The sequence below is a fragment of the Pristiophorus japonicus genome, chromosome 23 (genome assembly GCF_044704955.1).
Source record: "Pristiophorus japonicus isolate sPriJap1 chromosome 23, sPriJap1.hap1, whole genome shotgun sequence".
Classification (NCBI taxonomy): Eukaryota; Metazoa; Chordata; class Chondrichthyes; family Pristiophoridae; genus Pristiophorus; species Pristiophorus japonicus.
The window spans coordinates 19,215,164-19,503,521 of NC_091999.1; the positions used below are offsets into that span (position 1 = coordinate 19,215,164).

General features: G+C 45.9%; 1 protein-coding gene, 8 non-coding genes and 1 pseudogene across 9 annotated transcripts; 2 read left to right on the plus strand and 8 right to left on the minus strand.

The window, feature by feature from the left end:
• Window positions 1–41,892: 41,892 nt before the first annotated feature.
• On the plus strand, window positions 41,893–153,370 carry LOC139235420 (zinc finger protein 132-like; annotated as a pseudogene).
• A 15,579-nt stretch (window positions 153,371–168,949) lies between these two features.
• Window positions 168,950–171,890, plus strand: LOC139235421 (probable G-protein coupled receptor 139). The gene is made up of 2 exons (XM_070866544.1): window positions 168,950–169,046; window positions 170,992–171,890. Exons 1-2 carry the CDS (start codon window positions 168,950–168,952, stop codon window positions 171,888–171,890), a joined length of 996 nt encoding a protein of 331 aa, XP_070722645.1.
• A 10,109-nt stretch (window positions 171,891–181,999) lies between these two features.
• Window positions 182,000–182,082, minus strand: trnal-uaa (transfer RNA leucine (anticodon UAA)). The gene has a single exon. It is a non-coding gene; the product is annotated as a tRNA-Leu (tRNA).
• Window positions 182,083–187,598: 5,516 nt separating this feature from the next.
• trnal-uaa (transfer RNA leucine (anticodon UAA)) lies at window positions 187,599–187,681 on the minus strand. Its single transcript has one exon. It is a non-coding gene; the product is annotated as a tRNA-Leu (tRNA).
• Window positions 187,682–197,599: 9,918 nt separating this feature from the next.
• trnas-aga (transfer RNA serine (anticodon AGA)) lies at window positions 197,600–197,680 on the minus strand. Its single transcript has one exon. It is a non-coding gene; the product is annotated as a tRNA-Ser (tRNA).
• A 219-nt stretch (window positions 197,681–197,899) lies between these two features.
• Window positions 197,900–197,971, minus strand: trnad-guc (transfer RNA aspartic acid (anticodon GUC)). The gene has a single exon. It is a non-coding gene; the product is annotated as a tRNA-Asp (tRNA).
• Window positions 197,972–199,852: 1,881 nt separating this feature from the next.
• Window positions 199,853–199,924, minus strand: trnad-guc (transfer RNA aspartic acid (anticodon GUC)). Its single transcript has one exon. It is a non-coding gene; the product is annotated as a tRNA-Asp (tRNA).
• Window positions 199,925–201,508: 1,584 nt separating this feature from the next.
• trnas-aga (transfer RNA serine (anticodon AGA)) lies at window positions 201,509–201,589 on the minus strand. Its single transcript has one exon. It is a non-coding gene; the product is annotated as a tRNA-Ser (tRNA).
• A 219-nt stretch (window positions 201,590–201,808) lies between these two features.
• trnad-guc (transfer RNA aspartic acid (anticodon GUC)) lies at window positions 201,809–201,880 on the minus strand. Its single transcript has one exon. It is a non-coding gene; the product is annotated as a tRNA-Asp (tRNA).
• Window positions 201,881–203,743: 1,863 nt separating this feature from the next.
• trnad-guc (transfer RNA aspartic acid (anticodon GUC)) lies at window positions 203,744–203,815 on the minus strand. Its single transcript has one exon. It is a non-coding gene; the product is annotated as a tRNA-Asp (tRNA).
• Window positions 203,816–288,358: the final 84,543 nt, after the last annotated feature.

Here is a 288,358-nt window from a genome sequence, read left to right on the forward strand (position 1 = left end):
CCTCAGTATCTGTGTCGGGGAGCGACCGATGGGTTCACTCTGTATCTGACCTGTGTTGTGCCTGACTGGAGAGTGTTTGATGCTGGCATGAGCTGCTCAGCTCGATGAGCACAACATTTAACCCAAAGATGATCAGATAAACCCATCAGCTTTTCCCCTGGACACAGGTCCTGAAGGACAGGGAGTGTCTCTATTAATTTGGCTGGTGTCCTTGATCAAATTTAAACATCTCACATCTTTTTAAAAAATTTGTTCATGGGATGTGGGTGTCGCCTCTCACCTCTCATTCTTCTAAACACTGGAGAATATAGGCCTAGTCTACTCAATCTCTCATAGGACAATCCCCCCATCCCAGGAATCAGTCTGATGAACCTTCATTGCACTCCCTCTATAGCAAGTTTATCTTTCCTTAAAAGCACCTGAAGGTAACAATGATGTAATTTACTGTGTTCTGTAAGCAGGTGCTATTTTGTTTTATTTTATCTGTTCTGTATTGTGTTTAGTTAATAAAATATTGGTCCGAATTAAATTGGAGTTATTGAAATTAACTAAGCTATGTTTTATTCAAGGTTAATGATGATAGCTTTACGAATGATTTTTGCTGTTTTAACGGATTTTTAATTCCGAAGGAAGTTTTGAAGTTCCAAACTTAAAAAAAGAACCAAGTGTTGATTGAAAACAAACTTCTGTTTGTTCACTTGAGTAGTAACGAATTCAGTCTTCTGTTTATAATCAATTTACAAGTGGAGTATAGTCACAGATGGAGCACGTGTAACCAGGCACGGGTATCTCCACGCTAATGAACAAAGGAAAAAGCTTACATTTATAGACTGTTTTCTTATTAAACTGGAGCCGGCTTTGCCTAATATGGTAGTCTCTGGCTACTGCATAATCCAGAGACACAAGTTTACATCAGCAACACATTTAGAAGCATTGTGGCCTGGCTACGGTGATCATAAACCACTAGTTCTGGACTTATCTTATCCAAACAATATTTCTAATCCATTTATTTATGAATATCGAAGCCTGTTTGGTCGCAAAACACCAGCTGTTGCTCAGTGAAATCTGTCTCTCTCTCTCTCCCTAATAATACGAACCACATTTTTCCCTCTATCGAATGAATGAAACATAAACCCCTTTCAGAAGCTGAATTAACCAGGGTCCACGTGTCAACCTGTCCCACAGGTTTTTTTATGGGTTACATTACCTGTTGACAAAGTGTTTTATATCTTTTTTTGTCTTTACTAATCCTGGTTTCCTCTCAGCGTCCTTCCCTTTTCTTATATTTTCAATGTCCCTTATTGACTTCCTTACAGCATAATGCAATGACCAGAATCCCTGAAGCTATTATCCGTGCTATCACCAATCCCAGCTAGAACAATCTAACTAGATGCTACTTTCCACCATTCCTGATTCTCATGTCTCGGGATTGCCCGTTCTGTCTCTCTCTTCCTCTATATGATTTGCACTGTGTGTTTCTGGGATGTCCTAATTCGCTGAATTATGAGCTTTAAAGCCAGAAACAGGGAGAATATAGTGTCCTATATGTGGAATGACTCGAATGGCTTCATCCTCCAGAGGCAGTCTCATCTGCAGATAAGTTGCGTTATGATGATGTACCAGAACCAATGTTTAGCACCGATACATGTGTTCCTCGGTGGAATCAAGCTAAAGTGATGTTCTAGTATGGGGCATCGGGTTGAACCCACAGTCATATACGTGACAGTAGTAGTCACACAATACTGTCCTTTTCCTTTATACACGGTATTAGTTTGGCCTTCGCCCCATTTATTTATTTCAATCTGGCATTCTGGAGATTCTTTGTCGAGGGTGAACCCACAAGCTGGAACATCTACAAACCCATGTTGTCCCTTTCAGAGTACAACACTGCATATCTGGTGCTATCCAAGTTCCTCCCTTCTTAATCAGATATCTTGGATATTCCTCATACTGTTTATGGATCGGACCTAACTCAGTCTTCCATCCTTGCAAACGATTCTACCCTATACACCGGCCAAGGTTTCGTTTCATTTCCATTTCTCCTCAGCAAAGGTAAGACCAATCCCACTGGTCTAATATCTTCACTTCTTTCTCCTTCCCTGGGGGTCAAAATCCCCATTCGTATTGGCTGCATCACATCAAAGCCTATGACTTGGTTCCCCTAAACCATTTTCTCAGTTGTTCTTCATGAATAAACAAAGGGATTTGATTACTCTCTCTCTTGTCCAGTCCCTTCTGTACCACATTCATCATAAATGTCACAGAGGCTACACACAATACCACCAGTAAGACACATCGTGTTCCCATTCACTTTCTATATCTATTCTGTTTACTCCTGCTAACCTTGCTGTGGCTCCTATTCTGAGCTATCCTGTCAGCTCTCATTTTCCTTGTGATTTAAACTGATTCTCCTTGTATTCCCCATCTTCCTCATCCCTTGGTTCCTGTTTTCTATTCTTTACTAACACATCCTTTACTAATTCTCTTCCCATTTTATCTATTAACTGTGAATATCTCCCTTCACATAATCTAGTTGATAGATTCAAGCTCATGTTTAAAACTTTTGATTTCAATGAACAATTTAAAAACACACATTGTTATATAATACATTTCCTGATTGTTACTTCTAGTCCATTAAAATGTGAGTTCTTTTACTGGATCGGACAGGTCGAGTTATTTTTGTGAGGTGGGATGTCATTTTATTTAAGTCCCACATATGATGATCACTATCAGCATTTGTACTTGGCAAACCAATAGTTAACATTACTGATCAACATACAACATTTGTTACTTTAAAATAATCTGCTATCATTATCTTTTAAGTTTGTATTGAAGTATTTGATAATGTTCTTGAATTACTTATTGCCCTGGAGTGATACTAACTCTTTAAGTGAACACTATTAATTTAATGTTTGGGGTCAGGATGTGTCCCAACCCACCTGGTTCAGGGGAGACTTCCTGGTCTCCCAATCTTCCCAAGGAGCACGCTTTAGGGTTCTTTCTCCATTACCACTAAAATTATGCTTTTGAGGGTCTATACCTCGGTTTATCACAGATTCCAAAACTAACCCTTTTGAGGTCCTCTGTTTCCTACTGGAGATCGCCTCTCACTTGGATCCATGTTTTGTTATGGAACCTGTAAGGTCTGGCCTCCTTATCTCCCACCTTCAGCTTGTAGCTGATCTGTACACAGCCATGGCCACCTTGTCCAGACAGAGACCGGCTGACTTTTTTTGTTTTTAGCCTCTCTCCAAGCTTTCTTTGTTCAGTACTTAGTGGAGGCCTTGAAACTGACGACCATTCCAGCTGTAAGGAAATCCTAATTTGGTCAGCATTCTCGCTAATGTTAATTCTAATGCCTCTGACAGGTAGCAGTGTGTTTAACTCTATCCGGATTATTTCAAAGTCGGTTTCTCTATGGAGAATGTGTCACGGCCTTGATGGTTTAAAAAGTTCTCTCACTCTCCTGAGCCACATTAGCCATTTCATGTTGTGCTGTTGTCGATAACTGAGCATGCCTGAGACCCGTTCACACACACACGCAGCGGTATCCCAGTATCATGCCACATGGGACATCTGATCCAAGCCATTTGAGGTGATCTTATGTCTGAAGATCTTTGCTCATCTCCCTCTGCATGGTCCCGATGTCTCGGGTAGTGGCCAGGCGATCAAATTCAGTTTTCTTATTGTTCAGTATAGGCAATGACACAAACATCTCAGAGAAATATTAGCAATTTCCTACACTTCCCTGACTTTAACAAGAATTTACATTAACACCAGATTGTACCCAGGTGATTTATGACAATTCGCACAGGAACAATGAGTTAAGAAACATTTCTATTTGGAGGTGTAACTTTCCTGTTTTCCTCTTATATCCTCACTCATTTCCTCTCATTACATTTTATACAGTGTTCACCATTTCATTCATGAGCCCGGAGGAACTTTACTGTCGAATACAATATTATCATACTGTCTTTAAACATCGATCAAACATTCCCACTTGGTCCAAGTTTTGACCCAGTTTCTTTGTTTAATTTAATTTAACCGAACTTCTTCTTGGACCTTTTATTCTCCAAAATATGCCAGAGAGCAATTCAGTCTCCAAGAGGAAGGATGTTAGTTACCTTTAGCATAACAGTCGCCCCCAAAACTTATTTCTGAATACATAGTTTGGACAGAACCACAGAGACGGGACTTTTTCAAAAATAAAACTTAATTATCTCAATTTTCAGCTAAATTTTCCTTCCCATGTGTTTTGACCAGCGAAGCTTAGCAATATATATATATATATATCAGTTTTAATTTCACAAACAAATTATGCCCAGACTTTGTCATTTTACAAAGAAGACAAAAGTAACAATTGCGTTTGGATGCAGGTCATTTATCTTCCCCTTCGAGCAGTGTGACTTGGACAATAGGATAACATCAGATATACGACACAGAAACAGGCCATTCGGCCCAACCAGTCCATGCCGGCGTTTATGCTCCACTCGAGCCTCCTCCCTTCTTTCCTCATCTAACTATATCCACATAACCCTCTATTCCCTTCTCCCTCAGATACTTGTCTAGCCTCCCCTTAAATGCATCGATACTATTCACTTCAACCACTCCCTGTGGCAGCGAGTTCCACATTCTCACCACTCTCTGGGCAGAGGTTTCTTCTGAATTCCCTATTTGATTTCTTGGTGACTATCTTGTGCTGATGGCCTCTAATTATGCTGGACCCCACAAGTGGAAACACTGTGTCTACTCTATCAAAACCTTTCATCATTTTAAAGACATTAGGTCACCCCTCAGCCTTCTTTTTTCAAGAGAAAATAGACTTTGCCTGTCCATCCTTTCCCGATAGGTATACACTCGCCTTTCTGGCATCATCCTTGTAAATCTTCTCTGCACCCTCTCCAGTGCCTCCATATCCTTTTTATAATATGGTGACCAGAATTGCACACACAAAGTCTAACCAAGGTTCGATACAAGTTTCGCATAACTTCACCACTTTTCCATTCTGCAACAATTCAATTCTGTAACAATCGATCCCAATAATTTAACTCAATACTTTAAATTCTTAAGTCCAACTTTGTCAGCATGCTGCGACATTCGATGTCTGCAGATAACTGGAGATAATTTTGTTTTAACTGCTGGATCTTTTGCTATTCCATCAACCGCTTATCCAACTGGAACTGGCATTGCCGAATATGGTAGTCTTTGGCTCCGGCATAGTCCAGAAACACGAGTCTGCATTTTCTTCAACATACATCAACAATATTCGAAGCACGTAAAACACTGGTCTTCCTGTGGCAATCACAAACCACTAGTCTCTGAACTTTTCTTATTCGAACATAATATTTCTAATCTAAACATTCTATGATGAAAATATCCACGGCCAGTTGGTTGCAAATACCAACTGTTGCTCAGTGAAATCTCTCTCTAATGATAACAACCACATTTTCCCCGATATGGAATGAACTAAACATGAACACCTTTCAGAAGCTGAATTAACTGAGTTCCCGATGCCAACACCACTCTCATCTTCCATTCACTTCAACTGAAAGGAAAACGCCAGATTTTATGAGTCGGGATTTGAAAGATATTTACAACAGATGCTAGATATTCTTAGAGTTAGCATTGTTCTCTATTCTGTCTACTCGAGGAGTTTGATAACAGGCTTTCTCCTGTGAATGTAGAGCTGGAATATTGGACCGGGTATATATATACTTGTTCATCTTGTTGACTCAAAACCGTTACCAATTATTTCATGTGATCTGTATTTTCTTAAATACATTTCCTGAATAAATTCAGATTTAAATTGAACCCAGGTTTGCAGGCGTGATGCTCCATTCACACATCGAAGGTGAGAGAGATGCTGTGGGACACACTAAGTCCAGTATCTGAAAGTGATTCACAGACTGGGTTTTGTGTTCAGTTATCCCAGGCATGTTACCGACACCTTCCCACAATACCAAGGCTAGGAGAGGCACTCTGGAAGGTAAGGGGAACTGGCATTTGTCCATGAGAGTAACCGAAGGTGTGAGAACTGAAATAATCCAGAGTTCGAATGGAGAAAAGGCCCCAAAATAACAGGACATCAATTAGTTTCCTCTTATCTTGGAACATTAAATGTCGACACACTCTGTTATTGAAACATCAAATATTATATTCCAGCCCAGTTATAGGGTTATTATCATCAGAAACAAACTTCAACTGTCGTAATGGACACGATTCAGTCGGGATGTGATTAACAGCAGCAATGATAGCAGAATCGAACCACTGCAGTCACTTGTGAACTCGCTGGTGTGTCAGCAGGCGGGATGACACAGTGAATCCCTTCCCACACTCCGAGCAGGTGAACGGCCTCTCCCCAGTGTGAACTCGCTGGTGTATCACCAGGCTGGATGACTGAGTGAATCGCTTCCCACACACGGGGCAGGTGAATGGCCTCTCCCCAGTGTGAATGTGTTGATGAATTTTCAGCGCAGACGGGTGTGCTTCCGTCTCTCCAGGTTGGATGATCAGTTGAAGCCTCCTCCACACACAACACGTTTACAGTTTCTCCCCGCTGTGAATGGTGCGATGGTTTTTCAGGCTGTGTAACTGGTTAAAGCTCTTTCCACAATCAGTGCACTGAAACACTCACTCGGGTGTGTGTGTCTCAGTGCTTTTACAGTCACATTGATGTTTGTAATCTTTCCCCACAGACAGAATAAACAAACATTTCTCCTTCCACATTCAAAGGCCGATGATATTCAAGTCCTGATGAATCGAGTGACTCTATCTGATCTTGACATGACGTTTAGTTTGAGTTTCCCTCCTTCAAATCCTCCCCTTCTAACACCCTGCAAAAGGAGTTTACAAAAGTCGTCACTGTAAGTACAGGATCGAAATTCAGAAGAGACAATTCTAGTTTCTATGGAACATTCTTTCCTTCTGCTGTGTGGTTTTATATATTGACTTAATAAAAATAATAAAGTGGGAGAAGATAGATTGAGAGTAAACTGGCAAGAAATATAAATACAATCAGAGCTTCTACAGATATATAAAAAGGAAGAGGTAGCTAAAATAAACGTTGGTCCCCGAGAGGATTAAACGGGGAAATGGCAGAGACTTTAAACAAATATTTTGTATGGTCTTCACGGTGGAAGACACTAAAAGCATCCCAATAATAATAGATAATCAAGGGGTCACAGGGAGCGAGGAACTTAACACAATCACTATCACTGGAGAAAAAGTACGAGACAAACTATTGGGACTAAAGGTGGACGTCCCCTGGACCTGATGGCCTGCATCCTGGGGTCTTAAAAGAAGTGGCTGCAGAGAAAGTGGATGGATTGGTTGTAATCTACTAAAATTCCCTGGATTCTGGCAAGGTCCCAGTGGATTGGAAAACCTCAAATGCAACACCCCGATTCAACAAGGGAGGGAGGGATACAGAAAGCAGGAAACTATAGAGCAGTTAGCCTCACATCTATCATTGGGAAAATGCTGGAGTCCATTATTAAGGAAATATTAGGACATTTAGAAAACCATAATAGTCAAGCAGAGACAGCATGGTTTTATGAAAGGGAAATCACGTTTGAAAAATTTGCTGGAGTTCTTTGAGGATGGATGAAGTGGAACCAGTAGCAGTTGTGTATTTGCATTTCAAGAAGGCATTCGATAAGGTGCCAGATAAAAGGTTACTGCACAATATAAGAGCTCACAGGATTGGGGGTAATATATTAGCATAGATGTAGGATTGGCGAACTAACAGAAAACACAGAGTCGGGATAAATGGGTCATTTTCAGGTTGGCAAACTGTAACTAGTGGGGTGCCACAGGGATCAGTGCTGGGGCCTCAACTATTTATAATCTATATTAATGACTTGGATGAAGGGACGGAGTGCACTGTGGCCAAATATGCTGCTGATACAAAGATAGGTGGGAAAGCAAGTTGTGAGGAGGACACAAAGAATCTGCAAAGGGTTATGGACAGGCTCAGTGAGTGGGTAAAAATTTGGCAGATGGAGTATAATGTGGGAAAATGAGAGGTTATGCACTTTGGTAGGAAGAATAAAAAAGCAAATTATTATTTAAATAGCGACTGCAAAATGCTGCGGTACAGAGGGATCTGGGGGTCCTTGTGCATGAAACACAAAAAGTTAGTATGCAGGTACAGCAAGTAATCAGGAAGGCAAATGAAATGTTGGCCTTTATTGAAGGGGAATGGAGTATAAAAGTAGAGAAGTCTTGCTACAATTGTACAGGGTGTTCGTGAGACCACACCTGGAGTACTGTGTACAGTTTTGGTCTCCTTATTTAAGGAGGGATATACTTGCATTGGAGGCAGTTCACAGAAGGTTCACGAGGTTGATTCCTGAGATGAGGTGGTTGTCTCATGAAGTAAGCTTGAGCAGGTTAGGCCTGTACTCATTGGAGTTTCGAAGAATGAGTGGTGATCTTATTGAAACGTGTAAGATTCTGAGGGAGCTTGACAGGGTAGATGCAGAGAGGATGTTTCCCCTCGTGTGGGGAATCTAGAACTAGGATGCATAGTTTCAGAATAAGGGGTCGCCCATTTAAAACGGAGATGCGGAGGAATTTCTTCTCTGAGGGTCGTGAATCTTTGGAATTCTCTACCCCAGAGAGCTGTGCAGGCTGAGTCAGTCAATATATTTAAAAGGGAGATAGACAGATTTTTGAATTATAGGGGAGTCAAGAGTTATGGGGAGCAGGCAGGAAAGTGGAGTTGAAGTCAAGATCAGATCAGCCATGATTTTATTGAATGGCAGAGCAGGCTCGAGGGATCAAATGGCCTCCTCCTGCTCCTATTTCTTATTGTTAATCTGTGAACCTTGACCTGAAGCTTCCAAAATGTTACTGATTTTGAGGAATAGACAAAATATCTAAGCATTGATAAATGCATCATCAAACATCTCCAACTGAGCTACCCTGCTCTAACTATGTCAGTATTTGTGTCAGCTGTGACTCAGTGGGTAACACACTTGCCTCTGAGTCACAAGGTTGTGGGTTGATGTCGCACTCCAGAGACATGAACACAAAACTCTCGGCTGATGCTCCAGTGCAGTGCTGAGGGACTGCTGTACTGTCGGAGGTGCTGTCTTTTGGATAAGATGTTAAACCGAGACCCCGTCTGCTCCCTCAGGTGGACGTAAAAGGTCCCATTGCACTATTTCAAGCAGAACAGGGGAGTTATCCCCGATGTCCTGGCCAATATTTTCCCTTAACATCAGTAAAGCAGATTATCTGGTCATTATCACATTGTAAATTGGTTGCTGCGTTTCCTACATTACGATAGTGACTACACTTCAAAAATAAATTAATTGACTGTAAAGTGCTTTGGGGCATCTGGTGGTGGTGAAAGGTGCAAAATAAATGCAAGTCTTTTTATTTTCTATGTGTCTTTTATTACTCTCCCTTCTCCCATTGTGCCTCCTTTTGTCTGCTGTCACTTCCCCACCTCCTCTTGCCCACCCAACTTTACAGTTCATTTCTTGTGTACATGGTCTCTCTCTCTCTCTCTCTCTCTCTCTCTCCTTTCCCTCACTCTATCGCTCCCTATAAGCTGTCCATCTGCCATATCTCCCAGTTCTGATCAAATGCTCTCCCTGACCCATCACCATTTCTCTTTCATTTATATAGCACCTTTAAGAACATAAGAGTTATGAGCAGGATTAGGGCAAACGGCCCCTCGATCCCGCTCCACCATTCAATAACATCATGACTGAACATCAACCTCAACTCCACTTTCCCGCCCGATCTCCATATCCCTTGATTCCCCAAACACCAAAAATGTATCGATCTCAGCCTTGAAATAACTCTGTAAAATGGCCCCTGGTGCTTCACAGGAGCATTATCAGATAGAATTTGACACCGAGGGTCAAAGAGGCACATTTTAAAGAGTGTTAAAAAGGAAAAGAGTGGCTCAAGTAAATGTTGGTCCCCTGGATGATGAGACTGGGGAATTAATAATGGAGAACAGGGAAATAGCAGAGACGTTGAACAAATATTTTGTATCGGTCTTCACGGTGGAAGAAACTAAAAACATCCCAATAGTGGATAATCAAGGGGCTATAGGTAGGGAGGAACTTAATACAATCACTATCAGTAATGAAGTGGTACTAGGTAAAATAATGGGACTAAAGGTGGACAAGTCCCCGGACCTGATGCCTTACATCCCAGGGTATTAAGAGAAATGGCTGCAGAGATAGTGGATGCATTGGTTTTAATCTACCAAAATTCCCTGGATTCTGGGGCGGTCCCAGCAGATTGGAAAACCACAAATAACGCCCCTATTTAAAAAAGGAGGCAGACAAAAAGCAGTAAACTACAGACCAGTTTGCCTAACATCTGTCGTTGGGAAAATGTTGGAGTCCATTATTAAGGAAGCAGTAATGGGACATTTGGAAAAGCATGATTCAATCAAGCAGAGTCAGCATGGTTTTATGAAAGGGAAATCATGTTTGACAAATTTGCTGGAGTTCTTTGAGGATGTAACAAGCAGAGTGGATCAGGGGGAACCAGTGGATGTGGTGTATTTGGATTTCCAGAAGGCATTCGATAAGGTGCCACATAACAGGTTACTACACAAGATAAAAGCTCACTGGGTTGGGGGTAATATATTAGAATGGATAGAGAATTGGCGAACTAACAGAAAACAGAGTCGGGATAAATGGGTCTTTTTCCAGTTGGCAAACAGTGACTAGTGGGGTGCCGCAGGGATCGGTGCTGGGTCCTCAACTATTTACAATTTATATTAATGACATGGATGAAGGGACAGAGTGTAATGTAGCCAAGTTTGCTGATGATACAAAGATGGATGGGAAAGCAAATTGTGAGGAGGACACAAAAAATCTGCAAAGGCTCAGTGAGTGGGCAAATATTTGGCAGATGGAGTATAATGTGGGAAACTGTGAGATTATCCACGTTGGCAGAAATAATAGAAAAACAAATTATAATTTAAATGGAGAAAAATTGCAAAGTGCTGCAGTACAGAGAGACCTGGGGGTCCTTGTGCATGAAACACAAAAAGTTAGTATGTCGGTACAGCAAGTAATCAGGAAGGCCAATGGAATGTTGGCCTTTATTGCAAGGGGGATAGAGTATAAAAGCAGAGAAGTCCTGCTACACCTGTACAGGGTATTGGTGAGGCCACACCTGGAGTACTGTGTACAGTTTTGGTCTCCTTATTTAAGGAGGGATATACTTGCATTGGAGGCTGTCAGAGAAAGTTCACTAGGTTGATTCCGGATATGAAGGGGCTGTCTTATGAAGATAGGTTGAATAGGTTGGGCCTATACTCATTGAAGTTCAGAAGAATGAGAGGTGATCTTATTGAAACATATAAGAAAATGAGGGGGCTCGATAAGGTGGATGCAGAGAGGATATTTGCATCCACTCATAGGGGAAACTAAAACTAGAGGACATAGTCTTAGAATAAGGGGCCGCCCATTTAGAACTGAGATGGGGAGAAATTTCTTCTCTCAGATGGTTGTAAATCTGTGGAATTCTCTGCCCCAGAGAGCTGTGGAGGCTGTGTCATTGAATATATTTAAGGTGGAGATAGACAGATTTTTGAACAATAAGGGAGTAAAGGGTTATGGGGAGTGGGCAGGGAAGTGGAGCTGAGTCCATGATCAGATGAGCCATGATCTTATTGAATGGCGGAGCAGGCTCGAGGGGCCAAATGGCCGACTCCTGCTCCTATTTCTTATGTTCTTAGGGTCTTAAAGGAGGAGGGAGAGGTTTAGGGAGGGAATTCTGGAGCTTCGGGCCTAGGCAGCTGAAGGCATAGCCACCAATGGTGGTGTGATTAAAACCAGGAATGCGAGGGAGGCCAGAGATCCTGGAGGGTTGTAGGGCTGGAGGAGGTTACAGAGGTAGGGAGGGACGAGGCCACGGAGGAATTTGAAAACAAGGATGAGAATTTTAAAATTGAGCTTCATGCCCAGTCACCATTTCTCCTTCCTTTACAGACGCTCCCTGACCACTCTCCATTTCTCCTTCCTTTACAGACGCTCCCTGACCACTCTCCATTTCTCCTTCCTTTACAGACGCTCCCTGACTACTCCCCATTTCTCCTTCCTTTACAGACGCTCCCTGACCACTCTCCATTTCTGCTACATTTTTTGAAATATTTAAAGATTTTAATAAATCTTTGAAGGTCACAGGATAGGTTAACAAAGCTGTTAATAAAGCGTAAAGGATCCTAGCTTTATAAATCGAGGCACAGAGTACTAAAGCCGGGAAGTTATGCTAAAACTATATAAAACACGAGCTCGAGCCCAGCTGGAGGATTGGGTCCAATTCTGGGCACACTTCAGGAAGGACACAAAGGTTTTGGAGAGGGGACAGAAGACATTTACTGGAATGGTGCCAGGGATGAGGAACTTCATTTATGTGGAGACTGGAGAAGCTGGGATTGTTCTCCTTGGAGCAGAGAAGGCTAAGACGAGATTTGATAGAGGTGTTAAAAATCATGAAGATGAGATAGAATAAATAGAGGAACTGTTTCTAACACTGATAACCAGAGGGCACAGATTTGAGGCGATTGGCAAAAACAGAGGTCACATGAGGAAAACCATTTTCACACAAGGAGTGGTTAGGGTTTGGAATGCACTGCCTGACGGAGCGGTAGAGACAGAGTCAATCGTTGCCTTCAAAAGTGAATTGGACAAACACTTGAAGCAGAATGATATTGCAGGGATTTGGGGAAAGAGCGGGGGAAGCGGGATAACCGGATTGCTCCCCGAAAGTATCGGCGCAGACTCGATGGGCCGAATGGCCCCCTTCTGTGCTGTAATATTCTGTGATTCTAGAATTCTTTACAGATGCTCCCTGCTCTGTCACCATTGCTCCTTCATTTACAGACGCTCCCTGGTCCATTACAATTTCTCGTTGATTTACAGACGCTCCCTGAGAGTTTGACGCAGACACAGTGCGAACAGAGCCGGGACCCGGCAGGCAGGAGGAGAATGTTCCCCGGTTTATATCCCCCCTCCGCCCCACCCCGGTGTGGGGAGAATGTTCCCCGGTTTATATCCCTCCCTCTGGTGTGGGGAGAATGTTCCCCGGTTTATATCCCCCCCCGGTGTGGGGAGAATGTTCCCCGGTTTATATCCCCCCCCGGTGTGGGGAGAATGTTCCCCGGTTTATATCCCCCCCGGTGTGGGGAGAATGTTCCCCGGTTTATATCCCCCCCCCGGTGTGGGGAGAATGTTCCCCGGTTTATATCCCCCGGTGTGGGGAGAATGTTCCCCGGTTTATATCCCCCCCCCGGTGTGGGGAGAATGTTCCCCGGTTTATATCCCCCCGGTGTGGGGAGAATGTTCCCCGGTTTATATCCCCCCCGGTGTGGGGAGAATGTTCCCCGGTTTATATCCCCCCCCCGGTGTGGGGAGAATGTTCCCCGGTTTATATCCCCCCTCCGGTGTGGGGAGAATGTTCCCCGGTTTATATCCCCCCCCCCCGGTGTGGAGAGAATGTTCCCCGGTTTATATCCCCCCCCCCGGTGTGGGGAGAATGTTCCCCGGTTTATATCCCCCCGGTGTGGGGAGAATGTTCCCCGGTTTGTATCCCCCCCCCGGTGTGGGGAGAATGTTCCCCGGTTTATATCCCCCCGGTGTGGGGAGAATGTTCCCCGGTTTATATCCCCCCGGTGTGGGGAGAATGTTCCCCGGTTTATATCCCCCCCGGTGTGGGGAGAATGTTCCCCGGTTTATATCCCCCCCGGTGTGGGGAGAATGTTCCCCGGTTTATATCCCCCCCGGTGTGGGGAGAATGTTCTCCGGTTTATATCCCCCCGGTGTGGGGAGAATGTTCCCCGGTTTATATCCCCCCCCCCCGGTGTGGGGAGAATGTTCCCCGGTTTATATCCCCCCCCCGGTGTGGGGAGAATGTTCCCCGGTTTATATCCACCCCCCGGTGTGGGGAGAATGTTCCCCGGTTTATATCCCCCCCCGGTGTGGGGAGAATGTTCCCCGGTTTATATCCCCCCCCGGTGTGGGGAGAATGTTCCCTGGTTTATATCCCCCCCCCCTCCCCCCGGTGTGGGGAGAATGTTCCCCGGTTTATATCCACCCCCCGGTGTGGGGAGAATGTTCCCCGGTTTATATCCCCCCCCGGTGTGGGGAGAATGTTCCCCGGTTTATATCCCCCCCCCGGTGTGGGGAGAATGTTCCCCGGTTTATATCCCCCCCCCGGTGTGGGGAGAATGTTCCCCGGTTTATATCCCCCCCCGGTGTGGGGAGAATGTTCCCCGGTTTATATCCCCCCCCCGGTGTGGGGAGAATGTTCCCCGGTTTATATCCCCCCCCCCGGTGTGGGGAGAATGTTCCCCGGTTTATATCCCCCCCACCCCCGGTGTGGGGAGAATGTTCCCCGGTTTATATCCCCCCCCCGGTGTGGGGAGAATGTTCCCCGGTTTATATCCCCCCCCCCGGTGTGGGGAGAATGTTCCCCGGTTTATATCCCCCCCCGGTGTGGGGAGAATGTTCCCCGGTTTATATCCCCCCCACCCCCGGTGTGGGGAGAATGTTCCCCGGTTTATATCCCCCCCCCCCCCCGGTGTGGGGAGAATGTTCCCCGGTTTATATCCCCCCCCCCCCGGTGTGGGGAGAATGTTCCCCGGTTTATATCCCCCCCCCGGTGTGGGGAGAATGTTCCCTGGTTTATATCCCCCCTGGTGTGGGGAGAATGTTCCCCGGTTTATATCCCCCCCCCCCCCCGGTGTGGGGAGAATGTTCCCCGGTTTATATCCCCCCCCCCGGTGTGGGGAGAATGTTCTCCTGTTTATATCCCCCCCGGTGTGGGGAGAATGTTCCCCGGTTTATATCCCTCCCCCCGGTGTGGGGAGAATGTTCCCCGGTTTATATCCCCCCCCCCCTCGGTGTAGGGAGAATGTTCCCCGGTTTATATCCCCCCCCCCGGTGTGGGGAGTATGTTCCCCGGTTTATATCCCCCCCCCGGTGTGGGGAGAATGTTCCCCGGTTTATATCTGGGCCCGGGGCTGCACTCGGTGTTGTTGTCCCCAGTGTTTCTTTAACCCGCTCCCTGGATCTCGCTCACCTCCTGTGTCAGCGTCTGCCACCGCCGCCTGCACATGCTCAGCTCACACTGCCCGGGTGATTGACGGCAGCTCCCCACCAATATGAAGAGCGGGGCGGGGCTGGAGGAATGAATGGACGGTTGGTCCTCCAACCAATTGGAGTGTGAGAGGGGCGGGGCTTCCGGCAGGCTGTAACTAGTGGGGTGCAGCAAGGATCAGTGCTGGGGCCTCAGCTATTTACAATCTATATTAATGACCTAGATAAAGGGACCCAGTGTAATATTTGCTGATGATACAAAGCTCGGTGAGACAGTAAGCTGTGAGCAGAACACAAGAGTGCAAAGATATATAGACAGACGATGTGAATGGGCAGTAAGGTGGCAGATTGAGTATAATGTCGAAAATGTGAGGTTATTCACTTTGGTCGGAAGAATTGAAAAACAGAATATCTTTTAAATGGTGAGAAACTTTAAATGTTGGTGTTGAGAGAGATTTGGGTGTCCTTGTGCAAGAAACACAGAAAGCGAGCATGCAGGTACAGCAAGCAGTAAGGGGGTGGAGTATAAGAGTAAGGATCTATTGCTACAATTGTACAGGGCCTTGGTGAGACCACACCTGGAGTACTGGGCAGTTTCGGTCTCCTTATCTAAGGAAAGATATACTTGCCTTGGAGATGGTGCAACGGAGGTTCACAAGATTGATTCCTGGGATGAGAGAGCTGTCTTACGATGAGAGATTGTGTAGAATGGACCGATACTCTCTGGAGTTTAGAAGAATGAGAGGGGATCCCATTGAAACATACCAGATTCTGAAGGGTATTGACAGGGGAGATGCTGAGAGCTCGATTCCCCCGGGCTGGAGTGACTAGAACTCGGGGGCTCAAGATAAGGGGGAGGCCATTTAAGACAGAGATGAGAAATTTCTTCACTCAGAGGGTTGTGTATCTTTGGAATTCTCTGCCCCAGAGGGCTGTGGATGCTCAGTCTATTCAAGGCTGAGATAGATAGATTTTTGGACTCTCGGGGAATCAAGGGATATGGAGATCAGGTGGGAAAGTGGAGTTGAGGGCGATGATCTTATTGAATGGCGGAGCAGGCTCGAGGGGCCGCATGACATACTCCTGCTCCTATCTCTGATATTCTAATATTGACATCGAAGGGGCTCTAGATTTATTAGTCCCACCCTTTATCTTAAGGGAACATACTTGCTCTGAACCCTCACTATCTCCTCCTTGAATGCCTCCCACTGCTCTGACATTAATTTACCTTCAAGTAGCTGTTTCCAGTCCACTTTGGTTAAATCACATCTCCGCTTAGTAAAATTAGCTTTACCCCAATTGAGAACTTTTATTCCTGGTCCATCTTTGTCCTTTTCTATAACTACCCTAAATCTAACTGAATTATGATCACCAGCACCAAAATACTCTCCCACTGATACCCCTTCCACCTGCCCAAGCTTCATTCATTAAACCTAAGTCCAGAACCACCCCCTCTCTTGTTGGGCTTGCTACGTAATGGCTAAAAAAGTTCTCCTGAATGCATTTTAAGAATTCTGCTCCTTCTATGTCTTTCACACTAATTCTATCCCAGTTAATATTTGGGTAGTTGAAATCCCCGACTATTACTGCCCTATTATTTTTGCACGTATCAGAAATGTGCCGATATATTTGCTCTTCTGTCTCCCTCTGACTGTTTGGGGGTCTATAGTACATCCCCAGCAGTGTGATTGCCCCTTTTTTGTTCTTCACTTCTACCATGTGGCCTCATTTGATGATCCTTCGAACATATCATCCCTCTCCACAGCTGGAATTGTTTCTTTAATCAACACTGCGATGCGCCCTCCATTTTTTATCCCCGTCTCTATCTCGTCTTAAAACCCTGTAACCAGGAATGTTGAGCTGCCATTCCTGCAGTTCTTTTAGCCGTGTTTCACTAATAGTTACAATATCATACCCCCACATGTCTGTCTGTGCACTCAGCTTATCTGCCTTAATCCCCAGACTCCTTGCATTGGCATTGAAGTATTTCTAGATTGATTCCTGTGATGAGAGGACTGTCTTATGATGAGAGTTTGTGTAGAATGGGCCTATACTCTCTGGAGTTTAGACGAATGAGAGGTGATCTCATTGAAACATACTGGCACTGGCATTTAGCGCTGCCAAACTCCCTTATTGTCTATTTTCTAGCCTTTGTTTCCTCTGCCTTCCAAACACTAGCAAAACCCGCAGTGAGGGTATTGTCCGGTCCTGTTGAGGTGCAACCTGTCCGGCTTGTACTGGTCCCACCTCCCCCAGAAACGCTCCCAATGCCTCAGGAATCTAAAGCCCTCCCTCCTGCACCAAACTCCAGCCATGCATTCATCTGCTCTATCCTCTTATTTCTGTACTCACCAGCACGGGGCACCGGGAGTAATCCGGACATTACTGCCTTTGAGGTCCTGTTTATTAATCTCTTTCCTAGCTCCCTAAAACCTGCCTGCAGGATCTCATCCCTCTTTCTACCGATGTCATTGGTCCCGATATGGACCACAACCTCTGGATGTTCATCCTCCCCCCTCAACAATGTCCTGCAGCCGCTCAGTGACATCCTTGACCCTGGCACCAGGGAGGCAACATACCATCCTGGAATCATGTCAGTGCTTGCAGAAGCGCTTGTTTGTTCCCCTAACTATCAAATCCACCACCACTATTGCTCTTCCACTCTTCTTCCTCCCCGCCCTGTGCAGCTGAGCCACCCACGGTGTCGTGGACATGGCTCTGGCTGTACTCCCCAGAGAAACCATCGCCCTCATCAGTATCCAGAACTGAAAACCGGTTAGCGAGCGAGATGCACTCAGGGGACTCCTGTCCTACTCTTGCCCCATAACGCTGAAAGTTTTTTTAACTCATGTTTATCTCTTCCGAAAGTTACAAGTGAATCTGCTTCCAGCACCCTAACAGGCAGTGTGTTCCAGGCCAGAACATCTCGCTGCTTCATTAGTCCCCTCATGTAGCATCTGGTTCATTTGCCAATCACATTCAATCTGTGCCTCTGGTCACTGAACTTTCTGACACTGAAAATTGTTTCTCCTTATTAAGAGGATTGGAGGGCTGGAGGAGGTTACAGAGATAGGGAGGGGCAAGGCCTTGGAGGGATTTGAACAAGAGGATGAGAATTTTAAAGCCTGAAGCCACCAGCCGTCTCCCCCAGTGCAGAATGTGACTCACTGCTAACAGAAAGGATTTTTGTTTACTTACAAAAGATGCATAATGAAGGGAAATCAATCTCTGTATCTTTAACTAACAGCGACATGAGGGAAATGAATGACCTTTAAACACCTGGTTCACTTGGCACTGAAGTGTCTGAAACTCATAATAGGAACTCCAGGGAAACAAAATACTGACAAATGGTAAACTGTTTTGCTGACAAAAGAAATCTCGATTTAACTTTAAAAGATGAATTGTTTAACAGGGGTTCACACAGACTCACCTGATAGGCCGACTCAGGATCCACCCCTCAAGCACCGCGATTGGTTGCAGAACACGCTGCTCCCTGGGCCCTCTGGCCTCGGAGCTCTCTTCCTGTTGGTTCCCAGGGCAATCAATCACCACTCGCCAACATTACACTGCCACATTAAGTTGAGAGGCTCAGAGGAAGAAATAAAATGGGGCCGTGAATCTGCATTCAGAAATAAATGATTAAATTTATAAGCAAAAATATTAAAAGTCAAATGAAATTAATTGTTGCATTCAATACATCCATCTGGGCCAAGTGGGAAACAAGTGATGTGTGGGCTGTGCAGAGTGTCTGTGCCCAGTTACACAGCGTGATCCTGGCTCCCCGCTCCAAGTGCACATGTTTCAGCTCACATCCAACTGACTGGATAAACCTCGCCCGTCTAAACCCCATCACACAAATAGCAGCATTTGATGTTTAGTTCTGCTCAACCTTTATAAACACTGGTTAGGCCTCAGCTGACACATTGTGCTCAATTCTGGGCACCACACTTTCAGAAGGGTATCTGCACCTTTGAGAGGGAGCAGAAGAGATTTACGAGAATGGTACGAAGGAGGAGGGACTTCAGTTATGTGGAGATACTGGAGAAGCTGCGGTAATTCTCCTTGGAGCAGAAAAGGTTAAGAATAGATTTGATAGAGTGTTCAAAATCATGAACGGTTTTAATAGACTAAATAAGGAGAAACACTTTCCAGTGGCAGAAGGGTCGGTAACCAGAGGACACAGAGTTCAGGTCATTGGTAAAAGAAGCAGAGGCGACATGAGGAACCATTGTATAAGCAGCGAGTTGTTGCAATCTGGAATGCACTGCCTGATAGGGCGGTGGAAGCAGATTCAATAGTGGCTTTCAAAAGTGAATTGGATAAATACTAAAGGGACAATATTTGCAGAGCTATGGGGAAAGAGCAGGGGAGTGGAACTAACTGGATAGCTCGACCATAGAGCCAGCACAGGCACGATGGGCCGAATGGTCTCCTGCGCTTTCATTCTATGAAAATGGCGGATGATCTTATCCAGAATGTTGTGACCACATATCCCCAGAAAACCAAGACCGCCTATTTCCACCTGTGTAATATCGGCCGTCTCCATCCCTGCCTCAGCTCACCCTCTGCTGAAACCCTCATCCATTCCTCGGTTACCTCTAGACTTGACTATTCCAACACACTCCTGGCTGGCTTCCCACATTCTACCCCACGTAATCTTCACCTCATCCAAAACTCGGCTGCCCGTGTCCTAACTCGCACCAAGTCTCGTTCACCCATCACTCCCTGTGCTCACTGACCTACATTGGCTCCCGGTTAAGCAACGCTTCGATTTCAAAATTCTCATCCTTGTTCACAAATCCCTCCATGGCCTCGCCCCTCCCTATCTCTGTAATCTCCTCCAGCCCCACAACCCCCAGAGATGTCTGCGCTCCTCTAATTCTGCCTCCTGAGCATCCCTGATTATAATCACTCAACCGTTGCTGGCCTTGCCTTCTGTTGCTGAGGCCCCAAGCTCTGGAACTCCCTCCCTAAACCTCTGTGCCTCCTCCCTGAAAGCATTGACTCTGGCTTTGTTCAGTTCTGCACTCACTGGTTCCCCTCCCCTGAAAGCACTGACTCTGGTTTTGTTCAGTTCTGCACTCACTGGTTCCCCTCCCCTGAAAGCACTGACTCTGGCTTTGTTCAGTTCTTTCATCACTGGTTCCCCTCTCGCTCCTGAAAAATTGACTCTGTCTGGTTTCAGTTCGACACTCGCTGGTTAACATCCGATATCGGAGCAGCAGTCGGCCATGTGGCCCCTCGAACCTGCTCCGCCATTTAATACGATCGTGGCTGATCCGATCATGGACTCAAATCCCATTCCCTGCCCGCTCCCCATAACCCCTTATCGTTTGAGAAAGTGTCTATTTCTGTCTTAAATTTATACAATGTCTCAGCTTCCACAGCTCTCTGAGGCAGTGTATTCCACACATCCACAACCCTCAGAAGAAATTTCTCCTCATCTCAGTTTTAAATGGGGGCTCCTTATTCTAAGATTATGCCCTCGAGTTCTAGTCTCCCCCATCAGTGAAACATCCTCTCTGCATCCACCTTGTCACGCCCCCTCATAATCTTATATATTTCGATAAGATCACTTTTCTATCTTCTGAATTCCAATGAATAGAGACCCAACATATTCAACCCCCTCATCTCCAGAATAAACTTTGTGAACCTTTTCTGAACTGCCTCCAAAGCAAGTATATCCTTTCGTAAATACAGAAACCAAAATTGTACGCAGTATTCCAAGTGTGGCCTCACCAATACCCTGTACAACTGTAGCAAGACTTCCATCCCCTTTGTAATAAAGGCCAAGATTCCATTGGCCTTCCTGATCACTTGCTGTACCTGCATACTGATCTTTTGTGTTTCATGTACAAGTCCCCCCAGGTCCCGCTGTACAGTAGCACTTGGTAATCTTCCTCCATTTAAATAATAACTTCTGTGATTTTTTTTCTGCCAAAGTGCATGACCTCACACTTTCCAACATTATACTCCATCTGCCAAGTTTTTGCCAACTCACGTAGCCTGTCAATGTCGTTTTGCAGACTTTGTGTGTCCTCCTCACACATTGCATTTCCTCCCATCTTTGTATCATCAGCAAACTTGGCTACACTACACTCGGTCCCTTCTTCCAAGTCGCTAATATAGATTGTAAATAGTTGGGGTCCCAGCACTGAACCCTGCAGCAACCCACTAGTTACTGATTGCCAAACTGAGAATGAACCATTTATCCCGACTCAATATTTCCTTATAAGTCAACCCTCTCATCTCCGGAATCAACCTCATGAACCTTCTCTCAACTGCCTCTCCTTTCCTCCCCTGAAGATGCTGAATCTGTCTGGTTTCAGTTCTGCACTCACTGATTCCCCTCCCTCCCCTCTGTCCCCGCCCCTGAAGGTGCTGTCTCGGGCTGGAATCAGTTCTACACTCACTGATTCCCCTCTCATTCCTTGAAGATGCCGACACTGGCTGGGTCCAGTTCTACACTCACTGGTTCCCCTCCCCTGAAGGTACTGACTCTGCCTGGGTTCAGTTCTACACTCACTGGTTCCCCTCCCCTGAAGGTACTGACTCTGCCTGGGTCCAGTTCTACACTCACTGGTTCCCCTCCATCTCCTCCCCTGATGGTGCTGACTCTGCCTGGGATCAGTTGTCTACTCAATGGTTCCCCTCCATCCCATCTGCCCCGTCCCTTAAGGCGCTAACTCTGGCTGTGTTCAATTCCACACTCACTGTTTCCCCTCCCTCCCCTCTCCAGCAGGCAGAGTTCAGGGAGTGAGGAGAGAGATTAAAAAGCAGGACCTCAAAGGTAGTAATCTCCGGATTCCTCCCAATGTCACGAGCTAGTGACTACAGAAACAGGAGGATAGAGCAGATGAATGCCTGGCTGGAGAGATGGTGCAGGCGGGAGGGAGTTAGTTTCCTGAGGCACTGGGACCGCTTCTGGGGGAGGTGGGACATGGACAAACCAGATGGGTTGCACCTTAAAAGAGCCGGGACCATTATCCTCGTGGCGGGGGGGTTTGCTAGTGCTGTTGTGGAGAGTTTAAAACTAGCTTGGCAGGGGGATGGGAACCTGAAAATAGAGTCAGTAGGGAGGGGAGTAAAGCTGGAATTAGGAAACAAAAAGAAAGAAAGTGAGTTTGGAGGAGAGAGGAAACAAGCAGGAAAAAAGTTTAAAAAACAAGGCACTTTGTCTAAATGCACGTAGCATTTGTAACAAAATAGATGAGTTGACGGCACAAAGATACAAATGGGTATGATCTGATAGGCATTACAGAGACGTGGTTGCAAGGTGACCAGGACTGGGAATTAAATATTCAGCAGTACTGGACAATCCGGAAGGACAGACAGAAAGGAAAAGGAGGTGGAGTAGCTCTATTGATGAAGGATGGAATCACTGCAATAGTAAGAAACGATATTGGCTCAAATGATCAGGATGTTGAAACAGTTTGGGTGGAGATAAGGAACAATAAGCGGAAAATGTCACAGGTGGGTGTAGTCTATAGGCCCCCTAACAATAGCTACTCTGTTGGTCAGCGCATAAACCAGGAAATAGTGGGGGCTTGTAAAAAGGGAACAGCAATAATCATGGGTGATTTTAACCTCCATATTGATTGGACAAATCAAATTGGTCAGGGTAGCCTTGAGGAGGAGTTCATAGAGTGCATAAGTGATGGGTTCCTTCAGCAGTATGTAATGGAACCAACCAGGGGGCAGGCTATCTTAGATCTGGTCCTGTGTAATGAGACAGGATTAATAAACAATCTCCTAGTAAAGGATTCCCTTGGAATGAGTGATCACAGCATGATCTGAATTTGAAATTCAGATGGTGGGTGAGAAAGTTGGATCTCTAACCAGCGTACTAATCTTAAATAAAGGAGACTATGTAGGTATGAAGGCAGAGTTGGGTAAAGTGGACTGGGAAAATAGATTAAAGTGTAGGACGGTTGATGAACAGTGGTGTACATTTAAGGAGATATTGCACAACTCTCAAGAAAAATATTTTCCACTGAGGAGGAAAGGATGTAAAAGAAAAGATAGCCAGCCGTGGCTAACTAAAGAAATAAAGGACGGTATCCAATTAAAAACAAGGGCATACAAAGTGGTCAAAACTAGTGGGAGGACAGAAGACTGTGAAGCTTTTAAAAGCCAGCAGAGAATGACTAAAAAAAATGATTAAGAAAGGGAAGATAGACTACGAAAGTAAACTAGCACAAAATATAAAAACAGATAGCAAGAGTTTCTATAGGTATATAAAAAGGAAAAGAGTGGCTAAAGTAAATGTTGGTCCCTGAGAGGACGAGATCAGGGAATTAGTAATGGGGAACATGGAGATGGCAGAAACTCTGAACAAATATATTCTATCGGTCTTTACGGCCGAGGACACTAACAATATCCCAACAGTGGACAGTCAAGGGGCTACAGGGGGGAGGAACTTAACACAATCACTAAGAAGGTGGTACTCAGTAAGATAATGGGACTAAAGATGGATAAATCCACTGGACCTGATGGCTTGCATCCTCGGGTCTTAAGAGAAGTCGCAGCAGGGACAGTGGATGCATTGGTTGTAATTTACCAACATTCCCTGGATTCTGGAGAGGTCCCAGCGATTGGAAAACTGCAAATGTAACGCACTTATTTAAAAAAAGAGGCAGAAAAAAAGCAGGAATCTATAGACCAGTTAGCCTCACTTCTGTGGTTGGGAAAATGTTGGAGTCCATTATTAAAGAAGCAGTAGCAGGATATTTGGAAAAGCAAAATTCGGTTAGGCAGAGTCAGCATGGATTTATGAAGGGGAAGGCATGTCTGACAAATTTGCTGGAATTCTTTGAGGATGCAACAAACAGGGTGGATAAAGGGGAACCAGTGAGTGTGGTGTATTTGGACTTCCAGAAGGCATTTGACAAGGTGCCACGTAAAAGGTTACTGCACAAGATAAAAGTTCACAGGGTTGGAGGTAATATATCAGCAAGGATAGAGGATTGGCTAACTAACAGAAAACAGAGAGTCGGATAAATGGTTCATTCTCTGGTTGGCAACCAGTAACTAGTGGGTTGCTGCAGGGATCAGTGCTGGGATCCCAACTATTCACATTCTATATTAAAGAACTTGGAAGAAGGGACTGAATGTAATGTTGCCGAGTTTGCTGACGATACAAAGGATGGGAGGAAAAGCAATATGTGAGTACACATAAAATCTGCAAAAGGACATAGACAGGCTAAGTGAATGGGAAAAAATTTGGCAGATGGAGTATAATATTAGAAAGTGTGAGGTCATGCACTTTGGCAGAAAAAAAATCAAAGAGCAAGTTATTATTTAAATGGAGAAAGATTGCAAAGTGCTGCAGTACAGCGGGACCTGGGGGGTACTTGTGCATGAAACACAAAAGAATAGTATGCAGGTACAGCAAGTGATCAGGAAAGCGAATAGTATCTTGGCCTTCCTGATCCATGTTTATGAAAGGATATACTTGCTTTGGAAGCAGTTCAGAGAAGGTTTTGGGGATGAGGGGGATGACTTATGAGGAAAGGTTGAGTAGTTTGGGCCTCTACCCATTGGAATTCAGAAGAATGAGAGGTGATCTTATCGAAACGTATAAGATTATGAGGGGGCGGGACAAGGTGGATGCAGAGAGGATGTTTCCACTGATGGGGGAGACTCGAACTAGAGGGCAGAATCTTAGAATAAGGGGCCACCCATTTAAAACTGAGATGAGGAGGAATGTCTTCTCTCAAAGGGTTGTAAATCTGTGGAATTTGCAGCCTCAGAGAGCTGTGGAAGTTGGGTCATAGAAACATAGAAAATAGTTACAGGAGTGGGCCATTCGGTGTTTTTGTGACTGGAAGGCTGTTTCCAGTGGGGTTCTGCAGGGCTCAGTGCTGGGTCCCTTGTTTTTTGTGGTATATATCAATGACTTGGACTTCAATGTTGGGGTATGATTAAGAAGTTTGCAGGTGACACTAAAATAGGCTGTGTGGTTGAGAATTAAGAAGAAAACTGCGGACTGCAGGAAGATATCAATGTACTGGTCAGGTGGGCAGTAAAGTGGCAAATGGAATTAAATCCGGATAAGTGTGAGGTAATGCATTTGGGGAGGTCTAACAAGGCAAGGGATTACACATTAAATGGTACGACACTGAAAATTGTAGAGGAACAAAGGGACCTTTGAGTGTAGATCCACAGATCCCTGAAAGTGCCAGGCCAGGTAGATAAGGTGGTTAAGGCGACATATGGAATACTTACCTTTATTAGTCGAGGCATGGAATACAAGAGCTAGGAGGTTATGCTTGAACTGGTTAGGCCGCAGTTGGAATACTGTGTGCAGTTCTGGTCACCACATTACAGGAAAGATGTGATTGTACTGGAAAGGGTACAGAGGAGATTTACAAGAAAGTTGCCTGGACTGGAGAATTTTGGCTATGAGGAAAGATTGGAGATGCAGAGTCCATTTTCTTTGGATCAGAGGACACTGAGGGGAGACCTGATGAAAGTGTATTAAATTATGAGGGGCCTGGATAGAGTGGATAGGAAGGACCTGTTTCCCTTGGCAGAGTGGTCAACAACAAGGAGGCACAGATTTAAAGTAATTGGTTTAGAGGAGATACAAAGGGAATTTTCTTCACCTAGAGGTTTGTGGGGGTCTGGAACTCACTGCCTGAAAGGGTGATAGAGGCAGAAACACTCAACACATTTGAAAAATACTTGGATGTGCACTTCAAGTGTCATCACCTGCAGGGCTACGGACCGAGAGCTGGAGAGTGGGATTAGGCTGGATAGCTGTTTGTCAGCCGGCACGGACATGGTGGGCTGAAATGGTCTCCTGCCATGATGTAAATTTCGATGATTTTATGATTAATGATCTAGATGAAGGGACCGAGTGTAATGTATCCAAATTTGCTTAGGATACAAAACTAGGTGGGACAGTAAGCTGTGAGAACACAAGAGTCTGCAAGATATATATATATATATATATATATATAGACTATGTGAATGGGCAGTAAGGTGGCAGATGGAGTATAATGTAGGGAAATGTGAGGTTATTCACTTTGGTAGGGACAACAGAAGAACAGAGTATCTTTTAAATTATGAGAAACTTTTAAACATTGGTGTTTAGAGAGATTTGGGGTGTCCTTGTGCAAGATACACAGAAAGTGAGCATGCAGGTATGCAAGCAATAAGGAAGGGAAATGGTTTGTCCTTTATTGCAAGGGTTTGGAGTATAAGAGTAAGGAGGTCTTGCTACAATTGCACAGGGCCTTGGTGAGACCACACCTGGAGTACTGGGCGCAGTTTTGTTTTCTTATCAAAGGACGGAAACACTTGCCTTGGAGACAGTGCAACAAAGGTTCACAAGATTCCTGGGATGAGAGGGCTGTCTTATGATGAGATAGTGTGTAGAATGGGCCTATACACTCTCGAGTTTAGAATAATGAGAGGTGATCTCATTGAAGCATACAAGGTTCTGAAGGGGACTGACAGGTGAGATGCTGAGAGGTTGATTCCCCTGGCTGGACTGTCTAGAACTAGGGGCACAGTCTCAGGATAAGGGGTAGGCCATTTAAGACAGAGATGAGGAGGAATTTCTTCACTCAGAGGGTTGTGAATCTTTGGCATTCTCCCCACCAGAGGGCTGTGGATGCTCAGTCTATTCAAGGTTGAGATAGATAGATTTTTGGATATTAAGGGAATCAAGGGATATGGAGATCAGGCGGGAAAGTGGCGTTGAGGGCGATGATCAGCCATGATCTTATTGAATGGCCATGCAGGCTCGAGGGACATTATGGCCTCCTCCTGCCGCTATTTCTTATGTTGATATCCAGGGGACTCTAGATTTATTAGTCCCAACCTTTTTCTTGAAGGTAACATACTTCCTCTGAACCCTCTATCTCCTCATTGAATGCCTCCCACTGCTCTGAGACTGATTTAACTTCAACATAAGAACATAAGATTTCAGAGCAGGAGTAAGCCATTCGGCCCCTCGAGCCTGCTCTGCCATTCAATGAGATAATGGCTGATCTTCTACCTCAACTTCACTTTCCTGCACTATTCCATATCCTTTGATTCCCTTAATTTACAAAAATCTATCGATCTCTGTCTTAAATATGCTCAAAGACAGAGCCTCCACAGCCCTCTGGGGTAGAGAATTACAAAGATTAATGAGTGAATAAGTTTCTGCTCATCTCAGTCCTAAATGGCCAACCCCTTATTTTGAGACTGTGACCCTGGTTTTAGACTCCTCAGCCAGAGGAAACATCCTCCCTGCATCTATCCTGTCACGCCTTGTAAGAATTTTGTCTGTTTCAATGGGATCATCTCTCATTCTTCTAAACTCTAGAGAATACATGCCTAGTCTACTCAATCTCTCCTCATAGGACAATCCTCCCACCCCAGGAATTCAGTTTGGTGAACCTTCGTTGCCATGCTCAACAGCAAGTACATCCTTCCTTAGGTAAGCAGCCAAAACTGTACACAATACTCCAGCTGCAGTCTCACCAGGACCCAATATAATTGCAGTAAGACGTCTTTACTCCTGTACTCAAATCCTCTTGTAATAAAGGCCAACATACCATTTGCTTTCTTCGTTGCTTGCTGTACCTGCATATTAACTTTCAGTGATTCGTGTACAAGGACACCAAGGTCCCTCTGAACACCAACGTTTCCCAATCTCTCACCATTTCAAATAGCTGTTTCCAGTCCACTTTGGCTAAATCACATCTCAGCTTAGTAAAATCAGCTTTTCCCCAATTGAGAACTTTTATTCCTGGTCTGTCTTTGTCCTTTTCCATAACTACCCTAAATCTAACTGAATTATGATCACTAGCACCAAAATGCTGTCCCATCGATAACCCTTCCACCTGCCCAGCTTCAGTCCCGAATACTAAGTCCAGAACTTCCTCCTCTCTTGTTGGGCTTGCTACGTACTGGCTAGAAAGTTCTGCTGGTTGCTGACCCCTCTGCGAAGGGAAATAGGTCCTTCCTATCCACTCTATCTAGGCCCCTCATAATTTTATACGCCTCATTAAGATCTCCCCTCAGCCTCCTTTGTTCCAAAGAAATCAAACTATTAAGAGGGTTGGTGGGCTGGAGGAGGTTACAGAGATAGGGAAGGGTGAGACCCTGGAGAGAGTTGATCAAGAGAATGCGTATTTTAAAGACTGATGCCACCAGCCATCTCGCCCAGCACAGAATGTAACTCACTACCAACAGGAAGGATGTTACTTTAACTACTACGAATGCATAATGCGGGGAAATCAATCTCTGTCCCTTTAACTAACAGCGTCATGGAAAGAGGGAAATGAATGACCTTTAAACACCTGATTAACTTGGCACTGAAGTGTCTGAAACTCATAATAGCAGCTCCAGGAAAACAAAATACTGACTAATGTTACAATGTTTTGTTAACAGAAGAAATCTCGATTTAACTTTTAAAAGATAAATTGTTTAACAGGGGTTCACACAGACTCACCCGACAGGCTGACTCAGGATCCACCCCTCAAGCACCACGATTGGTTGTAGAACACGCTGCTCTCTGGGCCCTCCGGCCTCTCTTCCTGTTGGTTCCCAGGGCAATCAATCACTACTCGCCAACATTACACTGCCAGATTAAGTTGAGGGGCTTGGATGAAGAAATAAAACAAGACCGTGAACCTGAGTGAAGAAATAAAATTAGAGAAGCATGATGATATAAACAAGGATAGACAATATAAACTGAAGGGTACAATCCGAAAGGGGATGCATGAACAGTGAGACCTGCGGGTATATGTGGACAAATCACTGAAGGTGGCAGGACATGTTGGGAAAGCAGTTAAAAAAGCTTACAGGTAGCTGGGCATCACAGGAGTACAAAAGCAAGGAGGTTATGATGAACCCTTGTAAAACAGTGGTTCGGCCTCAACTGGAGCATTGTGTCCAATTCTGGGCACCGCACATTAGGATGTGAAGGCCTTAGAGAGGGTGCAGAAAAGATAGACAAGAATGATTCACGAGATGAGGGACTTCAGTTCCGTGGATTGACTGGAGAAGCTGGGGTTGTTCCTGTTGGAGCAGAGAAGGTTGAGAGGAGAATTGATAGAAGTGTTCAAAATCATGAGGGGTGTGGACAGAGTAGATAGAGAGATACTGTTCCCACTGGCAGAAGGGTAGAGAATCAGAGGAGATGGATTTAAGGTGAATGGCAAAAGAACAAAAGGTGACATCAGAAAATCTATTTTACGCAGCGAGTGGTTAGGATCCGGAAAGCACGGCCTGAAATGGTGGTGGAGGAAGACTCAATCACAGCTTTCAAAAAAAAAAGTTGGACAAGTATCTGAAAGAAAACATTTGCAGGACTGGGGGAAGGGCGGGCCGTGGGACTAGCTGGGAGCAGGAAAGGGTTCGATGGGCCGAATGGCCTTCCGTGCTGTAACCATTCTCTGATTGTGTGAGCAGAACCACTCTGTTCCCTGACTCAATCTAAAGCCTTCCTGATTGTGAGCATCTCTGTTAAACCTGCCCTGCACCTTCACTGCTCCAAGGAGATCCACCCCAGATGCTGCAGCCATCATCTTATTGAATGGTAGCAGGCTCGAGGGGCCAAAGGGCCGACTCATCTCCTATTTCTGATGTTCTCATGTATTCATGTCACTGGTCCCCATCCTGCACCTGCTCCCTGCAGTAAGATGGCCGCCGCGCATGCTCCCTGCCCTGCAGCGGGACAATGGAAAGTATTGTGACGTCGAGGAAGCCCCGCCCCCCGTGGTGGGTGGCCCCGTGCTGCCCAAAGATGGCGGCCGAACTCCCGGCAAACCCCGACAGTAACCAAGGTCCGTCCCCGCCCGAAGGTGCCCCACAGCCGCCACCCGCCGACTCGGCGGCCAAATCTCACCGCCCGCGCGTGTCCGTGAGAAGGTGAGTCCTCAGGGAGGCTGAGCGCACTGCCCGGGCTGCTCATCCATCCTCCGCGTGGGGCAAAATATCGTCCGTCTGCAGCTAATCTCCCACAATAGGCTGGCCCCGCGCCTGCGCACAACTCCGCCTCGCCTCACCTGGGCCCCGAGCTCAAAGGCTGCGAGCGGAGCCCACCAACAAACCCCCCAACCGCCCGCCCGCAACACTCAGCCCGCAGCCAATGGCGAGGCGGCGCGGGGCACCAGCTCACCCAGCGCGCTGCTCCGCGCCAATCAGTGGCGGGGGGCGGGGCCGGGCACCAATCAATCACTGGTCCCTGAAGGTGCTGACTCTGGCTGGGTTTAGTTCTACACTCACTGGTTCCCCTCCCCTGAAGGTACTGACTCTGGCTGGGTTCAATTCTACACTCACTAGTTCCCCTCCCCTGAAGGTACTGACTCTGGCTGGGTTCAGTTCTACACTCACTGGTTCCCCTCCCCTGAAGGTACTGACTCTGGCTGGGTTCAGTTCTACACTCACTGGTTCCCCTCCCCTGAAGGTACTGACTCTGGCTGGGTTCAGTTCTACACTCACTGGTTCCCCTCCCCTGAAGGTACTGACTCTGGCTGGGTTCAGTTCTACACTCACTGGTTCCCCTCCCCTGAAGGTACTGACTCTGGCTGGGTTCAGTTCTACACTCACTGGTTCCCCTCCCCTGAAGGTACTGACTCTGGCTGGGTTCAGTTCTACACTCACTGGTTCCCCTCCCCTGAAGGTACTGACTCTGGCTGGGTTCAGTTCTACACTCACTGGTTCCCCTCCCCTGAAGGTACTGACTCTGGCTGGGTTCAGTTCTACACTCACTGGTTCCCCTCCCCTGAAGGTACTGACTCTGGCTGGGTTCAGTTCTACACTCACTGGTTCCCCTCCCCTGAAGGTGCTGACTCTGGCTGGGTTTAGTTCTGTACTCACTGGTTCCCCTCCCCTGAAGGTACTGACTCTGGCTGGGTTCAGTTCTACACTCACTGGTTCCCCTCCCCTGAAGGTACTGACTCTGGCTGGGTTCAGTTCTACACTCACTGGTTCCCCTCCCCTGAAGGTACTGACTCTGGCTGGGTTCAGTTCTACACTCACTGGTTCCCCTCCCCTGAAGGTACTGACTCTGGCTGGGTTCAGTTCCAGACACTGACATCATTCACTTTGTTCCTGCACCAAGATGGCCGCGCATGCGCGCTGCTACTCACTAAATCAAAATGGAGGAGCGCTGAACCTGCCTTCCTGTACGAAGATGGCCGCCGTTAGCCTGGGCCTGTGACGGGAGAAAGCCCCGAAGCTGCAACCGCCGATATTCCGGTTATTATTCCGGGCTTGCGGCGGGCACCGGTTGTTTGTGAAGCCTCCCCACCTCCCCGCTGGTCCCTTACTCCGCTCTGTCCCGCTGAAAAGTACACTTCTGAGGAGCCTACTCAAAACATGTCTTCTCCGCCATTACAAGCCTCGCGCATGCTCCAAACACAGCCAGGGCCCGCGCCTGCGCACCGAGCTCCTGTAGTCTGGGTGCGGCACTTTCTTCTCCGCGGGGCACGCTGGGTACATAAGACCATGTTCAATCGGTGCAGGAGTGGGTTAGATGCTGCACGGTTATATACAGAGTAAAGCTCCCTCTGTACTGTCCTAAACAATCCCAGGGCAGGTACAGCACGGGTTAGTTACAATTTAAAGCTTGCTGTACGCTGACTCATCAAACACTCCCAGGGCAGGTACAGCACATATTAAATACACAGTAAGGATCCAGCTGCACTGTCCCACCAGGTATTCCCAGGGCATTTACAGCACGGGTGAGATACAGAATAAAGCTCACTCTGCACTGTCCCAAGAAACAATCCCAGGGCAGGTACAGCACAAGTATTTTGTTAATCTGTAAATAAAAAGCCCCCTGATTAAAGGTGGGAGGAGACACAAAATAAACCAATTAAACTTTGGACTGTAAACTTAAATCAAATTAACAGTTGGTTGCTGGAGGCGATGATGCACTCCAGTCCGTCTGGTGCTGATCTCTTACAGAAGGCCGCAAGCGTACTGGTGACAGGTACAGCACATGTTAGATAGAGAGTAAAGCTCCCTCTACAGTGACCTATCAAACACTCCCAGGGCAGGTACAGCACGTGTTAGATCCGGAGTAAGGCTCCCTCTACATTCACCAATCCAACACTCCCAGGGCAGGTACAGCAGGGGTTAGATACAGAGTGAAGCTCCCTCTGCACTGTCCCATCAAACACTCCCAGTGCAAGCACAGCATGGGTTCGATACAGAGTGAATCTCCCTCTACACTGTCCCATCAAACACTCACAGGGCAAGTACAGCATAATTTAGATGCAGGGTAAATGTCTTTCTAAACAGGCAATCCAAAATTGCACAGGACAGGCACAACCAAGGTTAGGTACACATCATCATCATTATAGGCAGTCCCTCGAAATCGAGGAAGAGTTGCTTACACTCGAAAGGTGAGTTCTTAGGTGACTAAACAGTCGAATACGGGAATTACAGTCTTGGTCACAGGTAGGACAGCCAGTCGTTGAAAGAAAGGGTGGGTGGGACTGGTTTGCCGCATGCTCCTCTGCTTGGTTTCTGCATTAGCTCAGCGATGAGACTTGAGGTGCTCAGCGCCCTCCCCGGATGCATTTCCTCTACTTAGAGTGGACTTTGGCCAGGGACTCCCAGGTATCAGTGGGGATGTTGCATTTTATCAAGGAAGCTTTGACGGTGCACTTGAAATGGTTCGTCTGACCACCTTGAGCTCGCTTGCCATGCAGAAGTTCTGAGCAGAGCGCTTGCTTTGGGAGTCTTGTATGAACCATGTGAACAATGTGGCAAGCCAGATTAGGAAAAGGGGAGGTGTAACGAGACCTGGGTGTCATGGTACATCAGTCATTGAAGGTTGGCATGCAGGTACAGCAGGCGGTTCAGAAAGCAAATGGCATGTTGGCCTTCATCGTGAGGGGATTTGAGTACAGGGACAGCGAGGTGTTGCTACAGTTGTACAGGGCCTTGGTGAGGCCAAACCTGGAGTATTGTGTAAAGTTTTGGCCTCCTAACTAGAGGAAGGACATTCTTGCTATTGAGGGAGTGCAGCGAAGGTTCACCAGACTGATTCCCGGGATGGCGGGACTGACATATCAAGAAAGACTGGATCAACTGGGCTTGTATTCACTGGAGTTCAGAAGAATGAGAGGGGATCTCATAGAAACGTTTAAAATTCTGATGGGTTTAGACAGGTTAGATGCAGGAAGAATGTTCCAATGTTGGGGAAGTCCAGAACCAGGGGTCACAGTCGAAGGATAAGGGGTAAGCCATTTAGGACCGAGATGAGGAGAGACTTCTTTACCCAGAGAGTGCTGAACCTGGGGAATTCTCTACCACAGAAAGTTGTTGAGGCCAATTCACTAAATATATTCAAAAAGGAATTCGATGAAGTCCTTACTACTAGGAGGATCAAAGGGTATGGCGCGAAAGCAGGAATGGGGTAATGAAGTTGCATGTTCAGCCACGAACTCATTGAATGGCGGTGTAGGCTAGAAGGCTCGAATGGGCTACTTCTGCACCTATTTTCTATGTTTCTATGTTTCTATGTGTGTCCCTGGAGATGGAGCATGCGGTATCCACGAGACATGGGCACCGCAGAGACTGGAGTGCATCATTTCAAGAGGGAACTGAATTTTAATTTTAATAAATTTGATTTGATTTGACAAAGCTTCCCTTAATGTTGAATTGTTAAGTTTTGTTTTTGGTGCCCTCAAAAATAATAAAGGGGCACTTTAATGAAAGTTTCTGGAGTGTGACGCCCCTCCCCACTTTAATCAGGGGACACTTGATTATTGTTTTACTTAAAATAGTTGTGAACAATGTAGCCCACCCAATGGAACTGGTCGAGTGTGGTCAGTGCTTTGATGCTGGTGATGTTGGTCTGATCGAGGAAACACCAGGACTGGTTTAATGAGAATGACGAGGAGATCCAAGAGCTAATTGTTAGCAAGCACAGGGCATTTCTGAACCTAAAACAACAACCCAACTCGGGAGCAGCAAAGCAGCATTACAGATGGCTTAAGGCCGAGGTCCAAGAAAAAACCTGTGACCTAAAGCATAGATCACAGGAGGTTCAGCAGCTGGCCGACAGCCATGATGTGTGACGAGTCTTCATCGCAGTCAAGGCCACCAATGGCCCAAGCACCCAAGGCCCCACCCCACTGCTGGCCAAGAATGGGGAAACACTCATCAAGGACACTGAGGCAGTCAGGATCCGCTGGAAGGAGCACTTCGAAGATCTCATTTTACTGAGACTCTGCCTTTGACTCGAGTGTCCTCGACTCCAACCCACAGCATGCTACCCGCCAACATCTCCGCAAAACCCCAGCCCTGCACGAGATAGAAAAGGCCATCCACCAGCTCAAGAACAACAAGGCAATGGGAGCGGATGAAATCCCCACTGAGGCACGAAAGTATAGCAGAGAGGCAATATTGGCAAAAATGCATGACCTCATCTCTCTCATCTGGAACGAGGAGAGCATGCCTGGAGATCTCAGAGATGCAGTAATCTTTAACAAAGTGGACATGTCCGATTGCGGCAATTACAGATGGATCACCCTGTTATCGGCCACTGGGAAAGCCATCACTAGAATGCTCCCAAACCGTCTTCTCCCTGTGGCTGAGGAGCTCCTCCTGGAGTCACAGTGTGGTTTTCGTCCACTACGGTGTATGACGGACATGAGTAGGTACACAGTAAGGATCTCAATACGCTGTCCCATCAGACACTTGCAGGGAAGGTACAGCATGGGTTAGATACAGAGTAAAGCTCCCTCCACACTGTCCCATCAAACATTCCCAGAGCAAGTACAACATGGGTTAAACAAAGATGATACAGCTCCCTCTATACTGTTCCATCAGTCATTCCCAGGGCAAGTACAGCACAAGTTGGATACAGACTACATCTCCATCTAACTTGTCCAGTCATTCCAGGGCAGATATAGCATCGGATAGATATAGAGAAAATCTCCCTCTACACTGTTCTGCCAGACATTGCAAGGGCAGGTACAGCATGGGTTAAATACAGAGTAAAGCTCCCTCTACACTGTCCCATCAACCATTCGCAGGGCAGGTACCACCAAGCTCATGGTCTACAGGATTGTAGTAATACCCGCCCTCCTGTATGGCTTAAAGGCATGGACCATGTACAGTAGACGCTCAAGTCACTGGAGATATATCACCAACAATGTCTCTGCAAGAACCTACAAATCCCCTGGGAGGACTGGCACACCAACATCAGCGTCCTTGTCCAGGCTAACGTCCCCAGCATTGAAGCACTGACCACACTCGATTAACTCGACTGGGCAGGCCACATAGTTCGCATGCCAGACACAAGACTCCCAAACCAAGTGCTCTATGTGGAGCTCCTTCATGGCAAATGAGCCAAAGGTGGGCAGCGGAAACGTTACAAGGACAACCTCAAAGCCTCCCTGATAAAGTGCGACATCCCCACTGACAACTGGGATTCCCTGGCCAAAGACCACCTTAATTCGAGAAAGTGCATCCGGGAAGTTGCTGAGCACTTCGAGTCTCAATGCCGAGAGCATGCAGAAATCAAGCGCAGGCAGCGGAAAGAGCATGTGGCGAACCAATCACACCCACCCCTTCCCTCAATGCTTATCTGTCCCACCTGTGACAGAGTCTGTGGCTCTCATATTGGACTGTTCAGACATCAAATAATTCACTTCAGGAGTGGAAGCAAGTCTTCCTCGATTCCGAGGGACTGCCTATGATGATGATGATGATGATGATGAGGACAAGTCAGGTTAGATGCAGAGTAAAGCTCCCTCTACACAGTCTCACCAGACATTCCCAGGTAGGCACAGCATGGGTTATTAAAGGTTAAGTCTCCTTCTAGCCTGTCCCAAACACTCACAGGGTAGGTACAGCATAGGTTAGATACAGAGTTAATCTCCCCCTACGCTGTCCCATCAAACACTCACACAACAGGCACAGCACGGGTCAGTCAGAGAGTGAAGCTCCACATAGATTGCTCCATCAAACACTCTCATTGCTGGTACAGCACTGGTTAGATACAGAGTAAAACTCCCGCTAGTCTCATTAAACATTCCCAGGGCAGGAACAACACGGGTTAGATACTGAGTAAAGCTCACTCTACACTGTCCCATCAAACACTCGGAGGGAAGATACAGCACAGGTTAGATAAGAGAGAAAAGCTTGCTCTACACTATCCCATCAAGAACTGCCAGGGCAGGTACTGCACAGGTTAGACAGAAAGGTTTAGGCTGGGTTTTCCAGAACTTGGGGCCTGGAGAACAGAAGGCACAGCCACCAATTATAATCAGGGATGCTCAGGAAGACAGATATCTCATGGGTGGGCGGGTGTCAGCTGTGTTTGTGGGGCTGGAGGAATTTACAGAGCTAGGGAGGGGCAAGGTCACGGAGGGATTTGAAAATAAGTATAAGAATTTTGAAATCAAGGCGTTGCTCAACTAGAAGCCAATGTAGGTCAGTGAGCACTGGGGTGATGGGTGAGCTGGACTTGGTGCGAGTTAGGGCATGGGCAGCCGAATTTTGGATTAACACTAGTTTATGTAGAATAGAATGTGGGAGGAGTGCATTGGAATAGTCAAGTCCAGAAGTCACAAAGGCATGGATGAGGGCTTCAGCAGTGGATGAGCTGAGGCAAGAGCGGGGACGGATGATGTTACAGAGGTGGAAATAGGCAGTCTTAATTATGCTGTTGATATCTGATCAAATAACCTATTTCAGGGTTAAGTATGAAACCAAGGTTGCGAACAGTCTGGTTCAGGCTCAGACAGAAGTTGGGGAGAGGGATGGAGTTTGTCACTCGGGAACGGAGTGTGTGGCAATGAAAATTACAAATATCAGAATTTTTCACAGGCTATCACGTGCAAAATGCATGGATGAGTTTTTAAAATTCAATCGGTTCCCAAAATGGGTTACAGAAAGTAAAAGATTTCAAACCTTATGCAAGATGGTTCAATAAAGGGGTGGTTGCAAGTATTTCAGCTGAGTTTAAGGTGAGACACTGCAGTTAATTCTACAACAACCACAACCCATGTACTCAAATGGAACAAGTTTTGGGTATGATAGAAGGCGAACTAGGTGAGAAGTGATATAAGTTAGATTAATAAAAAGCACTAAAATGGAAGAGTCAGTAACAGAACATCAATTAGTCTCCTCTGATCATGGAGGAATCAAATATTCGACAAATTTGTTTGAAACAAAGATAATGTATTCAAAATTATACACAATATTAATCTCCAGCTCAGGTATAGGGGTTATTAAGATCATCAGAAACAAACATGAGGTGCCAGAATGAACATGGTTCAGTGCCCAAAGCAATCACAGTAAATCCTGTTCGAGTCACAAATGCAGTCTTTTTGCTCAGCTCATTTAAAACTGAGATGAGGAGGAATTTCTTCTCTCAGAGGGTTGTAAATCTGTGGAATTCTCTGCCTCAGAGAGCAGTGGAGGCTGGGTCATTGAATATATTTAAGGTAGAGATAGCCAGATTTTTGAGCGATAAGAGAGTAAAGGGTTCCGGGGAATGGGCAGGGAAACATAGAAAATAGGTGCAGGAGTAGGCCATTCGGCCCTTCGAGCCTGCACCACCATTCAATGAGATCACGGCTGATCATTCCCTCAGTACCCCTTTCCTGCTTTCTCTCCATACCCCTTGATCCCCTTAGCTGTAAGGGACACATCTAACTCCCTCTTGAATATATCCAATGAACTGGCATCAACAACTCTCTGCGGCAGGGAATTCCACAGGTTAACAACTCTCTGAGTGAAGAAGTTTCTCCTAATCTCAGTCCTAAAGCATCTACCCCTTATCCTAAGACTGTGTCCCCTGGTTCTGGACTCCCCCAACATCGGCAACATTCTTCCCGCATCTAACTTGTCCAGTCCCATCAGAATCTTATATGTTTCTATGAGATCCCCTCTCATCTTTCTAAACTCCAATGTATAAATTTCCAGTTGATCTAGTCTCTCCTCACATGTCAGTCCAGCCATCCCGGGAATCAGTCTGTTGCAGATTCAATAGTAACTTTCAAAAGGGATTTGGATATATACTTGAAATGGAAAAAATTGCAAGGCTATGAGGGGAAAGGGCAGGGTCGTGAGCCTAACTTGGACAGCTCTTTCAAAGAGCTGGCACGTGATTGGCTGAATGGCCTCCTTCTGTGCTGTAAAATTTAATGAAATTAAAGTTGATGACCTAATGGTAGCATGTTAAAGTCCTTGGCTTTCCCTACAGATCAGTAACACTATCCTTGCAATAAAATGCAAAGAGACACTGAAATGATCTTTTAAACACAAGCAGCTTGGCACCTCTACCAACACTTCGGTACCTGTAACTCGACACAAACACAGATCGCAAACATTCTGCTGGGATGGTATGAGCTTGCTTATTTTGCATGTTACTCCTTCAGACTTGCATCCCTACACATTGCAGGGCAATTAGGTCCTCTTGCTGAGGGCTGAAACCTATCTGAAAAAATTAATAAATTATTTCGATGAGGTCTGCAGCATCAAATGGTCAAAGAGTGTTGATGAACCTTTGGCCACTGGAGACAAGAATAAGACTTTTTTTTTCAACACAGGGTTAAGTTGGACAATTCCTTTCCGAGACACTGCTCAGCTGTCTACCTGCATCGAGGTGCCATTGAGTGGTTGGTTGTTCATCAGTAGACTAGTATCGTCATAATCAGAGCTCGATTTTTTTTTTGTTAGATTTCCTTTTCGTTATTGACTCTTTGAACTAGTCGACATATCCACGTGGGAACATTTGGCTAACAACTCTTTTGGGGAAAACATAATAAATTAATCCAAGTGCCCCCCAATCTGGGGGACACTCTAAACACTTTTCACGTGCCCTTTTTTTTTTGTGATTTTTGTGGGGGGTTTTTTTGGGGTAGTAAAACGATAATTTACAAGTGCCCCCTATAAAAGGAGAGGGGGACACTAAAACCCAGCAATTAAAAAAATTAAACTTTAAAACATATAAAATCAAATTAAAATTTGGTTGCCGGGAGTGACAATGCACTCCAGTCCCTCCGGTGCCCACCTCTCACGGAAGGCCGCGAGTGTACCGGTGGACACCGTATGCTCCATCTCCAGGGATACCCTGGCCCGGATGTAAGCACGGAAGAGAGGCAAGCAGTCAGGCTGAACGACCTCCTCGACTGCCCGCTGCCTGTACCGGCTGATGGCACCCTTGGCCGTGCCCAGGAGCAGTCCTACAAGTAGGCCTTCGGACATACCCGCTCCCCTCCGCACAGGGTGCCCAAAGATCAGGAGTGTGGGACTGAAGTGCAGCCAGAAATTGAGGAGCAGCTCATTTAAATAATGGAACAGGGGCTGCAACCTCGTATATTCACTTAAAACGTGGAACACAGACTCTTCCAGACCGCAGAAATTGCAGGCGGCCTGGGAGCGCATGAACCGACTTAAAAATTTATTGCACGGGCCTACTCCGTGCACCACCCTCCAGGCCAAGTTCCCGATAAATAGCGGGAGGACTCCTGCGTAGAGTGCACTCCATCGGGGACCCCCACCTCCTCCGGATGGCAAGATATTACGCCATGGCGTGTCCGGATGGCAGACAAAGATGGCAAGGTTGAGAGTGTGCAGAAGCAGCCCATACAGGAAACCCTACCGTGCGGAACTGAAAGGCACGGAGGGGATTTCCTCGAGGCGGCTCAAGTTGTGAGGCACCGGCTCCTGAGGGAGGTTCCGGGGTTTGGCGCCGATGAGGAATTTCGTCCAGATGGGGGTCAGTTCAGATGGGATCTCCCCACGTGCTTGAGCCTCCTCGACACACCTAACAGAGTCAGGGCCCAGAGCTGCTTTTAGCGACTTGATGGCATCGGCCATGCAGTGGACGTCGGCTGAATTTAGGCGCCATGCCAGCATGTCTGGCGCCATCCAGCCTGCTCCTCCACCATCGTGCAGGTCCCTGACCATGGCTACCTCGCCAGCCACAGCCCTCTCGTCCGTCTGCCACCTAAAACCTTGATCGTGGAAGTACGGATTCCTGAGAAGCGGCTCCTGCAGGACAGCCGCCACTCCAGCTGGTGGACAGCTGCGCTTGGTGGAGACTTTGTTCCAACTTTTGGCTAACAAATCTGAAAAGAAAATGCCATCTGACTCAATCCTGACATTGGATCCTATTTTCCTTAAATGTACAAGGCAATTTCTTTACTGTCCTGCCCTGTCCCCTCAAGGCGCTAACTCGTGCTGGGGACAGTTTGACAGCACATGGGTGCCGTATGCTACTTTCCCAAGTGGCAATCCTTCAGTAAATGTCCGAAAGGAACTTGACCAGGGGTATCACAACCGAGTCCAAATTTGACAAGTTTTCTTGCAAGTAGGGATCAGTGGATCTGGCCGAAATTCTAGTTTCCTGAGTCCAGGGGCACCGAAACCAACTGTATCTCCAAACTGCTGTCTGAGACCAGCTAGCTCTGCGGAAAGCAGTGATTGAACCTGAAACTATCTCGCCTCTTGGGCTCAGCTGCACACTAGCTATACCAACTACACCATCAGTGGAAACAAATAAGACAACTGTAAGAAGTAGTGAGGTACTGATGTCTGAGTCTGTAATCTGTACAGCGAGACACGAGGTCTTTTCTTGAGCACCCTTCTGCGCTCATAGAAATGTCAACATTTTGCTTGAGTAACTCATTGATTGTTCTGTCTCACGCTTCAGAATAGCAGCTTAGAAGTCTGATGTGGCTTTATGGTTTACATGGGTCCAGGCTTTGGCCTGGAGAAGGTTCTGTCTGTTAAATGTCGACCCATACAATTGGACTGAAATTGCTGTCCAATCATGGTTGAACAACTCTCAAATTGCTTTGCTCTTAGACCTAAATCGGCAATCAGCATGTGACTGATTGATACCTGCCAGCAGCAATGCCACACCCATAGATTGGAGCGTTGCATTATTCTGCCCAGTGGTCAGAACATCTGTGCGAGTTCAGAAGCCCATAATAGTCAGAATACTGCAGGATATATTTCCACAAGGAACAGAACGGAGAGAAACGACAGTCCCTCTCCAACTAACAGATGATACTTCCAATCTTCAAACCTGAGCTTCTTAAAAAGTAGAGCTGAGTCTATGATCAGACCAGCCATGACCTTATTGAATGGGGAGCAGGCTCGAGGGTCTGGGTGGCCCACTCCTGTTCCTATTTCTCATAGTCATATGTACCCAGCATGCCCCGCGGGGGAGAATGTGCTGCACCCAGACTACAGGAACTCAGTGCGCAGGCGCGGATCCTGGCTGTGTTTGGAGCATGCGCGGTGTGTATAATGGCGGAGGAGACATGTTTTGGACAGGCTCCTCAGAAGTGTCCTTTTCAGCGGGACGGAGCGGAGTAATGGACCAGCAGGGAGCCGGGGAGGCTTCATAAACAACCGGTGTCCGCTGCAAGCCCGGAAGTGGGTGAGTTCGGGCAAGCAGGGGTGGCAGATGTTGCTTTGTCTTGTTTTTCCTATCTGTGCTGACACTAGAGCAGCTGATAAGGAGTGAGAGAGTAGGAGACAGAGGCCCAGAGACCAGCCCAACCAGTTGCAGACAAAGATAGAGGGTTTGAAATCGAGAGGTGACGTCGCAGCCAAGCTGGTAAGTGGTTGGCTGTTCGACTGGTAAGTATAACTCTCTTTTAGACTGACTTTTAGATTGGTTTAATTGGCAGCCAACCAATAAGTAGCTGTTTGGTGTTTAAGTAAATTTTAGTAAGTAAATTAATTTAAGGGTTCAGTCATGGCAGAAGAGCTCGGACACGTGTCATGCTCCTCCTGTGTTATGTGGGAAGTCAGGGACGCTTCCAGTGTCCCTGACTACTATGTGTGTTGGAAGTGTGTCCAACTGCAGCTCCTGACAGACCGCATGATGGCACTGGAGCTGCGGATGGACTCACTCTGGAGCATGCGCAATGCTGAGAAACTTGTGCATAGCACATTTAGTGAGTTGGTCACACCACAGGTAAGGGTTAGGACAGATAGTGAATAGGTGACCGAGACAAGGCAAGAGCAGGAAGGTAGTGCAGGAGTCATCTCGCTCCAAAACAGATATACCGTTTTGGATATTGTTGGGGAAGATAACTGATCAGGTGAAGTCACCAGCAGGCAGTTTCATGGCACCGTGGGTGGCTCTGCTGCTCAGAAGGATGGGAAAAAGAGTGGGAGAGCTATAGTGATAGGGGACTCTACTATAAGGGGAATAGATAAGAGTTTCTGCGGACGCAACCGAGACTCCAGGATGATATGTTGCCTCCCTGGTGCAAGGGTCAAGGATGTCTCGGAGCGGCTGCAGAGCATTCTGGAGAGGGAGGGTAAACAGCCAGTTGTCGTGGTACATGTAGGTACCAACGATATCGGTAAGAAGCGGGAAGAGGTCCTACAAGCTGAATTTAGAGAGCTAGGAGTTAAATTAAAAAGTAGAACCTCAAAGGTAGTAATCTCTGGATTGCTACCAGTGCCACGTGCTAATCAGAGTAGAGGGAGCAGGATAGTTAGAATAAATACGTGGCTTGAGCTGTGGTGCAAGAGGGAGGGATTCAAATTCCTGGGACATTGGAACCAGTTCTGGGCGAAGTGGGACCTGAGCTGCAAGGAGGATGCTATCAGGCTGCAGATTGACTTGGATAAGTTAGGTGAGTGGGCAAATGCATGGCAGATGAAGTATAATGTGGATTAATGTGAGGTTATCCACTTTGGTGGTAAAAACAGAGAGACAGACTATTATATGAATGGTGACAGATTAGGAAACGGGGAGGTGCAACGAGACCTGGGTGTCATGGTACATCAGTCATTGAAGGTTGGCATGCAGATACAGGAGGCGGTTAAGAAAGCAAACGGCATGTTGGCCTTCATAGCGAGGGGATTTGAGTACAGGGGCAGGGAGGTGTTACTACAGTTGTACAGAGCTTTGGTGAGACCGCACCTGGAGTATTGTGTACAGTTTTGGTCTCCTAACTTGAGGAACGACATTCTTGCTATAGAGGGAGTGCAGCGAAGGTTCACCAGACTGATTCCCGGGATAGTGGGACTGACATATCAAGAAAGACTGGATCAACTGGGCTTGCATTCACTGGAGTTCAGAAGAATGAGAGGGGTTCTGATGGGTTTCGACAGGTTAGATGCAGGAAGAATGTTCCCAGAACCAGGGGTCAGAGTTTAAGGATAAGTGGTAAGCCATTTAGGATCGAGATGAGGAGAAACCTCTTCACCCAGAGAGTGGTGAACCTGTGGAATTCGCTACCACATAAATTTGTTGAGGTCAATTCACTAAATATATTCAAAAAGGAGTTAGATGTAGTCCTTACTACTAGGTGGATCAAGGAGTATGGCGAGAAAGCAGGAATGGGTTACTGAAGTTGCATGTTCAGCCATGAACTCATTGAATGGCGGTGCAGGCTCGAAGGGCCGAATGGCCTACTCCTGCCCTATTTTCTATGTTTCTATGTTTCTATGTTTCTATGTTTCTATGTTTCTATAATAACCGGAATATCGGCGGATACAGCTTCGAGGCTTTCTCCCGGTCACAGGCCCAAGATAACAGCGGCCATCTTGGTACAGGAAGCATGTTCAGCGTTCCGCCATCTTGATGCAGTTAGTAGCAGAGCGCATGTGCGGCCATCTTGGTGTTGGAATGTTAGTGTCTGGATCTGAAACCAGCCAGAGTCAGTACCTTCAGGGGCGAGGAACCAGTGAGTGTAGAACTGAACCCAGCCAGAGTCAGTGCCTTCAGGGGAGGGGAACCAATGAGTGTAGAACTGAACCCAGCCAGAGTCAGCACCTTCTGGGGAGGGGAACCAGTGAGTGTAGAACTGGACCCAGCCAGAGTCAGTACCTTCAGGGGAGGGGAACCAGTGAGTGTAGAACTGAACCCAGCCAGAGTCAGTACCTTCAGGGGAGGGGAACCAGTGAGTGTAGAACTGAACCCAGCCAGAGTCAGTACCTTCAGGGGAGGGGAACCAGTGAGTGTAGAACTGGACCCAGCCACAGTTAGCACCATTATTGGAGGAGAGGGAGAGGAAACCAGTGATTGTCGAACTGGATTCAGCCAGAGTCAGCCCCATCAAGGGGGGAGGTGAGCCAGTGAGTGTCGAACTGTATGCAGCCAGAATTGGTGGGGAAAATTGGGAGTGGAGGTGAAGCAGTCTATAACATAAGAATATAAGAAATAGGAGCAGGAGTAGGCCATTTGGCCCCTCGAGCCTGCTCCCCATTCAATGAGATCATGGCTGATCTGATCATGGACTCGACTCCATATCCGTGCCCGCTCCGCACAACCCTTTACTCCCTTAAAATGTGTCTCTCTCCACCTTAAATATATTCAATGACCCAGCTTGCACAGCTCTTTGGGGCAGCTAATTCCATGGATTTACAACCCTCAGAGAAGAAATCTCAGTTTTAAATGGGCGGCTCTTTATTCTGAGACTATGTCCGCTAATTTTAGTTTTCCCTATGAATGGAAATATCCCCTCCGCATCCAGCTTGGCGAGCCCCCTCATTATCATTAAGTTTCAATAAGATCACCTCTCATTCTTCTGAACTCCAATGTGTAGAGGCTAAACCTACTCAACCTATGCTCAGAAATCAACCCCCTCATCTCTGGAATCAACCTAGTGAACTTTCTCTGAACAGCCTCCAATGTAAGTATATCCTTCCTTACATACGGAGACCAAAACTGTACGCAGTACTCCAGGTGTGGCCTCACCATTACTCTGTACAGTTGTAGCAGGACTTCTCTGCTTTTATACACTATCCCTCTTGCAATAAAGGCCAACATTCCATTTGCCTTCCTGATTACTTGCCGTACCTGCATACTAACTTTTTGTGTTTCATGCACAAGACCCCCAAGTCTCTCTGTAATGCAGCTCTTTGCAATTTTTCTCCATTTAAATTACAATTTGCGTTTCTATTATTTCTGCTGAAGTGGATAACCTCACATTTTCCCACATTATACTTCATCTGCCAAATGTTTGCCCTCTGACTAAACCTGTCTGTATCCCTTTGCAGATTTTTTGTGTCTTCCACACAATTTTTGTGACAACTGCAAACTCGGTCCCTTCATCCAAGTCATTAATATGGATTGTAAATATTTGAGGACCCAGCGCCAATCCCTGCGGCACCCCACTAGTCATGTTTTCCAACTGGAAAATGACCCATTAATCCCGACCCTCTGTTTTCCGTTGGTTTGCCAATCACCTATCCACGTTAATATATTACCCCCAACCCAGTGAGCTTTTATATTGTGCAGTAACCTCTTATGTGGCACCTTATCGAATGCCTTCTGGAAATCCAAATACATCACATCCACTGCTTCCCCTTATCCACCCTGCTCGTTACATCCTCAAAGAACTCCAGCGAATTTGTAAACATGATTTCCCTTTCATAAATCCATGTTGAATCTGCTTGAATGAATCATGCTTTTCCAAATGTCCTGCTACTGCTTCCTTAATAATTGACTCCAGCATTTTCCCAACGACAGATGTTAGGCTACCGGGTATATGGTTTCCTGCTTTTTGTCTGCCTCCTTTTTCAAATCGGCAAGTTACATTTGCGCTTTCCAATCTGTTGGGACCGCACTAGATTACAACCAATGCTTCCACTATCTCTGCAGCCACTTCTCTTAAGACCATAGGATGCAAGCCATCATGTTCAGGGGACTGTTCTGCCTTTAGTCCCATTATTTTACCTAATACTATGTCATTAGTGATTGTATTACGTAATTTCCTACCTATAGCCCCTCGCTTATCCACTGCTGGGATGTTTTTAGTGTCTTTTACCATGAAGGACTCTTACTGTATTCTGTATTCTGTGCTAGCTTACTTTCATTATCTATCTTCCCTCTCAATCTTTTTTTTAGCCGTTCTCTGCTGGCTTTTAAAAATGTCTTAAACCTCTGGCCTCCCACTAGTCTTGGCCACACTGTCTGTCTTTGTTTTCAATTTGATTCCTCCCTTATTTCCTTAGTTAGCCACGGATGGTTATCCCTTCTCTTAGTCTCTCCTTCTCATCGGGATATATTTTTGTTGCAGGTAATGAAACATCTCCTTAAATGTCTGCCACTGCTCATCAACCGTCCCATTCTTTAATCTATTTTCCCAGTCCATTTTAGCCAACTCTGCCCTCATACCTCTGCAGTCTCCTTTATTTAAGCTTAGGACCCTAGTTTGAGAACCAACTTTCTCACCCTCCAGCTGAATTTGAAATTCAACCATATTATGGTCACTTATTCCAAGAGGATCTTTTAGTACGAGATCATTTATTAATCCTGCCTCATTACACAGTACTAGATCTAAGATAGCCTGCTCCCTGGTTGGTTCCACAACGTACTGTTCAGGGAAACTATCCCAGATACACTCTATGGACTCCTCCTCAAGGCTACCCTGGCCAATTTGCTTTGTCCAATTAATATGAAGTTTAAAATCACCCATAAATATTACCGTTCCTTTATTACAAGCCTCCGTTATTTCTTGATTTATACTCCGTCCAACAGTGTAGCTACTGTTCGGGGGCCTATAGACTCTGCTCACCAGTGACATTCCCTTTATTATTCCTCATCTCCACCCAAACTGGTTCAATATCGTGATCCTCTGAGCAAATATCGTTTCTCACTAACGCACTGATCTCATCCTTTATTAACAGAGCTATCCCACCTCCTTTTTTTTCTGTCTGTCCTTCCGAATTGTCATATATCCTTGAATATTTAGTTCCCAGTCCTGGTCACCTTGCAACCACGTCTCTGTAATGGCTATCAGACCATACCCATTTGTATCTATTTGTGCCGTCAACTCATCTATTTTGTTATGAATGTTATGTGCATTTAGACAAAGAACTTTTAAATTTGTTTTTTTACCTGTTTTTCCTGATTTTTTCTTCTGTCCTTCAAACTCACTTACTACATTTTTGCTTTCTAATTCCAGCTTTACTTCCCTACCGACTGAATCTATTCTCAGGTTCCCATTCCCCTGCCAAGCTAGTTTAAACTCTCCCCAACAGCACTGGCAATCCCCCTCACCCTCGGCGAGAATATTGGTCCCGGCTCTGTTGAGGTGCAACCCGTCCAGCTTGTACTGGTCCCACCTCCCTCCAGAAGCGGTCCCAATGCATCAGGAATCTAAAGCCCTCCCTCCTGTACCATCTCTCCAGCCAGGCATTCATCTGCTCTATCCTCCTATTTCTCTATTCACTAGCTCATGGCACCAGGAGTAATTTTAAATATTACCTTAGACCATGTCACTGTTTATAATTACACATGACCCTGTCTCGGTTTATATTACATTCGACCCTGCCTCTGTTTATATTACACTAGACCCTGTCCCTGTTTATATTACACTAGACAGTATCACTGCTTATAAATAGAAGTATAGAGTACAAACGCGTGGATATTATGATGAACCTGTACAAAACACTGGTTCGGCCTCAACTGGAGTATTATGCCCAATTGTGTGCAACACACTTTGGGAATAATGTGAAGGCCTTAGAGAGGGTGCAGAGAATATTTACGAGAATGATTCCAGGGATGAGGGACTTCAGTTACCTGGACAACCGGAGCAGCTGAGGTTGCAAAGGGGATAGAGTATAAAAGCAGAGAAGTCCTGCTACAACGGTACAGGGTTTTGATGAGGCCACACCTGGTGTACTGAGTACAGTTTTAGTCTCTGTGCATTTAAGGAAGGATATACTTTCATTGGAGGCAGCTCAGAGAAGGTTCACTAGGTTAATTCCTGACATGAGGGGGTTGACTTATGAAGAAAGATTGAGTAGCTTGCGCCTATACTCATTCGAGTTCAGAAGACTGAGAGGTGATATAATTGAAACATATAAGATATTGAGGGGGCTTGACAAGGTGCATTCAGAGATGATATTTCCACTCATAGGGGAATCTAGAGCTAGGGGGCATAGTTTCAGAATAAGGGGTTGCCCATTTAAAACTGAGATGAGGGGGAATTTCTTCTCTCAGGGTTCTAATTCTGTGGCATTCTTTGCCCCAGTGAGCTGTGGAGACCGGATCATTTAATATATTTAAGGCGAAGATAGATTTTTTAGCGATTATGGGAGTAAAGGTTTATGGGAAGCGGGCGGGGAAGTGGAGCTGAGTCCATGATTAGATCAGCCATGATTTTATTGAATGACGGAGCAGGCTCGAGGGGCAAATGGCCGACTCCTATTCTTATTTCTTATATTCCCCTTAGAGCAGGGAAGGTTGAGAGGAGATTTGATAGAGGTGTTCAAAATCATGAGTGGTCTTGCCAGAGTAGATCGTGAGATACTGTTCCCATTGGCAGAAGGGCCGTGAACCAGAGGACACAGATTTAAGGTGATTGGCAAAAGAACCAAAGGCGACACAAGAAAAAACCTTTTTGCGTAGCGAGTGTTTAATATCTGGATTGCACGGCCTGAAAGGGTGGTGGAGGCAGACTCAATCACGGCTTTCAAAAGGGAGTTGGATAAGTACCTGAAAGAAAAACATTTGCAGGGCTGTGGGGTAAGGGCGGGGGAGTGGGACCAGCTGAGGTGCTCTTGCAGAGAGCTGCCACGGGCTCGACGGGCCGAATGATCTTGTTCCGTGCTGTATCCGTTCTCTGATTCTATGGTTCTAACTCTCTCAGCATAAGCCTCTATTCACTTCTCCCTCATATGCTGATCGTAAGTCCATCAATACTGGAAATATGGGGCGACCAATCCAGAGCCGCTCTGTATCAGGGTGGGCGCCGGATGCGGAATTCGCTCCCTGGCCTCCTGTGTGGGTCTGTTTGTTGCATTAGTTTGAGCTGGATTGGAGGAGGGGGAGAATCTGCTGGGTTTAACCCCCAGTACCTCTGGGCCTAGTCGGGACCAACAATTTCCGATGAGAGACTGTCAACGGCGGTGGATTCTAGGGGAGATTAGGTTATGAAACAGACACTGCCCGCACAATGTAGAAGCGTATTATTTTAGGAACAAGTATTTCTATAGAGGCTTTCAATATACAGATTTGTTTTAATCCATTCTTAGGATGTGGGTGTCGCTCGTAGGGCCAGAATATATTTCCAATTTCCATTTGCCCCTTGACAAGGTGATGGTGGGCCTTCTCGAACTGCTGCAGTCCGTGTGGTGAAGGCCTCCCACAATGCTGTTAGGTGAGGAGTTCCAGGATTTTCACCCAGTGACGATGTAGGAACGGCGATATATGCCCAAGTCAGGATGGTGTGAGACTTGGAGGGGAACTTGGAGGTGATGGATTTCCCATGCACCTGCTGCCCTGGTCCATCTAGGTGGGAGAGGTTGTGGGTTTGGGAGGTTCTGTCAAAGTTCTGGTCGAGTTACAGATGTTTAAATTCCTCCCTCCTTCGCCCTGCCCACCTCTCCCTCCTCCCATAGAGGCCAGAGTCTTGTGTAGGCCCAGACCGGGTGGTGGGTTCCCTTCCCTGAAGGACATTGGTGATCAGTTGGGTTATTACGACAATCCGTAAGCTTTCATAGTCACTTTTGTTCTGTTGGCGGCCGCACAAATAGCCAGGTTCATTCAGCTCAATTTCACAACCTGCCTTTGTGTTTTTATGGGTTCTCTCTCACCCACCCTTTTTTCTGTTTGAAACTCACTTTACAGGTTACTAAAGGGGGAAGATTTGTCGACCAGAGGCTCAAACCAAACATCACATTAATATCTGACAGAGTCACTCGATTCATCGGGAATGGAATATCATCGGCCTTTGACCATGGAAGCAAAAAGCACTGTTCACAGCGGGGAGAAACAGTACACGTGCTCTGTGTGCGGACAATGCATCAGCCGATCAGCCAACCTGGAGAGACACAAGTGCAGTCATACTGGGGAGAAACTGTGTAAATATGGGGACTGTGGGAAATGTTTCAAGCTGGAAACACATTGGCGAGTTCACACTGGGGAGAGACCATTCAGCTGGTCCGATTGTGGGAAGGGATTCACTTGGTCAGCCGACCTGCTGAGGCACCAGCGAGTTCACACAGGAGAGAGGCCGTTCACAAACTCCGAGTGTGGGGAAGGATTCACTCAGCCATCTAACTTGCTGATAGAAACATAGAAAATAGGTGCAGGAGTAGGCCATTCGGCCCTTCTAGCCTGCACCGCCATTCAATGAGTTCATGGCTGAACATGCAACTTCAGTACCCCATTCCTGCTTTCTCACCATACCCCTTGATTCCCCTAGTAGTAAGGACTTCATCTAACTCCTTTTTGAATATATTTAGTGAATTGGCCTCAACAACTTTCTGTGGTAGAGAATTCCACAGGTTCACCACTCTCTGGGTGAAGAAATTCCTCCTCATCTCGGTCCTAAATGGCTTCCCCCTTATCCTTAGACTGTGTCCCCTGGTTCTGGACTTCCCCAACATTGGGAACATTCATCCTGCATCTAACCTGTCTAACCCCGTCAGAATTTTAAACGTTTCTATGAGGTCCCCTCTCATTCTTCTGAACTCCAGTGAATACAAGCCCAGTTGATCCAGTCTTTCTTGATAGGTCAGTCCCGCCATCCCGGGAATCAGTCTGGTGAACCTTCGCTGCACTCCATCAATAGCAAGAATGTCCTTCCTCAGGTGAGGAGACCAAAACTGTACACAATACTCCAGGTGTGGCCTCACCAAGGCCCTGTACAATTGTAGCAACACCTCCCTGCCCTTGTACTCAAATCCCCTCGCTATGAAGGCCAACATGCCATTTGCTTTCTTAACCGCCTGCTGTACCTGCATGCCAACCTTCAATGACTGATGTACCATGACACCCAGGTCTCTTTGCACCTGCCCTTTTCCTAATCTGTCACCATTCAGATAATAGTCTGTCTCTCTGTTTTTACCACCAAAGTGGATAACCTCACATTTATCCACATTATACTTCATCTGCCATGCATTTGCCGACTCACCTAACCTATCCAAGTCGCTCTGCAGCCTCGTAGAATCCTCCTTGCAGCTCACACTGCCACCCAACTTAGTGTCATCCGCAAATTTGGAGATACTACATTTAATCCCCTCGTCTAAATCATTAATGTACAGTGTAAACAGCTGGGGCCCCAGCACAGAACCTTGCGGTACCCCACTAGTCACTGCCTGCCATTCTGAAAAGTCCCCATTTACTCCTACTCTTTGCTTCCTGTCTGACAACCAGTTCTCAATCCATGTCAGCACACTACCCCCAATCCCATGTGCTTTAACTTTGCACATTAATCTCTTGTGTGGGACCTTGTCGAAAGCCTTCTGAAAGTCCAAATATACCACATCAACTGGTTCTCCCTTGTCCACTCTACTGGAAACATCCGCAAAAAATTCCAGAAGATTTGTCAAGCATGATTTCCCTTTCACAAATCCATGCTGACTTGGACCTATCATATTACCTCTTTCCAAATGCACTGCGATGACATCCTTAATAATTGATTCCATCATTTTACCCACTACCGATGTCAGGCTGACCGGTCTGTAATTCCCTGTTTTCTCTCTCCCTCCTTTTTTAAAAAGTGGGGTTACATTGGCTACCCTCCACTCCATAGGAACTGATCCAGAGTCAATGGAATGTTGGAAAATGACTGTCAATGCATCCACTATTTCCAAGGCCACCTCCTTAAGTACTCTGGGATGCAGTCCATCAGGCCCTGGGGATTTATCGGCCTTCAATCCCATCAATTTCCCCAACACAATTTCCCGACTAATAAGGATTTCCCTCAGTTCCTCCTCCTAACTAGACCCTCCGACCCCTTTTATATCCGGAAGGTTGTTTGTGTCCTCAGTGAATACCGAACCAAAGTACTTGTTCAATTGGTCCGCCATTTCTTTGTTCCCCGTTATGACTTCCCCTGATTCTGACTGCAGGGGACCTACGTTTGTCTTTACTAACCTTTTTCTCTTTACATATCTATAGAAACTTTTGCAATCCATCTTAATGTTCTCTGCAAGCTTCTTCTCGTACTCCATTTTCCCTGCCCTAATCAAACCCTTTGTCCTCCTCTGCTGAGTTCTAAATTTCTCCCAGTCCCCGGGTTCTCTGCTATTTCTGGCCAATTTGTATGCCACTTCCTTGGCTTTAATGCTATCCCTGATTTCCCTTGATATCCACGGTTGAGCCACCTTCCCTTTTTTACTTTTACGACAGACAGGAATGTACAATTGTTGTAGTTCATCCATGCGGTCTCTAAATGTCTGCCATTGCCCATCCACAGTCAACCCCTTCAGTATCATTCGCCAATCTATCCCAGCCAATTCACGCCTCATACCTTCAAAGTTAGCCTTCTTTAAGTTCTGGACCATGGTCTCTGAATTAACTGTTTCATTCTCCATCCTAATGCAGCGAATTCACGCTGGGGAAAGGCCATTCACCTGCTCTGAGTGTGGGAGGAGATTCACTCAGTCATCCACCCTGATGAATCACCAGAGAGTTCACAAGTGACTTCAGGGGTTGGGATTCTGCTGTTATTGCTGCTGTTAATCACATCCCGACTGAACCATGTTCATTCTGACAGTTGAGGTTTGTTTCTGCTGATGCAAATAACTCCTGTAACTGGACTGGAGTTTAATATTTGCGATATAGACCAAATAAATTAGTGTTGCTTGCAACATATTGCTGTGGATTTTTGTCTTTACCACCCGAGTGTTTAGCATCACCTGGCTGGAGCTCAGTGAGGACAATCTGTGGGGAGGATCGTATGGGAGGAGAACTTCAGCATGGACACAGTCCTTCAGGGTCACACTGAGAGGGGCAAACGGCACTTTGGTCTTTCTCATCACACTTCACTCTCACCAAAGTCACCGTGTGGGGTAATCTTGACGTTGTAAGGTGCGGATGATATCCACCCAAGTGTGGTTAAAGAGATGGGATGGGTGCTCTGTTAGCCCCTTGCCCATATCTTCAACAGCTCAGTAAAATCATGGGTTGTTCCCTGAGATTGGAAGGTAGCACACGTAGTTCCCATTTTTCAAATTGCGCACAAGTCAGAGCTCGGGAATTGAAGGCCCATCAACGTGACCTCAATCACCGGGAAGGTGCTTGAAGGGATCCTGAGAGATGCTGTTTTCCATCATGGGGAAAGGGAAGGGGCCATTAGAGATACTGAACATGGATTCTGGTAAACATGGTCACGTCTTACAAACTAGCTTGAGTTTGTAAAGAATTGTTAGGTTGGTGGATGGGGGAATCTGGTTGACATTGTCTACCTCAAGGTGTCAAGCTCATTTGCTATGGTGGGCCTGATCCAATATCCTGGCACTTGGCATGGGCCACATTCAGAAAAAGCTATTAAAATAGGAATAAATGAAATAAACTACATCGGAATTTACATTTAGATTTGATTTACTGCCGCTGCTCCCGATCCCTGGCACCTCTTAGCTTGAGCATTCAGGAACTGATCCTGCACAAACCATAACCACAAGGATATCGGTGCATGGTTCTGCCTGTGACCACAAGACTGTGTCACTGCCACACACAGATACCGTTTCCTTGTTTCACATCTCCATATAAACACCATCACCCCACACATCCCCTTTCTACATAATTGCAGCAGACATGAGCAAGGACATGAGGCTTATTAAAAGACACATTTCATTACAGCAAAGGTTACACTGGGAGACATGTTCAGTTATCTTCCATTACAGGCAAAATGCCGGGCAAACCAGCAGCACACTGGCACCTGAGCAGTGTCTCATGGGCCTACAGGCTTTTCTTAAATAGATTTTCTGCCTGGATATAAACTTAAACCAGCTTTGCAGACGTGATGCTCTATTCACACATAGAAGTTGAGAGAGGTGCTGTGGGGAACATACTAAGTCCAGTAGCTGAAAGTGATTAACAGACTGGGTTTTGTGTTTCGTGATCCCGGGCGTGTTACCAATACCAGCAAAGACGAAGCCCATGGAATAAAAGGGACAGTGGATACTGTCTCACTGTAAGCGAGTCAGAATGAGAAGCTTTAACAACAGCTGATGTTTCACAAAGGGAGACCTCACCAGACCAAAGGACATTGGAGGCGTTTAATGGGCTGTTTTTGTCACTGGGCTGCAGGAGGCTATTTGTGACAGAAGGAAAGCTGTTCACAGCAAACAAACAGTTTACCTGCCAGTCCAGGCCCATTTTGACCCCCACCTTCTCTCTCTCACTATTGATGGACATTGCTGCAGTAATTGCTCTTCTGACCTTTCCTCTCTTCTCCCTCCTACACCCTTAATACACGGCCCGACACAATCTCCCTCCCCCGACATCCTCACTGTGCTGGAGTCCACGCCAGTCTCCCCATCTGCTCCTTGTTCTCTCCCTGGATCCTGAAACTACAGTCTGCATCCCACTGTACTTAAGGAAGTGGCCCGAGAAATAGTGGATGCATTGCTCATCATTTTCCAACAGTCTATCGACTCGGTATCAGTTCCTATGGACTGGAGGGTAGCTAATGTAAAACCACTTTTTTAAAAAGGGGGGAGAGGAAAACGGGTAATTATAGACTGGTTAGCCTGACATCGGTCGTGGGGAAAATGTTGGAATCAATTATTAAAGATGAAAAAGCAGCGTATTTGGAAAGCAGTGACGGGATCGGTCCAAGTCAGCATGGATTTATGAAAGGGAAATCATGCTTGTCAAATCTTCGAGAATTTTTTGAGGATGTAACAAGTCGAGTGGACAAGGGAGAACCAGTGGATGTGGTGTATTTGGACTTTCAAAAGTTTTTTGACAAGGTCCCACACAAGAGATTGGTGTGCGAAATTAAAGCACATGGTATTAGGGTTAATGTATGGATGTGGATAGAGAACTGGTTGGCAGACAGGAAGCATAGAGTCTGGATAAACGGGTACTTTTCAGAATGGCAGGCAGTTACTAGTGAGGTGCCGCATGGCTCAGTGCTGGGACTCCAGCTTTTTACAATATACATCAATGATTTAGATGAAGGAATGGAATGTAATATCTCCAAGTTTGCAGATGATACTAAGCTGGATTGCGGTGTGAGCTGTGAGGAGGATGCCAAGAGGCTGCAGGGTGACTTGGACAGGCAAATGCATGGCAGATGAAGTATAATGTGGATAAATGTGAGGTTATCCACTTGATGGCTAAAACATGAAGACAGAATATTAACTGAATGGCGACAGATTAAGAAAAGGGGAGTTGCAATGGGACAAGCGTGTCATGGTACATCAGTCATTGAAAGTTGGCTTGCAATTACAGCAGGTGGTGAAAAAGGCAAATGGTATGTTGGCCTTCATTGCAAGCGGATTTGAGTATAGGAGCAGGGAGGTCTTACTGCAGTTGTGCAGGACCTTCGTGAGGCCTCACCTGGAATATTGTGCTCAGTTTTGGTCTCTTAATCCGAAGAAGGACATTCTTGCTATTGAGGGAGTGCAGCAAAGGTTCACGTGACTGATTCCCGGGACGGCAGGACTGACCTATGATGAGAGACTGGATCGACTGGGCCTGTATTCACTGGAGTTTAGAAGAATGAGAGGGGAGCTCATAGAAACATATAAGATTCTGACGGGACTGGACAGGTTCGATGCAGGAAGAATGTTCCCGATGTTGAGAAAGTCCAGAACCAGGGGACATATTCTAAGGTTAAGAGGTAAGCCATTTAGGACCAAGATGAGGAGAAACTTCTTCACTCAAAGTTGTTAACCTGTGGAATTCTCTGCCGCAGAGAGTTGTTGATGCCAGTTCGTTACATATATTCAAGAGTGGGTTAGATATGGCTCTTACCTCTAAAGGGATCAAGTGGTATGGAAAGAAAGCAGGAAAGAGGTACTGAGGTGAATGATCAGCCATGATCTCATTGAATGGTGGTGCAGGCTCAAAGGGCCGAATGGCCTATTCCTGCACCTATTTTCTATGTTTCTATATTTCTAACTAACTCTTCCCCCTCCTGAAGTCTACAGGCTCTAAAAGTGAAGCTTGGTGGCCCTCAGTCCCTACTCCTTGATTTACCTCCCCTTCTATCCTCCTCTTTGTCCCTTGGTTGTGTTCCACACTCTGGGTCTTGGGCCTTCCCTGGGGATTCTCTGTATGAACAGGGTGTGTGTGTTGAGACAGGATGTCCCAGCTCTCCACATTTAAAGGGACAAGGAGAGGACCAGCTTGGCTGAATGGCCCTGCTTAGTGACATCACTGCAGCGCCGAGCAACCACCCTCCCTGAGCCCTGCTCATTATGGGCTGGGTTGAGGTCAGTGCTGTCACAGGAAGGGCAACAGGAGCAGGATTCGAGCCGTGTGGAGCCCAGGATTATTGGGGAGAGGTACAGGATCAATTTATACCTTATTGAGTGAGAAATGTCAGTGTCCCAGACACTCCCTGTCCCTCAGTATCTGTGTTGAGGAGCGACCGATGGATTCAATCTGTATCTAACCCATGCTGTGCCCGACTGGAGAGTGTTTGATGCTGGCACGAGGTGCTCAGCTCAATGAACACAACATTTTACCCAGAGATGATCAGATAAACCCATCAGCTTCTCCCCTGGACACAGGCCCTGAAGGACCGGGAGTGTCTCTAATAATTTAGCTGGTGCCCTTGATTAAATTTAAGCACCTCACATCTCTTTTTTTAACAATTTGTTCATGGGATGTGTGTCTCGTCTCTCACCTCTCATTCTTCTAAACGCTGGAGAATATAGGCCTAGTCTACTCAATCTCTCATAGGACAATCCCCGCATCCCAGCAATCAGTCTGGTGAATCTTCATTGCACTCCCTCTATAGCAAGTTTATCGTTCCTTCGGTAAGGAGACCAAAACTGCACACAATACTCCAGGTTTGGTCTCACCAGGGCCCTGTATAATTGCAGTAAGACGTAAATACTCAAATCCTCTTGTAATAAAGGCCAATAAACCTATTGTTTTCTTAATTGCTTGCTGCACCTGCATATTAATTTTTTAGCGATTTGTGTGCAAGAACATCCACGTCCCTCTGAACAGAATGTTTCCCAATCTCTCACCATTTAAAAAAAATAATCTGCCTTTCTATTTTTACTATACGTGTCTAACTTAACATTTCTTCACATTATATTTCATTTGCCATGTTCCTGCCCACTCACTGAGCCTGTACATATCCGTTTGAAACCCCTTTTCTTCCTCTTCACACTTACATCCCCAACTAGCTTTGTAGCCTCAGCAGACTTCGATATATTACATTTGGTCCCCTCATCCAAATTATTAATATAGATTGTGAATAGCTGGGGCCCAACCACCGATCCTTGCAGCACCCCACCAGTTACAGCCTGCCAACCCGCAAATCACCCGTTTATTCCTACTCTCTGTTTTCTGTCCATTAACCAATCCTTAATACTTGCTCGTATATTACGTCCAACCCCATGAGCCCTAATTTTGTTTAATAATCTCTTGTGAGGCACCTCATCGAATGCCTTCTGTAAATCTAAATACACCACATCCAGTGGTTCCCCCTTATCTATCCTGCTGGTTACAACCTCAAAAAACATTAACAGATTTGTCAAGTACAATTTCCCTTTCATAAATCCGTGTCGATTCTGCCCAATCCTGTTATTAATTATTACGTGCTTAATAATAGATTTTAACTTTTTCACAAGTCAGGACTACCAGTAATGCACGGGTTAGATACAGTGTAAATCTCACTCAATTCTGTCCCCAACACTACCCGAGTTGGTGCAAAGTAAATCTCAGTCTACAATATCCCAAGCACTCCCAGGGCAGGTACAACACAGGTTAAACACAGAGTACATCTCCTTCGACCCTGATCCAGCCATTCCATTGCAGATACAGCATTTGTTAGATATAAAGTAAATCTCCCTTTACACTGTTCTATCAAACACTCGCAGGGCAGGTACTGCATTCGTTAGACACTAAGTAAAGCTCCCTCTATACTGTCCAAATAAACACTCCTAGAACAGCTACAGCACAATTCAGATAGAGTGTCATTCTCTTTCTAATCTCTCTTTACAATTGTGCACAGTTTTTGGTCACCTTATGTAAGGAAGGATACACTTGCCTTGCTTAGATACAGAGTAAAGCTTCCTCGAAACTGTCCCAACATACATTCCAAGGACAGGTACAACACAGGTTAAATGCGGAGTATATCTCCCGCTACCCTGTTCCAATATTCCAGAGTAGATCCTGCATTGGTTAGATATAGAATAAAACTTCTTCTACACTGTTGCATCAAATCACAGGGCAGATACAGCACGGAATATATACAGAGTAAAGCTCACTTTGCAATGTCGCATCAAACACTCCCAGGGCAGGTACAGCACAGGTTAGACACAGGGCACATCTCCCTCTACCCTGTCCCTACCATTCCAGGGCAGGAACAGCATGAGTTAGATACAGACTAAATCTCCCTATATACTATTGCACAGGACATTCCCAGGGCAGGTACTGCATTGGTTAGATATTAAGTAAAGCTCCCTCCGCACTGTCGAAATAAACATTCCAAGGACAGGTATCGCATAATTTAGATACAGTATAATTCTCTCTCTCTTCTCTCACTATAATTGTACAGGGCCTTGATGAGACCACACCTGGGCAGTTGCACAGTTTTGGTCTCCTTATCTAAGGAAGGGTATATTTGCCTTGCTTAGATACAGAGTAAAGCTCCCTCAACACTATCCCACCAGATATTTCAAGGGCAGGTACAACACAGAATAGATATGGAGTATATCTCCCTCTACCCAATCCCAACCATTCTAGGGCAACTACAGCACAGGATAGATGCAGAATAAAGCTCCCTCTACACTGTCCAATCAAACACGCCCAGGGCAGGTACTGCTTTGGTTGGATACTAAGTAAAGGTCCCTCTATACTTTCCAAATAAACACTCCGAGGGCCGGTACAGTATAATTTAGATACAAGGTAATCCTCTCTCAAACCTCGCTGTACAATTATACAGGGCCTTGGTGAGATCACACCTGGAGTATTGTGCAGAGGTTTGATCTCCTAATCTAAGGAAGAATATGCTCGCCTTGCTTAGATACGGAGTATATCTCCCTTGACACTGTCCCAAGCATTCCAGAGTAGATACTGCATTGGTGAGATACAGAGTAAAGCTCCCTCTACACTGTCCCATCAAACACTGCCAGGGCCGGTACAGCATGGGTTAGACAAAGAGTAAAGCCCCCTCAACATTGTCCTAACAAACACTGCCAGAGCCAGTACAGCACAGGTTAGACATGGAGCATATCTTTCCCAAACACTCCATAGCAGGAGCAGAACGGGATAAATACAAAGTAATTTCTCCCTCTACAATGCTGCAACAAACACTCCCAGGGCAAGTACAACATGGGTTAAACACAGACTAAAGCTCCCTCTACGTGACATATCAAACACTCACAGGGTAGTTACCAAGTAACGTTCCCTCTACTCTGCTGCATCAAACAGTGAGGTGAAGTACAGCATGGTTTAAACACAAAGTAAATCTCTCCCTAACCAGTTCCAAGGCAGGTACAGTATGGGTTATACACAGAGTAAAGCTCCTTCTGCACTGTCCTGAAGAATCCCAGGGCAGGTACAGCAAGGGTTCGTCACAATTTAAAGCTCCATGTCGGCTGACCCATTAAACGCTCCAAGGGCAGGACAGCACTGGTTAAATACACAGTAACAATCCCTCTGCACTGTCCCACCAGACATTCCCAGCGCATGCACAGCACAGGTTAGATATAGAGTAAAGCCCCCTCAGCATTGTCCCATCAAACACTGCCAGGGCCAGTACAGCACAGGATAGACATGGAGTATATCTTCCCGAAACACTCCATGGCTGGAACAGAACGTGATAAATAGAGAGTAATTTTTCACTGTGCACTGTCGCAACAAACAATCCATGGGAAGGTACAGCACGGGTTACATAAAGATTAAATCTCCCTCTAGTCGCTCCAAACACTCCCAGGCTTGGTACTGCATTGGGTAGATACAGAGTTAATCACCCTGTAAGCTGTCCCATCAAACACTGCAGAACTCGTATAGCACGGGTTAGATACAGAGTTAATCTCCCTGTACGTTGTCCCATCAAATGTTATTAAATGGGGAAGAGGCTCGGGGGTCCGGGTGACCACTCCTGCTCCAATTTCTCATGGTCTTATGTACCCAGCATGCCCCGCGGGGGAGAAATGCCGCACCCAGTCTGCAGCAGCTCGGTGCGCAGGCGCGGGCCCTGGCTGTGTTTGGAGCATGCGCGGTGCGTGTAATAGCAGAAGAGACATGTTTTGGATAGGCACCTCAGAAGTGTCCTCTTCAGCGGGACGGAGCGGAGTAATGGACCAGCGGGGAGACGGGGAGACTTCATAAACAACCCGTGCCCGCCGCAAGCCCGGAATAATAACCGGAATATCGGCGGTTGCAACTTCGAGGCTTTCTCCGGGTCACAGGCACAGGCTAACGGTGGCCACCTTGGTGCAGGAGGACATGTTCAGCGTTCCGTCATCTTGATTCAGTGAGTAGCACAGCACAGCGCATGCGCGGCCATCTTGGTGCAGAAACTCAGTGAATGACGTCAGTGTCTGTAATTGAACCCAGCCAGAGTCAGTACCTTCAGGGGAGGGGAACCAGTGAGTGTAGAACTGAACCCAGCCAGAGTCAGTACCTTCAGGGGAGGGGAACCAGTGAATGTAGAACTGAACCCAGCCAGAGTCAGTACCTCCAGAGGAGGGGAACCAGTGACTGACTGGGTAGTGCCGCCCCCCCCCCCCGATTGGCACGGAGCAGCATGCGCTGGTTGGGTTAGTGCCCCGCGCCGCCTCGCCATTCAGCAGAGGGCGGTTGGCGGGCTCCACTCGCGGCTTTTGAGCTTGGCGGGCCGGGTGAGGCGGGCGGTGTTGTGCACAGGCGCGGGGCCAGCCTATTGTAGGAGATTGGCCTCAGACAGATGAACAGACGACGTTTTGCCGCGGCCGCGGAGGATGGATGAGCAGCACGTGCAGCCTCCCTGCAGACTCACATACTCACAGACACGCGCGGGCGGGGAGATTTGGCCGCCAAGTCGGCGGGTGTTGGCTGCGGGGTACCTTTAGGGGGAGTGGGCCTTGGTTACTGTCGGGGGTTGTGGGGAGTTTGGCCGAGGTCCGCCCGCCTCGGGGAGCAGGGAGCCACAGGGGTGGGGCTTCCTGGACGTCACAATGCTTTCCATTGTCCCGCTGCAGGGCAGGGAGCATGCGCGGCGGCCATCTTACTGCAGAGAGCAGGTGCAGGATGGGGACCAGTGACATGAATACATGAGAACATCAGAAATAAGAGATGAGTCGGCCCTTTGGCCCCTCGAGCCTGCCGCCATTCAATAAGATGATGGCTGCAGCATCTGGGGTGGTTCTCCTTGGAGCAGTGAAGGTGCAGGGCAGGTTTAACAGAGGTGCTCACAATCGGGAAGGCTTTAGATTGAGTCAGGGAACAGAGTGGTTCTCCTCACACAATCAGAGAATGGTTACAGCACGGAAGGCCATTCGGCCCGTCGAGCCCTTGCCTGCTCCCAGCTAGTCCCACTGCCCTTCCCTTTCCCCCAGTCCTGCAAATGTTTTCTTTCAGATACTTATCCAATTCTCTTTTGAAACTGTGATTGATTTTGCCTCCACCACCCTTTCAGGCCGTGCATTCCAAATCCTAACCACTCGCTGCACAAAGTAGATTTTTCTTACGTTGCCTTTGGTTCTTCTGCCAATCACCTTAATTTCTTCTCCTCTGCTTCTCGACCCCTCCACCAATGGGAACAGTTTCTCTCTATCTACTCTGTTCGGACCGCTCATGATTTTGAACACCTCTATCAATTCTCCTCTCAAAGTTCTCTGCTCCAAGGAGAACAACCCCAGCTTCTCCAGTCAATCCACGGAAGTGAAGTCCCTCATCTCGTGAATCATTCTTGTCAATCTTTTCTGCACCCTCTCTAAGGCCTTCACATCCAAATGTGCATTGCCCAGAATTGGACACAATGCTCCAGTTGAGGCCAAACCAGTGTATTATAAAGGTTCATCATAACCTCCTTGCTTTTGTACTCTGTAATGTCCAGGATCCTGTAAGTTTTTTTTAACTGCTTTCTCAACCTGTCCTGCCACCTTCAGCGATTTGTGCACAAATACCCGCAGGTCTCACTTTTCATGCAACCTCTTTAGGAATGAACCTTTAGTTTATTTTGCCTCTCCTCATTTATTTAATCACGCTATTCTAATTTAATTTCTTAACTCAGATTCACGGCCTCATTTTATTTCTTCCCCCGAACCCCGCAACTTAATCCGTCAGCATAATGTTGTCGAGTGGTGATTGATTGCCCTGAGAACCAACAGGAAGAGAGGCCGTAGGGCCAAGTGAGCAGCGTGCTCTGCAACCAATCGTGTTGCTTGAGGGGTGGATCCTGAGTCGGACTGTCAAGTGAGTCTGTGTGAACCCGTGTTAAACAATTTATCTTTTAAAAGTTAAATCGAGATTTATTTTGTTAATAAAACAATTTAACATTTGTCAGTATTTTGTTTTCCTAGATTTCCTATTATGAGTTTCAGACACTTCAGTGCCAAGTGGACCAGGTGCTTAAAAATCATTCATTTCCCTCTTTCCATGTTGCTGTTTGTTATAGGGACAGAGATTGAGTTCCCCACATTATGCATTTGTAGTAGTTAAAGTAACATCCTTCCTGTTGGTAGAGCGTCACATTGTGTGCTGGGTGAGATGGCTGGTGGCATCAGCCTTTAGAATACACATCCTCTTGTTCAAATCTCTCCAGGGTCCCACCCTTCCCTATCTCTGTAACCTCCTCCAGCCCACCAACCCTCTTAATAGTTTGTTTCTTTTGAACAGAGGAGGCTGAGGGGAGAACTTAATGAGGTGTATAAAATTATGAGGGGCCTAGATAGAGTGGATATTTCCCTTTGCAGAGGGGTCATAGAAACATAGAAAATAGGTGCAGGAGCAGGCCATTCAATGAGTTCATGGCTGAACATGAAACTTCAGTACCCCCTTCCTGCTTTCTCGCCATACCCCTTGATCACCAGAGTAGTAAGGACTTCATCTAATTCCATTTTGAATATATTTAGTGAATTGGCCTCAACTACTTTCTGTGGTAGAGAATTCCACAGGTTCACCACTCTCTGGGTGAAGAAGTTTCTCCTCATCTCGGTCCTAAATGGCTTACCCCTTATCCTTAGACTGTGACCCCTGGTTCTGGACTTCCCCAACATTGGGAACATTCTTCCTGCATCCAACCTGTCCATACCCGTCAGAATTTTACACGTTTCTATGAGGACCCCTCTCACTCTTGTGAAATCCAGTGAATACAAGCCCAGTTGATCCAGTCTTTCTTGATAGGTCAGTCCCACCATCCCGAGAATCAGTCTGGTGAATCTTCGCTGCACTCCCTCAATAGCAAGAACGTCCTTCCTCAAGTTAGGAGACCAAAACTGTACACAATACTCCAGGTGTGGCCTCACCAAGGCCCTATACAACTGTAGCAACACCTCAATGCCCCTGTACTCAAATCCCCTCGCTATGAAGGCCAACATGCCATTTGCTTTCTTAACCGCCTGCTGTACTTGCATGCCAACCTTCAATGGCTGATGTACCATGACACCAAGGTCTCGCTGCACCTTCCCCCTTCCTAATCTGTCACCATTCAGATAATAGTCTGTCTCTCTGTTTTTACGACCAAAGTGGATAACATCACATTTATCCACATTATACTTCATCTGCCACGCATTTGCCCACTCACCTAACCTATCCAAGTCACTCTGCAGCCTCATAGCATCCTCCTCAGAGCTCACACTGCCACCCAACTTAGTGTCATCCGCAAATTTGGAGATACTACATTTAATCCCCTCGTCGAAATCATTAATGTACAATGTAAACAGCTGGTGCCCCAGCACAGAACCTTGCGGTACCCCACTCTGAAAAGTACCCATTTACTCCTACTCTTTGCTTCCTGTCTGACAACCAGTTCTCAATCCATGTCAGCACACTACCCCCAATCCCATGTGCTTTAACTTTGCACATTAATCTCCTGTGTGGCACCTTGTCGAAAGCCTTCTGAAAGTCCAAATATACCACATCAACTGGTTCTCCCTTGTCCACTTTACTGGAAACATCCTCAAAAAATTCCAGAAGATTTGTCAAGAGTGATCTCCCTTTCACAAATCCATGCTGACTTGGACCTATCATGTTACCATTTTCCAAATGCGCTGCTATGACATCCTTAATAATTGATTCCACCATTTTACCCACTACTGAGGTCAGGCTGACCGGTCTATAATTCCCTGCTTTCTCTCTCCCTCCTTTTTTAAAAAGTGGGGTTACATTGGCTACCCTCCACTCGATAGGAACTGATCCAGAGTCAATGGAATGTTGGAAAATGACTGTCAATGCATCCGCTATTTCCAAGGCCACCTCCTTAGGTACTCTGGGATGCAGTCCATCAGGCCCTGGGGATTTATCAGCCTTCAATCCCATCAATTTCCCCAACACAATTTCCCGACTAATAAAGATTTCCCTCAGTTCCTCCTCCTTACTAGACCCCCGGACCCCTTTTATATCCGGAAGGTTGTTTGTGTCCTCCTTAGTGAATACTTAACCAAAGTACTTGTTCAATTGGTCTGCCATTTCTTTGTTCCCCGTTATGACTTCCCCTGATTCTGACTGCAGGGGACCTACGTTTGTCTTTACTAACCTTTTTCTCTTTACATACCTATAGAAACTTTTGCAATCCGCCTTAATGTTCCCTGCAAGCTTCTTCTCGTACTCCATTTTCCCTGCCCTAATCAAACCCTTTGTCCTCCTCTGCTGAGTTCTAAATTTCTCCCAGTCCCCAGGTTCGCTGCTATTTCTGGCCAATTTGTATACAACTTCCTTGGCTTTAATACTATCCCTGATTTCCCTAGATAGCCACGGTTGAGCCACCTTCCCTTTTTTATTTTTACGCCAGACAGGAATGTACAATTGTTGTAATTCATCCATGCGGTCTCTAAATGTCTGCCATTGCCCATCCACAGTCAACCCCTTAAGTATCATTCGCCAATCTATCTTAGCCAATTCACGCCTCATACCTTCAAAGTTACCCTTCTTTAAGTTCTGGACCATGGTCTTTGAATTAACTGTTTCATTCTCCATCCTAATGCAGAATTCCACCATATTGTGGTCACTCTTCCCCAAGGGGCCTCGCACATTGAGATTGTTAATTAATCCTCTCTCATTACACAACACCCAGTCGAAGATGGCCTCCCCCCTAGTTGGTTCCTCGACATATTGGTCTAGAAAACCATCCCTTATGCACTCCAGGAAATCGTCCTCCACCGTATTGCTTCCAGTTTGGCTAGCCCAATCTATGTGCATATTAAAGTCACCCATTATAACTGCTGCACCTTTATTGCATGCATTCCTAATTTCCTGTTTGATGCCCTCCCCATCATCACTAATACTGTTTGGAGGTCTGTACACAACTCCCACTAACGCTTTTTGCCCTTTAGTGTTCTGCAGCTCTACCCATATAGATTCCACATCATCCAAGCTAATGTCTTTCCTAACTATTGCATTAATCTCCTCTTTAACCAGCAATGCTACCCCACCTCCTTTTCCTTTTTTTTCTATCCTTCCTGAATGTTGAATACCCCTGAATGTTGAGTTCCCAGCCCTGATCATCCTGGAGCCATGTCTCCGTAATCCCAATCACATCATATTTGTTAACATCTATTTGCACACTTAATTCATCCACCTTATTGCGGATACTCCTTGCATTAAGACACAAAGCCTTCAGGCTTTTTTTAACACCCTTTGTCCTTTTAGAATGTTGCTGTACAGTGGCCCTTTTTGTTCTTTGCCTTGGGTTTCTCTGCCCTCCACTTTTCCTCATCTCCTTTCTATTTTTTGCTTTTGCCTCATTTTTGTCTCCCTCTGTCTCCCTGCTTAGGTTTCCATCCCCCTGCAATATTAGTTTAATTCCTCCCCAACGGCACTAGCAAACACTCCCCCTAGGACATTGGTTCCGGTCCTGGCCAGGGGCAGACCATCCGGTTTGTACTAGTCCCACCTGCCCCAGAACCGGTTCCAATGGCCCAGGAATTTGAATCCCTCCCTGCTGCACCACTGCTCAAGCCACGTATTCATCTGCGCTATCCTGCGATTCCTACTCAGACTAGCACGTGGTACTGGTAGCAATCCCGAGATTACTACTTTTGAGGTCCTACGTTTTAATTTAGCTCCTAGCTCCTTAAATTCTTTTCGTAGGACCTCATCCCTTTTTTTTTACCTATGTCGTTGGTACCAATGTGCACCACGACAACTGGCTGTTCTCGCTCCCTTTTCAGAATGTACTGCACCCGCTCCGAGACATCCTTGACCCTTGCACCAGGGAGGCAACATACCATCCTGGAGTCTCGGTTGCGGCCGCAGAAACGCCTATCTATTCCCATCACCATCGAATCCCCAATCACTATCGTGCTCCCAATCTTTTTCCTGCCCTTCTGTGCAGCAGAGTCAGCCACAGTGCCATGAACATGGCTGCTGCTGCCCTCCCCTGATGAGTCATCCCCCCAACAGTACTCAAAGCGGTGTATCTGTTTTGCAGGGGGATGACCACAGGGGACCCCTGCACTATCTTTCTTGCACTACTCTTCCTGCTGGTCTTCCATTCCCTATCTGGCTGTGGACCCTTCTCCTGCGGTAAGACCAACTCACTACACGTGATACTCACGTCATTCTCAGCATCGTGGATGATCCAGAGTGAATCCACCCTCAGCTCCAATTCCACAACGCGGACGATCAAGAGCTCGAGGCGGATACACTTCCCAGACACGTAGCGCCCAGGGACACCGGAAGTGTCCCCGAGTTCCCACATGGTACAGGAGGAGCATATCACGTGACCGAGCTCTCCTGCCATGTCTTAACCCTCGGATACACTTAACTTGGTAGTAACAATGCTAAAGTTCACTTACTGATATAAAAAATAATAAGAAAAGCTACTCACCAATCACAAGCCAATCACTTACCCCTTTGGCTGTGACGTCACTTTTTGATTCCCTTCTAATTCTATTTTGCTTTCTCTCCCGCTGTCGCTGCACCGGTATGCTTTTGATAGGTCGCTTCAGCTGAACATTTTAGCCAGTACAAAGCTAGCCCAACAAAGAGGGGGAAGTTCTGGACTTAGTATTCGTGACTGAAGCTGGGCAGGTTGAAGTGGTATCGATGGGACAGCATTTTGGTGCTAGTGATCATAATTCATATAGATTTAGGGTAGTTATGGAAATGGACAAAGATAGACCAGGAATAAAAGTTTTCAATTGGGGAAAAGCCAATTTACTAAGCTGAGATGTGATTTAGCCAAAGTGGACTGTAAACAGCTACTGGAAATGGTGAGAGATTGGGAATCGTTGGTGTTCAGAGGGACCTTGGTGTCCTTGTCCACGAATCACTGAAAGTTAATATGCAGGTACAGCAAGCAATGAAGAAAGCAAATGGTATGTTGGCTTTTATTACAAGAGTATTTGAGTACAAGAGTAAAGACGTCTTACTGCAATTATATAGGGCCCTGGTGAGACTACACCTTGAGTATTGTGTACAGTTTTGGCTGCTTACCTAAGGAAGGATGTACTTGCCATTGAAGATGACAAAGAAGGTTCACCAAACTGAATTCCTGGGATGGGAGGATTGTTTTGTGAGAAGAGATTGTGTAGACTAGGCATGTATTCTCTAGAGTTTAGAAGAATGAGAGATGATATCATTGAAACATACATAATGCTTATCGGGCTTGACAGCGTAGATGCAGGGAGAATGTTTCCTCTGGCTGAGGAGTCTAGAACCAGGGGTCACAGTCTCAAAATAGGGGTTGTCCATTTAGGACTGAGATGAGCAGAGACTAATTCACTCATTAATCTTTGTAATTCTCTACCACAGAGGGCAGTGGAAGCCCTGTCTTTGAGTATATTTAAGACAGAGATCGATACATTTTTGTATATTAAGGTAATCAAGGGATATGGAATAGTGCAGGAAAGTGGAGTTGAGGTAGAAGATCAGTGGGGATCTCATTTAATGGCAGAGCAGGCTCGACGGGCCGAATGGCATACTCCTGCTCTGAAATCTTATGTTCTTAATGGCGCTACATAAATGAAAGTTGTTGTTGTCTATAAAGGAAGGAGAAATGGTGATGGGTCAGGGAGAGCATTTGATCAGAACTAGGAGATATGGCAGATGGACAGCTTATAGGGAGCGATAGAGTGAGGGAAAGGAGAGAGAGAGAGACCATGTGCACAAGAAATGAACTGTAAAGTTGGGTGGGCAAGAGAAGAGAACTGACAGCAGACAAAAGAAGGCACAATGGGAGAAGGTAGAGTAATAAAAGACATGTAGAAAATAAAAAGACTTGCATTTATTTCGCATCTTTGACGACCACCAGATGCCCCAAATAGCTTAACAGTCAATTAAGTTCTTTTTGAAGTGTAGTCGCGATCATCATGTAGGAAACACAGCAACGAATTTACAATGTGATAATGACCAGATAATCTGCTTTACTGATGTTAAGGGAAAATATTGGCCTGGACATCGGGGATAACTCCCCTGTTCTGCTTGAAATAGTGCAATGGGACATTTTACGTCCACCTGAGGGAGCAGACAGGGCCTCGGTTTAACAATCTTATCCAAAGACAGCATCTCCGACAGTACAGCAGTCCCTCAGCAGTGCACTGGAGCATCAGCCGAGAGTTTTGTGTTCATGTCTCTGGAGTGCAACATCAACCCACAACCTTGTGACTCAGAGGCAAGTGTGTTGCCCACTGAGTCACAGCTGACACAAATACTGACATAGTTAGAGCAGGTGAGCTCAGTTGGAGATGTTAGATGATGCATTTATCAATGCTTAGATATTTTGTCTATTCCTCAAAATCAGTAACATTTTGGAACGTTCAGGTCAAGATTCACAGATTAACAATAAGAAATAGGAGCAGGAGTAGGCCATTGGATCCCTCGAGCCTGCTCTGTCATTCAATAAAATCATGGCTGATCTGATCTTGACCTCAACTCCACTTTCCAGCCTGCTCCCCATAACTCTTGACTCCCTTATAATTCAAATATCTGTCTATCTCCCCTTTAAATATATTGAATGACTCAGCCTTCACAGCTTTCTGGGGCAGAGAATTCCAAAGATTCACGACCCTTAGAGAAGAAATTCCTCCGCATCTCCGTTTTCAATGGGCGACCCCTTATTCTGAAACTATGCACCCTACTTCTAGATTCCCCCATGAGGGAAAACATCCTCTCTGCATCTACCCTGTCAAGCCCCCTCAGAATCTTACACGTTTCAATAAGATCACCTCTCATTTTTCGAATCTCCAATGAGTACAGGCCCAACCTGCTCAAGCTTACTTCATAAGACAACCCCTTCATCTCAGGAATCAACCTCGTGAACCTTCTCTGAACTGCCTCCAATGCAAGTATATCCCTCCTTAAATACGCAGACAAAAACTGTACGCAGTACTCCAGGTGTGGTCTCACGAATTCCCTGTACAGTTGTAGCAGGATTTCTCTACTTTTATACTCCATTCCTCTTGCAATAAAAGCCAATATTCCATTTGCCTTCCTGATTACTTGCTGTACCTGCATGGTAACTTTTTGTGTTTCATGCACAAGGACACCCAGATCCCTCTGTACCGCAACATTTTGTACTTGCCATTTAAATAATTTGCTTTTTTATTCTTCCTACCAAAGTGCATAACCTCACATTTTCCCACATTATATTCCATCTGCCAAATTTCTTCGCACTCACTGAGTCTGTCTATAATCCTTTGCAGATTCTTTGTGTCCTCCTCACAACTTGCTTTCCCACCTATCTTTGTATCAGCAGCAAATTTGGCTGCAGTGCACTCCGTCCCTTCATCCAAGTCATTAATATAGATTGTAAATAGTTGAGGCCCCAGCACTGATCCGTGTGGCACCCCACTAGTTACAGTTTGCCAACCTGAAAATGACCCATTTAATCCCGACTCTCTGTTTTCTGTTAGTTAGCCAATCCCACATCTATGCAAAATAGTTTACCCCCAACCCTGTGAGCTCTTATATTGTGCAGTAACCTTTTATCTGGCACCTTATCGAATGCCTTCTGGAAATCCAAATGCACAACTGCTGATGGTTCCTCTTCGTCCACCCTGCTCGTTACATCCTCAAAGAACTCTAGCAAATTTGTCAAACGTGATTTCCCTTTCATAAAACCATGCCGTCTCTGCTTGACTATTATGCTTTCCTCAATGTCCTGCTACTATTTCCTTCATAATGGACTCCAGCATTTTCCCAATGATAGATGTTAGGGTAACTGCTCTATAGTTTCCTGCTTTCTGTCTCCCTCCCTCCCTTGTTGAATAGGGGTGTTGCATTTGAGGTTTTACAATCCACTGGGACCTTGCCAGAATCCAGGGAATTTTGGTAGATTACAACCAATCCATCCACTTTCTCTGCAGCCACTTCTTTTAAGACCCCAGGATGCAGGCCATCAGGTCCAGGGGACGTCCATCTTTAGTCCCAATAGTTTGTCTAGTACTTTTTCTCTAGTGATAATGATTGTTTCAAGTTCCTCGCTCCCTGTGACCCCTTGATTATCTATTATTATTGGGATGTTTTTAGTGTCTTCCACTATGAAGACCTTACAAAATATTTGTTTAAAGTCTCTGCCATTTCCCCGTTTCCCATTATTAATTCCCCGTCTCATCCTCTAAGGGACCAACATTGATTTTAGCAATCTCTTCCTTTTTATACAGCTGTAGAAGCTCTGACAGTATTTATATTTCTTGCCAGTTTACTCTCAATCTATCTCCTCCCTCTTTATTATTTTTATTAAATCAATACTTAAAACCACACAGCAGAAGGAAAGAATGTTCCATAGAAACTAGAATTGTCTCTTCTGAATTTCGATCCTGCACTTACAGTGATGACTTTTGTAAACTCCTTTTGCAGGGTGTTAGAAGGTGAGGAATTGAAGGAGGGAAACTCAAACGAAACATCACGTCAAGATCAGATAGAGTCACTCGAATCATCAGGACTTGAATATCATCGTCCTTTGAATGTGGAAGGAGACATGTTTGTTTGTTCTGTCCGTGGGGAAAGATTACAAACATCAGTTTGACTGAAAAAGCACTGAGACACACACACCCGAGTGAGAGAGTATCAGAGCACTGATTGTGGAAAGAGCTTTAACCAGTCACACAGCCTGAAAAATCATCGCACCATTCACAGCGGGGTGAAACTGTAAACGTGTTGTGGGTGGAGGAGGCTTCAACTGATCGTCCAACCTGGAGAGACGGAAGCACACCCGCACCATGGATAAATCATGGAAATGTGGGGACTGTGGGAAGGGATTCAGCTACCCGTCTGCGCTGGAAATTCATCAACACAGTCACACTGGGCAGAGGCCGTTCACCTGCCCCGTGTGTGGGAAGCGATTCACTCGATCATCCGAACTGCTGAGACACCAGCGTGTTCACACTGAGGAGAGGCCATTCACCTGCTCTGAATGTGGGAAAGGATTCACTCAGTCATCCGACCTGCTGAGACACCAGCGTGTTCACACTGGGGAGAGGCCATTCACCTGCTCTGAATGTGGGAAAGGATTCACTATGTCATCCGACCTGCTGGCACACCAGCGAGTTCACACTAGGGAGAGGCCATTCAACTGCTCTGAATGTGGAAGGGGATTCACTGTGTCATCCAGTCTGGTGAAACACCAGCTCGTTCACACAGGGGCGAGACCGTTCACCTGCTCTGAATGTGGGAAGGGATTCACTGTGTCATCCAGCCTGCTGAGACACCAGCGTGTTCACACTGGGGAGAGGCCATTCACCTGCTCTGAATGTGGGAAAGGATTCACTCAGTCATCCGACCTGCTGGCACACCAGCGAGTTCACACTGGGGAGAGGCCATTCACCTGCTCTGAATGTGGGAAGGGATTCACTGTGTCATCCAGCCTGGTGAAACACCAGCGAGTTCACAAGTGACTGCAGTGGTTGGATTCTGCTATCATTGCTGCTGTTAATCACATCCCGACTGGATCGTGTCAATTCCGACAGATGAAGTTTGTTTCTGCTGATGATGAGCCCGATAACTTGGCTGGAATATAATATTTGATATTTCAATAACACAGTGTGTCGACATTTAATGCTCCAAGTTAAGAGGAGACTAATTGATGTCCTGTTATTGACTGCACCATTTTGGGGCCTTTTCTCCTTTCTAACTCTGGATTATTTCAGTTCTCATCCCTTCGGTTACTGTCGTAGACAATTGCCAGTTCCCCTTACCTCCCAGAGTGCATCTCCTCGCCTTGGTATTGAGGGAAGGTGTCGATAACATGCCTGGGATCACTAAACACAAAACCCTGTCAGTGAATCACTTTCAGATACTGGACTTAGCGTGTGCCCCACAGCTTCTCTCTCACCTTCGATCTGTGTTTGGAGCATCACGCCTGCAAACTTGTGTTCAATTTAAATTTGAATACACTTAAGAAATGTATTTAAGAAAATGCGGATCACATGAATTAATTGGCAAATGTTTTGAGTCAACTAGATGAACATGTAACTGCATCCCGGCCCAATATTCCAGCTCTACATTCACAGGAGAAAGTCTGTTATCAAACTGCTCGAGTAGACAGAATAGAGAACAATGCTAACTCTAAGAATATCTAGCTTCTGTTGTAAATATCTTTCCAATCCCGACTGATGCAATCTGGCATTTTCCTTTCAGTTGAAGTGAATGGAAGATGAGAGGGGTGTTGGCATAGGGAACTCAGTTAATTCAGCTTCTGAAAGGTGTTCATTTTTAGTTCATTCCATATCTGGGAAAATGTGGTTGTTATCAGAGAGAGATTTCACTGAGCAACAGTTGGTGTTTGCAACCAACTGGCCGTGGATATTTTCATCATCGAATGTTTAGATTAGAAATATTATGTTAGAATACGAAGAGTTCAGAGACGATTGGTTTGCGCTTGCCACAGGAAGACCAGTGTTTTACCTGCTTCTAACGTTGTTGATGTATATTGAAGAAAATGCAGACTTGTGTCTCTGGACTATGCCGTAGCCAAAGACTACCATATTAGGCAATGCCAATTCCAGTTGAATAATGGGTTGATGGCATAGCAAAAGATCCAGCAGTTAAAACAAAATTATCTCCAGTTATCTGCAGACATCGAATGTCACAGCATGCTGACAAAGTTGGACTTAAGAATTTAAAGTATTGAGTCCAATTATTGGGATCGATTGTTATAGAATTGAATTGATGTAGAATGGAAAAGTGGTGAAGTTATGCTAAACTTGTATCGAAACTTGGTTAGACTTTGTGTGTGCAATTCTGGTCACCATATTATAAAAAGTATATGGAGACACTGGAGAGGGTGCAGAGAAGATTTACAAGGATGACACCAGAAAGGCGAGCGTATACGTATTGGGAAAGGATGGACAGGCCGGGTCGCTCTTCTCTTGAAAAAAGTAGGATGAGGGGTGACCTAGTGTCTTTAAAATGATGAAAGGTTTTGATAGAGTAGACACAGTTTTTCCACTTGTGGGGACCAGCATAATTAGAGGTCACCAACATAAGATAGTCACCAAGAAATCAAATAGAGAATTCAGAAGAAACCTCTACCCGGAGAGTGGTGAGAATGTGGAACTCGCTGCCACAGGGAGTGGTTGAAGCGAATAGTATCGATGCATTAAAGAGGAGGCTAGACACGTATATGAGGGAGAAGGGAAAAGAGGGTTATGTGGATATAGTTAGATGAGGAAAGAAGGGAGCAGGCTCGAGTGGAGCATAAACGCTGGCATGGACTGGTTGGGCCGAATGGCCTGTTTCTTTGTCGTATATCCGATGTAATCCTATTGTCCAGGACACACTGCTCGAAGGGGAAGATAAATGACTTGCATCCAAACGCAATTGTTACTTTTGTCTTCTTTGTAAAATGACAAAATCTGGGCATAATTTGTTTCTGAAATTAAAACTGATTTTATATATATGTATATATATATATATATATATAAGCGTCGCTGGTCAAACACATGGGAAGGAAAATGTAGCTGAAAATTGAGATAATTAAATTTTATTTTTGAAAAAGTCCCGTCTCTGTGGTTCTGTCCAAACTATGTATTCAGAAATAAGTTTTTGGGGGCGACTGTTATGCTAAAGGTAACTAACATCCTTCCTCTTGTGGACTGAATTGCTCTCTGGCATATTTTGGAGAATAAAAGGTCCAAGAAGAGGTTCGGTTACATAAAATTAAACAAAGAAACTGGGTCAAAACTTGGACCAAGTGGGAATGTTTGATCGATGTTTAAAGACAGTATGATAATATTGTATTTGAAAGTAAAGTTCCTCCTGGATCATGAATGAAATGGTGAACACTGTATAAAATGTAATGAGATGAATTGAGTGAGGATATAAGAGGAAAACAGGAAAGTTACACCTCCAAATAGAAATGTTTCTTCACTCATTGTTCCTGGGCAAATTGTCATAAATCATCTGCGTACAATCTGATGGTAATGTAAATTCTTGTTAAAGTCAGGGAAGTGTAGGAAATAGCTAATATTTCTCTGACATGTTTGTGTCATTGCCTATACTGAACAATAAGAAAACTGAATTTGATCGCCTGGCTACTACCTGAGACATCGGAACCATGGAGAGGGAGATGAGCAAAGATCTTCAGACACCCCACGATCTTTTGATAAGATCACCTCAAATGGCTTGGATCAGATGTCACATGTGGCATGATATTGGGATACCGCTGCGTGTGTGTGTGAACGAGTCTCAGGCATGCTCAGTTATTGACAACAGCACAACATGAAATGTCGAATGTGGCTCAGGAGTGTGAGAGAATTTATTAAACCATCAAGGCCATAACACATTCTCCATAGAGAAACCGACTTTGAAATAATCAGGATAGAGTTAAACACACTGCTACCTGTCAGAAACTTTAGAATTAACAGTGGCGAGAAGGCTGATCAAATTAGGATTTCGTTGCAGCTAGAATGGTCATCAGCTTCAAGGCCTCCACTAAGTACTGAACAAAGAAAGCTTGTAGAGAGGCTAAAAACAAATAATTCAGCATGTCTCTATCTGGACAAGGTGGTCATGGCTGTGTACAGATCAGCTACAAGCTGAAGGTGGGAGATAAGGAGGCCCGATCTTACAGGCTCCATAACAAAACATGGATCCAAGTGAGAGGCGATCTCCAGGAGGAAGCAGAGGACCTCAAATGGGTCAGTTTTGGAATCCATGATAAACCGAAGTTTCGACCCTCAAAAGCTTAATTTTGGTGGTAATAGAGAAAGAACCCTAACGCGTGCTCCTTGGGAAGATTGGGAGACCAGGAAGACTTTCCTGAACGAGGTGGGTTGGGACACATCCTGACCCCAAACACTAAATTAATAGTGTTCCCTTAAATAGTTAGTAGCACACCAGGACAATAAGTAATAAGTATAAAATACATTAATACAAACTTAAAAGGTAATAACGACAGGTTATTTTAAAGTAAGAAATGTCGTATGTTGATCAGTAATGTTTGGTTTGCCAAGTACAAACGCTGATAGTGATCATCATATGTGAGACTTAAATAAAATGACATTCCACCTCACAAAAAGAGCTTTACCTGTCCCATCCAGTAAAATAACTAATGGACTAGAAGCAACTGAATCACGAAATGTATTATATAACAATGTGTGTTTTTAAATTGTTAATTGAAATCAGAAGTTTTAATCATGAGCTTGAATCTATCAACTAGATTATGTGAAGGGTGATATTCACAATTAATAGACAAAATGGGAAGAGAATTAGTAAAGGATGTGTTAGTAAGGAGTAAAACACAGGAACCAAGGGATGAGGAAGATGGGAAACACAAGGAGAATCAGTTTAAATCGCAAGGAAAGTGAGAGCTGACAGGATAGCTCAGAATAGGAGCCACAGCAAGGTTAGCAGGAATAAACAGAATAGATATAGAAAGTGAATGGGAACACGATGTGGCTTACTGGTGGTATTGTGTGTAGCCTCTGTGACATTTATGATGAATGTGGTACAGAAGGGACTGGACAAGAGAGAGTAATCAAATCCCTTTGTTTATTCATGAAGAACAACTGAGAACATGGTTTAGGGGAACCAAGTCATAGGCTTTGATGTGATGCAGCCAATAGGAATGGGGATTTTGGTCCTGAGGGATGGAGAAAGAAGTGAAGGTATTAGACCAATGGGATTGGCCTTGCCTTTGCCAAGGAAAAATGGAAATGAAACGGAACCTTGGACGGTGTATAGGGTAGAAACGTTTGCAAGCGTGGAAAACAGAGTTAGGTCCGATCCATAAACAGTATGAGGAATATCCAAGATATCTGATTAAGAAGGGAGGAACTTCGATAGCACCAGATATGCAGTGTTGTACTCTGAAAGGGACAACATGGGTTTGTACATGTTCCAGCTTGTGGGTTCACCCTCAACAAATAATCTCCAGAATGCCAGATTGAAATAAGTAAATGGGGCGAAGGCCAAACCAATTCCGTGTATAAAGCAAAAGGACAGTATTGTGTGACTACTACTGTCACGTATATGACTGTGGGTTCAACCCGCTCCCCCACACTAGAACATAACTTTTGCTTGATTCCACCGAGGAACACATGTATCAGTGCTAAACGTTGGTTCTGGTACATCATCATAATGCAACTTATCTGCATGAGACTGCCTCTGGAGGATAAAGCCATTCGAATCATTCCACATATAGGACACTATATTCTCCCTGTTTCTGGCTTTAAAGTTCATAATTCAGCGAATTAGGACATCCCAGAAACACACAGTGCAAATCATATAGAGGAAGAGAGAGACAGAACGGGCAATTCCGAGACTTGCGTATCTGGAATGGTGGAAAGTAGAATCTAGTTAGATTGTTCCAGCTGGGATTGGTGATAGCACGGATAATAGCTTCAGGGATTCTGGTCATTGCATTATGCTGTAAGGAAGTCAATAAGGGACATTGAAAATATAAGGAAAGTGAAGGACGCTGAGACGAAACCAGGATTAGTAAAGACAAAGAAGGATATAAAACTCTTTGTCAACAGGTAATGTAACCCATAAAAAAACCTGCGGGACTGGTTGACATGTTGACCCTGGTTAATTCAGCTTCTGAAAGGGATTTATGTTTAATTAATTAGATAGAGGGAAAAATGGGGTTCGTATTATTAGGGAGAGAGAGAGACAGATTTCACTTAGCAACAGCTGGTGTTTTGCGACCAACCAGGCTTCGATATTCATAATAGAATGGATTAGAAATATTGTTAGGATTAGAAAAGTCCAGAAGTAGTGGTTTATGATCACCGTAGCCAGGCCGCAATGCTTCTAAATGCGTCGCTGATGTAAACTTGTGTTTCTGGACTATGCAGTAGCCAGAGACTACCATATTTGGCAAAGCCGGTTCCAGTTTGATAAGAAAACAGTGTATAAATGTAAGATTTTTCCTTTGTTCATTAGCGTGGAGATACCCGTGCCTGGTTACACGTGCTCCATCTGTGACTATACTCCACTTGTAAATTGCTTTTCATGCTGAAGGTAAAGAATAAATTGATTATAAATAGAAGACTGAATTCGTTACGACTCAAGGGAACAAACAGAAGTTCGTTTTAAATCAACAGTTGTTTTTTTTTAAGTTTGGAACTTCAAAACTTCCTTAGGAATTAAAAATCCATCACACCAGCAGAAATCATAAGTAAAGCTATCATTATTAATCTTGAATAAAACAAAGCTTTGTTAATTTCAATAGCTCCTATTTAATTCGGACCAATATTTTATTAACTAAACAGTACAGAACAGATAAAATAAAACAAAATAGCACATGCTTACAGAACACAGTAAATTACATCATTGTTACATTCAGGTGCTTTTCCAAATGACTAAAAATACTGAATATGAGTAGACAAACATTGATTTAATTTGTTTAAATGTGAAAAAACAAAGTGCTTTGGAAATTTCAAACCAAGTATCTGGCACATGGCAACCGTAACTTCAAGGCTGAAGCTTATCTTTTGTAAAACAAACTCGTCTGGCTTTCAGAGTTGCACAGCTTGCCCCAGTCAAAATATATCCATAGCGCCGTCTTTAACTTCAAAATGTAAATCACAAAGATCCCCTGCTACTAGTTCCACAATCTGAATTGAAATGAACATGCTCAACATATCCACACTTCCTTGAAACTCCCAACATCGAAGACAACAAAGGGTTAAACGGCTTTTAGCTCCATGCAGATAAAAGTGGGTGAAGCTAAAACAAACATAACAAACGCTTTTTTCAAAGACAGACTTTCAGACAAAAGAAATACTGTAAATTCTTAAACATTCATGGTCAGGAAAACTTCCACTCTAACACAATTCACACAAACTGAAATTCCAGCATCCTTTAAGGTTCCTTTCACTCAGTAATCTTGTGCTTTCTTTTTCTCGGCACAGAAACTGACAGCTTCTGTGTTGGTTTCAATTTTAAGTTTCCTTTTTTCGCCGTTTAAATTGTCATCTCAGCAACTTATTCCCTAATTCTGTTTTTTCTTTCCTTTGTTGAGTTCTCAGCTGGGTTAACTTGCACCTTAGATCTTTTTCCCTCTCTGTCTCGCCTGTTCCTTATGCTTACCCTCTCTCACCTGTTAATTTCTCAAGTCTGTGCGCAGAGGTGGGTTGCATAAGCCAATATATGCTTCCGTTTGTCAAATTGGGACTTGCCCTCGTCAATTTGACTCTGGACCTAATCGACCACTTTCGGTATGAGTCACCTTGTGGACTCGCGAGGAATGATGGCAAGTGAGTGGTAGGGAGCAGCTTCCCATGTTCATTGTCCCTGGCACGCTCTGTCAGGTTAGCCATGCTTAGCAAACCCATCGCTCAACTACTGGTAGGAGATTAGTCGTCCATCTCCCAGAAATTCTCCATCCTGGATTGATAGCCTGGCCAAGTAAAACTAATTGGCCACAGATCTCCGGATCCGAGTTCCACTGAACAAAATGTTGATTAATTACTATCCGTCAAGTCAATTTGTTGACTTTTTGGGTCTGTGCCAATTAGCCCTTTCACGCCTAAGTTCAGAAAGCTTTGACTTAACTCGTATTGGTGACTATAATTATATTTTATTCAGTGAAATTGAAACACTGCTATTCACCAAACCCCCCATCCCAGCTTTTCTTGCACCTCTGCTCTCCAACCATCTTCATTCCAACTCCTTTCACCCTTATTCTCCACCCTCACTTACACCTCCTCTTAAACCCCTCTCATCTTCCATTCATTTCAATTGAAAGGAAACCAAGAGATTAGACCAGTCAGGATTTGAAAGATATTTACAACAGATTCTTAGACTTATGGTCTTTCTATATTCTATCCACACGATCAGTTAGATAAAAGACATTCTCCTGTGAATACTGAGCTGGACTATTGGGCTGTGATGTGTTTACTTTTTCATCTTGGTGACTCTAAAGCTTTGCCTGTTAATTGATGTAATCGGTTTCCTTGTTCGTCTTTTGTTAAATACATTTCCTGAGTGGATTCAAATTTAAATTAAAACCAGGTTTGCAGGCATGATGCTCTATTCACACATCGAAGGTGAGAGAGATGCTATGGGGCACACGCTAAGTTCAGCAGCGGAAAGCCTCTCCCCAGTGTGAACTCGCTGGTGTGTCAGCAGGTGGGATGACCAAGTGAATCCCCTCCCACACTGGGCGCAGGTGAACGGCCTGTTCCTGATGTGAACTCACTGGTGTGTTTGCAGGCTGGATGTCTGAGTGAATCCCTTCCCCTTGTGTGACTGCGCCGATGAATATCCAGGTTAGACGGGGAACTAAATCCCCTCCCACATTTCCACGGTTTCTCCATGGTGTGGGTATCCTTGTGTCTCTCCAGGTTGGATGATCAGTTGAAGCCTGGTCCACACACACAACACGTGTACGGTTCTCCCCGCTGTGAATGGTACGATGTTTTTTCAGGCTGTGTAACTGGTTAAAGCTCTTTCCACAGTCAGTGCACTGGAACACTCACTCGGGTGTGTGTGTCTCGGTGCTTCTCCAGTCACACTGATGTTTGAAAATTTTCCCACAATAAGAACAGACAAACAATTCTCCTTTTATATTGAAAGGCCGATGATATTCAGGAATCAAGTGACCCGTCAGATCTTGGTGTGATGTTTGGTTTGAGTTTTCCGTCTCCAAATCCTTCAAATACCCTGTAAAAGGAGTTTACAGATCTCATCACCATAAGTACAGAAAACAAATTCAGAACAATAAATTCTAGTTTCTATGGAACATTTTTTCCTCCCTTGTTCCTCCAAAGCTGTAAATCGCTGCCTCCTCCCTGTACTGAAATCCAAACACATCGCACGTCTCAAGACATTTTATCCTCCATTCCCAGTTTTCCACACCAACTCTGGCTGGGTTCACTTCTACACTCACTGGTTCCCCTCCCTCTCCTCCCCTGATGGTGCTGACTCTGGCTGGGTTCAATTCTACACTCACTAGTGCCCCTCTCTCTCCTCCACTGATGGTGCTGACTCTGGCTGGGTTCACTTCTACAATCACTGCCTCCCCTCCCTCTCCTCCCCTGATGGTGCTGACTCTGGCTGGGTTCAGTTCTACACTCACTGGTTCCCCTCCCTCTCCTCCCCTGATGGTGCTTACTCTGGCTGGGTTCAATTCTACACTCACTGGTTCCCCTCCCTCTCCTCCCCTGATGGTGCTGACTCTGGCTGGGTTCACTTCTACACTCACTGCCTACCCTCCCCCTCCTCCCCTGATGATGCTAACTCTGGCTGGGTTCAATTCTACACTCACTGCCTACCCTCCCCCTCCTCCCCTGATGGTGCTAACTCTGGCTGGGTTCAGTTCTACACTCACTGGTTCCCCTCCCTCTCCTCCCCTGATGGTGCTGATTCTGGCTGGGTTCAATTCTACACTCACTGGTTCCCCTCCCTCTCCTCCCCTGATGGTGCTTACTCTGGCTGGGTTCAGTTCCACACTCACTGCTTCCCCTCCCTCTCCTCCCCTGATGGTGCTAACTCTGGCTGTGTTCACTTCCACACTCACTGCTTCCCCTCCCTCTCCTCCCCTGATGGTGCTAACTCTGGCTGGGTTCACTTCTACACTCACTGCTTCCCCTCCCTCTCCTCCCCTGATGGTGCTGACTCTGGCTGGGTTCACTTCTACACTTACTGCTTCCCCTCCCTCTCCTCCCCTGATGGTGCTGACTCTGGCTGGGTTCACTTCTACACTCACTGCTTCCCCTCCCTCTCCTCCCCTGATGGTGCTGATTCTGGCTGGGTTCACTTCCACACTCACTGGGACCCTGAAGACCCAAGCACTCTGTGTTCGTTTACAAAGATGGCCACACATGCGTTCTACGGCTTGACGAACAGCGATAGCGATGCACAAACCTGCGGCATTCCTTTATAAAGGCCGCCAACCTGGGCCTATTGCCGTGAAAATGTCCTGGAGCTGCAAACGTGAGAGCTCAAGCTTCTTATTCAGGGTTTACGACCAACACCAGTTACAAATGGATATGATCTGATAGCCATTACAGAGACTGGGTTGCAAGGTGACCAAGACTGGGAACTTAACATTTCAGGGTACTTGACAATCCGGAAGGACAGACATAAAAGTAAAGGAGGTGGGGTAGCTCTGAAGATAAAAGATGGAATCAATGCCATAGTGAGAAACGATATTGGCTCAAATGATCAGGATGTTGAAACAGTTTTAGTTACCAATGGATGGCCATCTTTTCTCTTACGCCTTTCCTCCTCACAGGGATATATTTTTCTTGAGAGTTGTGAAATATCTCCTTAAATGTACACCAACCATCCTACACTTTAATCTATTTTCCCAGTCCACTTTAGCCAACTCAGCCCTCATCCCTTCATAGTCTCCTTAATTTAAGCTTAGTACGCTGGTTAGAGATCTTCCACCTGAATTTGAAATTGAATCATGCTACTCATTCCAAGGGGATCCTTTACCAGGAGATTGTTTATTAATCCTGTCTCATTACACAGGACCAGATCTAAGATAGCCTGCCCCCTTGTTGGTTCCGTTGCATACTGTTCAAGGAACCCATCCATTATGCATTCTATGACCTCTTCCTCAAGGCTACCTGACCAATTTGATTTCTCCAATCAATATGGAGGTTAAAATCACCTATGATTATTGCTGTTCCCTTTTTACAAGCCCCCACTATTTCCTGGTTTATACTTCTACCAACAAGTTGCTACTGTTAGGTTTCTTATAGACTACACCCACCAAGTGACTTTTTAAGAATTAGGAACAGAAGTAGGCCATCTAGCCCCTCGAACCTGTGTTACTCATACTCCCTCAGTACCCTGTGTTACTCACACTCCCTCAGTACCCTCTGTTACTCACACTCCCTCAATACCCTGTGTTACTCACAATCCCTCAGTACCATTTGTTACTCACACTCCCTCAGTACCCTCAGTATCCTGTGTCACTCACACTCCCTCAGTACACTGCGTTACTCACACCCCCTCAGTACCCTGTGTTACTCACAATCCTCAGTACACTGTGTTACTCACACTCCCTCAGTTCCCAGTGTTACTCATACTCCCTCAGTACACTGTGTTACTCACACTACCTCAGTAACCTCTGTTACTCACACTCCCATGTCCCCTGTGTTACTCATACTCACTCAGTACACTGTGCTACTCACACTCCCTCAGTACCCTGTGTTACTCACACTCCCTCAGTACCCTGTGTTACTCACACTCCCTCAGTACCCTGTGTTTCTCACTTGCTCTCAGTACCCTGTGTTACTCACACTCCCTCAGTACCCTGTATGACTCACACTCCCGCAATACACTGTGTTTCTCACAATCACTCAGAAATCTGTGCTACTCACACTCCCTTAGTAACCTGTGTTACTCAAAGTCCCTCAGTTCCCTGTGTGACTCACAATCCCGCAGTGCCCTGTGTTACTCACACTCCCTCAGTACCCTGTATTACTCACGCTCCCTCAGTACCCTGTGTTACTCACACTCCCTCAGTGCCCTGTGTTACTCACACTCCCTCAGTATCCTGTGTTACTCAAACTCCCTCAGTAACCTGTGTTACTCAAAGTCCCTCAGTTCCCTGTGTGAATCATAATCCCGCAGTGCCCTGTGTTACTCACACTCCCTCAGTACCCTGTGTTACTCACAATCCCTCAGTAACCTGCGTTACTCACACTCCCTTAGTACCCTGTTTTACTCACACCCCCTCAGTACTCTGTGTTACTCACACTCCCTCAGTATGCTGTATTACTCACCTGTACTCAGTACACTCTGTTTCTCACACTCCCTCAGTACCCTGTGTTACTCACACTCCCTCAGTACCCTGTGTTAATCACATACCCTCAGTAACCCGTGTTACTCACACTCCCTCTGTCCCCTGTTTTACTCACACTCCCTCAGTACCCTATGTTACTCACAATCCTTCAGTACCCTGTGTTACCCACACTCCCTCAGTACCTTGTGTTACTCACACTCCCTCAGTACCCTGTGTGACTCACACTCCCTCAGTACCCTGTGTTACTCACACTCCCTCAGGACTTTGTGTTACTCACACTCTCTCAGTACCCTGTGTTACTCACACTCCCTCAGTACCATGTGTTACTCACACTCCCTCAGTCCCCTGTTTTACTCACAATCCCTCAGGATCTTGTGTTACTCACACTCCCTCAGTATCCTTAGTATCCTGTGTCACTCACACTCCCTTAGTACCCTGTGTTACTCACACAGCCTCAGAACCCTGTGTTACTCACACCACCTCTGTACCCTGTATTACTCACAACCCCTCAGTCCCCTGTGTTACTCACACTCCCTCAGGATCCTGTGTTACTCACACTCCCTCAGCACCTTTTGTTAATTACATTCCCTCAATAGCCTGTGCTACTCACAGTCCCTCAGTACCCTGCGTTACTCACACTACCTCAGTAACCTGTCTTACTCACACTCCCTCTGTCCCCTGTATTACTCACACTCGCTCAGTACCCTGTGTTACTCACACTCCCTCAGGATCCTGTGTTACTCAAACTCCCTCAGTACCCTATGTTACTCGCAATCCCTCAGTACCCTGTGTTGCTCACAATTCCTCAGTACCCTGGACTACTCACACTCGCACAGTATCCTGCGTTACTCGCACTCTCTCGGTACCGTGTGTTACCCACACTCCCTCAGTACCCTCTGTTACTCACACTCCCTCAATACCCTGTGTTACTCACAATCCCTCAGTACCATGTGTTACTCACACTCCCTCAGTACCCTCAGTATCCTGTGTCACTCACACTCCCTCAGTACACTGTGTTACTCACACCCCCTCAGTACCCTGTGTTACTCACAATCCCTCAGTACACTGTGTTACTCACACTCCCTCAGTTCCCAGTGTTACTCATACTCCCTCAGTACACTGTGTTACTCACACTACCTCAGTAACCTCAGTTTCTCACACTCCCATGTCCCCTGTGTTACTCATACTCCCTCAGTACACTGTGCTACTCACACTCCCTCAGTACCCTGTGTTACTCACACTCCCTCAGTACCCTGTGTTACTCACACTCCCTCAGTACCCTGTGTTACTCACATGCTCTCAGTACCCTGTGTTACTCACACTCCCTCAGTACCCTGTATGACTCACACTCCCTCAGTACACTGTGTTTCTCACAATCACTCAGAAACCTGTGTTACTCACACTCCCTTAGTAACCTGTGTTACTCAAAGTCCCTCAGTTCCCTGTGTGACTCACAATCCCGCAGTACCCTGTGTTACTCACACTCCCTCAGTGCCCTGTGTTACTCACACTCCCTCAGTATCCTGTGTTACTCAAACTCCCTCAGTAACCTGTGTTACTCAAAGTCCCTCAGTTCCCTGTGTGAATCATAATCCCGCAGTGCCCTGTGTTACTCAAACTCCCTCAGTAACCTGTGTTACTCAAAGTCCCTCAGTTCCCTGTGTGAATCATAATCCCGCAGTGCCCTGTGTTACTCACACTCCCTCAGTACCCTGTGGTACTCACAATCCCTCAGTAACCTGTGTTACTCACACTCCCTTAGTACCCTGTTTTACTCACACTCCCTCAGTACTCTGTGTTACTCACACTCCCTCAGTATGCTGTATTACTCACCTGTACTCAGTACACTGTGTTTCTCACACTCCCTCAGTACCCTGTGTTACTCACACTCCCTCAGTACCCTGTGTTAATAACATACCCTCAGTAACCCGTGTTACTCACACTCCCTCTGTCCCCTGTTTTACTCACACTCCCTCAGTACCCTATGTTACTCACAATCCTTCAGTACCCTGTGTTACCCACACTCCCTCAGTACCTGGTGTTACTCACACTCCCTCAGTACCCTGTGTTACTCACACTCCCTCAGTACCCTGTGTTACTCACACTCCCTCAGTACCCTGTGTTTCTCACAATGCCTCAGTAACCTGTGTTACACACACTCCCTTAGTACCCTGTGTTACTCACACTCCCTCAGTACCCTGTTTTATTCACACTCCCTTAGTACCCTGTTTTACTCACACTCCATCAGTAACCTGTGTTACTCACACTCCCTCAGTAACCTGTGTTACTCACACTCCCTCAGTACCCATTGTTACTCACACACCCTCAGTACCCTGTGTGACTCACACTCCCTCAGTACCCTGTGTTACTCACACTCCCTCAGTACTTTGTGTTACTCACACTCTCTCACTACCCTGTGTTACTCACACTACCTCAGTATCCTGTGTTACTCACACACCTTCAGTCCCCTGTGTTACTCACAATCCCTCAGGATCTTGTGTTGCTCACACTCCCTCAGTATCCTTAGTATCCTGTGTCACTCACACTCCCTTAGTACCCTGTGTTACTCACACAGCCTCAGAACCCTGTGTTACTCACACCACCTCTGTACCCTGTATTACTCACAACCCCTCAGTCCCCTGTGTTACTCACACTCCCTCAGGATCCTGTGTTACTCACACTCCCTCAGCACCTTTTGTTAATTACATTCCCTCAATAGCCTGTGCTACTCACAGTCCCTCAGTACCCTGCGTTACTCACACTACCTCAGTAACCTGTCTTACTCACACTCCCTCTGTCCCCTGTATTACTCACACTCGCTCAGTACCCTGTGTTACTCACACTCCCTCAGGATCCTGTGTTACTCACACTCCCTCAGTACCCTATGTTACTCGCAATCCCTCAGTACCCTGTGTTGCTCACAATTCCTCAGTACCCTGGACTACTCACACTCGCACAGTATCCTGCGTTACTCACACTCTCTCGGTACCGTGTGTTACCCACACTCCCTCAGTACCCTCTGTTACTCACACTCTCTCAATAACCTTTGTTACTCACAATCCCTCAGTACCATGTGTTACTCACACTCCCTCAGTACTCTCAGTATCCTGTGTCACTCACACTCCCTCAGTACACTGTGTTACTCACACCCCCTCAGTAGCCTGTGTAACTCACAATCCCTCAGTACACTGTGTTACTCACACTCCCTCAGTTCCCAGTGTTACTCATACTCCCTCAGTAAACTGTGTTACTCACACTACCTCAGTACACTGTGTTACTCACACTCCTTCAGTACCCTGTATGACTCACACTCCCTCAGTACACTGTGTTTCTCACAATCACTCAGAAACCTGTGTTACTCACACTCCCTTAGTAACCTGTGTTACTCAAAGTCCCTCAGTTCCCTGTGTGACTCACAATCCCGCAGTGCCCTGTGTTACTCACACTCCCTCAGTACCCTGTATTACTCACGCTCCCTCAGTACCCTGTGTTACTAACACTCCCTCAGTGCCCTGTTTTACTCACACTCCCTCACTACTCTGCGTTACTCACACTCCCTCAGTATGCTGTATTACTCACCTGTACTCAGTACACTGTGTTTCTCACACTCCGACAGTACCCTGTGTTACTCACACTCCCTCAGTACCCTGTGTTAATCACATACCCTCAGTAACCTGTGTTATTCACACTCCCTCTGTGTCCTGTTTTACTCACACTCCCTCAGTACCCTATGTTACTCACAATCCTTCAGTACCCTGTGTTACCCACAGTCCTTCAGTACCTTGTGTTACTCACACTCCCTCAGTACCCTGTGTTACTCACACTCCCTCAGTACCCTGTGTTACTCACACTCCCTCAGTACCCTGTGTTTCTCACAATGCCTCAGTAACCTGTGTTACACACACTCCCTTAGTACCCTGTGTTACTCACACTCCCACAGTACCCTGTTTTATTCACACTCCCTTAGTACCCTGTTTTACTTACACTCCATCAGTAACCTGTGTTACTCACACTCCCTCAGTAACCTGTGTTACTCACACTCCCTCAGTACCCTTTGTTACTCACACACCCTCAGTAGCCTGTGTGACTCACACACCCTCAGTACCCTGTGTTACTCACACTCCCTCAGTAATTTCTGTTACTCACACTCTCTCAGTACCCTGTGTTACTCACACTACCTCAGTATCCTGTGTTACTCACACACCTTCAGTCCCCTGTGTTACTCACACTCCCTCAGGATCCTGTGTTACTCACACTCCCTCAGCACCTTTTGTTAATTACATTCCCTCAATATCCTGTGCTACTCACAGTCCCTCAGTACCCTGCGTTACTCACACTACATCAGTAACCTGTCTTACTCACACTCCCTCTGTCCCCTGTATTACTCACACTCGCTCAGTACCCTGTGTTACTCACACTCCCTCAGGATCCTGTGTTACTCACACTCCCTCAGTACCCTATGTTACTCGCAATCCCTCAGTACCCTGTGTTGCTCACAATTCCTCAGTACCCTGGACTACTCACACTCGCACAGTATCCTGCGTTACTCACACTCTCTCGGTACCGTGTGTTACCCACACCACTCAGTATCCTGTGTTACTCATACTCCCTCAGTATTCTGTGTTACTCACACTCCTTCAGTACCCTGTGTTACTCACACTCCCTCAGTACCCTTTGTTACTCACAGTCCCTCAGTATCCTGTGTTACTCACACTCCCTCAGTACCCTGTGTTACTCACACTCCCTCAGTACCCTGTGTTACTCACACTCCCTCAGTACCCTTTGTTACTCACACTCCCTCAGTGCCCTGTGTTAATCAAAGTCCCTCAGTATCCTGTGTTACTCACATACCCTCAGTACCCTGTGTTACTCACAGTCCCTCAGTACCCTGTATTACTCACACTCCCTCAGTACACTGTGTTACTCACACTCCCTCAGTACCCTGTGTTACTCACACTCCCTCAGTACCCTGTGTTACTCACACTCCCTCAGTACATTGTGTTACTCACATGCTCTCAGTACCCTGTGTTACTCACACTCCCTCAGTACCCTGTATGACTCACACTCCCTCAGTACACTGTGTTTCTCACAATCACTCAGAAACCTCTGTTACTCACACTCCCTCGGTACCCAGTGTTACTCACAACCCGTCAGTACCCTGTGTTAATCACTCTCCCTCAGTATGCTTTGTTACTTACAATCCCTCATTAGCCTGTGCTACTCACATTCCCTCAGGACCTTGCATTTCTCACAATCCCTCTGTACACTGTGTTACTCACACTCCCATGTCCCCTGTGTTACTCACACTCCCTCAGTACCATGTATTTCTCACACTCCCTCAGTACCCTGTTTTACTCACACTCGCTCAGTACCCAATGTTACTCACAATCCTTCAGTACACTGTGTTGCTCACCATCCCTCAGTATCCTGTGCTACTCACACTCCCTCAGTATCCTTTGTTAGTCACACTCTCTCAGTACCCTGTGTTACTCAGACCTCCTCATTACCCTGTGTTACTCACAATCCCTCAGTACCCTGTGTTGCTCACACTCCCTCATTACCCTGGGTTTCTCACACTGCCTCAGTCCCCTGTGTTACTCACACTCCTTCAGTATCCTGTGTTACTCACACTCCCTCAGTACGCTGTATTACTCTCATACCCTCAGTACACTGTGTTACTCACACTCCCTCAGTATCCTGTGTTACTCACAAACCCTCAGTAACCTGTGTTACTCACACTCCCTCAGTCCCCTTTGTTAGTCACACTCCCACAGGAGACTGTGTTACTCACACTTGCTCAGTACCCTTTGTTACTCACAATCCCTCAGTAACCTGTGCTACTCACACTCCCTCAGTACCTTGTGTTACTAACACTCCCTCAGTACCCTGTGCTACTCACACTCCCTCAGTCCCCTGTGTTACTCACACTCCCACAGTACGCTGTATTACTCACACACCCTCAGTAACCTGTGTTACTCACACTCCCTTAGGAACCTGTGTTACTCATACTCCCTCAGTACCCTGTGTTACTCACACTCCCTCAGTACCCTCTGTTACTCACACTCCCTCAATACCCTGTGTTACTCACACTCCCTCAGTAAACTGTGTTTCTCAAAATCACTCAGAAACCTGTGTTACTCACACTCCCTTAGTAACCTGTGTTACTCAAAGTCCCTCAGTTCCCTGTGTGACTCACAATCCCGCAGTGCCCTGTGTTACTCACACTCCCTCAGTACCCTGTATTACTCACGCTCCCTCAGTACCCTGTGTTACTCACACTCCCTCAGTGCCCTGTGTTACTCACACTCCCTCAGTATCCTGTGTTACTCAAACTCCCTCAGTAACCTGTGTTACTCAAAGTCCCTCAGTTCCCTGCGTGAATCATAATCCCGCAATGCCCTGTGTTACTCACACTCCCTCAGTACCCTGTGTTACTCACAATCCCTCAGTAACCTGTGTTACTCACACTACCTTAGTACCATGTGTTACTCACACTCCCTCAGTACCCTCAGTATCCTGTGTCACTCACATTCCCTCAGTACACTGTGTTACTCACACTCCCTCAGTAACCTGTGTTACTCACACTCCCTCAGTTCCCAGTGTTACTCATACTCCCTCAGTACACTGTGTTACTCACACTACCTCAGTAACCTCTGTTACTCACACTCCCATGTCCCCTGTGTTACTCACACTCCCTCAGTCCACTGTGCTACTCACACTCCCTCAGTACCCTGTGTTACTCACACTCCCTCAGTACCCTGTGTTACTCACATGCTCTCAGTACCCTGTGTTACTCACACTCCCTCAGTACCCTGTATGACTCACACTCCCTCAGTACACTGTGTTTCTCACAATCACTCAGAAACCTGTGTTACTCACACTCCCTTAGTAACCTGTGTTACTCAAAGTCCCTCAGTTCCCTGTGTGACTCACAATCCCTCAGTACCCTGTGTTACTCACACTCCCTCAGTGCCCTGTGTTACTCACACTCCCTCAGTATCCTGTGTTACTCAAACTCCCTCAGTAACCTGTGTTACTCAAAGTCCCTCAGTTCCCTGCGTGAATCATAATCCCGCAATGCCCTGTGTTACTCACACTCCCTCAGTACCCTGTGTTACTCACAATCCCTCAGTAACCTGTGTTACTCACACTACCTTAGTACCATGTGTTACTCACACTCCCTCAGTACCCTCAGTATCCTGTGTCACTCACATTCCCTCAGTACACTGTGTTACTCACACCCCCTCAGTACCCTGTGTTACTCACAATCCCTCAGTACACTGTGTTACTCACACTCCCTCAGTTCCCAGTGTTACTCATACTCCCTCAGTACACTGTGTTACTCACACTACCTCAGTAACCTCTGTTACTCACACTCCCATGTCCCCTGTGTTACTCACACTCCCTCAGTCCACTGTGCTACTCACACTCCCTCAGTACCCTGTGTTACTCACACTCCCTCAGTACCCTGTGTTACTCACATGCTCTCAGTACCCTGTGTTACTCACACTCCCTCAGTACCCTGTATGACTCACACTCCCTCAGTACACTGTGTTTCTCACAATCACTCAGAAACCTGTGTTACTCACACTCCCTTAGTAACCTGTGTTACTCAAAGTCCCTCAGTTCCCTGTGTGACTCACAATCCCGCAGTGCCCTGTGTTACTCACACTCCCTCAGTACCCTGTATTACTCACACTCCCTCAGTCCCCTGTGTTAGTCACACTCCCTCAGTACCCTCTGTTACTCACACTCTCTCAATAACCTGTGTTACTCACAATCCCTCAGTACCATGTGTTACTCACACTCCCTCAGTACCCTGTATGACTCACACTCCCTCAGTACACTGTGTTTCTCACAATCACTCAGAAACCTGTGTTACTCACACTCCCTCAGTACCCTGTGTTACTCACATGCTCTCAGTACCCTGTGTTACTCACACTCCCTCAGTACCCTGTATGACTCACACTCCCTCAGTACACTGTGTTTCTCACAATCACTCAGAAACCTGTGTTATTCACACTCCCTTAGTAACCTGTGTTACTCAAAGTCCCTCAGTTCCCTGTGTCACTCACACTCCCTCAGTACACTGTGTTACTCACACCCCCTCAGTGGCCTGTGTTACTCACAATCCCTCAGTACACTGTGTTACTCACACTCCCTCAGTTCCCAGTGTTACTCATACTCCCTCAGTAAACTGTGTTACTCACACTACCTCAGTACCCTGTGTTACTCACACTCCCTCAGTACCCTGTATGACTCACACTCCCTCAGTACACTGTGTTTCTCACAATCACTCAGAAACCTGTGTTACTCACACTCCCTTAGTAACCTGTGTTACTCAAAGTCCCTCAGTTCCCTGTGTGACTCACAATCCCGCAGTGCCCTGTGTTACTGACACTCCCTCAGTACCCTGTATTACTCACGCTCCCTCAGTACCCTGTGTTACTCACACTCCCTCAGTGCCCTGTTTTACTCACACTCCCTCAGTACTCTGCGTTACTCACACTCCCTCAGTATGCTGTATTACTCACCTGTACTCAGTACACTGTGTTTCTCACACTCCCTCAGTACCCTGTGTTACTCACACTCCCTCAGTACCCTGTGTTAATCACATACCCTCAGTAACCTGTGTTATTCACACTCCCTCTGTGTCCTGTTTTACTCACACTCCCTCAGTACCCTATTTTACTCACAATCCTTCAGTACCCTGTGTTACCCACACTCCCTCAGTACCTTGTGTTACTCACACTCCCTCAGTACCCTGTGTTACTCACACTCCCTCAGTACCCTGTGTTACTCACACTCCCTCAGTACCCTGTGTTTCTCACAATGCCTCAGTAACCTGTGTTACACACACTCCCTTAGTACCCTGTTTTACTCCCACTCCCACAGTACCCTGTTTTATTCACACTCCCTTAGTACCCTGTTTTACTCACACTTCATCAGTAACCTGTGTTACTCACACTCCCTCAGTAACCTGTGTTACTCACACTCCCTCAGTAACCTTTGTTACTCACACACCCTCAGCACCCTGTGTGACTCACACACCCTCAGTACCCTGTGTTACTCACACTCCCTCAGTAATTTCTGTTACTCACACTCTATCAGTACCCTGTGTTACTCACACTACCTCAGTATCCTGTGTTACTCACACACCTTCAGTCCCCTGTGTTACTCACAATCCCTCAGGATCTTGTGTTACTCACACTCTCTCAGTATCCTTAGTATCCTGTGTCACTCACACTCCCTTAGTACCCTTTGTTACTCACACAGCCTCAGAACCCAGTGTTACTCACACCATCTCTGTACCCTGTATTACTCACAACCCCTCAGTCCCCTGTGTTACTCACACTCCCTCAGGATCCTGTGTTACTCACACTCCCTCAGCACCTTTTGTTAATTACATTCCCTCAATAGCCTGTGCTACTCACAGTCCCTCAGTACCCTGCGTTACTCACACTACCTCAGTAACCTGTCTTACTCACACTCCCTCTGTCCCCTGTATTACTCACACTCGCTCAGTACCCTGTGTTACTCACACTCCCTCAGGATCCTGTGTTACTCACACTCCCTCAGTACCCTATGTTACTCGCAATCCCTCAGTACCCTGTGTTGCTCACAATTCCTCAGTACCCTGGACTACTCACACTCGCACAGTATCCTGCGTTACTCACACTCTCTCGGTACCGTGTGTTACCCACACCACTCAGTATCCTGTGTTAATCACACTCCCTCAGTATTCTGTGTTACTCACACTCCCTCAGTACCCTGTGTTACTCACACTCCCTCAGTACCCTTTGTTACTCACAGTCCCTCAGTATCCTGTGTTACTCACACTCCCTCAGTACCCTGTGTTACTCACACTCCCTCAGTATCCTGTGTTACTCACACTCCCTCAGTACCCTTTGTTACTCACACTCCCTCAGTGCCCTGTGTTACTCAAAGTCCCTCAGTATCCTGTGTTACTCACATACCCTCAGTACCCTGTGTTACTCACAGTCCCTCAGTACCCTGTATTACTCACACTCCCTCAGTATACTGTGTTACTCACACTCCCTCAGTACCCTGTGTTACTCACACTCCCTCAGTACCCTGTGTTACTCACACTCCCTCAGTACATTGTGTTACTCACATGCTCTCAGTACCCTGTGTTACTCACACTCCCTCAGTACCCTGTATGACTCACACTCCCTCAGTACACTGTGTTTCTCACAATCACTCAGAAACATCTGTTACTCACACTCCCTCAGTACCCAGTGTTACTCACAACCCGTCAGTACCCTGTGTTAATCACTCTCCCTCAGTATGCTTTGTTACTTACAATCCCTCATTAGCCTGTGCTACTCACATTCCCTCAGGACCTTGCATTTCTCACAATCCCTCTGTACACTGTGTTACTCACACTCCCATGTCCCCTGTGTTACTCACACTCCCTCAGTACCATGTATTTCTCACACTCCCTCAGTACCCTGTTTTACTCACACTCGCTCAGTACCCAATGTTACTCACAATCCTTCAGTACACTGTGTTGCTCACCATCCCTCAGTATCCTGTGCTACTCACACTCCCTCAGTATCCTTTGTTAGTCACACTCTCTCAGTACCCTGTGTTACTCAGACCTCCTCATTACCCTGTGTTACTCACAATCCCTCAGTACCCTGTGTTGCTCACACTCCCTCATTACCCTGGGTTTCTCACACTGCCTCAGTCCCCTGTGTTACTCACACTCCTTCAGTATCCTGTGTTACTCACACTCCCTCAGTACGCTGTATTACTCTCATACCCTCAGTACACTGTGTTACTCACACTCCCTCAGTATCCTGTGTTACTCACAAACCCTCAGTAACCTGTGTTACTCACACTCCCTCAGTCCCCTTTGTTAGTCACACTCCCTCAGGAGACTGTGTTACTCACACTTGCTCAGTACCCTTTGTTACTCACAATCCCTCAGTATCCTGTGCTACTCACACTCCCTCAGTATCCTTTGTTAGTCACACTCTCTCAGTACCCTGTGTTACTCAGACCTCCTCATTACCCTGTGTTACTCACAATCCCTCAGTACCCTGTGTTGCTCACACTCCCTCATTACCCTGGGTTTCTCACACTGCCTCAGTCCCCTGTGTTACTCACACTCCCTCAGTACCCTGTGCTACTCACACTCCCTCAGTCCCCTGTGTTACTCACACTCCCTCAGTACGCTGTATTACTCACACACCCTCAGTAACCTGTGTTACTCACACTCCCTTAGGAACCTGTGTTACTCATACTCCCTCAGTACCCTGTGTTACTCACACTCCCTCAGTACCCTCTGTTACTCACACTCCCTCAATACCCTGTGTTACTCACACTCCCTCAGTAAACTGTGTTTCTCAAAATCACTCAGAAACCTGTGTTACTCACACTCCCTTAGTAACCTGTGTTACTCAAAGTCCCTCAGTTCCCTGTGTGACTCACAATCCCGCAGTGCCCTGTGTTACTCACACTCCCTCAGTACCCTGTATTACTCACGCTCCCTCAGTACCCTGTGTTACTCACACTCCCTCAGTGCCCTGTGTTACTCACACTCCCTCAGTATCCTGTGTTACTCAAACTCCCTCAGTAACCTGTGTTACTCAAAGTCCCTCAGTTCCCTGCGTGAATGATAATCCCGCAATGCCCTGTGTTACTCACACTCCCTCAGTACCCTGTGTTACTCACAATCCCTCAGTAACCTGTGTTACTCACACTACCTTAGTACCATGTGTTACTCACACTCCCTCAGTACCCTCAGTATCCTGTGTCACTCACATTCCCTCAGTACACTGTGTTACTCACACCCCCTCAGTACCCTGTGTTACTCACAATCCCTCAGTACACTGTGTTACTCACACTCCCTCAGTTCCCAGTGTTACTCATACTCCCTCAGTACACTGTGTTACTCACACTACCTCAGTAACCTCTGTTACTCACACTCCCATGTCCCCTGTGTTACTCACACTCCCTCAGTCCACTGTGCTACTCACACTCACTCAGTACCCTGTGTTACTCACACTCCCTCAGTACCCTGTGTTACTCACACTCCCTCAGTACCCTGTGTTACTCACATGCTCTCAGTACCCTGTGTTACTCACACTCCCTCAGTACCCTGTATGACTCACACTCCCTCAGTACACTGTGTTTCTCACAATCACTCAGAAACCTGTGTTACTCACACTCCCTTAGTAACCTGTGTTACTCAAAGTCCCTCAGTTCCCTGTGTGACTCACAATCCCGCAGTGCCCTGTGTTACTCACACTCCCTCAGTACCCTGTATTACTCACGCTCCCTCAGTACCCTGTGTTACTCACACTCCCTTAGTACCCTGTTTTACTCACACTCCCTCAGTACTCTGTGTTACTCACACTCCCTCAGTATGCTGTATTACTCACCTGTACTCAGTACACTGTGTTTCTCACACTCCCTCAGTACCCTGTGTTACTTACACTCCCTCAGTACCCTGTGTTAATCACATACCCTCAGTAACCCGTGTTACTCACACTCCCTCTGTCCCCTGTTTTACTCACACTCCCTCAGTACCCTATGTTACTCACAATCCTTCAGTACCCTGTGTTACCCACACTCCCTCAGTACCTTGTGTTACTCACACTCCCTCAGTACCCTGTGATACTCACACTCCCTCAGTACCCTGTGTTACTCACACTCCCTCAGTACCCTGTGTTTCTCACAATGCCTCAGCAACCTGTGTTACACACACTCCCTTAGTACCCTGTGTTACTCACACTCCCTCAGTACCCTGTTTTATTCACACTCCCTTAGTACCCTGTTTTACTCACACTCCATCAGTAACCTGTGTTACTCACACTCCCTCAGTAACCTGTGTTACTCACACTCCCTCAGTACCCTTTGTTACTCACACACCCTCAGTACCCTGTGTGACTCACACTCCCTCAGTACCCTGTGTTACTCACACTCCCTCAGTACTTTGTGTTACTCACACTCTCTCAGTACCCTGTGTTACTCACACCACCTCTGTACCCTGTATTACTCAAAACCCCTCAGTCCCCTGTGTTACTCACACTCCCTCAGGATCCTGTGTTACTCACACTCCCTCAGCACCTTTTGTTAATTACATTCCCTCAATAGCCTGTGCTACTCACAGTCCCTCAGTACCCTGCGTTACTCACACTACCTCAGTAACCTGTCTTACTCACACTCCCTCTGTCCCCTGTATTACTCACACTCGCACAGTATCCTGCGTTACTCACACTCTCTCGGTACCGTGTGTTACCCACACCACTCAGTATCCTGTGTTACTCACACTCACTCAGTATTCTGTGTTACTCACACTCCCTCAGTACCCTGTGTTACTCACACTCCCTCAGTACCCTTTGTTACTCACAGTCCCTCAGTACCCTGTGTTACTCACACTCCCTCAGTACCCTGTGTTACTGACACTCCCTCAGTACCCTGTGTTACTCACACTCCCTCAGTACCCTTTGTTACTCACACTCCCTCAGTACCCTGTGTTAATCAAAGTCCCTCAGTATCCTGTGTTACTCACATGCCCTCAGTACCCTGTGTTACTCACAGTACCTCAGTACCCTGTATTACTCACACTCCCTCAGTACACTGTGTTACTCACACTCCCTCAGTACCCTGTGTTACTCACACTCCCTCAGTACATTGTGTTACTCACATGCTCTCAGTACCCTGTGTTACTCACACTCCCTCAGTACCCTGTATGACTCACACTCCCTCAGTACACTGTGTTTCTCACAATCACTCAGAAACCTCTGTTACTCACACTCCCTCAGTACCCTATGTTACTCACACTCCCTCAGTACCCTGTGTTACTCACACTCCCTCAGTACCCTTTGTTATTCACAGTCCCTCAGTACCCTGTGTTACTCACACTCCCTCAGTACCCTGTGTTACTCACACTCCCTCAGTACCCTGTGTTACTCACACTCCCTCAGTACCCTTTGTTACTCACACTCCCTCAGTACCCTGTGTTACTCAAAGTCCCTCAGTATCCTGTGTTACTCACATGCCCTCAGTACCCTGTGTTACTCACAGTACCTCAGTACCCTGTATTACTCACACTCCCTCAGTACACTGTGTTACTCACACTCCCTCAGGATCCTGTGTTACTCACACTCCCTCAGTACCCTATGTTACTCGCAATCCCTCAGTACCCTGTGTTGCTCACAATTCCTCAGTACCCTGGACTACTCACACTCGCACAGTATCCTGCGTTACTCACAATCTCTCGGTACCGTGTGTTACCCACACCACTCAGTATCCTGTGTTAATCACACTCCCTCAGTATTCTGTGTTACTCACACTCCCTCAGTACCCTGTGTTACTCACACTCCCTCAGTCCCCTTTGTTACTCACAGTCCCTCAGTATCCTGTGTTACTCACACTCCCTCAGTACCCTGTGTTACTCACACTCCCTCAGTACCCTGTGTTACTCACACTCCCTCAGTACCCTTTGTTACTCACACTCCCTCAGTGCCCTGTGTTACTCAAAGTCCCTCAGTATCCTGTGTTACTCACATACCCTCAGTACCCTGTGTTACTCAAACTCCCTCAGTACCCTGTGTTACTCACACTCCCTCAGTACATTGTGTTACTCACATGCTCTCAGTACCCTGTGTTACTCACACTCCCTCAGTACCCTGTATGACTCACACTCCCTCAGTACACTGTGTTTCTCACAATCACTCAGAAACCTCTGTTACTCACACTCCCTCAGTACCCAGTGTTACTCACAACCCGTCAGTACCCTGTGTTAATCACTCTCCCTCAGTATGCTTTGTTACTTACAATCCCTGATTAGCCTGTGCTACTCACATTCCCTCAGTACCTTGCGTTTCTCACAATCCCTCAGTACACTGTGTTACTCACACTCCCATGTCCCCTGTGTTACTCACACTCCCTCAGTACCATGTATTTCTCACACTCCCTCAGTACCCTGTTTTACTCACACTCGCTCAGTACCCAATGTTACTCACAATCCTTCAGTACACTGTGTTGCTCACCATCCCTCAGTATCCTGTGCTACTCACACTCCCTCAGTATACTTTGTTAGTCACACTCTCTCAGTACCCTGTGTTACTCAGACCTCCTCATTACCCTGTGTTACTCACAATCCCTCAGTACCCTGTGTTGCTCACACTCCCTCATTACCCTGGGTTTCTCACACTGCCTCAGTCCCCTGTGTTACTCACACTCCTTCAGTATCCTGTGTTACTCAGACTCCCTCAGTACGCTGTATTACTCTCATACCCTCAGTACACTGTGTTACTCACACTCCCTCAGTATCCTGTGTTACTCACACACCCTCAGTAACCTGTGTTACTCACACTCCCTCAGTCCCCTGTGTTAGTCACACTCCCTCAGGAGACTGTGTTACTCACACTTGCTCAGTACCCTGTGTTACTCACAATCCCTCAGTATCCTGTGCTACTCACACTCCCTCAGTACCTTGTGTTACTCACACTCCCTCAGTACCCTGTGCTACTCACACTCCCTCAGTACCCTTTGTTACTCACACTACCTCAGTACCCTGTGTTACTCAAAGTCCCTCAGTATCCTGTGTTACTCACATGCCCTCAGTACCCTGTGTTACTCACAGTACCTCAGTACCCTGTATTACTCACACTCCCTCAGTACACTGTGTTACTCACACTCCCTCAGTACCCTGTGTTACTCACACTCCCTCAGTACATTGTGTTACTCACATGCTCTCAGTAACCTGTGTTACTCACACTCCCTCAGTACGCTGTATGACTCACACTCCCTCAGTACACTGTGTTTCTCACAATCACTCAGAAACCTCTGTTACTCACACTCCCTCAGTACCCTGTGTTACTCACACTCCCTCAGTACCCTTTGTTACTCACACTCCCTCGGTACCCTGTGTTACTCACACTCCCTCAGTACCCTGTGTTACTCACACTCCCTCAGTACCCTGTATTACTCACACTCCCTCAGTAACCTGTGTTACTCAAAGTCCCTCAGTATCCTGTGTTACTCACATGCCCTCAGTACCCTGTGTTACTCACAGTCCCTCAGTACCCTGTATTACTCACACTCCCTCAGTACCCTGTGTTACTAACACTCCCTCAGTATCCTGTGTTACTCAAACTCCCTCAGTACCCTGTGTTACTCACACTCCCTCAGTACATTGTGTTACTCACATGCTCTCAGTAACCTGTGTTACTCACGCTCCCTCAGTACCCTGTATGACTCACACTCCCTCAGTACACTGCGTTTCTCACAATCACTCAGAAACCTCTGTTACTCACACTCCCTCAGTACCCAGTGTTACTCACAACCCGTCAGTACCCTGTGTTAATCACTCTCCCTCAGTATGCTTTGTTACTTACAATCCCTGATTAGCCTGTGCTACTCACATTCCCTCAGTAACTTGCGTTTCTCACAATCCCTCAGTACACTGTGTTACTCACACTCCCATGTCCCCTGTGTTACTCACACTCCCTCAGTACCATGTATTTCTCACACTTCCTCAGTACCCTGTTTTACTCACACTCGCTCAGTACCCAATGTTACTCACAATCCTTCAGTACACTGTGTTGCTCACCATCCCTCAGTATCCTGTGCTACTCACACTCCCTCAGTATCCTTTGTTAGTCACACTCTCTCAGTACCCTGTGTTACTCAGACCTCCTCATTACCCTGTGTTCCTCACAATCCCTCAGTACCCTGTGTTGCTCAAACTCCCTCATCACCCTGGGTTTCTCACACTGCCTCAGTCCCCTGTGTTACTCACACTCCTTCAGTATCCTGTGTTACTCAGACTCCCTCAGTACGCTGTATTACTCTCATACCCTCAGTACACTGTGTTACTCACACTCCCTCAGTATCCTGTGTTACTCACACACCCTCAGTAACCTGTGTTACTCACACTCCCTCAGTCCCCTGTGTTAGTCACACTCCCTCAAGAGACTGTGTTACTCACACTTGCTCAGTACCCTGTGTTACTCACAATCCCTCAGTATCCTGTGCTACTCACACTCCCTCAGTACCTTGTGTTACTCACACTCCCTCAGTACCCTGTGCTACTCACACTCCCTCAGTCCCCTGTGTTACTCACACTCCCTCAGTACGCTGTATAACTCACACACCCTCAGTAACCTGTGTTACTCACACTCCCTTAGGAAAATGTGTTACTCATACTCCCCCAGTACCCTGTCTTACTCACACTCCCTCAGTACCCTCTGTTACTCACACTCCCTCAGTACCCTCAGTATCCTGTGTCACTCACACTCCCTCAGTACACTGTGTTACTCACACCCCCTCAGTACCCTGTGTTACTCACAATCCCTCAGTACACTGTGTTACTCACACTCCCTCAGTTCCCAGTGTTACTCATACTCCCTCAGTACACTGTGTTACTCACACTATCTCAGTAACCTCTGTTACTCACACTCCCATGTCCCCTGTGTTACTCACACTCCCTCAGTTCATTGTGCTACTCACACTCCCTCAGTACCCTCTGTTACTCACACTCCCTCAGTACCCTGTGTTACTCACACTCCCTCAGTACCCTGTGTTACTCACATGCTCTCAGTACCCTGTGTTACTCACACTCCCTCAGTACCCTGTATGACTCACACTCCCTCAGTACACTGTGTTTCTCACAATCACTCAGAAACCTGTGTTACTCACACTCCCTTAGTAACCTGTGTTACTCAAAGTTCCTCAGTTCCCTGTGTGACTCACAATCCCGCAGTGCCCTGTGTTACTCACACTCCCTCAGTACCCTGTATTACTCACGCTCCCTCAGTACCCTGTGTTACTCACACTCCCTCAGTGCCCTGTGTTACTCACACTCCCTCAGTATCCTGTGTCACTGAAACTCCCTCAGTAACCTGTGTTACTCAAAGTCCCTCAGTTCCCTGTGTGAATCATAATCCCGCAGTGCCCTGTGTTACTCACACTCCCTCAGTATCCTGTGTTACTCAGAATCCCTCAGTAACCTGTGTTACTCACACTCCCTTAGTACCCTGTTTTACTCACACTCCCTCAGTACTCTGTGTTACTCACACTCCCTGAGTATGCTGTATTACTCACCTGTACTCAGTACACTGTGTTTCTCACACTCCCTCAGTACCCTGTGTTACTCACACTCCCTCAGTACCCTGTGTTAATCACATACCCTCAGTAACCCGTGTTACTCACACTCCCTCTGTCCCCTATTTTACTCACACTCCCTCAGTACCCTATGTTACTCACAATCCTTCAGTACCCTGTGTTACCCACACTCCCTCAGTACCTTGTGTAACTCACACTCCCTCAGTACCCTGTGTTACTCACAGTCCCTCAGTACCCTGTGTTACTCACACTCCCTCAGTACCCTGTGTTTCTCACAATGCCTCAGTAACCTGTGTTACACACACTCCCTTAGTACCCTGTGTTACTCACACTCCCTCAGTACCCTGTTTTATTCACACTGCCTTAGTATCCTGTTTTACTCACACTCCATCAGTAACCTGTGTTACTCACACTCCCTCAGTAACCTGTGTTACTCACACTCCCTCAGTACCCTTTGTTACTCACACACCCTCAGTACCCTGTGTGACTCACACTCCCTCAGTACCCTGTGTTACTCACACTCCCTCAGTACTTTGTGTTACTCACACTCTCTCAGTACCCTGTGTTACTCACACTACCTCAGGATCTTGTGTTACTCACACTCCCTCTGTATCCTTAGTATCCTGTGTCACTCACACTCCCTTAGTACCCTGTGTTACTCACACAGCCTCAGAACCCTGTTTTACTCACACCACCTCTGTACCCTGTATTACTCACAACCCCTCAGTCCCCTGTGTTACTCACACTCCCTCAGGATCCTGTGTTACTCACACTCCCTCAGCACCTTTTGTTAATTACATTCCCTCAATAGCCTGTGCTACTCACAGTCCCTCAGTACCCTGCGTTACTCACACTACCTCAGTAACCTGTCTTACTCACACTCCCTCTGTCCCCTGTATTACTCACACTCGCTCAGTACCCTGTGTTACTCACACTCCCTCAGGATCCTGTGTTACTCACACTCCCTCAGTACCCTATGTTACTCGCAATCCCTCAGTACCCTGTGTTGCTCACAATTCCTCAGTACCCTGGACTACTCACACTCGCACAGTATCCTGCGTTACTCACAATCTCTCGGTACCGTGTGTTACCCACACCACTCAGTATCCTGTGTTAATCACACTCCCTCAGTATTCTGTGTTACTCACACTCCCTCAGTACCCTGTGTTACTCACACTCCCTCAGTCCCCTTTGTTACTCACAGTCCCTCAGTATCCTGTGTTACTCACACTCCCTCAGTACCCTGTGTTACTCACACTCCCTCAGTACCCTGTGTTACTCACACTCCCTCAGTACCCTTTGTTACTCACACTCCCTCAGTGCCCTGTGTTACTCAAAGTCCCTCAGTATCCTGTGTTACTCACATACCCTCAGTACCCTGTGTTACTCAAACTCCCTCAGTACCCTGTGTTACTCACACTCCCTCAGTACATTGTGTTACTCACATGCTCTCAGTACCCTGTGTTACTCACACTCCCTCAGTACCCTGTATGACTCACACTCCCTCAGTACACTGTGTTTCTCACAATCACTCAGAAACCTCTGTTACTCACACTCCCTCAGTACCCAGTGTTACTCACAACCCGTCAGTACCCTGTGTTAATCACTCTCCCTCAGTATGCTTTGTTACTTACAATCCCTCATTAGCCTGTGCTACTCACATTCCCTCAGGACCTTGCATTTCTCACAATCCCTCTGTACACTGTGTTACTCACACTCCCATGTCCCCTGTGTTACTCACACTCCCTCAGTACAATGTATTTCTCACACTCCCTCAGTACCCTGTTTTACTCACACTCGCTCAGTACCCAATGTTACTCACAATCCTTCAGTACACTGTGTTGCTCACCATCCCTCAGTATCCTGTGCTCTTCACACTCCCTCAGTATCCTTTGTTAGTCACACTCTCTCAGTACCCTGTGTTACTCAGACCTCCTCATTACCCTGTGTTACTCACACTCCCTCAGTAAACTGCGTTTCTCAAAATCACTCAGAAACCTGTGTTACTCACACTCCCTTAGTAACCTCTGTTACTCACACTCCCATGTCCCCTGTGTTACTCACACTCCCTCAGTCCACTGTGCTACTCACACTCCCTCAGTACCCTGTGTTACTCACACTCCCTCAGTACCCTGTGTTACTTACACTCCCTCAGTACCCTGTGTTAATCACATACCCTCAGTAACCCGTGTTACTCACACTCCCTCTGTCCCCTGTTTTACTCACACTCCCTCAGCACCCTATGTTACTCACAATCCTTCAGTACCCTGTGTTACCCACACTCCCTCAGTACCTTGTGTTACTCACACTCCCTCAGTACCCTGTGATACTCACACTCCCTCAGTACCCTGTGTTACTCACACTCTCTCAGTACCCTGTGTTTCTCACAATGCCTCAGCAACCTGTGTTACACACACTCCCTTAGTACCCTGTGTTACTCACACTCCCTCAGTACCCTGTTTTATTCACACTCCCTTAGTACCCTGTTTTACTCACACTCCATCAGTAACCTGTGTTACTCACACTCCCTCAGTAACCTGTGTTACTCACACTCCCTCAGTACCCTTTGTTACTCACACACCCTCAGTACCCTGTGTGACTCACACTCCCTCAGTACCCTGTGTTACTCACACTCCCTCAGTACTTTGTGTTACTCACACTCTCTCAGTACCCTGTGTTACTCACACCACCTCTGTACCCTGTATTACTCAAAACCCCTCAGTCCCCTGTGTTACTCACACTCCCTCAGGATCCTGTGTTACTCACACTCCCTCAGCACCTTTTGTTAATTACATTCCCTCAATAGCCTGTGCTACTCACAGTCCCTCAGTACCCTGCGTTACTCACACTACCTCAGTAACCTGTCTTACTCACACTCCCTCTGTCCCCTGTATTACTCACACTCGCACAGTATCCTGCGTTACTCACACTCTCTCGGTACCGTGTGTTACCCACACCACTCAGTATCCTGTGTTACTCACACTCACTCAGTATTCTGTGTTACTCACACTCCCTCAGTACCCTGTGTTACTCACACTCCCTCAGTACCCTTTGTTACTCACAGTCCCTCAGTACCCTGTGTTACTCACACTCCCTCAGTACCCTGTGTTACTCACACTCCCTCAGTACCCTGTGTTACTCACACTCCCTCAGTACCCTTTGTTACTCACACTCCCTCAGTACCCTGTGTTAATCAAAGTCCCTCAGTATCCTGTGTTACTCACATGCCCTCAGTACCCTGTGTTACTCACAGTACCTCAGTACCCTGTATTACTCACACTCCCTCAGTACACTGTGTTACTCACACTCCCTCAGTACCCTGTGTTACTCACACTCCCTCTGTATCCTTAGTATCCTGTGTCACTCACACTCCCTTAGTACCCTGTGTTACTCACACAGCCTCAGAACCCTGTTTTACTCACACCACCTCTGTACCCTGTATTACTCACAACCCCTCAGTCCCCTGTGTTACTCACACTCCCTCAGGATCCTGTGTTACTCACACTCCCTCAGCACCTTTTGTTAATTACATTCCCTCAATAGCCTGTGCTACTCACAGTCCCTCAGTACCCTGCGTTACTCACACTACCTCAGTAACCTGTCTTACTCACACTCCCTCTGTCCCCTGTATTACTCACACTCGCTCAGTACCCTGTGTTACTCACACTCCCTCAGGATCCTGTGTTACTCACACTCCCTCAGTACCCTATGTTACTCGCAATCCCTCAGTACCCTGTGTTGCTCACAATTCCTCAGTACCCTGGACTACTCACACTCGCACAGTATCCTGCGTTACTCACAATCTCTCGGTACCGTGTGTTACCCACACCACTCAGTATCCTGTGTTAATCACACTCCCTCAGTATTCTGTGTTACTCACACTCCCTCAGTACCCTGTGTTACTCACACTCCCTCAGTCCCCTTTGTTACTCACAGTCCCTCAGTATCCTGTGTTACTCACACTCCCTCAGTACCCTGTGTTACTCACACTCCCTCAGTACCCTGTGTTACTCACACTCCCTCAGTACCCTTTGTTACTCACACTCCCTCAGTGCCCTGTGTTACTCAAAGTCCCTCAGTATCCTGTGTTACTCACATACCCTCAGTACCCTGTGTTACTCAAACTCCCTCAGTACCCTGTGTTACTCACACTCCCTCAGTACATTGTGTTACTCACATGCTCTCAGTACCCTGTGTTACTCACACTCCCTCAGTACCCTGTATGACTCACACTCCCTCAGTACACTGTGTTTCTCACAATCACTCAGAAACCTCTGTTACTCACACTCCCTCAGTACCCAGTGTTACTCACAACCCGTCAGTACCCTGTGTTAATCACTCTCCCTCAGTATGCTTTGTTACTTACAATCCCTCATTAGCCTGTGCTACTCACATTCCCTCAGGACCTTGCATTTCTCACAATCCCTCTGTACACTGTGTTACTCACACTCCCATGTCCCCTGTGTTACTCACACTCCCTCAGTACAATGTATTTCTCACACTCCCTCAGTACCCTGTTTTACTCACACTCGCTCAGTACCCAATGTTACTCACAATCCTTCAGTACACTGTGTTGCTCACCATCCCTCAGTATCCTGTGCTACTCACACTCCCTCAGTATCCTTTGTTAGTCACACTCTCTCAGTACCCTGTGTTACTCAGACCTCCTCATTACCCTGTGTTACTCACACTCCCTCAGTAAACTGCGTTTCTCAAAATCACTCAGAAACCTGTGTTACTCACACTCCCTTAGTAACCTCTGTTACTCACACTCCCATGTCCCCTGTGTTACTCACACTCCCTCAGTCCACTGTGCTACTCACACTCCCTCAGTACCCTGTGTTACTCACACTCCCTCAGTACCCTGTGTTACTTACACTCCCTCAGTACCCTGTGTTAATCACATACCCTCAGTAACCCGTGTTACTCACACTCCCTCTGTCCCCTGTTTTACTCACACTCCCTCAGTACCCTATGTTACTCACAATCCTTCAGTACCCTGTGTTACCCACACTCCCTCAGTACCTTGTGTTACTCACACTCCCTCAGTACCCTGTGATACTCACACTCCCTCAGTACCCTGTGTTACTCACACTCCCTCAGTACCCTGTGTTTCTCACAATGCCTCAGCAACCTGTGTTACACACACTCCCTTAGTACCCTGTGTTACTCACACTCCCTCAGTACCCTGTTTTATTCACACTCCCTTAGTACCCTGTTTTACTCACACTCCATCAGTAACCTGTGTTACTCACACTCCCTCAGTAACCTGTGTTACTCACACTCCCTCAGTACCCTTTGTTACTCACACACCCTCAGTACCCTGTGTGACTCACACTCCCTCAGTACCCTGTGTTACTCACACTCCCTCAGTACTTTGTGTTACTCACACTCTCTCAGTACCCTGTGTTACTCACACCACCTCTGTACCCTGTATTACTCAAAACCCCTCAGTCCCTTGTGTTACTCACACTCCCTCAGGATCCTGTGTTACTCACACTCCCTCAGCACCTTTTGTTAATTACATTCCCTCAATAGCCTGTGCTACTCACAGTCCCTCAGTACCCTGCGTTACTCACACTACCTCAGTAACCTGTCTTACTCACACTCCCTCTGTCCCCTGTATTACTCACACTCGCACAGTATCCTGCGTTACTCACACTCTCTCGGTACCGTGTGTTACCCACACCACTCAGTATCCTGTGTTACTCACACTCACTCAGTATTCTGTGTTACTCACACTCCCTCAGTACCCTGTGTTACTCACACTCCCTCAGTACCCTTTGTTACTCACAGTCCCTCAGTACCCTGTGTTACTCACACTCCCTCAGTACCCTGTGTTACTCACACTCCCTCAGTACCCTGTGTTACTCACACTCCCTCAGTACCCTTTGTTACTCACACTCCCTCAGTACCCTGTGTTAATCAAAGTCCCTCAGTATCCTGTGTTACTCACATGCCCTCAGTACCCTGTGTTACTCACAGTACCTCAGTACCCTGTATTACTCACACTCCCTCAGTACACTGTGTTACTCACACTCCCTCAGTACCCTGTGTTACTCACACTCCCTCAGTACATTGTGTTACTCACATGCTCTTAGTACCCTGTGTTACTCACACTCCCTCAGTACCCTGTATGACTCACACTCCCTCAGTACACTGTGTTTCTCACAATCACTCAGAAACCTCTGTTACTCACACTCCCTCAGTACCCTGTGTTACTCACACTCCCTCAGTACCCTGTGTTACTCACACTCCCTCAGTACCCTTTGTTATTCACAGTCCCTCAGTACCCTGTGTTACTCACACTCCCTCAGTACCCTGTGTTACTCACACTCCCTCAGTACCCTGTGTTACTCACACTCCCTCAGTACCCTTTGTTACTCACACTCCCTCAGTACCCTGTGTTACTCAAAGTCCCTCAGTATCCTGTGTTACTCACATGCCCTCAGTACCCTGTGTTACTCACAGTACCTCAGTACCCTGTATTACTCACACTCCCTCAGTACACTGTGTTACTCACACTCCCTCAGTACCCTGTGTTACTCACACTCCCTCAGTACATTGTGTTACTCACATGCTCTCAGTACCCTGTGTTACTCACACTCCCTCAGTACCCTGTATGACTCACACTCCCTCAGTACACTGTGTTTCTCACAATCACTCAGAAACCTCTGTTACTCACACTCCCTCAGTACCCAGTGTTACTCACAACCCGTCAGTACCCTGTGTTAATCACTCTCCCTCAGTATGCTTCGTTACTTACAATCCCTGATTAGCCTGTGCTACTCACATTCCCTCAGTACCTTGCGTTTCTCACAATCCCTCAGTACACTGTGTTACTCACACTCCCATGTCCCCTGTGTTACTCACACTCCCTCAGTACCATGTATTTCTCACACTCCCTCAGTACCCTGTTTTACTCACACTCGCTCAGTACCCAATGTTACTCACAATCCTTCAGTACACTGTGTTGCTCACCATCCCTCAGTATCCTGTGCTACTCACACTCCCTCAGTATACTTTGTTAGTCACACTCTCTCAGTACCCTGTGTTACTCAGACCTCCTCATTACCCTGTGTTACTCACAATCCCTCAGTACCCTGTGTTGCTCACACTCCCTCATTACCCTGGGTTTCTCACACTGCCTCAGTCCCCTGTGTTACTCACACTCCTTCAGTATCCTGTGTTACTCAGACTCCCTCAGTACGCTGTATTACTCTCATACCCTCAGTACACTGTGTTACTCACACTCCCTCAGTATCCTGTGTTACTCACACACCCTCAGTAACCTGTGTTACTCACACTCCCTCAGTCCCCTGTGTTAGTCACACTCCCTCAGGAGACTGTGTTACTCACACTTGCTCAGTACCCTGTGTTACTCACAGTCCCTCAGTATCCTGTGCTACTCACACTCCCTCAGTACCTTCTGTTACTCACACTCCCTCAGTACCCTGTGCTACTCACACTCCCTCAGTACCCTTTGTTACTCACACTCCCTCAGTACCCTGTGTTACTCAAAGTCCCTCAGTATCCTGTGTTACTCACACTCCCTCAGTACCCTGTGTTACTCAAAGTCCCTCAGTATCCTGTGTTACTCACATGCCCTCAGTACACTGTGTTACTCACACTCCCTCAGTACCCTGTGTTACTCACACTCCCTCAGTACATTGTGTTACTCACATGCTCTCAGTACCCTGTGTTACTCACACTCCCTCAGTACCCTGTATGACTCACACTCCCTCAGTACACTGTGTTTCTCACAATCACTCAGAAACCTCTGTTACTCAAACTCCCTCAGTACCCTGTGTTACTCACACTCCCTCAGTACCCTTTGTTACTCACACTCCCTCAGTACCCTGTTTTACTCACACTCCCTCAGTACCCTGTGTTACTCACACTCACTCAGTAACCTTTGTTACTCACACTCCCTCAGTAACCTGTGTTACTCAAAGTCCCTCAGTATCCTGTGTTACTCACATGCCCTCAGTACCCTGTGTTACTCACAGTCCCTCAGTACCCTGTATTACTCACACTCCCTCAGTACCCTGTGTTACTCACACTCCCTCAGTATCCTGTGTTACTCAAACTCCCTCAGTACCCTGTGTTACTCACACTCCCTCAGTACATTGTGTTACTCACATGCTCTCAGTACCCTGTGTTACTCACACTCCCTCAGTACCCTGTATGACTCACACTCCCTCAGTACACTGCGTTTCTCACAATCACTCAGAAACCTCTGTTACTCACACTCCCTCAGTACCCAGTGTTACTCACAACCCGTCAGTACCCTGTGTTAATCACTCTCCCTCAGTATGCTTTGTTACTTACAATCCCTGATTAGCCTGTGCTACTCACATTCCCTCAGTAACTTGCGTTTCTCACAATCCCTCAGTACACTGTGTTACTCACACTCCCATGACCCCTGTGTTACTCACACTCCCTCAGTACCATGTATTTCTCACACTCCCTCAGTACCCTGTTTTACTCACACTCGCTCAGTACCCAATGTTACTCACAATCCTTCAGTAAACTGTGTTGCTCACCATCCCTCAGTATCCTGTGCTACTCACACTCCCTCAGTATCCTTTGTTAGTCACACTCTCTCAGTACCCTGTGTTACTCAGACCTCCTCATTACCCTGTGTTACTCACAATCCCTCAGTACCCTGTGTTGCTCAAACTCCCTCATCACCCTGGGTTTCTCACACTGCCTCAGTCCCCTGTGTTACTCACACTCCTTCAGTATCCTGTGTTACTCAGACTCCCTCAGTACGCTGTATTACTCTCATACCCTCAGTACACTGTGTTACTCACACTCCCTCAGTATCCTGTGTTACTCACACACCCTCAGTAACCTGTGTTACTCACACTCCCTCAGTCCCCTGTGTTAGTCACACTCCCTCAAGAGACTGTGTTACTCACACTTGCTCAGTACCCTCTGTTACTCACAATCCCTCAGTATCCTCTGCTACTCACACTCCCTCAGTACCTTGTGTTACTCACACTCCCTCAGTACCCTGTGCTACTCACACTCCCTCAGTCCCCTGTCTTACTCACACTCCCTCAGTACGCTGTATAACTCACACACCCTCAGTAACCTGTGTTACTCACACTCCCTTAGGAAAATGTGTTACTCATACTCCCCCAGTACCCTGTGTTACTCACACTCCCTCAGTACCCTCTGTTACTCACACTCCCTCAATACCCTGTGTTACTCACAATCCCTCAGTACCATGTGTTACTCACACTCCCTCAGTACCCTCAGTATCCTGTGTCACTCACACTCCCTCAGTACACTGTGTTACTCACACCCCCTCAGTACCCTGTGTTACTCACAATCCCTCAGTACACTGTGTTACTCACACTCCCTCAGTTCCCAGTGTTACTCATACTCCCTCAGTACACTGTGTTACTCACACTATCTCAGTAACCTCTGTTACTCACACTCCCATGTCCCCTGTGTTACTCACACTCCCTCAGTTCATTGTGCTACTCACACTCCCTCAGTACCCTGTGTTACTCACACTCCCTCAGTACCCTGTGTTACTCACACTCCCTCAGTACCCTGTGTTACTCACATGCTCTCAGTACCCTGTGTTACTCACACTCCCTCAGTAACCTGTATGACTCACACTCCCTCAGTACACTGTGTTTCTCACAATCACTCAGAAACCTGTGTTACTCACACTCCCTCAGTATCCTGTGTTACTGAAACTCCCTCAGTAACCTGTGTTACTCAAAGTCCCTCAGTTCCCTGTGTGACTCACAATCCCGCAGTGCCCTGTGTTACTCACACTCCCTCAGTACCCTGTATTACTCACGCTCCCTCAGTACCCTGTGTTACTCACACTCCCTCAGTGCCCTGTGTTACTCACACTCCCTCAGTATCCTGTGTTACTGAAACTCCCTCAGTAACCTGTGTTACTCAAAGTCCCTCAGTTCCCTGTGTGAATCATAATCCGCAGTGCCCTGTGTTACTCACACTCCCTCGGTATCCTGTGTTACTCACAATCCCTCAGTAACCTGTGTTACTCACACTCCCTTAGTACCTTGTTTTACTCACACTCCCTCAGTACTCTGTTTTACTCACACTCCCTGAGTATGCTGTATTACTCACCTGTACTCAGTACACTGTGTTTCTCACACTCCCTCAGTACCCTGTGTTACTCACACTCCCTCAGTACCCTGTGTTAATCACATACCCTCAGTAACCCGTGTTACTCACACTCCCTCTGTCCCCTATTTTACTCACACTCCCTCAGTACCCTATGTTACTCACAATCCTTCAGTACCCTGTGTTACCCACACTCCCTCAGTACCTTGTGTTACTCACACTCCCTCAGTACCCTGTGTTACTCACACTCCCTCAGTACCCTGTGTTACTCACACTCCCTCAGTACCCTGTGTTTCTCACAATGCCTCAGTAACCTGTGTTACACACACTCCCTTAGTACCCTGTGTTACTCACACTCCCTCAGTACCCTGTTTTATTCACACTGCCTTAGTATCCTGTTTTACTCACACTCCATCAGTAACCTGTGTTACTCACACTCCCTCAGTAACCTGTGTTACTCACACTCCCTCAGTACCCTTTGTTACTCACACACCCTCAGTACCCTGTGTGACTCACACTCCCTCAGTACCCTGTGTTACTCACACTACCTCAGTATCCTGTGTTACTCACACACCTTCAGTCCCCTGTGTTACTCACTATCCCTCAGGATCTTGTGTTACTCACACTCCCTCAGTATCCTTAGTATCCTGTGTCACTCACACTCCCTTAGTACCCTGTGTTACTCACACAGCCTCAGAACCCTGTTTTACTCACACCACCTCTGTACCCTGTATTACTCACAACCCCTCAGTCCCCTGTGTTACTCACACTCCCTCAGGATCCTGTGTTACTCACATGCCCTCAGTATCTTGTGTTACTCACAGTCCCTCAGTACCCTGTATTACTCACACTCCCTCAGTACACTGTGTTACTCACACTCCCTCAGTACCCTGTGTTACTCACACTCCCTCAGTACCCTGTGTTACTCACACTCCCTCAGTACATTGTGTTACTCACATGCTCTCAGTACCCTGTGTTACTCACACTCCCTCAGTACCCTGTATGACTCACACTCCCTCAGTACACTGTGTTTCTCACAATCACTCAGAAACCTCTGTTACTCACACTCCCTAGTTCCCTGTGTTATTCACCCTCCCTCAGTAACCTGTATTACTCACACTCCCTCAGAAATCTGTGTTACTCACACTCCCTCAGTACCCTCTGTTACTCACAATCCCTCAGTAACTTTTGTTACTCACAGTCCCTCAGTAACCTGTGTGACTCAAAGTCCCTCAGTACCCTGTGTTACTCACAATCCCTCAGTAACCTGTGTTACTCACACTCCCTCAGTACCCTGTGTTACTCACACTCCCTTAGGAACCTGTGTTACTCACACTCCCTCAGGACCCTGTGTTACTCACACTCCCTCAGTACCCTGTGTTACTTACACACCCTCACTACGCTGTATTACTCACATGCTTTCAGTCCCCATGTTAGTGACACTCCCTCAGGTCCCTCTGTTACTCACACTCCCTCAATACCCGGTGTTACTCACAATCCCTCAGTACCATGTGTTACTCACACTCCCTCAGTACCCTCAGTATCCTGTGTCACTCACACTCCCTCAGTACACTGTGTTACTCACACACCCTCAGTATCCTGTGTTACTCACACCCCCTCAGTACCCTGTGTTACTCACAATCCCTTAGTACACTGTGTTACTCACACTCCCTCAGTTCCCAATGTTACTCATACTCCCTCAGTACACTGTGTTACTCACACTACCTCAGTAACCTCTGTTACTCACACTCCCATGTCCCCTGTGTTACTCACACTCCCTCAGTACACTGTGCTACTCACACTCCCTCAGTACCCTGTATTACTCACACTCCCTCAGTATCCTGTGTTACTCACACTCCCTCAGTACCCTGTGTTACTCACACTCCCTCAGTACACTGTGTTTCTCACAATCACTCAGAATCCTGTGTTACTCACACTCCCTTAGTAACCTGTGTTACTCACACTCCCTGAGTATCCTGTGTTACTCAAACTCCCTCAGTAACCTGTGTTACTCAAAGTCCCTCAGTTCCCTGTGTGACTCATAATCCCGCAGTGCCCTGTGTTACTCACACTCCCACAGTACCCTGTGTTACTCACACTCCCTCAGTACCCTGTACTACTCACACTCCCTCAGTACCCTGTGTTACTCACACTCACTCAGTACACTGTGTTACTCACACTCCCTCAATAACCTGTATTTCTTACAATCCCTCAGGAACCTGTGTTGCTCACACTCCCTCAGTAAGCTGTGTTACTCACACTCCCTCTGTACCCTGGGTTACGCACACTCCCTCAGTACCCTGTATTACTCACACTCACTCAGTACATTGTGTTACACACACTCCCTCGGTATCCTGTGTTACTCACAATCCCTCAGTAAACTGTGTGACTCACACTCCCTCAGTACCCTGTGTTACTCACACTCACTCAGTACCCTGTGTTTCTTACAATCACTCAGTACCTGTGTTACTCACACTCCCTCAGTACCCTCAGTATGCTGTGTCACTCACACCCCCTGAGTACGCTGTGTTACTCACAACACCTCAGTCCCCTGTGTTACTCACACTCCCTCAGTACCCTTTGTTACTTGCAATCCCTCAGTACCGAGCATTACTCACACTCCGAGTTTCCTGTGTTACTCACACTCCCTCAGTATCCTGTGTTACTCACACTCCCTCAGTACCCTATGTTACTCGCAATCCCTCAGTACCCTGTGTTGCTCACAATTCCTCAGTACCCTGCGTTACTCACACTCTCTCGGTACCCTGTGTTACCCACACCACTCAGTATCCTGTGTTACTCACATACCCTCAGTACCCTGTGTTATTCACCCTCCCTCAGTAACCTGCATTACTCACACTCCCTCAGAAATCTATGTTAATCACACTCCCTCAGTAACCTCTGTTACTCACAATCCCTCAGTACCTTGTGTTACTCACAGTCCCTCAGTAACCTGTGTGACTCAAAGTCCCTCAGTACCCTGTGTTACTCACAATCCCTCAGTAACCTGTGTTACTCACACTCCCTCAGTACCCTGTGTTACTCACACACCATCAGTACCCTGTGTTACTCACATTCCCTCAGTACCCTGTGTTTCTCACAATCACTCAGAAACCTGTGTTACTCACACTCCCTTAGGAACCTGTGTTACTCACGCTCCCTCAGTACCCTGTGTTACTCACACACCATCAGTACCCTGTGTTACTCACATTCCCTCAGTACCCTGTGTTTCTCACAATCACTCAGAAACCTGTGTTACTCACACTCCCTTAGGAACCTGTGTTACTCACGCTCCCTCAGTACCATGTGTTACTCACACTCCCTCAGTACCCTCAGTATCCTGTGTTACTCACACTCCCTCAGTTCCCAGTGTTACCCATACTCCCTCAGTACACTGTGTTACTTACACTACCTCAGTACCCTGTGTTACTCACACTCCCTTAGTACACTGTGTTACTCAACTCCCTCAGTTCCCAGTGTTACTCATACTGCCTCAGTACACTTTGTTACTCACACTACCTCAGTAACCTCTGTTACTCACATTCCCATGTCCCCTGTGTTACTCACACTCCCTCAGTGCCATGTGTTTCTTTAATTCCCTCAGTACCATGTGTTTCTCACACTCCCTCAGTATCCTGTGTTACTCACACTCCCTCAGTAACATGTGTTAATCACATTCACTCAGCACCATGTGTGTCTCACACTCCCTCAGTATCCTGTTTTACTCAAACTCGCTCAGTACCCAATGTTACTCACAATCCTTCAGGACACTATATTACTCGCAATCCCTCAGTACACTGTGTTACTCACCATCCCTCAGTATCCTGTGCTACTCACACTCCCTCAGTATCCTTTGTTACTCACACTCGCATAGTACCCTGTTTTACTCACACCTCCTCAGTACCCTGTGTTACTCACACCCCCTCTGTACCCTGTGTTACTCACACTCCCTCAGTACCCTGTGTTACTCACACTCCCTCAGTACCCTGTGTTAGTCACACACCCTCACTACGCTGTATTGCTCACATGCTTTCAGTCCCCAATTTAGTGACACTCCCTCAGGTCCCTGTGTTACTCACACTCCCTCAGTAGCCTGTGTTACTCACAATCCCTCAGTACTATGTGTTACTCACACTCCCACAGTACCCTCAGTTTCCTGTTTCACTCACACTCCCTCAGTACATTGTGTTACTCACACACCCTCAGTATCCTGTGTTACTCACACCCCCTCAGTACCCTGTATGACTCACACTCCCTCAGTACCCTGTGTTACTCACACTCCCTCAGCACCCTGTGTTACTCACACCCCCTCAGTACTCAGTGTTACTCACAACCCGTCAGTACCCTGTGTTAATCACTCTCCCTCAGCATGCTTTGTTACTTACAATCCCTCATTAGCCTGTGCTACTCACATTCCCTCAGTACCTTGCGTTTCTCACAATCCCTCAGTACACTGTGTTACTCACACTCCCATGTCCCCTGTGTTACTCACACTCCCTCAGTACCATGTGTTTCTCACACTCCCTCAGTACCCTGTTTTACTCACACTCGCTCAGTACCCAATGTTACTCACAATCCTTCAGTACACTGTGTTGCTCATCATCCCTCAGTATCCTGTGCTACTCACACTCCCTCAGTATCCTTTGTTACTCACACTCTCTCAGTACCCTGTGTTACTCAGACCTCCACAATACCCTGTGTTACTCACAATCCCTCAGTACCCTGTGTTGCTCACACTCCCTCATTACCCTGGGTTTCTCACACTGCCTCAGTCCCCTGTGTTACTCACACTCCTTCAGTATCCTGTGTTACTCACACTCCCTCAGTACGCTGTATTACTCACATACCCTCAGTACACTGTGTTACTCACACTCCCTCAGTATCCTGTGTTACTCACACACCCTCAGTAACCTGTGTTACTCACACTCCCTCAGTCCCCTGTGTTAGTCACACTCCCTCAGGACACTGTGTTACTCACACTTGCTCAGTACCCTGTGTTACTCACAATCCCTCAGTATCCTGTGCTACTCACACCCCCTCAGTACCTTGTGTTACTCACACTCCCTCAGTACCCTGTGCTACTCACACTCCCTCAGTCCCCTGTGTTACTCACACTCCCTCAGTACGCTGTATTACTCACACACCCTCAGTAACCTGTTTTACTCACACTCCCTTAGGAACCTGTGTTACTCACACTCCCTCAGTACCCTGTGTTACTCACACTACCTCAGTAACCTCTGTTACTCACACTCCCATGTCCCCTGTGTTACTCACACTCTCTCAGTACACTGTGCTACTCACACTCCCTCAGTACCCTGTATTACTCACACTCCCTCAGTACCCTGTGTTACTCAGACTCCCTCAGTACCCTGTGTTACTCACATGCTCTCAGTACCCTGTGTTACTCACACTCCCTTAGAAACCTGTGTTACTCAAAGTCCCTCAGTTCCCTGTGTGACTCACAATCCCGCAGTGCTCCTGCACCTATTTTCAATGTTTCTATGTTTCTATGTATCTACTCTCAACCAGTTACTTAAATCTATGCCCCTGGTTGTTGACCCCTCTGCCAAGGTAAACAGGCCCTTCCTAGCCCCTCTATCCAGGCCTCTCTTAATTTTATAGACTTCCATCAGGTCTCCCCTTAGTCTCCTCTGTTCCAAAAAAAACAGATGCAGCATCTCCAATCTTTCCTCATAGCCAACATTTTCCAATCCAGGTAACATTCTTGTAAATCTCCTCTGTTCCCTTTTCAGTACAATCACATCGTTCCTGTAATGTGGTGACCAGAACTGCACACAGTATTCCAGCTGTGGCCTAACCAATTCAAACATAACCTCCTAGCTCTTGTATTCCATGCCTCGACTATTAAAGGTCAGTACTCCATATATCTTCTTAACCAACGTATCGACCTGGCCTGCCAGCTTCAAGGATCTGTGGACCTACACTCCCTTTGTTCCTCTGCAATTTTCAGTGTTGTACCATTTAATGTGTAATCCCTTGCCTTGTTCGACCTCCCCAAATACATTACCTCACACTTATCCGGATTGAATTCCATTTACCACTTTACTGCCCCCCTGACCAGGACATTGATATCTTCCTACAGTCCGCAGCTTTCTTCTTAATTCTCAACCACACAGCCTATTTTAGTGTCACCTTCAAACTTCTTAATCATACCCCCAACATTCAAGTCCAAGTCATTGATATATACCACAAAAAATAAGGGACCCAGCACTGAGCCCTGCAGAACCCCACTGGAAACAGCCTTCCAGTCACAAAAACACCCATCTACCATTACCTTTTGCTTCCAGCCTGAGCCAAGTTTGGATCCAACTTGTCACTTAGCCCTGGATCCCATGGGCTTTTACTTTTGTGACCAGTCTGCCATGTGGGACTTTATCAAAAGCATTGCTAAAATCCATATACACTACATCATACACACTACCCTCATCGACCCTCACGGTTACCTCCTCTCAAAATTCAATCAAGTTAGTCAGACCTGACCTTCCCTTAACTAATCCATGCTGACTGTCCTTAATTAATCCATGTCTTTCCAAATGAAGATTTATCCTGTCCCTCAGGAATTGTTTCAAATAATTTTCCCACCACTGAGGTTCCGGGGTGATGTCAGGAAGCACTTCCTCACACAAATGGTGAGAATCTGTTTTTCTTGGCTCGAGAGTCGAGAACTAAGGGTTATTGTCTCAGGATACGGGCTCGGCCATTTAGGACTGAGCTGATGAGAAATTTCTGCACTCAGAGGGTCGGGAATCTTTAGAATTCTCTTCCCCAGAGGACTGTGGATGCTGAGTCATTGAGTATATTCAGAGCTGAGATAGAAAGCTGTTTGGACACTAAAGGAATCGAGGGATATGGGGATAGTGCGGGAAGTGGAGCTGAAGTACAATATCATCCTGGATCTTATTGAATGGTGCAGCAGGCTCGAGGGGCCGTATGGCCTACTCCTGCTCCTGTTTCTCATGTTCTTAAAGGTTGTGGAAATCTGGAACTCTGTTCCCCATGAAACTCAGGCTGGGGCCCAATTGAAAATTCCAAAACTGTGATTGATAGATGCTTCTTGGGCAAGGGTATTAAGAGTGATGGAACCAAGGCAGGTAGACGGAGTTAAGATACTGATCAGTCACGATCTAATTGAATGGTGGAACTATGACTCAGTCACACTGTGTGGTGCCTGTGAGAGATTCGGTAAACCCTCACCAACAGTTCTTGACTTCAGGATTTATAAGAACAAAATACACTCGGCACAGGGTTTTGGCTCAACCTTAAACTTGTATGTTTATTGAACTTGTGTTATTCCCCAGTACACAACCTCCCTGAGATTCCGACTGGAATAACACCGAACCCATAATAAAACCCCCTACACAAGGTTACCTGAAACCTAACAGGAAATATCACAGTTTAACACCCTTCCGCAATTCGACTGCGATTATAAAACGACTCGGACAAATTCCCCGACGGTTTGACTGAAATTTATAATCACCTACACAGCTGGTGGTTGTGGTGTGGATTGTAGGCCGGGACCAGGTGAACACCCTGCATCCTCCTTCACTGCACTGCCCTCGCTCCGAAGTGGTCCTCTTTTTATGGGGCTTCATAATCATAGCATCAAACATACTTCCTGCTGTTCCCCTGTCGACTCTTCCGATGGTTAATAACCTCTTGATCATCAGTGTATTCCACTCCCTGGCCCAGACAGGGGCACGATCAGCTCTCCTGCTGTGTAGTACAATGCAAACCTTCCTTGGGAACATGTCTGACTCCACAGTTGAGGAATGAATGAATGTCCCTCTTCCTTCTTGACAGGGACCAGGGACCATTGATGGTGTGCATGGCCGGCGTCTGCTGCTATTGCCTGTGTTGATTAGATCGATGGCAGGTATCCTGTATCAATGTCTCTGAGGATGTCCTTCCAGTCTCTCAATGAATCATCGTTTCGCTGCAATGTTTGAATGAACCCCTTACTGTATAGCTCACCCTCTGGGTGTTTGTACTGAGGTTTGTTTTTTATTAACCAGTCCCACTGTTTATCGATTTTATATTCCATTCGACAGTCCATTCTACAGTTGGGGAGGGGAATTGGGGAACAGATCCGACATGCCTTTATCCATTGAGCCATTGGGAGGACAGTCCGGTGCCTCTGCTGGAAAATGCACGTGTGAGGACTCAGGTGAGGACACTCACTGTCGAGGTTCACACATGGAGTTTGGGCACATGGGTCACATGTTGGAGAGAAACTGGTGAGTGTAGAACTTAACTCAACCAGAGTCAGTACCTTCAGGGGAGGGGAACCAGTGAGTGTAGAACTGAACCCAGCCAGAGTCAGCACCTTCAGGGGAGGGGAACCAGTGAGTGCAGAACTGACCCCAGCCAGAGTCAGCACCTTAAGGGGAGGGGAACCAATGACTGTAGAACTGAACACAGCCGGAGTCAGCACCTTCAGTGGAGGGGAACCAGTGAGTGTAGAACTGAACCCAGCCGGAGTCAGCACCTTCAGGGGAGGGGAACCAGTGAGTGCAGAACTGAATCCAGCCAGAGTCAGTACCTTCCGGGGAGGGGAACCAGTGAGTGTAGAACTGAAGCCAGCCAGAATCAGCAACTTCAGGGGAGGGGAACCAGTGAGTGTCGAACTGAACCCAGCCAGTCAGTACCTTCTGGGGTGGAGAACCAGTGAGTGTAGAACTGAACCCAGCCAGAGTCAGCACCTTCAGGGGAGGGGAACCAAAGTGAACAAAACGTTCGTGGGAGTTGTATACAGACCTCCAAACATTAGTTGTGATGTTGGGGAGGGCATCAAACAGGAAATTAGGGGTGCATGCAAAAAAGGTGCAGCAGTTATCATGGGTGACTTTAATATGCATATAGATTGGGCTAACCAAACTGGAAGCAATTCGGTGGAGGAGGATTTCCTGGAGTGCATAAGGGATGGTTTTCCAGACCAATATGTCGAGGAACCAACTAGGGGAGAGACCAGGCCATCTCAGACTGGGTGTTGTGTAATGAGAGAGGATTAATTAGCAATCTCGTTGTGCGAGGCGCCTGGGGAAAGAGTGACCATAATATGTTGGAATTCTACATTAGGATGAAGAATGAAACAGTTAATTCAGAGACCATGGTCCAGAACTTAAAGAAGGGTAACTGTGAAGGTATGAGGCGTGAATTGGCTAGGATAGATTGACGAATGATAGTTAAGGGGTTGACTGTGGATGGGCAATGGCAGACATTTAGAGACCGCATGGATGAATTACAACAATTGTTCATTCCTGTCTGGCATAGAAATAAAAAAGGGAAGTTGGCTCAACCGTGGCTATCTAGGGAAATCAGGGATTGTATTAAAGCCAATGAAGTGGCATAAAATTGGCCAGAAATAGCAGCGAACCCGGGGACTGGGAGAAATTTGGAACTCAGCAGCTGAGGACAAAGGGTTTGATTAGGGCAGGGAAAATGGAGTACGAGAAGAAGCTTGCAGGGAACATTAAGACGGACTGCAAAAGTTTCGATAGATATGTAAAGAGAAAAAGGTTAGTGAAGACAAATATAGGTCCCCTGCAGTCAGAATCAGGGAAAGTCATAACGGGGAACAAAGAAATGGCAGACCAATTGAACAAGTACTTTGGTTCGGTATTCACTAAAGACGACACAAACTACCTTCCGGATATAAAAGGGGTCAGAGGGTCTAGTAAGGAGGAGGAACTGAGGGAAATCCTTATTAGTCAGGAAATTGTGTTGGGGAAATTGATGGGATTGAAGGCCGATAAATCCCCAGGGCCTGATGGCCTGCATCCCAGAGTACTTAAGGAGGTGGCCTTGGAAATAGCGGAGGCATTGACAGTCATTTTCCAACATTCCATAGACACTGGATCAGTTCCTATTGGAGTGGAGGGTAGCCAATGTAACCCCACTTTTTAATAAAAGGAGGGAGAGAGAAAACAGGGAATTACAGACCGGTCAGCCTGACCTCAGTAGTGGGTAAAATGATGGAATCAATTATTAAGGATGTCATAGCAGTGCATTTGGAAAGACGTGACATGATAGGTTCAAGTCAGCATGGATTTGTGAAAGGAAAATCATGCTTGACAAATCTTCTGGAATTTTTTGAGTATGTTTCCAGTAGAGTGGACAAGGGAGAACCAGTTGATATGGTGTATTTGGACTTTCAAAAGGCTTTCGACAAGGTCCCACACAAGAGATTAATGTGCAAAGTTAAAGCACATGGGATTGGGGGTAGTGTGCTGACGTGGATTGAGAACTGGTTGTCAGACAGGAAGCAAAGAGTCGGAGTAAATGGGTACTTTTCAGAATGGCAGACAGTGACTAGTGGGGTACCGCAAGGTTCTGTGCTGGGGCTCCAACTGTTTACATTGTACATTAATGATTTAGACGAGGGGATTAAATGCAGTGTCTCTAAATTTGCAGATGACACTAAGTTGGATGGCAGTGTGAGCTGCGAGGAGGATGCTGTGAGGCAGCAGAGTGAGTTGGATAGGTTAGGTGACTGGGCAAATGCATGGCAGATGAAGTATAATGTGGATAAATGTGAGGTTATCCACTTTGGTGGTAAAAATAGAGAGACAGGCTATTATCTGAATGATGACAGATTAGGAAAAGGGGAGGTGCAACGCGACCTGGGTGTCATGGTACATCAGTCATTGAAGGTTGGCATGCAGGTACATCAGGCGGTTAAGAAAGCAAATGGCATGTTGGCCTTCATAGCGAGGGGATTTGAGTACAGGGGCAGGGAGGTGTTACTACAGTTGTACAGGGCCTTGGTGAGGCCACACCTGGAGTATTGTGTGCAGTTTTGGTCTCCTAACCTGAGGAACGACATTTTTGCTATTGAGCGAGTGCAGCGAAGGTTCACCACCCTGATTCCCGGTATGGCGGGAATAACCTATCAAGAAAGACTGGATCAACTGGGTTTGTATTCACTGGAGTTCAGAAGAATGAGAGGGGATCTCATAGAAACGTTTAAAATTCTGATGGGTTTTGACAGGTTAGATGCAGGAATAATGTTCCCAATGTGGGGGAAGTCCAGAACCAGGGGTCACAGTCGAAGGATAAGGAGTAAGCCATTTAGGACCGAGATGAGGAGAAACGTCTTCACCCAGAGAGTGGCGAACCTGTGGAATTCTCTACCACAGAAAGTTGTTGAGGCCAATTCACTAAATATATTCAAAAAGGAGTTAGATGTAGTCCTTCCTACTAGGGGGATCAAGGGGTATGGTGAGAAAGCAGGAATGGGGTACTGAAGTTGCAGGTTCAGCCATTAACTCATTGAATGGCGGTGCAGGCTCGAAGGGCCGAATGGCCTACTCCTGCACCTATTTTCTATGTTTCTATATTGGTAGAACTGAACCCAGCCAGAGTGAGCACCGTCAGGGGAGGGGAACCAGTGAATGGAGAACTGAACCCAGCCAGAGTCAGCACCTTCAGGGGAGGAGAGGGAGCGGAACCAGTGAGTGTAGAATTGAACCCAACCAGAGTCAATACCTTTTAGTGGAGGAGAGGGAGGCGAACCAGTGAGTGTCGAACTGAACCCAGCCAGAGTCAGCACTTCAGGCGAGGAGAGGGAGGGGAACGAGTGAGTGCAGAACTGAACCCAACCAGAGTCAATAACTTCAGGGGAGGAGATGGAAGGAAACCAGTGAGTGTAGAACGGAAACCAGTGAGTGTAGATCTGAACCCAGCATAGGATATTAAGGGAATCGAGGGAGATGGGGATAGTACAGGACAGTGGAGTTGTGGTAGAAAATCAGCCGTGATCTTATTGAATGTCGGAGCAGGCTCGAGGGGCCGTATGACCTACTCCTGCTCCTAGTTCTTATATATGTTCTTGTGTTCATTCACGACTGGATGTGGGAGGACTGCAGAGCTTTGATCTGATTCATTGATTGTGGGATTGCTTAGCCCTGTTTATACCATGCTGCTCTCGCTGCTTAGTATACATGTAGTCCTGTGTTCCAGCTTCCCCAGGCTGGTACCTCATTTCCCAGTCCGCCTGGTGCTGCTCCTGGCATGCTCTTCTGCACTCCTAATTGAACCAGGCTTGATGTTAATGTTAGAGTGAGGGATATGCCGGACCATGAGGTTACAGATTGTGGTGGAATACAATGCTGCTGCTGCTGATGGCCCACAGCACCCTGAGGATGCCCCGTTTTCAGCTGCTAGATCTGTTCTGCATCTATCCCGTTGAGCACGGTGATGGTGCCACACAACACATTTGAGAGTGTGTTCGGTGTGACTTTGTCTCCACAATGACTGTGTGCGGTGGTCACTGCTACCAATGCTGTCATAGACAAAGGCAGCTCCATGTGGGACAGGCTGGATGTACCCGATGGTCTTTACCTGTCCGTCATTGTTCGTATCTGCGACAGGGAGATTGGTGAGGATCAGGTCAAGTAGGTTTTTTCCTCGTGTTGGTTCTCTCACCATCTGCTGCAGGCCCAGTCTGGCAGATATATCCTTCAGGACTCGGCCAGCTCAGTCAGTAGTGGTACTTCTGAGTCACTCTTCGTGATGGACATTGAAGTTCCCCACCCAGAGTACATTCTGTGCCCTTGCTACGCTCAGTGCTTCTTCCAAGCTTAAACCAGTGTGAGTAATAGAATAGATTAGATTATAATGTGAGATGTTTTCACCTATAATTATGAAACTATAAGAACTAACAGCAGGCAGGGTAGTTCAGGCATAATGAGAAAATTACTGAAGAAAAGTACGTGCTGGGAACCAGGGAAAGTGTCCTTGTAAATCAGAGATTAGAGAAGTTCCAGCTGTCTTTTCCTCACTTCCTGCCCAAACCCAGCAGAGAAGACAAAGAAGAGTCCGGTGCCAGAGGTGGATCAGTGCAAGGTATAAAAGTGAGGGGAGACTGATGTAAGGGGGCAGTGGGGACTGGAGACACCGGAGATCAAGCTCAGGGCGCCCGAGGTTCCATCCAGTGGGCTGACCTGGTGTCAGTTACTGTGGACACACGGGACTTGCATCTTTACTCTGATTGGTGGATCAGTATAAGATACGGTGGGTGACTGAGAAACTGCTCATCTTATATTTCTTATTAAGGTATTAAAGTTGCTGACACTGGACTCTGGAATTTCCTAATTAATAAGACAAGGGATTGGCTCGACCTTTACTTCCTCAAATCTCTCTACCCCTCCAGTCCATTTAAAATGTTACCATTTAATGTACATTTCCTCCATTTTTCTTCCAAAATGTTTTGCATCAGATTTCTCTGCACTAAATTTCATCTGCCATCCATCCAGCCCATTTACAAACCTGTGCATTCAGACTGAGCTCACTTACAGTCCTCTTCAGAGAGCCCCACGCTCCCCATTTTTGGCGTCATCTGGAGATTTTGATCACACTGCAGGTCTGATCACCGATTTTTAAAATAATTTATTTATTATTATTTATTGTCCCTCTGGCCCCAATCTCGATAGCATGACAAAATAAAATTCAGTTCCCCCAATTTGGACTTTGAATTATTGGAACAAATTCGAGGGACAGGATAAATCTTCATTCAGAAAGAGCCGGATTAATCAGGGACATTCAGTCCGGATTTGTTAATGGAAGGTCGTGTCTTACTTACCTGATTGCATTTTTTGAGAAGGTCACACGGAGGGTCGATGACAGTGTTGTGTTTGACGTTGTGTATATGGATTTTAACAAGGCTTTTGATAAGATTCCACATGGCAGACTGGTCATGAAAGTAATAGCCCATGGGATACAAAGCAAAGTGGCAACTTGGATCCAAAATTGGCTGAGGTCGGAAGCAAAGGTTAATGGTCAATGGGTGTTTTTGTGACTGGAAGGATGTTTCTGGTATAAATCAATGATTTAGACTTGAATGTCAGGGGTATGATTAAGAAGTTTGTAGATGATAGGAAAATTGTCCGTGTGCTTGATAATGAAGAAGAAAGCTGTAGACTGCAGGAAGGTATCAATGGACCTGTCAGGTGGGCAGAGCAGTGGCAAATGGAATTCCATCTGCAGAAGTGTGAGGTAATGCATTTGGTGAGGGCTAACAAGGAAAGAGAATACACAATAGATGGTAGGACACTGAGAAGTGTGGAGGAACAGGGGGTCCTTGGCGTGCTTGTCCACTGATCCCTGAAGGTAGCAGGACAAGTCGATAAAGTGGTTAAGAAGGCATACGGGATACTAGACTTTATTCGCCGAGGCATAGAATACAAGAGCTTGAACTGTATAAAACACTAGTTAGGCCACAGCTAGAATACTGCGTGCAATTCTTGTCATCACATTACAGAAAAGAGAGGGTATAGAAGAGATTTACCAGGATGATGCCTGGACTGGAGAATTTTAGGTCTGAGGAAAGATTGGATCGGCTGGGGTTATTTTCTTTGGAACAGAGGAGGCTGAGGGGAGACCTGATTGAGGTTTATAAAATTATGAGGGGCATAGATGGAGTGGTTAGGAGGGACCTATTCCCCTTAGCAGAGGGGTCAATAACTAGGGGCATAGATTGAAAGTAATTGGTAGAAACATAGAAATTTACAGCGCAGGAGGACATTTTGGGCCATTGTGTCCACGCCGACCGATAAAGAGTCGCACTGCCCTCGGTCAGCAGCCCTGAAGGTTACTAGAAACCTATGAGCAATGAACAATGACAGAAAGGTAAAGAGCACCCGGGCCAAACAGTCTGCCTCAAACAACTGCGACAGCCCTTACACTGAAACATTCCACACTCCACCCCAACCGGAGCCATGTGATCTCCTGGGAGAGGCAAAAACCAGATAAAACCCAGGCCAATTGGGGAAATAAATCTGGGAAAATTCCTCTCTGACGCATGGAGGAGGTCACTCTGGCCATATTCGATTCGCTGCAGTACTTACCATCGTATCTGCGGCAGCCAACAGGAAGTTATCCAGTCTAATCCCAATTACTAGCTCTAGGTCCATAACCCTGCAGATTACGGCACTTCAAGTGCCCATCCAAGCACCTTTTAAATGTGGTGAGCGTTTCTGCATCCACCATTCTTCCAGGCAGTGAGTTCCAGACCCCCACAACCCTCTACGTGAAGAAGCATCCCCTCAAATCCCCTCTGAGCCTTCCACCAACCACCTTAAACTATTCCCCCTTGTAATTGACCCCTCTACCAAGGAAAATAGACCCTTGCTGTCCACCAATATCCAGGCCCCTCAAAATTGTCACCTCAATGAGGTCTCCTCTCAGCCTCCACTGTTCCAATGAGAGCAAACACAGCCTATCCAATCTGTTCTCACAGCTAAGATGCTGCATGCCAGTAATACATCTTCCTGTAATACAGCAATTAGAACTCCAGCTGTCGCCTAACCAGAGTATTATACAATTGAAGCATAACCTCCGTGCTCTTGTATTCTGTGCTTCGGCCAATAAAGGCAAGCGTTCTGTATGCCTTCTTAACCACCTGATCCACCTGGCCTGCTACTTTCAGGGACCAGTGGACAAGCACTCCAAGATCCCTTTGATCATCTACCGCTTACTGTGTATCATCGTGTATCATCATCATCATCATCACCGGCAGTCCCTCGGGATCGAGGAAGACTTGCTTCCACAATTAGCCTGAGTTCTTAGGTGGCTGTACAGTCCAATACAAGACCCACAGTTTCTGTCGCAGGTGGGACAGATAGTCATTGAGGGAAAGGGTGGGCAGGGAGCCTGGTTTGCCGCACGCTCCTTCCACTGCCTGCGCTTGATTTTTGCATGCTTTCTGCGACGATACTCGAGGAGCTCAGCGCCCTCCCAAATGCACTTCCTCCACTTAGGGCGGTCTATGGCCAAGGACTCCCAGTGTCAGTGGGCAAGTCGCACTTTATCAGGGAGGCTTTGAGGGTGTCCTCGTAACGTTTCCTCTGCCCGCCTTTGGCTCGTTTGCCGTGGACGAGTTCCGAGTGGAGCGCTTGCTTTGGGAGTCTCGTGTCTGGCATGCGAACTATGTGGTCTGCCCAGCGGAGCTGATCAAGTGTGGTCAGTGCTTCAATGTTGGGGATGTTGCCTGGACGAGAACGCTAATGTTTGTGCGTCTGTCCTCCCAGGGGATTTGCAGGATCTTGCGGAGACATCACTGGTGGTATTTCTCCAGCGACTTGAGGTGTCTACTGTACATGGTCCACGTCTCTGAGCCATACAGGAGGGTGAGTATTACTATGGCCCTGTAGACCATGAGCTTGGTGACAGTTTTGAGAGACTGATCTTCAAACATTAATGTGTATACCCTTTCCTTATTAGCCCTCCCAAAGTGCATTACCTCACACTTCTCCGAAATAAATTCCATTTGCCACTGCTCTGCCCACCTGACCAGTAGATCGATATCCTCCTGCAGTCCATGACTTTCCTCTTCATTATCAACAACAAAGCCAATTTTAGTGTCATCTGCAAATGTCTTAATCTTACTCCCTGGATTCAAATCTAGATCATTGATATATTCCACAAAAAGGAAGGAACCCATGACTGAGCCCTGCAGAACCCCACTGGAAACATCCTTCCAGTCACACAAACATCCATCAATCATTACCTTTTGCTTCCCACCTCAAAGACAATTTTGGATCCAACTTGCCACTTTGCTCTGGATCCCATGGGCTTTAACCTTTGTGACTGGTCTACCATGTGGGACCGTATCAAAAGCTTTGCTGAAGGCCATATACACTTCATTGTATGCACTACCCTCATCGACCCTCTTGGTTGAATTTTTTGAGGAGGTAATCCGGTTAGTCAAACACGATCTTCCCTTAACAAATCTGTGCTGACTGTCCCGAATTAATCCTTGCCTTTACAAATGTAGATTTATCCTCTCACAGGATTTTTCCCAATAATTTTCCACCACTGAGGTTAGGCTGACAGGCCTGTAATTACTCGGCCTATCCCTTGCTCCTTCCTTTAACAAGGGTACCACATTAGCAGTCCTCTGGCACCATGCCCAAATCCAAATAGGACAGGAAAATGATGGTCAAGGGATCTGCTATTTCCTCTTTTACTTCACTCAACAGCCTGGGATGCATTTCATCTGGGCCTGGGGACTGAGCTACTTCCAAAGCTGCTAAACCCCTTAATACTCCTCTCTCACTGTTTATTTCATCCAGAATTTCACACTCCTCCTCGATAACAGTATCTGCATTGCCCCTTTCCTTTGTGAGACAGAGGCAAAAAATTCATTTAAAATCATAACAACATCTTCTGCCTCCACACAAAGATTACCCTCATGGTCTCTAATAGGCCCTACCTTTTCTTTAGTTATCCTCTTGCTCTTAATATATTTATTGAACATATTTGGGTTTTAATTTTACGAGCCAATAATATTTCATGCTCTCTCTTAACATTCTTAATATCATTTTAATTTTACCTCTTTACTTTCTATATTCGTCCAAAGATTCTACAGTATTTAGCCGTTGGTGTATGACACAAGCTTCCCGTTTTTTCGTTATCCTCCCCTGTAAGTCCCAGAACATCCAGCGGGTTCTAGAATTGTTATTCCACCCTTTTTCTTTAAAGTCACATGTTTGGCCTGAGCCTTCCAGGCCTCCTCCTTGAATGCCTCCCACTTTTCCGACACTGATTTACCTACAAGTAGCAGTTTCCAGTCCACTGTGGCCAAATCACTCCTCAACTTAGCAAAGTTAGCTTTTCCCCAATTTGCAACTTTTAATCGAGGCCTATCCTTGTCCTTATCCATAACTAACTTGAATCTGACTGAATTATGGTCACTGGCACCCAAGTGCTCTCCCACTAATACCCCTTCAACCTGCCCAGCTTCATTCCCCAAAACTAAATCCAAAACCGCCCCCTCTCGTGTTAGGCGTGTTACATACTGACTAAAAAAGTTATTTTGAATGCAGTTTAAGAATTCCGCACCCTCTATACCCTTCACACCATATTTGCCCCAATCAATATTACGATAGTTAAAATCCCCTACTATTACTGCCCTATGGTTTTTGGACTTCACTGGGCCTGTATTCACTGGAGTTTAGAAGGATGAGAGGGGATCTCATAGAAACACATAAATTCTGACTGGACTGGACAGGTTAGATGCAGGAAGAATGTTCCCGATGTTGGGGAAGTCCAGAACCAGGGGACATAGTCAAGGATAGAGAAATGTCTTCAGAGAGTTGTTAACCTGTGGAATTCCCTACCACAAAGAGCTGTTGATGCCAGTTCATTGGATATATTCAAGAGGGAGTTAGATATGGCTTTTTCGGCTAAAGGGATCAAAGGGTATGGAGAGAAAGCAGGAAAGGGGTACTGAGGTGAATGATCAGCCATGATCTTATTGAATGGTGGTGCAGGCTCGAAGGGCCGAATGGCCTACTCCTGCACCTATTTTCTATGTTTCTATGTAATAAGCAATCAATCAATAACAAATAAAAAGGTCGGCAAATCGGTTCTTTCTCACTGTGTAGATCTGCTCCGGGTGATGTACCCCCAACCTCCCACTGACTGCAACTCAACTTGCATGTATGTGCAGTCAACACTCAGAGAAAGCTCAGAATCTCTTTAGTGAACTTAAACTGGGGTCTCAAGAGATCTCTTGCAACACAGAAAGCAAAAAGAAAAATGGACCACAATCAATCTATAAATAAATAAACACAAAAAAATGAGAAGACCTACCTTCAGCGGGCCGCCGATGAGGGAGCCCATTCGGCCAGGGACAGGGGCGGCACGCTTCGGGCCCCTCCCACACAGCTGCAGAGCACACGCAGAGATTCTGGGGGCGAGGAGCGACTGCACATGCATGCATACTCTAGTGTGCCTGTGCAGAGGTCCTGGCACTGTTTTCAGCTCCGGGACCTGGCTGCGCCTCCATCGAGGTGAGGCTGGGGAGTGGCCAAACTCGGCCTGAAGATTTTTGGCGCCCTAATCGGTGTAGAAAAGCGGCGCACCTCTGGTGAGTTCGACAGAAATCTCTGCTGGTCAAATTTGGGCCCCAAGAGTGGGATTGTTTCAAATTTACCAATTTAGCACTTTGTTCTCACCAATGTGTGTGGTCCCTTTAAATCTGCTGCACGGTGTCTCTTCCAGCGGTGGGAGCTGGTGAGCGGTCCCTTTAAATCTGCTGCACCGTGTCCCTTCCAGCGGTGGGAGCTGGTGAGCGGTCCCTTTAAATCTGCTGCACGGTGTCTCTTCCAGCGGTGGGAGCTGGTGAACACCCTGCGCAGGATCCCGCGATTGATGCGTGACCGTGCGGCCGCCCACCTTAGGGGGAACATTGGTGGGCGGCCCTCAACAGCTCAGCAAAACTTGTTCAGTGGCCCTCCAGCCCAAATAATGGCCCACCCCTGCACCAAACCATCTTTAACCATCTTCTGCCTCCTGACGTAGCTGGAAAAGCTTCTGCAATGATTACCATAATTGAGCACTCTCTTCTTTTCCAAAGATCTCTGAGCTTCTCTAATGGCTGCTTTTGTCTCCCTCAGTTGGCGGTGATATTTCTCTCTATTCTTCTGTAAACTGAATTCATCTGGATCTGAACTGGGTTCAATGTGAAATAGTTCAGGGAATCAGGCATCATTCACCCCTCGGCCTACGCTGGACGGTTCCTTAGTGGAGAATCAGAGTGGTTACAGCACAGAAGGAGGCCATTTGGCCCATCAAGTTTGTGCCAGTTCTTTGCAAGAGCCCTTCAGCTAGTCCCACTCCCCCGCCCTTACCCCGTAGCCGTGCAAATCTTTTTCTGTCAGGCACTTATACAATTCCCTTTTGAAAGCCGCGATTGAGTCTGCCTCCACCATCCTCTCAGGCCGTGCATTCCAGATCCTAACCAGTAAGGATTCCTCTGGAACCGCGCCGTATATTTGTCAGGATACTGAAACCCAGCTTTCTTACACTCCACTCCTGGAGGTCCCACTCCCTGAGCTCACAACCTAGAGCGGGGTCAGAGGAGTTCCACAGTGGAATGAACATGGTTCAGTCCTGGATGTGATTACCAGCAGAATCCAAACCCTGCAGTCACTTGTGAACTCGCTGGTGTCTCAGCAGGCTGAATGATCGAGTGAATCCCTTCCCACACATGGAGCAAGTGAATGACCTCTCCCCGGTATGATCTCGCTGGTGTCTCAGAAGGTGATAATTGTTGTGCGTGTATATACCCTGTACACTCAATGTACAGTTACATAAGACCTATGATTGTATCTTTACACTGTATACAATATGCCTGTACCACCAGAGGGTGCAACAGGTGGAGACCGAGAGGTCACCTGCACACCGCAGGTATAAAAGGGAGCCCACCTTACTGTAACCTCATTCAGGAGCTGCAATAAAAGGACTAAGGTCACAACAGTGCAAGTGCAATACCTTACCTCGTGGAGTCATTACTCGAGTGCTGGCAAACACTACAGTAATTACTGTTGAATGTGTTTCCACACATGGAGCCGGTGAACGGCCACTCCCCAGTGTGAGTGCGCTTGTGTGTCCGCAGTTCCTTTTTGCTTTTAAAGCTCTTCTCACAGGCAGAACATTTAAAAGGTCTCACATTGATGTGAACAAGTTGGTGTGTCAGTCGGTGGGTTGACGAAATGAATCCTGACCCACACACGGAGCAGGTGAAGGTCTCTCCCCAGTGTGAACTCGCTGGTGTGTTAGCAGCTCACATGACCGAGTGAAACTCTTTTTGGAGTTTATCTGTAAAACATAACATTACTCCGTGTCACCCTCCTGGATGACACACCAAACATTTACAAGGCCCCTCTTTTTTTTTGTGTTTTTCTTTTATTTTTGTTTTTTTTTTGGGCACTAAAATCACATTTTTTCCCCAGTGCCACCTCTTCCCACACACGGAGCAGCTGCACAGCCTCCCCCTCCAAGTGTGATTGTGTTGATGAGTTTCCAGCTCAGAAGGGTAATTGAATCCTTTCCCACAGTCCCCGCATTTTCACGGTTTCTCCCCAGTGTGACTGCGATTGTGTTTCGCCAGGCCACAGGATCGGCTGAATCCTCGTCCACACACACAACACGTGTACGGTTTCTCCCCGCTGTCAACTCTGCTTTTTGCTTCCATGTTATGTTTGATGATATCCAGGTCCCGATGAATAGACCGGCCGATTTTGATGTGATGTTGGAGTTAAATTTCCCATCTACAAGTCCTCCCCTTCTAATAACCTGTAAAATGAATATAAATCAAATAAAAGGGAGTGAGAGAGAACCCAGAAAAACACAAAGGCTGTTTGTAAAACTGAGTTTAATAAATTGGGAAATTTGTGGGGCAGGCTCGATAAAAACAGTCACCATGAAAGCTGCCGGATTGTCACTAAAATCCCAACTGGTGCACTAATGTCCTCCAGCGATCTGGGGATCGCGCGGGAGAGTCAAGTTGAGGTCGAAGACCGGCAGAGAAGGCTCGAAGGACCATATGGCTGACTCCTGCTCCTAATTCTTATGTTCTGATGGAATGGAACCTGCCACCCAACCTGTCCCACGGCTTTTACCACCCAGAAGGAAAAGGGCAGCAGGTGAATGGGAACAGCATCATCTGCAAGTTCCCCTCCAAGTCACACACCATCCGGACTTGGTCATATATCGCCGTTCCTTCATCATCACTGGGTCAAAATCCTGGAACTGGCTCCCTAACAGCACTGTGGGAGTACCTTCACCACACGGACTGCAGCGGTTCAAGTAGGTGACTCCCCACCACCTTCTCCAGTGTAATTAGGAATGGCCAATAAATGCCGGCCTTGGCAGCGACGGCCACAGCCCGGAACACATTTAAAAATCTGTAAATGTTTAATGGATTAAAAGTCTCTCCAGAAATACTTGTTCCTCAAACACTTTCCCATTTTGTGGACAGGGTGTGTTTAACAATCTAATCTCCCCCAGAGCCCACCTCCCCGGGGGCCCCGCACGGGCCCAGAGCCCACCTCCCCGGGGGCCCCGCACGGGCCCAGAGCTCACCTCCCCGGGGGCCCCGAGCCCAGAGCCCACCTCCCCGGGGACCCCGCACGGGCCCAGAGCCCACCTCCCCGGGGGCCCCGAGCCCACCTCCCCGGGGGCCCCGAGCCCAGAGCCCACCTCCCGGGGGCCCCGCACGGGCCCAGAGCCCACCTCCCCGGGGGGTCCCGCACGGGCCCAGAGCCCACCTCCCCGGGGGCCCCGCACAGACCCAGAGCCCACCTCCCCGGGGGCCCCGCACGGGCCCAGAGCCCACCTCCCCGGGGGCCCCGCACGGGCCCAGAGCCCACCTCCCCGGGGGCCCAGAGCCCAGAGCCCACCTCCCCGGGGGCCCCGCACGGGCCCAGAGCCCACCTCCCCGGGGGCCCAGAGCCCACCTCCCCAGGGGCCCCGCACGGGCCCAGAGCCCACCTCCCCGGGGGCCCCGCACGGGCCCTGAGCCCACCTCCCCGGGGTCCCCGCACAGGCCCAGAGCCCACCTCCCCGGGGTCCCCGCACGGGCCCAGAGCACACCTCCCCGGGGCCCCGCTCGGGGAAAGGCCGGAGCCGCAGGTTGTTGATCGGGGCCTGAGGCCCACAGCGGGTGTGTGTGAAGCGGATAATGCGGAGTGTTGTCTCTGGGGCGGGCGGGGCCTGGGCCCGCACTCGGTGTGTGTGAAGCCCGCGGCCCCCTGGGGTTTATTAACCCGCTCCCTCCCTCCGCCCATCTCAGACACAGCCGCCCCACCGCGCATGCTCGGTCACACTGCCAGGGTGATTGACGGCGGCACCGGGCCAATAGGAAGAGCGGAGGCGGGACTGGAGGACTGGGAGGGAGGTTGGTCCTCCAACCAATCGGAGTGTGCGAGGGGCGGGGCTAAGCCCGGATCTCCCGCACTGAGCATGTGCGGGCGGCGGCGACAGTTGATGGAGCCCGGATGATGTCGGTTGTCGGCGCGGGGCAGGAATTGGAGCCCCGCGTGGGGCTGGTGAGCGTCATAAACACGTGGTGTCGGGCCCAGGGCCAATCACAGCCCAGAGGCTGACCCCGGGCTTGACCCGCGGTGACAGGCCCGGGGTCAGCGGGGTCACCGGCCGCCAGCTGGGATTTGCGAAGGAGGAAAAATGGGAGATATTCTAAAGCAAATGGTGCAATTTGCAGGTGAACACAAAGCTGTGAGGGGGCAGGGTCCGCTGATCAATCTGTTCCAGCATTAATAGCAGTATAGAGTACAACAAGCAAGTTCTGGTCAACCTTTATCACTCACTAGTTACACTCAGATATTGAGGGTTGGCCTCAATTCTGGGACATCAATAATAACTTTCAAAACCAGCAATGGTCAAAGGGAACATTTTCTGGTGTTTTGGGGCAGGTGCAGGGAGTGGGTCTTTCAGTGAGTCGGACAGGCTCGATGGGCCGAATGGCCTCATTCTGTGCCGTATGATTCCCTGAAATGGTGAGAGTCAGGGAGTGAGTGGTCAGGGAGAGCCCATCACCAAAACAGGGAGATATTACAGATATATAGGGAGGATCAGAGTGTATAAAGAGGTGACGGGAGCACAGACACCCAGTTTCAGCACCTTCAGGGGAGGGGAACCAGTGAGTGTAGAACTGAACCCAGCCAGAGTCAGTATCTTCAGGGGAGGGGAACCAGTGAGTGTAGAACTGAACCCAGCCAGAGTCAGCACCTTCAGGGGAGGGGAACCAGTGAGTGTAGAACTGAACCCAGCCAGAGTCAGTACCTTCACGGAAGGGGAACCAGTGAGTGTAGAACTGAACAAAGCCAGAGTCAGTGCTTTCAGGGAGGAGGCACGGAGGTTTAGGGAGGGAGTTCCGGAGCTTGGGGCCTCGGCAACAGAAGACAAGGCCACCAATGGTTGAGTGATTATAATCAGGGATGCACAGGAGGGCTGTATTCGAGGAGCGCAGACATCTCTGGGGGTTGTGGGGCTGAAGGAGATTACAGAGATAGGGAGGGGCGAGACCAAGGATGTATTTGTGAAAAAGGATGAGAATTTTGAAATCGAAGCGTTGCTTAACCTGGAGCAAATGTAGTTCAGTGAGCACAGGGGGTGATGGGTGAACGAGACTTGGTGCGAGTTAGGACACGGGGAGCCGAGTTTTAGATGAGGTGAAGATTACGTGGGGTAGAATGTGGGAAGCCAGCCAGGAGTGTGTTGGAATAGTCAAGTCTAGAGGTAACCGAGGAATGGATGAGAGTTTCAGCAGAGGGTGAGCTGAGGCAGGGATGGAGATGGCGATATTACGGAGGTGGAAATAGTCGGTCTTGGTTTTCTGAGGATATGTGGTCACAGCATTCTGGATAAGATCATCCGCCATTTTCATAGAATGAAAGCGCAGGAGGCAATTCGGCCCATCGTGCCTGTGCTGGCTCTATGGTAGAGCTATCCAATTAGTTCCACTCCCCTGCTCTTTCCCCATGGCTCTGCAAATATTGCCCCTTTAGTATATATCCAATTGACTTTTGAAAGCCACTATTGAATCTGCTTAGACCACCCTATCAGGCAGTGTATTCCAGATTGCAACAACTCGCTGTTTATTCAATGGTTCCTCATGTCGCCTCTGTTTTTTTTGCAAATCACCTGAACTCTGTGTCCTCTGGTTACTGACCATTCTGCCACTGGAATGTGTTTCTCCTTATTTTTCTATGAAAACCGTTCATGATTTTGAACACTCGATCAAATCTCCTCTTAACCTTTTCTGATCCAAGGAGAATTACCGCAGCTTCTCCAGTATCTCCACATAACTGAAGTCCCTCCTCCTTCGTACCATTCTAGTAAATCTCTTCTGGTCCCTCTCCAAGGTGCAGATACCCTTCTGAAAGTGTGGTTCCCAGAATTGAGCACAATGTGTCAGCTGAGGCCTAACCAGTGTTTATAAAGGTTGAGCATAACTAAACATCAAATGCTGCTATTTGTGTGATGGAGTTTAGACGGGCGAGGTTTATCCAGTCAGTTGGATGTGAGCTGAAACATGTGCACTTGAAGCAGAGAGCCAGGGACACGAAGATATTCTGCACAGCCCACACATCACTTGTTTCCCACTTGACCCAGAAGGATGTATTAAATGCAACAATTCATTTGATTTGACTTTAAATAGTTTTGTTTATAAATTTAATTTTGCTTCTGTAATTTTATTTCTGAACTCAGATTCACGACCACATTTTATTTCTCCCACTGAGCCCCTCAACTTAATCTGGCAGTGTAATGTTGGCGAGTTGTGATTGATTGCCCTGGGAACCAACAGGAAGAGAGGTCAGAGGCCGGAGGGCCCAGGGAGCAGCGTGTTCTGCAATCAATCGCGGTGCTTGAGGGGTGGATCCTGAGTCGGCCTGTCAGGTGAATCTGTGTGAACTCCTGTTAAACTATTCATCTTTTAAAGTTAAATCGGGATTTCCTTTGTCAGCAAAACAGTTTAACATTTGTCAGTATTTTATTTCCCTGGAGTTCCTATTATGAGTTTCAGACACTTCAGTGCCAAGTGAACCAGGTGTTTAAAGGTCATTCATTTCCCTCATGTCGCTGTTAGTTAAAGATACAGAGATTGATTTCCCTTCATTATGCATCTTTTGTAAGTAAACAAAAATTCTTTCTGTTAGCAGTGAGTCACATTCTGCACTGGGGGAGACGGCTGGTGGCTTCAGGCTTTAAAATTCTCATCCTCTTGTTCAAATCCCTCCAAGGCCTCACCCCTCCCTATCTCTGTAACCTCCTCCAGCCCTCCAATCCTCTGAATAAGGAGAAACAATTTTCAGTGTCAGAAAGTTCAGTAACCAGAGGCACAGATTGAATGTGATTGGCAAATGAACCAGATGCTACATGAGGGGACTAATGAAGCAGCGAGATGTTCTGGCCTGGAACGCACTGCCTGTTCGGGTGGTGGAAGCAAATTCACTTGTAACTTTCGAAAGAGCTAAACAAATTTTCAGCGTTATGGGGCAAGAGTAGGACAGGAGTCCTTGAGTGCATCTCGCTCGCTAACCGGTTTTCAGATCTGGATACTGATGAGGGCGATGGTTTCTCTGGAGAGTGCAGCCAGAGCCATGTCCACGACACCGTGGGTGGCTCAGCTGCACAGGGCGGGGAGGAAGAAGAGTGGAAGAGCAATAGTGGCAGTGGATTTGATAGGGGAAAAAACAAGCGCCTCTGCAGGCACAGACATGATTCCAGGATGGTGTGTTGCCTCCCTGGTGCACGGGTCAAGGATGTCACTGAGCGGCTGCAGGACATTTTTGAGGGGGGAGGATGAACATCCAGAGGTTGTGGTCCATATCAGGACCAATGACATAGGTAGAAAGAGGGATGAGATCCTGCAGGCAGATTTTAGGGATCTAGGAAAGAGATTAAAAAACAGGACCTCAAAGGTAGTAATGTCCGGATTACTCCCGGTGCTCAATGCTGGTGAGTACAGAAATAAGAGGATAGACCAGATGAATGCATGGCTGGAGTTTGGTGCAGGAGGGAGGGCTTTAGATTCCTGAGGCATTGGGAGCGTTTCTGGGGGAGTTGGGACCAGTACAAGCCGGACAGGTTGCACCTCAACAGGACCGGACAATATCCTCACTGGGGGTTTTGATAGTGTTTGGAAGGCAGACGAAACAAGGGCTAGAAAATAGACAATAAGGGAGTTTGGCAGCGCTAAATGCCAGTGCCAGTGTGTTTCAATGAGATCACCTCTCATTCGTCTAAACTCCCGAGAGTATAGGCCCATTCTACACAAACTCTCATCATAAGACAAGCCCTCTCATCACAGGAATCAATCTAGAAATACTTCAATGCCAATACAAGTAGTCTAGGGATTGAGGCAGATAAGCTGAGGGCACAGACAGACATGTGGGGGTATGATATTGTAACTATTAGTGAAACACGGCTAAAAGAACTGCAGGAATGGCAGCTCAACATTCCTGGTTACAGGGTATTAAGACAAGACAGAGACAGGGATAAAAAAAGGAGGGCGTGTCGCAGTGTTGATTCAAGAAACAATTCCAGCTGTGGGGACCGATGATATGTTCGAAGGATCACCAAATGAGGCCACATGGAGGAAGTGAAGAACACAAAAGGGGCGATCACACTGCTGGGGATGTACTATAGACCCCCAAACAGTCAGAGGGAGACAGAAGAGCAAATATGTCAGCACATTTCTGATATGTGCCAAAATAATAGGGCAGTAATAGTCGGGGATTTCAACTACCCAAATATTAACTGGGATAGAATTAGTATGAAAGATATAGAAGAAGCAGAATTCTTAAAATGCATTCAGGAGAACTTTTTTAGCCATGACGTAGCAAGCCCAACAAGAGAGGGTAGTTCTGGACTTAGGTTTAATGAATGAAGCTTGGGCAGGTGGAAGGGGTATCAGTGGGAGAGCATTTTGGTGCTGGTGATCATAATTCAGTTAGATTTAGGGTAGTTATGGAAAAGGACAAAGATGGACCAGGAATAAAAGTTCTCAATTGGGGTAAAGCTAATTTTACTAAGCAGAGATGTGATTTAACCAAAGTGGACTGGAAACAGCTACTTGAAGGAAAATTAGTGTCAGAGCAGTGGGAGGCATTCAAGGAGGAGATAGCGAGGGTTCAGAGCAAGTGTGTTCCCTTAAGATAAAGGGTGGGACTAATAAATCTCGAGCCCTGAGATGTCAATATTAGAATATCAGAGATAGGAGAAGGAGTAGGTCATACGGCCTCTCGAGCCTGCTCCGCCATTCAATAAGATCATCGCCCTCAACTCCACTTTCCCACCTGATCTCCATATCCCTTGATTCCCCGAGAGTCCAAAACTCTCTCTATCTCAGCCTTGAATAGACTAAGCATCCACAGCCCTCTGGGGCAGAGAATTCCAAAGATTCACAACCCTCTGAGTGAAGAAATTTCTCATCTGACTTAAATGGCCTACCCCTTATCTTGAGCCCCCGAATTCTAGTCACTCCAGCCCGGGGGAATCGAGCTCTCTGCATCTATCCTGTCAATACCCTTCAGAATCTTGTATGTTTCAATGGGATCCTCTCTCATTCTTCTAAACCCCAGAGAGTATCGGTCCATTCTACACAATCTCTCATCGTAAGACAGCTCGCTCATCCCAGGAATCAATCTTGTGAACCTCCATTGCACCATCTCCAAGGCAAGTATATATTTCATTATATAAGGAGACCGAAACTGCCCAGTACTCCAGGTGTGGTCTCACCAAGGCCCTGTACAATTGTAGCAATAGATCCTTACTCTTATACTCCACCCCCTTACTGCTTGCTGTACCTGCATCTCGCTTTCTGTGTTTCTTGCACAAGGACACCCAAATCTCTCTCAACACCAACATTTAAAGTTTCTCACCATTTAAAAGATATTCTGTTTTTCTATTCTTCCTCCCAACGTGAATAACCTCACATTTCCCGACATTATACTGAATCTGCCACCTTACTGCCCATTCACATCGTCTGTCTATATATCTTTGCACTCTTGTGTTCTGCTCACAGCTTACTGTCTCACCGAGCTTTGTATCATCAGCAAATATTACACTGGGTCCCTTTATCTCGGTCATTAATAGAGATTGTAAATAGCTGAGGCCCCAGCACTGATCCTTGCTGCACCCCACGAGTTACAGCCTGCCGGAAGCCCCGCCCCTCACACACTCCAATTGGTTGGAGGACCAACTGTCCATTTGGTCCTCCAGTCCCGCCCCGCTCTTCCTATTGGTGGGGAGTTGCCGTCAATCACCCCGGGCAGTGTGAGCTGAGCATGTGCAGGCGGCGGTGGCAGACGCTGACGCAGGAGGTGAGCGAGATCCAGGGAGTGGGTTAAAGAAACGCTGGGGGCAACAACACCGAGTGCAGCCCCGGGCCCGGATATAAACCGGGGAACATTCTCCCCACACCGGGGGAAATAAACCGGGGAACATTCTCCTCACACCGGGGGGGGATATAAACCGGGGAACATTCTTCCCACACCGGGGGGGGATATAAACCGGGGAACATTCTCCCCACACCGGGGGGATATAAACCGGGGAACATTCTCCCCACACCGGGGGGGGATATAAACCGGGGAACATTCTCCCCACACCGGGGGGGATATAAACCGAGGAACATTCTCCCCACACCGGGGGGGGATATAAACCGGGGAAAATTCTCCCCACACCGGGGGGGATATAAACCGGGGAACATTCTCCCCACACCGGGGGGGGATATAAACCGGGGAACATTCTCCCCACACCGGGGGGATATAAACCGGGGAACATTCTCCCCACACCGGGGGGGAAATAAACCGGGGAACATTCTCCCCACACCGGGGGGGGGATATAAACCGGGGAACATTCTCCCCACACCGGGGGGATATAAACCGGGGAACATTCTCCCCACACCGGGGGGGGTATAAACCGGGGAACATTCTCCCCACACCGGGGGGGGGGATATAAACCGGGGAACATTCTCCCCACACCGGGGGGGGATATAAACCGGGGAACATTCTCCCCACACCGGGGGGGGGGATATAAACCGGGGAACATTCTCCCCACACCGGGGGGGGATATAAACCGGGGAACATTCTCCCCACACCGGGGGGGAGAGATATAAACCGGGGAACATTCTCCCCACACCGGGGGGGATATAAACCGGGGAACATTCTCCCCACACCGGGGGGATATAAACCGGGGAACATTCTCCCCAAACCGGGGGGGGATATAAACCGGGGAACATTCTCCCCACACCGGGGGGATATAAACCGGGGAACATTCTCCCCACACCGGGGGGGGATATAAACCGGGGAACATTCTCCCCACACCGGGGGGGGGATATAAACCGGGGAACATTCTCCCCACACCGGGGGGGGGATATAAACCGGGGAACATTCTCCCCACACCGGGGCGGGGAGATATAAACCGGGGAACATTCTCCCCACACCGGGGGGGATATAAACCGGGGAACATTCTCCCCACACCGGGGGGATATAAACCGGGGAACATTCTCCCCACACCGGGGGGGGGGATATAAACCGGGGAACATTCTCCCCACACCGGGGGGGATATAAACCGGGGAACATTCTCCCCACACCGGGGGGATATAAACCGGGGAACATTCTCCCCACACCGGTGGGGGGGGGGGATATAAACCAGGGAACATTCTCCCCACACCGGGGGGGATATAAACCGGGGAACATTCTCCCCACACCGGGGGGGGGGATTTAAACCGGGGAACATTCTCCCCACACCGGGGGGGGATATAAACCGGGGAACATTCTCCCCACACCGGGGGGGGGGGATATAAACCGGGGAACATTCTCCCCACACCGGGGGGGGGATATAAACCGGGGAACATTCTCCCCACACCGGGGGGGGGAGATATAAACCGGGGAACATTCTCCCCACACCGGGGGGGATATAAACCGGGGAACATTCTCCCCACACCGGGGGGATATAAACCGGGGAACATTCTCCCCACACCGGGGGGGGGATATAAACCGGGGAACATTCTCCCCACACCGGGGGGGGATATAAACCGGGGAACATTCTCCCCACACCGGGGGGATATAAACCGGTGAACATTCTCCCCACACCGGGGGGGGGGGATATAAACCGGGGAACATTCTCCCCACACCGGGGGGGGATATAAACCGGGGAACATTCTCCCCACACCGGGGCGGGGAGATATAAACCGGGGAACATTCTCCCCACACCGGGGGGATATAAACCGGGGAACATTCTCCCCACACCGGGGGGGGATATAAACCGGGGAACATTCTCCCCACACCGGGGGGGATATAAACCGAGGAACATTCTCCCCACACCGGGGGGGGATATAAACCGGGGAAAATTCTCCCCACACCGGGGGGGATATAAACCGGGGAACATTCTCCCCACACCGGGGGGGGATATAAACCGGGGAACATTCTCCCCACACCGGGGGGATATAAACCGGGGAACATTCTCCCCACACCGGGGGGGAAATAAACCGGGGAACATTCTCCCCACACCGGGGGGGGGATATAAACCGGGGAACATTCTCCCCACACCGGGGGGATATAAACCGGGGAACATTCTCCCCACACCGGGGGGGGTATAAACCGGGGAACATTCTCCCCACACCGGGGGGGGGGATATAAACCGGGGAACATTCTCCCCACACCGGGGGGGGATATAAACCGGGGAACATTCTCCCCACACCGGGGGGGGGGATATAAACCGGGGAACATTCTCCCCACACCGGGGGGGGATATAAACCGGGGAACATTCTCCCCACACCGGGGGGGAGAGATATAAACCGGGGAACATTCTCCCCACACCGGGGGGGATATAAACCGGGGAACATTCTCCCCACACCGGGGGGATATAAACCGGGGAACATTCTCCCCAAACCGGGGGGGGATATAAACCGGGGAACATTCTCCCCACACCGGGGGGATATAAACCGGGGAACATTCTCCCCACACCGGGGGGGGATATAAACCGGGGAACATTCTCCCCACACCGGGGGGGGGATATAAACCGGGGAACATTCTCCCCACACCGGGGGGGGGATATAAACCGGGGAACATTCTCCCCACACCGGGGCGGGGAGATATAAACCGGGGAACATTCTCCCCACACCGGGGGGGATATAAACCGGGGAACATTCTCCCCACACCGGGGGGATATAAACCGGGGAACATTCTCCCCACACCGGGGGGGGGGATATAAACCGGGGAACATTCTCCCCACACCGGGGGGGATATAAACCGGGGAACATTCTCCCCACACCGGGGGGATATAAACCGGGGAACATTCTCCCCACACCGGTGGGGGGGGGGGATATAAACCAGGGAACATTCTCCCCACACCGGGGGGGATATAAACCGGGGAACATTCTCCCCACACCGGGGGGGGGGATTTAAACCGGGGAACATTCTCCCCACACCGGGGGGGGATATAAACCGGGGAACATTCTCCCCACACCGGGGGGGGGGGATATAAACCGGGGAACATTCTCCCCACACCGGGGGGGGGATATAAACCGGGGAACATTCTCCCCACACCGGGGGGGGGAGATATAAACCGGGGAACATTCTCCCCACACCGGGGGGGATATAAACCGGGGAACATTCTCCCCACACCGGGGGGATATAAACCGGGGAACATTCTCCCCACACCGGGGGGGGGATATAAACCGGGGAACATTCTCCCCACACCGGGGGGGGATATAAACCGGGGAACATTCTCCCCACACCGGGGGGATATAAACCGGTGAACATTCTCCCCACACCGGGGGGGGGGGATATAAACCGGGGAACATTCTCCCCACACCGGGGGGGGATATAAACCGGGGAACATTCTTCCCACACCGGGGCGGGGAGATATAAACCGGGGAACATTCTCCCCACACCGGGGGGGATATAAACCGGGGAACATTCTCCCCACACCGGGGGGATATAAACCGGGGAACATTCTCCCCACACCGGGGGGGGGGGATATAAACCGGGGAACATTCTCCCCACACCGGGGGGGATATAAACCGGGGAACATTCTCCCCGCACCGGGGGGATATAAACCGGGGAACATTCTCCCCACACCGGTGGGGGGGGGGATATAAACCAGGGAACATTCTCCCCACACCGGCGGGGATATAAACCGGGGAACATTCTCCCCACACCGGGGGGATATAAACCAGGGAACATTCTCTCCACACCGGTGGGATATAAGCCGGGGAACATTCTCCCCACACCGGGGGGATATAAACCGGGGAACATTCTCCCCACACCGGGGGGGGGATATAAACCAGGGAACATTCTCCCCACACCGGGGTGGATATAAACCGGGGAACATTCTCCCCACACCGGGGGGGGGGGATATAAACCGGGGAACATTCTCCCCACACCGGGGGAGGGATATAAACCGGGGAATATTCTCCCCACACCGGGGGGGGGATATAAACCGGGGAACATTCTCCCCACACCGGGGGGGGATATAAACTGGGGAACATTCTCCCCACACCGGGGGGGGGGATATAAACCGGGGAACATTCTCCCCACACCGGGGGGGATATAAACCGGGGAACATTCTCCCCACACCGGGGGGGGGGATATAAACCGGGGAACATTCTCCCAACATCGGGGGGGGGATATAAACCGGGGAACATTCTCCCCACACCGGGGGGGGGGATATAAACCGGGGAACATTCTCCCCACACCGGGTGGGGATATAAACCGGGGAACATTCTCCCCACACCGGGGGGGGGATATAAACCGGGGAACATTCTCCCCACACCGGGGGGGGGATATAAACCGGGGAACATTCTCCCCACACCGGTGGGGGATATAAACCGGGGAACATTCTCCAAACACTGGGGGGGATATAAACCAGGGAACATTCTCCCCACACCGGGGGGGATATAAACCGGGGAACATTCTCCCCACACCGGGGGGGGGGATATAAACCGGGGAACATTCTCCCCACACCGGGGGGGGGATATAAACCGGGGAACATTCTCCCCACACCGGGGGGGGCTATAAACCGGGGAACATTCTCCCCACACCGGGGGGGGGGGAATATAAACCGGGGAACATTCTCCCCACACCAGGGGGGGGATATAAACCGGGGAACATTCTCCCCGACACCGGGGGGGGGATATAAACCGGGGAACATTCTCTCCACACCGGGGGGGATATAAACAGGGGAACATTCTCCCCACACCGCGGGGGGGATATAAACCGGGGAACATTCTCCCCACACCGGGGGGGGGGGGATATAAACCGGGGAACATTCTCCCCACACCGGGGGGGGATATAAACCGGGGAACATTCTCCCCACACCGGGGGGGGATATAAACCGGGGAACATTCTCCCCACGCCGGGCGGAGGGGATATAAACCGGGGAACATTCTCCCCGCACCGGGCGGGGGGGGGGGATATAAACCGGGGAACATTCTCCCCACACCGGGGGGGATATAAACCAGGGAACATTCTCCCCACACCGGGGGCGGGGGGATATAAACCGGGGAACATTCTCCCCACACCGGGGGGAGTGGATATAAACCGGGGAACATTCTCCCCACACCGGGGGGGATATAAACCGGGGAACATTCTCCCCACACCGGGGGGGATATAAACAGGGGAACATTCTCCCCACACCGGGGGGGGAATATAAACCGGGGAACATTCTCCCCACACCGGGGGGGGGGATATAAACCGGGGAACATTCTCCCCACACCAGGGGGGGATATAAACCGGGGAACATTCTCCCCACACCGGGGGGGATATAAACCGGGGCACATTCTCCCCACACCGCGGGGGGGATATAAACCGGGGAACATTCTCCCCACACCAGGGGGGGGGATATAAACCGGGGAACATTATCCCCCACACCGGGGGGGGGATATAAACCGGGGAACATTCTCCCCACACCGGGGGTGGGATATAAACCGGGGAACATTCTCCCCACACCGGGGGGGGGATATAAACCGGGGAACATTCTCCCCACACTGGGGGGGGGATATAAACCGGGAACATTCTCCCCACACCGGGCGGAGGGGATATAAACCGGGGAACATTCTCCCCACACCGGGGGGGATATTAACCGGGGCACATTCTCCCCACACCACGGGGGGGGATATAAACCGGGGAACATTCTCCCCACACCAGGGGGGGGTATATAAACCGGGGAACATTATCCCCCACACCGGGGGGGGGATATAAACCGGGGAACATTCTCCCCACACCGGGGGGTGGATATAAACCGGGGAACATTCTCCCCACACCGGGGGGGGGGATATAAACCGGGGAACATTCTCCCCACACTGGGGGGGGGATATAAACCGGGAACATTCTCCCCACATCGGGGGGTGGGGGGTTATAACCGGGGAACATTCTCCCCACACCGGGGGGGGGGATATAAACCGGGGGACATTCTCCCCACACCGGGGGGGGGATATAAACCAGGGAACATTCTCCCCACACCGGGCGGAGGGGATATAAACCGGGGAACATTCTCTCCACACCGGGGGGGGGGATATAAACCGGGGAACATTCTCCCCACACCGGGGGGGGAAATAAACCGGGATACATTCTCCCCACACCGGGTGGGGGATATAAACAGGGGAACATTCTCCCCACACCGGGGGGGGGGGATATAAACCGGGGAACATTCTCCCCACGACGGGCGGGGGGGGATATAAACCGGGGAACATTCTCCCCACACCGGGGGGGGGGATATAAACCGGGGAACATTCTCCCCACACCGGGGGGGGGATATAAACCGGGGAACATTCTCCCCACACCGGGGGGGGATATAAACCGGGGAACATTCTCCCCACACCGCGGGGGATATAAACCGGGGAACATTCTCCCCACACCGGGGGGGATATAAACCGGGGAACATTCTCCCCACACCGGGGCAGGGGGGATATAAACCGGGGAACATTCTCCCCACACCGGGGGGGGGGTGATATAAACCGGGGAACATTCTCCCCACACCGGGGTGGGATATAAACCGGGGAACATTCTCCCCACACCGGGGGGTGGGGATATAAACCGGGGAACATTCTCCACCTACCTGCTGGGTCCTGGGTCCGCTCCAGCCCGAAGGAGCGGTCAGTGCATGCGCTGTGTCTGCGTCAAACTCTCAGGGATCGTCTGTAAATCAACGAGAAATAGTAATGGACCAGGGAGCGTCTGTAAATGAAGGAGCAATGGTGACTGAGCAGGGAGCGTCTGTAAAGAATTCTAGAATCACAGAATATTGCAGCACAGAAGGGGGCCATTCGTCCCATCGAGTCTGCGCTGATACTTTCGGGGAGCAATCCGGTTATCCCACTTCCCCCGCTCTTTCCCCAAATCCCTGCAATATCATTCTGCTTCAAGTCTTTGTCCAATTCACTTTTGAAGGCTACTATTGACTCTGTCTCCACCGCTCCGTCAGGCAGTGCATTCCAAACCCTAACCACTCCTTGTGGGAAAATGGTTTTCCTCATGTGACCTCTGTTTTTGCCAATCGCCTCAAATCTGTGCCCTCTGGTTATCAGTGTTAGAAACATTTTCTCTATTTATTCTATCTCATCTTCATGATTTTTAACACCTCTATCAAATCTCGTCTTAACCTTCTCTGCTCCAAGGAGAACAATCCCAGCTTCTCCAGTCTCCACATAAACGAAGTTCCTCATCGCTGGCACCATTCCAGTAAATCTCTTCTGTCCCCTCTCCAAAGCCTTTGTGTCCTTCCTGAAGTGTGCCCAGAATTGGACACAATCCTCCAGCTGGGCTCTAGCTAGTGTTTTATATCGCTTTAGCATAACTTCCCGGCTTTAGTACTCTGTGCCTCGATTTATAAAGCCCAGGATCCTTTACGCTTTATTAACAGCTTTGTTAACCTGTCCTGTGACCTTCAAAGATTTATTAAAATCTTTAAATATTTCAAAAAATGTAGCAGAAATGGAGAGTGGTCAGGGAAAGTCTGTAAAGGAAGGAGAAATGGAGAGTGGTCAGGGAGCGTCTGTAAAGGAAGGAGAAATGGAGAGTGGTCAGGGAACGTCTGTAAAAGAAGGAGAAATGGAGAGTGGTCAGGGAGCGTCTGTAAAGGAAGGAGAAATGGAGAGTGGTCAGGGAGCGTCTGTAAAGGAAGGAGAAATGGAGAGTGGTCAGGGAGCGTCTGTAAAGGAAGGAGAAATGGTGACTGGGCACGAAGCTCAATTTAAAAATTCTCATCCTTATTTTCAAATCCCTCCGTGGCCTCGCCCCTCCCTATCTCTGTAACCTCCTCCAGCCCTACAACCCTCCAGGATCTCTGGCCTCCTGCACATTCCTGATTTTAATCACACCACCATTGGTGGTCATACCTTCAGCTGCCTCGGCCCTAAGCTCCAGAATTCCCTCCCAAAACCTCCCTCCTCCTTTAACACCCTAAGAGCATAAGACATAGGAGCAGGAGTAGGCCATTTGGCCCCTCGAGCCTGCTCCACCATTCAATAAGATCATGGCTGATCTGATCATGGACTCAGCTCCACTTCCCTGCCCGCTCCCTGTAACCCTTTACTCCCTTATTGTTCAAAAATCTGTCTATCTCCACCTTAAATATATTCAATGACCCAGCCTCCACAGCTCTCTGGGGCAGAGAATTCCACAGATTTACAACCCTCTGAGAGAAGAAATTTCTCCCCGTCTCAGTTCTAAATGGGCAGCTCCTTATTCTAAGACTATGTCCTCTCGTTTTAGTTTCCCCTATGAGTGGATGCAAATATCCTCTCTGCATCCACCTTATCGAACCCCCTCATTATCTTATATGTTTCAATAAAATCACCTCTCATTCTTCTGAACTCCAATGAGTATAGGCCCAACCTATTCAACCTATTTTCAAAAGACAACCCCCTCACATCCGGAAGCAACCTAGTGAACATTCTCTGACAGCCTCCAATGCAAGTATATCTCTCCTTAAATAAGGAGACTAAAACTGTACGCAGTACTCCAGGTGTGGCCTCACCAATACCCTGTACAGTTGTAGCAGGACTTCTCTGCTTTTATACTCTATCCCGCTTGCAATAAAGGCCAACATTCCATTTGCCTTCCTGATTACTTGCTGTACCGACATACTAACTTTTTGTGTTCCATGCACAAGGACCCCCAGGTCTCTTTGTACTGCAGCACTTTGCAGTTTTTCTCCATTTAAATTATAATTTGCTTTTCTATTATTTCTGCCAAAGTGGATAATCTCACAGTTTCCCACATTATACTCCATCTGCCAAATTTTTGACACTTATTGAGCCTTTGCAGATTTTTTGTGTCCTTCTCACAATTTACTTTCCCACCCATCTTTGTATCATCAGCAAACTTGGCTACATTACACTCTGTCCCTTCATCCAAGTCATTAATATGGATTGTAAATAGTTGAGGACCCAGCACCGATCCCTGCGGCACCCCAGTAGTCACTGTTTGTCAACTGGAAAATGACCCATTTATCCCGACTCTGTGTTTTCTGTGAGTTCGCCAATCCTCTATCCATGCTAATATATTGCCCCCAACCCAGTGAGCTTTTATCTTGTGCAGTAACCTCTTATGTGGCAACTTATCGAATGCCTTCTGGAAATCCAAATACACCACATCCACTGGTTCCCCCTGATCCACTCTGCTTGTTACATCCTCAAAGAACTCCAGCAAATTTGTCAAACATGATTTCCCTTTCATAAAACCATGCTGACTCTGCTTGATTGAATCATGCTTTTCCAAATGTCCCATTGCTGCTTCCTTAAGAATGGACTCCAGCATTTTCCCAACGACAGATGTTAGGCAAACTGGTCTGTAGTTTACTGCTTTTTGTCTGCCTTCTTTTTTAAATAGGAGCATTACATTTGTGGTTTTCCAATCTGCTGGGACTGCCCCAGAATGCAGGGAATTTTGGTAGATTAAAACCAATGCATCCACTCTGCAGCCATTTCTCTTAAGATCCTGGGATGTAAGGCATCAGGTCCAGGGGACTTGTCCACCTTTAGTCCCATTATTTTACCTAGTACCACTTCATTACTGATAGTAATTGTATTAAGTTCCTCCCGACCTATAGCCCCTTGATTATCCACTATTGGGATGTTTTTAGTTTCTTCCACCGTGAAGACCGACACAAAATATTTGTTCAACGTCTCTGCCATTTCCCTGTTCTCCATTATTAATTCCCCAGTCTCATCATCCAGGGGACCAACATTTACTTGAACCACTCTTTTCCTTTTTAACTCTCTTTAAAATGTGCCTATTTGACCCTCGGAGTCAAATTCTATCTGATAATGCTCCTGTGAAGCACCAGGGGCCATTTTACAGAGTTATTTCAAGGCTGAGATAGATACATTTTTGGCGTTTCAGGGAATCGAGGGATATGGAGATCGGGCGGGAAAGTGGAGTTGAGGTTGATGATCAGTCATGATGTTATTGAATGGTGGAGCAGGCTCGAGGGGCCGTATGGCCTACTCCTGCTCATAACTCTTATGTTCTTAAAGGCGCTATATAAATGAAAGTTGTTGTTGTCTATAAAGGAAGGAGAAATGGTGATGGGTCAGGGAGAGCATTTGATCAGGACTGGGAGAAATGGCAGATGGACAGCTTATAGGGAGCGATAGAGTGAGGGAAAGGAGAGAGAGAGAGACTATGTACACAAGAAATGAACTGTAAAGTTGGGTGGGGAAGTGGAGGTGGGAAAGTGACAGCAGACAAAAGGAGGGACAATGGGAGAAGGGAGAGTAATAAAAGACATATACAAAATAAAAAAACTTGCATTTATTTTGCACCTTTCACCACCACCAGATGCCCCAAAGCCCTTTACAGTTAATTAAGTTCTTTTTGAAGTGTAGTCACTTTCGTAATGTAGGAAACGCATTAACCAATTTACAATGTGATAATGACCAGATAATCTGCTTTACTGATGTTAAGGGAAAATATTGGCCAGGACATCGGGGATAACTCCCCTGTTCTGCTTGAAATAGTGCAATGGGACCTTTTACGTCCACCTGAGGGAGCAGACGGGGTCTCGGTTCAACATCTTATCCAAAAGACAGCACCTCCGACAGTACAGCAGTCCCTCAGCACTGCACTGGAGCATCAGCCGAGAGTTTTGTGTTCATGTCTCTGGAGTGCGACATCAACCCACAACCTTGTGACCCAGAGGCAAGTGTGTTACCCACTGAGTCACAGCTGACACAAATACTGACATAGTTACAGCAGGTTAGCTCAGTTGGAGATGTTAGATGATGCATTTATCAATGCTTAGATATTTTGTCTACTGCTCAAAATCATCTCACGAACACCCTGTACAATTGTAGCAAGACTTCTCTACTTTTATACTCCATTCCCCTTGCAATAAAGGCCAACATTGCATTTACCTTCCTGATTACTTGCTGTACCTGCATGCTAACTTTTTGTGTTTCATGCACAAGGACCCCTAGATCCCTCTGTACTGCAGCATTTTGTAGTCTCCATTTAAAAAATAATTTGCCTTTTTATTCTTCCTACCGAAGTGCAAAACCTCACATTTTCCCACATTATACTCCATCTGCCAAATTTTTGCCCACTCACTGAGCCTGTCTATAACCCTTTGCAGGTTATTTGTGTCCTCCTCACAACTTGCTTTTCCACCTATCTTTGTATCAGCAGCACATTTGGCTGCAGTGCACTCCGTCCCTTCATCCAAGTCATTACTATAGATTGTAAATAGTTGAGCCCCCAGCACTGATCCCTGTGGCAACCCACTAGTTACAGTTTGCCAACCTGAAAATGACCCATTTATCTGTGTTTTCTGTTAGTTCGCCAATCCTACATCTATGCTAATATATTACCCCCAACCCTGTGAGCTCTTATATTGTGCAGTGACCTTTTATCTGGCACCTTATCGAATGACTTCTGGAAATGCAAATACACAACTGCTACTGGTTCCTCTTCATCCACCATGCTCGTTACATCCTCAAAGAACTCCAACAAATTTGTCAAACGTGATTTCCCTTTCATAAAACCATGCCGTCTCTGCTTGACTATTATGATTTTGTAAATGTCCTGCTACTATTTCCTTAATAATGGACTCCAGCATTTTCCCAATGATAGATGTTAGGCTAACTGCTCTATAGTTTCCTGCTTTCTGTCTCCCTCCCTCCCTTGTTGAATAGGGGTGTTGCATTTGAGGTTTTCCAATACACTGGCACCTTGCCAGAATCCAGGGAATTTTGGAAGATTACAACCAATCCATCCATTTTCTCTGCAGCCACTTCTTTTAAGACCCCAGGATGCAGGCCATCAGGTCCAGGGGACGTCCAACTTTAGTCCCAATAGTTTGTCTGGTACTTTTTCTCTAGTGATAGTGATTGTTTTAAGTTCCTCGCTCCCTGTGACCCCTTGATTATCTATTATTATTGGGATGTGTTTCGTGTCTTCCACCGTGAAGACCATACAAAATATTTGTTTAAAGTCTCTGCCATTTCCCTGTTTCTCATTTTTAATTCCCCGTCTCATCCTCGAAGGGACCAACCTTTATTTTAGCTACATCTTCCTTTTTATATATCTGCAGAAGCTCTGACTGTATTTATATTTCTTGCCAGTTTACTCTCAATCTAGCTTCTCCCTCTTTATTATTTTTATTAAGTCAATATTAAAACCACACAGCAGAAGGAAAGAATGTTCCAGAGAAACTAGAATTGCCTCTTCTGAATTTCGCTCCTGTACTTACAGTGATGACTTTTGTAAACTCCTTTTGCAGGGTGTTAGAAGGGGAGGATTTGAAGAAGGGAAACTCAAACTAAACGTCACGTCAAGATCAGATAGAGTCACTCGATTCATCAGGACTTGAATATCATCGGCCTTTGAATGTGGAAGTAGAAATGTTTTTTTGTTTTGTTTATGTGGAAAGATTACAAACATCAGTGTGACTGAAAAAGCACTGAGACACACACCCGAGTGAGAGTGTATCAGTGCACTGATTGTGGAAAGAGCTTTAACCAGTTACACATCCTGAAAAACCATCGTACCATTCACAGCGGGAAGAAACTGTAAACATGTTGTGTGTGGAGGAGGCTTCAACTGATCATCCAACCTGGAGAGACGGAATCACACCCGCACCACGGAGAAACCGTGGAAATGTGGAGACTGTGGGAAGGGATTCAGCTCCCCGTCTGCGCTGGAAATTCATTAACATATTCACACTGGGGAGAGGCCGTTCACCTGCCCCGTGTGTGGGAAGCGATTCACTCGGTCATCCAGCCTGGTGAAACATCAGCTTGTTCACACTGGGGAGAGGCCGTTCACCTGCTCTGAATGTGGGAAGTGATTCCCTCAGTCATCCGACCTGCTGAAACACCAGCTTGTTCACACTGGGGAGAGGCCGTTCACCTGCTCTGAATGTGGGAAGCGATTCACTCGGTCATCCCGCCTGCTGACACACCAGCAGGTTCACACCGGGGAGAGGCCGTTCACCTGCTCAGAGTGTGGCAAGCGATTCACTCAGTCATCCGACCTGCTGAAACACCAGCGAGTTCACACTGGGGAGAGGCCGTTCACCTGCTCAGAGTGTGGGAAGCGATTCACTCATTCATCCAGCCTGGTGATACACCAGCGAGTTCACACTGGGGAGAGGCTGTTCACCTGCTCTGAGTGTGGGAAGTGATTCACTGTGTCATCCAGCCTGCTGAGACACCAGCGAGTTCACAAGTGACTGCAGGGGTTGGATTCTGCTGTTATTGCAGCTGTTAATCACATCCCGACTGAATCGTTTCCATTCCGACAGTTGACGTTTGTTTCTGATGATAATAACCCTATAACTGGGCTGGAATATAATATTTTGATATTTCAATAACAGAGTGTGTCGACATTTAATGTTCCAAGATAAGGGGAGACTAATTGATGTCCTGTTACTGACTGCACCATTTTGGGGCCTTTTCTCCTTTCTAACTCTGGATTATTTCAGTTCTCATACCTTCAGTTACTCTCGTGGACAAATGCCAGTTCCACTTACCTTTCGGAGTGCCTCTCCTAGCCTTTGGGAAGGTGTCGGTAACATGACTGGGAGCCCTGAACACAAAACCCAGTCTGTGAATCACTTTCAGATACTGGACTTAGTGTGTGTCCCACAGCATCTCTCTCACCTTCGCTGTGTGAATGGAGCATCACGCCTGCAAACCTGGGTTCAATTTAAATTTGAATCCACTCAGGAAATGTATTTAAGAAAATACAAATCGCATCAAATAATTGCCAACGGTTTCGAGTCATCAAGATGAACAAGTAAATACATCCCGGACCAATATTCCAGCTCTACATTCACAGTAGAAAGTCTGTTATCAAACTCCTCGAGTAGACAGAATAGAGAACAATGCTAACTCTAAGAATATCTAGCATCTGTTGTAAATATCTTTCAAATCCCGACTGATAAAATCTGGCGTTTTCCTTTCAGTTGAAGTGAATGGAAGATGAGAGGGGTGTTGGCATAGGGAACTCGGTTAATTCAGCTTCTGAAAGGTGTTCATGTTTAGTTCATTCCATATCGGGGAAAATGTGGTTGTTATCATTAGAGAGAGATTTCACTGAGCAGCAGTTGGTGTTTGCAACCAACTAGCCGAGGATATTTTCATCATACAATGTTTAGATTAGAAATATTATGTTAGAATAAGAAGAGTTCAGAGACTAGTGGTTTGTGCTTGTCACAGGAAGACCAGTGCTTCCAGCATTGTTGATGTATGTTGAAGAAAATGCAGACTTGTGTCTCTGGACTATGTCGTAGCCAAAGACGACCATATCAGGCAATGCCAGTTCCAGTTGGATAAGAGGTTGATGGCATAGCAAAAGATCCAGCAATTAAAACAAAATCATCTCCAGTTATCTGCAGACATCGAATGTCGCAGCATGCTGACAAAGTTGGATGTAAAAATTTAAATATTGAGTTAAATTATTGGAATCGATTGTTTTAGAATTGAATTGTTATCGAATGGAAAAGTGGTGAAGTTATGCTAAACTTGTATCGAACCTTGGTTAGACTTTGTGTGTGCAATTCTGGTCACCATATTATAAAAAGGATATGGAGGCACTGGAGAGGTGCAGAGAAGATTTACAAGGATGATACCAGAAAGGCGAGCGTTTCCCTATCGGGAAAGGATGGACAGGCCAGGTCTCTTTACTCTTGGAAAAAAAAGGCTGAGGGGTGACCTAGTGTCTTTAAAATGATGAAAGGTTTTGATAGAGTAGATACAGTATTTCCACTTGTGGGGACCAGCATAATTAGAGGCCATCAACATAAGATAGTCACCGAGAAATCAAATGGGTAATTCAGAAGAAACCTCTACCCAGAGAGTGGTGAGAATGTGGAACTCGCTGCCACAGGGAGTGGTTGAAGTGAATAGTATCGATGTATTTAAGGGAGGCTAGAGAAACAAATGAGGGAGAAGGGAATCGAGGGTTATGTGGATGTAGTTAGATGAGGAAAGAAGGTAGGAGGCTCGAGTGGAGCATAAACGCCGGCATGGACTGGTTGGGCCGAATGGCCTGTTTCTGTGCCGTATATCCGATGTAATCCTATTGTCCAAGTCACACTGCTCGAAGGGGAAGATAAATGACTTGCATCCAAACGCAATTGTTACTTTTGTCTTCTTCGTAAAATGACAAAGTCTGGGCATAATTTGTTTGTGAAATTAAAACTGATTTTATATATATATATATAATATATTGCTAAGCTTCGCTGGTCAAACACATGGGAAGGAAAATTTTGCTGAAAATTGAGATAATTAAGTTTTATTTTTGAAAAGGTCCCGTCTCTGTGGTTCTGTCCAAACTATGTATTCGGAAATAAGTTTTTGGGAGTGACTGTTATGCTAAAGGTAACTAACATCCTTCCTCTTGGAGACTGAATTGCTCTCTGGCATATTTTGGAGAATAAAAGGTCCAAGAAGAGGTTCGGTTAAATAAAATTAAACAAAGAACCTGGGTCAAAACTTGGACCAAGTGGGAATGTTTGATCGATGTTTAAAGACAGTATGATAATATTGTATTAGACAGTAAAGTTCCTCCGGGCTCATGAATGAAATGGTGAACACTGTATAAAATGTAATGAGAGGAAATGAGTGAAGATATAAGAGGAAAACAGGAAAGTTACACCTCCAAATAGAAATGTTTCTTCACTCATTGTTCCTGGGCGAATTGTCATAAATCACCTGGGTACAATCTGGTATTAATGTAAATTCTTGTTAAAGTCAGGGAAGTGTAGGAAATAGCTAAGATTTCTATCTCAGATGTTTGTGTCATTGCCTATACTGAACAATAAGAAAACTGAATTTGATCGCCTGGCCACTACCCGAGACATCGGGACCATGCAGAGGGAGATGAGCAAAGATCTTCAGACACCCCACGATCTTTTGATAAGATCACCTCAAATGGCTTGGATCAGATGTCCCATGTGGCATGATACTGGGATACCGTTGTGTGTGTGTGTGAACGAGTCTCAGGCATGCTCAGTTATCGACAACAGCACAACATGAAATGGCTCATGTGGCTCAGGAGAGTCAGAGAACTTTTTAAACCATCAAGGTCGTGACACATTCTCCATGGACAAACCGACTGTGAAATAATCCGGATAGAGTTAAACACACTGCTACCTGTCAGAGGCATTAGAATTAACAGGAGCGAGAATGCTGATCAAATTAGGATTTCCTTACAGCTGGAATGGTCGTCAGTTTCAAGGCCTCCACTAAGTACTGAACAAAGAAAGCTTGTAGAGATGCTAAAAACAAAAAAAGCCAGCCTGTCTCTGTCTGGACAAGGTGGCCATGGCTGTGTACAGATCAGCTACAAGCTGAAGGTGGGAGATAAGGAGGCCAGACCTCTCAGGCTCCATGACAAAACATGGATCCAAGTGAGAGGTGATCTCCAGGAGGAAGCAGAGCACCTCAAATGGGTTAGTTTTGGAATCCTTGATAAACCGAGAAGAGACCCTCAAAAGCATAATTTTGGTGGTAATGGAGAAAGAACCCTAAAGCCTGCTCCTTGGGAAGATTGGGAGACCAGGAAGACTCCCCTGAACCAGGTGGGTTGGGACACATCCTGATCCCAAACACTAAATTAATAGTGTTCACTTAAAGAGTTAGTATCACTCCAGGACAATAAGTAATTCAAGACCATTATAAAATACTTCCAATACAAACTAAAAAGGTAATGACGGCAGGTTATTTTAAAGTAAGAAATGTCGTATGTTGATCAGTAATGTTAACTATTGGTTTGCCAAGTACAAGTGCTGATGGTGATCATCATATGTGGGACTTAAATAAAATGACATCCCACCTCACAAAAAGAACTCGACCGGTCCGATCCAGTAAAAGAAACCACATTTTAATGGACTAGAAGTAACTGAATCAGGAATTGTATGATATAACAATGTGTGTTTTAAATTGTGAATTGAAATCAAAAGATTTAAACATGAGCTTGAATCTATCAACTAGATTATGTGAAGGGAGATATTCACAGTTAATAGACAAAATTGGAAGAGAATTAGTAAAGGATATGTTAGTAAAGAATAGAAAACAGGAACCAAGGGATAAGGAAGATGGGGAACACAAGGAGAATCAGTTTAAATCGCAAGGAAAGTGAGAGCTGACAGGATAGCTCAGAATAGGAGCCACAGCAAGGTTAGCAGGAGTAAACAGAATAGATATAGAAAGTGAATGGGAACACGATGTGGCTTACTGGTGGTATCATGTGTAGCCTCTGTGACATTTATGATGAATGTGGTACAGAAGGGACTAGACAAGAGAGAGAGTAATCAATACCCTTTGTTTATTCATGAAGGACAACTGAGAAAATGGTTTAGGGGAATAAAGTCATAGGCTTTGATGTGATGCAGCCAATAGGAATGGGGATTTTGTCCCCTAGGGATGGAGAAAGAAGTGAAGATATTAGACCAGTGGGATTGGTCTTGCCTTTGCTAAGGAAAAATGGAAATGAAACGAAACCTTGGCCGCTGTATAGGGTATAACCGTTTGCAAGGGTGGAAGACTTAGTTAGGTCCGATCCATAAACAGTATGAGGAATATCCAAGATATCTGATTAAGAAGGGAGGAACTTGGGTCGCACCAGATATGCAGTGTTGTACTCTGAAAGGGACAACATGGCTGTAGCATTGACGGGGAAGGAGGTAATCTGTATAAAGAATTAGAAGGGGTAGCTGTCGGACAAGTTATAACGAACCGCAGAAGGCTGAAAACCAAGGGTGGGATAGGTGTATTGCCTGAAAAAGAAGCATTACAACTAAAGCGAGAGTGTACCCCAGCGATCGTTAGAGGAAATATACGGCGTATGACCTGAAGCGTGACATGGTAATAACACAGTGAAGCTGGTATTGATCGTGCACAGTGCAAGCAAGAAGGAATTCAAGCTAAAAAGTGGGGTGGGACCCCAGGATCCTAGGAAAACTGGGCAGTGGGATAAAATGCTAGCTGAAATAAATGGAAAATTAATAAAAGAAAAGAAAAATGTTGGAAAAGCAAATTGAATTTACAAAGGACAGTTTGTTTTTACCAAAAGATACAAATGTGAACTTGAAAGCTGCAGCAGCTAGAAAGAGAAACAAAGATGTTGAGGAAAATGGACTGGAGGAAGATCATCAAATTACAAAACCTAATTTGAAGAAACGAGATTTAAATTAGCTGTGAAAAAGATATTGGTTTAAATATAAAAACTTACGAGTTAAACCCGACAAAGCTTTGTGCTGAGAAAGAGAATAAACGATGTTTAACTATGGACTGGAGTAAGGTCATCAAAAAATGATTAAGTTCGGATTCAAAAGGGGGAAAAGTAGTAAGCTAGGCGAACTCAGCACAGAAAGAAAAAACTGGGAGTTACAGAATTCTTAAAAAAGATGGACCAACACCGAAGATTAGATTTTGTGCCGAGAGAAATAAAACATAAGATTTGCTCAGTGAATGGAATCGTAAAAAATCCAAACTGCAGGAATGTATATAGATTCCGTGGAAATTGGATTTCTGTAAACTAAACAGAATAGCTATTAAAAATGTGTGGTCTCGCTTTAAATCAATGAAAAACTCGTTGGCAAGTATTTGAATTGGATGTGTAGAGAAATTGGAGTTTAATCTAAAATGCTGCCTTTCCTGATGAGAAGGTTTTATTTTGAAAACTTTACTAATAATTTCTGCTATTTGAACGGATTCCTAATTTCTATCAAGTTTTGAAAGCACAAAGACTTGGGGAAATATTTTCAGATGAATACCCGAAGTCACGTAATGACGTCAGACCTTCTTACAAACCTGTAGTGGAGTTAACCCATTCCATTGACAGCTGTTTTATTTTTAGTGGACATTATTAGTTTGGATTTCTAAATAAAAGAAAGAAGACTCACCCGACAGACAGAGGACATGGTGGGATAGTCAGAATAAAAATAAAACGAAGAAAGCCTATGCAATAATACTTGCCTGCTACAGAGGACAGATAGATACTCAAACATAACAAATTCAAGAGTTAGAAGCTAAGATAAATAAGCTGCAAGAGATAAAGACAGGACCAGACGGATAATGCAGTGCACTATCTCTACAGTGTACCCCACGGTGGGTAAGTGTAGTCCACAACCCCAACCTAACAGTCAATCAGAGAGGGATAATGACTGCAGAGTAGAGGGGCCCCAGCACATGACAATGGCTATTTATCAATGACACGATACGCACCACCACCATTCCCTCCAGCGGATGTAGAGCAGCCCACATTACCAAACAGGAGGTGCCCCTCAGCCCACAGGAGACAAATTATATTCAATAAGTTACCAACCACAAAAGCAAAATAGTTGAAATACAGAATTCTGACAAAAGTTTGGAGCAGAATATGTTGACGCAAAAGACAGGAAAAAGGGTTGGGGAGCACGGGGAACGAACGTGGATTGAATATAAACAACACTCTGGGGCTGATGACCACAACAGAAACGATGCAGCATTCTTGAAAATGTTTAAGGATAGACTATGAAAGGCACATCAAAAGATAATTAAGTGAGTATTTAACATTGGAGATGATTATGATGAAACTTTGGAATGGGCAGAACATGCAGAGGAGTTAAAGTTAGAACAAAGGGATAAAAGAGCAAAAATAGCACCTACATCAGTAGCAGCCGAGACGAAGGAGGAAGAGACACACTCCCGCGCAACTCACCTGATATGTTTAAACTGCAATCAGGAAGGCAACTTCAGTAGGGATTGCCCGCAGAAAAGCAGAGGTTACGGAAATTCTAAAGGGAGATGTCAAAATTGTGGTAAACTTGGACATTGAGCCAAAGATTGCTGGAGTTATGAGGAAGGCGCAGGAAGGTGAGACCACCAACAGGCAAAGAAGGCAACACCATTAACCAGGGAAGATCTGATGGACATGCTCAGACAGGTACCAGCACCACTGGTACTACTGCCACCACTGCCCCAACCCGAGAACACTCAATAACCAACTTAGATTTGCCCCTGATCCATAGGACCGTCAATTACAAATAGAGGGTGGGGGATACCAGAAAGCAACCCGAAGTGAGATGTTGTTGTTAGAAGTACAGGGGTAATGCTACCTGCTCAGTTTTGGTGCTGTCAGAATACAGAAGACAACATATTGGGCATCGATACATTAAGGGAGATAGGGGTACTGATAGATCCTCAGCATAACCGGATTATTTTGGGGGATAAGCACGAAAACCGAATTAAGTTCGAACACCCGGGACACCAGCAGCAATGAGTGGTCGGAACAACCATAATTCAACCCGAGTGAGAAACAAAGGCTGTATGGGGTAGCGTGTGCCAATTATACCCGACTCTTTGGGCACAATGCAAATAAGATTATGGATTAGCAGAGATATCACCCATCAAAATTCCTGGACCCGAACACAAAGCTCACTGACAGTTCCAATTAACACCCGAAGCTGAGGTAGCGGTCTTCAGATAGTGCAGGAATTAGAGGCGCAATGTGTATTGAAACATATAATAGCCTCCATTAATTCACCAGTGTGGCTGATAAAGAAACCCAAAAGGTCTTACCGATTGACTATCGATTATACCGCTCTGAATAAGGTGACTTCCGGAGAACACCCAATAGTAGCAAATCCGGCCACAGTTATTAATGGCCTGGATCCAGATCATAAGATATTCACCATGCTGGATATAACAAATGGAACTTGGACCATCCCCTTGGACAAAGAGTCTCAAGGAAATGTTGTCTTCACGGTAAAGGGAAAACAATACACATGGGCCAAAGTACCACTGGGATTCAATAACAGCCGGAGCATATTTCATCCAATTTGTCAGGGATTTTGGATCCAGTAGATGCAGGGGAAGGAAGGAGCGAAGTAACATATCTGGGATACATAATATCGTAAGGGAAGAGACAGATGCCGGAGGACAGTAAGGAACAATTCAATCAATCCCCAGACCAGGAACCGTGAAAGGGGTCAGGCAGGTACAAGGGCTATTCAACTGCTGCAGAAATGTTATTCCCGAATATGGCAAGGTGGCCTAACCTATACAGAAACAGGTCAAAGGGTGGCAACCCTCCTAAGAGCCAGTAAACTGGGGCCTAGATCAAGAAACTGCATGTGTGTGGTTAAAACAAACTCTCACAAGTGCTCCAGCCCTGGGACGACCAGACCAGAATAGGCCCTTTCACGTCTATACCTACCACATTAACCATCATTATAACGCGGTAGTGATTCAATTACATGGAGACAGGCATAGACCGTGGCATATTACTCAGATAAACCGCAACCTGTAGCTGCAGGACTGTCCAGGTGCGTTGCTGCCCTCGACTGTGCGGCTTGGGCCATCAGAGTTAACGAACCAATAATAATGTCAGGATGCATTATTCTACAAACCCAGCGTACCTTAGTAGAATTACTTAACAATGGAAGGCTAAAAATGTATTCGATGCACAAATGGCGAGGTGCTAAATAATGCTCTCCCGCCACCCCCCACCCCCCGCCCCGCCCCACCCAACGGGACGGTAACAATAATAAAAGACGCCTGCCGGGTGGATCATTACAGAGGGAGAGGAGCATCATTGTAGCACAACAGAAGATGAGGGAAGTAGTCAGGCAAGTGAAACCCTGCTTGAGGAGGCAGACATGGATCTATATGTAGATGAGTTTCGGCGCTATATCAATGGGACACCACAGACAGGATGGGTCGTGGTAGATCGCAGCGGTCAGGTCAAAGGGGAAGGACGGTTAGAAGATAATCTATCAGCTCAAGTGGTTGAATTAGTGGTTCTCACTGAGGCTCTGAGGCTTGCTGGGGGAAAATGAGTAAATATCTATACAGACAGTCGATATGCTTTCGGAGTAGAGCATGATTATATGATAGCCTGGAGCAGACGGTGATACACGACCTGAGGAGGAGGACCGATTAAACATGAGGAGATTGGGAAACATCTAGTGGAAGCCTCCTTCCTATCCCAGGAGTGTGCAATAATAAAGATCAAAGCACACGTAAAAAATAATGATCAGTATGAACAGTGGAATGCATGGACAGATGAAGCAGCCAAGCGAGTGGCAGGTACACTGGCCGGGGAAGCCCAAGGCAGAGCATGTACAATCGGGCCTGAGGAAGTAAATATGCTTGAGGTACAGGGAGAGGCCACTCCGCAGGAACAGGAGGAGTGGAAGCAGAGAGGGCCCAACAAGGGACCGACGGGATATGGAGAAAAGATGGGAATGTGGTGGCCCCGGAATGCATCCAGGGGAGCCTATTAAATTTATACCACGGGTATGTCCATACAGGTAGAACCAACATGATAAGCTTGATGTCCAGATGCTGGTGATGGATTTAGAGAACGACACTAAGAAACAGAAGTTCCAAACAACCCAAATAGGCAGTCAAGAGATTACCCCCGAGAGGTTCGGGATCGCATCCAAATGGATCGGTCTCTATCAGGTAATCATGGTAAGTTATGGTACTTATAAGGAGTATCGGCAAGTGGAAACTCTGGACCCAGTTAAAAAAGCATGGTCACTAACTAACCAGTGACGACCGGAAAATATTGCTTTTTGCAGGACTCGAGAGCTCGTGGAAATAACGTGGAGTAACGCAGCCTCATATCAGGGACAACAGACTAAGGGATGGCAAGGCCTGTATTACAGGGACTTGGGCGACATTAGTTTAATAAAACATCAAACACACTGATGGTGTCGGACGGAGCAAAGTAGAGTTAAATAACGGGCATAAAACAACGTTACAAGGAAACGAAACAACATTGGGAATGGGTCAATAATATAGAACCATAATTAGTGGGAATAAGACCGCGGTGTGTTTTTAATCAGGAGGGACAAACATACTGCACCCGGGGAAGGGGGTGCAGCTTTCACTCAACATCTATGAATGGTGGTGGGGGGATATCTCCAGAGATAGACCCACCAACACGGCCCCATCCACTAGTTTAGCAACAGTGAGCACTACCAGGGTCTCGACCATCACACCCCCAGCGCCACAAACCTGTCCAACTGTGAACACTGGGGCAAAAGAGAAATTGATAAGGCAGACCAAGGATAAGATACACTTCAGGGTACGTCAGCGAATAATTACTGTATTCCTAAAATTAAACTATATAGCTACCCCAACATCTGCGGGTTAAACAGTATAAGCCTGTATAGAAACCTGATCCTTCGAGCACTAAAGGCGCTGAATCCAAAACCATGAAGTTTATTGTCGAAAGAGGGTCAGGTAAAAAACGGGACAGGGGAAAAAGAGGGATACTAGAAATGGTACACGGTGGGATACGTTGCGGGAGTTGCAACCTATAGAGCCAGACACGATAGATGATCGAGTTAATGCCCAAACACAAACCTTACAGGGATTGCTGGAAAGGGATGAGGATCATGAAAAGTTGCAGACACAACTGGGTAATGGCGCAGAAAGGGAATTATTAAACTGGCCCACACATTGCGAGACCACGCCAGAAATATAAATCAATAGAGCAGAAACGAACTTAAGTAAAACCATACAGACAGAACTATTATGTATAGGATATGGAGTATGGTTGCTGAATGGAATACAACATAACATTGAAAAGCTTCAGAATGGAAAGGTGCCGGATTGGATAACACTCGATATATTTACCAACTGGACCTTAGACAAAAACATGACTCATGCCTGCGAGGTGCAGAGAAACAGTCATGCTTGGGTCCCAAAGGCCAGCTGTGTTACCGCACATTAAATAGATTTTTTATTATCTATAGGACAGTATGATGTGACAATGGTTGATACACTACATCAAACAATGTAGGAGTAAAAAGGAATCAAACTCGCGTGTGGTATGATGACAAACCAGAAATGTAACTGAGGAGAACAACAGTACTAAGAGTCTCAGCATATATAGATTGTTATAAAAATAACCAAGTTGCTTTATGTCGAGATCCACTACGAATGATCAAAGATGACTGTGGATATAAGCAAGTGGACGGGTGCACCTTGAGCATCACCCCCACTAACACAGGACTACTAAATTATCGCTGTTTCACGAGGATATGGAGATTGATGTGTGACCACCACGGCAACTGAAATGAAGAAAGGAACACGTCATGCACCATTATGGATATTGACTTCTGCTTTACTCCACTTGACGAGACAGATATAAATGGGTTTATTACAACCCCTGAGCTAAAGGAGGAATGATCGACGGGGCAATGATGGACATTACCTGAGGAGGTTATGCGAAGGCCATCGGACAACAAGGAAAACCAATACTCCAACTGAACGAGAAACAAACTGGACTGAATTGGACGCCATTCGACAACATAGAGGATACCCCAGGCAGGGCAGAAATTCGGTAGAATAGAGAAGACCCCAAGTGGAGGAAAAATAGAAGAAAGAGAGGATACCCCAGGCGGGGCATAATTCGAACACCGAGAAAGTATTGGCTAGAAAGGACTTATACACGAACTATGCTGGACTCAATGTACTGGTTGTAGTGCAAGGGAACTCACCTTGCTAGTATTATCCTTTAAAAAGCTGTAACCGACGTAAGAGGCAGGCCCTAGTCCGTACTATGGACAAAACATTGAAGAAAGGGAAATCAGACAGTCCGGCAGAAAGGACTTACATAGTATAACCTTGATGGGAAAACCAACAGATAGGTCCAGGAGCTCGGGAAGTAGCACTACCCAAGTAAAAGGTCACCCCTGGAAGCTCACCCATGTGGAATTAATTGCGAAATGGCCTATCTTGGGCATATAGCCAAGGGCCATTAGGGGGAATTGTAAAGGATAAATAATAAGGTTGTAGATATGGGGTCAGAATTATGCTGAAGGTTGTGAACTTATCAATTACCTATGTATGTAACACTTGCTTATAAAGGTGTAACACACTTATACGCAGTATATTATAGCTTAACCTTAGCCAAAATCAGCAGTTTTCTTTACAAGTCCCTGAGAAGAGATAAAGGAGCCAGGACAACCATACCAGGCATCGGATAGACTGGGATAGAGGGCAAAATGGAACAAAACAAAGATGAGAGATGGGCAGTTTCATGTACCACTCAGAGCCCATCTGATAAGAGTCAACAAATCAATGTAACTTCGCTAATAGCAATAGACCTATCGATGATTTTTCAGGAGGAAAGCTCCTCTCCAACACCTGTATAAATTATGCTTGAAAACCCCTCTATTTCAGAGGTTCCAAGATTGAACCTTCCCGTGCATTGCTCGGAATAAAACCAATAAACCTGAGGTTTCGTTTGTTTACTTCCTTGGTCGTTATACAGTGGGAAGCTGGGCGAGGTGTCGTTTAACTACATCAGTTAGTCCACCTTAAAGGAGAGAAGCCTCCTTTTTACCCCAACACCTCCCCTCCTCACCCCTCCGCTCTCCTCTCTTCTCTCCTCACATCTCTTCTATGCTCGTCTCCTCTCCTCTCCCCTGCCTTCTCCCCTCCTCTACTCTATTCTCCTCTCCTACCCTCGCCCCTACCCTCTCCTGTCCCCTGCCCAGTCCTCTCCTCTAATCCCCTCCCCTCTTCACTCCAATTTCCTCTCCTCTCCTCTCATCACATCTACTCTCCATTCCTCTACTCTCCCCTGCTCTGCTTTCTTCTCACCTCTCCTCCCCTACACTCACGTCCCCTCCCTGCTCATCTCTACCCTCCTCTCTCCGCTCGTCCCTCTTTTCCTCCCCTCTCCACAACTCTCCTCCTCTCGCCTCCCCTCTCCTCCACGCTCCTCTCATCTCCTCTCTCCTCTGCTCACCTCCTTTTCCTTTCATCTTCTCTCCTCCTCTCCCCTCTCCTCCTCTATCCTCTCCACTCGGGTCATCCCTTCTCCCATCTCCTCCTCTCTCCTCTCCACTTCTCTCCTCACCTGTTTTCCCGTTCTCTCCTCTCTCCTCTCCCATCTCCCCGCCTTTACACAACTCTCCTCCCCTTTCAGCTGTTCTCCTCAACTCTCTTATGTCTTCATTTTCTCCCCTCTCGCCTACCTTCTCCATGCCTCTATTCCATTCTCCCCTCACCCGACCCTCTTCTCCTCCCCTTTCCTCTCCTCCATTCTCCTCTCATCTCCTCTGCTCTCTCATTTCCAATCATCTCCTCTCCTCCCCTATCCTCTCCTCCCCCCTGTTTTCAAGTCGCTTCTATCTCTACTCTCCTCTCCACTCCAATCATCTCTACTCCGCTCCCCTAAATTCTCCCCTCTTCTCCTCTCCCCTCCGTCTCACCTCTTCTCCCCTTTCATTTTAACTCCTCTCCTCAACTTGTGTCCTCTGATGTTCTCCCCTCTCTTCTCCTTCCCGCTCCTCTCGTTCCCTCTGCTCTCCTGTACCCTCTCCACTCCTCTCTTCTCCACTCCTCTCCTTGCCATCCTACCCTCTCCTCCCATCTGCTCTCCTTTCCTCTACCCTCTTTTCACCTCCTCCTCTCATTCATTGTCTTCTCTCTCCTCTCCTCTCCCCTAACTTCACCACCCCTCTTTTCCATTCACCTCTACTCACCTCTCCACTACCCACTCTTCTTTCCTCTCCTGCCCTCTTTTCTACTCTCCTCTCTTGTCCCATGTCTCATCCTCTCCTCTCCTCTAATCTACTACCCTCCTCTCTCCTTTTCTTCTTTTCTCTCCTCTCCTCTCATCTCCTCTACTCTCCTCTCCGTTGCTCGACTCTCCACAGCTCTTCTCCCCTCCATTCTCCTCCCCACTTCCCCTCTCTTCTCCCCTCTCCTCCCCTCCCTTCTCATCTCTTCTCGCCCCTGCTCTCCCTACTCTCTTCCTCTCTTCTCCTCTGATGGTCTCTCCTCTACTCTCCCGCCGCCCTTCCCCTCTCCTCTGCTCTACTCTCCTTCCCTCGCATCCTCTCTCCCCTCTCCACTTCACTCCATTCCTCCCTTCTGCGTTCCGCTCCTCTCCCCCTCTCCCCTCTCATCTCTCTTCTCTCCCCTACCTTCTCCCCACCTCTATTCCACTCTCCTCTCCTACCATCTCCCCTACACTCTCATCTCCATTCCCCTCCTCTTCTCTCTTCCCCTCTCCTATCTTCTCCTCTGCCCTCTTTTCTCCTCTCTTGTCCTCTCCTTACCTCTTATCAACTCTCCTCTCCATTCCTCTACTCATCTCTGCTCTGCTCTCCTCTCTACTTCCCCTCTCCTCTATCCTCTCCTCCACTAAACCCTCCTCCCCTTCCTGCTCATCTTCTCTCTTACCTCCTCCAACCTCTCCTCTCACCTCCTATCCTCTACTCTGCTCTGCTGTCTTCTCCACTCAACGCATCTCCTCCCCTCACCTCTGCTCTCCTATTCCCCTCCTCTCCTCTCCTCCACACTCATCTCCTCTCGCCTACTCCCCTCCCGCCTCCTGTCCTCTCTCTTCTCCCCTCCTCACCTCTCTTCTCCTTTCATCGCCTTTCGTCACCTCCAGTCTCTACATTCCCTGCTCTGAGGAAAATAAACGATAGCATGGCGTGTGACTATCTGTATGGCATAGGTCGCCATGAATCCTTACTGACCATTGTATTAACAGCACACATGTATCCTTACTGACCATTGTATTATCTGTCCCCATGTACCCTTACTGACCAATATGTTATCTGCCCCCATATGCCCTTACGGACCACTGTATTATCTGTCCCCATGAACCCTTACTGACCAATATATTATATGCCCCATGTCCCCTTACTGACCACTGTATTATCTGTCCCCATGTATCCTTACTGACCTCTGTATTATCTGTCCACATGTATCCTTACTCACCATTATATTAACAGTCACCATGTACCCTTACTGACCATTTTATTATCCTTCCCAATGTACCCTTACTGACCATTGTATTATCTGTCCCCATGTATCCTAATTGACGACTGTATTATCCATCCGCATGTACACTTAGTGACCACTGTATTATCAGTCCCATGTATCCTTACTCGCCATTATATTAACAGTCACCATGTACCCTTACTGACCATTGTATTATCAGTCCCCATGTACCCTTACTGACCACTGTATTATCAGTGCTCATGTACCTTCACTGACCACTGTATTGTCCTCCTCATGTACCCTTACTGACCATTGTATTGTCAGTGCTCATGTACCTTCACTGACCACTGTATTATCCTCCCCATGTACCCTTACTGACCATTGTATTATCAGTCCCCATGTACCCTTACTGACCATTGTATTATCAGTCCCCATGTATCCTTACTGATCATTGTGTGATCAGTAGTCATATATCTTTACTGACCACTGTATTATCAGTCCCCATGTATCCTTAATTAGCACTGTACTGTCAGTCCCCATGCATGTTACTGACCTTTACTTAGCCTGCATCTATCCTTCCATTTGTTTTATTTCACTTGTGTTACCCCGAGAAGTGAATTTAAAATCTGAAATTACAGAGTTATTTTACATCTCAGTAATAATAGAAACTCCCTAAATGAAAGTTGCTCCCTTCATATGCATGCTGTGATTCTGTGGAATTAACTATTTCTGCTTTTACAAATAGTGCTTGGTTTTGGATAAAGTTATTTGATCTCAAAGCCACGTTGCATTTAAGATATTTTGCAATTGAAAGTGATGCAAAGAAAAGGTTCGGACAACTTGTTTATTCTGTGACTGTGAATAATATCCTTCAGTGTGCAGTTTAATTGTCTCACTGGAGAGTTCACTCAGGCTATAAATAGGGATTTTTTTTTCAGCCTGCATAGCAATGTTTGACTGAAGTTGTTGTCTAAAACGAACAGCGCTCATTGGAGGTCACAGAACGTCAAATCATGTTCTGGGAGATTCCAACTGAGCTTTGGATCCTGTGGGCATTTTTAAAAGTGGAACGTATTTATTACCCGCTCCTCGCTGCTGTTGGTGTTCCTGGTGAGTCCTTCATCTGCAATTAATTATGTAACCCATGTTTCTCTGTATTTTCTGTCCTTGTCCTTTAGTTCTACTTATTAATTGTATTCAATTTCAACCTCTTGTTCTGAGTCTGTCAATGAAAAGAGGTTTATGTCATGTAATGTTTGATCATTTGTTAATTTGCTGCTCCCAGTTCAATGAACAGTATGTTGTTTTCACAATTTAAACCTGTTTTCTGTGTCTGGCAATGCACGGAAGTTTCTGTCATGTAATGTTTGATAATTTGCTGATTCGCTGATCCCAGTTCAATGAACCGTATGTTGTTTTCACAATTTAAACCTCTTGTTCTGTGTCTGGCAATGCACGGAAGTTTCTGTCATATTATGTTTGATCATTTGCTGACTCGCTGCTCCCAGTTCAATAAACAGTGTGTTGTTTCGGAACTTGTTTCCAGTGATAGTGGTTTACAGGATTTGACAGAAATTTGATTTTATTGACACAGATATGTTAGTGAACGATTAGATTATTGAACAGCTTGCAGTCAGCTTTCTGCACTGATGCCCAGTGTTGGATAATAAATATGTGTTCAGCGGTAATACGTGTTTTAAGGACCGCTGGTTATTGTTAATGACACTGCTCTGTGGAAATCAGCGTTGAGAGACCCTTCACAAATACATTGAGATATGAGACATTATCCACTAATGATTCAGCTATAGAGAGTTGTCGTAATTTCCACTGCCTCCCGCTCTGCCTCACAGTCACTAATTCCAGATGGTCAGGACAGGGTTAAAACTGCAATACGGACTCAGTAAAATGTTTATTCAGTTGTGCTTGAATTGATTTATTTCCCTTGTTCAGCCACAGTTCAGGAGATCTCGGTGTGGGCCGCACGGTAGCAACTATTCAAAATGTAGCACTATATTGTGAAATATTTTGATATTTCCAGTCTCAAACTCTCTCTGTCAACTGGAAGTCTGTAACTTTCTCATACCAGGTGAAAGGCAGCAGGTTGACATGGTTCCAGCTGTAAACAGACACGTTCGAAAATCCTCTGTGACATCATACAACATGGGTCATCATTCGTCTATTGTAAAGTGACAGTCCCTTCTTTAAAGATTATTTGCAATATTCTTGGAAAGTCAGCTTAAGCCAGTTACAAAGTGTACTTTCAATACAATGGTTGGAAAGGTTCAGATTTCGATACATAATGCAATTCAAGTCATCTTCTTCAGCCTTTGACACAACCGCCATAATCTCGCCAAAGACTCCATTCCCCTCTCTGGCAACAAATTTCATTCCCCACCTTGGCCACAGACTCCATTCCCCTCCCTGTACAGACTCCATTCCTTTTCTTGGCCACAGACTCCATTCCTCCCTTGGCCCACAACTCCATTCTCCTCCCTGGACACAGATTCCATTCCCCTCGCTGTCCCCAGACTACATTCCCATCCCTGGACAATGACTCTATTCCCCGCAATGGACACAGGTTGTTGACAAACTCGCGGCTTCTTGTGCTGAATTATTGCTCACTCTGACTTGGATATGCCGTTATATATTAGTCTCATTCAGCGCTTTAAAATCCCGGCAAAAGTCCAACACATTAATTCTTTCAGTCATGACCCAGCACCCACACATCACATCCACCGCTTCACTCACTCCCTGTCACAACACCCAAACATCCCATACACTGGTACATTCAGTCCAGAGCCAACACCCACACGTCCCATCCATTGGTACATTCAGTCCTTGTCCCGACACCCACACGTCCCATATATTGGTTATTTCAGTAACTGTGCCAAACATCACACGTCCCATCCGCTGGTGTAATCAGTCCTGACCCAAACACCACACGTCCCATTGGCTGGTTCATTTAATCCTGACACATTTCACACATAATTCTTTGAGACAGCTGATGATGCTCTCAATCTGAAATATAAATTCCCTGTTTTTCTCTTTCTTGCAGTGAACTTAGTGACAATAATGATCCTGTCTCGAGGAAGGTGCGGTCTCTCCAAGTGTGTCAGCCGTTACCTGGTGGCAATGGCAGCGGCGGATCTACTGGTCGTTATCCTCGACCTGATATCCAGGCAGATTCCTATTCTTTATTGGACCGCGTTTGAGTTCATGTGGAAGATTAATGTTTGTAATATCCATGCCATCCTGCTTTACGCAGTCACGGACTGTTCCGTCTGGTTCACAGTTGCTTTTACCTTTGATCGATGTATAGCCATTTGTTGTCAGAAGCTCAAAACCAAATATTGCACCGAGAAAACGGCGACTGTGGTTGTGGGAACAGTGAATGCGCTGTTCTGTGTAAAGAACACTTTCTGGTACTTTATGTATGGAGGTGTGTATCATATTTCCAATAGTCCCTGGTTTTGTATTGTTAGATGGGAAGTCTCTGAGTCACTATCATGGGCAGTAATTGAATTCCTTCATTATATTATAACACCGTTTATTCCATTTGTTCTGATCCTTCTGCTCAATACTTTAACTGTCAGACACGTTTTAGTGTCGAGCAGAGCCCGCAGGAGACTCCGGGCCCACAGCAGTGGGGAGAGTCCCAGTGACCCAGAGATGGAGAAGCGAAGGAAATCCATCATTTTACTGTTTGTTATATCCGGCAATTTTATCCTGTTATGGGCAGTGTTTCTGTTATATTCTGTGGTTGAACGATTGTATTTGTTAAACTTTATTCGTGTATATCTACCTGAATATGTACAGGAAATGGGATTTATGCTTCAGCTCCTGAGTTGCTGCACCAACACATGTATTTATGCCGTGACCCAGACGAAATTCAGAGAGGAGTTGAAGAATGTGGTGAAATATCCCTTCACTGTAATTGTTAAATGCATTAAATAATAAGAATCACACAATGTGTTGGGCGTGTATTCTGCCCAATCCGCTCATCTCTGTGATACACACACAGTGAGGCCTGTTTTCATTTTTCACCGCGCGGATTCAGCGACTAACAAAAATGATAGAGGTGGGGAAGTCCACGGAGATCAGTCCCGCTGGACTCCTGCAGGTTTTATCCCCACTAAGACGTCTGCTGCGGCCTGGGATGGGTTTATAAAGCTCCCGACCGCCAGGCTCGTGTCGGATGAGTTTACCCAAAGGGAGCGGCGCGGGGAAGGTGGCTCTGTTACTTTTCAGTCCACGGGCGGGCCGCTCAGTCCCCAGCACTCCCAGGGAAAGCTGGGGGGAAATGGCCTGGGACCAAACAACAGCCAGGGAGGGAAGGTTTCAAAGGCTCAAAGGTCAGTGCTTTCATCCTTTTGCAGGCTCCTTGTGTTTTTCTCTCAGTGGGGTTTAACCTGAGCAGCCCCAGCGCCTGGTGATAGCGGCGTATCCTTGTTTCAGATAATCTACCTTTGGGATTAAAGGGTCTCCTGCAGACAGAGTATATCCCAGTAACATTCACCACTGTAACGTTCCTTTGTAAGTTTGCCTCAACAATGAGATGATCTGCAGGATGAAATGTTCCCCGCACACACTTGACACACATTAAACTCAGCTCCTCCTCACTCTCTGTAAAATCTCCCAGCTCAACATAGCCCATAATATGCAGTGTTCAGGGAGGGTGGTAATGAGCTTTGTTGCTAGGTATTGCAGTATGTGTGATATTATAAAGCGGGGAAACTCGCATGACGCTGTGCCTGAGTATTGTGACATCAGAGACCTGCCCTTCTGACCACGCCCTGGTCTGTGGTTGACCCAGAATCGCATTTCAGACATCCCATATCTTTCACACATCATCTTACATAGAGTTACTTAATATCTGCAGCACAGAAATAGGCCATTCGATGCTCGCGGCTGCAAACTGGTCTGAGGCGGTTCCCCTGAGGTTTCCCTGGGGGTGCTGGAAGTTAGCAGCCCGTCTGCCTGTGGACTGCAAATTTACAGAGCGACCTTCCCCACCCCGACCCTTTCGGCCCAGCAGAGCATGTCAGAGCTTACTCTATCACCACATCCTGATCTTAAACAGAGTGCACAAAGAGAGTGGTAAACTTGGGAACGTAGAGAAATTGAGATTTAATGGTAAATCCGGGGTGAATCTGGCTGAGTATTAGCTGTAAGAAGGGAAATTTAGTTTAACGTTTTGAATTGAACTTAGAACTTTAAAAACAGAAGTTAGCAGAAACTGCCTGTTAGTGGTAGTTAACTATCAGTCAGCTATAAGTGTTAGTCTTAAATATGTGCTAATTACTGCGAGCAATGGGCATGGAGCTGAGACAGTACTTGTAACTTGTGTGTGGCTCCAAAGGTATAAAACTAAACACTAACTGCTGATTCACAGTGTGTTCTGCACAGTGATATTAAACGGAATTTGGTGAAAGTTGGTATGATAACACTGGTTGAAGGATACTGCTTTGGCCTCCAAAATACAGCAGGTAGATGAACGTTTGGTGAGTATTACCTTTTTCCTCGAAGCTTGGTCTAAACTAAGACCTGGGAGCAATAACAATACTTTATTAAATTAATTATTTAACTATATAAACTAATTAATTAATATCATTATAAAAAAACATTTGAATAAAAATTAAGTAGTTACATTAATTCAGTGTGTAAATAAGCAAATAAATTTATGAAAAATAACCAAAGATGGCAGGGCAGGCAAGGAGTCGAGACTGTAATGTGTGTGAGTTTGTGGACATCAAATCTTTCCCACATTCCCTCATTTGCAGGAAATGTCGATGCTTTACTCTCTCTGGCTCTGGGTAATTGGGCTGTAGTGCGAGTTCGACACACTCTGAAACACTCAGGATAAGTGATTTAATCCAGAAAACAGTCACATCCCACAGAAAAGCGCAGGTTCAGGAAAGTCCGTGGCTGATTGGGTGCCGTGAAGCGAGAAATGAGAAGAGACTAAGAAGAAGTCACTGCTCCTGTCCAACAGGTACTATATACTCATTACCTTTAACGATAAGGATAAAGATTGCGTGGAGGAAATCCACAATACATACCAAGGTACGTGGCTCAGAAAGTTGTTCACAGGCAGAGAAAGATAGAAATATTAAACAATTACTTTGCATCAGTATTTATCAGGGAGACAACACAGGTGGACATGACATCGGATGATATTAGAAATGAAATAACTGCATTTAAAATCACAAGAGGAAAATATTATATAAACTAATCAAACCGAAAATGGAAAAAATGCCGACTTTGGACGAATTACATCAAGGGAAGAGATAGCAGAGGCATTAATAAACATATTTAATACTTGATTAGAATAAGGTGCAGTGCTGGAGGATTGGCAGACACCTAATGTAATAACTATTTTTAAGAAGTGAGGTCGAACGTGTCTGAGAAACTATAGTCCAGTCAACTTAACGTCGTTGGGTGAAAAAATAATGGATTCCCTACTAAAGGAGAAAGTGGAAGAGCAACTAGAAACCAAAAATGAATAGTCAGTATGGATTATAAAAGGGAAAGTCTTGAATTGACCAAAGTTTTCGAAGAGGTAACAGATAGCGTAAACTAACGTAATGTAGTAGATGTAATTTATCTAGATTTCCAAAGGCCTTCAAAAAGATACCCCATAATAGACTGAAAGGGCAGATCACAAATCGTAATTACAATTAATAATAATAATTGGGATGTTTTAAAATGCAATTAACACAATTTTAAAATGGATCCCACAGCCTGTTTTTCAGTCTGTGAGAAGCATGTGTGGGATGCCTTCCGCAGAGGGTCAGGTGTTGCAATTCATAGACCAAAGGCATAGGGAGCTGGGCACAGACACAGATAACATAGAATTTGAATTCTATACAAGATACAAGTTAAATAAAAAGTATCATAACAACATGTATCCTGAATTATCAATTAAAGCATATAGAGGCCAGATTGGAGGAAGCAACCTACCAGATAATCATGTATTAATCGATCAGCACATATTAATTGTAACTTGTGTAATTACATAAAGCTATAATCTGAAACCGTATAAAATAAGATGTCTCTGGCAGTTTCTCTGAGCATTCCTTCAAGGACAGCTCCCCTGCCGGCTTGTATCTTTTATTAATAAAAACTGCATTTACTTTAAGGCTAACGGACTCCGAGTGGTGGTTTGAAGTTAACCCTAACAACTTGGCGCAGTCAGCAGGATCTACTGGACGGGCAGATTAGACTCAAAAAGCCAAACCAAACTAACAACAAGTGAGTAGAGAATTACCTTGAAAAATTCTCGTCCCAAAGTAACCAGATCCAACGAATCTGAGGTAGCGTCCATGCAGCCAGTAAATCCAGTTGAGGGGTGTGTCAGGACACTATAAGTAAATACTGTAAGTGTCGGGAGAATAAGTAGGTATACGGGATATCGGGGTAAAAGCCTCGGTGTAAATAGTTCCGCTTAAATAAAGATGGTAAAACGGGAACTGGGGAAAAAGCCCCGTTGTTAGAAATGGCAAAGGAATCTGCCAAGGCCCTTGGAGGAGTGAGGTATAAACCACCAGAAGAGTTTCTGAGAGATAAATCTGAAAAGGTTAAAAGATGGTTAAGGCAGGATATGATGAAGGGAAAAAGATAATTTTAACAGCAGGAATGATGATTAGAAAGATACCCGAAGGTGAGATGGACAGAGAAAGTGACAAAAAAGAACAGGATGTAAGTATAAAAATAGATATAGATGACAGAAGGGAATGGACAGAGGAATTTGACCCAAACTTGTATCCCCCACTAACAGGGTTATGATTAGGACCTGAGGAAAATAAAGGATTGATTGGGGGCCCGAAGGCTTGCTTAGTAGATATTTTTCGGAAGTCCATAACAAAAACTGTTAGTGACTATCTTAAATAAAGTATGGATCCAAAAATAGAGCCAGCCAAACAATAAGCTTTGTTGAATGAAGAGAGACTTTTGTGAATATCTGTCTTTGAATGAAAGTGCTTGTGTGATTTTTGACTGCGGAATATTTGAGGTGGGAATTAATGAATTTTTCAGGTGTCAGAAAGCCTGCTTCAGAAAGTGGTGGAGCTGTCTGTTGTTTTGGCCCCACCCACTTTTTCAGACAGAGTGAATTTTTTTTAACCCTTTGCAGTGTTGTCCTGTATGAGGGAAGTTTTAAGAAAGTGTGAACCTAGAATTGAATTACATTTTAAGTTAGAAACCCAGGTGTGGATTTATTCAGATGATATGTTATGGAGCTAGGAAATGCACTAATGGTCGGTTTGTTGAGCAAAAGATAAAAGATTCGTGGTCCTGTTGGTTTTAAAAAAAAATTTTGACACGCTCACTTGTCAAAAGAAAATATGAAATCATTGATTAGATTTGTTTGAAAGACAATAAATTTAGTCTAGGAATGAGATAAAGAACGGAGAAGGGAAATTGTAATGCCTTAAAAAAAAGGAGCCTGCATGGGTGTCTCAAGGCTGAGGGCTGGGGAAGTACGCCCCCATATTCCTTTATGTAATATCTTGATGCGAAAGCTTCTAGCTCAGTAAAAATACTTTTAATTAAAAGATAGGCAATACAATATTTGAATTGGGATTTTGAGATATTTCAGGTGATTCTCCTTGATAAACATTTTGGTTGCATTGGAAAATCTTGCGTTTGGAAGACTTTTAATAAAAGTAAACATACTGAGTCAGAAGCTGAAGCTTAAAAAGCTGAAATTTATGAGATAATGTATCACAAAATTGAAGTTACAGCGCAAAAGATTAGAGTTTTTGATGTTCAGCTTCTAAAACAGAAGTTAGGCACATAATTATAAAAAAGTACTTTGCGTTCTGTGATCTGTGATTCACTATAATCATAAATGATAAATCCGATTTAAAAAAAAGTATCACCATGTTTGATATTTCATAATCCAACAATAAATACAAATCCTACAAAAGGGGAGCAGAAATTAGGATGGAAGCAGTGAAGAGTTAATTTTGTTGGGAAGATTTCAAGTACCACGGTTAAAGAAAATACAAAACAAAATGAGATACATTTAAAATAAAAATTTAAACCTGATCTCTTAAGAAAAAAAGAAATAAAACTATAATGTTTGGAAAGAATATAGAAATACCTTCAGGGATCAGATCAAGCTCCTGGGCAAGTGGAGAGCTATCTACGAAAGTGTAAAGGAATTTTGAAAAAAATTAAAAGTTATAACGGCAGGATTTAGCAGTTTAGAACAAAGGAAAATATAAGTTGAACTTGTGACTTCAGATATGGTGGTTGAAGAACCACAGAAACTGAGACGTAATAACTTTGAAACTGGAACATTTGAGATAACGGAAAGCAACTATCAAAGCCTACGTGCTAGACTCTGTTCTAGTTATGAAAAATACATTTGAGATAACGGAAAGCAGGATTTAAAGTAAATCCCAAAAAGGCACAAATTGGACAAGCTGTGGTACAGTACTTGGGACACGCAATGTCCCAAGGAACTCGGACCATGTCCAATGACAGGAGGAGGACATTAGGATTATGCCCCAACCAAAACCAGTCTGAGGGGTTTGTAAGGTACTGGGGTTCTTTAGCTATTGTAGGAATTTTGTGCCTAACCACAGCAATTGCAGAACCAATACAGTGGCAAGTGAAAAGAAAATCCGGTTGAAATGGAAAGGGTAAGACTCGAACTAAAACCTGAAATATCCAGGATGAGTTTTATCAACAGAATATAAACGTGATCATCACCGTCATTCAGATTCTACAAGGTCAAGCTACAAGGCCGCCCCATGGGGGCCCAGAAGCATTTAACCACAGCGGAGGGTACAGCAACTACGTAAAGCAGCCTCTAGGGGGCGGCATCTAAGTGTCAGGATCGTTTGTCTTGAAGACATAAGATAAGTGTGTAAAAAATGTTACCTGAATATTGTAAACCAGGGGAATTAACCTTGGGAAATTGCGTGTTAGTTAAACCTGGAACAGAAGTAATGTTGTTATTTGACAATGTGCAGCATGAAATGTTACCTGTGAGCATAAATTAATCAGCCCTATACCTGCCAGAAAAAATTAGCCACAAGACTAAAGCGTTGTAAACACGATTGCTAGACACAATCCTGAGAATAGCTAGTGACACATCAGGAGCAAGGGCGTAACACAAGAAGCTGAGACACAAAGAAGGAGGACAGAGGAGATCTATAGCAAATGAGGTATTAACTTTACAGTGACATCTCTAGTAGATGCACCAGATATACAGGCGATCCAGGCAGGTGTAGATAATTTGAGGGGAACAACGGAGGTACTAATCAGGAAACAAGCCAGGATTGGGATAGAATCTTCAGAGTTAGGATCTAAAACATCCAAAAAAAATGCTAGACGGTGTATCCATATTGGAAGGCCATGCACGAACAATTAACGAGCAAAATAAGCAGGAAATGAGAGGACGATGCCGATGACAGGAAAAGAGACACATGTCATGCCTATGGGAGATGGATGATTGGTCAGGTGAAACACAATATGGATCAGATACAAAGCGGGCGAGTTACAGGTTCAATAAATAGTACCCAGTTGACAGAAATGGCACAGCACACTGGGCCATTAGATGCATGCACTCAGAAACATAGAAAAAGGTTGCAGGAATAGGCCATTCGCCCCTTCAAACCTGCAACAACATTCAATAAGATCATGGTTGATCATTCACCTCAGTACCCCTTTCCTGCTTTCGCTCCACACCCCTTGATCCCTTTACCTTAAGGGCCATATCCAACTCCCTCTTGAATATATCTAATGAACTGGCATCAACAACGTTCTGCAGAAGAGAATTCCACAGGTTAACAACTCTCTGAGTGAAGACGTTTCTCCTCATCTCGGTCCTAAATGGCTTATCCCTTGTCCTCAGACTGTGACCACTGGTTCTGGACTTCCCACAACATCGGGAACATTCTTCTTGCATCTAACCTGCCCAGTCCCATCAGAATTTTATGTTTCTAAGGACCCCTCTCATTCTTCTAAACTCCAGTGAATACAGACCCAGTCGATCCTATCTCTCCTCATATGTCAGTCCTGCCATTCCGGAAATCAATTAGGTGAACCTTCGCTGCACTCCCTCAATAGCAAGAAAGTCCTTCCTCAGATTAGAACAAAACTGAATACCGTATTCAAGGTGAGGCCTCACCAAGGTCCAGTACATCTGCAGCAAGACTGCTCTGCTGCTATATTCAAATCCCCAAGATATGGGCCAATATGCTATTTGTCTTCTTTCTGTCTGCTGCACCTGCATGCCAACCTTCAATGACTGATGTACCATGACACCCGGATCTCGTTGCACTTCCCCTTTTCCTAATCTGCCGCCATTCAGAATATATTCTGCCTTCGTGTTTTTGCCACCAATGTGCATAACCTCACATTTATCGTTATTACACGACATCTGCCACGCAATTGCCCACTCACCTAACCTGTCCAAGTCAGCCTGCAGCCTCTTAGCATCCTCCTCACATATCACACCGCCATCCAGCATAATGTCATCTGCAAAATTGGAGATATTATACACAATTACTTCATCTAAGTCATTGGTGTATATTGTAAATTGATGGGGTCCCAGCACTGAGCCCTGTGGCATCGAACTAGTCACTGCCTGCCATTGTGAAAAGGACCCGTTTATCCCGACTCTCTCACCCAGTTCTCTATCCACATCAATACATTACCTCCAATGCCATGTGCTTTGATTTTGCACACCAACCTCTTGTGTGGGACCTTGTCAAAAGTCTTTTGTAAGTCCCACTACACCACATCCACTGGTTCTCCCTTGTCCGCTCTGCTAGTTACATCCTCACAAAATTCTAAAAAATTTGTCAAGCATGATTTCCCTTTCATAAATCCATGCTGATTTGGACCGATCCTGTTCGTGCTTTCCAAATGTGCTGCTATTTCATCTTTAATAATTGATTCCAACATTTTCCTCACCACTGATGTCAGGCTAATTGGTCTGTAATTACCCGTTTTCTCTCTCTCTCTCCTTTTTCAAAATGTGGTGTTACATTCGCTACCCTCCAGTCCATACGAACTGATCTCGAGTCGATGGACTGTTAGAAAATGATCACCAATGCATCCACTATTTCTAGGGCCACTTCCTTAAGTATTCTGAGATACAGACCATCAGGTCCAGGGGATTTATCGGCCTTTAATCCCATCAATTTTCCGAACATAATTTCCCACAAATAAGGATTTCCTTCAGTTCCTCCTTCTCACTAGCCCCTCGGTCACGTAATATTTCCAGAAGGTTATGCGTGTCTTCCTTCGTGAATGCAGAGCCAAAATATATGTTCAACTGGTCTACCATTTCTTTGTTCCCCATTATAAATTCACCTGGATCTGACTGCAAGGGACCTACGTTTGCTTTCACTGATCTTTTTCTCTTCACATATATATAGAAGTTTTTATGTTCCCAGCAAGCTTCCTCTCATACTCTATTTTCCCCCTCCGAATTAAACGCTTTGTCCTCCTCTGCTGAATTCTAAATTTCTCCCCGTCCTCAGGTTGATGCTTTTTCTGACCAATTTATATGCCTCTTCCTTGGATTTAACACTATCCTTAATTTATCTTGTTAGCCACGGTTGAGCCACCTTTCCCGTTTTATTTTTTACTCCAGACAGGGATGTCCAATTGTTGAAGTTCATCCATGAGATTTTAAATGTTTTCCATTGCTTCTGCAGTCAACCCTTTAAGTATCATTTCCCAGTCTATTCTAGCCAATTCATGTCTCATACAATCGAAGTTACCTTTCCTTAAGTTCAACACCCCAGTCTCAGAATTAATTGTTTCACTCTCCACCTTAACAAAGAATTCTACCTTATTATGGTTACTCTTCCCCAAGGGGCCTCGCACAACAAGATTGATAATTAGTCCATTCTCATTACACATCAAGCAGTCTTGGATGGCCAGCCCTCTAGATGGTTCCTCGACATATTGGTCGAGTAAACCATCCCGAATACACTCCAGCAAGTCCTCCTCCACCGTATCGCTACCAGTTTGGTTAACCCAATCTATATGTAGATTAAAGTCGACCATGATAACTTCTGTACCTATATTGCACACATCCCTACTTTCTTGTTTGATGCTGTCCCCAAACTCACTTCGATTGTTTGGTGATACACAACTCCCATTAGCGTTTTCTTCCCTTTGATATTCCGCAGCTCAAACCACACAGAATCCACGCGAATGTCCTTCCTTACTATTGCGTTAATTTCCTCTTCAACCAGCATAGCCATCCCACCTCCTTTTCCTTTCTGTCTATCCTTCCTGAATGGTGAATATCCCTGGATGTTGCGTTCCCAGCCTTCGTCACCCTGGAGCCATTTCTCCGTGATGCCAATACATCATATTCATTAATTGCTGCCTGTGCAGTTAATTTGCCCACCTTATTACGAATACTCCTCGCATCTAGGCACAGTGCCTTCAGGCTTGTTATCTTAACACACCTTGTCCCTTTAGAATTTGGCTGCAATGTGGCCCTTTTTGATTTTTGCCTTGCGTTTCTCTGCCTTCCACTTTTACTTTTCAGCCCCCATTTTACTTCCCTCTGTCTCCCTGCATAGGTTCCCATCCCACTGCCATATTAGTTCAACCCCTCCCTAACAACACGAGCAAACGCTCCCCTGTGGACATTGCTTCTGCCCAGGTGCAGAGCGTCCGGTTTTCACTGGTCCCAGCTCCCCCAGAACCGGTTCCAATGTCCCAGGAAATTGAACTCCTCCCTTCTGCACCACACATTCATCTGAGCTATCCTGCGATTCCTGCTCTGACTAGCAGGTGGCAGTGGTAGTTATCCTGTAATTGCTACCTTTGAGGTCCTATTTGTTAATTTAGCTCCCAGCTCCCTAAATTCAGCTTGTAATTCCTCAGACAGTGTCAGTCAGACTCAAACACAAACACATAAAGAGCTCTCTTAAGACAGAGGTTGAGAGGCACAGAAACATTGCATAATCCCATTTCTTTGTCAGTTGAGAATGTTATAAAGTTATCGACATGTGCAGATTCAACAGAATATATTCAGGTATAACTGAGCAGGATGGGAGGAAATCGGTTTGAATTTAAAAATTTTCCAGGAGTGGGGTTCGAACCCACGCAGCTATACACCCATTGGATTTTACGTCCAACGCCTAAACTACTCGGCCATCCTGGTTTTGTCAGCATTCGGATTTTGTCTCTGTGAGAATATGGGCTGCAGCTCCACTCTCACATAGACAGGTTTTCAATGAGCATTTTCAAATATTAATCGTAATATTGACACAGGGGCAACTCTCCTATTCTTTTTTGAGCAATGCTCTGGGAACTTTCACATCCACCCGAGGGTGCAGATAGAGCTTCAATTTAACATTTCATCCAAAAGTCAACAGCTTCAACAATGCAAAATTCCCCAAGTACTGCATTTGAGTGTCAGCCAAGATTATCTTCTCAAGTCTCAGGAGTGGGACTTAAACACACAAACTCCTGATTCAGTCGAGAATACCGCCACTGAACCAAAGCCGATACCAAAGTTCACAAACATATAATTTTCCTCAAGTCTTTTTAAAAAGTTCCATGACATACCAAATTCATGGTGATGATTTATACAGACAGTTACACATACACAGATATATATACATACAGATAGATAGACACAGACACGCACACACATAAGCAAAAATATTCTCGCACCAACCGACATGCACAGATGTCTTAGACATATAGAGGGATAGACAGGCTGAATCACTGTCGCAAATTTGGCTGATTTTTGCGTTTTGCTATACTTTAGTATCGTGAATATTGCAGTTTAATAAAAATGATTTAAAAAATGTCAGTTTTGAAAGGTGTGGGACTTTATTCCGCCTATCTCAGGATGAGTTTTGCAGAGACCTGGTGAAGTTGTGAAATGGAATGTAAAATGCTGAGAATCGTAGTCGGCAGGATACGCCCGGCACAGGGAAAATACGATGGATTTTCTAGTCCATCGCTGTAACCTCTTGTCCACGACTACTGACTCGTTATTTCTTCAAATGTTACTCAGATAAAACTCAGTCATCCACCTCTCTGCAGCAGATGACACAGAATTCTGAAGAAATCTCCTCTTCCTGTATTTTTACTGTTCTGCATTGCACTGGAACTTTTTAAAATGAATCTATACCAAGAAACAGAAGTAAAATCCTGCATTTTGAAAAAGCTTCCTGCCCGTTGGATAATTGAAACCCTGTCGTCTGCATAACAGGCCGGGATACTAAGCACTATACCAACGAATGTGGGTTTGGTCAGAGCAGGAATCGAGCTGTGAAGAGAACTGGACTCCATGAGAAGTAGAGAGACACATTGAGAGACAGAGACAAACCGACAAACAGGGAGAGACAGACAACGAGATAGAGACAACGAGAGACAGAAAGTGTGAGACTCAGAAGGAGAGGCAGACGCAGTGAGAAAAAGACTCAAACACATACATATACCGAGATATGTGTGTGTGCTCTATAAAGAGAGAGAGGGAAAGAGTGAGACAAAGACAGTGTTAATGACAGTGACAAGGAGAGAGAGAGACAGATAGAGAGAGAGCGACAGATAGAGAGAGAGACAAAGATATAAACAAACAATGATGGAAATACTCAGCAGGTTAGAGACAGGAATTAACAGCGACAGGCAAAGAGATACAGACAGGCAGAGGCATAGACAGACAGAGATGATGGAAAAGAGAGAGACATTCACCCAGAGAGATTGAGAGAATCCCATTCGAACAGAACTGGACACCGTGAGAAAGAGACAGACACATTGAGAGACAGAGACAAACAGGGAAACAAGGAGAGACAGACAGCGAGATAGAGACAGAGAGAGACAGAAAGTTTTAGACTGAGAGGGAGGGTCAGACTGAGTGAGACAAAGACTCAAATACTTACATACACAGAGATGTGTTTGCGTGCTCCATAAAGAGAGGGAGGCAAATAGTGATGGAATGACAAGAAAAAGGCAGAGACAAAAAGGGAGACAGATGGAGAGAAAGACATATAGAGAGAGACAGAAAATGATGGAATGACTCATCAGGTTAGGGACAGGGACCAACACAGACAGATAAAGACATGGACAGAGATGGTCAGACAGAATCCCTTTGGAACAGAACTGGACACAGTGAGAAAGAGACAGAGGCAGACTTCGAGAGACAAAGACTCAAACACATACACAGCTCTCTCAGGAGAGAGAGAGAAGCAGAGACTGAGCGACACAGATACATTTCATGATCTGCTTAGAGTGTCACCGAAACATGCAAATGCAACAGATGAAAATCGGGTATCACTGAGCAGCATGGGAAGTAGTCTCTGTTTAATTAAGCAATTACCAGGCGTGGGGGTCGAACCCGCGCAGTTACAAATCCATTGGATCTAAGTCCAACACCTTAACCACTCGGCCATCCTGGTCCTGGCAGAAACGGGTTTTGTCTCTGTCAAAATTTGGGCTTCAACTCCACCCCCACAGACACACACACACAGAGAGGGTATCAGGGAGCATTTCCGAACATTTTTCGTGATATTGACACGGGGGCAACTCTCCTATTCTTTTTCGAGTAATGCTCTGGGACCTTTCACATCCACCCGAGGGTGCAGGCGGAGCTTTAATTTCACATTTCATCCGATGGTCAACAGCTTCAACAATGCAAAATTCCCTAAGTACTGCATTTGATTGTCAGCCAAGATGATGCGCTCAAGTCTCAGGAGAGGGACTTACACACACGAGCTTCTGAATGGAGCCACTGAAAAAAGCCAATACCAAAGATCACAACCGTATTATTTTCCCCAAGTTTTTAAAAAAGTTCCAGAACATACCAAATTCTTGGTGATGATTTCCATAGACAGTTGCGCACACACAGAGACATACATACAGATAGACATACACAGACACACACACACATAAAATAACCAAAAATATACACGCATCAACATAGAAACATAGAAACATAGAAATTAGTTGCAGGAGTAGGCCGTTGGCCCTTCGAGCTGCACCACCATTCAATAAGATCATGGCTGATCATTCAACCTCAGTACCCATATCCTGCTTTCTCTCCATACCCCTTGATTCCTTGAGCCGTAAGGGCCATATCTCACTCCATCTTGAATATATCTAACGAACTGACTTCAACAACTTTCTGCGGTAGAGAATTCCACAGGTTAACCACTCTATGAGTGAAGACGTTTCTCCTCATCTCGGTCCTAAAAGGCTTACCCATTATTCTTAGACTGTGACCCTGGTTCTCCAACTCCCCAGCAACAGAAACATTCTTCCTGCCTCTCACTTGTCCAATCTCGTCAGAATTTTATATGTTTCTATGAGATCCCCTCTCATTCTTCTAATCTCCAGTGGATACCAGCAGAGTTGATCCAGTCTCTCATCATATGTCAGTCCTGCCATCCCTGGAATCAAGCTGGTGAACCCTCGCTGTGCTCCTTCAATAGCAAGGACGTCCTTCCTCAGATTTGGAGACAAAAACTAACAAAATATTTAACGTGTGGCTTCACCAAGGCCCTGTACAACTGAAGGAAGACCTCCCTGCTACTATATTCAAATCCCCTAGCTATGAAGGCGAACATGCCATTTGCCTTCTTCACCGCCTGCTGCACCTGCATGCCCACTTTCAATGACAGATGTACCATGACACACAGATCAAGATATACACAGAGTGCCTTAGACAAATAGACGGATAGACAGGCAGGGTCACTGTCGCTACTTTGGCTGGCTTTTGCGTTTTTCTGTCGAGAGTGCTGCCACTGAACCAGAGCCGATACAAAAGTTCACAACCGTATTGTTTTCCCCAAGTCTTTTGAAAAAGTTCCAGGACATACCAAATTCATGGTGATGATTTCCACAGACAGTTGCACATACGCAGAGACATATATACAGAGAGACAGACACAGAGACACACACACACATAACCAGAAATATACATGCACCAACGGACAAACGCAGATGCCTGAGACATATCGAGGGATGTACAGGCTGAGTCACTACTTTGGGTGATTTTTGCATTTTTCTATCCGTATGTATCGTGAATATTGCAGACTAATGAAAATGTGAAAAAAATATCAGTGTTGAAAGGTGTGGGACGTTATTCCATCTATCTCAGGATCAGTTTTGCCAAAACCTGGTTAAATTGTAAAATGGAATGAAAAATGCTGAGAATCGTAGTCGGCAGGATTCTAACCTACGCGCAGAAAATCCAAAGTGTTTCTAGTCCATCGCTTTAACCACTCGGCCACAATTACTGCGTCTCTGGCATTTTAAATGTTACTCAGAAAAAACTCAGTCGTCCATCTCTATGCAGCAGACGGCGACAGAATCCTGAAAAATTCTCCGTTTGCTAAAAGTCTGGACGAGGCAATCTCATCTACCTGTATTTTTACTGTTCTATATTGCTCTGGAACTTTTTAATAAAATCTATACCAAGAAACAGAAGTAAAATTCGACATTTTGAAAAAACTGCTGCGCCGTCAGGAAATTGAACGCGGTTCTCCCGCATAACAAGCCGGGATAATCACCACTATACGGACGAGGTTGCCTTAGAGCAGTAATCGAGCTGTCAACAGAAGTCGACAGACACAGTGATCGATAGAGACAAACCGACAAACAGGGATAGACAGCCAGCGAGAGAGAGAGACAACGAGAGACAGAAAGGGTGAGACTGAAAAGTGAGGCAGACTCAGTGAGAATAAGACTCAAACAACTACATATACAGAGATGTGTGTGTGTGATCTATAAAGAGAGAGAGGGAAAGAGTGAGAGAAAGACAGTGATAAAGACAGTGACAAGGACAGAGACAGATAGAGAGAGAGCGACTGATAGAGAGAGAGACAAATATATAAACAGAAAATGATGGAAATACTCAGCAGGTGAGAGGTAGGAACTACCAGCGACAGGCAAAGAGAGACAGATCGGCAGAAACATCGACAGACAGAGATGATGCGAAAGAGTGAGACAGTCAGACAGAGAGACTGAGTGAATCCCATTCGAACAGAACTGGACACCATGAGAAAGACACAGACACATTCAGAACCAGAGACAAACAGGGAAACAGGAAGAGACAGACAGCGAGATAGAGACAAAGAGAGACAGAAAGTTTGAGACTGAAAGGGAGGATCAGACTGAATGAGAAAAAGACTCAAACACATACATACACAGAGAGGTATTTGCGTGCTCCATAAAGAGAGGGGGCAAAATAGTGATGGAATGACAGAGGAAAGGACAGGGACAAAGAGAGAGAAAAAGAGGGAGACAGATAGAGAAAAAGACAGATAGAGAGAGCGACAGAGAGACAAAAACAGAAAATAATGGAAATACTCATCAGGTTAGAGACAGAGACTAACAGAGACAGGCAAGGACATGGACAAACAGAGATAATGGGACAGAGAGAGGCAGTCAGTCAGAGAGTCTGAGCGAATACCATTGCAACAGAACTAGGCACCGTGAGAAAGAGACTGATTGAGAGACAGCGACAAACAGAGAAGCAGGGACAGACAGAGAGGGTGAGAGAGAGCCAAAGACTCAAATACATACACAGCTCTTCAAAGAGAGAGAGCGGCAGAGACATTTCATTATCGGCGCAGAGTGTCACATAGTTACAGAAAATTGGAGATTTTGCAGATGAAATTTGGGTATCAGAGAAGGGTGGGAAAAATCTCTGTTTAATTAAGGAATTACCAGGAGTGGGGTTCGAACCCACACGGGTACAAACCCATTAGATCTTAAGTCCAAAGCCTTCACCACTCGGCCATCCTGGTCCTGATCCTGTCAGTGGTTGGACTCTGCCTCTCTGAGAATCTGGGCTTCAGCTCCACCCCCACAGACACATACACATCGGATTTCAGGGAGCATTTACGAACATTTTTCTCAATATTGACACGGGCGCAACTCTCCTATTCTTTTTCGAGTGATGCTCTGGCTACTTTCACATCCACCCGAGGGTGCAGATGGAGCTTCAATTTAAAATTTCAGCCCATGGTCAACAGCTTCAACAATGCAAAATTCCCCAAATACTGCATTTGAGTGTCAGCCAAGATGATGGGTTCAAGACTCAGGAGTGGGACTTACACACACAACCTCCTGATTCAGTCGAGAATGGAGCCATTGAACCAAAACCGATACCAAAGTTCACATCCGTATTATTTTCCCCAAGTTTTTTAAAAAGTTCCAGGACGTACCAAATTCATGGTGATGATTTCCACAGACAGTTGCACATACACAGAGACATACATACAGGTAGACATAAACAGACACACACACACATAAAATAACCAAAAATAATCACGCATCAACATAGAAACATAGAAATTAGGTGCAGATATATGCCATTCGGTCCTTAGAGCCTGCACCATCATTCAATAACATCATGGCTGATCATTCAACCTCAGTACCCATTTCCTGCTTGCTCTCCATACCCCTTCATCCCTTTCGCCGTAAGGACAATATCTAACTGCCTTTTGAATATATCTAACGAACTGGCCTCAACGACTTTCTGCAGTCGAAAGTTTCACAGGTTAACCATTCTCTGAGTGAAAACGTTTCTCCTCAGCTCGTTTCTAAATGGTTTACCCCTTACTCAAAGACTGTGATCCTTGGTCCCGAACTCCCCAGCAGCGAGAACATTCTTCCAGCCTCTAAGCTGTCCAATCTCGTCAGAATTTTATATGTTTCTTTGAAATCTCCTCTCATTCATCTAAACTCCAGTGGATACCAGCCCAGTTGATCCAGTCTCTTCTCATATGTCAGTCCTGCCATCCCGGGAATCAAGCTGGTGATCCTTCGCTGTACTCCCTCAATAGCAAGGATGTCCTTCCTCAGTTTCGGAGCCCAAAACTGAACACAATATTCCAGGTGTGGCCTCACGGAGGCCCTGTACAACTGCAGTAAGACCTCCCTGCTCCTATACTCAAATCCCCTAGCTATGAAGGGGAACATGCCATTTGCCTTCTTCACCGCCTGCTGCACCTACATACCAACAATCAATGACTGATGTATCATGACACCCAGATCAAGATATACAAAGATTGCCTTAGACAAATAGATGGATAGACAGGCAGGGTCACTGTTGCAACTTTGGCTGTCTTTTGCGTTTTTCAGTCGACGATACTGCCACTGAACCAAAGCTGATACCAAAGTTCACAACCGTATTATTTTCCCCAAGTCTTTTTAAAAAGTTCCAGCACATACCAAATTCATGGTGATGATTTGCACACAGTTGCACATACACAGAGACATATATACAGATAGACAGACTCAGAGACACACACACCCACACACTTAACCAAAAATATACATGCACCAACAGACATGCCTTTGACATATAGAGGGATAGACAGGCTGAATCACTGTCGCTACTTTGGCTGAATATTGCGTTTTTCTATCCGTATGTAACATGAATATTGCAGATGAATAAAAATGAGAAATAGATGTCAGTGTTGAAATGTGTGGGACGTTATTCCGCCTATGTCAGGATCAGTTTTTGCAAAAACCTGGTTAAATTGTAAAATGTAATGAAAAATGCTTTGAATTGCAGTCGGCAGGATTCGAACCTACGCGCAGAAAACCCATCGATTTCTAAACCATCGCTTTAACCACTCGGCAACAACTACTGCCTCTCTGGCACTTTAAATTTTACTCAGAAAAAACTCAGTCATCCATCTGTGTGCAGCAGACGGCCACAGAATCCTGCAAAAAGTCTGGAAGAGGCAATCTCCTCTTGCTGTATTTTTATTGTTCGATATTGCTCTGGAACTTTTTAATATGAATGTATACCAAGAAACAGAAGAAAAATTCGACATTTTGAAAAAGCTACTTTGCCATCGGGGAATTGAATCCGGTTCTCCTGCGTAACAGGGGAGCATAATCACCACTCTACGGACGAAGGAACGTGTTGCGTCAGAGCAGTAATCAAGCTGCGAACAGAAGTCGACAGACACATTGATAGACAGACACAAACCGACAAACAGGGATAGACAGACAATGAGAGAGAGACAACGAGAGACAGAAAGGGTGAGACTGAAAAGTCAGTCAGAGACAGCGAGAAAAAAACTCAAACACCTACATATACAGAGAAGTGTAAGTGTGATCTATAAAAAGAGGAGAAGAGTGAGAGAAAGACAGTGATAAAGACAGTGACAAGGGGAGAGACAGATAGAGAGAGCGACAGATAGAGAGAGAGACAAAGATTTCAACAGAAAATGATGGAAATACTCAGCAGGTTAGAGACAGGAACTACCAGCGACAGGCAAAGAGAGACAGACAGGCAGAAACGTAGACAGACAGAGATGATGGGAAAGACTGAGACAGTCAGACAGAGAGATTGTGAGAATCCCATTCGAACAGAACTGGACACTGTGAGCAATAGACAGACACATTGAGAACCAGAGGCAAACAGGGAAACAGGGAGAGACAGACAGTGAGATAGAGACAAAGAGAGACATAAAGTTTGAGTCTGAAAGGGATGATCAGACTGAATGAGAAAAAGACTCAAACACATACATACACAGAGATGTATTTGCGTGCGCCATAAAGAGAGGGAGGCAAATAGCGATGGAATGACAGAGAAAAGGACAGGGACAAAGAGAGAGACAAAGAGGGCGACAGATAGAGAGAAAGACAGATAGAGAGAGAGAGACATAGAGACAAAAACAGCAAATAATGGAAATACTTATCAGGTTAGAGTCAGGGACTAACAGAAACAGGCAAAGACATGGACAGACAGAGATAATGGGAAAGAGGAAGACAGTCAGACAGAGAGTGTCAGAATGAGAGAGACAAAGACTCAAACACACAAACACAGCTCTCGAAAGAGAGAGAGCGGCAGAGACCGAGCGACACAGATACATTTCGCAATTTCATTTCATTATCGGCTCAGAGTGTCATATCATTACAGAAAATTTCAGATTCAGCAGATGAGAATCGGGTATCACTGAGCAGGATGGGAAATATCTACGTTTAATTAAGGAATTACCAGGACTGGGGTTCAAACCCACGCGGGTATAAACCCATTACATTTTAAATCCAACGCCTTTACAACTCGGCCATCCTGGTCCTGATCCTGTCAGAGGTTGGACTCTGCCTGTGAGAATCTAGGCTTCAGCTCCACCCCCACAGCGACACACAGACACACAGGATTGCAGGCAGCATTTACGAACATGTTTCTTAATATTGACACGGGCGCAACTCTCCTATTCTTTTTCGACTAAGGCTCTGGGAACGTTCACAACCACCCGAGGGTGCAGATGGAGCTTCAATTTAAAATTTCAACCGATGGTCAACGGCTTCAACAATGCAACATTCCCCATGTACTGCATTTGAGTGTCAGCCAAGATGATGTGTTCTAGTCTCAGGAGTGGGACTTACACACACAACCTCCTGATTCAGTCGAGAATGGAGCCACTGAACCAAAACCGATCTCAAAGATCACAACCGTATTATTTTCCCCAAGTTTTTTTAGAAGTTCCAGGACGTACCAAATTCATGCTGATGATTTCCACAGACAGTTGCACATACACAGATAGACATACACAGACACACGCACACACAATAACCAAAGATATACACGCATCAACATAGAAACATAGAAACATAGAAATTTGATGCAGGAATATGCCATTCGGCCCTTCGAGCCTGCACCACCATTCAATAAGATCATGGCTCATCATTCAACCTCAGTACCCCTTTCCTGCTTTCTCTCCATACCCCTTGATCCCTTTAGCCGTAAGGGCCCTTTTGAATATATCTAACGAACTGGCCTCAACGACATTCTGCGGTGGAAAATTTCACAGGTTAACCACTCTCTGAGTGAAGAAGTTTCTCCTCATCTCGGTCCTAAATGGTTGACACCTTATTCTTAGACTATGATCCTTGGTCTCGAACACCCCATCAACGGGAACATTCTTCCAGCCTCTAAGCTGTCCAATCTCGTCAGAATTTTATATGTTTCTATGAGATCCCCTCTCATTCTTCTAAACTCCAGTGGATACCAGCCCAGTTGATCCAGTCCCTCCTCATATGTCAGTCCTGCCATTCCGGGAATCATGCTGGTGAACCTTAGCTGTACTCCCTCAATAGCAAGGACGTCCTTCCTCAGATTTGGAGACCAAAACTGAACACAATATTCCAGGTGTGGCCTCACCAAGGCCCTGTACAACTGCAGTAAGACCTCCCTGCTCCGATACTCAAATCCCCTCACTATGAAGGCGAACATGCCATTTGCCTTCTTTACCGCCTTCTGCACCTGCATACCAACAGTCAATGACTGATGTACAATGGCACCCAGATTAAGATATACACAGGTTGCCTTCGACAAATAGATGGATAGACAGGCAGGGTCACTGTCGCTACTTTGTCTTGCTTTTTCGTTTTTCAGTCGAGGATGCTGCCACTGAACCAAAGCCGATACCAAAGTTCACAATCGTATTATTTTCCCCAATACTTTTTTAAAAGTTCCAGGACGTACCAAATTCATGGTGATGATTTCCGCAGACAGTTGCACATACACAGAGACATATATACAGATAGACAGACACAGACACACACACACACACACACAAAACCAAAAATATACATGCACCAAGGGACATGCACAGATGCCTTATACATCTAGAGGGATACACAGGCTGAATCACTGTCGCTACTTCGGCTGATTTTTGCGATTTTCTATCCGTATATATCTTGAATATTGCAGATATTGAGATATTGCATAAAAATGAGAAATAGATGTCAGTGTTGAAAGGTGTGCGACGTTCTTCCGCCTATCTCAGGATAATTTTTGCAAAAACCTGGTTAAATTGTAAAATGGAATGAAAAATGCTGAGAATCGTAGCCGGCAGAATTCTTCATTTGCAGGGAAAACCCAAAGGATTGCTGGACCATCGCGTTAACCACTCGGCCACAACTACTGCGTCTCTGGCACTTTAAATGTTACTCAGAAAAAACTCAGTCATCCATCTCTGTGCAGCAGACGGCCACAGAATCCTGAAAAAGTCTCCGATGGTAAAAAATCTGGAAGAGGCAATCTCCTCTTGCTGTATCTTTACTGTTCGAAATTGCTCTGAAACTTTTTAATATGAATCTGTACCAAGAAGCAGAAGTAAAATACGACATTTTGAATAAGCTGCTTTCCCGTTGGGGAATTGAACCCGGTTCTCCAATGTAACAGGCGGGGATACTCACCACTATAGGGACGAGGGTACGGGTTGCATCAGAGCAGTTATCGAGCTGTGATCAGAAGTCGACAGACACATTGAGAGACAGAGACAAACAGTAGAGACAGATAGCGAGAGAGAGAGACAACGAGAGACAGAAAGGGTGAGACTCAAAAGTCAGGCAGACTCTGAGAAAAAGACTCAAACACCTCCATATACAGAGATGTGTGTGTGTGATCAATAAAGAGAGAGAGGGAAAGAGTGAAAGAAATACAGTGATAAAGACAGTGAGAAGGAGAGAGACAGATAGAGAGAGAGCGACAGATCGAGAGAGAGGCAAAGATATAAACAGAAAATGATGGAAATACTCAGCAGGTTAGAGACAGGAATTACCAGCGACAGGCAAAGAGAGACAGATAGGCAGAAACATAGACAGACAGAGATGATGGGAAAGAGTGAGACAGTCAGACAGAGAGACTGAGAGAATCCCATTCGAACAGCACTGGACACCGTGAGAAAGTGACAGACACATTGAGAACCAGAGAAAAGGACAGGGACAAAGTGAGAGACAAAGAGGGAGACAGAAAGAGAGAAAGACAGATAGAGAGAGAGACATAGAGACAAAAACAGAAAATAATGGAAATATTTATCAGGTTAGAGACAGCGACGAACAGAGACAGGCAAAGACATGGACAGACAGAGATAATGGGACAGAGAGAGACAGTCAGAAAGAGAGTCTGAGAGAATCTCATTGCAACAGGACTGGACACCGTGAGAAAGAGACAGATTGAGAGACAGAGACAAATAGTGAAACAGGGACAGACAGAGTGGGTCAGACTGAGAGAGACAAAGAATCAAACATACAAACACATACACAGCTCTCTAAAGAGAAAGAGCGACACAGATACATTTCACAATTTCATTTCATTATCGGCACAGAGTGTCACATAGTTACAGAAAATTGGAGATTCAGCAGATGTAAATCAGGCATCACTGAGCAGGATGGGAAAAATCTCTGTTTAATTAAGGAATTACCAGGAGTGGGGTTTGCAGCCCCGCGGGTATAAATCCATTACATTTTACGTCCAACGCCTGTACCACTCGGACATCCTGATCCTGATTCTGTCAGTGGTTGGACTCTGCCTCTGTGAGAATCTGGGCTTCAGCTCCACCCCCACAGCGACACACGGAGACATTGGATTTCAGTGAGCATTCACGAACATTTTTCGTAATATTGACACGGGCGCAGCTCTCCTATTATTTTTCGACTAAGGCTCTGGGAACTTTCACATCCACACGAGGGTGCAGATGGAGCTTCAATTTAAAATTTCAGCCGATGGTCAACAGCTTCAACAATGCAACATTCACCAAATAGTGCATTTGATTGTCATCCAAGATGATGTGTTCAAGTCTCAGGAGTGGGACTTACACACACAACCTCCTGATTCAGTCGAGAATGGAGCCACTGTACCAAAACCGATACCAAAGTTCACAACCGTATTATTTTCCCCAAGTTTTTTTTAAAGTTCCAGGACGTACCAAATTCATGGTGATGATTTCCACAGACAGTTGCACATGCACAGAGACATAAATACAGATAGACATACACAGACACACACAATAACCAAAACTTTGCACGCATCAACATAGAAAGATAGAGACATAGAAATTAGTTGCAGGAATATGCCATTCGGCCCTTCGATCATGGATCATCATTCAACCTCAGTACCCCTTTCCTGCTTTCTCTCCATACCCCTTGATCCCTTTAGCCGTAAGGGCCATATCTAACTCCCTTTTGAATATATCTAACGAACTGGCCTCAACGACTTTCTGCGGTAGAAAATGTCACAGGTTAACCACTCTCTGAGGGAAGAAGTTTCTCCTCATCTCGGTCCTAGATGGCTTACTCCTTACTCTTAGACTGTAATCCTTCGTCTCATACTCCCTAGCAACGAGAACATTCTTTCAGCGTCTAAGCTGTCCAATCTCGTCAGAATGTTATATGTTTCTGTCTGATCCCCTCTCATTCTTCTAAACTCCAGTGGATACCAGCCCAGTTGATCCAGTCTCTCCTCATATGTAAATCCTGCCATCCCGGGAATCATGCTGGTGAACCTCCGCTGTGCTCCCTCAATAGCAAGGACTTCCTTGCTTAGATTCGGGGACCAAAACTGAACACAATATTCCAGGTGTGGCCTCACCAAGGCCCTGTACAACTGCAGTAAGACCTCCCTGCTCCTATACTCAAATCTCCTAGCTATGAAGCCGAACATGCCATTTGCCTTCTTCACCACCTGCTGCACCTGCATGCAACTTTCAATGACTGATGTACCATGACACCCAGATCAAGATATACACAGGTTGCCTTCGAAAAATAGATGGATGGACAGGCAGTGTCACTGTCGCTACTGTGGCTGCCTTTTGCGTTTTTCTATCCGTATGTATCGTGAATACTGCAAATTAATGAAAGAAAGAAAAAAGCGGCTGCGTCGAAAGATGTGGGACGTTGCTCTATCTATCTCAGAATCAGTTTTGCAGTAACGTGGTTAAATTGTGAAACAGAATGAAATATGCTGTGAAACATAGTCGGCAGGATTCAAACCTGCTCAGAGAAACCCCGATAGATTTTTTGTCCGTTGTCCAACCCACTCGGCCACGACTACTGGCTCGCTGCATCATTAAATGTTACTCAGAAAACTCAGTCATCCATCTCTGTGCAGCAGTCGGCCACAGAATCCGGAAAAAGTCTCCGTTTGCTAAAAATTTGGAAGAGGCAATCTCCTCTACCTGTATTTGTACTGTTCTATATTGCTCTGGAACTCTTTAATATGAATCAACACCAAGAAACAGAAGTAAAATTCATCATTTTGTAAATGCTGCCACCGCGTCGGGAAGCAGAACCACGGTCTCCGGCGGAACAGGCGGGGATACTCACCACTATACTAACGAGCATGAGTTCTATCAGAGGAGGAATCGAGCTGTGAACAGAACTGGACACCATGTGAAGTCGACAGACACATTGAGAGACAGAGACAAACCGACAAACATGGAGAGACAGACAGCGAGATAGAAACAACGAGAGACAGAAAGTGTAAGACTGAGAAGGAGAGGCAGACTGAGTGACAAAAAAGACACAAACACACACATATACAGAGATGTGTGTATGTGTGATCTATTAAGAGAGAGAGGTAAGAGTGAGAGAAAAACAATGATACAGTCAGTGACAAGGAGAAAAACAAGCAGAGAAAGAGAACGATAGAGACTAAAACAGAAAATGATGGAATTACTTCTCAGCTTACAGGCAGGGACTAACAGAGACAGGCAAAGATATGGACAGACCGAAATGATGGGAAAGAGAGAGCCAGTCAGACAAAGAGTCTGAGAGAATCCCATTGGAACAGACGTGGCACCGTGAGAAAGAGACAGATTGAGAGACAGAGACAAACAGAGAAACAGGGACAGACAGAGTGAGTCAGACTGAGAGAGACAAAGACTCAAACATACAAAACTCTCTGAAGAGAGAGAGAGAGAGGCAGAAACCGAGCGACACAGATACATTTCACAATTTCATTTCATTATCGGTTCAGAGTGTCACATTGTTACAGAAAATTGCTGATTCAACCGATGAAAATCCGGTCTCACTGATCAGAATGGGAGGATATACGTGTTAAATTAAAGAGATACCAGGAGTGGGGGACAAACCCACGCGGGACAAACCCATTGAGTTTTAAGGCCAACGCCTCAACCACTCGGCTGTTCTGGTCCTGTGAGAACCTGGATTCTGTCTCTGTGAGAATCTGGGCTTCTACCCCAACCCCACATACAAACACTGACACATCGGCTTTCAGTGAGCATTTACGAACATTTTTAGTAATATTGACACGGGGGCAACTCTCATATTCTTTTTCGAATAATGCACTGGGAACTTTCATATCCACCCGAGGGTGCAGACGGAGCTTCAATTTAACATTTCATCCGAAAGTCAACAGCTTCAACATTGCAAAATTCCCCAAGTGCTGCACTTGAGTGTTAGCCAAGATGATCTGCTCAAGTCTCAGAAGTGCGACTTGAACAGACAAACTCCCGATTCAGTCGAGAATGCTGCCACTGAACCAAAGCCGATACAAAAGTTCGCAACCGTATTATTTTCCCCAAGTCGTTTTTATACGTTCCAGGACATATCAAATTCATGGTGATGATTTCCAGTGACAGTTGCACATACACAGAGACATATAAATAGATAGACAGACACAGAGACCCACACACACATATCCAAAAATTTTCACGCACCAACGACAATGCACAGATGCCTCAGACATCTCGAGGAATAGACAGGCTGAATCACTGTCGCAACTTTGACTGATGTTTGCGATTTTTGAAACGGATGTATCGTGAATATTGCAGATTAATAAAAATGAGAAAAAAATGTCAAAGTTGAAAGGTGTGGGACGTTATTCCATCTATCTCAGCGTCAGTTTGGCAGAGAACTGTTTAAAATTGTGAAATGGAATGAAAAATGCTGAGAATCGTAGTCGTCAGGATTCGAACCTGTGCGGGATAACCCAATGGATTTCTAGTCCATCGCCTTAACCACTCGGCCACGACTACTGTGTCGCTGTCTTTTTAAACTTTACTCAGAAAAAACTCAGTCATCCATCTCTGTGTTGCAGACGGCCAAAGACTCCTGAAAAATTCTCCGTTTGCTAAAAATCTGGACGAGGCAATCTCATCCACCTGTATTTTTACAGTTCCATATTACTCTGGTTCTTTTTAATATGCATCTCTTCCAAGAAACAGAAGTAAAATTCGACATTTTGAAACAACTGCCTCCCCGTCGGGGAATTGAACCCCGGTCTCCCGCGTGACAGGCGGGGATACTCACCACTATACTAACGAGGAACTGACGGGTACCATTTCTGTCAGAGCAGGAATCGAGTCACTGTGAACAGAACTGGACACCAGGAGAAGTCGACAGACACATTGAGAGACAGAGACAAATCGACAAACAGGGAGAGACAGACAGCGAGATAGAGACAATGAGAGACAGAAAGTGTGAGACTGAGAAGGAGAGGCAGACTGAGTTAGAAAAAGACTCAAATATATACATATACAGAGATGTGGGTGTGTGATCTATTAAGAGAGAGAGGGAAAGAGTGAGAGAAAGACATTGATAAAGACAGTGACAAGGAGAGAGACAGATCGAGAGAGAGCGATCGAGACTAAAACAGAAAATGATGGAAATACTTCTCAGCTTACAGGCAGGGACTAACAGAGACAGGCAAAGACATGGACAGACCGAAATGATGGGAAAGAGAGAACCAGTCAGAAAAAGAGTCTGAGAGAATCCCATTGGAACATACGTGGCACCGTGAGAAAGAGACAGATTGAGAGACAGAGACAAACAGAGAAACAGGGACAGACAGAGTGAGTCAGACTGAGAGAGACAAAGACTCAAACATAGAAAACTCTCTGAAGAGAGAGAGAGGCAGAAACCGAGCGACACAGATACATTTCACAATTTCATTTCATTATCGGTTCAGAGTGTCACATTGTTGCAGAAAATTGCTGATTCAACCGATGAAAATCCGGTCTCACTGATCAGAATGGGAGGATATCCGTGTTAAATTAAAGAGATACCAGGCGTGGGGGACAAACCCACGCGGGACAAACCCATTGAGTTTTAAGGCCAACGCCTCAACCACTCGGCTATTCTGGTCCTGTGAGAACCTGGATTCTGTCTCTGTGAGAATCTGGGCTTCAACCCCAACCCCACATACAAACACATGCACATCGGCTTTCAGTGAGCATTTACGAACATTTTTAGTAATATTGACACGGGGGCAAATCTCCTATTCTTTTTCGAATAATGCACTGGGAACTTTCATATTCACCCGAGGGTGCAGACGGAGCTTCAATTTAACATTTCATCCGAAAGTCAACAGCTTCAACATTGCAAAATTCCCCAAGTGCTGCACTTTGAGTGTTAACCAAGATGATATGCTCAAGTCTCAGAAGTGCGACTTGAACAGACAAACTCCCGATTCAGTCGAGAATGCGGCCACTGAACCAAAGCCGATACAAAAGTTCGCAACCGTATTATTTTCCCCAAGTCGTTTTTATACGTTCCAGGACATATCAAATTCATGGTGATGATTTCCAGTGACAGTTGCACATACACAGAGACATATAAATAGATAGACAGACACAGAGACCCACACACACATATCCAAAAATTTGCACGCACCAACGACAATGCACAGATGCCTCAGACATCTCGAGGAATAGACAGGCTGAATCACTGTCGCAACTTTGACTGATGTTTGCGATTTTTGAAACGGATGTATCGTGAATATTGCAGATTAATAAAAATGAGAAAAAAATGTCAAAGTTGAAAGGTGTGGGACGTTATTCCATCTATCTCAGGATCAGTTTGGCAGAGAACCGGTTAAATTGTGAAATGGAATGAAAAATGCTGAGAATCGTAGTCGTCAGGATTCGAACCTGCGCGGGATAACCCAATGGATATCTAGTCCATCGCCTTAACCACTCGGCCACGACTACTGTGTCGCTGCCTTTTTAAACTTTACTCAGAAAAATCTCAGTCATCCATCTCTGTGTAGCAGACGGCCAAAGACACCTGAAAAATTCTCCGTTTGCTAAAAATCTAGACGAGGCAATCTCATCCACCTGTATTTTTACAGTTCCATATTACTCTGGTTCTTTTTAACATGCATCTCTTCCAAGAAACAGAAGTAAAATTCGACATTTTGAAACAACTGCCTCCCCGTCGGGGAATTGAACCCCGGTCTCCCGCGTGACCAGCGGGGATACTCACCACTATACTAACGAGGAACTGACGTGTACCAATTCTGTCAGAGCAGTAATCGAGTCACTGTGAACAGAACTGGACACCAGGAGAAGTCGACAGACACATTGAGAGACAGAGACAAACCGACAAACAGGGAGAGACAGACAGCGAGATAGAGAGAACGAGAGACAGAAAGTGTGAGACTGAGAAGGAGAGGAAGACTGAGTGAGAAAAAGACTCAAATATATACATATACAGAGATGTGTGTGAGTGATCTATTCAGAGAGAGAGGGAAAGAGTGAGAGAAAGACAACGATAAAGACTGTGACAAGGAGAGAGACAGATAGAGAGAGAGCGACAGAGACTAAAACAGAAAATGATGGAAATACTTCTCAGCTTACAGGCAGGGACTAACAGAGACAGGCAAAGACATGGACAGACCGAAATGATGGGAAAGAGAGAGCCAGTCAGACAAAGAGTCTGAGAGAATCCCATTGGAACATACGTGGCACCGTGAGAAAGAGACAGATTGAGAGACAGAGACAAACAGAGAAACAGGGACAGACAGAGTGAGTCAGACTGAGAGAGACAAAGACTCAAACATACAAAACTCTCTGAAGAGAGAGAGAGAGAGGCAGAAACCGAGCGACACAGATACATTTCACAATTTCATTTCATTATCGGTTCAGAGTGTCACATTGTTACAGAAAATTGCTGATTCAACCGATGAAAATCCGGTCTCACTGATCAGAATGGGAGGATATCCGTGTTAAATTAAAGAGATACCAGGAGTGGGGGACAAACCCACGCGGGACAAACCCATTGAGTTTTAAGGCCAACGCCTCAACCACTCGGCTGTTCTGGTCCTGTGAGAACCTGGATTCTGTCTCTGTGAGAATCTGGGCTTCTACCCCAACCCCACATACAAACACAGACACATCGGCTTTCAGTGAGCATTTACGAACATTTTTAGTAATATTGACACGGGGGCAACTCTCCTATTCTTTTTCGAACAATGCACTGGGAACTTTCATATCCACCCGAGGGTGCAGACGGAGCTTCAATTTAACATTTCATCCGAAAGTCAACAGCTTCAACATTGCAAAATTCCCCAAGTGCTGCACTTGAGTGTTAGCCAAGATGATCTGCTCAAGTCTCAGAAGTGCGACTTGAACAGACAAACTCCCGATTCAGTCGAGAATGCTGCCACTGAACCAAAGCCGATACAAAAGTTCACAACCGTATTATTTTCCCCAAGTCGTTTTTATACGTTCCAGGACATATCAAATTCATGGTGATGATTTCCAGTGACAGTTGCACATACACAGAGACATATAAATAGATAGACAGACACAGAGACCCACACACACATATCCAAAAATTTTCACGCACCAACGACAATGCACAGATGCCTCAGACATCTCGAGGAATAGACAGGCTGAATCACTGTCGCAACTTTGACTGATGTTTGCGATTTTTGAAACGGATGTATCGTGAATATTGCAGATTAATAAAAATGAGAAGAAAATGTCAAAGTTGAAAGGTGTGGGACGTTATTCCATCTATCTCAGCGTCAGTTTGGCAGAGAACTGGTTAAATTGTGAAATGGAATGAAAAATGCTGAGAATCGTAGTCGTCAGGATTCGAACCTGTGCGGGATAACCCAATGGATTTCTAGTCCATCGCCTTAACCACTCGGCCACGACTACTGCGTCGCTGCATTTTTAAACTTTACTCAGAAAAAACTCAGTCATCCATCTCTGTGTTGCAGACGGCCAAAGACTCCTGAAAAATTCTCCGTTTGCTAAAAATCTGGACGAGGCAATATCATCCACCTGTATTTTTACAGTTCCATATTACTCTGGTTCTTTTTAATATGCATCTCTTCCAAGAAACAGAAGTAAAATTCGACATTTTGAAACAACTGCCTCCCCGTCGGGGAATTGAACCCCAGTCTCCCGCGTGACAGGCGGGGATACTCACCACTATACTAACGAGGAACTGACGGGTACCAGTTCTGTCAGAGCAGGAATCGAGTCACTGTGAACAGAACTGGACACCAGGAGAAGTCGACAGACACATTGAGAGACAGAGACAAATCGACAAACAGGGAGAGACAGACAGCGAGATAGAGAGAATGAGAGACAGAAAGTGTGAGACTGAGAAGGAGAGGCAGACTGAGTGAGAAAAATACTCAAATATATACATTTACAGAGATGTGGGTGTGTGATCTATTAAGAGAGAGAGGGAAAGAGTGAGAGAAAGACATTGATAAAGACAGTGACAAGGAGAGAGACAGATAGAGAGAGAGCGATCGAGACTAAAACAGAAAATGATGGAAATACTTCTCAGCTTACAGGCAGGGACTAACAGAGACAGGCAAAGACATGGACAGACCGAAATGATGGGAAAGAGAGAACCAGTCAGAAAAAGAGTCTGAGAGAATCCCATTGGAACATACGTGGCACCGTGAGAAAGAGACAGATTGAGAGACAGAGACAAACAGAGAAACAGGGACAGACAGAGTGAGTCAGACTGAGAGAGACACAGACTCAAACATACAAAACTCTCTGAAGAGAGAGAGAGAGGCAGAAACCGAGCGACACAGATACATTTCACAATTTCATTTCATTATCGGTTCAGAGTGTCACATTGTTACAGAAAATTGCTGATTCAACCGATGAAAATCCGGTCTCACTGATCAGAATGGGAGGAAATCCGTGTATAATTAAAGAGATACCAGGAGTGGGGGACAAACCCACGCGGGACAAACCCATTGAGTTTTAAGGCCAACGCCTCAACCACTCGGCTATTCTGGTCCTGTGAGAACCTGGATTCTGTCTCTGTGAGAATCTGGGCTTCAACCGCAACCCCACATACAAACACATGCACATCGGCTTTCAATGAGCATTTACGAACATTTTTAGTAATATTGACACGGGGGCAACTCTCCTATTCTTTTTCGAATAATGCACTGGGAACTTTCATATCCACCCGAGGGTGCAGACGGAGCTTCAATTTAACATTTCATCCGAAAGTCAACAGATTCAACATTGCAAAATTCCCCAAGTGCTGCACTTGAGTGTTAGCCAAGATGATATGCTCAAGTCTCAGGAGTGCGACTTGAACAGACAAACACCCGATTCAGTCGAGAATGCGGCCACTGAACCAAAGCCAATACAAAAGTTCACAACCGTATTATTATCCCCAAGTCGTTTTTATAAGTTCCTGGACATACCAAATTCATGAATATGATTTCCAGTGACAGTTGCACATTCACAGAGACATATAAATAGATAGACAGACACAGATGCCCATACACACATAACCAAAAATTTGCACGCACCAACAGACATCTCGAGGGATAGACAGGCTGAATCACTGTCGCAACTTTGACTGATGTTTGCGATTTTTGAAACGGATGTATCGTGAATATTGCAGATTAATAAAAATGAGAAAAAAATGTCAAAGTTGAAAGGTGTGGGACGTTATTCCATCATTCTCAGGATCAGTTTGGCAGAAAACCCGTTAAATTGTGAAATGGAATGAAAAATGCTTAGAATCGTAGTCGGCCGGATTCGAACCTGCGCAGGATAACCCAATAGATTTCTAGTCCATCGCCTTAACCACTCGGCCACGGCTACTGTGTCGCTGCCTTTTTAAACTTTACTCATAAAAAACTCAGTCATCCATCTCTGTGCAGCAGACGTCCAAAGACTCCTGAAAAATTCTCCGTTTGCTAAAAATCTGGACGAGGCAATCTCATCCACCTGTATTTTTACAGTTCCATATTGCTCTGGAACTTTTTAATATGCATCTTTTCCAAGAAACAGAAGTAAAATTCGACATTTTGAAACAACTGCCTCCCCGTCGGGGAATTGAACCCCGGTCTCCCGCGTGACAGGCGGGAATACTCACTACTGTACTAACGAGGAACTGACAGGTACCAGTTCTGTCAGAGCAGGAATCGAGTCACTGTGAACAGAACTGGACACCAGGAGAAGTCGACAGACACATTGAGAGACAGAGACAAATCGACAAACAGGGAGAGACAGACAGCGAGATAGAGAGAAGAGAGACAGAAAGTGTGAGACTGAGAAGGAGAGGCAGACTGAGTGAGAAAAAGACTCAAATATATACATATACAGAGATGTGTGTGTGTGATCTATTAAGAGAGAGAGGGAAAGAGTGAGAGAAAGACAATGATAAAGACAGTGAGAAGGAGAGAGACAGATAGAGAGAGAGCGATAGAGACTAAAACAGAAAATGATGTAAATACTTCTCAGCTTACAGTCAGGGACTAACAGAGACAGGCAAAGACATGGACAGACCGAAATGATGGGAAAGAGAGAGCCAGTCAGACAAAGAGTCTGAGAGAATCCCATTGGAACAGACGTGTATTTAGATTTACAGAAGTCATTCGATGAGGTGCCTCACAAGAGATTATTATACGAGAAAGGATTAAGCTTTGTTTAATTGACAGAAAACAGAGAGTAGGAATAAACGGGTGATTTTCGGGTTGGCAGGCTGCAACTGGTGGGGTGCTGCAAGGATCGGTGCTTGGGCTCCAGCTATTCACAATCTATATCAATAATTTGGATGAGGGGACCAAATGTCATATATCGAAGTCTGCTGAGGCTACAAAGCTAGTTGGGGATGTAAGTGTAAGGCGGATGAAAAGAGGTTTCAAACGGATATGTACAGGCTCAGTGAGTGGGCAAGAACAAGGCAAATAAAATATAATGTGAAGAAATGTTAAGTTAGACACTTATAGTAAAAATAGAAAGGCAGAGTATTTTTTTTAAATGGTGAGAGTTTGGGAAACATTCTGTTCAGAGGGACGTGGGTGTTCTTGTACACAAATCGCTAAAAATTAATATGCAGGTGCAGCAAGCAATTAAAAAATCAATAGGTTTATTGGCCTTTATTAAAAGAGGATTTGAGTATTTACGTCTTACTGCAATTATACAGGGCCCTGGTGAGACCACACCTGGAGTATTGTGTGCAGTTTTGGTCTCCTTACCGAAGGAAAGATAAAATTGCTATCGAGGGAGTGCAATGAAGATTCACCAGACTGACTGCTGGGATGGGGGGATCGTCCTATGAGAGATTGAATAGACTAGGCCTATATTCTCCAGCGTTTAGAAGAATGAGAGGTGAGAGACGAGACACACATCCCCTGAACAAATTTTTAAAAAGAGATGTGAGGTGTTTAAATTTAATCAAGGGCACGAGCTAAATTATTAGAGACACTCCCGGTCCTTCAGGGCCTGTGTCCAGGGGAGAAGCTGATGGGTTTATCTGATCATCTTTGGGTAAAATGTTGTGTTCATTGAGCTGAGCACCTCGTGCCGGCATCAAACACTCTCCAGTCGGGCACAGCATGGGTTAGATACAGATTGAACCCATCGGTCGCTCCTCGACACAGATACTGAGGGACAGGGGGTGTCTGGGACACTGACATTTCTCACTCAATAAGGTATAAATTGATCCTGTACCTCTCCCCATTAATCCTGGACTCCACACGGCTCGAATCCTGCTCCTGTTGCCCTTCCTGTGACAGCACTGAGCTCAACCCAGCCCATAATGAGCAGGGCTCAGGGAGGGTGGTTGCTAGGCGCTGCAGTGATGTCACTAAGCAGGGCCATTCAGCCAAGCGGGTCCTCTCCTTGTCCCTTTAAAGGTGGAGAGCTGGGACATCCTGTCTCAACACACACACCCTATTCATACTGAGAATCCCCAGGGAAGGCCAAAGGCCCAGAGTGTGGAACACAACCAAGGGGGAAAGAGGAGGAGAGAAGGGGATGTAAATCAAGGAGTAGGGACTGAGGGCCACCAAGCTTCAGTTTTAGAGCCTGTAGACTTCAGGAGGGGGAAGAGTTAGTTAGAAATATAGAAACATAGAAAATAGGTGCAGGAATAGGCCATTCCGACCTTCGAGCCTGCACCACCATTCAATAAGATCATGGCTGATCATTCACCTCAGTACCTCTTTCCTGCTTTCTCTCCATACCACTTGATCCCTTTAGAGGTAAGGGCCATATCTAACCCACTCTTGAATATATGTAACGAACTGGCATCAACTCTCTGCGGCACAGAATTCCACAGGTTAACAACTTTGAGTGAAGAAGTTTCTCCTCATCTCGGTCCTAAATGGCTTACCTCTTATCCTTAGACTATGTCCCCTGGTTCTGGACTTTCTCAACATCGGGAACATTCTTCCTGCATCGAACCTGTCCAGTGCCGTCAGAATCTTATATGTTTCTATGAGATCCCCTCTCATTCTTCTAAACTCCAGTGAATACAGGCCCAGTCGATCGAGTCTCTCATCATAGGTCAGTCCTGCCGTCCCGGGAATCAGTCACGTGAACCTTTGCTGCACTCCCTCAATGGCAAGAATGTCCTTCTTCAGATTAAGAGACCAAAACTGAGCACAATATTCCAGGTGAGGCCTCACGAAGGTCCTGCACAACTGCAGTAAGACCTCCCTGCTTCTATACTCAAATCCGCTTGCAATGAAGGCCAACATACCATTTGCCTTTTTCACCACCTGCTGTACCTGCAAGCCAACTTGCAATGACTGATGTACCATGACACCCTTGTCCCATTGCAACTCCCCTTTTCTTAATCTGTCGCCATTCAGATAATATTCTGTCTTCATGTTTTAGCCATCAAGTGGATAACCTCACATTTATCCACATTATACTTCATCTGCCATGCATTTGCCTGTCCAAGTCACCCTGCAGCCTCTTAGCATCCTTCTCACAACTCACACCGCGATCCAGCTTAGTATCATCTGCAAACGTGGAGATATTGCACTCCATTCCTTCATCTAAATCATTGATGTATATTGTAAATAGCTGGGTTCCCAGCACTGAGCCATGCGGCACCTCACGAGTAACTGCCTGCCATTCTGAAAAGTACCCGTTTATCCAGACATTATGCTTCCTGTCTGCCAACCAGTTCTCTATCCACATCCATACTTTAATCCTAATACCATGTGCTTTAATTTTGCACACCAATCTCTTGTGTGGGACCTTGTCAAAAAACTTTTGAAAGTCCAAATACACCACATCCACTGGTTCACCCTTGTCCACTCGACTAGGAAGGAGAAGAGAGGAAAAGTCAAAGGAGCAATTACTGCAGCAGTGTCCATCAATAGTGATAGGGAGAAGGTGGGGGTCAGAGTGTGCCTGGACTGGCAGGTAAACTGTTTGTTTGCTGTGAGCAGCTTTCCTTCTGTCACAAATAGCCTCCTGTAGCCCAGTGACACAAACAGCCCATTAAACGCCTCCAATGTCCTTTTGTCTGGTGAGGTCTCCCTTTGTGAAACATCAGCTGTTGTTAAAGCTTCTCATTCTGAATCGCTTACAGTGAGACAGTATCCACTGTCCGTTTTATTCCATGGGCTTCATCTTTGCTGCTATTGGTAACACGCCCGGGATCACTAAACACAAAACCCAGTCTGTGAATCACTTTCAGCTACTGGACTTAGTATGTTCCCCACTGCACCACTCTCACCTTCTATGTGTGAATAGAGCATCACGTCTGCAAAGCTGGTTTAAGTTTATATCCAGGCAGAAAATATATTTAAGAAAAGCCTGTAGGCCGATGAGACAGTGCTCAGGTGCCAGTGTGCTGCTGGTTTGCCCGGCATTTTGCCTGTAATGGAAGATAACTGAACATGTCTCCCAGTGTAACCTTTGCTGTAATTAAATGTGTCTTTTAATAAGCCTCATGTCCTTGCTCATGTCTGCTGCAATTGTGTAGAAAGGGGATGTGTGGATGATGGTGTTTGTATGGAGATGTGAAACAAGGAAACGGTATGTGTGTGTGGCAGTGACACAGCCTTGTGGTTACAGGCAGAACCATGCACCGATATCCTTGTGGTTATGGTTTGAGCAGGGTCAGTTTATGAATGCTCAAGCTAAGAGGTGCCAGAGATCGGGAGCAGAGGCAGTAAATCAAATCTACATGTAAATTCCGATGTAGTTTATTTCATGTATTCCTATTTTAATAGCTTTTTCTGAATGTGGCCTATGCCAAGTGCCAGAATATTGGATCAGGCCCACCATAGAAAATGAGTTTGACACCTTGAGGTAGACAATGTCAACCAGATTCCCCCATCCACCAACCTAACAACTTCTTTACAAACTCAAGCAAGCTTGTAAGACGTGACCATGTTTACCGGAATCCATGTTCAGTATCTCTAATGGCCCCTTCCCTTTCCCCATGATGGAAAACAGCATCTCTCAGGATCCCTTCAAGCACCTTCCCAGTGATTGAGGTCACGTTGATGGGCCTTCAATTCCAAAGCTCTGACTTGTGACCAATTTGAAAAATGGGAACTACGTGTGCTACCTTCCAATCTCAGGGAACAACCCATGATTCTACTGAGCTGTTGGAGATATGGGCAAGGGGCTAACAGAGCACCCATCCCATCTCTTTAAACATACTTGGGTGGATACCATCCGCACCTTACACCATCAAGATTACCCCACGCGGTGACTTTGCTGACAGTGAAGTGTGATGAGAAAGACCAAAGTGCCGTTTGCCCCTCTCAGTGTGACCCTGAAGGACTGTGCCCATGTTGAAGTTCTCCCCCCATTCAATCCTCCCCACAGATTGTCCTCACTGAGCTCCAGCCAGGTGATGCTAAACACTCCCGCATGGTAAAGACAAAAATCCACAGCAATATGTTGAAAGCAACAGTCGAGGAGGCGGGAGCTCGGAGCAGCGCGAGTCCGGGGTTGGCGAGAGGCCTATAAAGGCCAGCGGGAGTCGAGCAGTTCGAGCAGTCAGTCGAGGAGGCGGGAGCTCGGAGCAGCGCGAGTCCGGGGTCGGAGAGAGGCCTATAAAGGCCAGCGGGAGTCGGGCAGTTCGAGCAGTCAGTCGAGGAGGCGGGAGCTCGGAGCAGAGCGAGTCCGGGGTCGGCGACAGGCGTACCGGTGCAGCTACAGGGAGAAGGCAAAAAAACAAAGGTGACGTCACAGCCTAGGGGGTAAGTGATTGGCTGGTGATTGGTGAGTAGTTTTTCTTTTTCTTCTTATATTGGTCAGTAACTTTTAACATTGTTATTACAAGTTTAAGTGTATCTAGGGGTTAAGACATGGCAGGAGAGCTCGGTCGGGTGTTATGCTCCTCCTGTACCATGTGGGAACTCAGGGACGCTTCCGGTGTCCCTGACGACTAGGTGTGCGGGAAGTGTGTCCACCTCCAGCTCCTGACGGCCCGCGTTGCGGAGTTGGAGCTGAGGGTGGATTCACTCTGGAGCATCCACGATGCTGAGAATGACGTGAGTATCACGTGTAGTGAGTTGGTCTTACCGCAGGGAAAGGGTCCACAGCCAGATAGGGAATGGAAGACCAGCAGGAAGAGTAGAGCAAGGAAGGTAGTGCAGGGGTCCCCTGTGGTCATCCCCCTGCAAAACAGATACACCGCTTTGGGTACTGTTGAGGGGAATGACTCATCAGGGGAGGGCAGCAGCAGCCAAGTTCATGGCACCGTGGCTGGCTCTGCTGCACAGGAGGGCAAGAAAAAGAGTGGGAGAGCAATAGTGATAGGGGATTCAATTGTGAGGGGAATAGATAGGCGTTTCTGCGGCCGCAACCGAGACTCCAGGATGGTATGTTGCCTCCCTGGTGCAAGGGTCAAGGATGTCTCGGAGCGGGTGCAGGACATTCTGAAATGGGAGGGAGAACAGCCAGTTGTCGTGGTGCACATTGGTACCAACGACATAGGCAAAAAAAGGGATGAGGTCCTACGAAACGAATTTAAGGAGCTAGGAGCTAAATTAAAAAGTAGGACCTCAAAAATAGTAATCTCGGGATTGCTACCAGTGCCACGTGATAGTCAGAGTAGGAATCGCAGGATAGCACAGATGAATACGTGGCTTGAGCAGTGGTGCAGCAGGGAGGGATTCAAATTCCTGGGGCATTGGGACCGGTTCTGGGGGAGGTGGGACCAGTACAAACCGGACGGTCTGCACCTGGGCAGGACTGGAACCAATGTCCTAGGGGGAGTGTTTGCTAGTGTTGTTGGGGAGGATTTAAACTAATATGGCAGGGGGATGGGAACCAATGCAGGGAGACAGAGGGAAACAAAAGGAGACAAAAGCAAAAGACAGAAAGGAGATGAGGAAAAGTGGAGGGCAGAGAAACCCAAGGCAAAAAACAAAAAGGGCCACTGTACAGCAAAATTCTAAAAGGACAAAGGGTGTTAATAAAACAAGCCTGAAGGCTTTGTGTCTTAATGCAAGGAGTATCCGCAATAAGGTGGATGAATTAATTGTGCAAATAGATGTTAACAAATATGATGTGATTGGGATTACGGAGACGTGGCTCCAGGATGATCAGGGCTGGGAACTCAACATTCAGGGGTATTCAACATTCAGGAAGGATAGAATAAAAGGAAAAGGAGGTGGGGTAGCATTGCTGGTTAAAGAGGAGATTAATGCAATAGTTAGGAAAGACATTAGCTTGGATGATGTGGAATCTATATGGGTAGAGCTGCAGAACACCAAAGGGCAAAAAACGTTAGTGGGAGTTGTGTACAGACCTCCAAACAGTAATAGGGATGTTGGGGAGGGCATCAAACAGGAAATTAGGGGTGCATGCAATAAAGGTGTAGCAGTTATAATGGGTGACTTTAATATGCACATAGATTGGGCTAGCCAAACTGGAAGCAATACGGTGGAGGAGGATTTCCTGGAGTGCATAAGGGATGGTTTTCTAGACCAATATGTTGAGGAACCAACTAGGGGGGAGGCCATCTTAGACGGGGTGTTGTGTAATGAGAGAGGATTAATTAGCAATCTCATTGTGCGAGGCCCCTTGGGGAAGAGTGACCATAATATGGTGGAATTCTGCATTAGGATGGAGAATGAAACAGTAATTTCAGAGACCATGGTCCAGAACTTAAAGAAGGGTAACTTTGAAGGTATGAGGCGTGAATTGGCTAGGATAGATTGGCGAATGATACTTAGGGGGTTGACTGTGGATGGGCAATGGCAGACATTTAGAGACCGCATGGATGAAGTACAACAATTGTACATTCCTGTCTGGCGTAAAAATAAAAAGGGGAAGGTGGCTCAACCGTGGCTATCTAGGGAAATCAGGGATAGTATTAAAGCCAAGGAAGTGGCATACAAATTGGCCAGAAATAGCAGCGAACCTGGGGACTGGGAGAAATTTAGAACTCAGCAGAGGAGGACAAAGGGTTTGATTAGGACAGGGAAAATGGAGTACGAGAAGAAGCTTGCAGGGAACATTAAGGCGGATTGCAAAAGTTTCTATAGGTATGTAAAGAGAAAAAGGTTGGTGAAGACAAACGTAGGTCCACTGCAGTCAGAATCAGGGGAAGTCTTAACGGGGAACAAAGAAATGGCGGACCAATTGAACAAGTACTTTGGTTCGGTATTCACTAAGGAGGATACAAACAACCTTCCGGATATAAAAGGGGTCAGAGGGTCTAGTAAGGAGGGGGAACTGAGGGAAATCTTTATTAGTCGGGAAATTGTGTTGGGGAAATTGATGGGATTGAAGGCCGATAAATCCCCAGGGCCTGATGGATTGCATCCTAGAGTACTTAAGGAGGTGGCCTTGGAAATAGCGGATGCATTGACAGTCATTTTCCAACATTCCATTGACTCTGGATCAGTTCCTATGGAGTGGAGGGTAGCCAATGTAACCCCACTTTTTAAAAAAGGAGGGAGAGAGAAAACAGGGAATTATAGACCGGTCAGCCTGACCTCAGTAGTGGGTAAAATGATGGAATCAATTATTAAGGATGTCATAGCAGTGCATCTGGAAAATGGTGACATGATAGGTCCAAGTCAGCATGGATTTGTGAAAGGGAAATCATGCTTGACAAATCTTCTGGAATTGTTTGAGGATGTTTCCAGTAAAGTGGACAAAGGAGAACCAGTTGATGTGGTATATTTGGACTTTCAGAAGGCTTTCGACAAGGTCCCACACAAGAGATTAATGTGCAAAGTTAAAGCACATGGGATTGGGGGTAGTGTGCTGATGTGGATTGAGAACTGGTTGTCAGACAGGAAGCAAAGAGTAGGAGTAAACGGGTACTTTTCAGAATGGCAGGCAGTGACTAGTGGAGTGCCGCAAGGTTCTGTGCTGGGGCCCCAGCTGTTTACATTGTACATTAATGATTTAGACGAGGGGATTAAATGCAGTATCTCCAAATTTGCAGATGATACTAAGTTGGGTGGCAGTGTGAGCTGCGAGGAGGATGCTATTAGGCTGCAGAGTGACTTGGATAGGTTAGGTGAGTGGGCAAATGCATGGCAGATGAAGTATAATGTGGATAAATGTGAGGTTATCCACTTTGGTGGTAAAAACAGAGAGACAGACTATTATCTGAATGGTGACAGATTAGGAAAAGGGAAGGTGCAACGAGACCTGGGTGTCATGGTACATCAGTCATTGAAGGTTGGCATGCAGGTACAGCAGGCGGTTAAGAAAGCAAATGGCATGTTGGCCTTCATAGCGAGGGGATTTGAATACAGGGGCAGGGAGGTGTTGCTACAGTTGTACAGGGCCTTGGTGAGGCCACACCTGGAGTATTGTGTACAGTTTTGGTCTCCTAACTTGAGGAAGGACATTCTTGCTATTGAGGGAGTGCAGCGAAGGTTCACCAGACTGATTCCCGGGATGGCGGGACTGACCTATCAAGAAAGATTGGATCAACTGGGCTTGTATTCACTGGAGTTCAGAAGAATGAGAGGGGATCTCATAGAAACGTTTAAAATTCTGACGGGTTTAGACAGGTTAGATGCAGAAAGAATGTTCCCAATGTTGGGGAAGTCCAGAACCAGGGGTCACAGTCTGAGGATAAGGGGTAAGCCATTTAGGACCGAGATGAGGAGAAACTTCTTCACCCAGAGAGTGGTGAACCTGTGGAATTCTCTACCACAGAAAGTAGTTGAGGCCAATTCACTAAATATATTCAAAAGGGAGTTAGATGAAGTCCTTACTACTCGGGGGATCAAGGGTTATGGCGAGAAAGCAGGAAGGGGGTACTGAAGTTTCATGTTCAGCCATGAACTCATTGAATGGCGGTGCAGGCTAGAAAGGCTGAATGGCCTACTCCTGCACCTATTTTCTATGTTTCTATGTTTCTAATTTATTTGTCTATATCGCAAATATTAAACTCCAGTCAAGTTACAGGAGTTATTAGCATCAGCAGAAACAAACCTCAACTGTCAGAATTAACATGGTTCAGTCGGGATGTGATTAACAGCAGCAATAATAGCAGAATCCCACCCCTGCAGTCACTTGTGAACTCTCTGGTGTATCAGCAGGTTGGATGGCTGAGTGAATCCCTCCCCACACTCGGAGCTGGTAAACGGCCTCTCTCCAGTGTGAACTCGCTGGTGCCTCAGCAGGTCGGCTGACCAAGTGAATCCCTTCCCACAATCGGACCAGCTGAATGGTCTCTCCCCAGTGTGAACTCGCCAATGTGTTTCCAGCTTGAAACATTTCCCACAGTCCCCATATTTACACAGTTTCTCCCCAGTATGACTGCACTTGTGTCTCTACAGGTTGGCTGATCGGCTGAAGCCTTGTCCACATGCAGAGCACGTGTACCATTTCTCCCTGCTGTGAACAGTGCTTTTTGCTACCATGGTCAAAGGCCGATGATATTCCATTCCCGATGAATCGAGTGACTCCGTCATATCTTAATGTGATGTTTGGTTTGAGACTCTGGTCGTCAAATCTTCTCCTTTTAATAACCTGTAAAGTGAGTTTCAAACAGAAAAAAGGGTGGGTGAGAGAGAACCCATAAAAACACAAAGGCAGGTTCTGAAATTGAGCTGAATGAACCTTGCTATTTGTGCGGCCGCCAACAGAAAAAAAGTGACCACGAAAGCTGCCGGATTGTCATAATAACCCAACTGATCACCAATGTCCTTCAGGGAAGGGAACCCACCACCCGGTCTGGGCCTACACAAGACTCTGGCCTCTATGGGAGGATGGAGAGGTGGGCAGGGCGAAGGGGAGGGAATTTAAACATCTGTAACTCGACCAGAACTTTGATAGAACCTCCCAAACCCACAACCTCTCCCACCTAGATGGACCAGGGCAGCAGGTGCATGGGAAATCCATCACCTCCAAGTTCCCCTCCAAGTCTCACACCATCCTGACTTGGGCATATATCGCGGTTACTACATCATCACTGGGTGAAAATCCTGGAACTCCTCACCTAACAGCATTGTGAGAGGGCCTTCACCACACGGACTGCAGCGGTTCGAGAAGGCCCACCATCACCTTGTGAAGGGGCAAATGGAAATTGGAAATATATTCTGGCCCTACGAGCGACACCCACATCCTAAGAATGGATTCAAACAAATCTGTATATTGAAAGCCTCTATAGAAATACTTGTTCCTAAAACAATACGCTTCTACCTTGTGCGGGCAGTGTCTGTTTCACAACCTAATCTCCCCTAGAATCCACCGCCGTTGATAGTCTCTCATCGGAAATTGTTGGTCCCGACTGGGCCCAGAGGGACTGGGGGTTAAACCCAGCAGCTTCTCCCCCCTCTCCAATCCAGCTCAAACTGATGCATCAAACCGACCCACACAGGAGGCCAGGGAGCGACTTCCGTATCCAGCACCCACCCTGATACAGAGCGGCTCTGGATTGGTCGCTCTGTGTTTCCAGTATCGATGCACTGAAGATCAGCATATGAGGGAGAAGGGAATGGAGGCTTATGCTGAGAGAGTTAGAACCATAGAATCAGAGAATGGTTACACCACGAAACAAGATCATTCGGCCCGTCGAGCCCGTGCCAGCTCTCTGTAAGAGCACCTCAGCTAGTCCCACTCCCCCACCCTTACCCCACAGCCCTGCAAATGTTTTTCTTTCAGGTACTTATCCAACTCCCTTTTGAAAGCCGTGATTGAGTCTGCCTCCACCACCCTTTCAGGCTGTGCAATCCAGATATTAAACACTCGCTACGCAAAAAGGTATTTTTCTTGTGTCGCCTTTGGTTCTTTTGCCAATCACCTCAAATTTGTGTCCTCTGGTTCTCGACCCTTCTGCCAATGGGAAAAGTATCTCACGATCTACTCTGGCAAGACCACTCATGATTCTGAACACCTCTATCAAATCTCCGCTCAATCTTCCCTGCTCTAAGGGGAACATAAGAAATAAGAATGGGAGTCGGCATTTGCCCCTCAAGCCTGCTCCGTCATTCAATAAAATCATGGCTGATCTAATCATGGATTCAGCTCCACTTCCCCGCCCGCTCCCCATAAACCTTTACTCCCATAATCGCTAAAAAATCTATCTATCTTCGCCTTAAATATATTCAATGATCCGGTTTCCACAGCTCTCTGGGGCAAAGAATGCCACAGAATTAGAACACTGAGAGAAGAAATTCCCCCTCATCTCAGTTTTAAATGGGCAATCCCTTATTCTGAAACTATGCCCCCTAAGCTCTAGATTCCCCTATGAGTGGAAATATCCTCTCTGAATGCACCTTGTCAAGCCCCCTCAATATCTTATATGTTTCAATTATATCACCTCTCAGTCTTCTGAACTCGAATGAGTATAGGCGCAAGCTACTCAATCTTTCTTCATAAGTCAACCCCCTCATGTCAGGAATCAACCTAGTGAACCTTCTCTGAGCTGCCGCCAATGAAAGTATATCCTTCTTTAAATACACAGAGATCAAAACTGTACGCAGTACTCCAGGTGTGGCCTCATCAAAACCCTGTACCGTTGTAGCAGGACTTCTCTGCGTTTATACTCTATCCCCCTTGCAACCTCAGCTGCTCCAGTTGTCCAGGTAACTGAAGTCCCTCATCCCTGGAATCATTCTCGTAAATCTTTTCTGCACCCTCTCCAAGGCCTTCACATTATTCCCAAAGTGTTTTGCACACAATTGGGCACAATACTCCAGTTGAGGCCGAACCAGTGTTTTGTACAGGTTCATCATAATATCCACGCGTTTGTACTCTATACTTCTATTTATAAGCAGTGATACTGTCTAGTGTAATATAAACAGGGACAGGGTCTAGTGTAATATAAACAGAGGCAGGGTCGAATGTAATATAAACCGAGACAGGGTCATGTGTAATTATAAACAGTGACATGGTCTAAGGTAATATTTAAAATTACTCCTGGTGCCATGAGCTAGTGAGTACAGAAATAGGAGGATAGAGCAGATGAATGCGTGGCTGGAGAGATGGTACAGGAGGGAGGGCTTTAGATTCCTGATGCATTGGGACCGCTTCTGGAGGGAGGTGGGACCAGTACAAGCCGGACGGGTTGCACCTCAACAGAGCCGGGACCAATATCCTCGCCGGGGGTGGGGGGGGGGGGGGGTTTGCCAGTGCTGTTGGGGAGAGTTTAAATTAGCTTGGCAGGGGAATGGGAACCTGAGAATAGATTCAGTCCGTAGGGAAGTAAAGCTGGAATTAGAAAGCAAAAATGTAGAAAGTGAGTTTGAAGGACAGAAGAAAAAAGCAGGAAAAACAGGTAAAAAAACAAATTTAAAAGTTCTTTGTCTAAATGCACATAACATTCGTAACAAAATAGATGAGTTGATGGCACAAATAGATACAAATGGGTATGATCTGATAGCCATTACAGAGACGTGGTTGCAAGGTGACCAGGACTGGGAACTAAATATTCAAGGATATTTGACAATTCGGAAGGACAGACAGAAAAAAAGGAGGTGGGATTGCTCTGTTAATAAAGGATGAGATCAGTGCGTTGGTGAGAAACGATATTTGCTCAGAGGATCAAGATATTGAATCAGTTTGGGTGGAGATGAGGAATAATAAAGGGAATGTCACTGGTGGGCAGAGTCTATAGGCCCCCGAACAGTAGCTACACTGTTGGACGGAGTATAAATCAAGAAATAATGGAGGCTTGTAATAAAGGAACGGCAATATTTATGGGTGATTTTAAACTTCATGTTGATTGGACAAAGCAAATTGGCCAGGGTAGCCTTGAGGAGGAGTCCATAGAGTGTATCCGGAATAGTTTCCTTGAACAGTACGTTGTGGAACCAACCAGGGAGCAGGCTATCTTAGATCTAGTACTGTGTAATGAGGCAGGATTAATAAATGATCTCATACTAAAAGATCCTCTTGGAATAAGTGACCAGAATATGGTTGACTTTCAAATTCAGCTGGAGGGTGAGAAAGTTGGTTCTCAAACTAGGGTCCTAAGCTTAAATAAAAGGAGACTGCAGAGGTATGAGGGCAGAGTTGGCTAAAGTGGACTGGGAAAATAGATTAAAGAATGGGACGGTTGATGAGCAGTTGCAGACATTTAAGGAGATATTTCATTACCTGCAACAAAAATATATCCCAATGAGAAGGAGAGACTGAGAGAAGGGATAACCATCCGTGGCTAACTAAGGAAATAAGGGAGGAATCAAATTGAAAACAAAGGCATACGGTGTGGCCAAGACTCGTGGGAGGCCAGAGGTTCATGACATTTTTAAAAGCCAGCAGAGAACGACTAAAAAAATGATTGAGAGGGAAGATAGATTATGAAAGTAAGCTAGCACAGAATACAGAATACAATAAGAGTCCTTCATGGTAGAAGACACTAAAAACATCCCAGCAGTGGATAAGCGAGGGGCTATAGGTAGGGAGTTACGTAATACAATCACTAATGATGTAGTCTTAGTTAAAATAATGGGACTAAAGGCAGAACAGTCCCCTGAACATGATGGCTTGCATCCTAGGGTCTTAAGAGAAGTGGCTGCAGAGATAGTGGAAGCATTGGTTGTAATCTACCAAAATTCCCTGGATTCTAGTGCGGTCCCAACAGATTGGAAAGCGCAAATGTAACTTGCCGATTTGAAAAAGGAGGCAGACAAAAAGCAGGAAACCATATACCAGGTAGCCTAACTTCTGTCGTTGGGAAAATGCTAGAGTCCATTATTAAGGAAGCAGTAGCAGGACATTTGGAAAAGCATCATTCATTCAAGCAGATTCAACATGGTTTTATGAAAGGAAAATCAATTTTACAAATTCGCTGTAGTTCTTTGAGGATGTAACAAGCAGGGTGGATAAGGGGTAAGCAGTGGATGTGATGTATTTGGATTTCCAGAAGGCATTCGATAAGGTGGCACCCAAGAGGTTACTGCACAATATAAAAGCTCACTGGGTTGGGGGTAATATATTAACGTGGATAGGGGATTGGCTAACTAACAGAAAACAGGGGGTTGGGATAAATGGGTCATTTTCCAGTTGGCAAACATGACTAGTGGAGTGCCGCAGGGATTGGCGCTGGGTCCTCAACTATTTACAATCCATATTCATGATTTGGATGAAGGGACCGAGTTTGCAGTTGTTACAAAAATTGTGTGGAGGACACAAAAAATCTGCAAAGGGATACAGACAGGTTTCGTCAGAGGGCAAACATTTGGCAGCTGAATTATAATGTGGGAAAATGTGAGGTTATCCACTTTAGCAGAAATAATAGAAACGCAAATTATAATTTAAATGGAGAAAAATTGCAAAGAGCTGCATTACAGAGAGACTTGGGGGTCTTGTGCATGAAACACAAAAAGTTAGTATGCAAGTACGGCAAGTAATCAGGAAGGCAAATGGAATGTTGTCCTTTATTGCAAGGGGATAGAGTATAAAAGCAGAGAAGTCCTGCTACAACTGTAGAGAATAATGGTGAGGCCACACCTGGAGTACTGCGTACAGTTTTGGTCTCCGTATTTGAGGAAGGATATACTTACATTGGAGGCTGTTCAGAGAAAGTTCACTAGGTTGATTCCAGAGATGAGGGGGTTGATTTCTGAGCATAGGTTGAGTAGGTTTAGCCTCTACACATTGGAGTTCAGAAGAATGAGAGGTGATCTTATTGAAATTTAATGATAATGTGGGGGCTCGCCAAGCTGGATGCGGAGGGGATATTTCCATTCATAGGGGAAACTAAAATTAGCGGAAATAGTCTCAGAATAAAGAGCCGCCCATTTAAAACTGAGATTTTTTCTCTGAGGGTTGTAAATCCATGGAATTAGCTGCACCAAAGAGCTGTGCATGCTGGGTCTTTGAATATATTTAAGGTGGAGAGAGACACATTTTCAGCGATAAGGGAGTAAAGGGTTATGGGGAGCGGGCACGGATGTGGAGTCGAGTCCATGATCAGATCAGCCTTGATCTTATTGAATGGGGAACAGGCTCGAGGGGCCAAATGGCCTACTCCTGCTCCTATTTCTTATATTCTTATGTTATAGACTGCTTCACCTCCACTCCCAATTTTCCCCACCAATTCTAGCTGCGTACAGTTCGACACTCACTGGCTCCCCTCCCCCCTTGATGGTGCTGACTCTGGCTGAGTCCAGTTCTACAATCACTGGTTTCCTCTCCCTCTCCTCCAATAATGGTGCTAACTGCGGCTGGCTCTAGTTCTACACTCACTGGTTCCCCTCCCCTGAAGGCACTGACTCTGGCTGGGCTCAGTTCTATACTCACTGGTTCCTCTCCCCTGAATGTGCTGACTGTGGCTGGGTTCAGTTCTACACTCACTGGTTCCCCTCCCCTGAAGGTCCTGACTCTGGTTGGGTTCAGTTCTGCACTCACTGGTGCCCCTGCCCTGAAGGTCCTGACTCTGGTTGGGTTCAGTTCTGCACTCACTGGTGCCCCTGCCCTGAAGGTGCTGACTCTGGCTGGGTTCAGTTCCAGACACGAACATTCCAGCACCAAGATGGCCGCGCATGCGCTCTGCTATTAACTGCATCAAGATGGCGGAACGCTGAACATGCTTCCTTTACCAAAATGGCCGCTGTTACCTTGGGCCTGTGACCGGGAGAAAGCCTCGAAGCTGTAACCGCCGATATTCCGGTTATTATAGAAACATAGAAAATAGGGCAGGAGTAGGTCATTCGGTCCTTCGAGCCTGCACCGCCATTCAATGAGTTCATGGCTGAACATGCAACTTCAGTAACCCATTCCTGCTTTCTCGCCATACCCCTTGATCCCCCTAGTAGTAAGGACTACATCGAACTCCTTTTTGAATATATTTAGTGAATTGACCTCAACAACTTTCTGTGGAAGCAAATTCCACAGGTTCACCACTCTCTGGGTGAAGAGGTTTCTCCTCATCTCGATCCTAAATGGCTTACACCTTATCCTTAAACTCTGACCCCTGGTTCTGGGAACATTCTTCCTGCATCTAACCTGTCGAAAACCATCAGAACCCCTCTCATTCTTCTGAAGTCCAGTGAATGCAAGCCCAGTTGATCCTGTCTTTCTTGATATGTCAGTCCCACCATCCCGGGAATCAGTCTGGTGAACCTTCGCTGCACTCCCTCAAAAGCAAGAATGTCGTTCCTCAAGTTAGGAGACCAAAACTGTACACAATACTCCAGGTGTGGCCTCAACAAAGCTCTGTACAACTGTACTAACACCTCCCTGCCCCTGTACTCAAATCCCCACGCTATGAAGGCCAACATGCCGTTTGATTTCTTAACCGCCTCCTGTATCTGCATGCCAACCGTCAATGACTGATGTACCATGACACCTAGGTCTCGTTGCACCTCCCCGTTTCCTAATCGGTCACCATTCAGATAATAGTCTGTCTCTCTGTTTTTACCACCAAAGTGGATAACCTCACATTAATCCACATTATTTTTCATCTGCCATGCATTTGCCCACTCACCTAACCTATCCAAGTCAATCTGCAGCCTGATAGCATCCTCCTTGCAGCTCAGGTCCCACTTTCCCAAGAACTGATTCCAATGTGCCAGGAATTTGAATCCCTCCCTCTTGCACCACTGCTCAAGCCACGTATTTATTCTAACTACCCTGCTCCCTCTACTCTGATTAGCACGTGGCACTGGTAGCAATCCAGAGATTACTACCTTTGAGGTTCTACTTTTTAATTTAACTCCTAGCTCGCTAAATTCAGCTTGTAGGACCTCTTCCCGCTTCTTACCTATATCCTTGGTACCTACATGTACCACGACAACTGGCTGTTCACCCTCCCTCTCCAGAATGCTCTACAGCCGCTCCGAGACATCCTTGACCCTTGCACCAGGGAGGCAACATACCATCCTGGAGTCTCGGTTGCGTCCGCAGAAACTCCTATCTATTCCCTTTACAGTAGAGTCCCCTATCACTATAGCTCTCCCACTCTTTTTCCCAGTGCCGTCATGCGGTCGGTCAGGAGCTGCAGTTGGACACACTTCCCACACACATAGTAGTCAGGGACACTGGAAGCGTCCCTGACTTCCCACGTAACACAGGAGGAGCATGACACATGTCCGAGCTCTGCTGCCATGACTTAAGGCTTAAATTAATTTACTTACTAAAATTTACTTAAACACCAAACAGCTACTTATTGGTTGGCTGCCAATTAAACCAATCTAAAAGTCAGTCTAAAAGAGAGTTATACTTACCAGTCGAACAGCCAACCACTTATCAGCTTGGCTGCGACGTCACCTCTCGATTTCAAACCCTCTATCTTTGTCTGCAACTGGTTGGGCTGGTCTCTGGGCCTCTGTCTCCGACTCTCGCATTCATAATCAGCTGCTCTAGTGTCAGCACAGATAGCAAAAACAAGACAAAGCAGCATCTGCCACCCCCGCTTGCCCGAACTCACCCACTTCCGGGCTTGCAGCGGACACCGGTTGTTTATGAAGCCTCCCCGGCTCCCTGCTGGTCCATTACTCCGCTCCGTCCCGCTGAAAAGGACACTTCTGAGGAGCCTGTCAAAAACATTTCTCCTCCGCCATTACACACACCGCGCATGCTCCAAACACAGCCAGGCCCGCGCCTGCGCACTGAGCTCCTGTCGTCTGGGTGCAGCACATTCTCCCCCGCGGAGCATGCTGGGTACATATGACCATGAGAAACAGGAACAGGAGTGGGCCACCCAGAATCCCGAGCCTGCTCCCCATTCAATAAGGTCATGGCTGGTCTGATCATAGACTCAGCTCTACTTTTTAGGAAGCTCAGGTTTGAAGACTAGAAGTATCATCTGTTAGTTGGGAAGGGACGTCGTTTCTCTCCGTTTTGTTCCTTGTGGAAATATATCCTGCAGTATTCCGACTATTATGGGCTTCTGAACTCGCACAGATGTTCTGACCACTGGGCAAAATAATGCAACGCTCCAATCTATGGGTGTGGCATTGCTGCTGGCAGGTATCAATCAGTCACATGGTGATTGCCGATTTAGGTCGAAGAGCAAAGCAATTTGAGAGTTGTTCAACCATCATTGGACAGCAATTTCAGTCCAATTGTATGGGTCGAAATTTAACAGACAGAACCTTCTCCAGGCCAAAGCCTGGACCCATGTAAACCATAAAGCCACACCAGACTTCTAAGCTGCTATGCTGAAGCATGAGACAGAACAATCAATGAGTTACTCAAGCAAAATGTTGACACTTCTATGAGCGCAGAAGGGTGCTCAAGAATAGACCTGGTGTCTCGCTGTACAGATTACAGAATCAGACATCAGTACCTCACTACTTCTTACAGTTGTCTTATTTGTTTCCACTGATGGTGTAGTTGGTATAGCTAGTGTGCAGCTGAGCCCAAGAGTTGAGATAGTCCCAGGTTCAATCATTGCTTTCCGCAGAGCTAGCTGGTCTCAGACAGCAGTTTGGAGATACAGTTGGTTTCGGTGCCCCTGGACTCAGGAAACTACAATTTCGGCCAGATCCACTGATCCCTACTTGCAAGAAAACTTGTCAAATTTCAACTCGGTTGTGATACCCATGGTCAAGTTCCTTTAGGACATTTACTGAAGGATTGCCACTTGGGAAAGTAGCATACAGCACCCATGTGCTGTCAAACTGTCCCCAGCACGAGTTAATGACTTGAGGGGACAGGGCAGGACAGTGAAGAAATTGCCTTGTACATTTAAGTAAATTTTTATCCAATGTCAGGATTATGTCAGATGGCATTTTCTTTTCAGACTTGTTAGCCAAATGTTGGAATAAAGTCTCCACCAAGCGCAGCTCTCCACCAGCTGGAGTGGCGGCTGTCCTGCAGGAGCTGCTGCTCAGGAATCTGGACTTCCACGATCAAGGTTTTAGGTGGCAGTCGGACGAGAGGGCTGTGGCTGGCGAGGTGACAATGGTCAGGGACCTGCTGGATGGTGGAGGAGCAGGCTGGATGGCGCCAGACATGCTGGCATGGCGCCTAAATTCGGCCAGCGTCCACTGCGTGGCCGATGCCATCAAGTCGCTAAAAGCAGCTCTGGGCCCGGACTCTGTTAGGTGTGTCGAGGAGGCTCAAGCACGTGGGGAGATCCCGTCCGAACTGACCCCCATCTGGACGGAATTCCTCATCGGCGCCAAACCCCGGAAACTCCCTCGGGAGCCGGTGCCTCACAACTTGAGCCGCCTCGAGGAAATCCCCTCCGTGCCTTTCAGTTCCGCGTGGTGGGGTTTCCTGTACGGGCTGCTCCTGCACACTCTCAACGTTGCCATCCTCGTCTGCCATCTGGACACGCCATGGCGTACTATCTTGCCATCCGGAGGAGGCGGGGGTCCCCGATGGAGTGCACTCTACGCAGGAGTCCTCCCGCTATTTATCGGGAACTTGTCGTGGAGGGTGGTGCACGGAGCAGGCCCGTGCAATAAATTTTTAAGTCGGTTCATGGGCTCCCAGGCCGCCTGCAATTTCTGCGGTCTGGAAGAGTCTGTGTTCCACCTTTTAAGTGAATATACGAGGTTGCAGCCCCTGTTCCATTATTTAAATGAGCTGCTCCTCAATTTCTGGCTGCACTTCAGTCCCACACTCCTGATCTTTGGGCACCCTGTGCGGAGGGGAGCGGGTAGCTCCGAAGGCCTACTTGTAGGACTGCTCCTGGGCACTGCCAAGGGTGCCATCAGCCGGTCCAGGCAGCGGGCGATCGAGGGGGTCGTTCAGCCTGACTGCCTGCCTCTCTTCCGTGCTTACATCCGGGCCACGGTGTCCCTGGAGATGGAGCACACGGTGTCCACCGGTACGCTCGCGGCCTTCCGCGAGAGCTGGGCACCGGAGGGACTGGAGTGCATTGTTACCCCCGGCAACCAAATTTTAATTTGATTTTATATGTTTTAAAGTTTAATTTGTTTTAATTGCTGGGTTTTAGTGTCCCCCTCCCCTTTTATAGGGGACATTTGTAAATTATCGTTTTACTACCCAAAAAAACCCAACAAAAACTCCCCACAAAAATCACAAAAAAAGGGCACGTGAAAAGTGTTTGGAGTGTCCCACAAATTGGGGGGCACTTGGATTAATTTATTATGTTTTCCCCAAAAGACTTGTTAGCCAAGTGTTCCCACGTGGATATGTCTACTAGTTCAAAGAGTCAATAACGAAAAGGAAATCTAACAAAAAAGAATCGAGCTCTGATTATGACGATACTAGTCTACTGATGTACAACCAACCACTCAATGGCACCTCGATGCAGGTAGACAGCTGAGCAGTGTCCTGGAAATGAATTGTCCAACTTAACCCTGTGTTGAAAAAAAAAGTCTTATTCTTGTCTCCAGTGGCCAAAGCTTCATCAACACTCTTTGACCATTTGATGCTGCAGACCTCATCGAAATAATGTATTAATTTTTTCAGATAGGTTTCAGCCCTCAGCAAGAGGACCTAATTGCCCTGAAATGTGTAGGGATGCAAGGCTGAAGAAGTAACATGCAAAATAAGCAAGCTCATACCATCCCAGCAGAATGTTTGTGATCTGTGTTTGTGTCGAGTTACAGGTACCGAAGTGTTGGTACAGGTGCCAAGCTGCTTGTGTTTAAAAGATCATTTCAATGTCTCATTGCATTTTATTGCAAGGATAGTGTTACTGATCTGTAGGGAAAGCCAAGGACTTTAACATCCTACCATTTGGTCATCAACTTAAATTTCATTAAATTTTACAGCACAGAAGGAGGCCATTCATCCAATCACGTGCCGGCTCTTTGAAAGAGCTGTCCAAATTAGTCCCACGACCCTGCCCTTTCCCCCCATAGCCTTGCAATTTTTTCCATTTCAAGTATATATCCAATTCCCTTTTGAAAGTTACTATTGAATCTGCACCAGACTGATTCCCGGGATGGCTGGACTGACATGTGAGGAGAGACTGGACCAACTGGGAATTTATACATTGGAGTTTAGAAAGATGAGAGGGGATCTCATAGAAACATATAAGATTCTGACGGGACTGGACAAGTTAGATGCGGGAAAAATGTTCCCGATGTTGGAGGAGTCCAGAACCAGGGGACACAGTCTTAGGATAAGGGGTAGATCATTTAGGACTGAGATGAGGAGAAACTTCTTCACTCAGAGAGTTGTTAACCTGTGGATTTCCCTGCCGCAGAGAGTTGTTGATGCCAGTTCATTGGATATATTCAAGAGGGAGTTCGATGTGTCCGTTACGATAAGGGGATCAAGGGGTATGGAGAGAAAGCAGGAAAGGGGTACTGAGGGAATGATCAGCCATGATCTTCTTGAATGGTGGTGCAGGCTCTAAGGGCCGAATGGCCTACTCCTGCACCTATTTTCTATGTTTCTATGTTTCTATGATTCCCTGCCCACTCCCCGGAACCCTTCACTCCCTTATCGCTCAAAAATCTGGCTATCTCTACCTTAAATATATTCAATGACCCAGCCTCCACTGCTCTCTGAGGCAGAGAATTCCACAGATTTACAACACTCTGAGAGAAGAAATTCCTCCTCATCTCAGTTTTAAATGAGCTGAGCAAAAAGGCTGCATTTGTGACTCGAACAGGATTTACTGTGATTGCTTTGGGCACTGAACCATGTTCATTCTGGCACCTCATGTTTGTTTCTGATCATCTTAATAACCCCTCTACCTGAGCTGGAGATTAATATTGTGTATAAATGTTGAATACATTATCTTTGTTTCAAACACATTGTGTCGAATATTTGATTCCTCCATCATTAGAGGAGACTAATTGATGTTCTGTTACTGACTCTTCCATTTTAGTGCTTTTAATTAATCTAACTTATATCACTTCTCACCTAGTTCGCCTTCTATCAAACCCCAAACTTGTTTCATTTGAGTACATGGGTTGTGGTTGTTGTAGACTTAACTGCAGTGTCTCACCTGAAACTCAGCTGAAATCCTTTGAACCACCCCTTTATTGAACCATCTTGCATAAGGTTTGAAATCTGTTACTTTCTGTAACCCATTTTAGGAACCGATTGAATTTTAAAAACTCATCCATGCATTTTGCGCGTGATAGCCTGTGAAATATTCTCATATTTGTAATTGTCATTGCCACACACTCCGTTCCCGAGTGACAAACTCCATCCCTCTCCCCAACTTCTGTCTGAGCCTGAACCAGACTGTTCGCAACTTTGGTTTCATACTTAACCCTGAAATAGGTTATTTGATCAGATATCAGCAGCATAATTAAGACTGCCTATTTCCACCTCTGTAACATCATCCGTCCCCGCTCTTGCCTCAGCTCATCCACTTCTGAAGCCCTCATTCATGCCTGTGTGACTTCTGGACTTGACCATTCCAATGCACTTCTCCCACATTCTACTCTACATAAACTAGTGTTAATCCAAAATTCGGCTGCCCATGCCCTAACTCGTACCAAGTCCAGCTCACCCATTACCCCAGTGCTCACTGACCTACATTGGCTTCTAGTTGAGCAACGCCTTGATTTCAAAATTCTTATACTTATTTTCAAATCCCTCCGTGACCTTGCCCCTCCCTAGCTCTGTAAATTCCTCCAGCCCCACAACCACCGCTGACACCCGCTCACCCATGAGATATATGTCTTCCTGAGCATCCCTGATTATAATTGGTGGCTGTGCCTTCTGTTGCCCAGGCCCCAAGTTCTGGAAAACCCAGCCTAAACCTTGCTGTCTAACCTGTGCAGTACCTGCCCTGGCAGTTCTTGATGGGATAGTGCAGAGCAAGCTTTTCTCTCTTATCTAACCTGTGCTGTATATTCCCTCTGAGTGCTTGATGGGACAGTGTAGAGTGAGCTTTACTCAGTATCTAACCCGTGTTGTTCCTGCCCTGGGAATGTTTAATGAGACTAGCGGGAGTTTTACTCTGTATCTAACCCGTGCTGTACCTGCAATGAGAGTGTTTGATGGAGCAATCTATGGGGAGCTTTACTCTCTGACTGACCCGTGCTGCGCCTGTTGTGTGAGTGTTTGATGGGACAGCGTAGAGGGAGATTAACTCTGTATCTAACCTATGCTGTACCTACCCTGTGAGTGTTTTGGACAGGCTAGAAGGAGACTTAACCTTTAATAACCCATGCTGTGCCTACCTGGGAATGTCTGGTGAGACTGTGTAGAGGGATCTTTACTCTGCATCTAACCTGACTTGTCCTCCTCCTCCTCATCATCATCATCATCATAGGCAGTCCCTCGGAATCGAGGAAGACTTGCTTCCATTCCTGAAGTGAGTTATTTGATGTCTAAACAGTCCAATATGAGAGCCACAGACTCTGTCACAGGTGGGACAGATAATCATTGAGGGAAGGGGTGGGTGTGATTGGTTCGCCACATGCTCTTTCCGCTGCCTGCGCTTGATTTCTGCATGCTCTCGGCATTGAGACTCGAAGTGCTCAGCAACTTCCCGGATGCACTTTCTCGAATTAAGGTGGTCTTTGGCCAGGGAATCCCAGTTGTCAGTGGGGATGTCGCACTTTATCAGGGAGGCTTTGAGGGTGTCCTTGTAACGTTTCCGCTGCCCACCTTAGCTCATTTGCCATGAAGGAGCTCCACATAGAGCACTTGGTTTGGGAGTCTTGTGTCTGGCATGCGAACTATGTGGCCTGCCCAGTGGAGTTAATCGAGTGTGGTCAGTGCTTCAATGCTGGGGACGTTAGCCTGGACAAGGACGCTGATGTTGGTGTGCCAGTCCTCCCAGGGGATTTGTAGGTTCTTGCAGAGACATTGTTGGTGATATATCTCCAGTGACTTGAGCGTCTACTGTACATGGTCCATGCCTCTGAGCCATACAGGAGGGCGGGTATTACTACAATCCTGTAGACCATGAGCTTGGTGGTACCTGCCCTGCGAACGGTTGATGGGACAGTGTAGAGGGAGCTTTACTCTGTATTTAACCCATGCTGTACCTACCCTTGCAATGTCTGGCAGAACAGTGTAGAGGGAGATTTTCTCTATATCTGCCCTGGAATGACTGGACAAGTTAGATGGAGATGTAGTCTGTATCCAACTTGTGCTGTACTTGCCCTGGGAATGACTGATGGAACAGTATAGAGGGAGCTGTATCATCTTTGTTTAACCCATGCTGTACTTGCTCTGGGAATGTTTGATGGGACAGTGTGGAGGGAGCTTTACTCTGTATCTAACCCATGCTGTACCTTCCCTGCAAGTGTCTGATGGGACAGCGTATTGAGATCCTTACTGTGTACCTACTCATGTCCGTCATACACCGTAGTGGACGAAAACCACACTGTGACTCCGGGAGGAGTTCCTCAGCCACAGGGAGAAGACGGTTTGGGAGGATTCTAGTGATGGCTTTCCCAGTGGCTGATAACACGGCGATCCATCTGCAATTGCCGCAATCGGACTTGTCCCCTTTGTTAAAGTTTACTGCATCTCTGAGATCTCCAGGCATGCTCTCCTCCTTCCAGATGAGAGAGATAAGGTCATGCATTTTTGCCAATATTGCCTCTCTGCTATACTTTCGTGCCTCAGTGGGGATTTCATCCGCTCCCATTGCCTTGTTGTTCTTGAGCTGGTGGATGGCCTTTTCTATCTCGTGCAGGGCTGGGGTTTTGCGGAGATGTTGGCGGGTAGCATGCTGTGGGTTGGAATCGAGGACACTCGAGTCAAAGGCAGAGTCTCAGTTAAAGAGATCTTCGAAGTGCTCCTTCCAGCGAGTCCTGACTGCCTCAGTGTCCTTGATGAGTGTTTCCCCATTCTTGGCCAGCAGTGGGGTGGGGCATTGGGTGCTTGGGCCATAGGTGGCCTTGACTGCGATGAAGACTCGTCACACATCATGGCTGTCGGCCAGCTGCTGAACCTCCTGTGATTTCTCGACCCACCATCTATGCTTTAGGTCACAGGTTTTTTCTTGGACCTCGGCCTTAAGCCGTCTGTAATGCTGCTTTGCTGCTCCCGAGTTGGGTTGTTGTTTTAGGTTTAGAAATGCCCTGTGCTTGCTAACAATTAGCTCTTGGACCTCCTCGTCATTCTCATTAAACCAGTCCTGGTGTTTCCTCGATCAGACCAACATCACCAGCATCAAAGCACTGACCACACTCGACCAGTTCCATTGGGTGGGCCACATTGTTCACAACTATTTTAAGTAAAACAATAATCAAATGTCCCCTGATTAAAGTGGGGAGGGGCGTCACACTCCAGAAACTTTCATTAAAGTGCCCCTTTATTATTTTTGAGGGCACCAAAAACAAAACTTAACAATTCAACATTAAGGGAAGCTTTGTCAAATCAAATCAAATTTATTAAAATTAAAATTCAGTTCCCTCTTGAAATGATGCACTCCAGTCTCTGCGGTGCCCATCTCTCGTGGATACCGCATGCTCCATCTCCAGGGACACACATAGAAACATAGAAACATAGAAAATAGGTGCAGAAGTAGCCCATTCGACCCTTCTAGCCTGCACCGCCATTCAATGAGTTCATGGCTGAACATGCAACTTCAGTACCCCATTCCTGCTTTCGCGCCATACCCTTTGATCCTCCTAGTAGTAAGGACTTCATCTAATTCCTTTTTGAATATATTTAGTTAATTGGCCTCAACAACTTTCTGTGGTAGAGAATTCCCCAGGTTCAGCTCTCTCTGGGTGAAGAAGTTTCTCCTCATCTCGGTCCTAAATGGCTTACCCCTTATCCTTCGACTGTGACCCCTGGTGCTGGACTTCCAAAATATTGGAACATTCTTCCTGCATCTAACCTGTCTAAACCCATCAGAATTTTAAACGTTTCTATGAGATCCCCTCTCATTCTTCTGAACTCCAGTGAATACAAGCCCAGTTGATCCAGTCTTTCTTGATATGTCAGTCCCGCCATCCCGGGAATCAGTCTGGTGAACCTTCGCTGCACTCCCTCAATAGCAAGAATGTCCTTCCTCAAGTTAGGAGGCCAAAACTGTACACAATACTCCAGGTTTGGCCTCGCCAAGGCCCTGTACAACTGTAGCAACACCTCCCTGTCCCTGTACTCAAATCCCCTCACTATGAAGGCAAACATGCCATTTGCTTTCTGAACCGCCTGCTGTACCTGCATGCCAACCTTCAATGACTGATGTACCATGACACCCAGGTCTCGTTACACCTCCCCTTTTCCTAATCTGGCTTGCCACATTGTTCACATGGTTCACACAAGACTCGCAAAGCAAGCGCTCTGCTCAGAACTTCTACATGGCACGCGAGCTCAAGGTGGGCAGACGAACCATTTCAAGTGCACCGTTAAAGCTTCCTTGATAAAATGCAACATCCCCACTGATACCTGGGAGTCCCTAGCCAAAGTCCACTCTAAGGAGAGGAAATGCATCCGGGGAGGGCGCTGAGCACCTCAAGTCTCATCGCTGAGTGCATGCAGAAACCAAGCAGAGGAGCATGCGGCAATCCAGTCCCACCCACCCTTTCTTTCAACGACTGGCTGTCCTACCTGTGACCGAGACTGTAATTCCCGTATTCGACTATTTAGTCACCTAAGAACTCACCTTTCGAGTGTAAGCAACTCTTCCTCGATTTCGAAGAACTGCCTATAATGATGATGATGTGTACCTAACCTGTGTTGTGCCTGTCCTGTGCAATTTTGGATTGCCTGTTTAGAAAGACATTTACCCTGCATCTAAATTATGCTGTACTTGCCCTGTGAGTGTTTGATGGGACAGTGTAGAGGGAGATTCACTCTGTATCTAACCCATGCTGTGCTTGCACTAGGAGTGTTTGATGGGACAGTGCAGAGGGAGCACCACTCTGTATCTAACCCCTGCTGTACCTGCCCTGGGAGTGTTGGATTGGTGAATGTAGAGGGAGCTTTACTCCGGATCTAACCCATGCTGTACCTGCCCTGGGAGTGTTTGATAGGTCACTGTAGAGGGAGCTTTACTCTCTATCTAACATGTGCTGTACCTGCCACCAGTACGCTTGCGGCCTTCTGTAAGAGATCAGCACCAGACGGACTGGAGTGCATCATCGCCTCCAGCAACCAACTGTTAATTTGATTTAAGTTTACCGTCCAAAGTTTAATTGGTTTATTTGTGTCTCCTCCCCCCTTTAATCAGGGGGTTTTTTATTTACAGATTAACAACAAAATACTTGTGCTGTACCTGCCCTGGGATTGTTTCTTGGGACAGTGCAGAGTGAGCTTTATTCTGTATCTAATCCGTGCTGTAAATGCCCTGGGAATACCTGGTGGGACAGTGCAGCTGGATCCTTACTGTGTATTTAATATGTACTGTACCTGCCCTGGGAGTGTTTGATGAGTCAGCGTACAGCAAGCTTTAAATTGTAACTAACCCGTGCTGTACCTGCCCTGGGATTGTTTAGGACAGTACAGAGTGAGCTTTACTCTGTATATAACCGTGCAGTATCTGGCCCACTCCTGCACCAATTTAACATGGTCTTATGTACCCAGCGTGCCCCGCGGAGAAGAAAGTGCCTCACCCAGACGACAGGTGCTCAGTGCGCAGGCGCGGGCACTGGCTGTGTTTGGAGCATGCGCGAGGCTTGTAATGGCGGAGAAGACATGTTTTGAGAAGGCGACTCAGAAGTGTACTTTTCAGCGGGACAGAGCGGAGGAAGGGACCAGCGGGGAGGTGGGGAGTCTTCACAAACAACAGGTGCCCGCCGCAAGCCCGGAATAATAACCGGAATATCGGCGGTTGCAGCTTCGGGGCTTTCTTCCGTCACAGGACCAGGATAACGGCGGCCATCTTCGTACAGGAAGGCAGGTTCAGCGCTCCTCCATTTTGATTCGGTGAGTAGCACCGCGCATGCGCGGCCATCTTGGTGCAGGAACAAAGTGAATGATGTCAGTGTCTGGAACTGAACGAAGCCAGAGTCAGTCCCTTCAGGGGAGGGGAACCAATGAGTGTAGAACTGAACCCAGCCAGATTCAGTACCTTCAGGGGAGGGGAACCAGTGAGTGTGGAACTGAACCCAGCCAGAGTCAGTACCTTCAGGGGAGGGGAACCAGTGAGTGTAGAACTGAACCCAGCCAGAGCCAGTACCTTCAGGGGAGGGGAACCAGTGAGTGTAGAACTGAACCCAGCCAGAGTCAGTACCTTCAGGGGAGGGGAACCAGTGAGTGTAGAACTGATCCCAGCCAGAGTCAGTACCTTCAGGGGAGGGGAGCCAGTGAGTGTAGAACTGAACCCAGCCAGAGCCAGTACCTTCAGGGGAGGGGAACCAGTGAGTGTAGAACTGAACCCAGCCAGAGTCAGTACCTTCAGGGGAGGGGAACCAGTGAGTGTAGAACTGAACCCAGCCAGAGCCAGTACCTTCAGGGGAGCGGAACCAGTGAGTGTAGAACTGAACCCAGCAAGAGTCAGTACCTTCAGGGGAGGGGAACCAGTGAGTGTAGAACTGAACCTAGCCAGAGTCAGTACCTTCAGGGGAGGGGAACCAGTGAGTGTAGAACTGAACCCAGCCAGAGTCAGTAGCTTCAGGGGAGGGGAGCCAGTGAGTGTAGAATTGAACCCAGCCAGAGTCAGTACCATCAAGGGAGGGGTTCCAGTGAGTGTAGAACTGAACCCAGCCAGAGTCAGTACCATCAGGGGAGGGGAACCAGTGAGTGTAGAACTGAACCCAGCCAGAGTCAGTACCTTCAGGGGAGGGGAACCAGTGAGTGTAGAACTGAACCCAGCCAGAGTCAGTACGTTCAGGGGAGGGGAACCAGTGAGTGTAGAACTGAACCCAGCCAGAGTCAGTACCTTCAGGGGAGGGGAACCAGTGAGTGTAGAACTGAACCCAGCCAGAGTCAGTACCTTCAGGGACCAGTGATTGATTGGTGCCCGGCCCCGCCCCCCGCCACTGAATGGCGCGGAGCAGCGCGCTGGGTGAGCTGGTGCCCCGCGTCGCCTCGCCATTGGCTGCGGGCTGAGTGTTGCGGTTGGGGGGTTAGTTGGTGGGCTCCGCTCGCAGCCTTTGAGCCCAGGGCCCAGGTGAGGCGAGGCGGAGTTGTGCGCAGGCGCGGGGCCAGCCTATTGTGGGAGATTAGCTGCGGACGGACGATGTTTTGCCCCACGCGGAGGATGGATGAGCAGCCCGGGCAGTGCGCCCAGCCTCCCTGAAGAATCACAGACTCACGGACACGCGCGGGTGGTGAGATTTGGCCGCCGAGCCGGCGGGTGGCGGCTGTGGGGCATTTTCGGGCGGGGACGGACCTTGGTTACTGTCGGGGTTTGCCGGGAGTTCGGCCGCCATCTTTGGGCAGCACGGGGCCGCCCGCCACGGGGGGCGGGGCTTCCTCGATGTCACAATACTTTCCATTGTCCCGCTGCAGGGCAGGGAGCATGCGCGGCGGCCATCTTACTGCAGGGAGCAGGTGCAGGATGGGGACCAGTGACATGAACACATGAGAACATCAGAAATAGGAGATGAGTCGGCCCTTTGGCCCCTCGAGCCTGCTACCATTCAATAAGATGATGGCTGCAGCATCTGGGGTGGTTCTCCTTGGAGCAGTGAAGGTGCAGGGCAGGTTTAACAGGGTGCTCACGATCAGGAAGGCTTTAGATTGAGTCAGGGAACAGAGTGGTTCTGCTCACACAATCAGAGAATAGTTACAGCACGGAAGGCCGTTCGGCCCATCGAACCCTTGCCTGCTCCCAGCTCGTCCCACTGCCCGCCCTTCCCCCAGCCCTGCAAATGTTTTCTTTCAGATACTTATCCAACTTTTTTTTTGAAAGCTGTGATTGAGTCTTCCTCCACCACCCTTTCAGGCCGTGCTTTCCGGATCCTAACCACTCGCTGCGGAAAATAGATTTTCTGATGTCAACTTTGGTTCTTTTGCCATTCACCTTAAATCCATCTCCTCTGATTCTCTACCCTTCTGCCAGTGGGAACAGCATCTCTCTATCTACTCTGTCCACACCCCTCATGATTTTGAACACTTCTATCAATTCTCCTCTCAACCTTCTCTGCTCTAAGGAGAACAACCCCAGCTTCTCCAGTCAATCCACGGAACTGAAGTCCCTCATCTCGTCAATCATTCTTGTCAATCTTTTCTGCACCCTCTCTGAGGCCTTCACATCCTAATGTGCGATGTCCAGAATCGGACACAATGCTCCAGTTGAGGCCGAACCAGTGTTTTACAAAGGTTCATCATAACCTCCTTGCTTTTGTACTCTGTGATTCCCAGCAACCTGTAAGCTTTTTTAACTGCTTTCCCAACCTGTCCTGTCACCTTCAGTGATTTGTCCACATATACCCGCAGGTCTCACTGTTCATGCACCCCCTTTCGGATTGTACCCTTCAGTTTATATTGTCTATCCTTGTTTATTTCATCATGCTTCTCTAATTTTATTTCTTCACTCAGGTTCACGGTCTTGTTTTATTTCTTCCTCCAAGCCCCTCAACTTAATCTGGCAGTGTAATGTTGGCGAGTAGTGATTGATTGCCTTGGGAACCATCAGGAAGGGAGGTCAGAGGCCGGAGTGCCCAGGGAGCAGCGAGTTCTGCAACCAATCACGGTGCTTGAGGGATGGATCCTGAGTCGGCCTGTCGGGTGAGTCTGTGTGAATCCCTGTTAAACAATTTATCTTTTAAAAGCTGAATCAAGATTTCTTTTGTTAACAAAACAATGTAACATTGTTCAGTTTTTTGTTTTCCTGGAGCTCCTATTATGAGTTTCAGACACTTCAGTGCCAAGTTAATCAGGTGTTTAAATGTCATTAATTTTCCTCTTTCCATGACGCTGTTAGTTAAAGGGACAGAGATTGATTTCCCCGCATTATGCATTCGTAGTAGTTAAAGTAACAGCCTTCCTGTTGCTAGTGAGTTACATTCTGTGCTGGGCGAGATGGCTGGTGGTATCAGCCTTTAAAATACGCATTCTCTTGTTCAAATCCCTATCTCTGTAACCTCATCCAGCCCACCAACCCTCTTTGGAACAAAGGAGGCTGAGGGGAGATCTTAATGAGGTGTATAAAATTATGAGCGGCCTAGATAGAGTGGAGAGGAAGGACCTATTTCCCTTCACAGAGGGGTCAGCAACCAGCAGAACTTTTTAGCCAGTACGCAGCAAGCCCAAAAAGAGAGGGGGAAGTTCTGGACTTAGTATTAGGGACTGAAGCTGGGTAAGTGGAAGGGGTATCGATGGGACAGCATTTTGGTGCCAGTAATCATAATTCAGTTTGATTTAGGATAGTTATGGAAAGGGACAAAGACAGACCAGGAATAAAAGTTATCAATTGGGGAAAAGCCAATTTTACTAAGCTGAGATGTGATTTAGCCAAAGTGGACTGGAAACAGCTTTATGAATTGGTGAGAGATTGGGAAACTTTGGTGTTCAGAGGGACCTTGGTGTCCTTGTACATGAATCACTGAAAGTTAATATGTAGGTACAGCATGCAACGAAGAAAGCAAATGGTATGTTGGCCTTTATTACAAAAGGATTTGAGTACAAGAGTAAAGACGTCTTACTGCAATTATATCGGGTCCTGGTGAGACTGCAGCTGGAGTATTGTGTGCAGTTTTGGCTGCTTACCTAAGGAAGGATGTATTTGCTGTTGAGGATGGCAACGAAGGTTCACCAAACTGAATTCCTGGGATGGGAGGATTGTCCTGTGAGGAGAGATTGAGTAGACTAGGCATGTATTTTCTAGAGTTTAGAAGAATGAGAGATGATCTCATTAAACATACAAAATTCTTAGAAGGCGTGACAGGATAGATGCAGGGAGGATGTTTCCTCTGGCTGAGGAGTCTAGAACTAGGGGTCACAGTCTCAAAATAAGGGGTTGGCCATTTAGGACTGAGATGAGCAGAAACTTATTCACTCATTAATCTTTGTAATTCTCTACCCCAGAGGGCTGTGGAGGCTCTGTCTTTGAGCAGATTTAAGACAGAGATCGATAGATTTTTGTAAATTAAGGTAATCAAGGGATAGTCGGAGCAGTGGGAGGCATTCAATGAAGAGATAATGAGGGTTCAGAGGAAGTATGTTACCTTCAAGAAAAAGGGTGGGACTAATAAATCTAGAGTCCCCTGGATATCAACATAAGAAATAGCGGCAGGAGGAGGCCATAATGTCCCTCGAGCCTGCTCCGCCATTCAATAAGATCATGGCTGATCATCGCCCTCAACTCCACTTTCCCGCCTGATCTCCACATCCCTTGATTCCCTTAATATACAAAAATCTATCTATCTCAACCTTGAATAGACTGAGCATCCACAGCCCTCTGGGGGAGAGAATGACAAAGATTCACAACCCTCTGAGTGAAGAAATTCCTCCTCATCTCTGTCTTAAATGGCCTACCCCTTATCCTGAGACTGTGCCCCTAGCTCTTGACAGTCCAGCCAGGGAATCAACCTCTCAGCATCTAACCTGTCAGTCCCCTTCAGAACCTTGTATGCTTCAATGAGATCACCTCTCATTATTCTAAACTCGAGAGTGTATAGGCCCATTCTACACACTATCTCATCATAAGACAGCCCTCTCATCCCAGGAATCTTGTGAACCTTTGTTGCACCGTCTCCAAGGCAAGTGTTTCCGTCCTTAGATAAGAAAACAAAACTGTGCCCAGTACTCCAGGTGTGGTCTCACCAAGGCCCTGTGCAATTGTAGCAAGACCTCCTTACTCTTATACTCCAAACCCTTGCAATAAAGGACAAACCATTTCCCTTCCTTATTGCTTGCGTACCAGCATGCTCACTTTCTGTGTGTCTTGCACAAGGACACCCCAAATCTCTCTAAACACCAATGTTTAAAAGTTTCTCATAATTTAAAAGATACTCTGTTCTTCTGTTGTTCCTACCAAAGTGAATAACCTCTCATTTCCCTACATTATACACCATCTGCCACCTTACTGCCCACTCACAGTCTATCTATGTATATCTTGCAGACTCTTGTGTTCTCACAGCTTACTGTCCCACCTAGTTTTGTATCCTAAACAAATTTGGATACATTACACTCGGTCCCTTCATCTAGGTCATTAATCATAAAATCATAGAAATTTACAGCATGGCAGGAGACCATTTCAGCCCACCGTGTCCGTGCCGGCCAACAAACAGCTATCCAGCCTAATCCCACTCTCCAGCTCTCGGTCCGTAGCCCTGTCGGTGATGACACTTGAAGTGCACATCCGAGTATTTTTCAAATGTGCTGAGTGTTTCTGCCTCTACCACCCTTTCAGGCAGTGAGTTCCAGACCCCCACAAACCTCCAGGTGAAGAAAATTCCCTTCGTATCTCCTCTAAACCAATTACTTTAAATCTGTGCCCCCTTGTTGTTGATCCCTCTGCCAAGGGAAATAGGTCCTTCCTATCCACTCTATCCAGGCCCCTCATAATTTAATACACTTTCATCAGGTCTCCCCTCAGTGTCCTCTGATCCAAAGAAAATGGACTCTGCATAGAAACATAGAAACATAGAAAATAGGTGCAGGAGAAGGCCATTCAGCCCTTCTAGCCTGCACCGCCATTCAATGAGTTCATGGCTGAACATGAAACTTCAGTACCCCCTTCCTGCTTTCTCGCCATAACCCTTGATCCCCCTAGTAGTAAGGACTATATCTAACTCCTTTTTGAATATATTTAGTGAATTGGCCTCAACAACTTTCTGTGGTAGAGAATTTCACAGGTTCACCACTCTCTGGGTGAAGAAGTTTCTCCTCATCTCGGTCCTAAATGGCTTACCCCTTATCCTCAGACTGTGACCCCTGGTTCTGGACTTCCCCAACATTGGGAACATTCTTTCTGCATCTAACCTGTCTAAACCCATCAGAATTTTAAACGTTTCTATGAGGTCCCCTCTCATTCTTCTGAACTCCAGTGAATACAAGCCCAGTTGATCCAATCTTTCTTGATAGGTCAGTCCCGCCATCCCGGGAATCAGTCTGGTGAACCTTCGCTGCACTCCCTCAATAGCAAGAATGTCCTTCCTCAAGTTAGGAGACCAAAACTGTACACAATACTCCAGGTGTGGCCTCACCAAGGCCCTGTACAACTGTAGCAACACCTCCCTGCCCCTGTATTCAAATCCCCTCGCTATGAAGGCCAACATGCCATTTGCTTTCTTAACCGCCTGCTGTACCTGCATGCTAACCTTCAATGACTGATGTACCATGACACCCAGGTCTCGTTGCACCTTCCCTTTTCCTAATCTGTCACCATTCAGATAATAGTCTGTGTCTCTGTTTTTACCACCAAAGTGGATAACCTCACATTTATCCACATTATACTTCATCTGCCATGCATTTGCCCACTCACCTAACCTATCCAAGTCACTCTGCAGCCTAATAGCATCCTCCTCGCAGCTCACACTGCCACCCAACATAGTATCATCCGCAAATTTGGAGATACTGCATTTAAACCCCTCGTCTAAATCATTAATGTACAATGTAAACAGCTGGGGCCCCAGCACAGAACCTTGCGGCACTCCACTAGTCACTGATTGCCATTCTGAAAAGTACCCGTTTACTCCTACTCTTTGCTTCCTGTCTGACAACCAGTTCTCAATCCACGTCAGCACACTTCCCCCAATCCCATGTGCTTTAACTTTGCACATTAATCTCTTGTGTGGGACCTTGTCGAAAGCCTTCTGAAAGTCCAAATATACCACATCAACTGGTTCTCCTTTGTCCACTTTACTGGAAACATCCTCAAAAAATTCCAGAAGATTTGTCAAGCATGATTACCCTTTCACAAATCCATGCTGACTTGGACCTATCATGTCACCATTTTCCAGATGCACTGCTATGACATCCTTAATAATTGATTCCATCATTTTACCCACTACTGAGGTCAGGCTGACCGGTCTATAATTCCCTGTTTTCTCTCAACCTCCTTTTTTAAAAAGTGGGGTTACATTGGCTACCCTCCACTCCATAGGAACTGATCCAGAGTCAATGGAATGTTGGAAAATGACTGTCAATGCATCCGCTATTTCCAAGGCCACCTCCTTAAGTACTCTAGGATGCAGTCCATCAGGCCCTGGGGATTTATCGGCCTTCAATCCCATCAATTTCCCCAACACAATTTCCCGACTAATAAAGATTTCCCTCAGTTCCCCCTCCTTTCTAGACCCTCTGACCCCTTTTATATCCGGAAGGTTGTTTGTATCCTCCTTAGTGAATACCGAACCAAAGTACTTGTTCAATTGGTCTGCCATTTCTTTGTTCCCCGTTATGACTTCCCCTGATTCTGACTGCAGGGGACCTACGTTTGTCTTCACCAACCTTTTTCTCTTTACATACCTATAGAAACTTTTGCAATCCGCCTTAATGTTCCCTGCAAGCTTCTTCTCGTACTCCATTTTCCCTGCCCTAATCAAACCCTTTGTCCTTCTCTGCTGAGTTCTAAATTTCTCCCAGTCCCCAGGTTCGCTGCTATTTTTGGCCAATTTCTATGCCACTTCCTTGGCTTTAATACTATCCCTGATTTCCCTAGATAGCCACGGTTGAGCCACCTTCCCTTTTTTATTTTTACGCCAGACAGGAATGTACAATTGTTGTAATTCTCCAATCTTTCCTCATAGCCAAAATTCTCCAGTCCAGGCAACATTCTTGTAAATCTCCTCTGTACCCTTTCCAGTACAATCACATCTTTCCTGTAATGTGGTGACCAGAACTGCACACAGTATTCCAACTGCGGCTGAACCAGTTCAAGCATAACCTCCGATCTCTTGTATTCCATGCCTCGACTAATAAAGGTAAGTATTCCATATGCCTTCTTAACCACCTTATCTACCTGGCCTGCCACTTTCAGAGATCTGTGGACCTACGCTCAAAGGTCCCTTTGTTCCTCTACAATTTTCAGTGTTGTAGCATTTAATGTGCAATCCCTTGCCTTGTTAGACCTCCCCAAAAACATTACCAACACTTATCCGGATTAAATTCCATTTGCCACTTTACTGCCCAACTGACCAGTACATTGATATCTTCCTGCAGTCCGCAGTTTTCTTCTTAATTCTCAACCACACAGCCTATTTTAGTATCACCTTCAAACTTCTTAATCATACCCCCAACATTGACGCCCAAGTCATTGATATATACCACAAAAAACAAGGGACCCAGCACTGAGCCCTGCAGAACCCCACTGGCAACAGCCTTCCAGTCACAAAAACACCGAATGGCCCACTACTGCAAATATTTTCTATGTTTCTATGACCCAACTTCCACAGCTCTCTGAGGCAGCAAATTCCACAGATTTACAACCCTTTGAGAGAAGACATTCCTCCTCATCTCAGTTTTAAATGGGTGGCCCCTTATTCTAAGATTATGCCCTCTAGTTCGAGTCTCCCCCATCAGTGGAAACATCCTCTCTGCATCCACCTTGTCCCGCCCCCTCATAATCCTATATGTTTCGATAAGATCACCTCTCATTCTTCTGAATTCCAATGGGAAGAGGCCCAAACTACTCAACCTTTCCTCATAAGTCATCCCCATCGTCCCCGAAACCTTCTCTGAACTGCCTCCAAAGCAAGTATATCCTTTGATAAACATGGATCAGGAAGGCCAAGATTCCGTTCGCCTTCCTGATCATTTGCTGTACCTGTATACTGTCCTTTTGTGTTTCATGCACAAGTACCCCCAGGTCCCGCTGTACTGCAGCACTTTGCAATCTTTCTCCATTTAAATAATAACTTGCTCTTTAATTTTTTTTCTTTCAAAGTGCATGACCTCACACTTTCTAATATTATACTCCATCTGCCAAATTTTTTCCCATTCACTTAGCCTGTCTATGTCCTTTTGCAGATTTTATGTGTCCTCACATATTGCTTTTCCTCCCATCCTTTGTATCGTCAGCAAACTTGGCAACGTTACACTCAGTCCCTTCTTCCAAGTTCTTTAATATAGAATGTAAATAGTTGGGGTCCCAGCACTGATCCCTGCAGCACCCCACTAGTTACTGGTTGCCAACCAGAGAATGCACCATTTATCCAACTCTCGGTTTTCTGTTAGTTAGCCAATCCTCTATCCTTGCTGATATATTACCCCCAACCCTGTGAACTTTTATCTTGTGCAGTAACCTTTTACGTGGCACCTTGTCAAATGCCTTCTGGAAGTCCAAATACACCACACTCACTGGTTCCCCTTCATCCACCCTGTTTGTTACATCCTCAAAGAATTCCAGCAAATTTGTCAAACATGCCTTCCCCTTCATAAATCCATGCTGACTCTGCCTGACCGAATTTTGCTTTTCCAAATATCCGCTACTGCTTCTTTAATAATGGACTCCCAACATTTTCCCAACCACAGAAGTGAGGCTAACTGGTCTATAGTTTCCTGCTTTTTTTCTGCCTCCTTTGTTAAATAAGGACGTTACATTTGCAGTTTTCCAATCGCTGGGACCTCCCCAGAATCCAGGGAATTTTGGTAAATTACAACCAATGAATCCACTGTCCCTGCTGCGACTTCTCAAGACCCTAGGGTGTAAGCCATCAGCTCCAGGGGATTTATCCGCCTTTAGTCCCATTATCTTACTGAGTACCACCTTCTCAGTGATTGTGTTAAGTTCCTCCCCCCTGTAGCCCCTTGACTGTCCACTGTTGGGATATTGTTAGTGTCCTCGGCCGTAAAGACTGATAGAATATATTTGTTCAGTGTTTCTGCCACCTCCATGTTCCCCATTACTAATTCCCTGATCTCGTCCTCAAGGGACCAACATTTACTTTAGCCACTCTTTTCCTTTTTATATACCTATAGAAACTCTTGCTATCTGTTTTTATATTTTGTGCTAGTTTACTTTCATAGTCTATCTTCCCTTTCTTAATCATTTTTTTTAGTCATTCTTTGCTGGCTTTTAAAAGCTTCCCAGTCTTCTGTCCTCCCACTAGTTTTGGCCACTTTGTATGCCCTTGTTTTTAATTGGATACCATCCTTTATTTCTTGAGTTTGCCACGGCTGGCTATCTTTTCTTTTACACCTTTTCCTCCTCACTGGAATATATTTTTTTTGAGAATTGTGCAATCAATATCTCCTTAAATGTACACCACTATTCATTAACCGTCCTGCACTTTAATCTATATTCCCAGTCCACTTTACCCAACTCTGCCCTCATACCTACATAGTCTCCTTTATTTAAGATTAGTACGCTGGTTAGAGATCCAACTTTCTCACCCACCATCTGAATTTCAAATTCAGATCATGCTATGATCACTCATTCCAAGGGATCCTTTACTAGGAGATTGTTTATTAATCCTGTCTCATTACACAGGACCAGATCTAAGATAGCCTGCCCCCTAGTTGGTTCCATTACATACTGCTGAAGGAACCCATCCCTTATGCACTCTATGAACTCCTCCTCAAGGCTACCCTGACCAATTTGTCCAATCAATATGGAGGTTAAAATCACCCATGATTATTGCTGTTCCCTTTTTACAAGCCCCCACTATTTCCTGGTTTATGCGCTGACCAACAGAGTAGCTCTTGTTAGGGGGCCTATCGACTACACCCACCTGTGACTTTTTCCGCTTATTGTTCCTTATCTCCACCCAAACTGTTTCAACATCCTGATCATTTGAGCCAATATCGTTTCTTACTATTGCAGTGATTCCATCCTTTATCAATAGAGCTACTCCACCTCCTTTTCCTTTCTGTCTGTCCTTCCGGATTGTCCAGTACCACTGAATATTTAATTCCCCAATTGCTCACCTTGCAACCACGTCTCTGTAATGCCTATCAGATCATACCCATTTGTACCTTTGTGTCGTCAACTCATCTATTTTGTTACAAATGCTACGTGCATTTAGACAAAGTGCCTTGTTTTTTTACACTTTTTTCCTGCTTGTTTCCTCCTTCCTCCAAACTCACTTTCTTTCTTTTTGCTTCCTAATTCCAGCTTTACTCCCCTCCCTACTGACTCTATTTTCAGGTACCCATCCCCCTTTCAAGCTAGTTTAAACTCTCCACAACAGCACTAGCAAACCCCCCCGCCACGAGGATATTGGTCCCGGCTCTGTTAAGGTGCAACCCATCCGGTTTGTCCATGTCCCACCTCCCCCAGAAGCGGTCCCAGTGCCTCAGGAAACTAACGCCCTCCTGCCTGCACCATCTCTCCAGCCAGGCATTCATCTGCTCTATCCTCCTGTTTCTGTCGGCACTAGCTCGTGACATTGGGAGGAATCCGGAGATTACTACCTTTGAGGTCCTGCTTTTTAATCTCTCTCCTCACTCCCTGAACTCTGCGTGCTGGAGAGGGGAGGGAGGTGAAACAGTGAGCGTGGAATTGAACACAGCCAGAGTTAGCGCCTTAAGGGACGGGCAGATGGGAGGTAGGGGTACCACTGAGTATACAACTGGACCCAGCCAGATTCAGCACCATCAGGTGAGGAGAGGGAGGGGAACCAGTGAGTGTAGAACTGATCCCAGGCAGAGTCAGCACCTTCAGGGGAGGGGAACCAATGAGTGTAGAACTGAACCCAGCCAGAGTCAGTACCATCAGGGGAGGAGATGGAGGGGAACCAGTGAGTGTAGAACTGGACCCAGCCAGTGTCGGCATCTTGAAGGGATGAGAGGGGAACCAATGAGTGTAGAACTGATTCCAGCCCGAGACAGCACCTTCAGGGGCGGGGACAGAGGGGAACCAGTGAGTGCAGAACTGAAACCAGACAGATTCAGCATCTTCAGGGGAGGAAAGGAGAGACAGTTGAGAGAAGGTTCATGAGGGTGATTCCGGAGATGAGAGGGTTGACTTATAAGGAAATATTGAGTCGGGATAAATGGTTCATTCTCAGTTTGGCAATCAGTAACTAGTGGGTTGCCGCAGGGTTCAGTGCTGGGACCCCAACTATTTACAATCTATATTAGCGACTTGGAAGAAGGGACCGAGTGTAGTGTAGTCAAGTTTGCTGATGATACAAAGATGGGAGGAAATGCAATGTGTGAGGAGGACACACAAAATCTGCAAAACGACATTGACAGGCTAAGTGAGTTGGCAAAAATTTGGCAGATGGAGTATAATGTTGGAAAGTAGGAGGTCATGCACTTTGGCAGAAAAAAAATCACAGAAGTTATTATTTAAATGGAGAAAGATTACCAAGTGCTACTGTACAGCGGGACCTGGGGGTACTTGTGCATGAAACACAAAAGATCAGTATGCAGGTACAGCAAGTGATCAGGAAGGCCAATGGAATCTTGGCCTTTATTACAAAGGGGATGGAGTATAAAAGCTAGGAAGTCTTGCTACAGTTGTACAGGGTATTGGTGAGGCCACACTTGGAATACTGCGTGCAGTTTTGGTTTCTGTATTTACGAAAGGATATACTTGCTTTGGAAGCAGTTCAGAAAAGGTTCACGAAGTTTATTCTGGAGATGAGGGGGTTGAATATGTTGGGTCTCTACTCATTGGAATTCAGAAGATAGAAAAGTGATCTTATAGAAATATATAAGATTATGAGGGGGCGTGACAAGGTGGATGCAGAGAGGATGTTTCACTGATGGGGGAAGAGTAGAACTAGAGGGCATAATCTTAGAATAAGGAGCCCCCATTTAAAACTGAGATGAGGAGAAATTTCTTCTGAGGGTTGTGGATGTGTCGAATTCACTGCCTCAGAGAGCTGTGGAAGATGGGACATTGTATAAATTTAAGACAGAAATAGACACTTTCTCAAACAATAAGGGGTTATGGGGAGCGGGCATGGAATGGGATTTGAGTCCATGATTGGATCAGCCATGATCGTATTAAATGGCGGAGCAGGTTCGAGGGGCCGCATGGCCGATTGCTGCTCCGATATCTAATGTTAACCAGTGAGTGCAGAACTGAAACCAGACAGAGTCATTTTTTCAGGAGAGAGAGGGTAACCAGTGAGTGTAGAACTGAACCCAGCCAGAGTCAGTGCTTTCAGGAGAGGGGAACCAGTGAGTGTAGAACTGAACCCAGCCAGAGTCAGTACCTTCAGGGGAGGGGAACCAGTGAGTGTCAAAATGAATAAAGCCAGAGTCAGTACCTTCAGGGGAGGGGAACCAGTGAATGTAGAACTGAACCCAGCCAGAGTCAGTACCTTCAGGGGAGCGGAACCAGTGAGTGTAGAACTGAACCCAGCCAGAGTCAGTACCTTCAGGGGAGGGGAACCAGGGAGTGTAGCACTGAACCCAGCCGGAGTCAGCACCTTCAGGGAGGAGGCACAGAGGTTTCGGGAGGGTGTTCCAGAGCTTGGGGCCTCGGCAACAGAAGACAAGGCCACCAATGGTTGAGCGATTATAATCAGGGATGCTCGGGAGGGCAGAATTAGAGGAGCACAGACATCTTTGCGGGTTGTGGGGCTGGAGGAGATTATAGAGATACAGAGGGGCGAGACCATGGATGGATTTGTGAACAAGGATGAGAATTTTGAAATCGAAGCGTTGCTTAACCGGGAGCCAATGTAGGTCAGTGAGCACAGGGGGTGATGGGTGAACGAGACTTGGTGCGAGTTAGGACACGGGCAGCCGAGGTTTAGCTGAGGTGAAGATTACGTGGGGTAGAATGTGGGAAGCCAGCCAGGGGTGTGTTTGAATAGTCAAGTCTAGAGGTAACCGAGGAATGGACGAGGGTTTCAGCAGCGGATGAGCTGAGGCAGTGGTGGAGACGTCCGATATTACACAGGTGGAAATAGGTGGTCTTGGTTTTCTGGGGATATGTGGTCACAGCATTCTAGATAAGATCATCCGCCATTTTCATAGAATGAAAGCGCAGGAGACCATTCGGCCCATCGTGCCTGTGCTGGCTCTATGGTCGAGCTATCCAGTTAGTTCCACTCCCCTGATCTTTCCCCATAGCTCTGCAAATATTGTCCCTTTAGTATTTATCCAATTCACTTTTGAAAGCCACTATTGAATCTGCTTCCACCGCCCTATCAGGCAGTGCATTCCAGATTGCAACAACTCGCTGCTTATACAATGATTCCTCATGTCGCCTCTGCTTCTTTTGCCAATCACCTGAACTCTGTGTCCTCTGGTTACCGACCCTTCTGCCACTGGAAAGTGTTTCTCCTTATTTAGTCTATCCAAACCGTTGATGATTTTCAACACTCTACCAAATCTCCTCTTCAACTTTTCTACTCCAAGGAGAATTACCGCAGCTTCTCCAGTATCTCCACATAACTGAAGTCCCTCCTACTTCGTACCATTCTAGTAAATCTCTTCTGGTCCCTCTCTAAGGTGCAGATACCCTTCTGAAAGTGTGGTGCCCAGAATTGAGCACAATGTGTCAGCTGAGGCCTAACCAGTGTTTATAAAGGTTGAGCAGAACTAAACATCAAATGCTGCTATTTGTGTGATGGGGTTTAGACGGGTGAGGTTTATCCAGTCAGTTGGATGTGAGCTGAAACATGTGCACTTGGAGCGGGGAGCCAGGGACACGCTGTGTAACCGGGCACAGACACTCTGCACAGCCCACACATCACTTGTTTCCCACTTGGCCCAGAAGGATATATTAAATGCAACAATTCATTTGATTTGACTTTTAATAGTTTTGCTTATAAATTTAATCATTTATTTCTAATTTTATTTCTAATTTTATTTCTTAATGCAGATTCACGGCCCCATTTTATTTCTTCCTCTGAGCCTCTCAACTTAATCTGGCAGTGTAATGTTGGCGAGTGGTGATTGATTGCCCTGGGAACCAACAAGAAGAGAGGTCAGAGGCCGAAGGGCCCAGGGAGCAGCGTGTTCTGCAACCAATCGCGGTGCTTGAGGGGTGGATCCAGAGTCGGCCTATCAGGTGAGTCTGTGTGAACCCCTGTTAAACAATTTTATCTTTTAAAGTTAAATCGAGATTTCTTTTGTCAGCAAAACAGTTTAACATTTGTCAATATTTTGTTTCCCTGGAGTTCCTATTATGAGTTTCAGACATTTCAGTGCCAAGTGGACCAGGTGTTTAAAGGTCATTCATTTCCCTCATGTCGCTGTTAGTTAAAGATACAGAGATTGATTTCCTTCCATTATGCATCTTTTGTAAGTGAACAAAAATCCTTTCTGTTAGCAGTGAGTCACATTCTGCACTGGGGGAGACGGCTGGTGGCTTCAGGCTTTAAAATTCTCATTCGCTTGTTCAAATCCCTCCAAGGCCTCGCCCCTCCCTATCTGTGTAACCTCCTCCAGCCCGCCAATCCTCTTAATAAGGAGAAACAATTTTCAGTGTCAGAAAGTTCAGTGACCAAATTGAATGTGATTGGCAAATGAACCAGATGCTACATGAGGGGACTAATGAAGCAGCGAGATGTTCTGGCCTGGAAGGCACTGCCTGTTCGGGTGGTGGAAGCAGATTCACTTGTAACTTTAGAAAGAGATAAAACTGAGTTGATAAAATTTTCAGCGTTATGGGGCAAGAGTAGAACAGGAGTCCCCTGAGTGCATCTCGCTCGCTAACCGGTTTTCAGTTCTGGATACTGCTGGTTTCTCTGGGGAGTGCAGCCAGAGCCATGTCCACGACACCGTGGGTGGCTCAGCTGCACAGGGCGGGGAGGAAGAAGAGTGGAAGAGCAATAGTGGGAGTGGATTTGATAGTTAGGGGAACAAACAAGCGCTTCTGCAGGCACAGACATGATTCCAGGATGGTCTGTTGCCTCCCTGGTGCCAGGGTCAAGGATGTCACTGAGTGGCTGCAGGACATTGTTGAGGGGGGAGGATGAACATCCAGAGGTTGTGGTCCATATCGGGACCAATGACATCGGTAGAAAGAGGGATGAGATCCTGCAGGCAGATTTTAGGGAGCTAGGAAAGAGATTAAAAAACAGGACCTCAAAGGTAGTAATGTCCAGATTACTCCCGGTGCCACGTGCTGGTGAGTACAGAAATAAGAGGATAAAGCAGATGAACGCATGGCTGGAGTTTGGTGCAGGAGGGAGGGCTTTACATTCCTGAGGCATTGGGAGCGTTTTTGGGGGAGGTGGGACCAGTACAAGCCGGACAGGTTGCACCTCAACAGGACCGGACAATATCCTCACTGGATAGAGAGTGGGAACGGTATGGATGGATAGAGAGAGATGGGAAAGTATGGATAGAGAGGGGGGACAGTATGGATAGAGAGAGGTGTAAGATCTCTTAATTTCCAATGAAATACGAACTCCGATGGTAGTTTTAACTTTTTAATCTCGGCAGAGAGCAACAAACTGCTGGCTGATTGCCAGTTTCTTTGCCTTACTGAGACACATGGTCAAAAATGGCTGTACTTTATACCTGGATCAATTTACAGAAAAGAACTCGCTTTCTTTGACCTTATTGGCTCAATTGAAAGTCTTTTAACGTTTTATTGGCTCGCTACCCAAGGTCCGAAAATGTCAAGTTGATTGAGGAGTTAATGCAACATGTTGAGCAGCACGTAGTAGCTTTGACTTGGGCGTCTGTGAATTTTCAAAGCCTGTCTAAATGAGTCTGTTTGAATAGTCTATCAATCCCCCCTTTGATTCTTTCACAAACTGAATCAAAAAACTTCAGGTATGACTGGTTAAACATTCCACAAAATAATTTCATAAATGTTAATAGAGTTTCCTTCCAAGATTTGTTGATGTGTTTCGCCACATGTCCAGACTAGTAGCTTCCACACAAATTTACACCAACCCGAGTTCCATCGTGGCCACAATGGAAGTCTGGTTTTAATAGGTTAATGAACCTTATTCCAATTTAATCCAAATCAATATGTTAATTCAACCAGTAAACCACCTTTCCTTAAGCATAACATACTCCTGTGCCACGTACAGACGGTCTGCTGGGACCTGCAAGGTGCCTCACCTGCGGGACAGCAGCTACAGCCGCCTGGTCGCAACAACATTTAATCAACATAAACAAACAATATAATAGTAAAACAATTACAACAAATAGAATTAAACCTTCCACCAATTAATTTCCTATTGAACCTAGCCATTCAGTGGCTCCACTCCACAAAGTGAATGATGGGGGTTGCTTAAGTTTTTCTACCTCCTTTTGGATATGCTCCGCTAAGTGGGTAATTTCTTCGGAGCTATCTGGGATATATGTGCAACACTCAGTTCCGAGTAGGGTGCAAGTACCTCCCTTTTCAGCCAGGATGTAATCAAGGGCCAGTCTATTCTGTAGGGCTACTGTACGGATTGCTACCATTTCTGCATTTATTTTAACTAGGGCCTCTGTGGTATCATTGGCTACCCGTTCCACAACAGATGTCATGTTAATGGATTCCCTTGCCAGTTTGGTGGTCCCATACCCAGGGATCAGGATGGCAAAGAACCTCTCTGTTTCTGTGATAGCTCTCTTAGGACGGTGTAAATGTTCCGACAGTGACTTTATATGATACATATAAGGCACAATGTAGGCTAAATAGCAGGATCCCATCCAATTCTGGGGCAGCCAAGGGTAGGCCTTGTGGCCACACACCCAATAGGTTCCATTATATGCAATGAATGTTAGCTGCTTCTTTATCAGCAACACTCCGGGGCCTGTCCAGGCTTTTCCATCTGTTTTATTCAGAATCCCCGCTACGTTAAAAATTCCCACATCGGCCCAGTTTGGACGGTTCCGTGGCTTGATTATATTATAATTCCGGGAGCAGTTACTATACCCCATATTTTGGCCTCCTTTGATGTTTCTAATCAGACAGACCGATTCCCCCGGTCTTCCTATTCCTGTTGTATTAGTGATAACAAAAATGGGGGCCGTTTGGAATTATTGTACCACGGTTGGTATCCCCCTTCAAAGGTAGTAAAATTGTAACCTGAAAACTTGCCCAGTTTTCCGTATCCTGAAACGCATTGCCTGTTTTATTATCCACTCAGCCATTTCCGAGAAATTCAAGGGAACTGGCCTCAAGGGAATCCCTCCCTTTGAGTGAATAGGAATATGCGTACACACCCAACAACTCGAAATGTTACCTTGTTTGGCATAAATGTATGACATATATAAAAAGGTATTTACATGTAATTCCCTTCTTACCCTACTATTTCCCTTTGGTGCAGAGGGTCGGCCAGTAAGAAGTAGGCCTATGCCTATAATACCTACAATCAATAATACAGTAAATGTATACATTTTCGCAAAAAAGTAATTGTCCATATTAGATTTCAGCTTCAGTTACAGGTGCTCGTTTAACGTGTGAAGCGTGGATCCAGGCTTTCTTTCCTTGGACTTTACCAGCTGCCTGGGTGGTCAATAACACTTGATAAGGTCCCTCCCACTTGGCACCCAAAGTTTCTTTATGCAACTTTTTCACATACACACAGACTCCCGGGATGATGTCGTGTCCTCCTTTGGGTGGATTACCCCAAGCTGCCGATACCTGTCGGGAAACAGAACTAATAGCATTGGTTAAGTTCTAGCAGTATGATAACAAAGTGTCACTCATGAAGTGAACATCAGCTTTCCATAAATCGATAGTTCCTGGCAGCGACATGGGTCTTCCTGTTATAATTTTAAAAGGGCTTAGACCTGTAGTTCTGTTCGGTGGTGCCCTAATGCTGCATAGCACTATTGGTAGTGCCTGGGGCCATGGTGTTCCTTACTTGGTGATTTGTGCTTTGTCGATGCTGGCTTTATGTCCTTTCAGCCGAAGGTGATCCAGCAAAGCTCGTAAATCTTGTTCATGCTGTTCTTCTGTGTTTGAAGCTAGCAGGATATCGTCTACATATTGTTGGCGTATGCATGTTAATTCCGCCACTGTGTCTAAAAGACAGTCCACATCCTTATCGCCCACCCTCACAGTTATATATAGCCCATCTCCTCTTTGTTGTATTAGTGCGAGGAGGGGGGCCAGGGTGGACTCTAATCGTTTTTTGCTATCCCATGTAACTCCGTCTGTTTTGTATTGTCAGTCGCTTAAATGCTTCTATGAGGTAGTTATCTTGTGACAAGCCTGGCTTGTTGGCTGAATTGTATCCCTGGCTGCGTCCTCTTCCCCAGCCACGACCTTTCTGTTTTGCCCTGCACGTCTTGGCCCAGTGACCTTCTTTCCCACAATAATGACATTTTCCGGGTAATTTTCCTAATGACTGTTTATCAGAGTCCTGGGATTTCCATCCCATAGCCTGTACAGCTCGGACTTTAGCTCCCATATCCCGATCTAATTGGTTACATCGATCCACCAATGCTCTAAAGGTAGTTCCTCTACCTTCCCAGTCCGTTAACACTATCTTAAGCTTTTTGGACAGTTCTGGCTTCAGATCTGCCATGAAAGCTGCTTTCAGGGGTCCAAACGCTTGTTCATCCATTTCCTCATCCGTATTATTCATACTCGAATGTTCTAGCCACGTGCATCTAAACCGCTCGTCATACTCCAGGACCTCCTCTGTTCCTTTCTGTTGGCAAGCTGCAATTTTTCCCCAGTCTGCCTTAGCTGGACTGAAGGCTTGCAGCCAGTGTTTAATCGCCTCCCATCCTGCGTCTAATTCGTGCTCATTCTGCCCCAAAGCTTCATCTATCTTGTCGTGCAATTTTCTTCCCTGTGTTTTTGGCACCATTATGGTCAAAATTTGCACTCCGTCCCAGGGATGAAGTTGATATATATTTCTTAAGCGGTCCAATTGGTCCCACGTTTTTACTCCCCTTTTCTTTGGATTGGGCAATTCCTTGGACCATTTATCAATTTTCTCTGGGTCTGCCGGATCATGAACTAAGTATTCTTCGTACACCCTTCTCTTGGTTTTTTTGGTTCCGCCCTCATCCGCAGTCTCTTCTGATTTGACTACAACTCGTCTTTTTTTAAACGGGTCAAAGCGCACCCCTAATTCTTCATCATCCTCCGACACTGTATTGTCGGAGGATTCAGAAACCGTATCTATTCCTCGGTCGTGTCTTCGGGTTTGCACTTTTAATTTATCCAAACATGGGTACCCTGGGAATTGATCAATACATTTTCCTTTTCCTATTACTGTCTCTTGACCTAATGATTTTTTCCATTCTTTAATTTCACCTTTAAGATCTATAACTTCCGCTACCAGCTTTTCAAGTTCAAGCTTTTTCTGTCGCAGTGTGCACAAACAGCTTGCAATTGATCCTTTGTACTGGTCAGTTCTTGATCATGTTGGGAACGCATTATAATTTCATTCTGGTTTCGAATCTGGCCCATAACTACTAGGGACCATCTAGTTCGTTCTATATTTTTCATACGGGTCGTTTTTCCCCAGACCCTTTTAATCTCGTCCAAGGACCATTATCCTTTGGAGGTTCCGTACTTTTGTTCAAACTTAATACAGGTTTTAGATAAGTTGAATTGTTGCTCTATGTATTCTTTCAACTGTTCGAGATCTAGCGAAACTTGAGGTTGCCTGCCCACCTTTAACAGTTGTAGGCAATTATTTGCCCTTATCTCCTGCTGACATTTCTTTACTGAGTTCTTTACTGGGGTCCCGAGTCGTAGGCCTGCTAGCTGATCAATAGGTCGGTGATTAATTAGCTAACACACCGCCGAAGTTTAGATGTCTATGGGACCTTGAGCCAAATACCAACCGGAGGGTTCGCAAACCATAGGCTTTCGGAATCGCGTCGAAGGAGAGGCGAATTTAGACTTTTGACGGAGGACTTTTTGAAAAAAGAGGAGCCCTTACCTCTATATGTAGGTCCGATGTCCAAAATTCAGTTTCTTTCCTCAGCGACCATGCTCGCAGCGCCAAAATTGTTAGATCTCTTAATTTCCAATGAAATATGAATTCCGATGGTAGTTTTAAATTTTTAATCTCTGCAGAGAGCAACAAACTGCTGGCTGATTGCCAGTTTCTTTGTCTTACTGAAACCACATGGTCAAAATGGCTGTATTTATGCCTGGATCAATTTACAGATAAGAACTCGCCTTCTTTGTCCTTATTGAAAGTCTTTCAACGTTTTATTGGCTCGCTACCCAAGGTCTGAAAATGTCAAGTTGATTGATGACTTAATGCAATGTGGCTGAAATGCATGTAGCATCTCTGACTTATTGTCTGTGAATTTTCACAGCCTGTCTAAATGAGCCTGTTTGAATACTCTATCATATGTATTACCTCACACTGATCCACTTGCTTCTATTTTGCCCACCTAAGCAGCACATTGGTATCTGCAGCAGTCCTCATCTTTTTTCATCATTATCTATCACACCGCCTATTTGGGTTTCATCTGCAAACCTCTTAATCATATGCCCAACATTCAAGACCAAGTTATTGAAACATACCACAAAAAGCAATGGACCCAGCAATGAGCCCTGTGGAACTCCACTGAACACAGCCTTCAGGTCGCAAAAGCACATTTTCAACCATTACTCTTTGCTTCCCGCTGGCTTGCCTATAATTACTCAGTACTGACACCTGGAGTCTCGGCATAGATTATGTGCTCGGGTCTCTGCATTGGGAACTTAGCCCACGATTACCTGACTGACGTGTGAGAGTTCTGCCACTGAGCCAAGACTGACATGATCTGTTCCCTGGTCCCATTACACTATACGGTGCCTGTGTTATCACACTAACCCCACCCATTAATTCTGTTATTAGACATCAGACAAAGCATTTGCAGTTATAACGACTGGTGACTTCACACAATATTATATAAGATCTAATCTTTGTTTTTTTTTGCACTAGATATTGCCTTTGCTATCCTCACACTAGATTCAGCCTTGTGTTTAGTATAACACCAGAATCCGCCTCTATTTTTATTGGACAAAACGCTGTCTTTGCTACTCTCACAGTGGGCCATTCGTTTGCTGTTATTAAGCTGGACCCTGTCTCCACTCTTACCATATGAGAATCTGCCTCTGGAATTGGTACACTAGACACGCGCTCTGCTATTATTGTAAAATGACCTGCCGCTGTAATTTTAGTTCAAATGCACGCCGCTATTATAATAACTCGAGAGCTTGTCTGTGTTGTATTCAAAAGAGTAGGTTTCTAGAATTGTTAAAGCAGACCTGGCTTCTTATATTGTTACAATTACACCTCTTTTAGTTATTATTGTACAATATATTTTTATTATTATTACATAAAGACTTGTTTCTTCTCATTTTACCCTGGATCTGCCTCAGTTATCACTGCAACAGACCAATCCCAAAAATGTATGAAGAAGTTGGTGACGAAACAGTGAAGGTAGCATTCAAAAAAAGAAGACTTTGGAAACTGAAATAGTGTAACTTCTCTGGAAATAGCAACCGTTTCATTCCATTCCAAAATAAGGTTAAAATAAGCCAGAGAATTACATTTTTATTAATGGCAGAGGTACATTTTCATATTTACCATCACTTGCACCAATCATCACATTCTGGAATTAAATAACTTGAGCTTTTTTCTAATGGTGAGGTGATCACTGCAAAATACAGCGCAAAGACTGGTGGGTGGTTGCTAATTATCCTCGGTGTGATTTATTTTCTTTTTATACCGAGTACTGTGGACAGACATGCGGGCTTTGTTAACGGGATGGTCAGTGTGACATATCTTTAGAAACAAGACAATGGGTTACCAATAATTATTAAAGGTATTAAAGTATCTGAAGCTACAAAATTGTGGAAAATAATTGGTGAATATAATCATATATCTCTGTGGAATATGCTTGTACATAGAAACATAGAAAATAGGTGCAGGAGTAGGCCATTCAGCCCTTCTAGCCTGCACCGCCATTCAATGAGTTCATGGCTCAACATGCAACTTCAGTACCCCCTTCCTGATTTCTCGCCATACCCCTTGATCCACAGAGTAGTAAGGACTTCATTTAACTCCCTTTTGAATATATTTAGTGAATTGGCCTCAACTACTTTCTGTGTTAGAGAATGCCACAGGTTCACCACTCTCTGGGTGAAGAAGTTTCTCCTCATCTCGGTCCTAAATGGCTTACCCCTTATCCTCAGACTGTGACCTCTGGTTCTGGACTTCCCCAACATTGGGAACATTCTTCCTGCATCTAACCTGTCTAAACCCGTCAGATTTTTTAAAGTTTCTATGAGGTCCCCTCTCATTCTACTGTACTCCAGTGAATACAAGCCCAGTTGATCCAGTCTTTCTTGATAGGTCAGTCCCACCATCCCGGGAATCAGTCTGGTGAATCTTCGTTGCACTCCCTCAATAGCAAGAATGTCATTCCTCAAGTTAGGAGACCAAAGCTGTATACAATACTCGAGGTGTGGCCTCACCAAGGCCCTGTACAACTGTAGCAACACATCCCTGCCCCTGTACTCAAATCCCCTCGCTATGAAGGCCAACATGCCATTTGCTTTCTTAACCGCCTGCTGTACCTGCATGCCAACCTTCAATGACTGATGTACCATGACACCCAGGTCTCGTTGCACCTCCCCTTTTCCTAATCTGTCACCATTCAGATAATAGTCTGTCTCTCTGTTTTTACCACCAAAGTGGATAACCTTACATTTATCCACATTATACTTCATCTGCCATGCATTTGCCCACTCACCTAACCTATCCAAGTCACTCTGCAGCCTCAAAGCATTCTCCTCGCAGCTCACACTGCCACCCAACTTAGTGTCATCCGCAAATTTGGAGATACTACATTTAATCCCCTCGTCTAAATCATTAATGTGCAATGTAAACAGCTGGTGCCCCAGCACAGAACCTTGCGGTACACCACTAGTCACTGCCTGCCATTCTGAAAAGTCCCCATTTACTCCTACTCTTTGCTTCCTGTCTGACAACCAGTTCTCAATCCATGTCAGCACACTACCCCAATCCCATGAGCTTTAACTATGCACATTAATCTCTTGTGTGGGTCCTTGTCGAAAGCCTTCTGAAAGTCCAAGTATACCACATCAACTGGTTCTCCTTTGTCCACTTCACTGGAAACATCCTCAAAAAATTCCAGAAGATTTGTCAAGCATGATTTCCCTTTCACAAATCCATGCTGACTTTGACCTATCATGTCACCATTTTCCAAATGCGCTGCTATGATATCCTTAATAATTGATTCCATCATTTTACCCACTACTGAGGTCAGGCTGACCGGACTATAATTCCCTGTTTTCTCTCTCCCTCCTTTTTTAAACAGGGCGTTACATTGGCTACCCTCCACTCGATAGGAACTGATCCAGAGTCAATGGAATGTTGGAAAATGACTGTCAATGCATCCGCTATTTCCAAGGCGACCTCCTTAAGTACTCTGGGATGCAGTCCATCAGGCCCTTGGGATTTATCAGCCTTCAATCCTGTCAATTTCCCCAAAACAATTTCCCGACTAATAAAGATTTCCCTCAGTTCCTCCTCCTGACTAGACCCTCTGACCCCTTTTATATCCCGAAGGTTGTTTGTGTCCTCCTCAGTGAATACCGAACCAAAGTACTTGTTCAATTGATCTGCTATTTCTTTGTTCCCCGTTATGACTTCCCCTGATTCTGACTGCAGGAGACCTACGTTTGTCTTTATTAAACTTTTTCTCTTTACATACCTATAGAAACTTTTGTAATCCGCCTTAATGTTGCCTGCAAGCTTCTTCTCGTACTGCATTTTCCCTGCCCTAATCAAAACCTTTGTCCTCCTCTGCTGAGTTCTAAATTTCTCCCAGTCCCCTGGTTCGCTGCTATTTCTGGCCAATTTGTATGCCACTTCCTTGGCTTTAATACTATCCCTGATTTCCCTTGATGGCCACAGTTGAGCCACCTTCCCTTTTTTATTTTTACGCCAGACAGGAATGTACAATTGTTGTAGTTCATCCATGCGGCCTCTAAATGTTTGTCGTTGCCCATCCACAGTCAACCCCTTAAGTATCATTCGCCAATCTATCCTAGCCAATTCACGCCTCATACCTTCAAAGTTACCCTTCTTTAAGTTCTGGACCTTGGTCTCTGAATTAACTGTTTTATTCTCCGTCCTAATGCAGAATTCCACCATATTACGGTCACTCTTCCCCAAGGGGCCTCGCACAATGAGATTGCTAATTAATCCTCTCTCATTACACAACACCCAGTCTAAGATGGCCTCCCCCCTAGTTGGTTCCTCGACATATTGGTCTAGAAAACCATCCCTTATGCATTCCAGGAAATCCTCCTCCACCGTATTGCTTCCAGTTTGGCTAGCCCAATCTATGTGCATATTAAAGTCACCCATTTTAACTGCTGCACCTTTATTGCATGCACCCCTAATTTCCTGTTTGATACCCTCCTCAACATCACTACTACTGTTTGGAGTTCTGTACACAACTGCCACTAACGTTTTTTGCCCTTTGGTGTTCTGAAGCTCTACCCATATAGATTCCACATCATCCAAGCTAATGTCTTTCCTAACTATTGCCTTAATCTCCTCCTTAACCAGCAATGCTACCCAACCTCCTTTTTCTTTTATTCTATCCTTTCTGAACGTTGAATACCCTTGGATGTTGAGTTCCCAGCCCTGATCATCCTGGAGCCACGTCTCCATAATCCCAATCACATCATATTTGTTAACATCTATTTGCACAGTTAATTCATCCATCTTATTGCGGATACTCCTTGCATTAAGACACAAAGCCTTCAGGCTTGTTTTTTAACACCCTTTGTCCTTTTAGAATTTTGCTGTACAGTGGCCCTTTTTGTTCTTTGCCTTGGGTTTCTCTGTCCTCCACTTTTCCTCATCTCCTTTCTGTCTTTTGCTTTTGCCTCCTTTTTGTCTCCCTCTGTATCCCTGCATTGATTCCCATCCCCCTGCCATATTAGTTTTACTCCTCCCCAACAGCACTAGCAAACACTCCACCTCGTACATTGGTTCCAGTCCCGCCCAGGTGCAGACCGTTCGGTTTGTACTGGTCCCAACTCCCCCAGAACCGGTTCCAATGCCCCAGGAATTTGAAACCCTCCCTACTGCACCTCTGCTCAAGCTACGTATTCATCTGCGCTGTCCTGCGATTCCTACTCTGACTAGCACATGGCACTGGTAGCAATCCAGAGATTACTTCTTTTGAGGTCCTACTTTTTAATTTAGCTCATAGCTCCTTAAATTCGTTTGGTAGGACCTCATCCCTTTTTTTTAACCTATGTCGTTGGTACCAATGTGCACCACGACAACTGGCTGTTCTCCCTCCATTTTCAGAATGTCCTGCACCCGCTCCGAAACATCCTTGACCCTTGCACCAGGGAGGCAACATAACATCCTGGAGTCTCGGTTGCGGCCGCAGAAACGCCTATCTATTCCCCTCACCATTGAATCCCCTATCACTATCGCTCTCCCACACTTTTTCCTGCCCTCCTGTGCAACAGAGCCAGCCACGGTGCCATGAACTTGACTGCTGCTGCCCTCCCCTGATGAGTCATCCCCCCCAACAGTACTCAAAGCCGTGTAGCTGTTTTGCAGGGGGATGACCACAGGGGACCACTGCACTATCTTCCTTGCACTACTCTTCCTGCTGGTCTTCTATTCCCTATCTCGCTGTGGACCCTTCTCCTGCGGTAACACCAACTCGCTATACGTGATACTCACGTCATTCTCAGCATCGTGGATGCTCCAGAGTGAATCCAACCTCAGCTCCAACTCCGCAACGCGGACCGTCAGAAGCTCGAGGGAGATACACTTCCTGCACACGTCGTCGTCAGGGACACCGGAAGTGTACCTGAGTTGCCACATGGTACAGGAGGAGCATAACACCCGACCGAGCTCTCCTGCCATGACTTAACCCTTAGAAGCACAATGTTAAAAGTTACTGACTAATATAAATAAGAAAAACTACTCACCAATCACCAGCCAATCACTTACCCCCTAGGCTGTGACGTCACCTTTGTATCTTTCCACTTCTTTTTTGCCTTCTCCCTGTAGCTGCACAAGTACGCCTTTTATAGGCCTCTGCTGATCCCCAGACTCACGCTTCAGCGACCACAAACTCCCGCTGCCTCTCGCGGCCTTTTATCGGCCTCTGCTGATCCCCAGACTCACGCCTCAGTGACCACAAACTCCCGCTGCCTCTCGCGGCCTTTTATCGGCCCCTGCCGATTCCCGGACTCACACCTCAGAGACCACGAACTCCCGCTGCCTCTCGCGGCTTTTTATCGGCCTCTGCTGATCCCCGGACTCACGCCTCAGTGACCATGATATGATTTGTACACACATTCAGCAAACACTTTGTGAGTGCTCTTTTCAGGAGTTCCTCTTAACAAAATAAGGGCAGGTGTAGCTTGTGGATATATACAGCGGTCCTGTGACATCAACATTCCAGGCTCTGGTGAACACAATCACTGGATCCCGCGAAAGCTCAATAGAAAATACTGTAGTAAAATCAATCCTTAACAGTAAAAGCTAGGAACAATCGGCACAGGACAACATACGTGTGAATTAGTAAACTTTAACAGAGTTTGCCATTAATTAGTGCAACGAGCAGTGAATTGATCAATTTTAGACCTGTCCCTCAATCCCAATCCATCTGGAAGATTGTTCCAAGATTTACCTGTCCTTTCAGCACAAAGGTACCGAAATAATGCACGTAACTTAAAAGTTGCATACAGCTGCTGACAGTAAATAACAAAATAAATGCATGTTTCTACGATAAAAACAATTCTTCCTTCCACCTAAGCAAATAATTACCTCTCTGTACATCAATATTCATCTATCCCTCCATCAAGCATCTGTCCATCAATCTACCAGACAGGCTGCAGTGTAACATAATTAGAGATAGATTATAGTGTAATATAAACAGAGACATGATCGAGACTAATATAAACAGAGACAATATCTAGTGTAATTTAAACAGACAGAGGGTCTAATATAATATAAACAGAGAGAGCATCAAGTGTAATTTAAACAGAGACATGGTCTTGTGTAATATAACAGAGACAGGGTCTCGGGTAATATAAACAGAGACAGCATCAAGTGTAATTTAAACAGAGACAGGGACTAGTGTAATATAAACACAGACAGGTTCTAGAGTAATTTATACAGAGACAGGGTCTAATTTAATATAAACAGAGACAGGGTTCTAGTCTAATATAAAAAAAGACAGGGTATAATGTAAAATATACAGAGACAGGGTCTAGTGTAATATAAACAGACTCAGGTTATCGTGTAATATAAACAGAGTCAGTGTCGAGTGTAATATAAACAGAGACAGAGTAACGTGTAATATAATTAGAGACAGGATCTAGTGTAATATAAACAGAGACAGTGTTCCCTGTAATACGAACAGAGACATGATCTTGTGTAGCTTAAACAGAGACAGGATCTTATGTAATATAAACACAGACATGGTCTAGGGTAATATAAACAGAGACAGCATCAAGTGTAATTTAAACAGAGATGGAATCTAGTGTAATTTAAACAGAGACAGGCTCTAGTATAATATAAACAGAGACAGGGTTCTAGTGTAATATAAAAAAAGACAGGGTCTAAAGTAAAATATAGAGAGACAGGATCTAGTGTAATATAAACAGATTAAGTTTCTCGTGTAATACAAACTGAGTCAGTGTCGAGTGTAATATAAATACATAAAGGACGTAGTCTAATATAAACAGAGACAGGTTGCCATGTAATATAATCAGAGACAGGGTCTAGTCTAATGTAAACAGAGATAGGATCTAGAGTCATATAAACAGGGACACGGTCCCGTGTTATATAAACTGAGACAGGATCTAGTGTAACATGAACAGAGACATGGTCCGGTGCAATATAAACAAACCTGGGTCTCCTGTAATATAAACAGATCTGGGTCTCCTGTAATACAAACAGAGACAGGGATTTATGTAATTTAAAGGGACATGGACTAGGGCAGTAATAAATAAGACAAGGCCTAGTGTAATATAAAGCGAGACAAGGTATAATGTAATAAAAACAGAGCCAAAGTCTAGTGCAATGCAAAGAGAGACAGGGCCTAATGCAGGAATAACTGAGACACAGTCTAGTTTTCATAAAGAGAGACATAATCTAGTGTAATATAAACAGGGAAAGGATATAGTGTAATATAAAGAGTGACCAGGTCCAGTGTAATATAAACAGAGAAGGGTCTTGTGTAATATAAACAGAGACTAGGTCTAGTGTGCTATAAGAAGAGACTGAATATTTTGTAATTTCACCAGAGGCAGCTTGTGGAATAATGTGAACAGACACAAGGTGTAGTGTAACATAAACAGGGACATGGTCTAGTATTTTATAATCAGAGTCAGTGTCATATAAACAGATAAATGATCTAGTGTAATGCAAAAAGGGACCATGTCTAGTCAGTATAATTGAGACATGGTCTAATGTAAGTTAAATATGGACAGGGTCTTGTTTTGTAACTATACATCAAGCATTATTGGGAAGAAAACTGAATGACACGATAAATCATCATTGAGAAAGCTACGGATTAATCACGGACGACTTAGCATGGATTTGCTCATGTAAGATCGTGTCCGACTAACTTGATTGCATTTTGAGGAGGTAACAAAGAGCATAGACGAGGGTAATATCTTTGATGAATCGTCATGGATATTAGGAAGGCATTTGGCAAGGTAACGCAAGGCCGGTTGGTCAAAAAAGTATAATCCCATGGGATCCAAGGGAAAGTGGCAAGTTGGATCAAAAATTGGCTCATTAGTACGAAGCAGAGGGTAATGGTCGATGGGTGTTTTTGTGACTGGAAGGCTGTTTCCAGTGGCGTTCCATAGGGCTCAGTACTAGGTACCTTGCCTCTTGTGGTATACATCAATAATTTAGACTTCAATATAGGGAGCATGATTGAGACGTTTTCAGATGATACAAAAATGAGAGTGTTGTTGAAAGTGAGGAATGAAGCTGTAGAATGGACTCGTCAAGTGGGCAGAAACGTGGCAAATTAAATTTAACGTGAAGTGTGAGCTAATCCATTTGGGGAGGGCTAACAAGGCAGGGGAATAAACAATGAATGGTAGGATACTGTGCAGAACGAGGAACAGAGTGGCCTTGGAGTGCGTGTCCACAAATCCCTGAAGGTAGCAGAAAATGTCGATCATTTGGTTAAGAAGGCATACGGGATATTTCCACTTCTAGCCATGGTTTACACTATAATATCAGGGAGGTTCTGCTTGAACTGGTTAGGCAATAGCTAGATTATTGCTTACAGTTCTGGACACCACGTTACAGGAAGTAAATGATTGCACTCGAGAGGGTACAAAGGAAATTTACGAGGATGTTTCCTGGATTGGATAATTTTAGCTATGAGAGGAGATTGGATCTGCGGGGGTGTTGTCTTTTGAACCGGGGAGACTGAGGGGAGACTTGATTGAGGTGAATAATTATGAGGGGCTTAGATAGAGTGGATAGGAAGGACCTATTTCGATACGCAGAAAGGACAATAATCAGAGTGCATAAGCGATGTTTTTTTAGATCAATATGTCGAGTAACCAACTAGGGGGGCGGCCATCTTAGACTGGGTGTTGTGTAATGAGAGAGGATTAATTAGCGATCTCGTTTGCGAGGCCCCTCGGGGAAGAGTGACCATAATATGGTGGAATTCTACATTAGGATGGAGAATGAAACAGTTAATTCAGAGACCATGGTCCAGAATTTAAAGAAGGGTAACTTTGAAGGTATGAGGCATGAATTGGCTAGAATAGATTGGCGAATGATACTTAAGGGGTTGACAGTGGGTGGGCAATGGCAGACATTTAGAGACCGCATGGATGAACTACAACAATTGTACATTCCTGTCTGGCATAAAAATAAAAAAGGGAAGGTTACTCAACCGTGGCTGTCAAGGGAAATCAGAGATAGTAGTAAAGCCAAGTAAGTTGCATACAAATTGGCCAGAAATAGCAATGAACCTGAGGACTGGGAGAAATTTAGAACTCAGCAGAGGAGGACAAAGGGTTTGATTAGGGCAGGGAAAATGGAGTACGAGAAGAAGCTTGCAGGGAACATTAAGACGGACTGCAAAAGTTTCTATAGATATGTAAAGAGAAAAAGGTTAGTAAAGACAAACGTAGCTCCCCTGCAGTCGGAATCAGGGGAAGTCATAAAGGGGAACAAAGAAATGGCAGACCAATTGAACAAGTACTTTGGTTCGGTATTCACTAAGGAGGACACAAACAACCTTCCAGATATAAAAGGGGTCAGAGTGTCTAGTAAGAAGGAGGAACTGAGGGAAATCTTTATTAGTCGGGAAATTGTGTTGGGAAATTTGATCGGATTGAAGGCGGATAAATCTCCAGGGCCTGATGGACTGCATCCCAGAGTACTTAAGGAGGTGGCCTTGGAAATAGTGGATGCATTGACAGTCATTTTCCTACATTCCATACACTCTGGATCAGTTCCTATCGAGTGGAGGGTAGCCAATGTAACCCCACTGTTTAAAAAAGGAGGGAGAGAGAAAACAGGGAATTATAGACCGGTCAGCCTGACCTCAGTAGTGGGTAAAATGATGGAATCAATTTTTAAGGATGTCATAGCAGCGCATTTGGAAAATGGTGACATGATAGGTCAAAGTCAGCATGGATTTGTGAAAGGGAAATCATGCTTGACAAATCTTCTGGAATTTTTTGAGGATGTTTCCAGTGAAGTGACAAAGGAGAACCAGTTGATGTGGTATACTTGGACTTTCAGAAGGCTTTCGACAAGGTCCCACACAAGAGATTAATGCGCATAGTTAAAGCTCATGGGATTGGGCTAGTGTGCTGACATGGATTGAGAACTGGTTGTCAGACAGGAAGCAAGGAGTAGGAGTAAATGGGGACTTTTCAAAATGGCAGGCAGTGACTAGGGGTGTACCGCAAGGTTCTCTGCTGGGGCCCCAGCTGTTTACATTGTAAATTAATGATTTAGACGAGGGGATTAAATGTAGTATCTCCAAATTTGCGGTGACACTAAGTTGGGTGGCAGTGTAAGCTGCGAGGAGGATGCTATGAGGCTGCAGAGTGACTTGGATACGTTAGTTGAGTGGGCATATGCATGGCAGATGAAGTATAATGTGGATAAATGTGAGGTTATCCACTTTGGTGGTAAAATCACAGAGACAGACTATTATCTGAATGGTGACAGATTAGGAAAAGGGGAGGTGCAACGAGACCTGGATGTCATGGTACATCAGTCACTGAAAGTTGGCATGCCGGTACAGCAGGCGGTTAAGAAAGCAAATGGCATGTTCGTCTTCATAGCGAGGGGATTTGAGTACAGGGGCAGGGAGGTGTTGCTACAGTTGTACAGGGCATTGGTGAGGCCACACATGGAGTGTTGTGTACAGTTTTGCTCTCCTAACATGAGTAAGGACATTCTTGCTATTGAGGGATTGCAGCGAATGTTCACCAGACTGATTCCAGGGATGGTGGGACTGACCTATCAAGAAAGACTGGATCAATTCAGCTTGTATTCACTGGAGTTCAGAAGAATGAGAAGGGACCTCATAGAAACGTTTAAAATTCTGATGGGTTTAGACAGGTTAGATACAGGAAGAATGTTCCCAATGTTGGTGAAGTCCAGAACCAGGGTTCACAGTCTAAGGATAAGTGGTAAGCCATTTAGGACCGAGATGAGGAGAAACTTCTTCACCCAGAGAGTGGTGAACCTGTGGAATTCTCTACCACAGAAAGTTGCGGAGTCCAATTCACTAAATATATTCAAAAAGGCGTTAGATGAAGTCCTTACTACTAGGGGGATCAAGGGGTATGGCGAGAAAGCAGGAATGGGATACTGAAGTTGCATGTTCAGCAATGAACTCATTGAATGGCGGTGCAGGCTAGAAGGGCAGAATGGCCTACTCCTGCACCTATTTTCGATGTTTCTATGTTTCTATATAAAGTAATTGGTGGAAAGTTTAAAGGGGAGTTGAGGAAAACTTTTATCACCACGGAATGCTATGTGTCTGGAACCCACAGCATGAAGGACTGGTAGAGGCAGGAATCTTAACAATTAAAATGTGCTTGAATATGCACTTGAAGTGTCGTGCACTACAGGGCTATGGAGCAAAAGCTGAAAAGTGTGACTAGGCTAAATAACAGTTTTGGCTTGTGTAGACGTGCCTATGATTCTATGATTCAATGGCAACCTTTCAGATCTTTTCTCACCTCTATCAAATTAATCTTTAAACGTCTCTGCTGTACATCATACAAACCCAGCTTCTCTAATCTCGGCATATCTGAGCTCCCACAACCCTGATACAATTCATGTTAATCTCCTCTGCACACTCTCTAAGACTATGACAATCTTTCTAAAACCTGGATTTCAATAATGTCAAACTTTAATATTCCTTCCGGTTAATTCTAATGTTCCAAGGATACATCTGCTGCCTTGAAATTGGACTGAGCAGTAATCTGAGTATTTTAATGTTGATAACAATGATACTACATGTTTGGCCGAGCAGACGGAGAATGATGTACTCAGCAACGTGGGTTTATGCCTGACTCGTGATACAATAAGATCACTGTTGCCACCTGTTGATGAGAAACATCTACTGTAGGCACTAGAGTTGTCTTTGAATAATGATTAAAAATTCCAGGCACAGCAACGTGGTTTGCCCAGTGACGTGTATACAGCGGTGTTTCTCACAACAAACCACAAGAGTTCCATGAGAGCAAAGGAAATTAGGATAGGAATGACACAAAATACTGTTATAATTTCTGAGGAGGTTTTCTTGTGAAGTAGCAAAGATATTTACAAGAAAAGGTAAAGGTCAATGCATCACCCACAAACGATTTCTAATGTTGGTGGCAGAGGAACAACTGCCTCTGGAAGGGTATAATAGTGGACGTGTGACTGGACTAGTAATCCAGGGGCCTGGGCTAATGATCCAGTAGACGTGAGTTCAAAGCCCACCACGCCAGCTGGGGAAAGTAAATTAAATCCATTAAATACATCTGGATTAAAAATCGAGCATCAGTAATGGTGACCGTTACTAGAGGAGTGTCATAAAACCCCATCTGGTTCAACAATGTACATTAGGGGAGGGAATCTGCTGTCCTTACTCTGTCTAGCCGATACCTGACTCCATACCCAGGGCAATGTGTTTGACTCTTAATTGCCCTCTGAAATATCCTAGCAATGACACCAAACCACTACAAGAAACAATAATAATAAAATCGGACACACCACCTGGCATCGACCGCGGCACCACCTATGCACACAACAACGGCTCAAAGATTAGTGGGAAAGTGGGTTGTGTGGAGGACACAGAGAGGCTGCAAAGAGATTTAGATAGGTTAAGCGAATCGGCAAAGGTTTGGCAGATGGAATACAATGCCAGAAAATGTGAGGTCATCCACCTTGGAAAAAAAAACAGTAATCGGGAATATTATTTGAATGGGGAGAAATTACAACATGCTGCAGTGCAGAAGAACCTGGGGGTCCTTGTGCATGAATCCCAAAAAGTTAGTTTGCAGGTACAGCAGTAAATCAGGAAGGCGAATGGAATGTTGGCCTACATTGCATGAGGGATGGAGTACAAAAGCAGGGAGGTCCTGCTGCAACTGTACAGGGTATTGGTGTGGCCGCACCTGGAGTACTGCGTGCAGTTTTGGTCACCTTACTTAAGGAAGGATACACTAGCCGTGGAGGGAGTACAGAGACGATTCACTAGGCTGATTCCGGAATGAGAGGGTTACCTTATGATGATGGATGGGTAGACTGGGTCTTTACTCGTTGGAGTTCAGAAGGATGAGGGGTGATCTTATAGAAACATTTAAGCAGAGGGGTTGTTTCCACTGGTCGGGGAGACTCGAACTAGGTGGCACAGCCTCAAAATGCGAGGGAGCCAATTTTAAACCGAGTTGAGAAGGAATTTATTCTCCAAAGTGTTGTTAATCTATGGAATTTTCTGCCCAGGGAAGCAGTTCAGGCTAGTTCATTGAATGTATTCAAATCACAGATAGATAAATTTTTAACCAATAAGGGAATTAAGGGTTATGGGGTCGGGCGGGTCAGTGGAGCTGAGTCCACAGCCAGATCAGCCATGATCTTTTTGAATGGCTGAACAGGCTAGAGGGGATAGATGGCCTACTCCTGTTCCTAATTCTTATGTTCTAATGTTCAATCCTACTAAGCCGTTCTTCACTAACATCTGCGGACCTGTGCCAACATTAGGAGAGCTGTCACACAGAAGAAGCAAGCAACAGCCCGACAGAGTCTTTCTCATAGAATCTTACCTTGCAGCCAATGTTCCAGACTCCTCCATCACAATCCCTGGGTAAGAATTGTCCCACCCGCATTGGTATACAGTGGGGAGGGAGTGGCCATGGGACTCCTCAACATTGCGTCCAGACCGCATGAATTCTCATGGCTTCAGGTCAGTCATGGGCAGGGAAACCTCCAGCTGAAAACCATCTACCACCCTCCCTCAGCTGAAGAATCAATAGTCCTCCATGTTGAAAACAACTTGGAAGCAGCACTGAAGGTGGCTCGGTAGCACGACCACTGACTGAGCTGGTCGAGTCCCGAAGGACATAGCTGCCAGAATGAGCCTGCGACAGGAGGTGAGAGAACAAACACAGGGGTGAAATCTACTGGAGCTCGTCCTCACCAATCAACCTGTCCTAGAAACATCTATCCATGACAGCATTGGGAGCAGTGACCACCTCACGTCATTGTGGATCTGAAGTCCCGTCTTCAAGCTGAGGACACAATCTATCGTGTTGAGAAGCACTACCGCAGTGCCAAATTGGATAGATTAAGAACAGATCCAACATCTCTAAACTGGGCATCAATGGGACTCTGTGGAGCAGCAGCAGGAGATTTTTACTCCATCGAATCTCTAACCTCATGGCCCGACATAGCCCTCATTCTACCATTCACATCACGCCAGGAGACCAAAACTAGTTCAATACAGAGCACAGAAATGCTTGCCAGGAGCAGCACCAGATGTACCTAAACATGAGGAGCCAACCTGAAGAGGCTGCAACAGAGGATTACATGCATGCTAACCAGCGAAACCAGCATGCCTCAGACAAAGCTAAGCGATCCCAAAATTAACAGACCAGATCAAAGCTCTGCAGTCCTGCCACGTCCAGTTGTGAATGGTGGTGAACCATTACACAACTAACGAGAGGAGGAGGTTCCATGATTATCCCTATCCAAAATGACGGCGGAGCACAGCACTGAAGTGCAAAAGGCAAAGCTCAAGCGTTTACAACCAACTTCAGCCATAAGAACCGAGTGGATAATTCAGCCCTCCTACTCCTGAGGTCCCCTCCATCAGAGAAGCCATTCTGCTGCCAATTCGATTAATTCGGTGTGATATCAAGAAACGGCTGCGTGCACAGGATACAGCAAAGATTATGGTCACAGAAAACTTCCCAGCTGTCATGCTGCAAAATTGTGCTGCAGAGCTAACTGCGACTCTCGCAAAGCTGTTTCAGTACAGCTACAACACCGGCATCGAACAGAATGTGTGGAAAACTGCCCAGGTATGTCCTGTCCACAAAAAGCAGAATAAATCCAATCTGGCCAATTACCACCCCATCAGTCTATTCTCAATCATCAGCAAAGTGCAGGAATTGTCGTTGCCAGTGCTATCAAGTGCCGCATAGGTCACCAATAACCTGTTCATCAATGCTCAGTTTGGGTTCACGGACGACCACTTGACTCCAGACCTCATTAGAGCTTTGGTCAAAACATGGACAACATGATTGAATTCTGGAGGTGACACTGACTGCCCCTGATATCAAGCAGCATTTGACAACGTTTGGCATCAAGGAGCCTTTTTAAAATTAAAGTCAATGTGGAATCAGATGGAAACTCTCCACTGGCTGGATTCATACTGAGCACAGTGCAAGATGGTTGTGGCTGTTGGATGTCAATAATCTCAGCGCAAGGGCATGATAGCAGGAGTTATTCAGGGAACTGTACTAGGCGCAGCCATCTTCCACTGCTTCATTAATGGCCTACCCTTCATCATGAGGACAGAAGTGGAGATGTTCACTGATGGCTTCACAATGCTCATTGCCATTCGCAACTCCTCAGAAAATGCAGCAGTCCATGTCCGCATTCAGAACTACCTGGAAGACATTCAGGCTTGGGCTTATAAGTGGAAAGTATCATTTACGCAAAGAAATTGCCAGACAAGAATATCTCTAAATGTAACCACTGTCTCAATGATATTCAACAGAATTTCCATCGCTGCATCCCCATCATCAACATCCTGGAGGTAACCTGGACCAGCCTCATAAATAATGTATCAACAAGAAAAGGTCAGCGGCTGGGTATTCTGCAAGGAATGTCTCAGTTCCAGAATCCCCAAAGCCTTTGCACCATTTACAAGACACAAGTCATAAGTGTAATGGAATACTTTCTGCTCGCCTCATTGAGTGCAGCTCCACCAAGCAACTCGACTCCATTTAGGACAATGCAACCCGTTTGATTGGTACCCATCCACCACCTTAAACATTCACTCCCGTCACCACCGCCACACTGTGGCTGCAGTTTGTACCATCTACAAGATGCACTGCAGCAACTCACCAAGGCTTCGTCGGCAGCATGTCCCAATCCGGCGACTTCTAACACCTATTCCTATCAGCATCTCCTTAACAGCACTGTAGGAGTGCCTTCACGAAACGGACTGAAGCAGTTCAAGATGGCGGCTCACCACCATATTCCTCAGGACAATTAGGGATGGGCAGTAAAGGCTGGTCATTCCAAACGATGCCCATATCCCATTAAGGAATAGGGTAACATCCAAACTAATACAAGCTAGAGCGCCCATGAACTATGATGCCACAGGGAGCGTGCAGAACATGTTAAACCACAATAACAGAAAAGGTGCACGGGATTAAAACAGGAATAGAAAATTAAAGGATTTATTCTAGATTTAACAGACATCTAACAGATGATATCACAAATTACTGTACTTTTTCCATGTTCGTAGTGCGATACGTGGGATGACCAATACAGACCTTCAGTTCACGCTCTCTGGAAGACTCCAGTCCGAAGCATAAAATTTAAACGCCAAAGATCTGCAGATCCCTTGAGACTGAAAAGTTAATGATCATCTGATAGTAGATAGTAATGCCTGCAGCATTGGGACAGACGGGTCAGCCATCAATAAATTGGGATATTTGTGTCTCTGGTATAGGAAGGTTATCTGTCTGTAAATTGGGATGATTGTGCCACTGATGCAGGAAGGTCAACTTTCAGTATATCAACAACTTGTCGTTATATAGCGCCCTTCATGTAGTGAAATGTCCCAGGGCCCTTCGCAGGAGCACAGTGAGATTCAAATAGATTGACACTCAACCTCATAAATAGAAATTAGCGTAGGTGTTCAAAAGCTTGATCAAAGAGTTATGTTTAAAGGAGCGTCTTGAAGGAAGAAAGAGAGCAAGAGAGGCGGAAGGTTTAGCCAGGGTGTTCCAGAGCTTGGGGCTAGTCAGCAGAAGGCATGGTCACCAATGGTTGAGCGATTAAAAACGGGGATGCTCAAGAGGGCATAATTAGAGGAGCGCATGCATCTCGGAGGCTGGAGCAGATTACAAAGATAGGGAGAGGCGAGACCATGGAGGGATTTGAAAATAAGGCTGGGAATTTTTAAATCAAGGCTTTGCTCAACCGGAAGCCAATGTAGGCCAGCGAGCACTGGGTGATGGGCGAATGGAACCTGGTAAATTTAGGACAGTACAGCTCTAATTTGCCTAGGCTAGAATGTGGGAGGCCAGACAGAAGTGTTTTGGAATAGTGAAGTCTAGAGGTCACAAAGGCATGGACGAGGGCTTCAGCAGTGGATCAGTTGAGGCAAGTGCACTGACGGGTAATGTTACGGGGGTGGAAATAGGCGGTCTTAATTATGATGCGGATATGTGGTCTAAAGATCATTTAAAGGTCAAATATGACACCAAGGTTGCGAACAGACTGATTCAGCCTAAGAGAGAATTTCTGGAGAGGCAGGCAGTCAGTGGCGAAGGAATGGAGTTTGTAGCGGGGACTGAATGCAATGGCTTCAGCCTTTTCAATAGTCATTTAGAGAACATTTCTGCTCATCGTCAACTGCATGTCGGAAAATCAGACTGATAATTTAGAGACCGTTGAGGGGATCGAGGAAATAGGTAGTTTGGTACAACTGCATATCATCAGCGTACATGTGGAAACTGATGTGTTTTCGGATAATGTCTCCAAGGGGTAACATGTACATGCGAAGTAGGGCGGGGCCAAGGATAGATCCTTGTGTGACAGCAGAGGTAACGCTGCAGGGGCGGGAAGAGAAGCCGTTGCACATGATTCTCTTGCTACGATTAGATAGATATGAATGGAAGTAGGGGAGTGCAATTTCACCCATCTGGACGACAGTGGAGAGACGTTGAAGAAGGATAGAGTGGTCAACCTATTCAAATGCTGCAGACAAGTATGGAAGGACGAGGAGGGATAATTTGCCGTTGTCATGGTCACATATTATATAATTTATGACTTTGATGAGAGCTGTTTTGTTATTGTGGCATGCACGGCAAGCATTTGAAGGGATTCAAACATGAAATTGCAGAAACTTGGATAGGGATTTGGGCATCTTCAACACTTTAAAGGACTTTGGAGAGGAAAGGGAGATTGGAGATGCGGCAGTAGATTGCAAGGACGGAGGGTCGAGGGTTGCTTTTCTTCAGGCGAGGGGTGATGACGGCAGATTTGAGGGCGAGTGAGCCAGTACTTGAGGAGAGCGAACGGTTCACAATGTCAGCTAACATGGAGGCCAGGAAAGGAAGCTGGGTGTTCAACAGCTTAATGTGAAATGGGCCAAGAAAGCAGGAAATGGGTCTCATGGACATTATGAGCTCGGAAAGGTCTTGAGGAGAGATCGGAGAGAAACTGGGAAAAATGTGAAGTCAGGGCCAGGATACGGTCTTCCTTAGAGGAAGTTTGGCCCAGTGGGCTTGGGGAAGAAAGGGAAAAGGTAGGGGCGACCGAACTGATGGTCTCAATCTTAGAGATAAACAGCTCCTCACTCTTATTGTCGGAGGTCGGGGTGGAGTCTGGGGAGTTTGTAAGTGGGGAAGTTTGTGTTTCTGGTACACGAGGGTAACCTGTCAGTAAATTGGGATGTTTGTCTCTCTAGGATAGGAAATCATTGTCAGTTAGCTGGGATGTTTTCGGCACTGGTTCTGGGGATTCACAATCGTTAAATTGTGACGGCTTTTTTCTGGCACAGTCAGATAAGCAGCCCCATTCAACGGTGAGTATGTTCCCCCACTGAACCAGTGAAAAAACATCCCAATTTAATGACATGTATGTCATGTATGAGAAAAACAAATATTCCCACTTACAAACTCCCCAGTCTCCACCCCCACCTCCTGCAATAAGTGTAAGGAACTCATTATCTCTAAGATTGCGACCATCAGTCGGCCTCTCCTATTATGCCTCAATTCCAGCTTGGGAGTCTGGTCGTTACACTAAATTACGGATGGTGATTAATTGATATGCATAATTTTTTAGATGTTTTGTTCTTAGGATTGTAGCGACATTGCCAATACAGAAATTACAACTCATCACTATGCCGGCACGAAGAATCATCTAGTTAGTGCAAGACTGGCATGCATGTAGGCCAGATCGGGTAGGAGTCGGAGGGTCCCTTTTCTATCCCACATTACAACAATCTAGCAGTTTTCAGGTCTATTGTTTCTTGTGCCAGCGCAAACATGAACAGATCTATTAGCGTAATAATTTAGTTGGTTAATGACTGATATTCGCTCCTGCAGGTGGTGCAAATGGGGAACTGATGCAGTAGTGCGAGGGTGAGGCGAATTTACCTATGGACTGCATTAACGCCAGGAACTAATTCTCCAATATTTCTAAAGATACTGCAGAATCCCGGGCTATATTGAATTTATAGCCCTAATGTATTCATTTCATACCGATAACACTCTTTCCTAAACACTGAAGCTGTCCGTGGGCAATTCTCACAATGCACAATGTAACCTCGGTTTGTACTTTCATTATTTTATTCATTTACCTAGAATATTCAGCGGGAATTTGACAGCGTTCTTTAATTCCTCTCTGAATTTATTCTGAGTTACTGCATAAATAAAAGTATTGGTGCAGCAACTCAACAGCTGAAGCATATTTCCGCTTTCTTGCAGGATAAATTTGGGATCACTGAAACCTTTGATTTTGTAATCACTTGTAAATCGCTCAAATAAGAACTGTACAAGATAAGTCATCCACAACAGAATGAAGCTTCCCGAGATGGCGAAGAGTAAAACGATGGACTTTCTCCGGCTCTCCATCTCTGGGTCACTCTGATTCTCCCCATTGCTGTGGGTCCGGAGTCTCCTGCGGGCCCTACTGGCTGCTAAAATGTGTCTGACAGTCACAGCATTGAGCAAAAGGATCAGAAGGAATGGGAGACATGGTGTTAGAATACGGTCGAACCAGTCAAACGTTCTCCATACGGGTGAAGTATAACGGATTTTCTTCAATTTGCAATACCACGGGACATTGCCAATTCTGTACATGGGCTCATGTATAAAATACCAGGGAACGCTTTTCAGACAGCCCAGTGCACAGATCATTCCAATAACCACGGCCGCCGTTTTATCGGTGCAGTATTTTGTTTTCAGCTTCTGGCAACAAATGGCCACAAATCGATCAAATGTGAAAGCGACCGTTAACCAGACGGAACTGTCTCTGGCTGCATAAATTAAAGCAATGCTGAGACTGCACACGGGAGTGATGGACAGGAAGCTACCTGGAAAATAAATAGCCGGAATCCGGTTTAAAATCACAGCGGTGATAATGACCAGGAGATCCGTCGCTGCCATGGACAGCAGATACCGAGTGATACAACTGGAGAGACCGCACCTTCCTCGGGACAGGATCACAATCGCCACTATATTAACTGCAAGAAGGTGAGAGTTAGAGAGATGAAAAATGACAGTAAACTTCTAAAAATTGACACGTTGTCCGGAATTATAGAAAGATTGCAGCATTGATACTTGAAGCGATGAAAACCGTGTAATCATCCAAAGTGCAACACACCGGAGAGCTCGGATGTATGAAATATAATAACTTGCATTTATCAGGGGGATCGATAAGGAAACAGAATCCATTCAAACATTTGTATACGTTTCAAATGGATTAAAAGAGTCAATTGTGTAATGATAATTAAAATGACAGGAACCTACCTGAGGAGGCAAAGAGCAGCGTTTATAGGAAAGATGTCAGGAGCAGCGAATGTGGAAATGCAGCAAAGGATCGAGCCTTGGTCGGGGTTATAAAACGGAGAGAAGCCCGGGATCAATGTGTTCCCAGAATAAGGTTTATTAATAAACTAAGCACTCATTTCATTGTTTCAAAATGTTTACCTTTAGCTTACTTTCAATAAGTCGATTTGTTGAATTAAATAAGTGTATAATAAATCAGTAAATCAATTGATTGATATGTTGGATTGAACAATGCTGCATTTATCAACAAATGATTAACCTATGAACAAAGTCAGTGAACATATTTAACGGATCCCATGGCACTTTTTCGAAGATGAGCAGGTGAGTTATCTCCGGTGTCCTGGCAAATATTTATCCCTCAATCAACTTCACAAGAAACAGATTATCTGGTTATAAATCATTTATTGTGGAATTTTGCTGGTCACAAATTTGCTGCCGCATTTCCTGAATTGCAAAAGTGACTGAACTTCAAAATTAATTCATTGGCTGTAAATCGCTTTAGAAGTCCTGAGCTTGTGAAAAGCACTACATCAATGCAAATCGTTCTGTTTTTCTCATTTATCCAACAGTTTGATAATTCATGAAAGCAGCTATTCATTTTCTGCATTGCTATGTAGTCCAATTTGAATTGCAGAAAATTAGCGCGAGTTTTAATTTAATTTAATGTAATTATTACTGCCGTGGCTATCAATTGAAGCCCCTTTTTTCACATGCCTCATAGAACCATGTAAATTTACAGACTGGTATCCATGTACACTACATCAAACGCACTAGCCTCATCAATACTCCTTGTTACCTCCAAAACCATTCAATCAAGTTAGTCAGACATGACCTTCCGTTAACAAATCTATGCTGACTTTCACCGATTCATCCTTGTCTTTCTCTATGAAGATCACGGTGCATTTAATTCTGATACGCTCAGAAGGCTATATTCACTATCCTCATCTTCTACCCATATGATCTGAGGAAAACACATTGCACAAATTGCAGTCAATATAAAGTTTTCGAGACCATTCAGATAACTAATGTTTTTTACGATTATTAGCTTACTGCAATACTTTAACTGGGACAGCAATAGCTGCAAGGGCAGTGTAGTAAATGGCGTAGACTAGACCTCTGGGCGGAGCGTGCATTTTCTGTGAGAAGCAGTGATGTCTGTTCAGGATACCGCATGTGCTCTGATCGACATTCAAAGGATCCCTTATTATACCCATTGTTAAACCCCCAGATACACAATTAGACAGAATCAACATTAATGTTAGTTACAGTCATTGAACAAACATCTTCAGTGACATCACCATTTTTATCAGTTCGAACCATTAAACAAACAGATTAATCGTATCGAATGAACTCTCGGTTTGATTGAGTAGAATGGCCAAACTTGATGCTGCAAAGTTCTAAAGGGAAGCACCGAAAAGCTACAATGTAATCCTAACACTGGAATCACATTGCAACGTTTTAGTGTTTTTCTTTACATTTCTTCAGGAAAAATATTTAACATACTTGTTATCAGCATGTAGAGACTGTTGCAAGAAAAAGTGGAAGTCCCTTAGTAATATCGATTCAATGGCTCGAAGTTGACTCAATATTGCTAGGAGGTATGATTTTATTTAAATATAAAGGAGACTTAATGCAATCAGTATCCGAGCAGCTGTTTGCAAATTGCGATTCACAATTATATTACTCGTCATTGTCCGTTGGGTAGTAGGCGTGGCCCATTGCTCATTCCTTCTGCTCACACGCGCGTTTGCACTGCCCGGATCAGTGCCCTTCCTGTCCCATCCACACTGATAATGAGCTGCCCGAATCAATGCCGTTCCTGGCCCCTTTACACTGAGAATGACCTGCCCGGATCAGTGGCCTTCCTGGCCAGTCTTACTGAGAATAAACCAAACCTGGTTGGATATACCTCCAGAAACGGAAGTACAGAAAATTCCGTCCGATCGTGTATCTTCCTTTCCCCGCATTCTACACAATCCTGAGCCCAGCAAGTTCTCTCTCCAGGCAAAGCCCTTGGGCATCCGTAATCTGCTTTTCAGCCTCAGCATACGCTTTTTCTGTTCCTCCTTTCTGTTTCAATGGTGATGACGCAAACTTGATTAAGATGGTGTCCAATCAAAACCCCTTTTTTTCCACATGCTTCCCGCTAATTCCATCAGAGATGAAATAATCCTCCGTTGATAACACTATACTACCTTAGTAAAAGATAAAATTGGCATCCTTAATATCAAACCTCAGTCCAGCAAAGCTTACTATTTGAAAATTAATAAAAGGGGTTCAGAGTTTGCTATGATGCCATGGCTCACATAACTTTCACATTCTCACAGACTTGAAGCTGATAAGAGATCAAGTTGTCAGAGATCTGAGCCTCCCTTGTCCTTTTCCTTTGCCTTTCTAGCAATAGCAACTGTCGTTATTCAATAAAGAAGGCCCCTTGTGACACTCCCAGAACCTTCAGTCAGCAGAAAGCCCAAGCCAGTGTGTAAAGAATCGTTTCAGAGAAAATCTGACAGTCATTTAGCTCTTGCAATGCTTAAGCCCTCAAGATACCGTCAAAAGGCTACGTTCTTACACTGGGCCTCCCATACTCGCCCAGCCAAACACAATTTGATAACGGTGTGGGGGAAATGTTACTTCTGCAAAGAAACTTCTGGTCATTCATCATTTTTTATTTAGTGCGAATCATCGACTAATCCAGTGGCATAGCACAGAAGATGGCCATTCTGCCCATCATGGCTATGAAAGATCTATCCAATAATCCCCATTCGCCTGCTCATTTCTTGTAGCCCGGCAAATGTTCTTCCTTCAAGCATTTATCCAATTTCCTTTTGAAAATTAGTATTGAATCTACTTCCACCGCCCTTTCAGTCAATGCATTCCAGATCATACGAACTTGCTGCACAAATTATTGTTCCACATGCCGCCTCTGGTTCTAATGACAATTATATTTAATTTGTGTCCTCTGGTTACTGGAACTTCTGCCACTGGATACAGTTGTTTCTTTTTCACTCTACCAAAATCGTTCATGATTTTGCACACTTCTAACAAAACTCCCTTAGATTCTCTACACTAAGGAAAGCAATATCAGATACTATACTCTCTTCATGTAACATATGTCTTCCATCCTGTTGCAATTGCAGTAAATCTTTTCGACACATTCTCTAAGGCCTTGACATCCTTCCAAAAGTGCGGTGCCCAGAATTGGCGACAATACTACAGCCCAGCCTAAATCCAGTATTTATATTGAGGGATTAGTGTAACTCCTTTGCTTTGGTACCCAATGCCTCTATTGAAAAAGCCAAGTGACCTGTATTCATTTTTAGTTGCCATTTTAAAACATCCTGCCGCGAAAAGACAATTTCACCTTTCTATCTATTTGTGCCTGAAGTGTGTTACTATCCTGATACATAAATAAAATCACTGTTAGAGTTAAAAGTTTCATTTGGTGGATTCACAAAAAGACAGAACAAAAATAAAACTACCGACAAACGAACAATGTAAGGGTGTCATAGTTGTTAGCTCATGGTAAGATATCCCATCTCGCCTACCTTCGGGCATTTAGCAAAGAGGATGGTGTTACACGAAGATTTTCATCGCCGTAGGAACAAAAGAGGCTGTGCAAATAGAATCAGTCATCAAGAAAAGGGGGACGATTGTAAAGTTAGCAACTTATCGCAGTAACTGATACATTTGCAAGAATGCTAAGCCAATCAAAACTACGGAGGCCCACAAGGTCATAAGAGGCCTGTACATAAATAAATATGCACCTCTGAGTGGAACACATTATATACAAACAAAATAAAAGATGAAAGAGTCGCAGGATGTGAGACATCTGAAGTCAGTTCACACAGAGTCAGCATAAGAGCGGTATAAATAACTAGGAGATAAGGACAAAGACACGTAAGTGCAGCACAAGGTAGCCGAATAGTAAAATGGTAGAGCCTGTTGCCTTCAACAGTTGTAGCACTCTGGACAGTCTGAAGTCCACTGCATTGACTGTAGCCCATAAAGGTGAAGTCTGATCATCTTGAAATCTGTGGGGTAAACACGTTGGATTAATTACTTGTCAAATAATATAATGTTGTAGAATTATTGTACGACAACAATGCTGTTATTATTCAATTGATATTAAAGCTTGATGTTTAGCACCACTCGGGCCAGAATCACACGGTTGTTATTTATGCAAGATTCACAACTCTAACATAAGCAGGGGAGGAATTCCCTAACAATAAACAATAATTCGATGAAATCCTCATTATTTTTGATTGTATTTTAACTTTTGTACAATTCTGTAATGCAGAATTGTGTGGATTGCGACGTAGATTGGGGTGAGATAACAACTAGCTCTTTGTAATGAGCATTTGGATTGGTGAAGACTTGAGATACTGATTTCAGACCTGCAACATGTTGGACTCCACAAACAACCATTATCAGGTGTGATTGCATTTATGTTGCGTTTATGTTTAAATACTATTCCGTGCATTGTATGTTTAATGGACACAATGCACACAACGTTCAATGCTCAGGATACTGATTTGTTTTGGGAGTAAACTCTAAATAAAATCCCTATCTCTAGCAAATGATCAGTTAATGAATATCAGTCGTCCAGGCAGAATGAGTGTTAGAAATCGCCAAAACCTCCCTGATCATTTGGCAGGAAAAATCTTGAAAGTTCCTACTCCCGGTCTTTATCATGGACCCACCTGTTCGAAAGTTTAGTATTTGAGCATCGGATGGAGCCAGGACAACTCTCAGCTCAGATTCCGCGCTTTATTGGTGGAACAGTCTGTCCACTCTGACAATCAGGCATACAAATAGTATAACTGGCATTCAATCCGATACCGCTGATTTGCTCCACAGCCTGAGACGAATTTGTAGGCCTCGCTATGCAGAGCCATGCATGGTGTGGTACGGGTGATAGGAGTGGCCGGGAATTCCCTCGGTGCTCATGGAACCGGGCCCAGCAAGAGACACCGCCAACAGGAGAAAAAGGGAGAAAAAACCCGCATTCACAGAGCGTGAGTGTGTGATTCTCAATCGCAATGCGTCATGTAAAACTTGGCTATGTTGATATGTGGTCTGTGGCCTTCCATCAATTCACCAAATATATCCCAAAAAGTTTCAATCGCCTCATAGATTTCGTTACATTCAATATCATGATTGCAACAGCTTTCTACCCTTCCTTTGACCTCCAGCTACCGTCTCCTGCCCATTTTCCCCATTCTTACCAAATTCATACTGCGGCCCTGTATATCTCTCTCATGTCTCCTCCGCATTCATTTCTTTCATCAGACTCAACTTCTGCTCCTTAGATCCCAGTGCACTGAATTCCCGACCTGTCAAATCCATTCCTCTTTCCTCGGGCTGGGTTATATTGTCAATGCAGCTCTTTCCGCAGGCAGCAACCTGACGCCTTCAAACATGTTGTCCCCATCCTCTCCTTAAAGCAACAAACTTCACGGCACAATCATCTCCAGCTACCTTCCTGTTGAATCCCTCCAATCCAGCGTTCCTCCTTTGTCAGAGCTCCAGATCATTTGACAATAATATTGTCCTGCTGGTTTCGCTGAAATGATGCGTCACCTGACATAGATTATCAACTCAAGTGTCTGCAGTAACTCAGGCGTAGCCCTTTGCAATTGGTCACCTTGTGAGGAGTGGGATGGTGACGAGTGGTGTGCAGAATGACTCTCCACTAAATCCAAAATCACATTATCTTCTAATTTTTGCTAAGGTCATGTTTTTGCCAAGGTAATTTTTCAAAACAGTTACAAAAAACTGAAATTAATTCTCTCGATGCTTCTTCAGCTCGTACTCTGTAACTTCAGTGGCAGCAACCCAGAAACCACGGGAAAATGGTGTAAAGGAGCCATGAAATCATTGAGTTTCAGTCTTGCCACAGTGGTAATAATCTCACCTCTGAGTTCCCACTTCAGCGATTGAACACATAATCCAGGCTGACACTCCAGTACAGTACTGAGGGAATGCTGCACTGACGGAGGTGACGTCTGCCACAAAAATCTTAAGTTAAGACCCCATCTTCTCTCTCAGGTGGATGTAAAAGATCTTATGGCAGTACTGCTGGTGTTACATTTATCCCTCAAATTACATTAGCAAACGAATCAATTTACAAAATTCTGGATTCAACGAGTTCAACAATTTCAGTACTTTCATTTTTTTCGGACAGCAGCTACTGGTAATAATTCTCCTGTTGCCATTTACTGCTCCTCTGGACCAACCTTTAATCCTTTGCTTGTTCTATCCTCTTTTGCCTTGCACCATCATCAATTTAGCCATTTAAATTCTCCTGCCTTCCACCATATCGAAGACCTTCACTTTTGTTCTTTCCTCCAGTCCCCTTTCCTTAAGTTTAAACTTCCTTAAGATCACTTTCAACTCTAACCTTTTCCAGTTATGACGAATTGTCACCGATGTGAAATGTTGGCTCTGTTTCTGTCTCCACAAATGCTGCCTGAACTATTGAGTATTTACAGCATTTTCTGTTTCAGATTTCAGATTTACAGAATCCGCTGCATTCTGCCTTTGTATCACTTATTGCAGAATCACTGATCATAATTATCATTGAAGCTTGATGGATCTTGCTCTCTGCAAATTGGCTGCACTGTTTTCCAACATGACAAGAGACATTTTAAACATTATTTATTACATGGAGGGACACAGCAAAGGTTTAATAGACATATGCACTTTAAAAAATACAATAAAGGTTGATGCTATTAACTATATGTCACACGCAGTGAAGATACAATATGGCGACTATGCAGAGCAGGGAGGAGGAATGTCAACTTCACCCTCGTGCTCACTGCTTCTCTACAGCGGCACCCAGTGACCGGCTGAGTAACTACATGTAGAGCTCAAAACTGTTTTACAGCTTCCAGGCTTCTCGGATTCTCGCATTCATAGAAAATCTGATTGAGAATATGAAAAGTGAAGAGTCAAAAGGTTTGAATGCCTTTAGTGATGGGAAATCAACCGTTACTGTTGAGGTGCATGGAGAGGCGGGAGTTACAGGGTCGGCGAGAGGCCGACAAAGGCCAGCGAGACAAGGAGCAGTGTGAGGTGTGTGGAGAGGCGGGAGTTCCGGAGTCGGTGAGAGGCCTATAAAGGCCAGCGAGACCAGGAGCAGCGCGAGGTGCCTGGAGAGGCGGGAGTACCCGGGTCAGCGAGAGGCCTATAAAGGCCAGCGAGACCAGGAGCAGTGCGAGATCATGGAGAGGTGGGAGTTCCAGTGTCGGCGAGAGGCCTATAAAGGCCAGCGAGACCAGGAGCAGTGCAAGATGCATGGAGAGGCAGGAGTTCCAGGGTCGGCGAGAGGCCTATAACTGCCAGCGAGACCAGGAGCAGTGCGAGGTGCATGGAGAGGCAGGAGTTCCGGGGTCGGCGAGAGGCCTATAAAGGCCAGCGGGACCTGGAGCAGCGCGAGTTCGACGGAGAGGCAGGAGTTACGGGGCCGGCGAGAGGCCTATAAAGGCCAGCGAGACCAGGAGCAGCGCGAGTTCGGCGAGAGGCGATAATTCCGGGGTCGGCGAGAGGCTTATAAAGGCCAGCGAGACCAGGAGCAGTGCAAGTTCGTCGAGAGGCGGGAGTTCCGGGGTGGGCGAGAGGCCTATAAAGTCCAGCGAGACCAGGAGCAGCGCGAGTTCGGCGAGAGGCGGGAGTTCCGGGGTCGGCGAGAGGCCTATAAAGTCCAGCGAGACCAGCAGCAGCGCGAGTTTGGCGAGAGGCGTGAGTTCCGGGGTCGGCGAGAGGCCTATAAAGGCCAGCGACACCAGGAGCAGCGTGAGTTCAGTGAGAGGCTTGTTCAGCTACAGGGAGAAGGCAAAAAAGAAGTCGAAAGAAACAGAAAGGTGACGTCACAGTCAAGAGGGCAAATGATTGGCTGGTGATTGGTGATTAGTTTTTCTTTTTTCTCTTCTATAACAGTGAGTAAACTTTAGCATTGTTGTTGCCAATCTAAGTGTATCTAAGGGTTAACTCATGGCAGAAGAGCTAGGTCACGTGATATGCTCCTCCTGTACCATGTGGGAACACAGGGACATATCCGGTGTCCCTGATGACTGCGACTGCGGGAACTGTATCCGCCTCCTGCTCCTGATGGTCCGCGTTGCGGAATTGGAGCTGAGGGTAGATTCACTCTGGAGCATCCACGATGCTGAGAATGACGTGAGTGGCACGTGTAACGAGTTGATCTTCCCGCAGGTGAAGGGTCCACAGCCAGCTAGGGAATGGAAGACCAGCAGGAAGAGCAGTGCAAGGAAGGTAGTGCAGGCGTCACCTGCTGTCATCCCCCTGCAAAACAGATACAACGTTTTGAGTAATGTAGAGAGGAATGACTCATCAGCGGAGGGCAGCAGCAGCCACGTTCATGGCACCGTGGCTGTCTCTGCTGCACACGAGGGCAGGAAAAAGAGTGGGAGAGTGATAGTGATAGGGGATTCGATTGTAAGGGGAAGAGATAGGCATTTCTGCCGCCGCAAACGAGCCTCCAGGATGGTATGCTGCCTCCCTGGTGCAAGGGTCAAGGATGTTTTGGAGCGGGTGCGGGACATTCTGAAAAAGGAGGATGAACAGCCAGTTGTCCTGCTGCACATGGGTACCAACAATATAGGTAAAAAAGGGATTAGGTCCTACGAGACGAATTTAAGGAGGTAGGAGCTAAATTAAAGCTTAGGACCTCAAAAGTAGTAATCTCGGGATTGCTATCAGTGCCACGTGCTAGTCAGAGTCGGAATCGCAGGATAGCTCAGATAAATACGTGGCTTGAGCAGTGGTGCAGCAGGGAGGGATTCAAATTCCTGGGGCATTGGAACCGGTTCTGGGGGAAGTGGGACCAGTACAAACCGGATGGTCTGCACCTGGGCAGGACCGGAACCAATGCCCTCGGGGAAGTGTTGCTCGTGCTGTTGGGGAGGAGTTAAAATGATATGGCAGGTGGATGGGAACCAATGCAGTAAGACAGAGGGAAACAACAAAGAGACAAAAGCAAATGACAGAAAGGAGATGAGTAAAAGTGGAGGGCAGAGAAAGCCAAGGCAAAAAACAAAAAGGGCAACTGTACAGCAAAATTCTAAAGGGTCAAAGTGTAATAAAAAGGCAAGCTTGAAAGCTCGGTGCCTCAATGCGAGGAGTATTCCGAACACAGGAGAGGGCTCTGAGCTAGTTAGAGTGGGTGAGAGCTCATATATACAGGATCCCAAGAAATAATGTAAAAGCCAGGAGGCAACAGAGCAGAATAGCACTGAGGTAAGTATAAACCACAAGGTGATAGGAAGGGACAATATGTACGAATAAAAAGAGGCTGCAGGAGAGGTCAAATCTAAAAATCAGGGTTTAAAAACTAGCATTAATATACTCTACCTAAACGCATGCAGCATTCGAAATAAATAAATGAGTTGACAGCACAAATCATTACAAATGGGTATGATTTGGTGGCCATTACAGAAACGTGGTTGCAGGGTGGCCAAGACTGGGAACTAAAAATACAGGGGTATCTGACGATTCGGAAAGATAGACAAGAAGGGAAAGGAGTTGGGGTAGCTCTGTTAATAAAGGATGATATCAGGGCAGTTGTGAGAGATAATATTGGCTCTAATGAACAAAATGTTGAATCATTGTGGGTGGAGATTAGAGATAGTACGGGGAAAAAGTCACTGGAGGGCATAGTTTATAGGCCCCCAAATAATAACTTCATGGTGGGGCGGAATCATGAAGGGAATAATGGAGGCATGTGATAAAGGAACGGCAGTAATCATGGGGGATTTTAACCTACATATCGATTGGTCAAATCAAATTGCACGGGGTAGCCTTGAGGAGGAATTCATTGAATGCATACGGGATTGTTTCTTCGAAAAGTATTTTACAAAACCTACAAGGGAGCAAGCGATCTTAGATCTGGTCCTGTATAATGAGACAGGAATAATAAACGATCTCCGAGTAAAAGATCCTCTCGGAATGAGTGATCACAGTATGGTTGAATTTGCAATACAGATTGAGGGTGAGGAAGTAGTGTCTCAAATGAGCGTAATATGCTTGAACAAAGGGGACTGCAGTGGGATGAGGGCAGAGTTGGCTAAAGTAGACTGCAAACAGAGACTGAATGGTGGCACAATTGAGGAACAGTGGAGGACTTTTAAGGAGCTCTTTCATAGTGCTCATAAAAATATATTCCAGTGGAAAAGAAGGGCGGTAAGAGTAGGGATAACCAGTCGTGGATAACCAAGGAAATAAAGGAGAGTATCAAAGTAAAAACCAATGCGTATAAGGTGGCCAAGGTTAGTGGGAAACTAGAAGATTGGGAAAATTTTAAACGACAGCAAGGAATGACTAAGAAAGCAATAAAGAAATAAAATATAGATTACGAAAGTCAGCGTGCGCAAAACATAAAAACAGGTAGTAAATGCTTTTATCGATATATAAATCGGAAAAGAGTGACTAAAGTAAATGTTGGTCCCTTAGAAGATGAGAAGGGTGATTTAATAATGGGAAATGTGGAAATGGCTGATACCGTATACAATTATTTTGCTTCGGTCTTCACAGTGGAAGACACATAAACCATGCCAAAAATTGCTGGTCACGTGAATGTGGGAAGGGAGGACTTCGAGACAATCATTATCACTAGGGGGGGTAGTGCTGCACAGGCTAATGGGACTCAAGGTAGAGACATCCCCTGGTCCTGATGAAATGCATCCCAGGGTATTAAAAGAGATGGCGGAAGTTATACCAGATGCATACATTATAATGTACCAAAATTCTCTGGACTCTGCGGAGGTACCAGCGGATTGGAAAGCAGCTAATGTAACGCCTCTGTTTAAAAAAGGGGGCATACAAAAGGCAGGTAACTATAGGCCAGTTAGTTTAACATCTGTAGTGGAAAATGCTTGAAGCTATCAAAAAGGAAGAAATAGCGGGACATCTAGATAGGAATACTGCAATCGAGCAGACGCAACATGGATTCATGAAGGGGAAATCATGTTTAACTAATTTACTGGAATTCTTTGATGAGATAACGAGAGAGGTGTACCGATGGATGTGGTGTATTTAGATTTCCAAAAGGCATTCGATAAGGTGCCACACAAAAGATTACTGCAGAAGATAAAAGTATGCGGAGTCAGAAGAAATGTATTAGCATGGATCGAGAATTGGCTGGCGAACAGAAAGCAGAGAGTCGGGATAAATGGGTCCTTTTCGGGTTGGAAATCAGTGGTTAGTGGTGTGCCACAGGGATCGGTGCTGGTACCACAACTGTTTACAATATACATAGATGACCTGGAAGAGGGGACAGAGTGCAGTGTAACAAAGTTTGCAGATGAAACAAAGATTAGTAGGAAAGCGGGATGTGTAGAGGACACAGAGAGGCTGCAAAGGGATTTAGATAGGTTAAGCGAATGGGCTAAGGTTTGGCAGATGGAATACAATGTCAGAAATTGTGAGGTCATCCACCTTGGAAAAAAAAACTGTGAAAGGGAATATTATTTAAATGGGGAGAAATTACAACATGCTGTGGTACAGAGGGACCTGGGGGTCCTTGTGCATGAATCCCAAAAAATGATTTTGCAGGTGCAGCAGGTAATCAGGAAGGCGAATCGAAGGTTGGCCTTCATTGGAGTACAAAAGCAGGTAGGGCATGCTGCAACTGTATAGGGTTTTGGTGAGGCCGCACCTGGAGTAATGTGTGCAGTTTTGCTCACCTTACTTAAGGAAGGATATACTAGCTTTGGAGGGGGTACAGATACGAATCACTAGGCTGATTCCGGAGATGAGGGAGTTACCTTATGATGATAGATTGAGTAGACGGGGTCTTTACTCGTTGGTGTTCAGAAGGATGAGGGGTAATCTTATAGAAACATTTAAGATAATGAAAGGGATAGACAAGATAGAGGCAGAGAGGTTCTTTCCACTGGTCGGGGAATCTAGAACTACGGGGCCCAGTCTAAAAATACTGGGGAGCCAATTTAAAACCGAGTTGGAAGGGAATTTCTTCTCCCAGATGGTTTTGAACCTGTGGAATTATCAGCCCAAGGAAACAGTTGAGGCTAGCTCATTGAATATATTCAAATCACAGATAGATAGATTTTTAACCAATAAGGGAATTAAGGGTTACGGGGAACGGGCCGGTAAGGGGAGCTGAGTCCACGGCCAGATCAGCCATGATCTTGTTGAATGGTGGAGCAGGCTCGTGGGGATAGATGGCCTATTCCTGTTTTTAATTCTTATGTTCTTAGGTTCTTACATCGGATCATTAATTGGAAAGATATTAGCACAACCCGTTTTTAATGATAAATGGAACAGTTTTACAGAATATAAACGCATCCACGTTTGCACAATATAAATAGAACACAATTTGCTCATTAACAGTCGACCAGTTTTATCCAATACAGGTAAATTTCTTTGGGATGTGCATCACCTGAACTGTCTTGGAACTGGTGTCCTGGAGAATCGAATAACTCGGGCTGCAGAGACGGTTTTAAACTATGTAGAGGGGGGATTTAAAAACTCAAGGAGAAGCTGGGGGGAATGATAACAAGAGTGTGACAGGAAGGGACAGAATGTATAATGATAAGAGTGTATCAGAAAGCGGAGTCAAAGAAGGGCAAAATGCTAAAACGTCAAAATTAAAAGTTCTGAATGCACGCAGAATTCATAACAAGATAGATGAGTTGACGGCACAAATGCATATAAATCGAAAAGTTCTGATAGACATTACAGAGACGTGGTTGCAAAGTGATCAATGCTGCAATTTGAATATTCAGGGTTATTTGACATTTCGAAAGAATAGACAGAAAGGGAAAGAAGGTGGGGTAGCTCTGTTAATAAAGGATGAGGTCAGTGCATTAGTTAGAAATGATATTGACTCAGAAGATCAAAATGTAGAATCATTTTGCGTGGAGAAAATAAATAAAATGGAAGAAGTCAATGGTAGGTGTAGTCTCTAGGCCGAGAATAAATCAAGAATAACAGAGGCTTCTAAAAAAGGTATAGCAATAATAATGGGTGATTTTAATCTTTAAAATTATTTGGAAAAATCAAATTGCCCAAGGTAGCCTTGAGGAAGCATTCATAGAGTGTATCCGCGATGGGCCCCATAAACAGTGCGTTGTGGAACCAATCAGGGAGCAGTCTATCTTAAAGCTGGTACAGTGTAATGAGACAGGGTTATCTCATATTAAAGGATGCTCAAGGAAAGAGTGATCATAGCATGGTTGAAATTCAAATCCAGTTGGAGGGTAAGAAATGTGGGTCTCAAACCAGTGTCCTAATCTTAAGTAAAGTTGATCAGAAAGGTATGAAAGCAGAGTTGGCTAATGTGGACCAGAGAAACAGATTAAAGCGTAAGACAGTTAATAAGCAGCAGCAGACATTTAAGGAGATAGTTCATAACTTTCAACAAAAATGTATTCCAGTGAGAAGGAACGACTTTATGAGAAGGGAGAACCATTGGTGGCTTTCTAACGAAGTAAAAGAGCTTATAAATAGAAACAAATGGCTTGCAATGTTGCCAAGATTGAAGGGAGGCCAAAGGTTTGGGATATTTATAAAACCAGCAAAGGACGACTAAACATATAATTTAGAGAGAGAAGGTGGATATAGAGATTAAAATAGCAAGTATTGTAAAAACAAATATTAAATGCTTCTAAAAGTATATAAAAAGGAAGAGAATAGCTAAAGTAAACATTGGTCCCTTAGGGGATGAGACATTGCATTAATAATGGGGAACAGGGAAATGGCAGAGGCTTTGAACACAGATTATGTCTCGGTCTTCTCAGTCGATGGCACTAAAAACATCCCAATAATCGATAATCAAGGGTCGATGGCGAGGGGGAACTTAAAACAATTACTGCCACTAAAAGTAAAGTAATCGGTAACATAATGGGACTAAATGTGGACAAGTTCCCTGGACCTGATCACTGGCATCCTAAGGTCTTAAAATACGTGGCATCAGAGATAGTGGATGCACTGGTAGCAATCTACCAATATTTCCTGGATTCTGGAAATGTCCAAGCGGATTGGAAAACTGCAGATATAACGCCCCTATTTAAAAAAAGGAGGGAGACATAAAGCAAAAATCTATAGGCCAATTAGCCTAACATCTATAGTTGGTAAAATGCTGTGATCCATTATTAAGGAACAGTAGCAGGACATTTGGAAAAGCATAATATATTAAACAGAGTCAGCATTAATTTTTGAAAGAGATATCACGTTTGACAATTTTTCTGCAGTTCTTCCAGGAGGTAACAAGCAGGGAGGATAAGGGCGAACCAGTGGATATGATGTGTTTTTATTTCGAAAAGGCATTCAATAAGATGTCACATAAAATGGTACTGCACAAGGTAACAGCTCACAGGTTAGCGGGTAATATATTAGCATCGAAAGAGGATTGGCTAGCTAACAGAAAACAGAGAGTCGGGATAAATATGTCATTTTGTTGTTGGCAAACGGTACCTAGTGGGGTGCCACAGGTTTCGGTACTGGGGCCTCAACTATTTACAATCTATATTAATTACTTGAATGAAGCGACC

What these genes read in the sequence shown, in the direction of transcription:
- LOC139235421 (XM_070866544.1), top strand. Translation starts at nt 168,950, where the DNA reads ATGTTCTGGGAGATTCCAACTGAGCTTTGGATCCTGTGGGCATTTTTA. An exon ending in CGCTGCTGTTGGTGTTCCTG is followed by an intron (nt 169,047 to 170,991) that starts GTGAGTCCTTCA and finishes TCTTTCTTGCAG; the next exon opens with TGAACTTAGTGACAATAATG.